The following is a 288,358-nucleotide window of genomic DNA, read 5'->3' on the forward strand; positions in this document are numbered from 1 at the left end:
AACTCCATCCACTCAGTATTTTGAGAAGCATGAGAACAGTGAACAGGGTAGCACCACTGAATTTATCCTCCTGTCACATGCTCTAACATCAGCACCCCCTGACCACCATTCTTCAGCCCTGACTTAACAGTATCCCTGTAGCATGCCCAGGCACAAACTGTGCCTAAAATTTAGGGAGGCTCTCAACTTTTCCTTAAGCTCTTGTGTGTAGCTTTCACATTCTATAATGTGAAATTATCCTTGTAGAATAAAAATTATCACTAACTGAAGAGCTGGGAGTAGGTAGGCTGTACCCTTGGTAAAACAAAGCAAATTTGCACCCTTCCAACCTCAGATTTCTCCTTAAAAACCTGACACATACCAAGAAATATAAGGATTCACAAGGGATATTGTTTACTTGTTTGTGCCAATTTAGAAGCAAAAGGGAATTGCAATGGATTCAGTACAATTTGTATTAAAAAGACTGATGAAGCCTCACAGGCCTTTCAGACTGATAGATAATCCCTGTGAAAAGGGTTATGAAATGAAATGATAGTTTCAGGGCTAGTTGTCTTTGCTTACTTAATCCAAAAGCCTTGTTAATGCCTATTAAAATGAAATCCAGTGAACAACAGGCTCTTGTGTTTATGGGCTGTCAAGTTAATTTCCACATAGGTGTGCTATCTTCCTTGTCATTGCTGGCCAAGGGTTAATTCAGCCCAGGAAAAAGTGCGACAAAGTACATCACTTTAATCCCTTTCTTCTGTAAAGATGAAGCAGTAGAAAAGGAAAAGTAACAACCGGGAAAATGTTAAGATCCGGAATTTTTTATGTAAACTTGTCAGCCACTCCTGACGTCTGCAGTAATAAACACTCCACAGTAAACAGTAAGGACTTTCCTTAAACCTCTGTAAGGTAACAACTTTGGGGGGGGGGGGGGGGGGGGGGGAAATGTTCAAAGGCTTTTTCTGAATGCATTTGCATTTCCAGGCTTTGTTGTATTATCTACATAAGATGAGGCAGTTGCTCTTTCATCACTTAACCCTTTGCAGGACACTCCTCAGCACTGAAGCAGAATCCCATGCTGAGCTGAGCAGCAGATGTCAGAAGCTGTGATATCTTGACTGGTAAAATCCCTGTTTTTTGGGAGCTTTTTGCCAAAATCACTCCAGACTTTCTGAGCCTGCATTTCTTCCTCCTTTTATTTCTTTCACCCCTGTAGTCTTTTTCTTCAACATTCCTATATTTTGTGCTGAACTAAGGCTCTCCATAAACCAGTATTTCCAAAACTCCTGGCATTGCTTTAGCCCCTCCATAATCCTAGCACTGAGCATTGCGGCCATATTCCCCCACAGTGAAGAATCTCCTCATAGCCTCAGCCCCCGAGCAGTTCCTGTTTTCTGAATCCATGTGCTACTGAATAAAAGGCAAAGGACCTTTACACCAACATTTGCTTTTTCTATTATTAACTAAGACAGGCTGCTAATGCTTGGGCAGCTTTTGCATCAAATAAACCAAATGAATGAATGAAATGCTCAGAGGCCCAGATGTTTTCAGAATAAGATGGGGTGTTTGGTTCACACAATTGTTCTGCCTTTTTTTGTGTGTGTTTTCCTGCATGGTTCTTTCCTGTGGAGTGTAGGATATATTAACTTGCAGCCGCAGAGTACTTGAAACGCATCTACTGGATCAGCCTAGTACATCAGTGAAAGATGGCTAACAGTCTTCCTTTTCCTGTGCAGCTGCTGTTTGCAGAAAGGGATAATTTTTAAGTTGATTTATTTACCTTAGAGGGCTTTTTTTTTGCTTCTTCTCTTAATCAGTGAACATCAGCATGCTGATTGTTGCTAGTAGCTTTGAAACAATGAATAAACCTCATTGATACAATTAGGATTTTAATAGAAAAACATCCTTGACTTGCAGGTGGAGAGCTGAAGACTTTTGTCTTCAGGAATGTTGATATCACAGAGTTCCCAGCAAAAAAAAAAAAGCAACAACAGAAAAACTGAAAGAACAAAGATCCATCTATTGAGTTAGTAAAAAAAAAAAAAAAAAAACAAAAAAAACCAACCAGCAAGTCCTCTTTTAATATAAGGGACAAAATCTTTATCTGCATTTCATGGTTTTTTGTTTTTTTTTAAATCCCTACCTGATGTAAATCATTACTCATGCTCTCTTTAGAGTGCCCACCAAGCTGGAACTGAGTAGCCTCCACCAACAATGTCCTTTGGTTGCAGAAGGTGGGCTCAGGAATCCCTCAAGTTGTTCAGCGAGGGCACAGAAAACATCAGGATAGGTACTGCTGCTGCTGTGGCGAACCAGCTGCTGCAAAGACACCGTTGTCATTTCAAAACAGATAGAACTTCTTTTGCCTTCACAGGTTACAAAAACTTGGCCTTGTTACTGTATGTAAGTGTTGCCTTCATCCACAGCACAAAGTGCTGGGCACTTAGGGAGCAGCCTCACATCCGGACTGTATTATCCCTATTATTCCGTCTGCTGATGCTTTCTACAATGCTCTTTCCCATTCATTGTGGGTTTTTCTGTCTTAGTGGTGAAGGCTGCCTCTCTGTGGCAAGAGCTTGTATGGAAGGAAAGGAGGTTTCTGCAAATCCCCCTGCCTGCAGGTTGTGAAACGTGCAAGGCCATCAGTACACTCGGGAGAATGCTCACGAACTTACAACAAAACATTGGAAAGCACCTAAAAAACTCCTCCTTGCGCTTTGAGGAGCTGAGGGCTTGCACATCGCCCAGTTATTAACCGAGGAGCACGGTCCTGCCTTGTGTTCGCCACAAAGACACAGGATGCAGCGGCTTCACAAGTGTGAAGAGGGATTGAGGCACACATGGCATTGAAAGCACACAGGAGAGAGTGAGTCACAGTTCAAGGTCGAAGAAACTTTAGGAGAGAGCGGAGGAATGGCCATGATGTGTCTACAGAATGGAGAGGGTCGCAGGAGCCAAGCCTGCTCCAGAAATGGAGCAGCAGAGATCCCCCTACAGGATAAATGCTGCTCTGTAGACTAACGTACAGAGGGAAAATGCAAATCCCAGACGTAGGCACTTGACCTCCCATTTTGTGCAGGGAAAAAGTGAAGTGCCTTAGAAGAGCAGCGCAAACCCGACAGGACGTAGATCGAGGAGCAAAGTTTTGGAGATACTTTAACTTGGATTAAAGTCCCACCAAGCTTCACTTTGAGCACTGCAAATTTTTTTTTGGCCTTTACCCTTGGCCTGTCTGGGGGCTTATAATAAACTGATAACAAGCATTTTGGCAGCCTGAGATCACAAAAAGCATTGATTCTCTGGGGAGGGATGGAGCCTCCTTTCTCCACCCACTGCAGCACATTTCACCAGTAGAAGTTTTCAGAGCAACTAGATGAGCAAAGGATCAACATTTTGCTGTTGCAATAGAAACCCTCCTCTCCAACCAAAGCCTTTTTTGGCTTACATGCATCTGCCTTACAGGGATGAGCTTGGCTGTGAGCAGATTTGAATGAACTTTCTGCTGAAGTGTCCTGTGTGGGAAAGTGCCCAGGCATCAAGATGGAAGGGCTTCTCAGGAAAAGCATCCTTCCTGGAGTCTTGCTTTGTCAGTGCCGCACCATTTCTTGCCTGCTGGCCTCAGGGACTTGGGGACATCAGGCTGCCATGACACATGGCTCCCAGGCAGGTGGTCCTTGCTGTTTCTAGCGTTCTAACTTTAATTATCAAATCACAGAGGCTGATAATTATCAGGAGAGTGGGAGAGAAGGCCCAGTCAAAGTGTATCACTGCTTCTGCTTTTTAATGCTTCTAGTTGATCGTTATTGGCAGGATCCAGCAGACAGAAGTGTTAGCTTCTCCCAGGAGCCAATTTTTATAATTTAAAAGGAAAAAATAAATGGGAAAAAGCAGTTAATTCTCTGCTAATAATGAAAGGCCACTGCTCCATGGTTTATGAAAGGCAGGACTGTTGTAGCACAGCAGGCGTGAGGATTTGGCAGGAGACACCAGGACCCTTTATCTGTTTTCCTCTCTCAGAAGAAGGAAAGCTGCTGTTTTTCCTTTTCCTGTTTCTTTCCTTAGAAAAATCGGTTGCTTCCCCCAAGATTTACATCCTGACCTATGTAAATCTTTGAACAGATTTCTTTAGCATTTCACTCAGAGAGGCTCCTTGCAGAGAATCGAGGCTTCAGAAACACAGGCTAGCATTATTTATTCATCTGACATTTGTAACCTATGAGGCAGCTTAGGTGAGGGAAGCTGAGAATTGCTATGGTTTGTCTGTGCTACAGTCATGCTGTGTTACTCACAATATGGGGTGATTTTCCTTAATTAAATCTCTTGCTATTGCTTAAAACAACAGCCTAAACACACTAATGCTGTCTGATGCCACTTGTTTCTTAAAACAAAATCTGTCCAGAACTGAGTATTGCTTTAGGAACATTCCTAATGTACGTCATATGCAAACAGAAGTGATCGATACAAATATCTGCATCCTGTTCAGGCCAGTTGCGGTTCTATTGTAATTCCATGATCATGGACAGTTTAGTAATGTTTAAATTTTTCACTGCTAGGATGTAAAAAAGTCAAGAGAGGAAACAGAGGACTAATGTGTCCAGATTCAGAATATGCACGCACACACACATACGTGTATGTAACTTGTGGTCCTCAGTTAATTTAGCTCACCTATAAACGGTTTGGGTTGGAGTGGTTTTTGGTGGGTTTTTTTTGTTTTCTTTTTGTAGTTTTTTTTCTTTAAAGCAGGGCACAAGTGACAGATTTCTAATTAAAAAACACAGTTCTTTCACAAAGAAGTTTTGTTGTCAGCTTGTGACCACAGAGCATCTCTACTTCAGGTCTTGTGGAGGTCCCTCCACCAACAGAGACAGAAAGAAAAAGAAGGGGATTCTTGAGAAAGGGCAGCAAGGATTCTGTGGCCTGTGAAAGGAATGGTGAGGTTCAACTAGTGAACAACTATGAAAAGTAGAGCCCTATAAGAGAAAAAAGCTAACTGCTCTTTATTATTAATGAGGATTCTGCACATTAGTACTGCTGCTCCTGGGAATCATGCAGGTGTTTCGGGAAGCACCTAACGCTGGGCAACCCCCCTGAGGCTGGGTATGGTCAGTGGGCAGAGTCTTCGCCATCCCACCACCAGACTCATGTCCCTTCACTGAGGCTGCAAGTGCTGCTGCCCATGTGCTCTCTACCTTCCCTTCCCTTTCCCTATCCCTGCTCACCTCCTCTGAATAGCTCTGAATTGAAGGCCTGCCATGAGTGCTGCTGAAGGAACATGCTTTCCCAGGGGGTATTTAATACTTCTGATGGTCATGCAAGTCCTTTAGTTTCCTCTGTTTAAGCTCTCTGGGAGTTTTGTTGTTATTCACAAGCTCTCTGATTCCTATTTCTGTCAATGAGTAGCAAAAAAATTGGCTCTTTCTGAAAAGCTTCTGGCACTGTACTGGTTGTTACTAATAGCATCTTCACTATTCTTTTAACAGTTGTACCTGGTCACTTCGGGGAGGGACTAGATATTGGACCGCATTCATCTTGCCTGACATTAGACATCAACCACAGTGGCAGCTGCCTGTATATGAACTTGGTGCTTAGGTGCCCATCCAGCCAGGGAAGATTTCCTCAATTGAGGTCTTGTAGTTCACCTGGCCAAATCTAGTTGACTACTTTAGGCAAAAGTAATTGCTCTCTGTATTTCATTAACTCGGCTGAATCTAAAGGGTGCTTAGCTACCAAGCTGGAATGTAGATGTGCCTCAGAGCACCTAAAGTCAGGTAGGAGTCATCTCTCTCCTACTACTCTGCTGTGTATAACACAGCAAACAGTTTTAAATCAGAGCTTACACTCTTCTGTATTTACTCAAGTTTAAATGCTTGAGAATTGCTTGTTTGCTTAAAAATGCTGAAGTGAAGTGCAAAACTCACCAAGTAACTTAAGCCTGCAGCATAAGAGAAGCAGTGGCACTGCCTCATGCTAGTCCCTCTGTTTCGGCAATTGTGTGGTGCGGTTCAGTTCCACTGGATTCTACTGTGCTATTCTAGATCTTCGGAATATGATACAGTATGTGGGAAAGCTGTGAGAGACTCCTAGGTCTTGTGTTTACCTCCTTGCTGCAGAGTGGCAGGTAGAAGGTTCCAAAAGAATGGCAGAGAAACTTGCTGCCAATAATTCTTTATTAATTCAGAAAAACTCAGGCTGTGGTTAGACATCTTATTCAGAAACAATTGCTTCATTCCAGTGTACTGGGGGAAGGGAGCACTCAGTGCATGGGGCAATATTGCAGTAATTCTCTTGAATTAGCTGTTGACATTGTTTGAAAGACAAATGATGTTGTTTCCCTTGTGTTGGGCTTATTACTGAAAATGAGCAGTGATCTGCTACCATATCCTCTCTCCAGCTATCTACCCTGTACCCCACAGAGAACAAGGGCACAAGACTATAGCTTGCTTAGTCCATTGTTTCTTTTTAATGGGAAACAAGACTTGTTCAAACGCTGATAGACATCTCATGTGACCTAATCAGACTTCCTTGCTACACATTGCCATGACCCAGCCTTCAGGTACAGAGGAAAGAGAACAGTGTCCTAACTCAGGGTGAGCTGCTGCCCTATCTACACCAGCTCATGTCTCTGCACAGAGGTGTGTGATGTTGACACTGAAAACTGTGCCTCGGTGTGAAAAGGGGGAAGGAGCTGACTCACTGCAGCTGGTGGGTCTATAAGGAACTCAGATGGACCAAACAGATTTTGCTTGTAAGCCAGATGTCATTCCTGGGAAACTCTGGAACCGTGATGAGATCAGGCTCTTAACGCCTGGTAGTAACAGCAGATGGGTTAGACACACCCTGCCACTTTGTGAAGGTAGGAAGGATGGAAGGTAGAGAGGGATTTGGGACTGGCCAGCAATGGGTAAGAAAAGGGGTAAGCAAGGCAAGAAAATGTAGAAATGTCAGAAGGCTGACATTAATTGTTGATAAATTGCATTTCCCCTCAGGTATGCCACAGAAGCAAGGATGGGAAAGAATAAGGGGGGAAAACACACTGGGTTTGGTTGTATTCTTGTAATAATCCATACACTTGTCTGGGAATTGCAAGTAGCTCTTCATTAGGGTTTCATGAATAATAGCTTGTGGTTTAACCTTGTTTTCTGGTCTTAAACTTTGCTTTCTGATCTTACTTCAGCAACAGGTTAATGTCAGGTGAAGGAAAAAGGATGGCAGGATATAACAGTACCTTTTCTACCTCAATCCAGCCTGAAATGTGAGGAATCCACAAAAAAAAAAAACAACCAACAACCCACCAACAAAACAGAAAAAACCCTCAAAGGCAGAAACTTCTTACGTCCCAATAACTCAGTGAAACTGCGGCCTCTAAAGAAAGGCCTGGAGTTAACGGAGACTTTCATCTACTGGTGGATCCTGTCAGGCAATAACTGGCACAGCCTTATATTACGAAGGTCATTGGCACCTCTGTGGTACCTCTTCTCCCAAGGAGTGACAAGCACACTGAGGGAGGGAGGCCTCCAGTGGGCAGATGTTCAAAGCACTGCTGTATGTCCTGCTGATGTATTCTGTCAGTGAGGTAGTTGTCTGTCTGAAAGCACATCCATTCCCATGGTACTTTTTGTCCTAAATGCTATTGTGAGCCAAAGGCTTTTACAAACACTTTATTTTAAGATGAGGCAAATGGGTGATTTTTTCCTAAGATAGCAGTTTCCAGTTAATAAAATTGCTGATTGCTGGGTAGCTGATACAAAACTAAAAGCTAAGACAAATCTAAGATATTTTATTTAACCAAATTACAACTTTCTGTAAAATAGCAGAGGAGGAAACAGACATCTTACTTAAATCATTGTAGAGGGTGCAGCATCTTTCATTTACCAGCAACATTAACAGTAGTGCATATTCCTATGAGTAGGAGCTCCCCTTTCCAGTGTCACCATCTGTGTCATATACCTATTTTCCTCCTGGGACACCCAGTTTCTGCCCAGTAGCTGGACAGTGAAGCCCCCAAATGCAGCAGCCAATGCTGTGCTGTGCCTGGGTCTGCAATGTGCACACATTTATTTATTGTCTGCCCAGTATCAACTTATTTCCCATCTGGTGGGCCAAGTTGTACTAAGATCAGCTCACTTCATCTGATGACTCATCTCTCCATGGAGATAGGGCTCTCTCCTCCATCCAGTCACTGATTTTCATGGAATACACAGGAATTTCATATCCTGGAGATTGCTAACCTTCCATCAAACCTGGCCAGCAGGTTCAGAAGCTGTTAGTGGGAGAGAGACAGTGTAATCACACATACTTTGTTTCTTAGGAAACCAGCCTAAAAATAAATCATCATAGTGGAAAACTGAGGTTACCCACCTTCTGCTAGGTTACTTTCAAAGTCCTGCTGGACTTGTTGCATTTCCAGAAGCCTAAAAAGAGGCATGGATGATAAATGACATTCATTATCTAACAAGGATATTTGTATGTGTAAGTAACTACATCCCTCCTGTATTTATGTTTGCCCCTGTTCTTGGCTGGCTGCTTGTTTGTCATTTATTTATTCACCATTTCCAGAGTGGATCACTGAAATCTGCTTGAAATGGAGTTGAGTATAAAAGGCATCCCTTTGAGGCCCTGTCCTGTTTAGGGTAGAGCTGCCTATCTTTTGTAGGTCATATTGAATAATATATATCATCACACATACAAATGAAATGCATCACCAGTAGGTGAATATCATGCAGACAAACCTAGTTTTGAAATAAGAGAGCTTTCTAGCTCCAAACTTTTCATTCTTTTTTAATTGCTGATTAATCAACCCAAAACAGACATCTAAATAAACCCTTTCTGTTACCTGAAACAAGTCACAAAATAAAACTGTACTTGCATTTAGCTAACCTGCTCTCCAGTTAGTCTGTCAAATGACAGTTTTATTCCATGTCTAGAATAATTAAGCATTATCTTGTATAGAGTGAACTAAAATATTCAGTGAGAAATGTGCATTTATTATGTTAGATGTATTACTCCCCTGACTCAGATGGCCACCAGTGTTCATGAGCTACCTGGAACTGCCCCTAATATTTCCCATTTGACCCTGTAGTCCTTTTTTTCCAGAGCACCCTGCACTCAGACTTCTCTTTAGGGGCTGTATTCTCCAGGTCCGGCAGTCCTTCACACTGTTTCTACCCGACCTTAGGTGGCCACCCAAGCTCAGAACCAGCTATATCATTTGTGAGGCACTATCAGCCCTTGTGCCACCCTGATGCTGCATTAGCAAAGCCTTGGCAGGAAGCATGGCAAAGGGGTCCTGCAGGCCCCACTGGGCAGGAGGGACTGTAAGATTTACCCTTGTTTTGTATAGAGAAAAAGCGGTGGAGGAGGCACATCCACCAGCAGGCAAATGTTACAATGAAGATAACACTGGTCAAAAGCCTGGTTCTTCCAAGGCAGGACAGAAAGACGCCACCCAAATGTGCAGACTGAAGCCAGACCGGCGAGAAAACTACCCTAGTGAAACTGTGTAACCATAGGGGAAAGGCTGGCAAGAGAGAAAATAAATTCCTGGCTTTGGAATACGGATGGTCTGGAGGTCCATAGGGATAGGATAGACCAAGATCTATTAGGGCTAGCCTATATCTTGGTGTAGGTGTTGCAGACGATTCAATAAAAAGCATCTTTGCTTCTCTCCATCCCTATATTTCTCAGGGTTTTGTTTCTTAAGCTTTTCTATCCTAAGGAAGAAGCAAATACAGTAGGTTGGATCTACCATCATTTGAGTACAGGTATAGGGTAATCCTTTTATGCCCTATGACTTCTAAAGACTGAAAAGGAAGGGAAAAGAAGTTAATGCAGAAAACAAAAAGGAGCCTGCGAAACAGGGATAAAAATTTTAAAGGATGGAATGGGGAAACGTTTGGGGGATTGTGTAAATGGAAATGTCTCCGGAAACCCTGTCCGTCCGACACTAGATGGCTCTGCAACACAGAGGAAAGCTTGCTTTGCCGGACATCATTTTCGTTGGGGGAAGTAGCAAAGGGACACCGTGGTGATGAGAATGCTTTTAGTCTGTCCTTATCAAAGGGCAGCAACACTGCAGCTGCAGATCTCTTCTAGATTAAGGAGTTTAATTATGCTAATATATTTTGATTACATATGCTTCATGCTTCATAACAGCTGCTAAGATACTTTATTAAAGGGTATTTGATGTAGTTCATAAAAATATATATTACATTGCTATATATGCAATATAAACTTGGATTAGTTAAAATACATGACAAAATAAGTTTTAACTAATGACTTAATATGACCGTCATAATTTGATCATCGTCAATTTTACGTTCCCCTCCTCCCCCAAAAAATGTGATCCACTTACCCTGCTTAATTTTCACAGAGTTGAGGTGCCACTCCAGCTTCACCAGGGACTTCTATGCAAAAGCATGCAGAATAAACAGGAGTTAGATACATGCACACACTTGTAGGGCTATGATCTTATTGGCATCATGGAGATGTAGTGGGATGGTTCCTATTATTGGTGTGCTGGAAGGGAAGGATACAGACTCTTCAGGAAGGACAGGCAGTGGAGATGCAGAGTCAATCTCAACCTCTATGCCAATGACCAGATGAACTGCCTGGAGTGCATGGGTTGGACGTGGAGCTGACTGAGAGTGGGTCAGGATGAAAGAGAGGAGAGGGACAGGGGACATTACAGTGGGGTCTGTTGCAGGCCAACTAACCAGGAAGACAGAACAGATGAGGCTCTTTGTAGACAGGTAGGAGCAGCCTCATGTTCAAAGCCCTGATCCTCATGAGATACTTCAACCATTCCAATATCTATTGGAGGACAACCAGCAGGGGTGATTGATGACAACCATCATGGCTTCACCAAGGGCAAATCATGCTTGACAAATCTGGTCTATGATGGAGTTCCAGTGTGGGTGGGTAGGAGTGACTGGCATCATCTGCCTGGACTTGTACAAAATATTTGATATTGTCCCACATGACATCCTTGTCTCTAAACTGGAGAGGCATGGATTTGATGGACAGACCACTTGGTGGATAAAGAATTGGCTGGATGGCCACACTCAAAGACTTGTGGTCAACAGGTCGATGTTGAAGCATTATTCCTCAGGGGTTGGAATTGGGACTGATGCTGTTCAGTATCTTTGTCAGCCACATGGACAGTGGGATTGGTGTGCCCTCAGCAAGTCTGCCAATGTCACCATGCTGAGTGGTGCTGTTGACATGATGAAGGTAAGGGATGCCATACAGGGGGACCTTGACATGCTTGAGAGCTGGGCCAATGCCAGCCTCATGAAGTTCAACAATATGAAATGCAAGGTCCTACACCTGGGTCAGAGTAATCCCTACAGGTTGGGTGAAGACTGAGTTGAGAGTAACCCTGTGCAGAACTTGAGGGTGCTGATTGATAAGAAGCTCAAGATGAGCCAGCAGTGTGTATTTGAAGCCCAGAAAGCCAACTGTATGCTTGGCTGCATCCAAACGAGTGTGACCAGCAGGTCAATGAAGGTGATTCTCCCCCTCTTCTCTGCTCTCGTGAGACCCCACCTGCAGTACTGCATCCAGCTTTGGGGTCCTCAACATAAGAAGGTCATGGACCAGGTTGAGTGAGTCCAGAAGTGGCCACAGAGATGATCAGAGGGGCCGGAGCACCTCTGCTATGAAGACAGGCTGAAAGAGTTGGGTTGCTCAGCCTTGGGAAGAGAAGGCTTTAGGGAGACCTTAGAGCAGCTTCCAATGCCTAACAGGGGCCTACAAGCAAAGCTGGAGAGGGACTTTTTACAAGAGTGTGTAGTGATAGCACAATGGAATTAAACTGAGAGAGGGTAGATTTAGATTAGATATTAGGAAGTTCCTTACTATGAGACTGGTGAGGCATTGGCATAGTTTGCCCAAAAAAAGTTGTGGCTGCCCCATCCCGGGAAGTGTTCAAGGCCAGGTTGGACGGGGCTTGGAGCTTCCACTTGATGTAGTGGAATGTGTCTCTGTCCATGGCAGAGGAGCTGGAGCTAGATGATTCTAAGGTCCCTTCCAACCCAAATCACTCTGTGATTCTATGAATTACACTGCAACTTACAAATCAGAGTTTTCTCATTGCACTCCTTAGACAACTGGTTGAGAGAGAAACATTTCTTCAGACTGTGAAGTTTAAAATCTCTATGATTACCATATCCAGGTAGAGTTTCTCCCAGTTTTGTGCTTATTACCTGTTGCATTCTTCAATAATCTCTTGATGGCATAATTAAAAAGAGTTTTGATGTCATGTATCAGAGTGAAGAAATGTGTAATAAAAGTCTAGGAAAAATCTGAGTGAAGAAGGGGTTTCTGAGAGAGAAAAAGGCACGGAAAGCTTCACAAAGCTAGGCAGAAGATCAGTGTGTGCAATGTATAAGACTGTTACGACTCCTGTGGAGTGTCCTTCCTGTATATGAGTATGTGCATTTGAGTATACATGCTCAAAGCCATGTATATGAGTGTTCAGCATCATATATCTGCATTTAAGCATAGCAGAGTTTGAACTCCATTTAGACCCTTCTCTTCGTGTCAGACGATTTCCCCTTTAGTTACTGTTTGCTTACATTTGCCACCTTCTATTCACCTTCCATCTCCTCTTTTTGCATTACCAATAGGGAAATCCCTGCTGAGAGCACCAGACCCAAACGTGCTTATAGGGCATGCTCTGCTGGGAGATGAGATGTGAACTAATAACCTCCACTTTGTTGTTATTCAAAGACTATGTTATATATATATGGCAAATTATATGAGTTATATAATATATGTATTATATATTTACATAATATAGACTATAATATAAATATATAAGTATATAATATAAATATTTTATAAACATTATATATATATCAAATATCCATTGTTTTTTCTCTTAAAATCCCAACTACAATCTTATGAACAGTACTAAGTATTTCTTTCTGGGCCAGGCAAGGTTTTCATATTGTAAGAAATAACATTTAGTTTTATAAAACTTGAAATGTTTCAGTTCACTTCTTCAGCTCTTCTGTCACACTGCACTTTTGTGATCACATGAACAAGCCACAGTCTTGATGCTATGGAATAAAAATGTAAAGCAGCTGATGAAGAATTATTGGTCTCATTAATTAGTGTTGACTTTATTCTTTTGTCTATTTCTAATGCTAGTGCACAGAAGCAGGATAAGACCCCACAGCACTGCTCAAAATGGAAGTGAGACACAATCCATACATCTAAAAGCTGTACACCTGCATGTTTCCCTATCAGCATCATCAGATTGAAGCTAGTGCCTTTTTCTCACATGCTGAACACAACCTAACAGATAAAACAAAGAAAAGACCTTGCTTTACTACCTTGGGTTCAGATGATTCACTACCTAAGGACACCATAGGAATTACTGTGCACAAAAATTAATCCTGATCTATAGCAGCCACATATTAACAGATCACATATTAACACAGAGATTTAATATGAAGACATCAGCAATGGATACGCAGCAATGGACCATTTTTTTCTGTGTAAAGCAGAGGTAATGGAGGCAATGTACAGGTCTGTGATCCCATTTTAAGAGGACCATTGCAGTTCAGGGGAAAGTGCAGAAGAGGGCTGCACTGAAAGAAGGAAAACAGAAAAAAGAAAGGTGATTTTATCATGGTGAATTGGCCTTTACAGGGAGGAAAATCTAGGGCCCAGAGGTATGGCAAGAACTAGCAGCAGGAAGCCAAAGCTATGAATGTCTGATCACAGTTTTTGAACAAGTGAGAGCAGACTGCTGGTAAGAGGTGAGCTCTGGGAACTGCCGAGGCAGTAGCACCCTCGGGAGAAGAAATGGCCACACAGGAAAAGTGAAGGTGATTGTGGTGCATGACAGATCCCTGCTTTCCTGGGTTGTGTCAAGGGATGCCATGGGTGAGAGGGAACATTGCAGCAGCACCCAAAGGCATGCACAATATGTTGCACCTGCCTGGATTCTTGTGTTGACCATACTCCGTGCAAATACTACTCAGTGGAACTTGAGGTTCTCATACATGTACCAAATCGTTAAGTACTGATCCTCTCTAGCTCATCAGTAGAGCCAGACTCTACTGACAAAGGAGTCATTAAGGTCCTTGAGGCATCATAGCTATTGAATACAGCAGAGTAGCCAGGGGTGCCAGCTGGATACAAGTTACGGTGATGTTGCCATATCTTTCTAATAACCCAAGATAGTTTGTGTGATGGGTTGGTTGGCCATGTCGACCAGGTTGCACAGCACCCAGCACTTCTTACTCTGTGTGACAGAGGAACATGCAGTCAGGTGGGGAAGGGAGACCATCCATTATCTTGGATTAACAACCAAACCTGAATACTCCTTACTCTTGCTGCCATGCCTGTGCCTGAAACATGGCCAAAATACCTGTGTTTAAAATTTTCCTTTAAAATTAAAGAGAATTTTAAAACAGTCAGTCACAGCTGTCATTTACTGGTTTTTCTTCCCTAGGGCTTATTTCAAATAACAGACTCCTCAGCAACTCTGCATTTGAGATCTGATCCAGCTGCAGCCCCAGCTGAAGGCCAAATGGTTATGACAAACCTTATTCTGTACTGTGATTTGAAGGAAAAGAAACACAGCAAGCTTGGTCTGAGGTAAGCTGTTCAAATAAAGCTGCATGAACTTTCACACTTTATATTGTTTGTTATGATGTTTTAAAAATGAATCACAGATGATTTACCTTGTTGGGTTTTTTTTATCCCCTGGTTGAGTCACCCATTATCCAGATCTGGGCAGCTCAAAAAGGAGTCACAACGAAGAAGCATCCCAAAGGAAGTCAATATTTTATTTGATTTTGAGATAACCTTCTGCATATACCTAAAAAGATAATGAAATAAACATAATCTCTACTACTGCCATGGTGTAACATGCTGGGAAGTAACTGATCCTATCCAAACTGCTTGTGTTTCCCATCATCTAATTTGAATCAAAGAGGATGAGTTAGGATTGAATTTTGCCGATAGTTTGCAGCTTTTCTTTAAATATTAGAATCATAGAATCATAGAATAGTTAGGGTTGGAAAAGACTATAAGATCATCTAGTTCTAATCCCCCTGCCATGGGCAAGGATACCTCCCACTAAACCATATCACCCAAGGCTCTGTCCAACCTGGCCTTGAACACCACCAGGGACAGAGCATTCACAACCTCCCTGGGCAACCCATTCCAGTGCCTCACCACCCTTACAATAAAGAATTTCTTCCTTATATCCAATCTAAACTTCCCCTGTTTAATTTTTAACCCATTACTCCTTGTCCTGTCACTACAGTCCCTAATGAGTAGTCCCTCCCCAGCATCCCTGTAGGCCCCCTTCAGATACTGGAAGGCTGCTATGAGGTCTCCATGCAGCCTTCTCCTCTTCAGGCTGAACAGCCCCAACTTTCTCAGCCTGTCTTCATATGGGAGGTCTTCCAGTCCCCTGATCATCCTCGTGGCCCTGTATCTTCAGCCCTCGTGAGCAAGTGGGACCCCATCAAGCAAATCAAACTGCAAACATTATGTAAACTGTCAATGTGATGGGAAATGACAAGACATGCTCTGACAAATGCCAAGTATCACAGCAGGACATGAAGAAATCCCTTACTTTCCTTTTGGAAAAAAATAGTCACATATTATCTGACAAAACATGCCAACACATTACTGCAGCAGCATCCTTTGGGGATGGGTCTGATGTGCAGAAAGAAAATTCTCTGGCAAGAGTTAACATGACTCTCATTCAGCAGTCTGATGAGCCCTTCCTAGAAAGGAGAATGCAGATCTGGCTATAGTGTGCTGTTTGAGAGTAATAGATGTCAACCTATTTGAAACAAAAGTTCCCATACAAACACATCCCTAGGCTTTTCACTGTGTGCATTTGTTTTTTGTTTTCAAGAAGTTGTGTAATAATACATCCAGAGCCCCAGAATACATGTTATAGTTTTAACAGAGCACTGTCCTTGGAAAGTTTTCAAAGTGTTTCTGTATATTTGCACTATCTGTAGCTAGCATACTAAAAGCCAGAGTGATTCATTTCCTGCCCAGTGGCCATTTGTTGTTTCATATTTTTTTTTGGCTGCACCTTTATGAATATAATGGAAAAATCACTACATTCAGATAATGAAAGTGAAGGAATTAAAAATTAATGCATACAGCAGAGAATGTCAGCCACAGAAACGTGCTTGCAAATGCCAGTGCAGAATTGTTTTCTGTAGTAAATAGCTGTGGACAGTGCCTACACCTTTGGAGTTAGGGTTCAGTTATCTGGACTCAGCTAAAGACATAGGTTACTTCTACAGTGCAAGTTCCTGAGCAGTGAAAAGAGAAAAAGTTCATATTGTTACTTAATAGTTGATATTTCAGTGTATTTTGTTTTGGAGTGAATCCGTGCTAATCGTTAGTGCTTTGTATATTTAGTCATTAGTGGTTTCTTGTTTGAAAGTGCAGTCTCTCCAGAGGCAGTCAGGTGCTACATGTGTAGGTGAGGTCTGGGGAATAGAGCATTGCTTATGACATCTGGGTCTTACCAAATCCAGAGTCTGTCAAGCCCAAGCCCATGATAGCAAAGTACAACTTATTGTATGTTGGGTAACTTCTCTAAATTTGGTCTTATGGAAGAAAACCATAGAAAAGCCATCAAACCCTTCTAGGCAGTCAGGTCAAAGCAGCTGCTAGCAAAACAGGAGCCCACAGAATGCTTTAATCAAAACATTCACCTATCTATAGGTCACCTCATATGTTTGTTTGTCCTAGGAGCTCACCTAGCAATGCCAAGGGCCAGGCATTGCTTCTTTGCGCTGGTATTGTGAAAAAAGCAACAGAAAGGCAAGAGGTGCTAATAATAAAGATGCAGGAGCACTAGACTCTTCATTATCACTGGCCTCAAAAGCAGTTAAGTCAACTGAAGGAATCCTTTTTTTGAGGAAGGACTTGTGGGTAAAAGATCTAATCTCTCATTTGAATTCAGTAAAATTCAGGGAAAAGGGGCTTTGCTTTTCTTGAGAGAAACCAAGATTATATCTGATACCTGACTGCATTCCCCGTTTTTCTCTTCATGGGGAGACCTGAGCTCTAGCTTGTGCTAGCTAGTGTCAAGATCTGTGACTGATTTCTTGTAGAAAGACAACAGGACTTTGTGGTCTTCTTGAAAAAAGAATGAACAAATAGTAGAGGTTCTCACATACCTTAAAATTGGTTCATGATGTATGAATTTAAAGAAGGACCTGTTTAGCAGAAGTCTTTCAAACAGAATCTGAAGGCTTCACTTAAATAGCACATAAAAGGTATTTTGCCTAAGATGCTTTATTTTTAAAGCATGGGTAAAATCAACAAACTCTTGGAGAAATGGGAAGCCCATTTGCAATACTTCCAGTTTGGAAAAGCAAGGACAGCAGCCTGACTGACAGACTAGAAACACTGAAGCACCAGAAAACAAGATGTATATCCACAAGAATAAAGTATCAGATCCATTTTATGATTATTATGACTGTTTTGCAATCTGTTTCTAACCATGGAAAGGAGATAGATTGGATCATCCCCCTTTAGATACTGCAAAGATCACAGAATCACAGAATGGATGAGGCTGGAAAGGACCTCTGGAGATCACTCAGTACAACTCCTCTGATCAGGGTAGGTTGCTCACAGCCTTGCCCAGCTAGGTTTTGAGTATCTCCAGCAATGGTGACTCCACAGCCTCCTTGGGCAACCTGTGACGGTGCTTGATCACTCTCAAAGTAAAGTGTTTCCTGATGTTCAGTTTCTTGTGTTTCAGTCTGTGTCCATTGCCTCTGAACCTGCCACTGAATACCACCGAGAAAAGCCCAACTCCCTCTCCTTTACTCCTTCTCATCAAGTATATATATACACATAGCAAAGAGACTTCTCCATCCTGAAGGAAGAGTCTCAGCTGTTTCAGCCTTTCATCATATGAGAGATTCTCCAGTTCCTTAATCATCCTCATGGCACTTTGCAAGATGTCTAGTATGTTCATGACCTTCTACTGGGGATTGTAAAACTGGATCTAGCACTCCAGATCTGTCTCACCAGTCATGAGTAGAGGGGAAAGTTTCCCCCTTCTCTTCCACTCTTCCCAGTTCAGTCCAGGAGGCTGTTGAACTTCTTGGCTGCAAGGGCATATGCCTAGCCTGTGTTCAACTCAGTGTCCACCAGGACCGTCAAGGTCATCTCTGCAGAACTGCTTTCCAACCCTTTGGTTGGAAAGTCTGCACTGATGTCTGGGGTTATTCTTCCCTAGGTATAGGACTCTGCATTTCCCCTTGCTGAACATCAGGAAATTCCTGCCAGCACATTTCTATGTCCTGTCCAGGTCCCTCTGCGGGGCAGCACAATGATCTGGTGTATCAGCACGCTCATGATTTTGTACTGCCTGTAAACTAGCTATGTATGCACTCTGTTCCATTATGAAGGTCACCCCTAAAGATGTTTAATTTGCTACTCTCTGTTCATTGTGATCTGTTGGAAGATTAACAGAGGTAGGAACAATTGTCAATGCCCTTGCATGAATGGTGCATCTCCCACAGTCTTGCAGAACAGTCCCCTGGAAGACAGATGGAATCACCTGGACGGTGTACAGATCATCAACATGCGGCTTGGAGGCAGCCAGTAATATAAGCAACTGAGGGAAACAGCTGAGAGTGAAGACAAAGGCACTGGGGGCTTAGGGTTGGGAGGGAAATGGATGACTTTACCTGAGCTGCTGGAGGACCACCAAAGTCATGTATTCATAGCAGATAAGAAAGCTACCAAGGATTTCCAGGATAAACTGGCAATGAATCAACTTTCAGCTGGTCTTCAGCTTATGGACCAAGGTCAGTGGATGGATGCCAGATGACTGCAAATGGCTCTGGAATTTGCCATATTGCTTACATTTTTTCTTGTAGTAGTGCACCAGAAAAGGAAGCAGGTGCTAGCAAGGAAGATGGGTGCAGATCCTGATGAGCCTAGGAACTCCAGCTCTGTGTCTTGCTGAAAATCAGCAGTTCTGATATGACTCATGAAAAAGCATGAAGAACCAGGAAACAATTAAATTCTGTTTGTAATGGGCAGCCATTTAGTTTGAAATAAAGAAAGGTTCAAAAGGCAGAAGATGATGAAGCATCAGAAATATAAATCACTCTCTGAAGCAAACACTGAGCAGAAAGGAAAGAATCTGAGGGTACGAAAATCAGATTTTATGGTTAAGTCTGGATGTGTAAAGCACAATTGTAGGCTTTTCACTACTGAGTACACAATGCATAACAACAGCAAACACTGTAGTCATAAGACAAGACATGTAAGATCTTCTGGAGAGTAAGGCATTCTGACAAAAACCGAAGCTGAAAATCAGACATCACATTACTCAGTGAAGAGGTGAACCCAAAAATCCATTTTAACAGCATTAAGGCTTCTGATTTTGCAACATAGTCCAGGAGTAGTCATAATACACTGCCAAATGCAAACATGATGATTAGTTTTAAAAAGTGGTTTGGCCAATTTTCAGCAAAACTGTCTAACCCATTTTCAGAAACTGCTACAGCACCTGCTCACTGGGAAAGGTACTTTACAAAGCAAAACCAGGGAATGATTGAGCTATATCCTGACATGGGCATCTTGGTTGCTCTTCATGCAAGCATGAGTATCTATACTTCTCTTTGCTCCCCTGTTACCCCCAGGGTGTGCTGCAGCTTCCATGGAGATTGCATAAAGCCTGGAGAAGTCTCTCTAAACATACTCTGCTTTCTGCCTGTTGCAGCAGTCTGGACAAGAATTAGAAAAGGGTGTTCTTGCTCTATGACAAGCATCATGACCAGAGCAAACTAGGGCTGTGTTTACTCTGCTTTTTGCTGTGTGAAAAGAAAAACAATTGTTTATCACTGATCTCAGTTGGAGCCATTTGATGGTTTGTTTCTGAGCTCACTTTGCTTACAATTCAATAAGAACTAAAAATAATAACATAGATAATCTAATTGCAGATCAGTAGATATCCTGACCATTCTCAGTCTCAGAACATGTATCCCACGTACACAAGATGCACACACAGTGCATGAGCTTTCTAGCAGCAGTAGCTTTTCACCTAGAACAAGGGTGACATTTGTGAACCGTAAAGCCTATCAATGTTATCGTGCTCAGTTAATATAGAGCAGAGGCTTTCTTAAAATAAATAACAAATGTTGATCTCTCTCCCTGATTGCATAACATAGCCAAGGAAAAACATAAATGTTTAAGCCCTTGAATTTCATATGCACTGGAGAAATCTTGGAGAAAAGAAAACAGGAAGGCATTTCTAATATTAAAAATAGATTGCTTCCTGGAAGTAAGAACCCTGATGGTCTTGTTGACTTGTTATTTTTCACGTTAAATGCCATATCATACAGAATCAGAGCCAGTCAGCTCCTGGTTTTACTTGAAATTTGAAATACAAACCTTATATGTTAAATTTTATGCTTTGTTTTGATTCTATTTATTTTGTGTGATGCATTTCTATGTAAAAGATACTGTTATAGGCTGTGACTGATTTCAGAACCTCCAGAAAGAAGTATCTTAGCCTTAAAAGTCACAAGTAGGAGCAAGATAAATATTCTGCTGGATAATTAAATGTCTGCGAAAGTAAGTGTCAGTCTCAAAAGCTAGGCATTTCCAGGGGAATTCCCTACAAAGAATGTTGCTGGAAATGTAGAGATTTCCAAAAAGAAAAAAAAAAAACAACAGAAAACCTACAGATTATACTCCAGTTTAAAACACACATCAGGGCTATGTATCCAAACACATATGGCCATTTATCAATATGATTTTACAGCATGGCACCCCAGCTAGCAGAAGCTGTTAAGACCACAACAACTTTGTGTTCCACTGTCATTATTGATTCCCAGTCAGTAAAAGACAGTTTTCCATGTGCAGTTTCATGTCAAAGCCATGAAACTCGAAGGCACGGAACAGGTTCTTTGGTGGGTAATTGTGAGCTGCTGGCAGTTTTCTTGATGGAAAAGTTCGCCTTTGGAGATGGGGAGGGCAGTTCTTTCTCTGCAGCTGTGAAGCTCACTTGCAGATTCCAACAGGCAAAGCTCACCTCTCAGCACTGGCTGAAGTGGAAAATGTCTTGGTTTTCCATTATTATTGCATAGGCACAGCAAAGAAGCACAGTGCAAACTTGCTATAAAACAGGGCAATCAGGACTATATGAGGACTAACTAGATTAATGTCCAGTGAATAGCAGTCATCCAAATGCAGAGACCAGGCAGAGAAAAGTCATGCTCGCAATTGCATTTTGTACTCTTTCTTCTGATGTTCATCTTCTCAAGTTCCCAAATTTACAAGTGAAAAAGAACAGCTAGAGGCAAAACCTGCAGGTGGCATTTGAATCTCATCAATTTCTTCTGTTACTAAGAAGAGGTGGAGATACTTAATACACTTTGAAAATGTATGTCCCATCAGACAAAATCTTGTGTACTGATTATGTCTTAAATTTTTTTTTCCTAAATGAAACCCAACAACCACCCCACAGTATAAATGTTATTAATGCTGTTGTAGTTTTCTACTTGGGAGGGATTAAAATGAAGGATATTTTTTCCCTGAAAGAGATACAGGATTTCTTTAAACATAAGGTTTTCTTTCAGATTTCATTGTGAAACATCATACTAGTGTTATTTAAACATTTTTCCTCTTTCAGTTTTCCCTCAATTCTTTCTTTCAAGTTTTTCAAGGTAAGGAAAGTGAATTTTCTGAGTTTTCCTCTGGCCAATGTGCAGTTGTGGGTTCTGCTCCCAGTAAGATGCCCATGTAGAAGACCTGTGGGGAAGCAGGAAAACATTTCTCATGCAACTTTTTCTGCAGTGGGAATATTTTTCACCACTGGGGGCAAGGTGGTTTTTGGTGCTTGTGAAACCTGATGGTCTGCAAACATTGCTAAAGATGCCATGAATTTTGGTGTGGGGGAGTCTTTTTACTCAGTCACTGAGATAGGTAACAGTAGTGTGGGGTTCAGCTGCCAGAACAGTTGTGCACTTAACCTGTCATTTCCAATCTCTACACTTCCTTTTCCCACTTGTGAAAAGTGGGAGAGGACATAGCCTGCACAAGTATACCTCATATACACTTCCTATCATTTTTGCTGTTCCCTCAGTTGTTTCTGTGTGTCATTGCAGGTAAAAATTTATACCACAGTGGAAAAAAAATGACTACAAAGATAAATATTCTGAATAACATTACATATTCTGCTAAAACATTTCTGAGTTTCAAAGGCAGCATGTAGCACATTGTACCTTGCTGTCCTGTTGATCCCTGAAATACAGACTAATTCCCCATGAAATTAACTGTTTATACACATCTAAGTTGTGTTCTCATGCTTTGTCTTGGATAAACATTGGCCAAAGTGGTTTATATCCTAAGGTTGTTTTCCTTCTGAAAGATGATCCCTAAAGCAACTTTAGTCAAAAGACGTGCAAAGATGAATGATGATTTTCTTCTTCCAAAGGTCTTTTAGCAGATCAGTTTAAGATGCCATTCTTCAGTTGTGCTCAGTTGCTCTATGAACCAACCACTTGTTTTTTGTCATTAATTGCAAGGTTTTGTTAGTCAAACTTTATTTCTTTTTCCTGTAAAAATATCACACCTCAAGATTAAGACATTGCCAGTCATTTTCTTAACAAGGTAAACACAGTTTTATTTTAAAAGCATGCAGCTTAATTCCAGGATAGATGAAGTGGGTGCTAATGACACCCAAATGGTCATGCAAAATCAGTTTGTCCACGTGGAAATCTATGCACACTTTATCCTTTAAGTGCTTGAACATTGCTCAGTGTTAAAACCTCATCCCTCCAAGCACATCTCATTTCATACCCCTCGGTTCCTGGGACTTGTCCCTGCTGCTTAGGACATAAAACCCTGATCAGCCAAAGTGAGCTCCATTCTGGTCACACTTCTCAATTCACTTCCAGTGCTGTGGAAGAAAAGACAGTAAATGCAAAAGAATATGAGGTTTCCCGTTACCCAAATTGGCTGCTGGAAAAGGACTGAGAGGGTTGTTTCTTACACTTCTTTAATCTCTTCCCAAGCCTCTCGAAGGTTTGTCCTAACTAAAAAGTTCAGCTTGGCCAACACAAGGAGACAGCCTTCACCCCACTGTGAGTTTTGTCTTCTTTTCACTGCACTCCTCCAGTCTTTCTGGGTAATAGGGACAACTGGGCAGAAACATATCTGCTACACTGCCTCCTCATCTTTACCTGTCCTTACTTCATCTAGGAGGTGAAGGACATAATTTTCTTAATCTAGTTGTCTCCATCCCTAGGCCTGGTGACTAACCTAAGGCTGGTGACTTCTCAGCCTTACTTACCAGGGACAGGGAAGTAAATGTTCAAGCATGATTTCAAACTCCATTATGTCCCTGCAAATGTGATTTGGGTTATTGCAAAATCCATCTCTTTTGTTGCTTTATAAAATTTTGAAAACTAAATCAAAGTAAATCAAAATAACCATGAAGAGTAGAAACACAACAGGAACTTGTCTTAGAAAAATGGAAGCAAACCCAGATGATCAGGTAAAGGCAAGTTCTCAAGAGCAGAAAGAAAAGAAATGATCCACTTTACCAAATGAGGAATGCAGTATTGGGAACCACTTTCAGCTTGGCTGGAGTGCCAATGCCACGTACAAAACTTAGAGCTGACCAAACTTCCCTGCTTACAAAGGGCAAAGCTCATAATTTCCTTTAAGGATGGATTCTTGGTACTTCAACAGCTCATTCAAAAGATCTAGTTTCTTTGGAGAAATTCACCAAAAGGGGATATGGCATGACTTCTGAATCATGAAGCAGAAAAATACTTCCTGCCTCAGTGAGGTGTTACATCCTTTTTATCACTCAGATGACACTGAGATCAGAATTGAAAGCAACTGGTGATAACAACTTTCTCACTGGAGATTTTCTCTCTGGAACAAAAACATGGGTGGCTTCTGTGTGAGGCAGCATACAAGTAAGATGTATTTGATGTGATACATTTTGTCACTTCTGTGAGTTAGTATATGATTTATGGATGACAATAAGTCTACCTGCCCCCTTTCAGATAAATATGATCTTTGTTTTCCTCAGAAAATAACCAAAAGTCTGTAAATTTTTTCAGAAAATACTCCAAATGGTGTGAATTTGGAAACATCAGCCAGACCTTATCACAGTAATTTGATAATGTAGAATTTCATTCCTTTCCACAGTAGTTCAATGTTACAATAGGATATATGTATATGTTTGGAAGATGAGTTTTTAAAAACTATACAGATAATGTAACAACTGAAATAACATGCCCTAGTTTAGTTCGGAATTTTGCAAATGCAATTTTGAGATTTTTGAGAAGTTTCATCTCAAAACACACATGATCATGTGAAATAGTTTCATTTTTACACAACAGTTCTATGGAAAGCTTCCTACAAAAATATTTTCTGAGTACAACCTAAACTTTTAGTCATAGAACAATTTAGGCTTTGCGTGAGGGCTGGGGGTCACCTAGTCCATCCTTTCGCCCAAACCAGGGCTAACATCAAAGTCAGAGCGGATTATGCAAGGCCTTGTCTCTATCAAATCTGTAAAATCTGCAAAGTTGCTTCTCTAGGCAACCTGATCCAGTGCTCATGATGAAGAGTTTTTCTTTATATCTGTCTGAAATGTTTCTTGGTCTTATGTGTGACTATTTCCTCTTGTCCTTTCACCTGCAAGAACCTAGCTCTAACTTCTGTCTATGCCATAACAGTAGCTAAAACCAGCAATTAGGTCCCCCTAATCCTTTACTTCCACGGGGCAAACCAACTCAGCTCCCTTAGCATCTCCTCACTGCTGGCTTGTGTTCAAATTCTCATTCAGCAAATTCCCTTTCTTCCATAAAACTGGTCCCAGCCCATGCTGCTGTGTGGGGTTACTGCACCAGAATGTTTCTTTGCAGGTCTTTATTGAACTTCATGAGGTTCCTGTTAACTCATGTTAGCTCGTTCCTCCACCATCTCAGGATCTTGCTTGAGACTGCCTGGAGTGGTTTGGAACGGTGTGACAGTCCCCATCATTTCTGTCCAACACATCATGCTACTTACATACCAATTTCCCTATGACATACCTGAATGTACTTGTGAATGCATATGCCCTGTGACTATTTTCAGGCATTCAGAAACTAGGATGTCTTCCCAAAGTCAAAGCATAGAAAGATGTTTATCATGAGACCAGAAGCCAGGACTGCTCCAGGTGATAGTGCTGACAGATGCTTCCCTCTCCGTTATTCCCCCTTGAAATTGCAGCTTTTTAGTTTTAGGACTGATATAAGTGCATAATCCTGTCTTTTTTCTTTTCCTTCTTTTTTTTTTTTGTAATGAGGGCAATGCTATAATGTCTCTTTCAGCACTATTAGCTTGGTATTACGTTGGTGAAGTGATAACACTTCCATTAATCTCAAGGAGCAGAAGCTGACTTTCCTATTATCTCTCATTTGCCATTTATTACAATGCAAAGAAACCTGCTTAACTGATATACTACCTAATGGATGAGCAAGGAGGTTATAGAAAGGTAAGCAGTAGTAATAACAGTTGTAATGGTAGCAATCAGAAGCCAATAAAACACATCTGATGCTGAACTCAATTAACATTGACATGCACTCTCATTTTAGCAGTAATATCAAGTGACTGCTACAACATAGTTAAAGCCCAGAGCTCTGTTTTCAAGGGATGCTGATGACAGTTCTGTTTTCAAAACAAACAGTTAGAGGCCACAAATCAGGATACCAAGTTGAGATGTGGTCTCCTGAGGTTCTCACAATCCTGAGCTTGAGGTCTCAGATAAACACAGTGCTGCTACAGAGAGAGTCACGTTGCTTTTCTCATTCCAGATGATAAACAGGTGTAACCTGCAATGTTAAAATCCTGCCAGGAGTGGAGCAAACATCCTCAGCTGGGATGACAGAGACCCTCTTCTAGTTTATAAAGACAGATAATATGAGACACTCACTGAGTCTCAGGCTTAACCTTTGAGGTTAGAAAGTTCAAACCAATTTGTTGAGAAAAGCTAAAGGCTTATATTAACAAGTCTCAGAAAGTGCCTGGGTAAGGAGAGGGGCCTGGACTAACAGTGATATGGAAACTCCTACAGTCAGGAACGATATTCACAATGGGTAACTCAGGCTGCATTGACATCAGCTTTTTTGTTCCTTTCTGAAAGGGAAGCAAAACTTCCACTCCCACCATGGGTGAACACTTTGGTCATGCTGGGGCACTGTTGCAGAGTGTGAAAACAGGGGTCCCTTCAGATGACAATGGACAGAAAGGTGAGCTCTAGAAACATGACTAATGTCCCAGCCACTAATGGGCAGTGAAGCTATTAGACCTGACTAGAAACGGTTGAAAATCTCCTCTCACCACATACAGTGTAGTCACTGAGTCCTTGGCACCATTCATCCACTGTCACAATGAAAATCCTTTTGTATGTGTTTTTCCTATTCCTATTTAGCTGTTTCTCAATACTGTTACTTCTACTGCAGGTTGCTAGTACTAAAAATCAATACATAGAGAACATAACTGTTTGCCAAATTAAAGGTGGTGCCACAAAGAGATCAGATGAGCAGCACCTGAAGGTGCTGAGAGAACTGGCTGTTGTCACTGCAAGGTCCCTCTCTATCATCTTCAAAAAGTCTCTCTAATGACTGAAAAAAGTAAGTGTCGCATGCTTCAGTTACCTATCTTCAAAATAGGCCAAAAGGCCAGTCCAAGGAACTGCAGACTGGTTAGTCTCACTCTGATTCCTGGGAAAATCCAAGCAAGTCCTCTTGCTGTTGAAAGATATTTCTGGGCATATAAGGGTGTGAAGGTGATTTGGAACAGTTAATATGGATTTATCAATGGTAAGTCATGCCTAGCCAACTTGATTGTCTTCTGTGATAAAATAACTGGCTTTGTGGGTGAGGGCAGAGCAGTGGATGTCAATTACCTTGACTTTCGCAAGGATTTTGAGGCTGTTACTAAGAATGTTCTCGTATCCTAAGTTAGGACATCACAGTCTGGACAGCTGGATAACTAGATGACTAAAAGGCTGGTTGGATAATCAGGATTAGGGGGTTAATGAGTCATCCTAAACCTAGAAGCTGGTAAGAAATGGGCTACTATAGGAGTCTATCTTGGAACCTCTTGTGTTTAGCATCTTTACCAGTGACTGGAAGGTGGTGATGAAGTACACTTTGATTGGATCTCAGAGCTGGTCCTACTTTAGGGGCCTTCTGCAGTACCTTCCATCCTGATTTGCCCCATGATCCTTTGAGAAGGCATTAACTGCAGCCCAGGCTGTTCCTTCAGAGGATATTAACATCTTAAATGCAGTATGCATCGGCATTCTTTGCACTTCGACACAGTACCCACTGCTGGCAGTTCTTATTTTTCCATGCCATGGGTTTGTTAATCACGGAAGACCACAATGAGTAAACTGGATCTATCACTTAGAGGTCGCATTATAAAGCTGTGATTTAGTTCTCTCTCTGTTCTAATTCAGGTAATGGATTTCAGTGCTTAGCTCCCACTTTGTGTATTCCAGCTGTCAATATGTTTTCAAATCAATACAATTTTCTACTCAAAGAGTTAAAGAGAGGAGGAATATTCTAACACTAATGAGTCAAATACTATAGTTGAGAAAGGGTTGCATGTCCTGAAATAGACTGGAGAGGATCAGTGCTGGAACTAAGTTTCCGTGTGAACCTCTGACTTTTATAAATACCAGAGACTCTTTCCTTTCAGATTCCAAGTTTACCTTCCTCATCTGGCTTGTTGCTTCCTTTAGCTGCTCTGGGAGGGGACTGCTGTTTTGTAGGGAGAAGCCTGGGTTATTGTTATCTAATTTGTCTTGTTTTTTTCCACAGATACTGTCCCATGGGCTTCAGAAACTGTGAGACCAGTGAAAAGTGATTTTTCTGTGCACAGGTTGTGAGATCTTGCAGAGACAGCAGCAAGTAAAATCTCTGCAGGATTAAAATCAAAGGCGAAACACTCATGGATTTCAATGAGGACAGAGTTTCACCCAGCCCCTTTAGCAGGGTGATATTCCTCACAGGGAGGAGGTTTGTATGAGGGCAAAAATCCAGTGAATTTCAGAGAAAACTGTATTCTCCAAATCACAGTATTCAGTGGTTGTGGCATATTATGTACAGCATTTAACTTCTTGCATGACATTGCCCTGATGGTTCTTGCAGACCCCAGGCAGGAAATCACTCTAATGTAATCACACTGTCCTCCTGTTCTCCCTTCCAGACCTCCAAAGCAACTTTAATCCACTGACCATTTTAATCCATTAGTTTTCCATTTATTATTATATATATATATATATAATATACATATTTTGTTGAGAGAAGGCTTCAAACTGAGTTGGTAACTTGTTAGACACTAAGAAATCTGACCATGGGAGCAGGAGCCGCAGCCAGTCCAGTTTTGCTGGTTCCAGGCTCAGAGGTCAGACCTGTCTGCTTTTCCCTTTTATTCCAATCTCAAGTGCTATTATCATATTCTTCTAACAAATTTTATTTTAAAACTGTGTGATGTGGGAGGGCTGAGTTTAGAGAAATTGAGCTGCAACTTGAGTTTTCCCTGCTGCTTTCCTAGCAGAACAGTAAACACCTTTTCCCAGGGCCTGATTAGCTCCTGCTTTTGCAATGCCAATCAGTCTTACTTGCACCTCCATATATCCCCAGCAATAACTAAGGAAAGGTAGACCAAGTTTATACAACCTTGATCTAAAGATAGTGCGGAGGATGACAGAAATGTTAAGGTGTTAGTGTGTATGTGAAACAAGGGAATAAGAACCATGTGTGATCCGTGTGGATCCAGAACTCTCACGTACCTGCTGTGCATGGGCTGACAGACCTGTAGCAATACTGACAGTTATTGGGTGCTCAACTGCACCAGATGCCAAGCTTCAAACCTGATAGTGCTTTTCTGCTCAGGCTCATGTTCAGACGGTTATTTGCTTGCAGACAAGCTAGGGATGTGAGAGTCCCAGCAGCTTCAAGACTGAGCTCATTATGTCTAACTACATTTTGTTACGGGAGATTTTCCCAAGGCTGTTATATCTGAGTATCTTCTAAAGGTTAATATGGCAAGGCAACATCCAAAGACACCAAAGTAAACAGTGTTTACATCTCATGGACTTTCAACAGTTGTTTAGCACTTCCATGCTTTAGTCTCCAGGAAATTTTTCCTTGTAAAATTACTACCTACACATGCTTCCTAATGATGTCAATGAGTTTTCCCTCTCTGTGCATTGCTGAACATGTTTTGATGTGGTATTTAGCAAACTTTGAGCTAGAAGCATAGAGTAGTAAGAAAAATGGGATTTAGATTTTGCTTTATTAATTACCACTTTACATTCACCTTATGTTTTTCTCTGTCTTAAAAAAGAGTGAACAGGTTGACTTTTTTACCAAGATTGTGTGGAAATACAGGATATATATATTTAGCACTAGTCAATCTGTTGAGAATGAGTAGGAAACCCATCAGTTCCTGACGCTGTAGTAGATTTCCTGTGCACAGTTTGTCAGCAGCCTGCTGGAGCTGAGGATATTCTGTGTACTTGAAATGTCAGGAATGCATTGTTTATTTGCAGCGAAAAGGCTGAAAATCAGGGTTTAGAGTCTCTCACCCAGAGGTTGCGTGACTCTTCAACAAGCCGCTGACATGAGGTATAAGCTCTGCAGCTGGTACATGGTGGTGCTGAAGCATCACTGAAATCAGATCTCAGACTGCAGTCACACACGCATTCTCTCTTTGGAGACATGCTCTATTTCCAAGGGCTCAGGGTGCCTTGGAGCAATTTTAGCAGAATTCCCTTTATTAACCTACACAGTGCTCAGTGCAGAGCATTTTAAGTGCGTGTTGAAAAGTACACACGTATGATCATTTATGTGCAGGCTGAACTCTGTAACTCTTGTAGAGAATGAATGCATTGAGCCAGTATTTTAGTTAATTGTAACAGCTTACAAGTTAACTTCAGACTTCACGGTATGCCAAAGCACCCTTACAGAAACCTTAGTATTCAACAGTGGAAGGCTAAGGAAGTGTAAAAGAGCAGGATAAGTGCACAGAAAACTTTTCCCAAATACCCTATCTCAGTTTCCCATGATTTGCAGCTCAGACATTTCTCAAACTTGTGATGGAATCTTTATACTTAGTACATCTGAATGCTTTCTTCTTCCACCGATTTGTTTCACATTTTTCTGAACTAATGTAAATACCAGCAACCTGTGGAAAAGAATTTCACTTCACTAATTTGCATAAGAAATCTGTCAGAGACACTTCTGTGACAGACAGTTCTCTACCTTATATCACCTTAGATAAGTGAATTTTTGAATGGGTGACAAGCATGTTTATGGCATGGTGATTTGAACATACATATATTTATATGAATATATTAATTTGCTTAAAAGCCATGTAGTGGTCAGGAATTTTAATGAAGATTAGAAGTCAGAATGGGGGGAAGATGCTGAAACATACAGCAATGATCTTTCTGTAGTCTACCTCTAAAAGTGTCACTTGAATGTAAAAATTCAGGAATAAGGACAGATTTTGCAATCCTCTCTTCAATATCTAAGACATCTATCTCACCATGCAAAGTCTAATTCCAGCAGAATTATAAAGATTCCTCCTTAAATTGACTTCAAAGCTATTTCCATAACAGACTCAACAAACTGTATAGCCATTAAGGGATTCTACATTATACAATATTGATTTCTGTAATATCCATATAATTACACTGAGATGCAAATTGCTAATAAAACTTAATAATCCTTCTGAAAAATTAGTGACATTAGCCTGAGAGCAGGCTTAAAATGCCCAAAGCCATTGTTTTGATAGCGTTACTGAACCATACATTAATAATTGCACTGCTTTAGCTGCACACTCCCTGCTGTTTTAGTACTTAACTAAACTGTAATGCTAAATAGTTGTTGCCAGTTTAAGAAGTTTATCAGACAATATAAAGATGTCTTTGTGATTGCAATATAAAACTACACACAAGTGCACCCAAAAAGTTCCACTTGCAAAGTTATCTCCTAAGGGCTCTGTTTATGGGTATTATCCAGAGTTTAAAGAGAATTTTATACCCCTGAGTCTTAACTCAGTAAGTAACTGATAAGATAGGCCCTGCTTTCACTCTGTTCTGCTGGTCTGTAGCAGTAAATGGTGCCCCTGTTTGCGTTGCATTTGAGCCATACAGCCTCTGCTTTCTGCATCTTATCCCTCCCCACAGCCAGCCAGGAGCCAGCACAAACAGCCTGGGAACGGGGCGACACTGCACACATGGGAGACGAGTCCAGCCCAGCCCTTGGAGACATTTCACAGGCCAAAAATAGCAACACTGAGAAGATGCCAGCAAAGTGGGATCTTGACATTGATGTTTGCTTATGCTGTGGTACATCCGTCACGCAAACTGGTTGAGATAGCACTGTCCTCTGATGACTGTCCCACACCCTCCTTCCTTCCCCCTGAAGCTAGGTAACTCGCAGGGACCTGCTTGGAAATCGTGCCAAGCAAATGTCACCTTCTCACCAATGTGCCCCTTGTACAAGTTTGTGAAGATACAAACAGATTTTACTATGGGCTAGGAATATTCTGTCTTGAAAGCAAAGGACTGAGGGGACAGCTGTCCACAAAATCCTTAATAATGTGAAGAAAACTAGTAGGGAAACTTGGCAGTAGAAGGGAAAACAGCTTGGGCCATCAAGTGAAAATCTGCATGCAAGAAGTCCTTTCTGCTGGATGTTGCAGGTGCTAAGGATTTCACATGGGTTCAAAAAGCAAGTGGAAAGTCTGTCAAAGGATATTAAACGTTAGGGTCCATTAATGCTTCAAATGCCTTGGCCAGCTGATGAGCTCCTAAACCAAAGCCTGAACATTGTGAACAGAGTAATAAACAATGTGCTCTGCAAGTCTTCAAGTGAAACTCTAGTAACCCTTAGGGATCCTACTTTTATATGAAATATGGACTGCAAAGCAGCCTCCAGATGACTAGTAATAAGCAATGCTGGTCTTCCAGTCCTATGGTGTCAACCTGATGCTCTCTTAACAAGCAAATCGCCTTCGCTCTTCCTCAGTTCCTGGTGCTGAAGTACAACTTTCCAGTATAAGGACCTATGCATATTTGAAAAGGGCATATACAATTATTAAAACTTCCTTTCAGCCTTTTGCTCCTCTCCCCTGCTCCATGCCAGTGCAGCACTACCAAGTCCAGGCAGAGTGTCACTCCAAAGGCCGCTGCTGCCCACTGGTCCCCATCAGCTGTGTGGCTGAGCAGGGTCCACAGAGCCAGGGTCTACTATACTGGGAACAAGTGGTGGAAAGCAAACTACAACCTCAAACCTCAACTGAGTCTGGGAAGAGATTGTAGTAATGACATACTGATACCAAAGAAATGAAACATGACATATTCTTTGCCATCATGGTGCAGGACACAGCTGCAATCATGCACCCAGTGTACGAGAAACTCCAGTAACCAAACATGGCTTGCAGCCCTATGGCTGCACATGTGGATGTGCTGCAGTTGAAGGTGTTACTTTGGCACATACTAAGGATATCTGGCTTTCTACTAGTGAGCTTGGTGCCAGCAGCATGGGGTTTGCTGTGCACCACACTATCAATGTGCAACACTACAACAAGCAGAAGACCAGGCTGCTAAATCATCACTGCTTAGCCTGGCAAGATGAAAATTGCCTTATGTACAACATGCTGCAATCATGCTTCTGACTGTAGTGTGAAAACAGACCAAGAGAAAAAACCTGAAATGTACGTACATTTCCACGCACTTTTGTGAAACCATTGCTAATCGTGCCACTTAGCATGACAACACTGAAAGAGAAAGCAACACAGTGCCCAGGGAAACAGATCTGTGTGGTGCTGAGCAGCTCCAGCTCCCCCTGGAAAGCAGAATTAAACCTCAGTTCTTTTATTCCACCCTCATGAAAGTCTTTTTCTGACCAAGAGTTAGGAAACCACACAGCATTGCCATTTATCCTGGCACCAGAGGCTGTGTCTGACACTACAGCTGAGGGTCTGGAAATTGAATTAATTTGTCCCTCCCAAAAAAAGCTTACAAAGCAGGCATCATTCCCCATAACATGTCATCCTAACGAGATGCAAGGCAGAGATACTTCACATCTGAATCAACTGGTGGCAGTCAGTGAATACCTAGGTTACCAGAACACCCTTCATCATGAACATGATACGTTTAACAGCTAATTAAATCTGTGTAGGGATTAGGCTTTACATTGTACAGTTTTATGGCAAGCAAATCTGAGCTTCCTAAGATTACATTGACCAGCTCCTTATCTCTGATGCTGAGATGTTTATCAGCACCATATGTTACAAGCTTCTGCTGTGTTTCCCAATGACCTTCTGGGACTTAATCAGCCCAAATGTCAGGGGTTGAGGAGCTGAGGACATATATTATGACACAGAATGCAACACAGCCAGGCAGAATCAAAATCCAGGGCTGAAGTCCAAAGAAAAGTTCTTTGTTGGTTAACTTCTGTCCCTGATAAATTTGTCAATTAGGAAGAACAAACGTTAACTTTGTTTTCCTTGCCCTTGCTGTTGCTTTGTGAGGTCCCATACTGCGAGGTAACACAGGGTGTGTACTAGAGTGTCAGTGATGAGGGGAAATCTCAGATGATTCATGGTTTGGGAACGTTTCATATAAAAATAGCCAATTTCAGCTTTATAACTGGAGGCTATCCATGCTACCCAGCTATGCTTCCCAGCCTTAGAACCATCCAGAAGATATGCAATTATCAGGAAACTTTTGTTCCCAATTCAACAGCTCTGTGATTGTAGGCTTTTTTAGTCACAAACTGCTTTTAGAATTAACAAGCACTTCATCCCAGAAGTCCCCAGGTATGGTGCTTGGGGACAATCACATCAGAATAAGACATGGAGGATCACCATAACACATTTTATGCTTGTGTGAAATACACTTACTTACGATTGGAGATGCATTAATAAGAAAAGCTTAGGCAAGGACTGGATTTGCAAGACATTTCCAGACAAAGAATGAAATACATTTTACAGTATCTTTTGCAAGGAGAAGAACCTAGCTACTATGCTTGACTGCCCCTGCATTCTTCAGATGGGCTGTGTTTACATTGATAAGAGTTGACATGAGCCACCTTCAAGCCCCAAAACTGCCCATTTCAGGCATGGCTCTGCTTGATTCTCCACATCCAAACCCACCAGCAATTACAGTTCTTTCTGGCAGTTCATCTGAGCAAGAAGAGTCAACCCCATCGCTGCTTCTCCCTATTCATACACAGCTGCTCAGAGTGGTACGTTTGGATCCCGAATCTCACAAGTGCCCCTTCTGTTTGCAGCTTACTGGGCTCAGAGTCAAGCTGGATTTCATGGATAAGGATGCTGATCCAAATGCTGCCACTTTGCTTCATGGCTGCAGAATGGAGATAAAGCTGGGAGTGGTTTGTGAAGCATTTGCAAATCTGTGCTCTGTATCTCTGTCATTTCATTGAAAATACCCTTTTTGGAACTTAAAATGTCTATTAAGACAGATGTGGCCTGACTGGGGATTAGTTGAACGTGCTGTATTCAGAATACAGCAGAAAGTCCAGGTGTTTTAAAGGATGAAATGGCTGTGGTCTAAGAAAAGAAGTGTGTTACTGGATGCCAAATATATGAACACATTTATAAAAGCTTTGCTTTCTCCTGAATCTGAATATATGAGGTGGCTTCTTTTGGTTTTTTTTTTAAGACCCTAATTTCCTTTCCTAAAGCAGGTGTGTCCTAGTTCCCACATTTTTCAGGCATATGTAAAATTATTTGGACCCACTAGAGAGACTCACTGGCTGGCAAGAATTGTGAGAACTCATTAGCTAAAATGGTTATATTGCAACTTCATCAGTCTACATTGTGGTAGACAACCATTTTAGAGGTTCTACAAACAAAAAGGGAAGCATCTGACTACATGCACGTGGCACATATGGTGTGTCACACCAATCTGGAGAGGAAACAAAACTACAAAATGAAATATCTAAATTGAACATCCCAAATATTTGGGAGTTCCAGAACTAGGGCAGATGGTGTCAAAGATAGATCTCCATCTCCACCTCTCTGTCAGAACTCTCCAACATGTGGTTCAGCAGGTTACCTACCAATATTCTGCCACTGTCCGTATTTTATGTCCATCATACAGTAATACACATAAGAACATTTTCATTAAAGATGTTGGAGAATATTGGGGAGGAGGGAAGGTAAAGTTTGTAGCACTGGCTGTTGAGCATACAATTATTGGCTAGACTATTGCCTGGGATGCAAGATAAATATCTCACATATATATATATATATATATATATATATATATATATATATATATATACATGAAAATACAAGTCCTTCCTAGAAGCCCTTATGGTAGATTTACGAAGCCTCTTCCTTATTTTTCTACCTGACATCTCAGTTCCTGCTTTCCTGTATGTAAAATGCTTCAGATTCAGGAGAGGAATTGAGAGACATTTGAAGCTTGACATTCCACAGCCTTGTAGTTGGGACATGCACATAGTGTGTACTCCAGCAGTGGCCAGTCTTCCACTGAAAATGAAGGCCTGCACAGTGCAGAAGAGAAAGTCAAAAGGTGGAAAACAGCGTGGAAAGGTGGGAGCTTTAAGTACAGATTTAAAATAAAGGTAGACATTGCTACACAAGAGCAGGGACAATATCTCAGTTATGAGAAGTGAGAGGGAAGAAATGCAAGTGGGAAAAGATGAATAAGCCTTTAAGGGAAACTTACTCCCAAGGCAAAAGTCACAATACAATTAGACCAACCATTCCCAAACTGAACATAATAAACTCCTTCAGAGGAGATTCAGTCTGTACAAGCAACCTGTTCCTGTGACCATTTCTCTAAAGGCACTTATTGCCAACTGCTAAAATCAGTAAAGCTTCTTTACTACAGGTAACCACAGAAATCTTCATAGACCCGTACACTGGTATAAATAACTGGATTCATTAAATGGCACTTGAACTAAGTAGCACTTGACAAACTTCACTGTCAATAGAAAGGATATAGGAAAATACATGTAAGAAAAGCAAACAGATCTACTCATAGCCCCCACCTCTATAAATTTCCAGTCCCTTTTAATAAAGTGAAGTTTTAGCTATTAAAAGTTTTGTGACCCTTGTAATGCTACAGAACACTGATATAAAATGTGACTAGTACAATAACATTATATAATATATATTTATATTTTAATATATTACATTTATTTCTACATAAAGAGGCTATAAATACTGTATATGCCTTATATTCATGGTTCCCAGCATTTGACATTATAGTAAGTACAAACTGAAAAAAATAATTATAAAAATACAAAAAAGAACTCAGTAGAAATAGCTTTACATTTTAAGATCTTGTAGCCTGCATTGTGTCTATCAGCAGAGCTCTGGGACTACAAGATCACAGGTAAGAAGTTGTCCAACAATTAGGCACAATCTCACCACTCAAGGAAGATTGGAGCTGCCATGAAACCAGTCACGGATACCCAAGACGACATAAACCGAGATCTCTGCTATTGCAAATAGACTTTGAGTTTGCAAATTGAAAGAGTCAGACCAACATCTGAGGGAGGGGGGATGAGAAGGTAGGGTGCCTTTAGGGTGCCCCATGAGGACCACAGTGCTCCCTGTGATCCTAAGGTAGATTACATTGACTTTTCTACCTGTGGTAGAGGCTGCCCTGGTGGTGATTCAGAGAAGGGGTATTTTCTGCAGCCATTTCAGGCTAGTTCAGAAGCAGGCAGGCATGTGGCATGGGTCAAGGGTGCTGGGGACAACGTGGGCTAGAGCCATCCTCAGACATGAGGCATGGCCCCAGTACCCCTGTCCCATCACTTAGCTCGGTGCTCTGCCTTTTCCCTACTAACCAGCCTCACCGAACAAGTCTTGCAAGCAAATACAGCTCATGCGGTCTGGTATAGCAACCTTTTTCCTCTGCCAAGGACAGGGACCATCGCCCCCACCTATATTTAGCCCAGCCTATGTTTAGACTCAGGCCATCAGCAACTGCCAGAGCCTTGAGCTGGAGGTTCCTTTTTTTGTTGTGGAGGTACAAGCAAGGGATAACTCTGAGAAACAAGAAGCCAGTGCCGTGCTGTTTCCTTCCTGGAGTCCAGCCACAAGTGGAGAAACAACAACAACAAAAATAAGATCAGGGCTGTGCCGTTATCTCGTACAACTAGAAACAGTTAAGTTGAGCACTGTGTCACCAGGGTCCCTAAGGCCACCACGCTGCCTCTGCCACTGAGTCGGCACAGCCTGCACACTGCAGCCGGGGCTTTACACCCTCAGCCACAATCATCTCTTGAGGAAAGTGCCTCCCAGCCCAGCACAGTGCAGTTTTGCTGCCAGATGCTCCTGCATCCTCTTCAGGAAAAATAAACGTCTTTTCTTAGTCTCATGGACGCCGTCTCTCTGTACATCAAACCTGAATACCACTGAGCCCTGGCAAGGAAGGCACATCGTGGGGGGACCTGGAGCTTTGCCCTAGAGCGGCGGGGAGGCAAGTGGCACAGTGCCTTCATAGGCGAGCCCATGAGCATGGCAGAGCTGGGGAGAAGGCTCTCGGGCACACAAGAGTTCAGTCTCCTCGCTGGAGTACACGGTGGTGTCCATGTCATCCGAGTGGTACCCTGACTGGTACCCACTCGTCTGGTTGGAGGCTTCGGACATGACAGACTCGTTACTCTTGCTGGGCACCAGTGTGCTGTGAAAAACAAGCAGAAACAGGACTGAGAGAGCTGTGGAGACTGTCTTCTGGAGGGCACTTAGCAAAGTTGGCTTCAAGCCTTTTTAAACATGCATGTGATTATAAAAGAGACTTTTTTATACGCCCTAACTTCACTAACACATGAAAAAGATACTTAATTTTATGACTATACAAAGAGTTAGATTGTGAGCACAGATGAAATGGGCACAAAACTCTGAGAAACTTCACACATTTCAGCTGTGGTGCAATTGTAACTGCAGTATACTTTTGTTTGCACTGAAGTTGTCCTGGCAAACATAATTCCTGAGAAGCTCTCAGAGAGCATACGTGAGGTTTGAGCTCCATGAATGCTACTGTGCTTCCTGTGAACTGCACAATGAACCCCCTGAACAATGCTCTGAAAATACACCCAGGTACATCCTGAAAACTCAAGAGTCAGCTTTAGAAAAAAAGAAATAAAAAGAAAAGAAAAGGAGCTCTTTGTCACTGCAGACAAACACTCACAAATACGCTCAATTGTGTGCAACAGCTCAGTTCCTTTGATTGGCTGTTGATGCTTTTGTAGCTGATAAATACAAGCCCCTTCTGCATTGCTAGCCATTATTTCCTTTCCTCTCCTGGTACCAGATGCAGATGACCAGGGACACAGTGCACAATATTTCTTTGTGTTTTTAAAAATACAATAAGACAATATTTTGTCTTCTAAAAAATTTAGAAACCAATAATTTTTCTGAAATACTGCAGCAAAAATTCATGTTCAAATCTACACGCAGCCCAAGCCTTACCTAAAGGGTATTTTCACTTGTTTATCACTCTCTTCCAAAGTCTTCAGCTCTTCAGATGCGAGAACCATCCCACTATCTGTCTGGTTTTCCTGCAAAGGTGTTAGGAATGCATTAAATGCAAAGAGGAAAATAAAATAATAAAATAAAATAAAAATAAATAAAATAAACAGGCAGACAGAAGACATACAAATATCAGACAAACTCACCTCCTGAACAACTTTTACAGTGGTTACCAATGGGACATCTTCAAATGTTTTCACACTCACAGGGCGGCTTTTTCTTTTGCTACCTTGTCGGTACTGACTGAAAAGTAAACAAAACAAAAAATATTTTGTGTCCACTTTCCACAACTTGGCTGCAAACAGCACAATGATATCAGAATCCTTTTATCTCTCTACAGAGAAGTTAATCCTTTTGTCAAAACATATTATGCAAACCTCAAAATATCCATCTATTGAGAAGGACGAACAGGCCAGAAAGTGGCATGTTTCTGACCTTCTGCTCCTGACAATCTTGATCTCTGAGCAAATTCTAAGAAATGGCTTAGAGAAAACAGCCTCTTTTCTCAGTTACACTGGAGGGCTTAACTTCCTGCAAGCTTCACTTAGAAGCATAATAAACAGAGGAGCCTGGAGCTCAGACATGTGTCTCTTCCTTTGGACTGCACTTCTGAGACCCCTGGCTGGACCTAGGACAACAACAGCAGACTCAGCAGACTGCCGCTCTTAAACCGTGGGGATCAGGACAGGGAGTGCTATGTGTCTCTTCAAGGCTCCTCTCCAAAAGAAGCCCTCTGGTCAGGATAACATCCATAAAAAATATTGGGCAAAAAAACTCATTACTTTCATGGAGGTAATAATACAGCAAACAAAACAGCTACCCTCAGCTTTCTGTCTAAACAGATATGGAGTAAAATGGATACTGTCCAGTTAAACAGGATGAATTTTTGTTCCTAACAGCTAATGAAGAAAAAGCCATGGATTTAGAAAGAAACCTGCATTCACCTGAAGCACAAAGTGGAAGGCAATTAAGAGCATCATTCATCCCATTTCCCATCTTTGAGTTGAGCTATATCTCCAACAAACACATATTTAATCTAGTGGGGGTTTTACAAGTTCCCTTTGTAGGCTGCCCAGGTGCTCAATCACACTTTAGAATGGTTTTCAAATATTAAACCCAAGTATTTGCTGCAAATAAAATTTGTCCTATTGCTAGGGACACAGAATGAACAATTAGCATCCTCTCTCAAGCAACTTTTCATTTACTGGAAACTGTTAATATGTTCCCTCTCCATTTTCTCTTCCTAGGCTTAACAAAACCAGTTCTTTGAAGATCTCTATACTGACCATGTCTTCTGCTCCTGTTACTCTGCAATGTTATCTAATCCACTCCCAACACAACCCTGACAGGACCAAAAACATCTAATGGAGAATTTAGTCCACTTATCCTCCTGTACAAGATCACTTTGAATGGTGCTAATTTCATTCACAACTTGCCTTCTTAGTCTGAAAGCTCCATGAGTGCTTGTATTTAACTGTCCACACAGGCACAGAACTGCGTGGCCAGGACTACAGTTACCAGGGTGAGAAATGGAAACCCCAGCCTCTTGATCTGAACAACCTCCCAGTTATGGAAGTCTTGCATCTTTCTGCTCAACCCAGACAAGAGCCAGCCTTCATGGACTACAACGAGCAAGATCCTCCTGGTTAAGCCAAGCTATTCTGCAAACAGGACCAGAAATAGTGTGCAGGCAGAGAGAGACCACATGTGGAGTTTGACTCCTGCCCAGTGGCAGTGAGGGATCAGATGACACACTGACAGTATTTCCTGACACATGCTTGCATTTTATAATAGACTGTCCCATTAAAAAAGGGCCAAAAATACTCCAGAGAAAATAAACCCCTATCTTTCCTGCTATCCACCAAGCCAATTAATCTCCCTAAAAAAGAACTGTAGATTGGTTTGACTTGATTTGTTCTTGACAAATCCATGCTGGCCATTTTTAGTTACTTAATTTTCTTGTAGGCATTTACCATTATTTATCTGATTGTTTAGTCTGGCATCATTCCTAGGATTCACGTTAATCTGATTTAAGGTTACACCTTTTCTGTTCTTTCTAAAATCAAGCATTTACATACATACCTTTACACTTCCTTACATCTTCTTTACCGCACCTAACTGTTCTTAATGACAACCTTGCAAGGTTCAGAAATTACAGATCTATTTCCTAAGCCAAATACAGCAGCTATTAGGATGTCCTGATGATTTTAATTTACCACAGAAATGTAAATATTCTTTTATATTCTCTTTTTTCCCTGTGCTTGCTTTTCTTCTTCCTGCTTTGATTTAGAGATTGTATTTTTCAGCATTTCCTCATAGTTAGTAATTTTGTGATGATTGAAAGACATTACTGAAGAGATCAATCTTTTCCACTAAATGTATAGCAAGATCCATGCCAACAAAATTGTTTCCAGCTACCGGAAGAATAAAGCTCCTAAGCATGTCTTAAGCTCCCCACAAGTGTTTTCACACCCCTGTCACAATGTAAGACAAGAGAAAGAGTCTCAAAGTCTCTTTAAAAGTTGACAGAGAGATTTTACTTCTGCTCATAACATAAAATGGGGACCAGCAAAAATGACATAGGAAGTATTAGAAGCAGAAAAATATGTATGACTTTTCAGTGTTAAATCGTGCTTTTTTGTCTTTTAAATATTTATATTTTGGATTGCCCCACTACTAAAACATGGGGGTTGAGAGTTCAACTCTAGGACCGCAAGTTCAATTGAAGTGTGAAATGTACTGTGTCTACCTAGTCTTTCCCAGGACAACATAAAAAAGCCATCCTGTGGTACACAAAATCATTGGGAACTTTGTTTGTCTTTGGTAGATATAAGACAAACAGTGAAGTTTCACTGAGGTTCCACTCTGTGGAAACCACATGAACCCTGCCAACAGAGTCCTTCTCTGCTCTTACAGTTGTATCCATCTCCTATCCTCCTCCTGCTCCTGAGACTGCAGCAAGCAACCCAGAGCTTCCAGCATCTAAGTGGCTGAATTTGATCTTAGGCAGCACTGGATGAGAAAATACCTTTCTCCCTTACATCCCATGCCTGACATCCTCACAAGGTCCAATGTGAGCCCTTCTTAAGTACATTAGTACAAACTCCTCACTGGGGAAGTCACCTCTGCCACAACACCAAACAGCATCTACCACTGTTGCTCCATCATGGATGCCCCAACAGCCCACCAGAAACAAGCAGTGGATAAAAACAGTGACAACATTTAGATTGCATTCCCCTTGGCCATCAATTCATGACCTATTTACCAGCATTTCACTCTAGGAGGGGAAATGCCAGAGAGGTCATTAATGATAAATCTATTACCATTAATATTTTCAGCAGCTGCAATACAAGAGTGTGAACACAATTGTATTGGGTCAGTAAGACTTTTTATTCATTCTGATTCTTAAAAACTAAGTTAAGTACACTTATGATTTATTTTTCTTTTTCTAAATGATAATACCAAATCTTGAAAGGATAGTAAAAAAAAAAAAAAAATCATTGGCATCTGGGGAGATAAGAAACTAGTTTTTGCCTACAAAAGCTCTACAGATTCCTTCTTATCCCTGCGGAGGAGGTTAAATATGGACTAAGCAGCTGAAGTCTCTTCCTTTCATTTTCCCTGCCCCCAGCTTGAACAAAACCTGCCCAGAGGCCCCAGTAGGATGTCCACCATATAAAATACCTAATTCCTGCTGTGTTGTCATAATGGAATTTAGGATCACAGACTTCCTCTTCCTCCCTACAGGAAGCAGGTGAAGTGGGGAGAGAGAGACCCGAATCCTCTTCCATATTCAGTGATACTGACAGAGGAAGGACAACGTAGTCTTTACCATCCTGTAGAATGCAGTGAAAAAAGACAAAAATTGAATTTGCTACAGAGATACACTAACATAAACAGTTACACACACATGTACATGGAGAATGCATCAGTCCAACAGTACTACCTTGGTTGTTTTATTAAACTATGAACATTATATCACCTTTGCAGAGCAGCAACATTAAAAGAAGGAAACTTAATAAAAATCACTATCAAGTAATTTTAGATTAAAAAATGGTGGGTTTATATGACATATTGTAACATAAAGAATAAACTGAACTCTTTTTTATTGATGCCTTTGAAACAAAAATGTAGGGTTTAGGAATGTTCGGATCTCAATGACACAAAGAATATGAACCTGAGGAAAAAGATTACCTTGAAATGAATGAGGCTACAGAAATTTCTGGTATTAAAAAAAGACTAAATTAAGTATAGAAGTAAATTAAAAAAAACAAGCAAAAAAGGAAATTTTCTATCAATACTTTGACATCAAACTTGATGTGAATAACAAGGATAACTACTTTTAAAATTCCTTCCACTTGTTTACATTTTTGCTCTAAAATAATAGAAAAAATGGATTATGTATCCTTCAGTACTGCAAGCCTATTTATAGTCCCATAAGAAATTCTTTAGTAGATTTTCTAATCTAATTTTCTCTATTTTTTTGTGCATCTATCCTTTTTGGATTACAATATGACACATACGTATTTAGCTATTAGTTATCAGACAGTAAATCATGTTTGTCTTTTATAGTTGCAGTACACAACAGCTTATGACAAGAGGGTCTAAATCATTAGCAATCCAACCATATTAGGTTATAGGTAATAACACAAAATATGTTTTGAGCATACAAGGAAACACTTTTTTTCCTGTGATGGTGACTGGGCAGTGGCAGAGGTTGTCCAGAGAGGTTGTGAACTTTCCATACTTGGAGATATTCAGAAGCCAATATGGACATGGTCCTGGGCAAACGGGTATCAGTGGTCCTGCTTGAGCAGTGGGGTTGGACCAGATAACATCCAGAGGCTCCTTCCAACCTCAGCCAGCCTGTGGTGATGTGATACATGTGATACAAGCTGCTCTTCAGAAAAGTGAAGAAACACTCCCCTTTTTGAGTTTTGGTATGCACGGCACAATAGTTTGGAAGGACAGGTAATTCCCATCATTACTAATAATTACTAATAGGTCAGAAAGGGAGAACTTGTCTAATAGGAGAGCATATGGCCAGACTCAGCCTCCCTCACCCATTGTGCTTGCATCTGTTGCGCTGGCCTTGTCCACTTCCATAGTACATTAAGAGGGAGCCACAAGATGGAGAACCTGGGAGGGAGGCCCATATAATTCAGCTGGACACAGTGGGCTCCCTTACCACAATGCCTGCACACAGGACAAGTCTTGCTACACTTATCTGCATGGAACTCCTGACAGACAGCAAAACACCTGCATACTCGTTTTCCATAAGAGCCATTATAAGCATTGCAGCCCACATGCTCACGTATGCCAACATACCCATCTTTGGGACAGTAAGATCAACAGAAACCACCTGCCAAAATGCCTCTGTAGTATGCAGAGAAATCAGCAGCAGAGCAGGGAATTGATCCCATGATGCCGCTGCTGTCTGGCTGGGGAACAACTCTGCAGCATACCTACAACTGCCATCCAACTAAATAACAGCAGTGGAGGTGTCATGGGAAGTCCTTGCTGGCAGGGCAACATGGCTTTGGGTTACCAAAACAGACCTCTGCAACCTTTCCCCATCTATGCCAGTCATCCACTGAAGGGGTGGAAGAAGCCCAGGCTCCCCCACATCCCCAGTGGACAGTAACCAACTAGGGGATTTCATGGTGGCTGTCAGGATAGGAGGGGTTCACCTGGTGGGTTTAGCAACCAGAGAATACACTCCATGTACCTGACGGACGTTGGCTTGCAGCAAATTCCCCAGGTGCTCCACCAGCTCTGAAAAAGTTGGCCTCTGCTTGGGATCTCCATGCCAGCAATCCAGCATTGTTTGGTACCTGGAAGAACAAAGCCCATTAAAACATCAGCATGAAGAAAACAGCACCTACTGCTTGCTCCAGTGCCTGCTACCATTGTGGGGTAAATGCAGGCAGCTGGAAGAACAGTTTCTCACATTTCGGGTGTTGTATAGTCTGGTGCTCTCATTCTTGTTCCTTCTTTCAGTCTTCTGCAAAATTCCTCATCAATTTTCACTCCTGGGTATGGCGATGCACCTAAAACAAGAGCAAGGGCAATTTTAATGCATTAGACTCTTAAATTCTGGGATTGATTTTCAATCAGATGATTCGTTAATCCGATTAATCAGAGTTAATCAGGTAATTCAGTATATTTGGGGGTGCAAACAATTTAGATTTATAGTAGATGAGTAGATGAAGCACACCATCACCTATGGAAATTGTATGAAGAAGCATTTCAAGACCATCTTCCTACATTTGCACTTTGAAGGAAATCTGAGTATTTTATTTTGATGGAGAAAATAAACAGGCAATTTTCAAGAAGTAAAAAGAAACAATGCTAGAGAGGATCCAAGAACACTTTGACTGTTTGCTGTTTTGACTGCTTGACTCTGTTGTTTAAAATTTAAGATGGCTCAGTAAAATTAAAGTGACTTACCCAATGAAAATATTTCCCATAGCAGAACTCCGAAGGACCATACATCACTCTGAATGGTATATACTCTATCAAAAATGGTTTCTGGTGCCATCCATTTTAGGGGTAGTCTGGCCTGAAAGCATTTCCGTAAACAAAAAGGTATCACAGTTTAGCAAAACAGTTTCCACAAACCCATTGAAGAGGGGTGGGGGAAGGAGTCTGGGCTTGATATTAATTGTCTCTGAAACAGAGAATCTGAAACTTACATCTCCTTTCCTGACGTAATCTGGGTCTTTGTAGATATCTCGAGCCAAGCCAAAATCACAGATTTTGACGACGTTATTGTCTGACAAAAGGATATTACGAGCAGCCAGGTCCCTGTGGATGCACTGCAAAGAGAAGTAAACAACTTCGTATGCTGCCTCTTGTCACAGCGCTGTCCACAGGGCTGATCTCTTTCACATATGTGCTCCCCGACCCTCAAAGGACAGACAAATTCTTAAAACCTTTTAAGAAAAAGAAACCTCGGCATCAATAGTTACTGATTTTAAGTGTTTTTGTGATGGTCACAACTGATTTGGCTCAGGGAGACTTGTATTCCCAAGTCCAAACATACATCTGTTTATCCACTATGCAGAGGGCCTTTGAAGTTACCTAATTAATTATCCTAAGAAGCTGACACGAAACAGGTTCAGATCTGATTACCTTTAGATTTACTTAGGTTCACTCAAATCTGTGCACTCTATGCTCTCTCTCTGAAAAACATATCATACTAAAATATCTATTTGATTCCAATACAAACTAATCTTGACTACAGAGAGAAAAGTCTGTCTTTACATATGCAGAACAACAGCTTAGCCGACAACCCAAAGTCTTCAAAACTCAAGCCTCAGCAGCTTGAAGTAAAAAAGCCAAGCTCTGAAAGTGGCTGCAGATATGCTTCTAGTATGGACTAGAACTGCAGATCATTTGAAGACATATTTTTACATATACACGCCAACCATGATGTATGAAATGTAGAGAAATGCATGATTTTAGAAAGGACTCTCAAGTCTGGTTTTGAACTCCTAGCCTGCACTCTAGAGCAGTGCTGTATTCCCTGCTTTTATTCCCTTTTCCCGTTTCTAAGTACTTTTTATGTCTATGCAACTGCAGCAATTCTTTGCTCTTGCTGGAATTTACAGCCTTTGAAACATGTGCTATACATATTTAGGATCAAACCACAGAAAAGCACTTCTAGAAAGTGAAAATACAGGTGAGGTGTTACCAACTGCCAGGGTGTCTTTGGCAAGAGACTCTCCAAGGAGTCATCAATGAAGTTTCATAGATGAGTATTGTCTCTCCTCACGCTGCCTTTCCAATCCTGCTGCACAAGTTACAGGCAACCTCCCCAGAGAAAATTCCTTTACTCCTGTTTAGCTATGGTTACCAGAGATTTGTCCCTAATTCCTTTAATCGTCCTCATAAGTCAGCTCCCCTCCTCCAACTACTTAATCATTCTTCTATGAATCAGTGACCCATAATCCTTGTACAGATCACTAACATTTGTGTTAATAAATGCATGGGCTGTTTCACTTTGTAGTATTAATGATTTGGTTATGTCTTAAGGCAAAAAGAAAATACTCCAGATGACTGCTAGTCCAAAGATGAACATGCTGTTTCCTTCTATAGACCTACAGCACTATTTCCTACAGTTAAATAAATAACATGCCACTCTTCCTGAGAAGTTCCTTACTTTGCGTGAAGCCAAGAACTCCATTCCTCTCGCCACCTGGAAGCTATAACAGATGAGGTCCTCCATGGTCAAAGGGTTCTTGCAAAGGTCTTCAGGACCAGCTGCAAAGAATCAGAAGACAGTCAAACATGCCCTTTGTCACTGATTTCACCCATAACTGCTTCTTAGGTAAAAGTCCATCTTAACCTTATGCCACATTGAAATGGAAGGGCAAACATAATCCTTTTTTTGACTGGATCATTATCAGTAACAACCATTTTTACACCAAACTAGTCGTGTGTAAAATAAACTTTGAGATGATGGGTTATACCCTGGGCCTCCTTGCTTATTTCCACAATTCTCACCAGTGGAAAGATTTGCAAAACAATCCCAGAAGAAAAACAACCAAAAGTCAGCTCGCAGGTTCCTAGGACAGGAAAGGCTTGCTGTAGTTTCAGTAGATGAATTTAGAAACCCATGAGAGGGAGGCCTCGCCTGGTCCTTAGAGGGGAAGAACATGCCATGGGGAGAAAGACTTGAATTTGGCAAAAAGCCCTGCTAATTTAAGGTAGAAGAAGCCTAACCTTATCCTCCAGTAACTTGGAGGAATAATACACTCAAGTATCCAACAAAGATACCTAGGCATTTAGTTCCTGCTGAAACAAACAACTCAATGACTTTACTCAGCTCTTGATTTTAAGAAGAAACTTCCCAAGAATCACCACACCGGTGGCTAAACCCCTCATCTCGAGGCCTCTTTATGTGTACATACTTCTTACAACATTCCAGCTCAGAGGGTCAGTTTTTATACCAGAAATGTCTGAGGACCAAAACTGTGCACAAATGCATAAAGTGCATGCCTGACATTACCCATTAGGATCAAACTGAAATCACAAGATCATCCTCCCTGTTAGCGTACTGGTGTTTTTCTTTGCATTAAATGATTTTTAGTAGAAGTTGAGCTACAGGAAGTTGAGCTATGGCTTCCCTCCAGACCAGTCAGATCCCACCACTTGCTGAATTTAACGGTCTCTGAAATACATTGGCAGCACTGAGCGCTTTGTGCTGTCCTTGCCAAAGCTGAACATGGCAAATGCATCAATGAAACTGCTGCAGATGGTACGTATATCCAGGGGAGGCTTTGAATGAGTAGTAATTCAGGTTTCCTGTTCCTGACAGACCACCTGCACAGCAGGAAGGCAAATCAGCCTCTCTGCTAATAAGCAGTGAAGCCGATGGCATTTCATGATATTTAACTTCTGGGCAAACACTGAGGAGATGTAGCTAGCATCCTCTAACTGCACCCCCTCTGCACAGCCTTCAGAGTCTGTGCTCTGCATTCTCCCTGAAGAAAACAGAGTGTAAAATAGACAGTAGCAGTGCACTTAAAAATGCGCCCTTTTAAGACAGGACAGTACCTGGGATTATGCTGAGGGGTTTGGGATGCTGAGTTAGATAATCCATAACTCAGGAACTTTGGTCACCCAAGAAATACCATGCACACAGCTTTGAGGAAGCATTGGAAATGACATTCCTCATCAGCCCCCAATAAAGACAGCTGTTCCAGCATGAAGAGAAGACATATCCTACCATCCTCCTCTTCCACGTCACTCAGGGACCGCTCCTCCACAAAGCCAGAGCTTGCTGAGCTCTGGCTGCTCGTGATGCTGTCCAGCCGTCGCTTCAGGTCTGCAGAGGGGTCACCAACATAGTTCTCCTTCCCCTGCCGGAACCTGGCACTTTTGTTCTAGATGTGTGAGGGGAGGGTGGGAGAAATCAGAAGCAGAAAGCATACCACAGGTTTTCCCAGGAGAGGCAGTGATGCTCCCTGCAATCTGTGCCTCTGGCACCACTGAGGGCAGGGAGGGCAGCACAGCACTGGCATGATCAGCCACACTGCTCCAAGCCAGCTCTGGTTGTGGAACCCTAACTCATGGCCACATGGGCTCACCAGTTCAAGCACCCTCTGCCACTTCACAGCAAGGCTTTAGCCTGCTCCCACGGTCTCCCAGCTTCCACCCAGCAACCTCTCCACACGCTTGGGAGGTCTCAGCCCCCTGGTGTCCACCACTTGGGAAGCACACATGGAAGCTGCCAAACCTCTCACATACTCAAGCCTCTCTGTACTGCTATGGCTCTACCTCCCACCATTGCAAAGGCCCCTCTGCTAAACCTCTATTGTGGCCAAAGCCCTAGCAGCCCTAAAACTCTGATTTCCACCTTCCCCTAAGACACCGAATGCCTCTAGGGAGGATGCCAGCTCCATAGGTTTCCTCAACCACATTTCCATTTTCTCCTGCTTCAGTTTGGTGACCTTTCTCCCCTGGCAGGGCTGTCTTTTTCCACTGCCAATTCCCATCTCCATCACTTGTACAAGGGTCAGCGCCCTCATGAAACCCTGGCTCTCTTCCTTCAAGGCCTCTCAGATATTTGTTTATCCTTCATACCTCACAAGAAGATGCAGCAAGTTGCCTTTGCCAATATAAAATAGTAAACAATGACTCCAAAGATCAAGAAAAATAACCCCCTGGAGAACCAACAAGCAGTTTGAAGAAGCTCTCATCTAGGTACAGCAGCTGCAAGAAGACTCAGGTCTATCAGAGCAGCAGAGCACAGCCCAGGGACTTCCCTCTTGACTGTGGGTGAAAAAGGATATGGTCCCAAGCATGATGCTCAGTGCTGGGTACATGCAGCTATGCTCTTCACCCAGCAATACAACCCTTGGAGGGGATGGATCCTCCCAACCCCTCTCCAGAAATCAGACCCCCTCTCAGAGGCATCCAGAAATGAGCTTGAGTATGTCAGCCTCCAACTTCCTACTCCTTTCAAATTGAGGTGAAAAGAGGGGGTGCTGTGATGGAGCTCCCCTTTCCTAAGGACTTGGGAGGTACATAGCTCAGCATAAATTCATGAGATATGTCAATTATATACATGATTAACAGCAAAATATATAGCCTGGTTTGGCAATGAGCCAAGGGCATAGCGGAAAGGATAATCATGTGATAGAAGATACCTATGGATATCTGATGGATATAGGCACTAAACAGGGTGCACAGTTATTTAAGGTGGTCCAGAGCTTAACTAAAAAAGGAAAAAATTCAGGCTGATAATCAGAAAAAACTTCCTGACAGATATGGCCAAGTGTAGAACAATCTGCCAAGGGAAACAGTGGAAGCCCAGTTCCTTTGCATTTTAAGCTAACAATAACAAAATAGCTACATTGCAGGGGCCAGGGGAAAGACTAGATGACCTCTGATGTCTTTGTCATCTCTCATTCCCATGGGAAGTACTAGATATTCAGCGTCCCCAAGGATTGCCACTTCAGTCTGCACTAGAAACAGAAAGGTTGCATGTGGAAAAAAAACATCAAAACAAACATTCCAATGCAATGTCAAGTAACCTTGACTCCTTACCTTGTACGGGACAAATTCACTCCTCTTGCTCCGTAGGTAAGCTGACAGATTTCCAAACTTGCAGTATTCCACAATGACCATGAGTGGGCCTGTACAACACAAAGCAATTCCTTATTTAGACTATTTATATCCCACCTTATCTCAGAGCATAATCTGGGGCTAGAAATACATCCATTTAAAAAAGCATTCTCCTATCCAGAGGTTTTTAAAAATACTAGTAATAAAAAAATCTAATCAAAGCAGGGAAATGATTCCTTTTCTGCTGTATTAGGAAGGAAGGAAGAACACATGCTTTTGAAAAATCACTGGCCCAATGTCATATGTGAAAATGTATAGTGGTGTGCTTCTAGTTAAAGTGCCAAGAACTGCCTATGCTAATTGACATTGTAAGGATGCGACATAAATATCTGAATGAACTTCAGTGCAATTAACCACTCCTTTCCAATACAGTTACACACATGATTATCCATGCATTTTTGTGCACGCAGTTTAAGTCCTAAAAATTTAAACCAGAAATCTTGTTTCCAGACAATGCCATAATATACAGTGCAAATGTGATATTTCATGCACAAATGGCTTCATATATATGCATATGTCAAAAGGATAGATTTCAATTCTAGGCTCTAGATATTGGCCATCTCTATTTTATTATGGAATAAATAAGGTAAGAAATACTTATGGATTATGTTTCCCTCAACTACTACACTTCTGCCACGGAGTTTACAAATCAAATTCTGACCCTACAGCAAGCCAACAAGTCAGCTTCCCTGAAAAATTATTACTGAGATACTTTACACTTAATTTATTCCAAATTAGCATGCAGTGCTGGACTTGTTAAACAAAACATCTGTCCCCCATTACAGTGTAGATATAAAGGTTCATCCACCCAGAGCTGGACTCCAAATGGCAATCTCCCTTCCTACACACACACACAGGCATCCACATCCCATCCAAAACCAGAGAGGGACTTGACAACTTGCAGTCGCACTATACCCCGTGATAAGAATAAGACCAACTTGTTAAATCTGGTACTGGACTCAGACCCAAAGTTTGTCACACATTGAGTGTCAACTATAAAAATGTATCTGATATACAGAAAAGCAAAGTGATACAACAACTAATAGATGGAGCTGGATAGAGAACTCGAGGCTTTTGAGCCCTTATCCACCTCCAGACCTGCTCACTCTTATCATAATATATTTTTTTAAAAAATAAGACTATTTCTTCCAGCCTTAATTTTGAAAATCAATTTTCTATGCAGCAGAAACAGGGTTTTCACTAGTAGCTTCCACCCACTTAGAACTTACCTCCTGGCTTTGTACAGGCTCCAAGTAAATTGACAACATTGAGATGATGGCCAATATGAATGAGGATCTTCAGCTCTGACATAAGTGCTCTGTGCTCACTATGGGTTGCACCCTCTGCAGAGGTAAAACAACAAAGATGAAGAACATCAAAGGCAGAAAGGTTTTCCCCTCCTCTGCATTTTCTCCTGTTATTTTTCCAGCTCATCTAGTGAGAAGTCTTATTGGTTGGTAGCCTGGGTCAGCTATGTTGCAGGACACTGATTAAAGCTGGGCAATTGCATGACAGGGTTGGTTTTGCTCTGCTTTTAAACATTTTCCAGTACAACAGAATGGGGTGCAAACAATCCAGATTAGCAAACATCTTTTTTTCCTACAGACCTGTTGAGCAGTTTGTACTCTGCCATTTGACCTTTCCAACCAAGAAGAGCTAGAAACGTTGTCCCAGAGCTATTGCTGGGGTCCAATGGGTCTAGGGTATATATGGCCAGGGCCAAACATTCCTGACCCTGCAGCCTCACCAAAAGCCTGGCAATGTGGCTGCTGTCCTCATCTCACACCGATAGTAGAGGAAGAGGAAAGAGCTGAAGCAGTGGGGAGGAAGGAACAGAGGAGGCAGCTCTTTGCAGGCTGCCTGAGCACTGGGAAGCTGGAGGGACAGGGCTTTCCTGCACACCCATCCCATTGCAACCAGTCTGCAACAGATATTGCCTGCACTTGTGAATGTTTACACTGCACTGTCAGAAATCCCTGGCTTTCCCACTCTTCCTTCAGTACAGCACAGGGTGGGATACAGGCCCTGGATGCTAGCAACCCCATTTTGCTGCCCCAGCTACAGTCTCTTCAAGAACAGTATGCTTGGAACCACAGCTTACAACTATTTTGTGGTGAATGCAAAGCACTATAATATGATTTAAAGTGAGGAGAAAGTGGCTCAAAATTACAACTCATTTTGGAGCATGCCTAAGCCATTGTCTGACACTTGCAGAAAGCTCCCTACCAGGCTGCATGAGGCAAAAATGGACACGTGAAAATTGTCTGCAGGAAGAAGTTCATATTCTGAACCTGAGTAGATATGTAAAGTAGTGGCTAAGAAACCACAGTTGATCCAGTTATCAGTGAAGGAAAGGCATGTTTTTTTCCTAATCATTGCTTCATGACACCAACTGTTAAGCTAAAGTTGTTAATTACACTAACAATTACATTACATTAACATTAATTACATTAATTACACCTTTGGTACAAATATTTTGGGGTTTTTTTCTCTTTCTACTTGTTATAGTATTATAGCTGTATTTATCCCTATATTCTGTATTCAAGGTGAAGTTTTAGTCATCATTTTTACCTTTAAGCATTTTGACTGCCACTGTTTTGCAGGTAGCAGTTTTGTCGATCCCAAATGCATCTGCTTCTATCACCTGGCCAAAAGCTCCACGCCCAAGAGGTTTACCTTGAAGTGAGAAGGTGAACATACTCCAGTTTATTTCCCTGGCACAGTGGGCAAAAGATGCAGAATAAAGAGCAACTCAAAACTGAGTTTATGTATCAGGAATTAACAGAGTGCTGGTAATAAGGAGAGGATTTACTATATCCTTCAAGGTGACAGAGACCATTCAGGGGTCCTGCATCAGGGCAGCCCCATGGCAAGCCAGGACCTGAAACACCCCCCAGTACAGGTATCACAAAATGCCTCATGCAATGAAGACACACCTAGCTTTAGCCGGTCCCTGGGAAATTCCCACTTGCTGGCATCATATGGCAGCCGTTCACAGTGCTCATCTATTGGGACCTCATCAGGATCCATGATGATTGACAAGTAGCCAGTCTTCATGTCCCCTCCGTTGGCCTGGAAAATGGTATTAGTTGTAGTTGCACAGATTTTTTTGCTGGTGATGTGCAGGCAAAGTGCCCTTTTCTCACTTTGTAGTGTTTCATTAGTTCCCAGAAATGCCAGGCTACCATTTTACCCCTTTCACCATGTCATCATGAGTGTGATCATCGTTAATTACTTGCACTTCTTTCTTTTTTTTTAATAAACAAAACCAGCTGAAACATTTTTTCTCTTGTGAGGGCTTCGCAATTAAAAACAAATTTCTACGCCCCAGGTTCCAGGCAAGAATGTTACAGCACGGAGAGAAAAAATGTGTCTGTTGATTTAAGAACAATGGAAAGAAGCAACACAAAAGAACTCAAGTCAGCTCTCATTTGTCATGCAAGACCAGTGCCGATAGGACAGTACAAGAATTTTTTCATTACCCGCTTAACGGTTCGGAGGATGATTACAAGAAGCAACCAGAAGAACATGGCAATCACTGCAGTGCCAACAAGGATAATGAGCTCCAGATTTGTTTTCTCTTCAGCGCCTGGGAAGAAATAAATGAATATCTGAGTGATAGTTGGAAGCATATTTGTTTTGTTCATTCATTAAAGTGGAGAATGGAGGTCCTTGTTCTGAAGGTTCATTTTAAAAGTGCAACATGGAGCAAGGAAACGAAAGCAAAACAAAACGAAAAGCTTGGGGTTTTGTTTTGGGATATTACACTTTGTTTCATGTTCTTTATGCAGCACCCAATTTTTTATCATCAGCTTTGTTCCAACAACAATATATGGACCTTTGGAAAAATATAATAAAGTAAAATCTCCCATTTTACAAAGAAATCATTGTTTTAGAATACTCAAAATTCTTTCTCCAGAAACCAACAAACCCCGTCATATAATAAATAAAGTACTGTGAGGATGACCCAAAGAACAGTCTCTTTCTTGTCTCTCTATACACTTCAACTTTGGCATGAAAAAACCACAGTTCTACAAGAACTGTGAAATATGATCTTATTTACAACAAAATAAGATCTTATTTACAACATCCTTTTTCCAGTAAAACAGTCTCCAGCAGATACCACTCAAACATCTATTAATGTAGAAGTTTCAGCTCCTGTTCACCACATAGAATCATAGAATCATAGAATAGTTAGGATTGGAAAGGACCTCAAGATTATCTAGTTCCAACCCCCCTGCCATGGGCAGGGACACCTCACACTAAACCATGCCACCCAAGCCTTCATCCAACCTGGTCTTGAACACTGCCAGGGATGGAGCATTCACTACCTCCCTGGGCAACCCATTCCAGTACCTCACCACCCTCACAGTAAAGAATTTCTTCCTTATAGCCAGTCTAAACCTCTGCTGTTTAAGTTTCAACCCGTTACCCCTTGTCCTATCACTACAGTCCCTAATGAATAGTCCCTCACCAGCATCCCTGTAGGCCCCTCTTCAGATACTGGAAGGCTGCTATGAGGTCTCCACGCAGCCTTCTCTTCTCCAGGCTGAACAGCCACAACTTTCTCAGCCTCTCTTCATACGGGAGGTGCTCCAGCCCCCTGATCATCCTCGTGGCCCTCCTCTGGACATGTTCTAACAGTTCAATGTCCTTTTTATGTTGAGGACACCAGAACTGCACACAATACTCCAAGTGAGGCCTCATGAGAGCAGAGTAGAGGGGCAGGATCACCTCCTTTGACCTGCTGGTCATGTTCCTTTTGATGCAGCCCAGGATACGGTTGGCTTTCTGGGCTGTGAGTGCACACTGCTGGCTCATGTTCATTTTCTCATTGACTAACACCCCCAAGTCCTTCTCCGCAGGACTACCATGAATTCCCTTTTTGCCCAACCTGTAGCTGTGCCTGGGATTGCTCCGACCCAGGTGTAGGACCTTGCACTTGGCATGGTTAAACTTCATGAGGTTGGCATCAGCCCACCTCACAAGTGTGTCAAGGTCCCTCTGAATGGCATTCCTTCCCTCTAGCATATCAACAGAACCACACAGCTTGGTGTCATCGGCAAACTTGCTGAGGGCACACTCAATCCCACTGTCCATGTCAGCAACAAAGATGTTAAACAAGACCGGTCCCAACACCGATCCCTGAGGGACACCACTCATTACTGGTCTCCAGCTGGACATTGAACCATTGACCACAACTCTTTGAGTGCGACCATCCAGCCAGTTCTTTATCCACCGAGTGGTCCACCTATCAAATTGATGACACTCCAATTTAGAGACAATATCATGCTCTTGTATTTCATCCTTTGCATCATGCAGATTTTCCTCCACAGTAGCACACTTTATTGCATGACCCAAATGAGCTGCACTATAAATTTCTTGGAGTGAATCAGTATGTCTTACACAGATTTCCAGCTTTTACAGACATGCTCCAGGCATGTTTACCACATCAGCTGAAATCTGCATTGATGTCAGCTGCAAATAATTTCCACCCCACGTAAACATATTGCCCAACATCTAAATATCCTAATGGGATCTATGAAAATAACAGGATACTGTTTTAATTACCTTAACGGAAAAGATAGGACAACCGCCCTGACTTATAACACAGACATTTTTGTAGGATTCAGTGACTAGATTTTGCGAATGTACTAACACCAAGGACGAGGGGTTCTCATTGCAGCTCTTGATGGAAAGTCCATCATGGCTCCACCTACTCAGACTGCAAGCTAACCTTTTGTTAGGATTTACTGTTTATCATTGTGAATTGCCTTTCAGTGTGCCACAATAGGACTGGAACAAGTGAGAGGTAAGTCTCGCAACTGCTACCTTCAGAGCTTAGTGGACTAAGGTTGGAGTCCCCTAACCCAAAACTGCTACCTGTTCCTATCACTGAAATGGGATGGCAACCATAACAGACAGCACAAAGTCTTCACTCTATTTTTCTCAGATGATGTGACAGCAATGACATAGTTTTAAAAGTTACAATTGTTAAAAAATATATGATGACAATTATGTTACCAAGACAAAGAAACGCCCCAGGATATCTGCAGGTTTAGGTAGGCTGTATAGATTTGCATGTAACAGACTTGGCAGAGTTTTCTTTGCAATCACAGGTAAGATAGATTTAGTTTTTCTTGAAGAGCACTGAACAACAATGTGGAGAAGAAAGCGCCAGTCTCAACAGCTGGGATTATGATGGCTATGAGGGCACTCAATTAGAGCTAGATAGAAATGGTGAGGACTTTTCACAAATCTCATGGTATGTTTTAAGATCTCCAATCAGGGTAGCCAGTAGATTTTCCTTTTAGTAACTAGAAAGATTTCACACACAACCTAGAAAGAAGCTAACACTAACCTTCCACTGAAAAAAAAGCCACTGCTTTTCTGCATCCGAGGACATTGCAGGCAAGGCAGGTGTACAGCCCCCCGTCTTCTTTCCTCACTCGACGTATGGTTAGTGTTTTGTTTCCATCTTTCAAAACAATACCTGGAAAAAAATATGATTCTCAGTTCTGCTATTTTTACGCTACTTTGTGTTAAAAATTAAACTCTTTATGTTGAAAATCTGCTCTGAGCTCCGTGAAAGGAAGCCCTTCAGTGATAGAAAACTCACAGCAAAGGAGCAACACCCACCTGAATCTTCAACAAGGGTTTCATTATTTTTAAACCACATGATGTTTGGAGGAGGAATGCCATTTGCTGTGCATGACACTTCTATGGTTTCACCTATGTTTGTTGTTTGATTTTCCAGCTTTCCTATGAGTGTGGGTGCCATGGGTTCTGTTGGTTAGAAAACACAGCAAAATTACTGACAAAAACATTGTCAAAAAGCAATTACATTACAGAAAACATTTTTTTGTTGTAATAGCACTTGATGGCTCAACAACAAAGTCTCAAATTCTTTTATAACACCAACAGCCATAGCATCCATGTTAAAATCATAGTTAAACTTCTACATGACACAAAGAAATTATAATAGCCAAGAAAATTTTAACAGTATTGATGTAACCTGCTTTAGGTGGTTTAATGTGTGACTGGCCAGGCTGCTGAGGGAAGATGGAATAGGTGAGAAACTGCTTCCCTCACTTATCTCTTTTCAGAGTCATTATGAAAAGTCTGATGCTGCAGGTCCATCAAACATCTGTTCAGAACGGCCCATGAACATGCACAGGCATTTTCCTCAATCTGCCCAATCAGCCTAGACATCCAGGTCCAAAACAAAGTCATCACTATTTGTGTGCAAAGCTGACTGATTAGCAGCTTGCATTGCTTGCATCTGAATGCTAGCATCACTTCATGACAGCTTAAATTACAGGCAACTTTAGACAATTACTTTAAACACGAGTCAATGACACAAAGCAGTAGCATCAATGCTATGAATACACACATGCATATACAGCCAGAGGGAAAAATGTGCTTTGAAAAGTAAAACTGAGAAGTTATTGAGCTAATTAAGTACTGTTACTTGTGCGAAAACCAGACTCATCCCTTTGCACAGCACAGTGGCCCTGTCAGTGTTTCTTCACTGGTACTAATGAAACAGTAAGACCTTGCTGCTCAGACAAGCCCCAGACCTATGCGCTAACAACAAATGGTCTGAATCTATTTAACAGAGTGCACCATTAACCCAACACATGCAAGGTCTAGAGGTACCAAACCCTGACACTGCTGCAGTTATTTTTATGTACAACCACCCATTTTGGTTCACAGCAAGAGATCTGTACCTTGAACAGTGAGGTGCTTCACCAGGCAGTGCTGTGTTTTAGCCTTTTTGTCCTGAGCAATGCAAACATAGTCCCCTCCATCCTGCAGGGAGATGTTACGGAGGATGAGCTCTAAGGTGACATTTTCACCATTGGTATTTGAAACTGTAGCATTCAGCCTCTGGAGAGCATTTAGGTTCTTGCAGACAGGCATAGGCAGCCCTCCAAAGGGAGTCTGTGAAGCGTGAGCACTGAGTTTGTACCACGACAGCTTCTCAAAGGTGAATTTGTCTGCCGTGCATTGCAAGGACATATTATCTTTCTCTGTGAGCTGATTCCGAGGATGGAGATTAATTTCAAGACCCCCTGCAAGTTAAAAAAAAATAAAACAAATTCCCGTTAGGTTGCACATTTTGTGTCATTATCCTCATCTTATCCAATTGTAAATAAGGAAGCAAAACACTGAAAATCAGTCAATCATCTAAACAGCACAATCCCATTAAAAGGAAAAGGAAAGCCGGTGTAATGAATACAGTTCCTCTCTGTGCAGAAATTTACAGCAACTTAAGATGATTCTTAGCATTACTATAGCTAATTTTTAGATGTGGATTAAAATAATATTTCATCATATGAATATGAATTTGAAGAAGACAGAAGCTCTTTGACACTGGTTTTTAAAATGTTAGTCTTAGCTTTCACAGTACATCCTTGTTCTTTCTGCGACACACAATTTTGCTGTAGCTCTTTTAAGTGACTGCAAAAGTAGCCATTCTCAGGACAACAGTGCTCATTTTGCATTATTTTCATGGGACCACCACTCCACAAATGCCAGCAGAACTAATTATTTGGCTGAAGTTAGGTGGTGAATTTAAAGGCAGCCTTAGGAAACCTTAAGTGAACCTAAATCCCTAACTATTAAAGGATTTAATAAAGGACAGGGATCAGACAACAGCACTGAAGAGCCTGTCATTAGCAAAACAGACAAAATAATAATTTACCATGGCTGTCCTCAACACAGTATACTTACTGGTCACATGAAAGGAGATAACTCTTTCGCTTGACCCAGCTCTGTTTGTGGCCATGCATCTATACAAAGCAGATACATTTGCTGCTTGAATCACAAGGGTGCTCACAGTCTGCAAAAGAGCAATCAAGCAGTTTCATATCACATCAGTCCCAAAGTACATACTTGAGCCTGACCACCCCAACAGCCTAGCAAAGTGCTCTGCAGGTATTTGCACAACCAAATACCCCTCCAAAGCACAAATCCATGGCACGGCAGGAGCACAGTCCCCTCCTGACGTTTACATTTTGTCCTTAAGCATGTAAAAATCAGGCAAAAAAAAAATTCAAGAAAAAGCAGCCTTCCAGAAGGCAGATTTTGTTTTATGTGTTAATAAATGCTACTCCCATGTTTTTCTGCTCTTCAGCCTCTACAGCTTCTCCTTATTACAGTTAAATAGGAAGTTCAACCCATGTAACTTCAAACTGCTAAAAGGTAAGCATTGAAATCCATGTAGGCTGTGTTCCTCAAAGGAGACTCTGGGTCAGTGTCTAAAGTACTTGAAAGTGTGCATCTCTGTCCATTGGCTCTAGCAGGAGTTTGCACAAACAGCTAAGAGTAGATCCATAAGTTTAACGACAGGTGAAAAGAGTCCCATCTCTAGTGATACATTTCCAGATATCTGGACTGCTTAACAGGGCCAATCATCCCCAGCCAACAGAAAAGAAAATCTGCTCACCTTTGTTTTCCCAGCAATAGTAACAACTCGGTGCTTAATTTCAACCTGATTCCCACCCTTTCTCTCAGAGATCACTTTCCACTTCCTGCATGCATATGGATTGGATCCTGAGCGAACTTTCCTGAGGTAGTAAGTAGAGATATATTCATTAGATAAGATGAATATTCACCCTTCAAGAGAGTGGGTTTGTGGGTTTTTTTAATATGCAAATATTTGTCGATAAATCAGATGCATCACCAGCCACAGCCTGTATCTGGGAGGGAATTCTGGAAACATTTCTATTAAATTGCACCCTATAACCTTCTGAGACCTTTGTGCCCTGTAAAATAAGGAACCCCCAAGCCTAAAGGTGAATTTCCTAATTAATCTGCCTGTGTCAGCTCAATCAGGATGCTTGGAGGGAAGCAGCTATTCTGGGAACAAACCTCCATTCATAAATGGATGATTCAAGTTAATTTAGTTCAAAGGAAGACAGACATAGAAATCACTGAACTCTCTACAAGAATTTCTTGAGGACAGTAGCCATTGTGTAAGAAGTAACCAGGCACCAAAGGAAGAAACTAGTGGAAATCACTTTAAAAACAACAACAGGAAAGAAGAATGCTTTTTGTTAGTTGCTGGTTGTTTTCTTTTTTAAAGGAAATCTGGGCTTATGGCAGGCCCAGATAAGGGAAGCTGCGTGAATCTCAGTCAGGCACTCTCTCTATCATTCCCCAACATCAATCAGTGCACTTCCTCTGAGATACACTTTCACACAGATAAAGAGCATGGTCACACTCAGCACTTGAGCATAAAAAAAAGCTACCACAAGGAACCGTAATTAACATAAACAGTAAATTTCCCCTGTTTGGGATGGAGTTTTGGTCCTGCAGCCTGCAGGGAGATCTGAGGGGAAGGCATGCAGATAGATGCAGTTGAAACCCCAGCAAGCCTTTCAAGAAGGCATGACAGCAGCATGCATGCACTGCCAGTTCCTTGCTGCAGATGGCCCTTACCTCTCCCAACAACAATGGCTTTGGAAGAGCCTTCCTGCAATGATCAGCCTATTGACCACAACAATGTTTTCTTCATTAGCCGTTGGGTCTGTCTTTAGTAATAAGCCTGGACAAGGGATGCACCCAAACACCCCAACCCAACCATCCCACCAGAGCTATGTAAACTGCAGAAGACGGCAAGGACTTGGCACTCACTGAGGGCTGAAAGTGCACTCCTCCTCCAGCTGCCAATGCCAGAGGATGGTGGCAGGCGGCGGGACAGCATAGACAGTGCAGGTGAGTGCCTGCGTCGAGCCATACTTGTAGGAGTCCACAGGGGCCAGTAACGCATTCTCACCAATCTGGGGAGGGACTGGAGGAGAGAGCAGCAGGTTACACCTCCCCAGCAGCTCTGCATGCATATCTTAGACCCACAGCACTAATTTATGCCCTGCCTCACGCACAAGTGCAATACAGAGCATCTTTCTGAACATTCAGGGAAGAGGTGAACCTGCCGGGCACCATAAGGATCAGGCCATATTTCCATTACCCACTGGTTTAAAATGCAGCTCTTAGACTCCCACCACCCCTTAAATGTTATTATTCCCATTGCATGTAGCCCCACTGCACTTCCCAAGACCTGTTGCCTTCAAAGCACAGGGGCTAGGTTTTCTCCTGGGGAGCAGACAGAAGGAGGAAGAGGAGGTAGAAAAGAAAGAGGAGCATCAGTACTGCACAGGGCAGGTCAGAAGAGGAGGGACAGCCTGCATGAGGCAGGAAGGATGGGTGAGGCGGGACAGGGCCAGGATGAGCGGGGTGGGGAGGACTCCAGCTGCATGGCCAGCAAGGAGGGCAGGAAAAGAGCAGGATGCAGAAGCAAAGAAATAATATACAGACCCCACCGCCCCCAAACACACACACACACACAAAGTATCACCACAACACCATCACCAGGAGCCTGCAGCCTCTCAACCAGGAGAGCCAGGAGAGATGGGCCACCTCTGCCCTCCCGGGGCTGATGTTCAAGTGCTCTTCTCCCAGCCAACCCCCCCACTTAAATCTTCATAGCAGTGGGATCAAGTTAATCCTAAGAATGGTAATACAGCACATCCACACGTGAAAGTAGGTACTCCTGTGGTACACTGCTTACCATTCACAAGCAGGGTAAATGTATGTCTCTTCTGCAACTTGTTAGTAGGGTTTGTAAGGACAACAGTATAATTCCCAGCATCCTTCTCAGTTGAATCGGTGATCAGTAAAGTATAGCCAAGTTTAACTGTATGATTTGCATTGATAGCTTTTCCATTTTTATACCTGAAGAAAAAATAGAGCACTTTGAATACTTCAGATTTACCTTCACTAACAACAGCTCAGTTTTTCAAACATGTGATGTTCCCACTCTTACCATTTTGCCTCTGGTGGAGGATATCCTTTAAACTTCACAGGAATTTTGACTGTATCACCTAGCTTTGTCTCGACCACATTCTCCATTCTCTCCAGGTGAATAAAAGGACTTTCTGCAAAAAAAAAAAAAGAATTAACTAAATGGTCTTCCCATGTGGACAAAAGTGTAAGTGTTCTCCATTTGAGATAGCACTTAACGACAGATGACAAATAGGGGCCAGTGACAGGATGCCACTGGTGAAGCACAACTGGCTCCAAATGGGGCTCTAGAGAGACAGACCTGCCATGAAAACCCAGCCCTTTCTCTTGCAGAGAGGAACAGCCCAATTCCCACACTGAAGAGCTCTGGAAAGCAGAGACAAGACTCAGCTCTCTGGACAGTGTGCCATGTCAGACCTCGTGTCAGACCCATATATATATATGTATACACATATATATGTATATACACAAATACATATATAAATTTTTATATATATTTATATGTGTATATATATACACATATATATATGAAGCTGTATCGATTTACTCATTACAAGAAATAATAGTATTCAAAACCACAATGTGATACTTTCACAGTATTTCACTCAGATATGTTCAGCCTCTTCTCGAGTATCTGAACCACTGCAGTCACAGAAGACATTGAAATTATTTACATTAGTTGTTATAAATGATAAACCTGCATTCAGACTAACAGAGTGAATAGGCTTCTGGCTAATATTTAGAATAGTATGGACTTAATATCGGTACACTTACTGCAGCACATGATCTTGTTTCAGCTCCTGAAGAGAAATACAAAGAACCCAGGAGAAAATTGATACTATCTTGAATCACTGCACCACATAATTAGTTTGAATGTTAAAAAAAACAGTCTCTTTCAAAATATAAACCCCTTTGTCTGACTCAGTGATTTAAAACAGGCCATTCTCATGCTGGCAATTTTTTCTAGAAGTAATCCAGTGGAGCCACTGGGGCTGTGGCCAAGATGGGCTTGAGAAAAGGCTGTAGAATGTGGCCTCATACTTATCTATGCACTTAGCCAAAGCTGTTTCCTTTTCATCACTTCCGTACAACCAAAACTTCACTTGATTCATCTATTCATAGTGTAAAAGCTGAAAGTTTTATTTTCCTAGCTTCACTGATGCTGACCCAGGCTCTTGTCTTGCAGAGCCACCAGGATCTAGCCTAAGTTCACCTGGAGTGAGAACAAAGCTACCTTATACAGAGCTATCTACACAAATTCAGTTTTACAGGACCTCAAGGAGGTTAACACAGAAGAGGACCAGAGGTTTACCTCAGTTTATTTTACTGCCGATTTTTCTATGGGATTCTACAGCTTTCAGTAACATACAGAGTCCTTTAAAATCTTATCATTAGCTAAGCATGCAGTATATGTATACTTATATATGTAGGTATAATCTTATAGCAGATGCAAGAGAAATACTCTAGATGCAGCTTGATTCATTTCTGTTACTTGATTCATCACCAAGGCACTTTCTGCATCCCAGTAATGAGTCCCAAATTTGCAGCAGCCAACAAAACTGAAGCAGAAGATGCCATACCATGGATAATGAAGTAGCTGCTGTTTTTCATGTTCATACGACCGCTGGATGCTGCACAAGTATATCGACCTTTGTCACTTAAGGACACACTGTCGATGGTAAGAGTGCTCACAAACTTCTTTACTTCTCCTGCAGTGGTTTTTAAATCCCTTATGGTGGCATGTTTTTCCTGTAACAGATAAAAGACACGGGTGTTTGGGAGTTTTATTGTTATGCCTCCTGTCATCCTTTGCACACCTGTATATACTGACAATTTCTTTGTGTATTATCATCTGCTTTGTCAACATTATAAAGGGGGGAGTGACATTATATGTAAATCATTTATTTCATTGTGATGTTGGCACTTTTAATTTATAACGGATTTACCTTGATGGAAGGGTAGTCCCATTTAAAATCAATTCCTACATTCAGCTCCGTCCTTACAGTGCAATTGAGAACCAGTTTTTCCCCCACTGCCAGCTCTACTTGGGAGTGTGGGTTCATTGTCAGGTCATAAATTCGATATCCTAGAGGAAGAGAAAGGCACACAGAAACCTGGGGGTAAGAAGTGGTTTCTTTACAGCGCTCAGCACCAAATTTCCCATGAAAATTCACCAAAACTCCCACTGAAACCCCAGCTACAAGGAATCCCCTTGGTGTCCCAGTGCAGCATGATGATGGGAGTACAAAGGAGCCCGGAGGGAAGTAATACGCCTGCCCTGAGCATTTCCCATCCAAGACCTGCATCAGACAGTGGCACAGCAGGATGTATGCACTTGATCAGAGTGCCCCCCAGATATAGGATACGGTGACCCACATGGTTCCTCTGCCTTAGACACCTTCTTCTTACCATGTGAGACTTGAAACTGAAGGAGGTATATCCCCTTCCTCAGCAGTAAGCAGGAATTTATTAAGGATAACAATCTGATATTAGCAAAATTATAGAAATTTTAATTTGTGCAATAAAATTTAAAATATTCCAATACAGAATATTCTGAATGAAAAAATTCTGAATATGCTCCAAATCAGAGTCAGGACTGATGAGTTTGGTGAAGAAGCAATTGCCTGCTGCACAAAGTAAAGGGTGGAGAGTCTCTATGCCTTCCTACCAAGCAAGGCAAGACTGCCTTGGTGCCATTTGGCCACTTAAAGTGGTCACTGTGTCCTCAGCCAAAAGGGAAATAGCTGCAGTTTCAGCTCAAGCTTAAGCCTCCACAGAGTCATCATATTGTTTCTGAGTTTTGACGAATAACTAATGACAAAATATACCAGAGAAAGCATAAATCCCCATCAGAGTCAGGATATAGATCTGAGGGAGAAGAGACAGCCTAGCTCACAGTGTAACCCTCAGATCCCCCATTGCCTTGGTACCCCCTCAGAGCAATTCCTTTCCATCTGCTGCTGATGGATGCCTGCCCCAGTTCCCTCCAACTAGGGCTTGCATCCTGGATAAGTGAATAAAGTACATAACTGATTTTAGGAAAAAGGCTTGCATTGTCAGGAAAAAAAATCCTTGGCATCTATGTAAAACACTAAAATAGAAGCACTTATCCCAGTGATCAACCAGAAAGAATACAATACATTGCATTTAAAAGAAAAGTAATATATCTCACAACATCCATTTTGCATTAGCTGCATTGTCAGTATTGAATAACCTAGAGTCCAACCAAATGTAATTGGTTCAGTATGTTGTACTGAGTAAAAGAACATTGGCTATAAAGGAAAAAAAAAAACCTTTGGCTTACCTACAACTGCGACTATATATATCACAGACTGGTAGCTTTCATCATCTATTTTGGCTTCACAGAAGACCATGCCCGCATAGTTGATTAAATGGCTGGGTATAGTGAAGCCCTTTTTATTATTCCACGAAATTGATTTACCATCAGGAACAAATATCTTTTCTGGATATTTCTGTTTGAAACATTGATAAAATACAGTCAGATTTAAAAAAAAAATAAAAATCAAACAACCCTGAATATTCAAGTCCAACATTTTCCATAACCGCAGCATCCCAGTCTTAACATCCTCGTCCAGGCAATCTCCCTTTCACAGGCAATCATTCCGCACTTTGAGAGAGCAGGATCACAGATGAGTACAGTTACAACACTCACCTTGTAATCACAGACTGTAAAATTCCCAAGGATGGAAAGAAGTTTTTTAGAAATGTAGTTATACTTCAAGCAAAGTATTTATGTCACAGTGATTTCAACTAACTCTTAGAATAATAGTGGTCTTTTTCCTTACCGCATGTAGAGATACATTGAGATTTGATACGGTTCCAAGGCACGGCACTACCACAGTTTTATTCTTAGTGATGTATACAATGCCAAGCTGATCACTAACTGAAGTCACAAATGGAGATCTGTAATCTAGAAGAATATTCAGTCAGTAAATGGATATTGTCACATTATTATGGAGGAAACTTTTCCAATTTTGTTCTTTCCCTGTCTATTTCTTCTCAAAGCAGCTTTATTCTTTTCTATGTGGTAAAACATTTAAATGATAAGACTAAGTAGGAATCACATATTTTGACAGACATCCCCCGGTTTTACAATACCATTACTCTGGAAACAGTTATCCACAGCAGTGTGCACCTTGGAGAATAGCTTCCTGTCATCGCAGTCTTTGTGCCAGTAAAAATCTGATTTACCCTAGCGTGACTTTCCTTGCATAAGTACTACAGGAAATATCAGTCAGAAGTAGTAGCACGCCACATTGTCTCCCCCAATGGCAGCATCCTCTTTAAAGTCAGACCAAAAAAATAGTAATTCCATGATCTTACAAAACAAGCTAAGCCAAGTACATAATAACATCTAATTTTTCAAGATGGTAACTATAAGTTAACCATAAAAGGAAACAGGTTGTATAAGAAAATGAGTATGGAACCATCAGTGCAAAAAAGGCAGATGCCTCAATGTACACTTTGACTGAAGCTGAATGTGTACCTGGAGGCTTTGCAGTATCTGGCATTCAGCTGCATTGCTACCAGCCTGACAGTGAAAACTTAGGTCTTACAGCTTAAATAGGCTTTGCTGTCACAGTCAGCAAATGTATGGAAGTTTATGTTTTGGAGTTGTTTTTTTTTTTAATGGTATCAGATAGCACAAATTGTAAAAGGGATCAAAACCTGTAATTTTTAATAAACATGTAATCTCTGTAATCCTTCTCCTGAGGTCAGTAATAGCTCTGTATTCATGAGGACAGGCTCACAGTGCAAAGGAGGCATGTATGCTAAGCTCCAGGTAAAGGAGAATAGCAGACCAAGTACTTCATATGGCAGGTTGCTTCAAAATTACAGGTACAAGGGCTTTTCTATATTGGCAACTACTATATTGGCATGAAATCAATCAACATGAAAAGAAGAAAAGTAACAATTTCACAGAATAAAAAAATCAAGGATTAATAGATTTTAAAGTCAAAACTGTTTTGAGATACTTTTTATCCCGAGGCTAAGGGAAGAGCCACTTAAGAGCTGTGTAAGCACTTACCTTGAACGTAGACATAAAGGGTTGTAGCTGCCTGGTTGTCCTTGTAAAGGCACCTGTAGTCACCTGTGTCATTGCCAATGACTTTGAGAAGAGTAAGTGTCTTGCAGTAGGGGCCATCACTGCAGTTTGTCACAGAGATACGCTTCTCAACACTGCTCTGGTTGCTTGGCCAGGACCACTCCAGTGGTCTCTGTCCACTGGGGAAGCAAAAACATTGGAGAGGTGTGAGCATGTGATGAGCACCAGTACTGATGTCAGGGTGGTGAACCCCAGACTCGCTGGTATCTATGGCCATGGAGAGGAACAGGTTTCATCCTATCAGGTGGAGCATCAAGCCATGTAAGATAAATTCATGTTTATCAACTTATTGTTAATACCTATATGGAAGCTATTTGAGATTTACATTCTGCTGAACCTGAGTGACACAGCACCCAAAAGGGAGCTTCAAGAGCATGATTTCAGGAGCATGGCTCACCAACTGGCTCCATGAGGACCCGGCTGATGCTGCCTTCTCTGGACCACCCTGCGCCTCCCAGATCTCCCTTGTTGCAACCACCTAAGATAATTTCCAAAGTCTGTCAGGGGGAAGCAAGGTGAGGGTGTGGGGAGGGAGGGGAAGCACAAAGGATGTGGGGAGGAAGAACAGGAGCAATGATGGGAGAGAGACCAAATCACCTGTGATTCTATGCAAAAACTCACTACATAAATTACCCCCATCAAAATCATGCTGGACCAATTTGCCCTTACCTGCAAGTAATATTTAGAGTGTTATTTGCAGTTATTGTGAGGACATCTTTTTGGATACTAAGGGTTGGCTGATCCAGAGAAATAACTAAACCTGTAAATAATAATAACAAACATGTATAAAGCCCTGCAAATCAACCCAATAAACAAAGTACATGCTACTTAATCAGAAAAGCATTATGTACAGGAATATGCAGTATGTTTTAAGTAGACACTTTCACATCATCTACTTAGCAGAGAAGGGTAAATAATGACTTTTCACACATCCCATAAAGTTCAAAAACTCTGTCATAACAGGAAGCAAAGGCAGATGGTCAGGAGCTAGCTCCAGAGCACTACAATTCAGCCAGCCAGGGTGGAGTTCCTGTTTTCTTGCGTTGCCAACTTCAAGGTCTAACAAGAGGATGTGGGACATTGAAATGAAGCAAACCTTCATCTGATGATCTCACTCCCTGGGGAAAGGCATTACTAACTTTTCTTATAATAAATTGAATATAGTTGAGTTCTTTGAGACTACCGATCAATGAACTATATGAAGAAACTATTTTAAGTTTTTCAGAAATTTGAGATCCCATGAATTTATTTTGTCCCATGATTTTCTGAGGTTATCCCTTTCCTCCTAAGGAATCAGGTAAAAGTCTATTACTACCAACTTTGTTCACACCAGGGTTTGCATCGCGCCTACCCTGAGTCCTCTGTGCTTGTGAGGGCTGCAATCTGAGTGCCAGCGTTGGCTTTGAGGTCACAGCCCAGCTTGTGCAACATTTGGGAGTACTACAGGGAGAGATTTTCATCCCGCCCTGGCTGCTCCCATCACCACCAGGAATCCCGCCTCACCTGGGCAAGCCAGCAGCCCCAACAGGGACAGCTCTGCGGGCTATGACGGGCAACAGAAAAGCGCGGCCAGACCGGGGCCTTCCCTACTTCCCTAGTATTTCCCCACACTTTAATCATTGGCATCCCGAGCAGGTTCTTCACTGATGACGGGTTTCCCACGTTTGGCTCCAGGGACATTTTGCTCTCGGAAACGAGTCTGATGCTGGAGCCAAGAGTGCAGGACACTATGCCATGGCAGGCAGCCCTCTCCGATGGGCCAGCACGAGCCAGAGAAGCGGAGAGAAAGTGAGAGGACAGGACAGCAATCCCGTAGTATTGAGCATCCCGTCCCACCCCAGGGCTCGCACTGCCTCACCGTGCCACCATCCCTGACAACCCGCGCCGTTCCCAACACCTGATCACCCCCGCGCCGCCTCTCCTCGGTGCCCCGTGGGGCTGCCGGACCCCGGCGGCTTCCCGCAGGCCGGACCCAAGGCAGCTGGGGCACTCTGAGGGCTTACCGGGAGCGAGGCACAGCAGGACCGCCAGCAGCCGCGCCGCACCGAGCTCCATCCCGCGGGCTCCGCGGGGCCCGAAGCGAACCCTCTGCCCGACGGCGCTGTCCGGCCGGCAGCCGAGCCGAGCCGCGCTCCGCCGCACCGCACAGCGGGGATGCGGGACCCCGGCGAGCAGCACCGCCCCTCTTGTGCCAGGGGGCGGGGCTTGCCGCAGAGGCTCTGCCCACCCCTCCGTGGCCCCGCCCCTCGTCCCCTTCCTGTGGCCCCGCGGCAGAGCCTGGCGAGGATGGGATGCTCTGGTTCGGGCAGGTACTGGGAGCAATCCTCCTCTTGGCAAAGGCAGGAGGGACTCGGGGACATCAGCACTGAAACTCCATGTCACCTGGGACTTCACTGTGCGCGTTTGGGATTTCTTCAAGTCCCCTCAACCCCAAAGACCCCAAAGACCAACCCTATGGAGCACACGTATGAGACACAGCCGTCTTCTTCCTCAGTGACTTCATCCAGCTGGGTTGGAAGTGTCTGCTGATATCAGTGCTAAGTTCACAACTTGGAGGTCCCCGAAACATGTAGCATGTACCCAACAGACTAATGGGCCACATCTCACTAAAGGGGATCCAGTCACCCCCATCCTGCTCCCTGCAGAATGTTCCATTCCCATCTCACACCAAAGGCCTGCTTTTTCCCAAAAATGACCCCCTCAGTTGCAACCAAACCTTTTAATCAAAATTATTAAGCAGTGGCTGTTGAAAGAGAAGTCATGAGAAAGTCCTTTGGGAAAAATTAACACATGGTTATTAGTGCTTTAACCATACACATGACTATAAAGGCCTTGGGGGAAATAAATACATCCTCATAGACAGATACATAGGTAAATAGGTAGAAAATCAGGTAGACAGAAATACACAACTATGCACATGACTATGCACGCATATACATATATGTATGTCTACATGCTGTGTTTTTCTCTTTCCCTGCAAATCTTCATGTGAGCTTGTCCACAAACAGTCAACCAAGTTAATGAAGCAGTGATTTTATTTTGCATGCTATGCAGTTCCAGCTGGTTTACTGTACTGGGGGATGAGTTTGAATTTCAATTTCCTTTGAAATTACACCCCTGTTGCTCACAGAAAGATACAAGGAGTGGGAGAAGCCAAATTCCTATACTGATTTTTCCCAGAGATCCAATAAAATCCATGAAAAGTCAAAGAGGACTCATGGTTCAAGAGGCAGCAAGTCAGCACTGTGCAAATGAAATGTGTTCTTGCTGCTTTTATGGGCTCTTAAACCAGAAAATTAGTAGCTATTATTAATATTCTCACCTCCACCATACTGCAGGCCAGGTCACTGGTCTTTCTAAGTGATTTGTGGAACTTTGGCAGTGATTATTAAACAACCAACCCTTGCTGAGACTAGGCTGCATGTAGGCTTGTATGTTAGTGATAAATGCCTAGAGAACCAAGGGCATCTACTGTCAAAGAAACAGTTCTGATAACTTTGTTAGTGGCAATGCTTGTTTTGTTTGGTTGACTACAAAGAGAAAAAAACTGACAGGGAATGGATATCAAGTATTATCAAGTGAAAATTTCAGCTAAGAATCATTGGAATCGTAGGTGTCTGGGAAAAGTGAGAGCTAGAAAAGATGCGAGGTGACTTTACCAACACAGGATGTATGGTACCGTATGTGTATTGCTACAAAAAGTCTTTTATTTTGAGCTTTGATGGGGCTTTCTCAAGTGAAAGATGCCATGAGGAACTTCTACAAGAAAAAGCCTCAGTACAAAGTCACCTGAAGTCCAAGTGAAAGATTCATCTAAATACACTGCTACCATAATAGCTATGGGACAACAGATGTCTGGTTATGAAACCAAAACTTCAGTAATTCCAGTGTTGTCAGCTTTCTTACCCAGCCTTTTAGGCTGTAATTTCACACATCCATTGTATCATCCTTTAGATTGTAGAGTATCTATCATAGCCTAGCTCGCACCAGAGACTATCAATGCTGAACCACAAGGCGCTGGTGAAAGAACCCAAACATATTAATGTTGTTGAGCGAGGAAGGAATGGTGTTTCCTACCTCTTCAGAGACAACTTCAACCTGTAATTTCCTGGGATCCTGAAAACAACATGCAATGGCTTCTAAACCTAGCCCACCCTCTGTCCCAGCACACTCACCTGTCTTAAATAACAGCAATCCTGCAAGACCTTTCAAATCTGGATTAGTTCAGAAGAGTGGCCCTGCCTTGGCCCGACAATACCAGTAAAGAAATGGGGGGCTGGAAGGAGCTCTGAGAATGAGCAGACCTCAGCCGAGTGTGGGACCAGACCTGGAGGTTTGCAGGAAAGCTGGTAGCTGACAGACAGAATGCAATGAGACCATGTGCATCACTCCCAAGTTTTGTCAGATCAATTCCCTGCTCCCACAGTTCCCATCCTGAAATCAGTGTTTTTCCAGCCCCTGGGGTTATTTTCCTCCTTCCCTGCAGCCTCTTTCTGCCACAGCCCCAGTGCAGGGGAAACTGTCCACGGATGGGCCCTGGGAACCGGCAGTGCAACGGGACCGGCATGAAGCCTTGCCTTGCCCAAACAGGGCCAACGAGCTTTTGTTTATGCATCTGCTCCTCCGGTCGCTAAAAGCTCATTAAGAACAAAACACAAAGAAGCAGCAGAGGAACCGGGCAGCCCCCTCCCCTCTCCTCCCTGACCTGTCACGACTCTCCCTTGCTCTGTCAGCGCCTCCCGGGCAGCCCAGCAGAGGAGCTTGTCCAGAGCAACTGCAACAGCAGGAGCAGCGGGGCCACCTTTTGTTTGCTTAATTATTCAAATAACCTGGGGAGATAAGGGCTGGAAACACCGATTATGTGCTTCCTTCCTCATGTAGCTCAATGGGTTTGCAAGTGGGCAATGTCCCATGTAGAATACCTCTGGGATGAGGCAGCCAGCAGCTGGACCTACTTGTGGTCACACCTCTGTGCCACAGCTGGGGCTACAAGCTCCTCAGCATCTAATGAATGATGGAAGCTACCTTCAGGTCTGATTGCATTGCAAACTGCACCACTGCAAACCTGCATCCTTGCAACAATGCTGGAGCCAGGCAGCACAGCCTTAATGTGCCTTCCATCACACGTGCTTTGCTAACACACTGATAGACCTTACTAAGGCAGTTGTGGAAGTAAGCACTTTCAAGATGCTGCTACAGGAAGAAAATGAGAAAACATTCATTTAATATTAGATGTCATCACTTTTCATATAAACCACACACAAAATCAAATATATATTTAGCATGATGCATACTCCATGTGTAGACCCAAGAAAATGTGTTTATTCACAAGGGTCAATGAAAGGGATCTATCCTTTCAGCTAGAAATGAAATAACAACTGTCCCAGGTGACAAGAAGCTTGGAAGCAGGAATGACAAAGCATAAAAACACTCACTTTCAGACAATGTTTCCTAATGGTAGAGATCTGAATGACACTGTTTTCAGAGTATTCAAAAAATGCTGAAACCTTTGCTGGAATCTGTGAACATGTCACTTGTGTTTGGCCTTGTCCAGCTATAAACAGGAGGTGTGAGTGTGGCATGTGTGGACATCCCCAAAGCAACTTTATTCTAGCTTGGCTGGATGCTCATTGTAACACAACTGGAGGAGCAGGTTCACTGCTGTCAAGGTCCAGACTAGTCTAACTAGCCTTGGATATATCTCTCCACTCCTAGGTGCCTAATTATGGTTGGAGGTTTGTGGAATTTTAGAGACACATCTTTGAAAAATTCAATTTCTTTCATTGTTTATTTGCTTGACTCCATCACATCCCAGCTCTCTGTATAACTGCTCGTCACAGGACAACAGGGTCCTGTGTGCCCTCCATAGGAGCTACTCAGTTTTCCCCACCAACCTGGTTTTCCCCACCAAACCCTGTGTGGGACAGGAGCTTTGTGAGGAAAATGCCTTTACTTGTTTATGTGGCTGAAGCCTCTGGAAATTTCTCTCCTGCCTGAAGCAGGAAGCAGCAAGCAGCTCTGAGGAGTCACTTTCTGAGCAGGAAGAAGAGGGTAATTCAGTATCTGAACATGTGGTCAGTCAGGCTAATGGATGGGCAACTGGTGACACAGACAAGCTGCAGATCCTTACACGGAAGTGACATGAAATCTTTTTTCTTTTCTTTTCTTTTTTTTTTTTTACTTATTTTTTCCTTCTTTTGTCTTTTTCTTTTTTTTTTTTCTTCACAAAACTGCTGGTGAATGAAAAATCTTTTTTAATAGTTCACTGGTGCAGCATGCTCTCACTGCATCCCTTCCTGTGAAAGGATCTCTCAAGAATACCCTCACCTCCACGCTGCAGGAATTGAAAGCAGCCTCCTCAGTAATTTTGGCCACATTTATGCTGATTCCCTTAATATTCACTGAAGGAGGAGAATAAGGGAGCAGCATCACACTATAAAGAGGGTCATGGAGGAGAAACCTGCATTCTCACCCTCACTGCTGCAAATACTGAAGGATTTTGTTTGGTGTGGAACAGCGTCACCAGGAAACCTAAAATGCCCGTCTGCTATAGTGTGGTGCATAAGGGTTTCTACTGACCTGAAGCCAGGACTCCCATAAGTTAAATTGCATGGTGGTGGAAGTCTAGCTGCTTGGGAAACAATAACTGCCAAAAATACAAGTTACCAGTTTGCTATGAAATAAATAAAGATTATGAATGTGTGTGACAGAGCACCAGCCTATCAAGGCAGTCCTACAACAAGTCATTGCATTAGAAGCAATGCACCCCAGCTCCCAGGGAAATAGTGTCTCCCATATCACATAAAAAGCAATCTCCATTTGAAAGTTTTGGGGTTGTTTGAGGCACCTTTGTGCCATGGAGGTGCCTCCATGTCTGCTTATATTTTATCTGTTGCAGTCTTTCACTGGTGAGGGCTCTAACTAAATGTCTCGTCTACATCCTACCACTTCTTAAATAATCTATATACATATAGAAAGACATAATATCTTAGAGATATTTGATCGCTGTCGCTTTTGCTTGAAACTGGCAGCAAGGTTAAAAAATTATGAGTCAAGTAGATAGAAAAATAAACAGACAGACATAGACTGTGATTAGGTGGGTCCTATTTCCCTAGGAAACAAATCCCTAAAATGTACAGGTCACACCAACTACCAGCATTTCATAGGACAGGATAAGACACTGAAAGTGGAATCCATTCAAAGGAGAGCAAAGCACTGTCAGAAATTGTGAAAACCCAGTGTATGAGGAAAAGCTGAAGGATTTAAGACTGTTCAATCTAGAAGGAGAGATCAGGCAGACACATGTGATAACAGCCTTCCAGTGGGGAAGGCTGGAGATGTCTGATTGGTTATCATCACAGCCAAATAAGGGTAAGAGAGGAAATAGTCTAATTTTCTGGACGGATTTATCTCACATAACATGGAATGTTTTCTGACTTTTGTGGTAGTTAAGCACAGAATAAGGTGATCTGGTGATCTGGTGAGTCTGGGATTGGCATCGGTTGAGGTGTTTAAGATCAGGTCTGTCAGGGATTAAATCTAATTCTGCTTTACAATAGAAGTAGGTATTAGATAGTCTTCTCAGTTTATTCAAGTCCCATGATTGATAGGAATACAATCTGTGTTCTTCTGTTCTTTAATAAAAGAGCCCCAAAATGAAGCACTTCTTTACTGGGACAAGTGTACCAACCTACATCGTTTCAGTATTTATTCTCGGCTGGGATAACTAATATGATCAGTCTGAGCTAATACCTCTTCGACTTCTTTTTTGAAAGGTATCTTGGAGAGGGTGGGTTTCTTGTCATGTTTTTCTGTTCAGAAACAAAACCAAACAATTATTCACCCAACCTCCAAACCATTATTCACACAACACTAGTTCCAGATAGGAACTCCTGGGAGAGACCTCAGAGCACAAGGTGATGGGGACTATTGAAGTGTTTCAGCAGTTGCCAAAGTACAAGCAGTGCTTTACAGTGATGGCACAAAATGGTGTCAAACAACTTTCCCAAATCAGTGCCAATGGCAATTTATAGTGCATGGATCAATAGCACGTGACTTCTTTCGCAACTAAAGCTTGCAAGTCCATTTATGGAATGTCTAGACTGGTCCCTTCCAGATAATTGATTTTCTCCACAAATATTTTCACAACCAGGATAACTGGATACTAACTGAATAGTGTCATGGGACATAATGTAGGATCTCCACAATGTAAAGATGTAAGAACATAAAGAAACATGGGATCCAGAAAAAAGGCACCGCAAGGGTTGCTATAGATACAGGAGGGATCTCCATCACTTTACCATTCTTCTGAAGACTTTTTGGGGTCTCACAGTCCCTCTGAAGAACTACCTTTATCTCAGCAGTGAGGAAGCCTTGTTTCAAGTATGTTGTGGTCAAAATTTACTTGCACAGCAAATATCTTAAACGTGATTAATCACTTTAAAGTTGCAATACACCAGCTGATTTTAACACCCCTATTTCCAAATCCCTTTTCTTGCAAAGTATAAAAGTTCATCACAACCAATTGTCTTATTTGCCTGTTACGCTTTACTTCTTTCCCTTCATACCCACTTTTATGAGATATTGCCCATCATTTATCCCAAAGAAAAGAACTATTTCATTAGTAGCAAGTTCAGCTTCTGTTCAGACTCCCCTTCCAGGACACAAATTAATCCATTTTGAAAAGGAACAGGGAGAATATCTCAGCTTGTTTTCTGAAAATATTCCTCTATTTACAGGGGTACAAATCACCTTTCAGCAGTCTGGGGAATGAGACTACCTCAGTCCTCACAGCCAGCATCTTCACCCCAAAACTATAAATCCTAACCCCAAACTCTGCTTTCTACACGTTTTGCCTTTATGGACGAGTTGATTGATTGATTGATTGATTGATCGATTGATTACACTTTTTTTTAATCACCTGATTATTTTCCCACACCTCTCATCCAAGCAGAAACATCACAGCAAATATTGTACCACCCTCACACTGTTTTCTGCTGTGGCTGCAGCTAAATACATCCTCTGAACATGTATTAGCTGATGGGCAGCAGTGTGGCTCCCAGAAGAAAAGCATCAACAGGAAAGGAAAGGAAGTGATCAGGCACTGGCTGTATTCCCCACTGAGTTTGTCTCACCAGAAGCCGTCACCAACCAAAGATTAAAAAATACTTTCCACTTGGTTTTCTGGAGGGGAGCATCTGAACAAGCCATGCACAAAATTCATGGAATCATCAGTAAGTCCAAAAGGAAATATTAGGACATGTAGTCCGACTACTGAAAACTGCAGGCAACACAGGGAGCCCACCGGCACACCATTCTTCATTATTCTACTAGAGAGAAGAGGAATATTTACCAGCAACTGGAGCCTGACTGAAGTTAAAGCCAGATGGTGAAGAACGCAGAGCCTACACATTATCCAGGAGGATCTTAGGATCATATATAATAGCAACTTTAGCACTTATTCTAAAGGACAAATAACTGTACACTCATATATATGGGGGCTATAATATATACACATACATGTAAGATGCATGGGAAGTTGCAAATCCAACCTTACATGCGGGTGGACCAGCACATGGATAGCTCGAGATCGCTCAGGAGATGACAGTCCTGGTCAGACACTTCCTGTTTGCCTAAGCACCCTTTTCTTCCAGCCAGATTTGCATATCCCACATGCCTTTGGTCATCGTGCTTGTAGTGAGCGTGGTTAAAGCCCTTCCTAAATCTTTGCTCGTGAAACCAAACCATCAATCAATCAATCAATAAATGTATGCACTTTTGGGGACATCAGGAATATTTCTGGAGTTCTACTAGCACAGCATTTATTAACTACCCCAGTAAACATAGCTGATAAGCGTGTAGAAATTATTCAGTTTCACTAAATTGGTGATTCAGTGCTTGTAAAAAATGCATTCCCATTTTTTCTGTTGTGGGAATAAACAAGGTGACCCTTCCCTGTAACACTCATAGCAAGGAATGAGGATACTCCTTTCCTCTGCTCAGACTCAGGGAGCTGATTAAGGCTAACAAGGACAAGGAAGCTCTAAGGAAAGCCCAGTCCCTTGGGACGAGCTGGAAGGTTTCCTCGAGGCCCATCCTGCAGCTGAGGGTGCAGCCCTGGAGTGAGCCCAGCTCTGTTCCTTGCTATCGTTGGGATCACATTTTCCAGGCGAGTCCTGGATACAAAACACCACAGACTGGGAAAAGTGATACACAGGAGGCCATGTGGTGGAACATTGCCAGGCTGTCCTCTGGGGTGCCACTTTCTCTGCAGAGGCTATGATTCAGTGGCTGCACTTCCCACTGAGACCAGCACAGTAGTGCTAGGCAGTGAAGAAGAGTTGAGGCAGAACAATGAGTATAAGAATGACACAGGTGCAAAAGTAGACAGGGATGCCAAATCTCTGGGCTTAAATTAGTGGGAAGGACTTTCTCCTGTAGCCACAACTATCACCATTAGAATGAGTAGTGCAAGCAACAATTTAGGGTGAACACCTTATAGGATTGTCATGGACCTCAGATTATCTAGTTTTGAACTTCTGTTCATAAAATGCCACAGGATGAGAGTCATCAAGAATTCTCCAAGAGCCTGAAACCAGACCCTTTCTTGCAGGAAATACTATGCCAGCACTGAAGTGTTGGCACCACACACCTCCTTACTCTTTGACATCTGCCGACTGTCGTGTTCCAAGGAAAAGGTAACTGAACATTTCAAGGAAGGAAGACATTGAGCTCAGAGTCACTGATACCTGCCAACGTGACTTATTTTATATTAGACTTAGAAATACAGGAGTATTTGTGTCATAAAGACTGAGAACCTAAGCATAGAACTGCCATTTCTAAACTCTTAAAAAGAGTTGGGTTTTTTTAAATCCAGAAAAAGTAGCAACTGGAGTCAGTGAAGAACGAATCTCTCTAATATCCATAGATGTATCTACAGTCATTATGTTGGATAATCCTGTTTCCCCATTCCTTTCCCTCTGACTCATCCATAATGCCATTTACTTTATTCACACAGTTCAACTGCAGATGTGCACCCTCTTGTCATCATTTCAGTTTCTAGATATTTTTTTTTCCATGTGAACCTGTGAAAATATTTTGATTGAACTGGTGCAAAAATATTTCAGGCAAACCCAAGGTATGGATGTCAAAATATGCTAGGTGAATAACGTACCTACTATATATAATAATATTATCCAGTTATTAAAGGAAGCAAGTGGGAAAATATAGGTCTATGGTTTCTAGCTTGTAGGGGAAAATAAATTACAGGTCCTGATTAAACGCTGTTAAAGGACTTAGAATTATGCTTCCCTTCCTTAATCAATTTGACCTACTAAGCATTGCCCCAGCCCAGCAGAGAGAAGTAGGCAGTCTTACTGCACTCATATGGTGCACTCAGAAAAAGTCACTTTCTGTAGCCTCCAGCCTTCCTCTTGGATATGCATGTCATCAGGAAAACTGAGGCCAGGCTCACTACTTTCTCTTCCGCCCCTTTAACTCCACATGTTTCCTGACCCTTGGCTTCTCTGCTGAGAGGGCTTGCCACCTGCACAGCAGCTCTGCTAGCACAACCACATCCTGTACCTTCACCGTGTCCAGGGTTCGTTATTTTCTTCAGCCTGTAGCATGGCTGTGATGGGAATGTGCTTGGGTTCTGATGATTCTTGCCATTGGAAAACAAAGCACTGTTTCCACCATGCTGTGCAGCAGGGGTAGGAACCAAAAAGCACGTAGCATCCCGCTTGCTGCTTCTTTGGGTAGGATGATGAATGCCTCATGGGGATGGGGACCTTGGCCTTTGCAAAACTGGTATGCAGCAGCAACAGGACATGTGAAAAAGCAGAGGTCTATTTCTTCAAATACTTCTGTCCTTTTATTCCAAGGGAGATGCTGCCATGATGCCAGAAAAAAAGTCATGAGCACTTTCTCCAACATTCCCAATCCACCCAATTTTTTTCTCTGGTAATTTTTCCAGGATAAGCATCTCTTCTGACAAAACAGAAGAGAATAGTTACAGCTGGATGGTGAGCAGGAGACATCATCAAGGAGGTAGTTTAACAGAGCAATAATCCAGCCTGAAAAGGCAGAGCCAGGAGGAGAAATGTATCTGTCCCTTACCTGTATTGGTCCAGTTCATGTGATGGCTGCTATCCTGGTGCTCCAGCAAATGAAATTACTGCCCATTTGTTGTTGTTCAAGATGCATCATTAAAGGGAAGTGACTGAGCAGTGGAGATAGGTCTTCCCAGATGGGTCCCCAGTGCTGCATTCCACAAGAAGCCAAGGCAGGTCAAGGAGTAGCACAACACCCTCTGGATGCATGGTGACTTGGAAAAGTCATGGGAGCCCAGAATATATTAGTGAGGGCTTCACCACAAAACGCTCCTTTGTCTAGAAATAGTTAACTTCAATCCCTCCAACCACATCACCAAGGCACTAGGTCTAGGCCTGCATCTATTTTCATGCTGAGATCAAATTCTGTGTACTTTGGGCTATGGTGTGGACAAAATTAGTTTCATGAATGAAGCAATTGAACTCAAAACTAATCCAAATTGAGCATCAAGAGTATTTTCAAACCAAAGATCATTCTGTGCATCTTTTGGGCCAGATGGAATGGGGAACTTGTAACCAAATCTCACCGCTCTGAGCAATCCTACTGCTCACAGCTGGATCTCTCTCCTAGGCAGGACTGGAAGTGGTCTAATATGTCCTGACTTGCTGTTTCTCCCATGCCCAGTTCAAACTGGGAAACAAACAAAATAGCTCAACCTACTGGGAGAGATTTCCACTCTTAAAGCAGCATTAGGCTGCTGTCCTAAGGAAATAAACTGTGCCATTACATTGTTTGTCTGTCTGTAAGTCCCACTCTCCTTACTAGCTCTTGAATTCATTGGCCAATTTCTGCAAAGCCGAAAGGGCATTAGAAGCACAGTTAATTATGTTTGTGGAAAGACCCAGTTCACTATCCCTCTAGGGGACAGGTAATCTCTTTGACAGGAACGAGATAGACAAAGTGCATGCACATATGAGCCTGACCACTTCTTCATGGCTCCTGACTACCTACAGCACAGGTACACCTCCAGCCCAGTGGGCATGAAAATAGATGCAGGAGCTGGGATGATGCTGAAGAGACTTCTAGAGGACACAGGTCCACAAAGAACTAAGACTTGCTAGTTCTGCTGCTCAAACTCGTGATGTGTTAGTGCATTACCGTGTTCAGATGTACATCAGGTGCCAAATGCCAAAGCTCTTTGCATTTATTTGTCACATCATAGCCAAATGAAAGATCAGTGTCTTCCAAAAAGAAACCACAGTGCTTCCAAAGGAAGTATGCTTCTGTCAGTCCAGTTCTGACCTCCTTTGCACTGATGCAGACTGGAAAACTCTGCTTGAACATCCTTCACTGGTTAATGCTAGTGTGTATAAAATACCATTCCAAACTAACTCCCCCTGAGAGCACCAGAAAACAGAAAAAGTCCCCAGCATTTCTGATAGACTTATTCTGCTGCATAATTCTTTTGACAGCAACCCAAATTAGCTTCTCTGAAGTCAATATCAAAATTGGCTCAGTATGAGGAAAGAAGAAATGCCAAGTAATTCTTCATCTGAAATACGATCTTCTGGTTGCAGTGTCTAGAGTCCTCACACCAATACTTCCACCAGCTAGTAAAAAGAATTTTACCCTTGAGCTGATGTCAGATCTATTTTCTTAAAAACAACAGTGCTACATTTGGGAAAGGACCTATGCAAAGAGGGACACTGCCTTTCATCTGTCATAAAGGGCTCATGCAGCCTGTAGAAATCTGTTGGTTTTAGAAAAACTTTAAAAGTTGTGTTCTCAGGGCAGGAACGCATATTTGGAATTCAGCTACAAACTGGATTGAATATATGCTAAGGTTATTTCTGCCTGTGGAGACAATCTAGTTTTCTTCAGTATGAACAGGTTAGATTTCATTCCTAATTGTTGACTTTCATCAAGTATCTACCTAGAGTCATTACTTCTGTCAATTGGAGTACAGAAGATTTATTTCTCCACCATAAGTGTGGTGGGCTTTTTATGCAGTAGGAACAGAAAAACCGTTTTCTTCCGAGTGAACAACAGCACCCAGTGATAGACAGGTAGGGTCTTGAGACAGGAAAATGCTTGTCTCAAATTTTGCAGATGGTGTTTGGGGACAATATTAACCTGGAAGAGATTTACTTTGGGAGATGACACAGCACAAGGACAAACAAGGCAGATCTGCACTTTTTCCATCTCACTGAAGGTTTTGTATATGGTCCTCTTCCAGAGGCAGATGAAACCACCCCTGTGTCAGGGGTCACTGTGATCATCTTTAGTGGTAGCCATATAGCACTTTGGATATACAGCCTTTAAGCCTCAGAGGAATTGTAATGGACTACATGAGGAAGAGCTTTCATCTCAGTGTCAGACACCAGGAAAGGCTGTGCAAAACTAACTCTTATAAAGGCTGGAAATTTCTGCTTTCGATGCATTAACTTTAGTGGTAGAAAAATGCTGCATATGTGAGACAGAATGTTATAGTGGCAAAAAAAGACAGTATCTGACCAACCTTCTGAACACATTACTGAGAAAAGTAGCTAATGAGCTCTCACCTTATTGATAAAAGCTTTATAGGCACAAAAGTTTTCCCTTCTATGAAAGTCTTCTCAAAATGCCATTTGTCAATCAAGAGGTCATGTTCTCTAAATATTTGGGGCCTTCATAGGTTCAGTTACACCCTGAAAGTCATGATCCAGTTTTGAATTACCAGAAAACCCAAGGCACCCACTTCTTGGATATGTGAGTTGACTACTGTGTTGCATATAAAATGGGCTACTGTTGGAAACCTTTCCTGAAACAAAAACTCTACAGTCATTTAATAGCGCAGTGAAGCCAGCGTAGGAATGAAGACCACTTTGCCTAGTTTTGGAATCACAGTGGAGGAGAGGGGTATGGAACTGCTGAAGCCAGTGTGACTATGGTGGCAGCACAACAAGTGAGTCCGATTTCCAAGTCCAACCTCCAAACCAGCTCAGATACTAGACTGAGGTGGTTGATCAGCGCAAGTTCTTTTAAATCTTTGGATGGAAAGCCCACGTAAATCCTGTTTGAGGTAAGTCCTTTTTGTGCTTCTGGTCCTTTGATGCACAAAGGATTTAAAGAGCAGCTGTGTATTTATTTTACAACGCATTCAGCATGTATACTTTTGAATGATAAGATGGTTTATCTGTAGTTTGCTTAATCTTTTCCTGTCATTCATGGAGATTAAGCACCATTTTCATTGTAAACATTCCCTCTGCTCCCTTCATGATTCCCTAAGGATACACCAGTTCAGATATCCCTTCAAATAATGAACAGGCAAGGACTAATAAATATTTCACACATAAAAGGAGTCTTGCAGCAAAAGGCTCTAATAGCTTCTTTCATTATGGGGATATTCCTATTTGATTTTTACTTCTTGAATCCTTTCTTAAAATTCAGAGCCAAACATGGATTTCCAGTGAAAGTGGCAAGCACACCCAGACCTAGATAAAATAAAATGACACAAAATAAACTGCCAGGAAGCAGAGCTCTTATTCTGTACACAGTTCCACCCCATCCCACTTCTTATAGTGCATTTTAAAGAAGGGGCTGCTCTATATCCTAGCCCTGTGAAGACTGCAATACATTTTTCTATTATCATCTAAAGCACACTGCACTTTCAAGGCTAAAGATTAAGTAATGGGAAAGTGAAAACATAATTTATGGTGAAATTTCTGAACTTATCAACTCTGTGTAAAAGTAAAGAGAGAAATATCCAGTCAGGGTCATATAGTTTTCCCTCAGCTGGATTTTCATGAAGAGTTGCCAGTCTATTGTCTTTCTAGTCATCAGAGAGCAATTAATTAGAAAGGCATAATGTAAGTTGAAGCATCTAAAGGCTCTAAAGTGGAACTCACTACAGAAAATAAACACGAGAGGAAGCTGCATGTTTCTAAACATCTTTTTAATAAGTTTCTTTTAGTACCTTTATTTGGGGGAAACAAATCCACAGATATCAAAAATTTGATGTATAGTCTCTTGTTTTAATAGAAAGGTGAATGGTTAAGAAAACAGGGAAGTGCTGTTTTCATTTTGAAAGAAGGTCTGATTCGTGGGCTGGAGAAACTCATGGTGCTTTCTGCCATTTGTTTCTTGGAAGCTTCTGCTTTTGCTGTAGGGCATTTTGCCAGCTTCTGTGACAGCCTTTGGATCCTTGTGGTTTACAATCCAGCAAAATAATGTATCTCAGGATGAGTGCCTGTTTTGTGAAGATTATTAACTTCAATGGTTCAGTAAGGGCAAGGCCCTTTGGGAAAGAAGACTAAACAGATGGGGACCTGGACACCTAAATCCATCACATCTCACCAGGTATGTATCCTGCTCCTGAGCTCTTTCACAACATGGATGTAGCCAGAGACCAACCAGTCATGTCATTGTCACACCCAGACAAACACCTCCAAAGGAAGAAAAGCATCAGTGAACACAGAAGTTTGTTTGGAGCTTTCGCTTCCACTTACATGTTGCTGATACCAGGTTGTGCTCACCATTTACTGACCAAAAATACTCACCAATCAGTCACTGCCAACATGGGCACAAGACTTCTGCATTCACTCAGAAGTATGCTGTTGATGCCATGGCTTGTTCCCTCATCTTCCTTGTATGTAATAAGTGCCACTGTGCTCCCTGCCATGGAAAGGAACTTGCACATGAGTACAAAATTATGTCTTTTGGAAGCTAAACAGGTTTTTTACCACATAGCTGTAGTAGAAGCCAAATCTGCTAGATGGTCAGCTTTCAAAGTCTTGTGGTTGAATCATTTGCCATGACATGCTTGTACTGACATTAATGGAGCAACACTGGTTTAGGACTTGTGTTTTGCTAGTAGTATTCATCTCGACTGGAGACAGAAGTTTTCAGCTACATTACCAACAAACAGCAGCCCTGATGTTGTGGCATCACAAAAGGGATGAGCTAAGACTCTTTCTGAGAAATATGGTTCCAGATTCCCTCAGACTCAGCCATGCATCACTGTGCCTTTCCCAGGGCCAGTGTTGGTGCAACAGCCCTAGAGAAAACACAGCTCCTGCCCACCCTTGACACTGGTACCCCCAGACATGGTTTTAGGGCTAATCTGACCACCAGTGGTCCAGCTTATGGGTCAGATATGGCCTTTGAATCAGAGAATCACAGAATCCTGAATATTTCACCTGTGCCAGCATCATCCAGGCTGCACTGAAAGGGATGAATAACATGCTACAAACCCAGACGTAAGTTCTCATTGCCTCCCTTTACAACCACAACCACACAGTTACAGTGAACTGATCCATTGAGCTCATCTGGCAGAAAACAAACCCACTGTAAGAAACAACTTTCCATCAGGTCAGCTTAATGGACCAATGCAACCTACAATCATCATGCAGTGTGCAATTATTTTTGTTTGATAAAAACTGGGAAGTGGAGATCACCCCCTTGTTGGCAGCGAGCACCTGGGTCAGATTCAGTAAATCATGTAATTGCACTGTAATGCTGCTGTCTCATCTGAGTCTAGTGGTCCACGTTCCCTGCAAAGCTTCCTGTTTTCCAATAACCATATCCAGAAGTGACATGGGCAGCATGTCACTTGCTTTTGCAGACTCCATCACATTCACAATTCCCTCTTTTACTCTCCTTTCTCTTCCTGAGGGCACAGAGTTCGGAGAACTTCTCTGCAAACAGCTTTCACCAACCCTGACTTTGTACAAGTTCTGCTTTTCTTTCTGCCAGAGTTGATCAAAATCAGTTCATACTCCACTAAAAGCAAAGTCCTGATCTGATACAGTGACATTTCAGGATCATGTCAAGATCTGACTGCTTGTGAGCACCTTGTCACAGTGACCTGGTTTAGAGTGCCAGCAGACTCTGAAAGAGCAAGCCTTTTCAGCAAGCTCCCAGCAAGGTGTGCAGGGATGGCAGGAGCAGATGGGCAGAGAGACAGCTCTGGGGCTCCTGGCCTGTCTGCTGGAATGAAATAACATCAGCAAGTTTGTAAGAGCTGACTGAGGTCTTTTTCAAAGCACAACAGCTGCAGGCCTGACTCTGAGGCTGTCATCCTGTGCTGTGCGGTGCACTTTGACCACGCTCTCACAAACACCATATCCCACTGACAGGCTCAGTCACTTTGCTGAAGAAAGTACTGGATGAAAAGAGACACCAGCACTGCAGAACACCCAGGCACTCTGCACGTAACAGCAACAAGATCTACAGTAAAAGTAATAGCAATGAGAATATCCATGGTAACTAATAAAGGCAGCAGCACCACAGTACGGGAAGAAGAGGTTGGAGATGTCATAAAAATTAAAAGGGTTCTTTGACCTTTGTTTTGTTTTTCAAAAAACCTTTTTTTTTCTCAATAAGCAATTTTTTTTCCTAAAGAAGGGAATTGAGTTTGGACATCTAACAAGGTATGTGCTCTGATCTCATGCAGGTCCAGTTATCAGTGGTTTGTTTCAGCTCAGACTCACAAGGTCCTGCCCCTGTTATTCCTGAAAACATTTGAGCATGCATGTTTAATTTTAAACATATATGTGTCTTCCATGCCTCCCATGAAAGGGGAGAGTGTTTTGAGGCTGACATGCACTATGTTGATGTGCACTGTGAGACTGCAGCTTGGACACTCAGCTGCAGCCCCTCATGAGACTAAGCCTTACATGATTAAAAGCTGCAACACAATATGTTGTCCTTCTAATGTGGTCTCACTGGACTCAGGGGGTTGACACTAGGTTGTGTACCATTTGGGGCAAAAGTGATTTTGCACTGGGAACAGGATTATGTCTCATGGAGTGATTAATTTTGCTGCATGCTGCAGCTTCCATTACAGTGCTTTACTTCAAGTGCTGCTTTTGCCTCAGGGAATATTTTCCCACTCTCTAGTTGTTTATAATAATGAAAAGGCTGGTCTTGATTTGAAAGAGCAATGTGCGTAGATAAGATAAAATTGCTGCTGAGGAACTAAGAGTGGTTCTTTCTTTGCATTACCGCTTGCTGAAGGCCTGCACTCTTGTATCCAGCCTCTATCTCAGGAGCAAGCAGCAGAGCTGTAGATGCTGTTCAGTCAGTTTCCCAGACATCAGGAAATGAACGTTTTGACAACTTAGCCAAAATAACAAAATCGCTAAAGTTAACAGGATAGCAGCTGTGAGGATTTATTTCTCACATGGGGCTTACCCACAACTGTTGTTGCATGCCGAGGTGGAATGACAGGACCCCAAGCTCCCCCTTAATTTTATGTATTTATTAATAGAAATAGGTTTTGCTGAAGAGGATAGGCTGACACCCATGAAGTCTGGAGTCTGAAACCCTCTGATTTCTAACAGAGAAAAGACAAGGGCAGCTTTTCTCTACTGCAACGCCAGCATTTTCCGTCATCATACAGGTGACCACGTTTGGAAAGAGAAGATTAAGTTCTACTTCAGTGTAGAGTCAGTCCCAAAACTAAAGGTCCCAGCAAGATGGTTTTTGTTTGTTGTTGGATTAGGTTTCTTTTGGAAAGGGGACAAACAGGAAGCAGAGATCTCTCCCTGCCCTGCTGGGTTGTTTCACTCCATTGCACTGGGCAGGAGCAGGGCAGCCCCAGTTCCCCACCTCCCTGTGGCAACATGATGAATGATGAGTCCCCAGGGCTATGGCACAATGCAGGAGATCAGAAGGATCCTGCATCCATGTGAATCATGAAGATGAGATAGGAGTGCAAAGCTTTTTGTGGAAGGGTTAGGAAAGTTCCCGCACATCAGGGCTATCTACACCAGCACAGGACATCTGTCCTCCCAGACTTAAATAGAATAGGCCAACACGGTCTATTGCTACACCAGCCATCATAGCAGGATTTGTTGCTGTCTATCCTGCTGTAATGGAAAGCAAATCTGTGAGTGTATGGCATCACCATGCATGACCATCATTCCCACACAGAATGGCTGTACAGTGATTCACTGGAGCAAAGAGTTCTGCCCAGAAGTAGAAAGTTAAATTGCTGGAAAAGTGTGCAAGTGTTTAGCCTCCAGTTCTGTAATTAGGTGCCACAGGGGGGTGTTAGGGAGGACTCAGCATCCTGGGGCTGTGAGACTGATGAAGTAGAATGCAAAATGTTCCAGACTACCTCCTGAAGAGTAGGTCTGCATGCACTGCCTCAGAAGATGGCTTCTAGCAGGATGCCAGGGGCATCCTCATTCCAAGGCTGGTCACACCTCACATGGATATTTCTGTACTGGACTCCAGAGTACAGAATGCTCCTATATGCTTTTAGAATGCCTATCATCAAATGCCTTCCTGAGGTAATCATCTTCAGAATGATTTCAGAAAAGAAGAGGTAAGCCAGTGGGCAGCTCAGAAAACCTGGCAAGTGGAAGGCAGAATATGTAGCTGTTTAAGGGATGGCCTTTCCTTAGCAAATTCTCCCAACAATTCCCAAACATTAATGAGAAATATGTTACAAGGTAACAGTGTTGACAAGCATTAACCTTGGCCCTAGCTGTGCTATAATGCAGAGGAAAAGAAAAGGCTGGTGTTTGCAATGGAGGACTCTGCCCAGTCTACACAGGCTTGTTTCTGCTGCAGGACTTTAGTAAAGCAAGAAGCATTTCTGAAAGGGATGTCTTGCTCATTCTAGAAAGCTGCAGAAGCTCTCATTGAGGCTCTGTAAGTATTTATAATTTCAAATTGATAACCGTGGCTCTTTGAGTGCCTTGGACCCTAGGCTCTTCACAATGTCACTGCCTTTAAGACAAACCACAGCCCCTTTTATAACAAGTTGTTGCTTTGGTATTTTTCTCTACCAGCTCCAGAAGCATAAAATCATATTACATGCTATGAAATATGATCCTGCACCAAGAGAAGAAAAAACTCTGGACAAGACTATTACAAATAGAGGGCTTTTATCACCATGGTGTGCCCTTGGGCTCAGTACAAGAATGAAGTTGTATCTCAGACATCTCGGAACTACTCTGCTTGGACCCAGCCAGAAGGATGCTTGCCTTGTGCTCACGGCAGGTGGAACTGGAGTGCAGTGTTTTAGGAGTGATGGAGGAGGAGAAGAGGCCTCAGGGGTGAGGGAGCACAGCCCTCCCAGAGCCACTGTTTTGGTGCTGAGCAGGAAAGTGGGGCCAGGGGTGGCTGGACAGGGATAAAGGTGATCCTGACCTGTCCATGAGCACAGGGCCAGGTCAGGATCAAGACTCGGGCTGTGGCATCATTTGCAGAACAAAGAAGGGACACACATTTTTTCATGATCATATAATCTTCAACCAACTTTACTGCTTTTTCTCTTACATGTATTCAAATTAACTTTGGCTTGATGTCTGGGGAACTAATCTTGTCCTTAAAGTTAAGAACAGGTATAAATGTTTTCTTGGAGCAGAGACAGAGTGCTAAGCCCTTGGCCAGATCAACCAGACACTACAAAGAATATGCAGAATGTAAATACAGATTTTATATACATAAGAATTTCTACAAGAAACCTGATTCTAGGACTCACATTCATCCAGCTGAAGTAGCAGAAATTCCTCATGCAACCCCAGCAAATAATCCCAAATTTCCTGTATTAATTGCAAACTATTTGCAAATGGTTTGCAGCCAAAAGTTACTTTCAGAAATTGCTCAGCTAAAAATTTATGGCAAATAAATCTGTTTACCAGTCATTTCTCTGGGAAATAATGGGCTGAGTTCAACAAGTCTTTCAAATGAATTCATATAGCTTTGTTTCTGAACAAAATCTGCTTGCTGTCATAGTGGGAACGTCAGAGCAGTCCCTGGAGCAGGCGCATGTACAGACAAGATCAGGTATAACTAGAAGCATGGGCTGGGCCAGAAGGAGATCCTCAGAATCTTAGGAAAGATTTAATCATTGTTAAAACCATCAAGAAGAATCATCAAGAGAAAAGTCATGATGAGAAGGCAAGACTCAGTGGGATCAAATAATTTTGAGTTGTCTTATTTTAACTACCCTACCCTTTGTGACACCAAAAGAGTATTTTATTCCATTGATCTTGACTCAAATAACTACATTTATTCGTATTAGGCTCTAACACATATTCTATGAAAATCCTCTCTCATGCAGTGCATGAACACAGGCTTGCCCAAACTCACTTCATATTGCTCCTGAGAATGATGACCCGCACCACAGCTAACAGGCCCTCCTTTCTTTCTCGCGCTAGCTGCATGCCTGCTGAGCAGCTCCCATGGCCTTGAGACTTACTTTCCTCACAAAAGACAGGATGTTACTGTCTCCATCCAGCAATAACAGCCCATATCTGCTTCTGCCTGGAGAGAAAATGATCTTCAAGAATCGGCATGGGCCCATTAAGCACTTAGCTAGATGATATTCTCCAGGCATAGTCCTTGTAAACTTGCATTCATTTTACTAAGTGAAAGCAACTGATGCTTTCACTCTCACAATGCTGGTCACCTCTGGTAAGGCGACTGCCACTAGGTCCCTGGAGTCTGGGATGAAGGATGGCTAACAGTACAACATGAGGAAATGAATTGATGAGTCAAATAAGGGTCTGAGTGAACCAGAAAAACAGTGTCTCAAGCAGTCCACAAGACCAGTGCAGAAGGTGAGAGCTGGTTTGCCCAGCTACAGTTTGAAATGCTTGGACATGGGAGGCTTGGACCATGTGAGGCTGTATTTTATTACCAAATAACCCTGCTGCACTTTACCAGCAGTTGCTGTCTGTTGTTGGCTTTGTGGTCACTTTCTGCTTCTTGGAATACTGCAGGAACTTTTAGTAAATAGGGTCTAATTCCACCATCTTTCTCAGCAGCTATCCTTAACCTCAGTGCGTGTCCACTGGAGGTAGCCTTGCTTACTCTCTGGCTATTGAGTGCTTGTTTTGTCATCACTTTACTGATACTTACAGGAAAGAGCTATTGTTCCTAGGCTTCCTTGTGGATAACAGAAGTTCCTGGATTTCTACTTCTTGTAAATTAAACAAAACACCCCTGAAGAAAGCATTTGGTTCTGGTTTGTAACCTATATGACTTCAATCTGTATGGATTGGTTTGATTTTTTAATTCATATGAGCAAACAGTAATTTTAAAGCAGCAAGATGAACCTAAGTGAACCTCTTTGGGAAAGATAATGGTGCACAACACAAGAATTAAACCACCAAAACAAAAGCAACCAGCAAATTCATGTGACTGCCCAGAGTTTAGTTTTAGTTTCTTCAGTTTTAGTATCTTCAGTTTTAGAAGATGTTTGGCCCTGCATCAGTGTTTAGAAGAAGAGAGCAAGGTGCTTCTCAAGGGGTATCTTCAATGTAGCCAACATATCAGGTTGGCTCGGGGAAAAGAACATGAGCAGAAATGAATCATTTTAATTAATCAAGTCAATATGCAGAACAGTTGCCTGTTCCAACATAATATGGGGCACAAATCATTCAGTCCTTTGCCAGTACCCTTCTGGTACATTTGACTGGTTTCTAATGTTATTCAGTGAGGAAAGGAAAGAGGCTAGGTATTCTGGAAATGAGTTAGGAAGAAGAGAAATGAAGCATAGATTGAAATGTGGGGAGGCATCAGTCTAAAACTCAAAAATATCACTAGGTCAGATGGGAATCTGGAAAGTCTGGGTAAGAGTAATTTTTAATAAAGCAGAATCTCATATGATATTTTGGAAAGAATTTTTCTGCAGGCTGTCCCCTAAATATACAGTAGCCTTCTTTATCTGGCTGACATTGGAGACATGGAATTCAACTAGTTAAATGTGTTCAGATAACAAGAGTTTTGCATGTAAGTGCTGTTTTCTAATAGACATGCACTTTGCTGAGATAATGAGTGATTTGGATAAAAGACGGGCATACTGTATGGACTTTGATGATAAAATCTTCATTGGGAAATTCTGCCAACTGAAACTAAATGACTCTTCTAATAATTGCACATCTCCAGGAACATTTCAATAGATAAGTGCAACAGTAACAGCTGAAAGCTGTACAACTCTTTGGCTGCTAAAACCGTGATCTACATGACACCTACGATTACAGACTCATGTCTTTTATGCCAAGCAAAAAGGGGCAATAATGTTGTAAAATATTTTGGCATTGCTTTGAGTGTTTTCATAGGTAAGCTTAGAAGTTAAGTGACGTTTTTACTATCGTCCAGCTTCGTTATGTTAAGGCTTTTAGAGACTCTGGTCATGGTTCTGAATGTATTTTCCTCTCATCTGTACAGCCTGATGCACACAGATTAACAGCACAGTGCAGGCACAGTAAGGCTGGAACATCCAGCATGATTTATCTGTAGGTGTGCAATAGCCCTTTTTCCTGCCAGCTGCCAGCCTTCTCTCCCAGGCATCCGGAAGAGTGGCCGGTTACTGCAAAAATACAGGAAAAGACATATCCTATATGCTTGTCATATGGTGCATGCGATGTGACTATGCAGTACAGGAAATCCTATGCAGTTACAAGCAGCCCAGCAACCCTGGGATAAGCCTTGGGAGTGTGGGTGTAGGGAAAGGGATGGCTGAGCCTGTGTTGCCAACCCATGAGCTCACGCTTTCAGGTGGCATTGTCCCTGCCTCTTCAGGGTCCAGTCATACCAGCGTACAAGCATCCTTCTCCCAGAGCCAGCAGCTTACTCTGCCATTCTCACTGACGTGAAAGAAGCTACTCATATACTTAAAATTAGCCCTGGAGCTGGGCCAGACTTCTCAGCACATTATGGGACAGAGCTGTTGACAGATGATATTAACTCTCTCACTTGTGAGACGTTTGTACACACTCTTAGCTGAGCTGCAAGACCAAGGTCTTGGCCTCACGTTCTTGCTGAAGAGCCCATGGTGCTTTTCTCAGGAACTAAGATGTCAGGCTCATCAGTCAGATCAGTACTAATGCCGATGCCAGTAAAATCCTCCTGCCCTATCCTTCCTGGGTACCTATAAAATGACTGCAGCGAGCCAGTGTGCCTTGCCCTCAGGGCCAAGCAGCTGGACTTTAAAACATGTTGGCATTAATTTGCCTTTCATACCGAAAAGTGGCCACATGATTGATATTGCTGGCTGCCGCTTGAGTTTGCATGTTACATTTGTAGCATACAAAGACAAGTTGGAGAGTACAGCAGAGGCATTCACAAAACCCAAGATGCTTATCTGATGGGATAGCGCCATCAACCAAGCAGTTGAACAGAAAAGTTAAACAGGGACAAGATTTCATTGGGTTGGTTGGCAGATTTTTTTACTACTATTAATCTGTGCAGAATAATCTCTGGAGATGAGAGGAAAGACACATTCTGGATTTTGCCATATGAGTCCAAGTCTGTTGTCTCCCATGGTGTCGCACTGCATTCGTAGTTACACTCAGGTTAAGAAAGGAGACCAAATGAAGGAAGACAAAATGCTCGTCTCTAACAGGATAACAGTCTTTTGCCTTGCTACCCTTTCACATTCATTGGTGATACAATAAGGTATCAGGCAGAAGTGCACAGGAGGCAGCCCCTGCCAGCAGCAAAAAATAAGGCTGTCTGAATTAGCAGTATGAAGCCTGTTTCATTTCCTGGGCATTTTCTTATCTATATCGCACTTGGGTTTTTTGATCTATGGGTGAGTGGGTCAGGAAGTGGCCTCAAGACACCTCTTTTGCCTCATGTGTGGAAATTTTCTAATTATAGGGCTGCATCAAGAGGCTCCCACTCCTGCCATGACACTTGGTGTTGTTTATGTTCTTTAAACAAGAGAAGGAAAGAACCCACCTCCCCAAACCAGCGAAATAATGAGGAACAAAATGCACTCTTTTATCTTTTTGTCAAGTGAGACAAGCCTATTATCTGCCCCAGCCTGCGGCTGGGATCACCGTCTCCCCCAGAGCAGAGTTTTACAGGCTGATTAGTGTATAGCTTCCTGCAGTAAACTACCAGCAAGGACCAGAACACAGGAGGGAAAAGAGAAATTCAGGGACAAGGTTTAAGCTCTGGCTTTAGTTTTATTGCCTATACTGTATGTCAATATGTATTTAACTGATAACCCCTGCATAGTATATGAACATGCACACAAACGTGCATGCAAACACAAAATAACCTACACAGACCTCAAGAGTCACTGCTGACTTTGCACACAGAATGATGCTAAATCAAGAGGGTTTGAACCACCTGGCTTTGAGAAAAGGCGTCTCTGAAGCAAGTTGGTAGAAATTCCAGAGAAGTTTGTCAGGCAGTGTCAGAGCTGTGTAGAGGCATGGGCTTCAGGTTTGAAAAGACCTGGAGCCAATGCAGTTGGAAAGAGATTCTGGTGCACTAAAGCAATTAGCTTTTAATATTTTGCATTCTTGGAAAGTCATTATGCCACCTTGAATTTGTAAAGCATTTCCTTTAATAGTCTTGTTATTATTCCATTAGAAGTGCCTGTTAAAAATGGCTAACTGCAAAGATACAACCAGATAAATAGATTAAGGGCAACAGGAAGAACCAACTGCTCATTAAGTGTCTAATTTTTAGGGCAGAATAGTGATATGAGTAAATTTCTTGAACCTCCAAATTACTGATGCTCTATTACACTTGCTAGTGGAGGCATGGGAAGGTGACATATGACTTTAATTCCCTTAAAATTAAAACATCACCTGTGGGTTTTGGTGGTAAAATAGGTGCCTAGCTGCTGAGTAAGATAATACCTCTGCATAAATGTCAGATTGAAGGGGGTGAGAGGGCTCAATAAAGACACAAGAGGCTAGAATTATAATCTGGGGGGTTTCTAACCCTGTCATTATAGCAAATGTTTGGCTGCATTGTGTCAAGCAAGACAGAGCTTAAAATCATCAGAAGCTTTTGGTTTTAACCACAACAAATCTTTGAAAGAATCAGAGAATAACAGAATAGTTCGGGTTGGAAAGGACCTGAAGTCTTGAAAATAACATTCAGCATCAGAGTGCAGACTGTACGGAGTCTGTAAGTGCTGTAACAGGACTGTCACAAATAAAGTTGAGGAAGAAAGTGGTATTACTACTTAAAACACTTCCTGAAGATATCTCAGCAATGGAAAGAAATAGCTTGAATGCTAACTGGAAGCAGCAAATGCTGATGCAAAGCTCACTCAACTCAACTCTGTTTTTGTGGATGCAGCTTCTATGAAGGCACAGCAAAAGTTTTTCTTCCTTGAAACCAGACAGATAATCAGCTTTTAGATTCCAGATGTGATCTTGTTAGGGGCATTGATCTTGATTTGGAGATACACTTCAAATGAGCCTTTGTTATAGATGTTAAAGAGCTCAGAACCCTGTGGTCTTTTATTTATTTATTATTAACATCATTATACACTTTATTTGCTCAGATGTAAATGTTTAATTCAGGCAAATGGGATAACCTTGGAAGACCATGGAGATGATACTGTACGCACTAACTCTGTGGATTGTGCACTGGATTGCTTCAGGTGTTTCTGTATCATCTTCACTGAGACTGTCAAAAAAGGGAATTGCATTGGTCTCCTAGCTGAAGGTGGGTTGACATTGCTTCTAGGATACAAGCAAATCCTGGGCCCCCAAGACTACAGAGGACACAGCTTGGGAGCAGACCTTGGATCAGCTCCTCAAGCTCTCAGTTCCCAGGGAGGTGCTGAGAGATGCTGCTTCACAGAATGGAGATAAATGAAGAATAAGCAGTAAGATAGCGGGAAAGATAAAATTACATAAGGCTTCTCCCTCACCCTCTCAAAGAGCTTTCCATCCACTGACATTGAGCTAGTCAGGCATGCAAACCTTTCACACACTGGGAAAGGAATGATGGACCATATGATCAGTGGTTGTGAGGAAGACCTGCTTTTTTCTAGATGAACTATTTCAGCTGTTTTCACTGGAAGAGTTGTTGCAGATATTGTAGCTCTGGCAGGTAGCTGGACTGGACATTCCCTTCATATTCATTGTCATTTGGCCCCAGTCTTACATTATCATAGGTATTTTTCATTAAGACAAATCCAGGGGTATTTTAAGCATATAATTTTCACCAGTAGATCTTCTGACACAGAAAGTTTTCTAACTGTCCTGACTATTGCACGAGCAGTCAGTACACTGCTGTCATTGAGATAACCTGCTCAGAGTTGGCTTTCACTCATCCTAAACCAGAAACACCCTGTTCTAGGAGAATAGTTTGCCCAGCTTCTTTTTATCCTTTTCATTTCCCCTGAAGCAGGGCAAGATAGCTTGGGACAGGCTGGGGATCCAGCAGCAGCAAGGCCATGGGACTGCAGTCCAGGGTTCTCACCTCCATGCACATCTCACTGACTCATCCTCCCTGGATGCAAAACTGGAGCAGTGGTGCACACCCAGATCTGTGAAAAAGATCTTTCAGATCTACACACCTGACTGGCAGCAGCAGAATGGGGAATTGTTTGTTGCTTACTTCAGTGAGAGGAGATTCTTCATGAAAATAACTGCTGAGCAAGTACAGATGCTGACCAGAGAAATTAAGCTCCCTACAGCAACACCCAAAATGAGAGCTGGACAATACACTTGGCAGAGGAAAGATTGGTGGCAGTACAGAAGTTTCTCCAAAGAATAATTAAAAGGTGTCAGTTCAGAAGTGTATAAAAGTCTAACTTTTTCAGGGCAGAAGAGAAAGGAGGAGCTGCATGTAGGGAAGGGAACATGTGTGGGTATCACAAGGTGAAGACAAAATCCAGTCCAACAAAAAACTCATGAATCACAATGAATAAAAAAAAGCAAACGCTACCCTTTCATCCTCTCTCACATATAAATCAGAAGAGGAAAGAAAGAAGAAATAGACACGTCAGTCTTAAGACAAGATAATTTGATCTACAAACTCAATACAATATGAACTTAAGCTGCATCTGTTGTGTCTTGGGGTTTTTTTCCATTGAATTGAAGAAATTATTGGTGATTGACTGGCAACAACAATGGGGACTTTCAGAAAATGAGAAAAAGCTGTATCACTTGTCAACACAGCACTTGCTAAGGGAGAGGAGTAGCAAAAAGTGTCTGAAAGCTGGATTAAAGCTGGTCTAAAGCCATCAGAATGTGAACCTATGAAACCATTCTTAGCAACCCCCTATTTAATCAGTTCCTGTCCAATAATAAAGTTCATTACCTCTTCATTCTGCACATGGCCAGTAAAGAATTTAGGAATCTACAGTTCTTTGGAATGCATCCCTGAATTACCTGCCTTCTTCACAGAAAATATACATGTATGCTAAATGTGTAATTTTTTCCAGTCTTATAATAAAGTGGATTCCTTTCCAGCCTAGTAGTAGAAGAGACTGACTTGTATCAAGTTATACTTGAAAAAGTGCCTTCACTTGCAAAGTATCTTGGAATTCAAAAAGACAGCTAAAAATGAGACTTTTCTTACCTAGCTCCTCCTAAAATGAGGTGGGATGGCAGCAGGGCAAGAAACATGTATTTCAGTTCACACGTTCATAGCACAAGGCCTCTATGTGTGTTAACTCTGTGTCAGATTTAAGCATTTAAGCCATAGCATGGCAGAGTAAGGGAAGACAGAAGTAGCAGGAGGCTTTCCTCAGTTTAATTAGTTTGTCATGGGTCTGGCAAAAGGATGAATACAAGTCAGTGTCTTTTTAGCACTTAAAAAAGGTCAGTGCTCGCTGTGAAACCCTGTAGTGGATGCTAAGCATTGGTTTCCAGGATTGCGAATACAAGCTCTTCACTTGTGCCCATATAGATTTCTTTTTAACCAGGTAATTATGCAGAGAGTTGTGTCCTAAACATTGTGTTCACCCAGCAGAGACACAAACTTTCATCTTGGAAAGTACAGTGGAAACAGGCTTTTCTCGCATGGCTTTGTTCTGTCTTCAGCATCTGGTCCCAAAACACAAGTGTCATGCACAACATGGAATGAACTTTACTCAAGGTTTTTTTTTCTTGTGTAGCTTCCTCATGTTCCCTAACCATTTTCCACATGCACAGTATTTCCCATTGAACAGGGAATTTGTCTTTAAAAATACCTAATGACATGTCTTGCTCAGGGGAAATGCTCATGTGCAAGCCAGCTGCACTCTGCAGCTCATGAATGGAAGGCTTGATGTCGTTCTTCTTAGGGGAACAATTTACTGACATAACCGTCTGGTTCAATACATGCTGTAGAGCTCAGAAGAACCCCATATTTTACGTTTCATGGCCCACATGTTTCATGGCCACTAGATATCAGAGCATAGTAGCGCGGGAGTATCCCCTGGGGACCACGGAGCCCACCACAGCAGCTGAGGCTGAGTTAGACTCTTCAGCTCAGCACAGGGATGAGAAACAAAGAGCTTTAGATAGTAAAAAGTAAGGAGATGTCTTATCTGCAACCCATCTTTCTCCTGCACAACATGCTGGCTGCTGCCTCATTCAGAAATGCCTGGGTTTTTTCTACCCAGGTGTTTACATTGGCAGCCATCAAGGTTGCTATTTAGTGGTGTTGGCTGCTTAACAATACAGTTTAATCTCTATGTCTTACTCAATTTGGGTTAGAAACTGGCAATGTTTTCTCAAGAAAATGCTTCAGTCTCCATTGGGATTTCTGCTCTTTTGCATTTTAGGTACACTGCACTTATGCTTGGATCTGATGATGGGAAGTGTACAGGATCCTTCTCTTTTTAAAACAAGATGAATTTAAGTCCAGCAGGAAGAGCTTAATTATGGAAGGGTCTATATTTAGAATATTATCCTTTTGTGTACAGCTGAGTGTATTTCCATATTCCCTGTCTGTCATGCCATGGGTAACTACAAAACATACCCCACCTTGAAAGTTATTCCAAAGGCAGAAGGAAGGCAAGAAAATAATAATTAGCTCCAGTGATCCCAAAACATAGGAAGAAGTCTTTTCCTTCCTCTGAATGCAAATACGCCTTGTTTGACAGCACAGTTGTTGATCTGCTTTCAATATTTTGTTGTGAGTGTTGAAACTAGCTAATAGAATCACAAAACCAGTTAGAAAGGACCTTTGGAGACTGATAATCTAGTCCCCTGCTCAAAGCAGAGTCAGCTTCTAAGTTATATCTAGCATAAAAATTAGATCAGGTTGCTCAGGGACTTGTCTAGTCCAGTTTTTAGTATCTTTGAAGACAGAGATGACCTGAGTTCTGGCCAACTTGTTCAAGTGCCTGGTTAGCCATGTAGAAACATTTGAAAAATGGCTTAAACTAAGTATAACAGAGAAGGACCGATTGAAATCTAAATAAACCATTTAGTTTATATAAATATTATTTTTTATTTAAAACAAGAGGTTTTTACCTCCTCAAGAATGTATCAATGCCAAAGGCTTTAAATGGGAAGTTAAACGTTGTTGGCAGCAGAGACCTGTAACTTTTATAATTAAAACAAAAGGTTAATTCAGAACATATTCATGTTTCTGTTCTTCTTGAGTGCTTTATATTTTGATCAGTCAAATACTTGTAGAGAATGAAATTTACAGTCTCCAGTAGTAATATTCTAAACACCAAAAGCACAGGAGCAAATCTTCCTCTCCCCTTTAACAGAGAGCTTTGGGATGTGATATTTCAGAAAAATGAAACAGTTCCATTTCTGCTGAACTGAAATCTGTTCAATTTTTACTTCTGATTTTTATTCTGCTCTTTGTAGTTATAGTTTTCCGGGTGGATTTTCCTTGTATTCATTGTACATACATCTCAGTGCTATGATGAATAATAAAAACTATACTTGCTTGTTCCACAAACAGACAGAAGAATAAGTGTAATCTTTAGACATACTTATTTCAGACTTCCATGAGCCCTTCCAAATCAGTCAAGCATAGAATGGGATGGTCAAACAGCACCAAAGATGCTGAACCTGTGAAATTTGGAGATAAAACCATAATCACACACTTATCTTTAGACAGGTCATAAGTAATCTCATGTAGAAACTAAAGCAATCTCATAATGGAGATGATGTAAAAGAAGAGGTCACATCCACTTCAAGGTGACCTCATTGAGAAGTTAAATGTCATCTTGCACATGATCTTGTAATTTAGCCAGTGCTCTATCACCATTTTTGAGCTATCTTTACTTGCATGACCCTAGCACTCTGGTTTTCATATACCATGCCACAGTTATGACCTTCAGGCTGCTTATAATCTAGACAAGAATTAACTCTCTTCTTTCAAGAAGATGGGGAACATGGTACAGTTGAAAAGCATTAGCGTCATGTAATAACGAAATAAACTGCCATTACTAGCTGCATCTGTAACCAGAGCAGATCCCTGGCCTACCAATTAAAAAATACAAAAATAATGCTTTAAGAAGGAGAAGTGCCATGAAAAACGTTCAAATTATCCTGTTCCTGAAGAAAGAAAAATAATTACATTGCAGCCAAGGCTGAACCAGTAGCACCATTCACACAAGGTCCATTATGATTTGTTTCTGAAGATCAAGCTTTCAGAAGAAAACACTGATCAGCACATATATGTACATAGCGTATGGGACATTGGCAACCACAGGCAATCAATCCCATGTTGTCCATGTCTCTCAGAAGTGAGCACCCAGCTCCATGCTTTGCACTTTGTGTGTGCTGCTGGATGGAGAAGTAGTTAATGTTAGCATTACTATAATTATGTCAGAAAGCACACATGCTAATTAAATACAGACCTAATGGGTGTAGTTAATAAGACACTGAACAATGTATGACAATTTGCACAGCTAACAACCAGTTCAGGCTGAGTAAGCAATTGAACTACTAATGTGATATTACATGAAAGGTCCAAGTAGGGATTAAATCCTCCTTCAGCTAGGTGCTGTACAAACAAATAACAGAAAGAGAATCCTTTTCCCAAGTTCACCACCTTGAGCAGTGCATTGGCAATAACAGTATCATTTACAGCTGAGACTTGGCCACGTTTTCTGGGTTAAGAAGCGGGGAAACAGTATTTGGTATTAGCTGGATTTTGAGAGAGATCTGGAAGCTGGCACTTGAGAGATAAGTACTGGTAAGCAAAATGTAACGGAACAGCTTATAATTTAGAATCCAACCATCACTTAAAAAGGGCCAAAAAACACATTAGATTATGGTATGACTATGGATAGTCCAGGGAGAAAAGTTACTGTGAGAAAGAGCATGGAGTGGCACACAGCAAGGCATTTAACTAATTCAAAAAAGATTGGAGACAGGGGGGTTATTCCAGAACAAAGACAGTACAGATAATGTTATTTCTCTTCCGTTAAACTCAGATATTCTTGCAGGAGACACCTGCCTGTGCAGCGGGCAAGGAAGGAGGAAGCCCAGGAGCACTCAGCCCTGAAAGAGGCTTACTGCTTGCTCATTCCTTGCTGAGCCCTAGCTCACTCCTCACCCACTGACTCCTCAGTCACCACAGGCCTGCCCTATGGCATGTCCCTCTGTCTGAACTACAGCTGCTTGGTGCGTCTCCCAGAGAAAGGTCACTGCAAGTATGACCAGTACAATTCCACCTGTGCTGTAAGGGATGCCATGTTTGGAGTGAAAAGCCCCAGGGGTAGAAAAAATGAAAGAATGAAACTTTGAGTAAATGGCAATGCATTTGCTCAGTTTTCTATCAGCCTCCTACTTCTGCCCAGATCATGTGCTCCATCTACTTTTCTTTTTCTCATTTTAAAGAGGCAACTGGACTGATCCTAAGGTCAATTAGGACTGGGCCCATGTGACTTATGTTGCTTGGATCTTCAGTACTCTTGTCAGACTGCTAGGGCTGTGCTGGCCACTGAACACCCAGCTCCATGTTCCATATTCAGAACTGTATTCACTGCCAGATGGAGACAGAGATGGTTAGCACTATTGCAATCAAGTCATAAAGCACATTCCAGTTCAGAAGAGCTGGTGTACTTGCATTTAAGCTTAATCAGAAGAAGGACATGAGGGATCTCTTTCTTAATCCCAGTAAAAATATACGTAATGCTCCATGAAGTCAAGGCATTTGTGGTGCATCTTTATCATAAAGGGTAGATTTTCTCACTGTTCCAGCTGTCCCATTTAATTTTAAAGAAAATATTTTACAGAATACAAGCACACAAATACAGTCCGAGAGTTACCCTGTAGCATCACAAAACCCTTCAGTTAACACTAAGCCACAGAGGTCCATCCAAGAGAGAACTACCTTGTAGTTTGGACGTTCAGGTCATGCCTTCAGGGAGATGATGCAAGGATGGTTACACTACAGAAGTACCACGTGAAAAACACAGTCTCAAGGAGTCTGCAGAGTGATTGTTACATTTATCAGCTTAATGACGAACAAAGGCCATTAGATGTGCACTAAAAATTCTTCCCTGCTCTTTGTGGGTCCTCACAGCGTGCCATAGACACACGCCAAAGACACCGTGTCGTGAAAGCCTGCCATTCTGCGAAGGTGGAATCAATTAGCATGTAAGATGTGTGCTTAGGGAGAAAAAGCCTTGCTGCGAACACCCGACACAAGGTATCAGCTGGGCTGTTTGCTCACATGGAGCCTGTTAGTTACACAAACACAGGGAAAGAAGATAGTATTACAGGTGAAATCCTGCAGTTCTCCTAATGAAAGTGAATTTGTTTCCCTTCCTGTTTTTCCTACTTACCCCAGCTATTTGACCGTTGTTAGACTGTGGCATGTACACTGGTTGAATGCCAGTTTTCTCCCATTCAGCATTTTCTCTCACCAATTTTAACTCCAAGAAAATGCAAAAGCAGGCAACCTGGTCTAACTGAAGATATCCCTGCTCACTGCAGGGGGGTTGGACTAGAAGACCCTTAAAAGTCCCTTCCAACCCAAACTATTCTATGTTTCTAAATATTCTTACTTTTCTTGGGACCAACACCCAAAGAATCTGTCTTCTGTGCTGGGAAAAAGAAACCCTGAGAAATGGGGTCAAAAATAGCAATTTGGGAAAGAAAAGCATGCTTTTTTGATTTGCATTTTCCAGTGATCTTTGACCTTCCCGTTTGCATTTATCTTCATGAGTTTAAGAAAAAAAGCAGTGTTGCCAACATTGAAAAAGTAAAGCCTAAGAATATTAACCTCTAGGGAGGGAAGACTTGCTTTATTCAGAAATAATATTAGCTCCACAGTGAATGTTCATCTTAATGCTAAGACAAGGAATGAAATTCTCTACCAGAAGACCCTGTTAATTCCCACTGTCTTATTTGGTGACACCCCTAAGCACTACGCAGTGCATGTGAGTAGCAAGACATGAAACCAGTGTTACATTCCTTTTCTTATTTCTTGTTTGTCCACGGGCAAGGAAAGATAACTTTGGCCTTAAGGGGGAACAGCAGTTTTCCACTTCTTCAGATAGCTGTCTTGATTGCTAAAACCCAGGAGCTGACAGTCAATATACCGCGCACAATCTCTGCCCTGGCTTCCTGCTGTCAAGTGGCATGGGTGATGAGTGAATATGGTGTACGGCAAGAGCTGAAGCAGAGGTTAGTCCAGTGAGGAAAGACTCTTCAGAGATCTTGGAATAAATCCTAGATCAAATTTTCAGATCATGGCTACTTTTCCGTGGTTTATAATTTGGAAAAAAGTGCAGATTTTACCAGGAACAGCACATACCTTGAATTCAATTCTTTAAGGGAGGAACAATAGTTTTCCAAACAAAACCCAATGTTTTAAGATTAAAAAGCAGAATATTCTTATTTTTTTAGCCTTAAAAACAACTGAACTGTTTCCAGCCATGCCACTTTTCTAAAAGTACTGTGAAGCAAACAACCAGCATGAGTGATGTCAATTCAAAGGGCTGAAATCTGCAACAAGAAATAGCAAGTAACTTTAATAAGAGCTAGTAGTGCCAAGCAATAAAACTGCATTGCTCTAACTTGTAAGAGTCTGAGACAAGTATGGTGGAGAATCCTGAACTGCTTCTCTCACCACAGAAATAGAAATGCTAGTAGTTTTCTTCCATTTTTTTCTATAAAACTACACAATTTGAAAACTCCACTGGATCTTTTTCTCTGTGTTATCAGCATAAGTGACATTGATCTTAATATTACTACATTTAAGCTTCAGTTTTCAGACAGCAAGGGAGAAGAGCTGAGTCTCTGGAACAGAAACCAAGAATTGAAAGTTTCAGTGTAAAAGATGAATACGTTAAACTGGTAGTCAGCTCTGTTACACAAAGATATGTGGAGACTTAGATGAAATCAGACTGAAGATGAGGGGTATAAGGTCCACTCTCCTCTAAGCAGGGTAAATACACAAAATATTTAGGTTCTTGAAGGAACAGGATGGGTTAAAAAGAGAAACCATCTCTTTAAATATGAGTTACCTGCAAGGGCTGGGATTGAGCTGCGCGATTGCAGGCTCTGACTGAGACCTGAAAATGGAGCAGGAAAATGCTGAGATTTTTTTGTCCTGTGTTGTTCTGTTTGGGGCAGTGGGGATGAGCTCCTTATGTCTAAATGGGTGTCTAAAAGAAGTGATAGAAAGGAAGGACCAACCAAAACCACAACAACACAGACCAACAGTTAGGTCAAAGGTATTGCTGATTGTATGTATTGTTTTTCCCTGAAATGAGGAACATTCTTTGCCAATCGGAAAACTCTTGTTGCTTGCAGGGTGCAGACTCCAAAGAAGAAATTACCTGTGAGGAACCAAAATGGAAGCCTCTGCAGTAAATAAAATTTCAACTAATTACTCTATTAGAACATGTTTGCTTTCACTGGCAGATCACAGGTTTTGAAAAGTTTGGAACAAAAAATTCCCCTTCTCCCAGAGCTTTGAAGCTGTATTGTCCACTTGATGAAAAAGTGACCCATGTTCTTCACGTGACAATGGGGGGAGGGGGAGAAGGGAAATGAAAAAGAAATAATATCAACTCAGCACCATCATTTCAGAACATTTTGGCATATTTTATTGTTTCCTCTTCACCGTCCCCTCCTTCTTATCTCACATATGGGCCCATCTACAATAATGTTTTAAATGAAAAGCTTTTTAGTGAGCCAATGGCACCTTTCTCCAGGGAGTTCCCACTGAAATTCCTGATAACACCAAACAATGGAGCTTTTTTCAAAGAGGTACAAAGTGTAATGAAAATGACATAAATTATAATTTAGAAATTTCATCCCTTCAAATACATTTTTTCTTCATTATTCATAGTGTTTTTTTCTAGAAAAACAAGTCATGACAGACCTTTCCACAGAGTAATTTAATTAAGCCAAAATATTAGCAGTAGAAGTGGGCTACTTCAGTTACTACCATTCTGTATTTCTATTTTAAACTGGCTTTTATGAAACAAGCAGATGGTGAGCTGACTGGCTCAGGAGCCAAAGCTTCCTATGCCTTTACAGCAACCAATTAAAACTGTGGCAGAGAGGACACAGATTAAATTAGTGCAGTCTCGGCTTTGCTGTCCATAAATTGCATTTAGCATCTCTGGATATCCCGGGTATCTGACAGGGATACCCTGTGGTATCCCACTGCTCTTGTCCAGGAAAGGGTAAGTCTTTTGAAGACTGTCTGTCATAGCTGTCCACCCATAGGCAGCTATGCATCCTGAGCTGCATCAAAAGGAGCGTGACCAGCAGGTCGAAGGAGGTGATCCTACCCCTCTACTCTGCTCTCGTGAGACCTCACTTGGAGTATTGTGTGCAGTTCTGGTGTCCTCAACATAAAAAGGACATGGAGCTGTTGAACAAGTCCAGAGAAGGGCCACGAGGATGATCAGGGGACTGGAGCACCTCCCATATGAAGACAGGTTGAGAAAGTTGGGGCTGTTCAGCCTGGAGAAGAGAAGGCTGCGTGGAGACCTCATAGCAGCCTTCCAGTATCTGAAGGGGGCTACAAGGATGCTGGGGAGGGGCTATTCATTAGGGACTGTAGTGATAGGACAAGGGGTAACGGGTTGAAACTTAAACAGCAGAGGTTTAGACTGGATATGAGGAAGAAATTCTTTACTGTTAGGGTGGTGAGGTACTGGAATGGGTTGCCCAGGGAAGTCGTGAATGCTCTATCCCTGGCAGTGTTCAAGACCAGGTTGGACAGAGCTTTGGGTGACATGGTTTAGTGTGAGGTGTCCCTGCTCATGGCAGGGGGGTTGGAACTAGATTATCTTAAGGTCCTTTCCAACCCTAACTGTTCTATGATTCTATGATTCTATGCTCTGGGTACTGCCCCCTCCCAGGGCATTTCAATGGCACTTTATAACTGAGTTAATTGAGGAAACTCAGTCAAGCTCTTAGTGTCCACTTTAAGAGCATTACATTACGCAGTCAAAGCCATAGAGAAGAAATATGTTTCAATCTGAAGCCTAACTTTTAAGACCTGAAAAATAGCAGATTTTATCATTCTGAATACAGAAAATTAAACTGATGTGGAAACTGCTGACAAAGTATGATGATAATATTCCTTCTCTATCTAAGTGTGGATTTATGGGTACTTGGAAATATATGTCAACAGCGAATTGACCTCCAAATATAAAACCTGAGCCCTGTTCATGCAGGTAAATTAACATGTGGAACAAACTTTCTTCATCTAGGTAGGTAGGTAGGAGTTGGAGGGGTGTAGTTGCTCTAAGCTGTTTCTAGGCTTCCTTGAAAGCCATGCTGTGTGTCAGGGATGCAACTGGAAGCCCAGGGGAGGCAAAGGGAAGACACACCAAGATCAAAGGACTCTATGTGGTACATCTTCACATGGTGGAACAGACGGAGTCATTGCCATGCTTTAGTTTATGCATTGCCTAATTTAGGTGCCTAAGTTACTGACATGGTAGTAAAATCAAGTCCTCAAAATGTGTATAGTTACTTCACTTAAATTGTGCTTACGAAGAAGGAAGGGGTGACTTAGTCTTCTGAAAGTAAGCTCGTAAATTTACTGGAAAGGCCAAGGCAGGAGGAGTCTTTGACAACCCCAGAAACAAATTCCATACAGTGAACTGGACCTCTCAGCTGTATGGGGGGAACACCCCTGCCCAAAGGGCGATCTGCTCAGGCCAGGTTTGGTGTCCACCCCTCTCCTGGGGTGCCCCTGAAAGGGGAAGCATGAGCCAGGGGATACCCCTGCCTGGAGGAAGAGGACCCAGACATGAAGGGCTGCTATGGGCCGTGTTCACCCTGGGTGCTAAGTAAGCGGATGTATAGATGTATTCAATTTGATGCAGGCAGGGGGACTCCTTCAGACTTGGCAGACATGGACCCCATTTTTGGTGGGTTCTCTAGCAATTTGATAATTGCAGAAAGGGGGACAGGCCTAGAAGTGGGGGTGTGGGTTGCTAATGCTATGCTTATAATTGCTGGCTTCAGTAGAGAGATTAGCCAGTCCAAGAAAGTAGGATCAGGGTGGGATTTAGGCAGACCAAATCCTATCCCAGGTTTTATGCTATTTTGATTTCTTTAGTCTCATGCCAGGCCAATACACAGATCTGCAGGGATCCCTCTTCTTCCAGCTTCACACACATTCACAAATGCCAAAATTAACAAATCGAGTTTTCATTTAATTCCAGATGAGCACATCTGAATTGCTCCATCTTACGATAATATTTTGCATCTTATTCAGAATAAATGCTTGCATACTTAAACTTGCATACTTAATGCAAAACATTTCAAAACCAGTTTCTAGATCACATCTCTGTTCCTGAGTCCAAGACTATGCACGAGCTGTCCCTCTCTTGCCCCAGTCAGTATAACTTGGTGCAAAGGGAAGTTAAGGAAGTGGGCTCCAAAGGTGTCAGGAAATGGAAGAAAGCTACTGCAGGTCACAATCATGGGTGAGCCATGGGCATCACAGCGTTGCCAAGACCGAGACCCTTCCGGACACTTCCAGCCATGGACACTGGAGGAAATGAGGTGGTGAGAGCTGGGGTGCAGGGAAGCTGAGCAGTGCATTCCTTGGCATTGGGGCTGGCAGTCCCATTCAGTCATAGGGTCCTCTGTCATTTACAGGCTGCAGTCCTGGGGGCTTGGCAGCAGCTGCACAGGAAGACTGAAGCCGAGAAGGTTATTGCACACATGTACCCTGTGCTCAAGGATAATTTCCTACCGCTGCACCCTCCTTTATTGTTTTTAATGCTTCTTCACTGTGCAGACCTTCTATTTTTCAAAGGTAGGTGCAGCACGGCGGGGTATCCCTAGGGGTAACACAGGATGGCTCTTGGTGAAGCTCAGACCTGATCTGCACCAGCACCAAGTCATTTCAGATGGGTCTGAGAGGAAGACTTGTCAGTAATTCAAGAGGCTTGAGTTCCTGTTGTGGAGTCCACTAAGTCTGTAAAGCCACCCTTAAACACTTTGTTTAAGCACTCCCTGCATACTCCAGCCTTCCCCCTCCAACCATTGTAAAGGAATAGCAAAGCTGAAACTGTGGAGTTTCTTAAGAATAGTTCCCTTTTATACGGGACTATGAGAAATACTAGGCAAACGACCAAGTGATGAAGACCTAAATCCCTCAGAGCTTATACATATGCATTAAAAAGAGTGGTTTGACTGTCAAAATAAATAAATATAAAGCTGATTTTACGCTACAGGATTATGCTTGGGAGGGTTGTGTCTTACACAACCGGACTTCAAAAGAAAACTCCCTGTGAAACACTACTGGGTTTCTGCAGTCATGTGGAGGACTCGGTTGGGCAGGACAAAGCTTTTTTCTGTTGGAGGGAAAAGCTCCATTTGGAAGGTTTGGAAGCAATTTCTGCTCTCAGTTTGCAAAGTGCAAATCAGGACAGTTTGTGACAACACAGAGCTATTGAGATGCGCAGAACTATTTACATAAGTAAGGTAAGCAGGATTTGACCCAGCCCCGTGAGCCCTGCAGATAGCATTGTCCTGTCAATTTTCACTCCCTACAGCAATGAAGCCAGATAAATGGCTTCCTGCCATATGGCATTACCTTTTGACAGGAGATCATGTGGACATTGCCACTGGCCCCTAGATGAAGGGAAGATCCCACTTTCCTTCACAATGTAAATCCCAAAATGTTTTCCAAATCTGCCATGTACTAAGAGTTCTCAGCTGAAATATATGATTAATATATGTCCTAGGTCAGAGTGCCAAGAAAAAGAAGACTAGTGTGCTAGCTGTGACGTTCAGTATCTTCAGCCCTTGCCACCTGGCTTAATGGAGCTCTGCATGCGATATGTGAGATCATTCAGGGTCATTATTGCCTCTTTGCTGGGCAAGGTTCTGCATGTATTATTTTGAGCCGTTTGTGATGACTTCAGTGAGAGCAGATATAGCACCTTTCATCGTAGGGCTCAGACTGTTGAATGAACAAAGTTTAATAGCAGTGTTTAGCCTGTTAGTAAGAGAAGATCTTCCTTGGTATTTCCCAGGCTGTTCTTTATCCATAGATGCTTCCTCTCGTTCCTCTGATCCTGCCCATCAACTATAAATGAACCAGCAGTAATGTGTTCCATGTTACACCAAAAAAAAGTCAGAGAAAATAGGTGGTGTTATTCAAACTTGACTCAAGAAAAGAACAAATCTCTAAGGAAAGCACTCCTCCCCTTTTATTTATGAAATAAAACTCTAGAGTCTCACCCCTGAGGGAGGGATCGCTTTATATTCTCACTAAATGTAAAATTTACCCTGCCAAGAAGCAGCTGATAAACTCGAATCTCTCCTCACAGCATGAGCTTCTTAATGCCTCTGCCTCATTTGTTCATCAGCACTTTATGAGAAAATAAACAAAAACACTGTCTGTTTGCCCATTGTCATCAAGGGCATCTGAACGCTTCCTGCAGGGAGAGGTGGTTGTACCACCCTTGGAGCAGAGGCGATCGCATCTTTCTTCTGCCTCTGCATTTACAATGGCCAGCCTACAAAGCCGGAATCCCAGGGAGCTTAATCAAAAGCCAGAAGACACCCCAGGGTATGTGTTATTGTCTAATAAGAGTAAGCACTGTACACTGTTAACACCAGCATCAGGCTAGCGTCAGCGTTTCTGCATACTTGGGCATCCCTTGGAGGAATCCTGCTGCTCTTACAGGGCAGAAATCATTACAGATGTAAAAAGCAGACTATCGCAATCATACAATGATTTTTAAGATGGTAGAAATTATAAATACACTCTCAGTGTTCCCCTCTGGTAACAGTTTTCTCTCACACATGAGTTTGGAAAGAATTATGCTTTTTTCAGTTCAGTCTATCAGCTGCTACAGAGCCACACTGCCTCAAGACAGCCCCATCACAGAAGAGAAGAAAGATCACAGTGGTGTTTAGGTTAAACCCCACAGGATTCATTGCAAGCACACGAGCCAACATTTTAGCATATTCTTAAAGTGCAGTTCTGCGAGAGGCTCAGTGCAGCTTGTAACACCCATCCCTCAACACAGCAGTTTGTGTGCAATTTCTATATGACTAGCACAGAGAATTTTCCTCCGAATTCCTTCTTTCTTGCTTTATTGCAGTCTCTGGAATTTATTTTTTTTTTTTTTTGGCCATTGTTCCCTTTCAAATCCATGCTTTTTTCCTCTGCAGTTGGTCCACTATAGCAGTATTTTTCTTCCTTATTTTTAGCTTTTTAACTGAGCAGATGTGGATTATTTGACCCCACTTCTGAGCCCATGTGTGCACATGTCTGTGAAGCAAAGGGCAGCAGACATGCAGCTGAGAGGCACATCATTCATGCGTGCTTTGCTCATCCGGCATCTCTCTGATGCGATGGAGGGAACTGGTTTATATGAGAGATGGCTAACAGCACTCATCTGCCTCCATCCTTCATGCAAGGGGCAACATGGAAAGGGTGCTGGGAAGCAGCTTCACAGTCCTCAGGGGTGCTCCTGTGTCCAGTGACAGAGACTAATCAAGGACCTTCTCCCACCCCTCCTGACTGTACCCTAAAAGTGAGAGAGAGAATGTACACATGTGGCTGTAAGTGCTACAATCAGAGGAAATACTCTGCTAAGTCCTATTCATACCATTATTAGGCAAAAGGAGACCTAAAGATTTCTGCATCTTCCCTTGCATCAATGAACTGGTTAACATGGTGAAGAGGGGACAAATAAGAAGTGCTCTGGACAGACCTATAGCAATGATATCGTCATTCACAACAGCTGACTACTGAGATGTGTGTTCAGTAAATACTTTGTCCCATTATGGTGACACTGCACTGATATTTCTCCTCCACAGCCACAGCATGGGAAGATGCAAAGATGTATCTCCAGCCATGCATTGGCCTACACCATCACACCTATATACTGTATACACACACAGCCAGCAGACTAAGGTGTTACAGCTTGTCAGAACTGATAGGATATCTGATGCTGAGAGTGCTCTTCCTGGCAGAAATACCTCCTGTAGAGAAGACCTTCTTCTTTGAAGTCAGTTCTAAAATGATTTTTTAAAGGATTTTGCGGTCTGTTTCAGTGGAGAACTGGGACTCCTCAGAGGTTTCAAACCTCCCTCTTTTAAAGTGTTGACAGTCTGGTACCAAGTGGTTTTACATGAGATTTTTGTGTTTTAACATTACACAGAAATCCTTGAACTTTAAAATTCCTCCTGCAATCAGGTACGAGCAGCCAAATTTGCATAAATATACCCACAGACACCCATACACCTAAAGAATCAGTTATTAAACAAAACCAGAGCTCTAAGAAAACTAACAAAAGCCAGGCACAGCTCAGCAATTCTCGCTGGCTGGGTTTCTTGTACTGCCAGAGACCATTTTAAAGGGCAAATTCTCATCAGATATTAGGGAGGGAGGGAAGGGAAGGAAATTCATGACAGATTGTGCTGTGAATTCCTAAGCCTGGAGTTTTGTTTGTGATTTATCATTGCTAAGCCTTATCAACCACTGATTGAGTCTTTCCTCTCTCAGCCCCCAAGGGTGGCAGTCTCTGGTCTCCTGCGGTTCTCTCCCAGACAACCAGCTTCTCTAAATGCTAATCAGATGATATGGACCCTTCTGTGATCTTGTGAAGGGCTCTATCAGCAGTTTGGTAGAAACACCATCATGTAAAAATGATACTCCCTTGTCATCTCCAAGAGGCGTTTGCCAGGAAGCAGGGTAGAAACACAACATCAAATGGCTTGTACACTGTCAGCTCCTACAGATCTCCCCTTGATGTGTCGAAGTGTGGACAAATACTTACCTGACATGGTTTGTTATAGAACTGGGCCTTCTGCAAGAAAAGAGATGTTTTACAACTCATGAACTATGTTTCATTGTTTGCTACATTGAATTAAACTCAGCCAAAACTTATGGTGTTTCGAGGTAGCATAAACTTGGGGCCAAGGTCCTAGCAGCATTAGTATTCTCGTGGAAGATGTCATAAGCACCTACAGGCAACACGGCAATAATTTCCGAACACATAAGCGAGGAAGGAAGCAGTGCTCCTACCAACACAACTATTCCTCAGTGCAAACTGCAAAGCTAAGAGCACAGGAGGAATTCTGCTTCTACTCTTGAGGGCAAAGCTCTTTGCGATGGGGATCTGGCTGGTACAAGAAGTATAAACATGATCCTTCCATCACCAGCCATGGTCCAAGTGCTCCTTGAAACAGAGGGTGGCAACATCTGCCTCAGGAGCTCTGTGTTTGCCCAGTACCTCCACCCTGTCGCACCCACTCAGGGCTGCCTCTGTGGCCTGTTATGAATAGACTTGTCCAAGCATCACCTGGGATGCAGGCTCTGAGGGCTTCTTGTGCAGAGCTTGTGGAGAAGTTTTCAGGTGCTCCCTCAGGCTCAAACTGTTGTGGCTCGCAGTCATGGGCAAGTGTTCTGACCATACCACTGTAACCCCCATTGAACTGATATCCAAAATATGTAAGCCCAAATGCTGGACACTGCCTGACCTCCTCTATTCCACAGGGTGCAGAAGAGTGGGTGTTTTGTTTCTCCCAGTTCCAGAGGAGGGTTTGGATTACCTCTGGGGACAACTGGGTTCCTGGGACTGCCCAAGGAGGGAGGAAGGCACCTTTTCAGGACTGGATCTCCATCCAGAAACTTGCAGAGTTACCTGCATACAATTCACTCAGGGTGCTACAAGGGAAATGTCTCTTCAGCTGTGCAATGCTAATCCACTGTCCAAATGCAAAAGTCATGCAAAATGTAATTAATTCTATTTTGCTATTGCCATTGAGATTAAAGCCATCCAAAGACAGATTGTCTTCTAAAAAGGCAAATAAAACTTGTCTTAGGAACACAGAGGCAGCCCCTAACTGTAGGCCATGAGGAATCCATTCCCCAGCCCAGGTATTGCTCAATCTGGCAATTTTGCTACCTGGCTCTCAGCATACACTGTGCACCTACAGACCTCACGCAGACTCGCAGTTCATTTCTCCTCTTTCAGCTGTCTGCCCTAAAGCATCTCACAGGAGATTGACAGTAGCTATAGTGTCCAGGTGAGTTAAAAACACCATCAGCTTCAGAGGCAGCACAGTGGCACCAAGCTACCCTCAGTCACCACGCATTATCGGAGTGGGGTGGTTTTACACTCAGTACAGGGCTGCTTTGATTCATTAGCAGCAAAGCAGTTTCAGATATTAATTACTGCTGGCACTGCAGGGCCAAGTTCAGTTCCCCAAGCTTTATCCAGAAGTGTAGGAGACTATGGAGATACAACCTGATATGTTTATCTTTGCGAAGCACGCTCTCTGCCTCAGTCGTGTGCCAGATGTAGCCACAGCTGCAGGAAGTTGTTTATCTGCCCTCGTGACCCTGCAGAAGTGTCAGGCGATGGTAAAATCATGTTTTTATTGAGCATCTCTTCAACTGGAAACTCCTCAGCATCAGTTAAAATGTATTGAAAATTCTATAAGGGAGCTGAGCACTGACACTGCAGAGCTCTGGAATTCAGTTATGTCCTGCACGGTGCGCTCACTGTCAGAATTTATTTTAAGAAGCCAGCTTGAAAATGTTCACCTTGATGAAAAAATCTGACTGCTCGAACACCTGTGGTAGCTACTGCTAGTTACTGGTGCCCTTTCTAAATCTCATATTTATTGCTCTTTACATCTCCATATTTTATAGAAACTTAATCTATCATGTCAGATGTACTGCAACATTATTCTGGAGCATAAGGAAGATCACAATGAGCCTTTGGCTAGGTGTGCCTGGACTCCTGGGGCATGTGGACACTCTGTGCCTCTGGGATTTTACTAAGAGGTAGACACTGAATTTTCCAAGATCCCTCTGAAAATGTTGGGAAAAGGTTAGTGTGTGTCAGATAATTTAGCTGAAATAAATGTACAGCTGCAAATGACAGAGCAACAGTGTTTCCCAGCAGAGCTAGATACTCATATACATTGACTGATCAACACTATGGTGTAAGTGATAGTCCTGAGCATGGGAGAAAAAGGATTAAGCCAAATACAAGTGGTATGTATCCATCAACCTTATCACTCAGGAGAAAAAATAACAGTGTCATTAGCTGAGTTTCCAAAATAGCCCAGTTTCCTGCTTGAAAGTCAATCCTTCAGAAACAGGTTAAGCCTTCATTTTGTTATGACATGCTGGTAAAGTCACAAGGGTGCCTTTGGTCTTTTTCTATCAACATTAATGTGCTTAATGAAAATAATTGTTCCAATGGAAAATACTTGCTTGGTTCATAATACATTACAAGTATCAGTGTTTCTTTTTAGTCAAACAGCAGTTGTACCACAAAAAGATCTTGTTTACCAAAAAAGTGAGTAAAAGAATTTTCCTTCTGCTTTTAATCACATCATTTGAGGCAAATTAACAGACAAGGTTTAGTAATTGTTTATCTTTTCCATTTTTAGACTAAGCAATGCAATTAATAGTAATCTAGTCACTCGAATATTAAATCTTCTGCATAAAATTAAAATCAATGCACATTTATTACTCCTGCTGATGCTGTATTCAATTAGCTGCTTCTGTCTTAGCTGGTAACTTCCAGACATTTGCACTGGCTATGTTTAGACACATTTACTATGTGCTCGTGACAAAACCACAGAGCCGTAGGTGCTTTAAAGCTTGGAGTAGATCCCCATAAAGATGAAGCTGCTCTTGAAGGTTTGCACTGACTGGAGGTCAAATTTGGGAATTACATAATTCTTCACAGCAATCTCATTTGTTAGGGACCAGAGATAATCTGTTTACATTTGGATACAGACCTGATATTCTCTGAAGTTAGTTTAGTGTTCTTGAAAGGGTTGGGAGCAAATATCTTCTTCAGCCATAGGGAAATGACAGTTGGAGTAGAAGCAGCACAAATCCCCCACCTGTTCCTACTGGGGTGTCTCATTCCTTTTTCTGAGAGGCATCCTGATGAGGGTGAATGGGTAAGTCTGTCTCTATAGCAGTTTTGACCTTGGGACACATACCTAGCCTTTGGGAAAGATGCCAGCTGATAACAGTTGTGGCAATACCATGGTGTGGCTACTTGTGATTATAATACTCAAGAATTCCCTTCACAGGGAACAACAAGAAAACATCAGTGAAAAACTACCCCATTACTGGTGATCTGGGGACAAACCAAACCACAGCGGAGTTCCTCACCGAAGATCTTCTAGTTCCACAGTGGAATGTAAATCCTTATTTATTTATCTGGGCAATTTGATGGCTGAATTACATAGACTTAAAGCACACATTTTTTTCCAAAGAATGTTAGTTTGAGTCTATGACTCACATGAATCTTTACTTCCTTAAATCCCCTGTTGCAAAGGCAAAAGAGCTCCACTCTAGGCAAAGGCACCCTGAATAGAAACCTAATAGCAGGCCTAAGACACAATCCAGTTATTTGTGAACATGACTTTAAAAAGTTATCCTCATACATTTTTAGTGGCATACAATGGCAAAATGCAAAATCTTTGAGGTTTCAATGCAACTGTCAATTAGCTGGACCAAATGAACACACTGTCTTATACAAACCAAAGTGTATTCAGGTATTATTGGTTGATAATCATTTAAACATGAACTCCTATTGCAATAGGATGGATGGCTTGCGCAATTCTTAGTCATATAAAATAAACTGAGTAGGAAGGTTAGATTTCTTCTTTATCTGGCATGGATGAAATTCCTGACAGAAAGTGGGATTCACTCTGGTGCATGCAATCAAAGAGTGACTTTGCTAGATTGAAAGTGACTCAAAGAACAGCCATAAGGGAATTAAGTCTTTCACAGACAGACACAAGTGGTGGTTCTCATCTAAATTAACAAATAAGAACAGGGTGCACGCACTTGTGTTGAGTCTACAAGCTGGATTTTTAAATCTATAGGACACCAAGGTATAAATCCATAGAGTGAGAAGCTAAAGCCACACAAATTCAGGATAGAAATGAAGTGCAAGCTCTTTGCCTGTGAGGGTAACTTATCACTGGAACAACTTACTAAAAGCTGTGGGAATTCTCCACCACTGAAAATCTGTAAGTCAAGAGTAAATGTCCTTTTTTTCCCTTAAAAGATGTTCATGGTTAAACTTTCATGGAAATATCACATCTTTGCTGAGGAAGAAAGAGACCTGTTTGCTCACAGCCACTTCAGAGTCCATGGAACTGTCAAAACTCAAATCACAAAGACTCATTTTTATTAGAATTATTTAAAATACCATTTAAAGAAAAAGTAGACATAAATTGAAATTATCTATTTATTCTTTTCTCGATTATTTATCAGAGAAGTGTACACATTTTCACAAAACATTCCACCTCAAATGAATCCAAAAAAAGTGCTCCTAAATGCACCATTGGGAAATTTCTGGGCAGCTTTGGTTCAAAAAATACAGTTTGAGCACTCTGTGCTTGCTGTTCCTTCTTCTGTACAAACCTCCAGTAGAGAGAAATGCAAATTGTGATGCTATGAGAAACTCAGGGCTGGGCTCTATGGGCAATTTCAATGCAGGCATTAAACAACAGAGGTGCAATTTCATATGTGGCCTTACTAATGTTCAATAACTGCTTTAAACACAAACATTTTTAAAAATTATGTTCTGATCCTTTTTTTTTTTTTGATATTTTGTTTCATTAAGAAACAGTTTAAAAGTTGAACAAACCCTTTTATGTCTCCTCCTAAGATTTATCTTTTCATGTCTCTACGGTCTATATTTCTTTTGTTCACACCATAAATCTAGGTTCCAAGCCAGATATTTATAATAAGTCTATAAAGAAAACAGAAGGAGGTGTGGTAAGTTTATCAGCTTGAACCACACATTTAAATTTCTGGTGTACATAAAAATTCCAGACTTAAGTCTCTTGACTCTCCCTTACAAAACATTTCCTGCATGGCTTAAAAAAAAAAAAAAAAGGAGAGAGAGGGATAAAGAGAGAGAAAACAAGAGAGAAAGAGGAAGAATTTTGTAAAGGAAAGACACAAACCAAAGTTCAATACTTCTTAAAGAGCTGTAATGGCAGAACTCATTGGATCCTCAGCAGTGACATGTTCAGACTAGCCCCACTGTCCTTCCAGGAAGGCCAGGCTGGCTGCAGGACCCACCACTTGAATGGAGGCAAGTAAAAAACAGTTGTATTTCTTGCTGAGATTTATGCCTGTTCTTTATTTCCAATGAGAAATGAAGAAATAATCCCCTTTTATGTCTCTGGGACAATACAGGGGGTTTGGTATAGACCAGACTGGAGCTGCTGCAAGGTGAGGTGTAAGGAGCCAGCCTCCTCTGTGCAAGGGCTTGATGATACTGATGGGCAGCAGTAGGATAGCTCTGTGGCAGTCCCACAAGCAGGAATCCAAAACCCTAGGGTGGAAAAACGTAGTGCTACACAGAAACCCCTTTGTTTTTCCCTGTCTGGCATCTCAAAAATCCTGTATCATAACAGCTTAGTACTAGTCACTAATCACTACTTGAGGAAGTAAGAGAGAACTGCATAGAGTTATTTTCATTTCCTCCTAAGTAGCCTCTTCCAGTTCATCAGATCACTTTCCAAGTCTCTTTAGTTGTAAGTGGAAACAAATGCTGCGTGTAGATAAAAGGAAGGAACCATGCAGAGAAAAACATCCACTGTCATTGCATTTTTAGGTGTGAAGAACTCTGAAGCTGCCTCTCCAGCACAGACATGACTCCAGCATGGATTGTTGGGAATTAAACTATGCTTTTCCTGGAGTCCTCAAACAACTTGGAAGCTGTTGATTCCATCAGGAGGTGAATTAGGCAGGACAGCAGGCTAAAACTGTCTGGATTGTGCTGAAATATAAAACTAGACACTGGATGCATGTTTCCTCAGCCAGGATGGATTTTCAAAAAAGCTCATTGAGCAGGTTGGCATTTGAATTTAACTAAAGGGGTGGCCTTGGTAGGAAACGTCAAATCCAAAGGTTTCCACCGGACCCCCTGATCACTGAGAACTGGTAGGCATAGGAAATACTGTTAAAACTGATTTTTGCAGAAGGGGGGAGGAAGCAAGTGCCATTGTTCAAGGTCAGGCAAGGGCACAGAGGGACTCAGCATGAGTGTTGTACAGATGGTCCCATCAAAATGCAGGTGTGACGAGCAGCAGGCTGGCCATTCAGTGGGCCTTCACAGTTCTCACATACATACACTGCTCATGACAGCCAGACCTCTGATTATCATGCTAGTAAGTATGAGGAAGATCCTGAGCTTAACTCTATCCTTGTTCAGCAAAGCCACTTAAGCTTGGGTTTAATCATTTGCTGAATAGTGAGAGCCTCCTGAAATAAGACCTAAGTCAGCCACAAGATAATTGAATTTGAAGGATCAGGGAGAATCACTCTTGCCCAGTTAAAGCTGCGATGTGCCACAATCTGTCCTCTTGGCCAACAGCATTCATGTACCTTGGCAGGCCAGCCCACCAGGCACAGGCCCATCATGCAGGATGCCCAGTGCTTCTGTCCTTACATCCCTGTCAATAAGAGCAGGAGACAGGGCCACTTGCATCCTTCTGAAATGGTGTAAATGACTGGTAGTGCAGAAGTCTTCATCACTTATTGCCCTGTGTCCTGTCTGCCCTGAGCGCCCTCTCTGATAAACCAGCCTAGAAGGTTTAGTGATCCTACCTTGGCTGTATTTCTTCTCACAACTATGGGCTGCACGGTTGGAAAGAAAAACATAAATTGTTACAGACTGGTCCAAATTGCTGCAATTTTCATCTCCCTTTTTTTTTCTCCTTCCTTTAACTACTTCAAGACTGAGAGTGATTTCAGCAGGAATGGTATTCTGTATGTAAAGCACACCAGGGCTATGGCTATAGCAGAGCCAGCACATTGCTCTGTACTCCCAGCACAAAGGGCAGAGGCACATGCAAACAATACATCCCTATTGCTCTGACAGTCATCTTGTTGCTCTCATTCCAAGGGTTTTGAAGCCTGTCAGGGCAAGTTTTCATTAAAACAGCTCAGAAATCAGCAGTCTGGAGAGCACAGCCTGCATCTCCTCCTAGGTAACAGTGCCAGCCCTGTGTGACCTCAGCTTTGTTTTGAGTACGGACAATAAGAATATTTATTAACTGCTGTCTCGATTGCTGAGCAGCACACAATGAATCTGGCAAGTAAGTCGTGACATTAGCCAAAGCTGCTTACAGTATCTGAACACAAGGGCTGAGATTATTTATCGTCAGAGACCCCACACGCCTCAATCATATCTACCCGCTCATAAACCGTTTATTTTTCTAGCCTCTAGTTCAGAGAGCCACAGAGCAGCCTGTGTCAGTGCAAATCTGTAGGTAAGGCACTACAAGTAATTAACTTGTGGATGACCTTTGATTTGCTTTGCCAATTCCAGACTTTTTCTTTTTCTCATTATTTTGCCCAGAAAATAAATAATTGCCATTTGAAAAGATTCGCCTGTTAATTCTGTGCCTCAGATCAGGAGCTAATCCTGTGCCATCCTGCACATGACAGATCTGGTAGGCAAGGAAAACTCAGCTCTCCTACTAGGTATTTATCACTGATTAGCTGCATCTGAATGTGCTTGCAGCATGCAGTGCACTTCAGGCACTCTTTCTCCCAGCTGTAGTCAATATTTATCACAATTCTACTGGGTTTTGTAGTGTTAAGCCTCTAATAAATATTTATGGCTAAAACTACTAATGTAACACCTTCCTGCTAAATATTTGCTAGAGATTTTCTGTCACAAAGTACACTGGGGGGAAAAAAATTCCTTTAAAAAACTAATACTACAAAAAGAAAAAATCAATTAGAAAAGCAAGCTGAGGTAAAAATTCATCAAACAGCTGACAAAAAGGACTATGGAAAATTAAGCATATGCCAGCAAGGGAAGAAGTACACAGCAAAGTAAGGGTTTGCCAGAATAAAAGAAGATGTGTGAGGTAAAGTGGAGCTAACTCCCTTCGCACTCCTGGTTTCATTCAGAACTAGACTGGGATTTGTAACCAAAAGATACTGATAAAATTTATTTCTTTTGCATAAAATCACATTCTCTTGCAACTGCATTTGGAAATACTGCAAAGCCAGCACTAGTTTGTCTAATTTCCAACCTCAGACTGAAAGCTTGAGCTCAGATATATTTAGGATCAAGTCCTGCTAAGACAACTTAGCAGTTTGAAGTACAAACCATATACTTCTAGCACAGACCTTACATGTTATCTGTGCTACCACCTTTTTGCCCTTTATAGCAATGTGTGAATACTTATATTAATAAGGAAACAAAGATGTTAAATTATCTTTCTGATATTGCACTGAGTTAATCAGGAAGAGTTAATTTACCAGAATGATATTTATACAATAAGGATAAATGGAGAAAAAAGAATGAATATTCATAAACAGCTTTCATTTCCCCTGTGACATGTTTAAGTTTAGCAACACAAATGATTTTCTACAGCTGTTTCTACAGCTGTTAATTGTACTTAGTAGTTGAAAACTTGAATTTCTTTCTAGTCACAGGTCATGGACAGTAAGGGTTCATTGAGCTGCTATATCTTTCCCAAGGCAGGATCACTGGGAAGTATGAGCAGATACATGAATTAAGCCTATGTCTTCATATTTTGGTACAACTCAGCAAAACACTGACAACATATGGAAAAAAATACACATCAGCATTCTGGGAGAGGGCAGTAGCCTGGTATTTTCAAACCTAGCATTTGCCTTGTTGAAGTAGTCAGTATCTCTGGAACATAGACACTTTACTTAGCCTCCCATACCAAGGAGGGGTATCCACTTTAGTTGATGCCCATTCAAGAAGGTGATTTTGTTACTCATAGCCCATGATAAATGTCCTGCTGCAGGATTCCATGTATAGACTGTGTATCTGAAACAAACTCAGTTGCATTCAGAATTCCCTGTGTTCACAACACTGCAATACAAAATTGGGATTCTCTTCTTTCCAAATGGGGCTATATGGATATTTGAGATGTGACCAGATTTGTGGTCACATCTTGAATCTTCCTGTCTCTAGGAACACCAACACTTGAGGATTTTTTATTTTTCTTCTCTCCATGGCAGGTGAAATCTCATAATTGGAACACAAGTTCTACATAATAAAGAGCTAATTCACAGCTAAGATTATTCTACAACACATTTTAAGAAATAAGGTAGTTTTCAGTCCTTGCTGTTGTGAATTACTCCTTTAGCTAATGAGTGACAGAAGAGCAATTGCCTGAACCATGCTCTCCATGACTTCTGTGGACCATCTGTAGGCTCTTTACAACAGCCACTGTAGAGCTTCTCCAGGCTGTGTAAGGCAAGTAAGCTATTGGCCATACAAATACATGTTACAGGTTGGCTGATCTGGAGTTCAGCCACACACAGGTCATGCTTTCAGGCTGGCCCTCTGAATGAAAAGGAACCTCAAAATGGAAAGGAGACACAGAATGGTCCACAGACATGGTGCAAAGTATTTCTCTTCAGATAGTTTTGAAGCACCTTTCATCATCCTGGAACAACTTGCCCCAGAGAACAGCAGCTATGCCCCAAACTCCCCTGTGTTTCCCAGCTGATTCTCATGAAACAGGTACCAGCAAGAAAATACTTTTCGTTCACAGAGAGCATATGAAAAGGCCACTAATGCTGTCTATTTCCATGGAGTGCATAAAGTGGCATACAAACAGCCTTTGTTTCCTTGAGGAAATTTTCACCCTTCCCATTTGTGAGCTATAGATGTTGATATTGCCTTTCTCAATGCCTGCCAAGTTTACTTAGAACTTTCCCTCTTCAGCTGATAGCTCTGTTAAAACTAAATGCCCTCCATGGCTGTTATCAGCACTGGTCTTTCTCCTATGGCAGGCAATCAGTGCCCCTGAACTCTCAACTCTTGTATTTGAGTCTGAAAGTTTCAATAGGAACCTCAGGGAGAAATCTTTCCTTTTCAACTCATGCTTGAATACAGACTGTCTATTCCAGGAACACCCTGATCATTTTGCAAGCAAATATGCTCTAAAATATTTCTAAAATAATGTAAAGCAATATACAGAAGATGGAGACAGATGAGTACGTCCTTTGAGGATTTTGGTATAGAGTCAGATAATTATTTGCTACCATTAAGGGTCTGAATTCTGCTCCTGCCAAAACCTGGGGTTGTATCATGGACCAGTGCCCTCTGACAAAAGGCCTTGATGATTCATCCCTGAGAATTTTAAGTCATCTTCTCTGCTCTCATTTTAACCATAACTTACCTATAATCTTCAGTAAAGGTGTATTCATTTTTTATTAAGCTATTCTGCAAATCAAAATAATTCAGGTGGTAATTATGAGCTTTAGGTAGTTTTCTCCATCACAAACTTCTTTAGATAATGATAGGGTTTTTTTAGATCCAAATGTAGGTCCATATAACAAACAAAAACTTTCTCAGATTTAGCCTTCATAGCAAGTGACCAGCCCACGATCAATACCATATAATGGAAGCTGCAATAAAGCTGCTTTTATTCTCAGGGTGAAACTCCAAACTGTCTCAGATTCCAAGTCAGTTATGTCAGCAAAATACCTGCTAGCTGCGATCAGTGAAAATGCAGTAAACAACATAGCTGAATTGTGAATAAATCAAGTATTTTAGCATCATGGCTCTAGTAGAGGTAGAAGTCACACCTTGAAGTCTAGGAATTCATGTATATGAATTATATTTTAAGAGCTATGCAAACATAACTCTTTACCCCAGGAGCACTGCACCAAACCCACACAGGAGCTCTCATCTTATCAGAGAGTAATTCCTGCTTTCTGTCAGCTACTGGAAACACTCACATTTTCTAATTTAAAAGCCAAGGGTATGTAGTGATTCTTGAATGGTGGGAAGTGCATTTCAGTGCAAGTTTCTCAAATCTCTAAGTGCTCTTTTTCTGTACTCTGTGATTTATGTTTTCTTGGCCCCAGTATCTCAGTATTATCTTCCAATGATTAAAACCAATAGAGCACAGGCTAGTATTTTAAACTTCAAAATGTAGCAATCTGTCGGCTTTCTTGGTTTGTTTTCCCACAAATCACAGAAGTGAGTGACTTTACTCCATTATGCTAATTAGCTGAATCAGGTAATGTTTTAATAATTAAAGTTTCTAGACCTGATGGTACCAACCAACTTATTAACATAGATTATCATGCCCCATAACCAAGTATGTCTTGGGATCCTCACCCATATTGGCTTTAAGCATTTTCATAAAGGTCTGAAGGACCATGGCCACTATTTGTACTTTCAAGGTTGCTCTTGTGCTAAATTCATATCGAATCCTGTCTCACAGAGATTACCAAGAAACCCACCTGTAGACATTTTGGGCTCCGTTAGCAAACTGAGATCTTCATTGGCAAAAAAAGCATGAAAAAAGCAATCAGCAAAATTTATCTGACTAACTGAATAATTCACTATTCTCCCCTATAAAGTAAAAAAAAAAAAAAAAAAAACCAAAAACAAAATCACTACATAAAATCAGTGGTTAAATTTATTAAGTCCAGAGTTGCGGTGAAATCTGCTATGGGTTGGCCATTAAATGATGCTGGTTTTTGTCCCTTACACAGACAAATTCTTTTGAAAAATATGATGGTCTGAGTTGGAAATCTGCAAAGCAGACCTTTGCTCTCCCACCCCCACAGGTATTTCACAAAATGCTATCACATATTATGGTCTGGTGTGGACATAGAGGCCCCCACAAGTCCAGCATTCTCATACACAGATCTGACCTCTTGTCTGCTGTCTCCAGCATTCTCTACGTGGTTCAGCCAAGCCTTGACCCTCCTTCCCACCTTTTGTACAACATCTTTTCAGGCTGTCTCTCCATTCTCCTTGGTGAACAAGTTTTGGTGTAAATGATGTCTCACAGCAGCCTAGAAACTGGCTGGGTAGGTCTCCTTTAACAGGCAGCAATACAAAGCAGTTATATTTTACAGATAACTCCTTTGCATGGGCCAGACCTTTGTGAAAAAGTGAAGGTTTTTTTTTTCTCAGTGAAAATCTCTTCGCGTGACTTTCACCAAACCATCTCCAGATTCAGGATTGTAAATAATTTATACCCTTTTTTATTCTGGATCCCTTAAGATTCTCTTTCAATCGTGATTATCTTCACCAGGAAGGACAATTGAGCTCATAAACGTTTGCAGTTGCCAAATTACAAAGCCTACAAATGCTATGCGTATATCATCTACTACAAACAGCTAACACCAGAAAGGACTGAAGAGAGAGCCCCGCAGAGTTTACTGGTGGGAGAATGCTCAAAAAGGATGCTCGGGCAGCCGGAGCCCAGCGCAAGGCGGGCGGGCTCCGGGGGAACCGAAGGGTGCTGGTGCCACCTAGAGGGAACTATTCGCCTAGAAAGCGGGAAAACCATTATGGAAAACGGGGATATGCCGTGCCACAGATGTACAGCTCTGGGGAAAAAGACCCCAGAGGGGTTTTACGGCTGTGCAAAAAAATACGCACTATTATGAGAAGTGGAGCTTTCAACTTGCATCTTCTCCTTAGCATAACCTGCAAATATAAATATAGAAGCTATATTTAACACAACCAACTGCTGAATCCTCTCCCCTTCAAATCATTTCCCAGCCTCACAGCCGTATTCTTTCCCTTCTTCCTCCCATTATCTGAACTTTGAGGAAAGATGACAAACTGACCACATCTAGAGGTCGGATCCTGCTTCCTTGCACTGCTGCAGCCAGCTGGTAGGGGCACGGTGCCTTGGGTGTCCAGGAAGCACCAACTGTGCAGCCAGGACTTAGTCAAGCAACTTCACACCCTCTGCTGATAAACAGCTTTTCTGAATGATCCACCTGAGGTCTAACATCTGCCCGTGTAACTTAAAACTGATCTGCATTATAACCAGAGAAGAACCAGCATCCACAACCAAAGGAAGGATTGGTGCATAAATAGTCACCATCTTTCCCTCAGCATTAAATCTGCCACCTACAACTTATGGCTCACTGTGCTAACTACAGAGGTGATGATAACTTACAGGGACACTATAGAGCTTGGGGGAGTGCTGCTGATGGGTCTGCAGCTCTCTTGTAGGTTGGAGCAATTTGGGGGCAAGTGTTCACTAAAACATTGTGGCCCACAGTGCTTTCCTCATCCTTACGCTGCCGTACAACCGACGCTGCCATGGGTTGGTGTACAGGCATGGTATTCATGCTGTGGCTCTTACCTGCCCCAAAAGAAACCCTATGTGGCAGCAGTGCTGAAGCCAAGGAATAAGATATTAAAAGGTGCCTGTTCTGTCTATTACAGCTGTAGTTTTCCTCAGACACTAATCCCTCTCCATTCCCACCTGTATATTCTGGTAGAGTTCAAACCAAGTCTTGGCTACAGCCTTCTAAATCCCTCTTTGCTTGGCTTCACAGGGTGCCACACAGAATTAGTGGCTTGATCCTCCCATGTGCTACAGACCCACACCTGTTCTCTATTCCTAAAATAAAGGTTAATTTTCTTTAAATATAGGTTAATTGATGGAAGACTATTTGATATTAAACGTTTGCTTGTTCAGTGACCTCCATGAGAACTGTACTTCTGAGGCTTTGGGTTAGTTAAATTTAGGAGATCGCCAAAGTGCCAAAAAAATGGGTACTGTCACCCTGAAGGGGAACACGGCATGATGCACTGCCTTTCTCTGGGTGCAGTTGACTGTCCTGCTGCCATTCATCAGCTCCATTCCCTAGCAGCATGCCTGTAGGCCCTCTGGTCTCCACTGTCTCATTAGTACTGTAACAGCCACATTCCTTATCCTCTACTTTATAAGCATCCCCAAAGCTCAAACTGCACAGAAAAATGTAACTTGGGTACAATAGAAGCCAAGCACCTGCTCAGTATGCTGCAGGGCCATGCCGTAAACATGCATGGCCACCACAATTGCTGAGAAAAGCTATTTTAAGCTTTAAAAGTCAGCTGTTCAGACAAAGGAAGGATCCTCCTGATAAGCCAGACTGTTGCTCCCCATTGTCTTGTCTTGTCTTGTCTTGTGAAAGCCACTAAAAGACCAGCCTGCAGAGACAAGGCTGCAGTGCATCTCCTTCATTTTTCAGAGGGGATCTGAGGCTGAAAAGAAGGAGGTACATCTGTAATTCAGAGAGACACACTGCAAGAGTGCACAGCCTCTGGCTGTAGTGAATGTGCAGCACAAGGGGACGTGGTGCCTCCAGTCCAGACCTGCTGAAGCACATTGCTGCTGGGACACGTGGGCTGTCGCAGGGGGCTCTCATGCCACCAGTAGAGGTGGGTGCTCCCTGCTTACACACAGGCTGCTCTGTCCAGAGCAGTCACTACAGCAACACTTTCAAATGTGTCTGTGTGGGACGCAGAAATGAGCACCTGCCTGTGTGCTCCCCTGGACAAGGGCAGGGCCATGGCAGAGCGCTGGGTGTGAGGCTGGCAAGCAGTGATGGCAACACACTTCCACCCAGGCATGCGTTCCTTCACCAGCTGTGGGATCACCTGCACATCTCCTGCTCCTCCCTCCCATTCCTCAACAATGTCCACCCACTTGTTTTCATCTCCTGCTAATTACCCAAACCAATTACCCATTAAATACCTGAATCAGATTTAGGATTCAGCTATACTGAACTGACAAGAGAATTCAACTGAGCTTCAAACCTTGACATAAATGATAGTGACTTGAAAATATTTATCATAACTCATTACACAGATAAAACTGGAAAGCTACCAACACATGCTTTAGCAGAAAATGCAAACTCCAATGATTTTTTTCCCAAAGCAATGTTAGTGATATCATGGTGCTCTGGATGAGCACGTGCTGCTCTGCAGGATCCACTGACAGCATGGATTAACTGTCATACATGCCAAAATAACATTACTTTTCCTACATATATTACGACAAGTTTGAAACGCCTTCAGTATCTTGGATGCAGCGAGTCAGATAAGCGACTCACTAATACCTGGTCAGACAAACAACACCTGAACGCCTGCCCTGTAATACTGGGGTTTCTCTTAGGGAGGCGAAGAGTTGACTTGCACGGGGTCAAGAGGGAACCGACTCCCTCTAGTGCCAAGCCAGTTCGGCTTCTTGGTTTCAAAAGAGAAGCAAAGAAAGACTTTCTTTTAATGACAAAACCTGTAATATTTTTAGAGTAAAATTCTGAATATGGGACCCAAATATATGTGACATGAATGAGGTGGCTGACAGGTGGCATGCAACTGAGAGAAGTCTTGAAGCGGGAACTCGGTGAGATTACAGGCAGCCGCAGGGGGACAGGCCTAACTCGTACGTTTTTCTCTCCGCAGCGCTGTTAAACCTGCGACAGCTTTTTACCCGGCTCTGAACCCAACCGGGAAGCTGTGATGGAGACAGCGCAAACGCACACGGTAATGTCATTCACACAGCGCCGCCGCGCGGCCCCGGGCGGCAGCTGCAGGGACGGAGCACGGCGACACCCGCTCCTCCCCTGCAGGTCCCTTCGATCCGCAGGCCCCCATCGCCCCCGGCTGGCGGGACGCGGTTCCCCCATTAGCAAGAGGAAGCAGAAGTGCCGCCGCCGCCGCCAGGCTCCGGCCTCCCTCCGCAGCGGTGGGCGGAGCGCAGTGGGGCCATGGCCGGGTCTGGGGCCATGCCGGCGGTGCTGGGCGCCGCGTGGAGCCTGCTGGCCGCCGCCTTCCTGGCGGCGCTGGTGCTGCTGAGGCGGGCCCCAGCTTGGCTGACCGGGGGCAGCGGCGGCGGCCTGTGCGGCCTCTTCCAGGATCTCATTCGCTACGGGAAGACGAAGGGCGGCTACGGGCAGCACCCGGCCTGGCTGCGCCTCCTTCAGGTGCCGAAGAGGTGAGGTGAGGAGCGGCTGCCATTTACACCTTGGCTGCTGCGTGCCCCGTTCACCAGCAGCATGGGAGTAACTCGTGTGCATTTCATGTAATTCCGCTGAAAAGATAGACTATAAATAGCATCGTGTGCTCTTACAGAGTTGCCTCTGGGCTCATTTATTTTGCAGAAGTGTTACTCTGGATTTATATAGAGGCTGCGATTATACAGTCCCTAAATTCCAAACTGGAACAAAAGCCTAACCCCTTGAATCCCAGTCTCATGCATTATATGCAAAACAAACCTTCCTGCAAGACTGGGACCTGGGAATATGGATTCCTGAGTGTAACTGTGGAAGTATACTGCAGGTTTCCTGTCTTAAACCTGTTCTCAGTCATCATCTTCTCCCTTCAAGATTTCTTTTTAAAACATGCCTTAGAATACTAATAATAGTATGTTAACATAATAATCTCGACCCTGAGTGATAAGGCAAAGATCTGTTGTGTTATCCAGACACATCTTTTAATAGATGCATAATATGTCATAGGATGAAAGAGAGAAAAGATGGGGGTTGGAAAAAAACCAAACAGTTTACAGCTTTTTATATGTTACTGGGATTTAATAATCTTTGATCAGCAGAAATTCATGACTAGAGCTAGCATTTGACTTGAGTGTAGGCACGACAGGATCTTGCAAGGCCAGCAGGACAGGACCTATGAGGCTACTTAACCAAAAGATCTGATGGATGCTAATGTAACAATCTTGTTATCACTGACACATTTCATGTAGGTAGCTTTCCGATCAAATGTGGGGACGGGTGGAAATTTGTGACACAGCATGTTATTCATGGAAAGTTTGTAATGCAGTATATTGGTTAGTAGGCGTCAGTTACAGAAACTTAAAGAGATGTGTTTAAGTTCTGAATACCCTTAGTAAAAAATAAGGTTTAATCTTAATTGCAGCATACTGTGAAGTGCTGCATTCTTAAGGCAGATTCTCAATTGAGCTGACCTTTCTTGAACAGAAGTTTCCCATCAAGGGAAGGTGATGTCTGAAGAATGTACTTTTTCAGGGAATTGGTCTTGAGCTCTCAACATCTGCAAAGGAGTTCTTCTACTTGAGTAGTGAACCCGCAACCCTGCTAGCTGAGATAATCCCAAAGATAACCATTGAGGCATTTTCTGTTTCCATTTGTTTGCATCTTGTTTCCAAACAAGCAGTGTTTTCACTGGCCTGGGCTTGTTTCAGCCTTGCCATTCCATCTTGTCAGATGTTGTGTTGGTTTGGAAAACAGTGAACATTCCTCTCCTTAAGGGATGATACATATACTTACTGGGGTGCTGGATTGCTCTGTACGTCAGATACACTGCCAGTGTAGTTGGGATTGCGAAATCTCATAGGGCCTGTCTCTGCTAAGCTGGCAGGGCTCTTTGTGTGCTGGTAGCAAAAAGCAGCGCATGTGGAGAAATTTCTCTGATGAGTGATGAGATAGAAGTCTACTGAGTAACAGGACAGCAGGAAAGGGCTTGAAACTTGGAGGCAGCAACGAGTTTTTATCAATATACAAGTTCTGTTTGTCTTCCAAGCAGAAAATGAGGGAGAGGAGCTAAATGTTACTTCTTCTGTTGCAAATCAGCAGAGCAAATGTTGCTGTCCCTGCTTGGTAGGAGGAGGAACCAAGGAGGAGAAGTGATTGTCTCGAAGGAGCTACCAACTTCTAATAAGCAAGGCACTCTTGAGCATGCAGGGATGCTCTCTACCTCATTGGTTCTGACTGGGTCTCAATATTGCTGTTGAGAGATATCTGAGCTGCTCTGGGAGGTGGTCACTTTATTTGGTTTCAAGAGTGGTTTACCCTTACACTTCTACAAAAGAACAGTTTGCGTATTCCAGAAAAATACACTATTCTCTTACTCTACATTCATATCCTAGTTTTGTACCAATAGTTGTCAAGACAAGGCCATCAACATCTCATGGCACATATCCTGATTTTTATTCATACTGAGAAAGACTTTTAGTTTTAAAAGCAAAAGGATTACCTAGTTTGAGCAGGATGTCATTTACTGTTTAACTTCATCCAGTTACCACCTGTCTTGACAGTAAGCTCTTCCATTTCAGTAATGCATAATGTGCTTTCATAAGCGCTTTTTGGGGTTGGGGCATTCTTTTCCTTAAAAACAACATGGTCTTGCCTTGTAATCACCCACTGGTATGAGTGATTTCTCCATTTTTTTCTACATGATTGTTGCAGAACTTTATTAATTTGCACAACGATAAGGGGTTTTTTTTGTGTACATCTGAGCAATTACTTCTGGGTGCCTTTTACTGTCTATATTTGTCACTTAAGGAGTTTAACACATCATGTAATGATTCCACTGGAAAGGAGCAAAGTAGGAGTGTTGCTAGGCACAACAGCCTGGAAATGCCCAAAAAATTAATTTGGATGTGCTTTCAGTGGTGTAAATTATGAAGAAAAAGTTGCGCATATCATGATTAGTTGTAACTATTGAGCAACATCTTTGCAATGTGTGGTTTATACTTTCTCCTCTTTAGTACAGCTCTGGTTAGTAAGGTAAGCTAAGTTGGAAGTTATTCCAGCCAGAATTTTGCTGGGAGAAGGTGTTAGGGTTATTCCTGGTTGGTACCACTGGTATCCCAGGTTCTCTGTTTACTAATGTGTGGACCATCAGGCAAGCATGTCCTGCAGCTACATTTCCAACTGAGGAACAATGAGAACATTAATGAAGACCCTTTTTGTTCCTGCAGGTGGTTTACTCACTTTTATGTGGTTTCTGTGCTCTGGAACGGCTTTCTGCTGATTTGGCTTTTCCAAGCTGAGTTCCTTGGAGGGTCACTCCCATCATGGATTCAGCACATGCACCATGCACTTGGCAGAGATTCTCAGAGTGAAGACACGGGCAAGTATTCTAGCTATTACGATGCAGCTATATAAATATGAGAAAGCTGCACTACCATCCTGTGTATTCTTCAAGTGCTACTTCATCAGCTGTTTCTAAGCTAGGCTCCAAGTGACTTTCCTGGAATACCAAGTCCCTTTGTCATTATTCAAGGTAGAAATTATTCTAGTTTATGGACATGATGGGTTTCAGGAGTCATTTTAGCAGAAAGGGCATTAGCACCTTCTCAAAGTAATCTTGTGGTCAGGAGTGCTTCACATGTACAGGTTTTTTCTCTCCAGTGCTCTGTTAATTTAAAGAGGGAAAAATTTTCCTGTGGGGAGGGAAAAAAATAGCCCTTTTGAACCACTCTCAGGTTTAAATTGTTCCTACCTGTCTCAAAGATGCTACTTCTTATCTGCAAGCAGATATCCAGCACTTCTCTGTGTTCATGGTTCTCCTGCTGCTTTGGCTGCATAGCTGTCGAAGACTTGCAGAATGCCTCTGGACCAGTGTGTTTTCTAATGGTGTCATTCATATTGTGCAGTACTGCTTTGGACTTGCTTACTACATTGCCATTGGCTCAACTGTGCTATGTCAAGTGCCTACTAATGTCAGGAAAGGTAAGTGCCTGCTTAATTATTACCAAAGAAGTAGTTTTGCTCCCATTTGTTTTCATCATGGCAAATGATTTTGTAGAGGGCTGCTTGTGTGAAGAAGTGTGTTAACTGATGACACGTAAAAATAGTTACTGGCATAGTTCAAAGTAACTACATTGCAATGTATCACATAAACCAACCAGCATTATACACAAACAGAGACACTGACACACACTTGCATGTTAACCATCACAGTTGTTTCCTGAAAGATATCTCAGGTGAGTACTTTCAGTATCATTACATTTCAGGATCAAATCAGTTTTGCATTGAAATATATCTTTTTTTATGAAGGACAGTAATAGGTACTACTTCTCAAATGTCACTACATAACTTCAGGTCTCAAAGTGGGGTTTGATTTTTGCTGTAAGCTTTCCTGTAAGGTGAGTCTGCAAGGCTGTCTTAGCTACATCCTTTGTTTTCCACTGAGAACTCGCCACTGCTCTGCTTTACATCAGTCAGGCTTTTATTTCTCTCAGTACTGTAATGTCTCTATTAATACAGCAGAAATCTGAATTAGTTGTTTCTGACAAAACGTTCCATTGACTGTTACAATTGAGCTGCTGTTCCCCAGCATGGATGAACCATGAGCTGGCTGTAGCACTTTTATGACTAATTTTTGTTAGATAGTCACTACAAAGTATGTAACTTCAGTAGAACTTTTAATCACTTCAGCCACATCAGCTCTAGTTTAATCCAGTCATCTTATTTGAAGAACCTTCAGATCTTTGTGTAGATAAACCGTTTTTCTTTCTGGACCTGTCTTATACTTTTCACATCTTGTGGATTCTTAGAGATGGTGCATTGGCTTCTACATTGGGAATCATCCTTAAGACAGTTAACATATTTTTAGGCATAAATGGTTACTCTCTCTGTGTGCACACATTGTGTGTAGGTGTATCTATGCATACATCTCACAGTGAACAAAACAAACAGCTGTGTACTTGCATGTTGACCTGAGCCATGGCAACATCTTTAATTAGGGTCATAAGAATTACAGTGTTGAATATTCAGGTCTTAGACTATCAGTTATGTGCCTCACATGTACAAATATTTTCCTCAGTGAAATGTTCCCCCTCTGCCCCAGTTGTACATCATGCTGTCCCTTAAGCCACTGGATTAAAACCAAGATATTTTTGGTATAGAGTGGCTAAAGGAAATGAACTACCAGCCAAGGATTTAAATGAATGCAGGATTTAAAAGCATCTTTCAAGGGATTAGAGGCCCCCTACTAGAATTTTGTATGGTGATAACATTTAAAAAATATCTGCAATGTTTTGAGATGATGCTTGGGAAGGTATTTCCTGGCCAGATATTATTGAAACGTCTTTTTCAGGAAAAGAATTTCCTGTGCAGATCTGCTGGTATCACATCATAGGAGTTACAATGTATATTTGGGCCTCTCTTCACCAACACAGATGCCTTGTGATTCTAGCTAATCTTAGAAAAAGTAAATCGGGTAAGATGTTTCATTTCTGCCAATCATTTACTTAGGTAATTTTCCCTGTTTGTTTCAGTAGGCTTCTATAGCTTCTAGTATCTTACAGCATGAGTATTTTTCAGTTCCTGTAGTGTGGTGTTCTCTAGAAAACTTTCAGTAGATCGAACGAGGCTATTTGGAAAAGAGATCAGATGGCTGAATGAGGGTTGGGTGTGTCAGTATATATAGTTCTGCAGAACTTCAAATGAAGGTCTAACTTCTAGTACCCCAAGGGCAGACACATGCTAATACTTAGGACTTGTGCTGTTCCTTGAGGACCTCACTTTTGTCTCCATGGGAGCTAAAAATAGGTTTCCTTACTCTGTGCAAACAGCCAGAGGTGGCATCTTATTTCATTAGGAAGCACAAAGCTGCCAGATCAGATGGAGGTGATGATGGTGATAACTTTAATGAGCATGTTGTTCTGTAATTGTGAATAGAAGAGAGGTTTTTTTAATGCATGTTTTTCTCCATTAATTTCTGTTTGCTTGCAGGAAAGGTTGTAAGTCTGAACCACAGTGTACCTTTTGGAGACTGGTTTGAGAGAGTTTCTTGCCCTCACTATTTTGCAGAGGTCCTTATATATGTATCTATGTCCATCACGCTTGGACTTCACAATGTGACATGGTGGTGTGTAGTGATGTATGTTCTTTTTAACCAGGCACTGGCTGCAGTTTTGTGTCATGAGTTCTATCAGAAGAACTTTAGCTCCTACCCAAAGCATCGAAAAGCATTTATACCATTTGTTTTCTGAATATTTCTTCTAAAGTATCTTTAGTACAAACTGGGAAATGTTTCCTCTAAGGGAATAAGAGATGTACGGCTTGCTAAAGCCAAGGTAAAATTGCACATTTTCTCTAGTTCTAGCTTAAAATTTCATCCACATTACCAATTTAGGTGGGGAAATGTAAGTTCTCTGCTTATCAAAAGAGCTAAAATAAAATTACCAAGGACCTTATTTTAAACTCAAGAAATGCTAATTGTCTCTTTTCAGTTTTTATAATGATATCTTATGCATAAAACACTTGCTGTTGTGCAGCAAGCCCAAATACATATATGTGAAAACTGTTGTGAAAGAAGGGTGCAGGGAATAATGTGAACCACTGTATTTCATGTCTTGTCTAGTGTTTAAGCATATTTTTTTCTAATCTCTTTTCTTCTGAATCACTTCAGAGGGAGGCAAATTGTGTCTCTTTCTGTGCTTCCCTGTTGATAATTAAAACCAGCCACTGCTTTATAACTGCAAGCACAGAAACTGGTAGAGAAAGTTGCAGCAGAGGAATGACTCATGCCAAGCAGTGCAGATAAACAGACCCATTCTCTGTGTTCTCTCTTCTGCACTGAAGTGTTTTTGTTCATTGGTGAAAACCTGTGTATTCCTAAACTGGAAAAATCATGGAAGGTGCTCTTTAGAGAGACAGTAGAAGAGAATTTGCAGAGAAGTAAGGTTCTGGTTATGGTTGTTATCCTTTTAGTGGGTTATTGGAATCCCTGGTGTGTTAGAAGGGGCAGTTATGCAGGATGACCATACCCATGACTTCACTGGTTTTTAAACAGCCTGTGAGAGCAGATGTAATGAACTGCTGAGGCAATGAACACACAGAAACCAGTACCTGACAAGTGATGCAAAGAAGTTCTTTACTGGGGACATGATGTTGCTCAGTGCAGGGTTTCTTTGCACTTAATCACTCGATATTTTGGTGCTTTTCATGATACTGAATCTGTTTGCCTGATGTAGCATATGGATGCTGGTGTTTCAGCAGGTTTTCTACTTACGTGTGTGTATTATTTTGTATATGAGAAGAATTTTTATATACTAAAGTATATCAAATGAATTATCTAATTAAACCAGTTTATTACACATCTTGTTCCGTGTAATTTTTCAAAATTGAGTGATGTATTTGCAAAACATGAGCAGTTACTTTTCACAGAATGCTGGGCCTCTCGTCTCTTGTGCGCTTCTCTCCATCAACTCCATAGCTTCCATTCACCATGCAGCATAAACAGCCCTGTCTGGGGAGCTCTTCTTTCCGCATTGGGGTTTATTTTTAGCGATTTGCCCGCCTCCAATCATCTCCTGTTCTACTGGCATTCTTCATCCCGTTTACTGGACAGTCAGTTGCGTCCTGGGGAGCATGGTCCTCGCCTTGCCCCAGGGAGAGAGAGAATCAGGCTCACAGACACCCAAAGCATTGCTTTGTACTGGGGCTTTTAGACATCGGGATGAGCCCAGGCCATTTCTGTGCAGGTATTTTACCTTCTTAGCCATCCGTTCTGCTTCCCGTCTCTCAGCGCGCTTTCCTGCCCGCAGGCAACTCCGAACGGAGGGAAGGACGCGCCTGGACTCGCCGGGAAGGCAGCACAGCCGCGCTGCCCGGCTCCTCCTGACGCCGAGCGCCAGCACAGGGGGTAGAAGGCAACGTGGTGGTATCACCTCCGCGGCCCCGGGCCCACAGGGGGCCGTGACAGGCCAAGGTTCCCCCGGGCCCACAGGGGGCCGTGACAGGCCAAGGTCCCCCGGGCCCAGAGGGTACCGTGACAGACCAGGGTCCCCCGCCCGCTCGGGCGGGCCGGAGGGCGGGGCGTCCGTCAGCGGCGGCCGCAGCCAATCGGCGCGCAGGGTCCCACCCCTCCGGGCCGGGCCGTTGCAGGAAGCGGTTGGGGGACGGTTGCGGGGCCGCGCGGCCGGGACGCTGCGGGCAGGGTGATGACGCGGCGCCTTTAAAGGGGCCTCGTGCGGTGCGTGTGCCCCTTCGCCCCCCCGCACCGCCACGCTCGGCCGCCATGGCCTCGCCGCCGACCCCGCTCCCACGGGCAGCTGCGCTGCTGTTGGCGGCGGCGCTGCTGCTGCTGGCCCCGGCGGGGCTGCGCGCCGCTCCGGAGGAAGAGCCCGGCAGGAAGAAGGAGCCGCCGCCAGCACCGGCGGCGCAGGGAGCCGAGCCGAGAGCTGAGGTGAGGCGGGGCCGGGCCGGGCCGGGCCGGGCCGCGTTGGCCGCCTGAGGGACGACCCCTCCTTCAGCCGGGCCCCGGGCCGCGAGGTCAACCCCGCGGCAGTGCAGCAGGAGGGGCGGGCCCAGCCCGGCCGGCGGGGCGCTTCCCCTATAGAAGGCCATGGGACTCCTGCTTTCCCGCCCTTTAGCACAAAAAGAGGGAATTAGGTCTGACACGAAGAATGGGGTAGTGTTTTCACCAGATAAGTGTTTTGTGCCCTGCTTGCTTGCATGCTGGGGAGGAGGGGGAGGGGAACCCCCCTTGACAGGTTTTCCTCACAGAAGCAGGTGAGGAAGCAGGCTTTGATGTGACTCAAAACCTGACAGTTTTGCCTGAATATTTAAAGTTATTTTTTTGACGTTAAAACTTTTTAAATGGTGTTTTTGGTTAGGGCATTCAGGTGACAGGTGAACACACAGGGGGGTGGAGAATTCGGTAACATATGGCTTCATGTGGCATGTAGAGCATGTCAAGTTTTAAATATCAAACCCCCAAATTTACAGCGTTGCTAAAGGTAAAGTAACTCTGGGAAGCTGCTGTGTATTACATAGAGCATGGAAACTTAAATACCCAACCCAAAAACTTACAGCACTCCTAAGATGTGGAATGCTGGGAAGTCACCATGTTAAAACACGTTGTAATTTGTCTCTGCTGGTAGATATGCTGAACGAAGCTGTCTTAGCCATCTCTGGTCAAGCATGGGAACACCAGATTCGTTGTTCTGGGTCTTGCTTTTGATGGTAGATATCTTAGCTCTGTAAAAGTAAACACTTTGGTAAGTGACATGGGGAGTGTGCCAGTCCGGTTTGACCATTGGAAGTCTTAAAGCTAGTTTTCTATGTACATAGACCGTGTAAATAAAACAAACCACTGATGAAAATCTGCACAAAATTTTAATGTGGCTGAGATGCAAGAAAGTGATTCTAACCAGTTTTGAAAGTACTTTATATTTCCTAAACGTTGTCACCTGGGTTTAGTTTGAAGAGTTTAATTCTCAATACTGAAAACTGCTTGTTTGGTTAAGGTGAGAAAGTAAAGAGCCAGGCATTCTGAAGACAGCAATAGTAGAACCCATGTTTTGTTGTAATAGTGGTTCTCCTGGTAATAGTGTGCTTGCAAAGTGCCTAAGTAGAAATTTGAGATAGGTTGCAGCCAGTAACTAGTTAATGATCATTAGTGTGGCATGAGAGGTGTGTACTTAAAATATCACACTACACAGTGATATGACAGGAGAGATACGAGGCTCTGAACTTTGCAAACTATTGCAGCCTATTAATTAACTAGTGGGTTTTTTGTTGTTTCGCCCTCCCCTACAGAAGGGGTCCTCGCTGGTTGCTCCCATTCACATTGTCAATGAAGAGTCACCTGACAAGACTAATTTGGGCTTTATTCATGCATTTGTGGCTGCTATATCGGTCATCATCGTGTCAGAACTGGGGGATAAGACCTTCTTCATCGCAGCCATCATGGCAATGCGGTACAACCGTTTGACTGTACTGGCTGGTGCTATGCTTGCCTTGGGACTGATGACATGTTTATCAGGTTAGCACTCTTTTCTCTTTGTTTCATCTCTTAAACTGTGTTGGGTACATGTTTATCAATAAAACTTAATTGAAGTTAAAGTGAAGGTGGTAGGTATATGCACTTTCCTGGTTTTAGGAGAGTGTGAAGACTTTTCTGGAGACCATGGCTCAGATTGAATATTTAGGCTCTTACCTCTAATGAGGTGTTTGTGCTCCCTAGACCTCAGTATGAGAGTAAGAAAGAGGAATAGGATTGGGAGCTTAAGCACTTCCTTGATTCTGGGGCCGCTGGTTTCTGTTAATATTTAGCTCCTGTTAAATTGGTGTGCCTGAAGGAAATGTAGGAGTGACTTCTGGTTTTCCCCCTCAGGCAAAAGATTCTTAATATGATGACAAATTTCCCTTGTCTGACTTGTATCCCTGTACATGTAGTTGCTTGGATTTGTGCTTGGAGCTGCTTAGGTGGAAGATGATATTCTGCCACAATCCTTCCGGGTGGGTGGTACTGACAGATGCAAGAACTAGGGGGGGAAGTGAGGTGTCAGGTGGCACTTGAGAAACCTATAGTTCAGGTACATCAGATGCAGCATAAATTGTATTGTGTATGTGCTGTCTGAATACTTAAAATACTATTTGTGGAGATGGCCAGTTAACTGGCTTCAGGCTTCTTGGCAAGTCATTCTGTGAATGTGTTTGGGTGTGTAGCTATTGTTATATATACTGATGCAATTATTATTGCAGTCTTGGAGCAGCTTCCATGTGCACTGTGTGTAATGATAGCATTGTATGAGTTTCTTCTATTACTTAATATAAGTCTTTGAATCTTCTACTGCTGCACTCCTTGCTTTATTTAATGTTATGTAGTACCACAAGCGATGTGCTATTCTGTAAATCATGTGATCTCTTTTCCTTCTGCCCAGTGTGGCTCTCCCTTTTTCTATACTTTCTTCAAATCTTTCTTGATGCTTTTTCATAAAACTTTATTTTCTGCTTTTCCCTCTGGTTTATAGGTGCCCAACTATTTCTTCCTTCTCAGAAAGGAGCCTTTCCCCCCTTCCCCTCCTGACTCCTTGTTTCATACAAGCTGTGTCTGGAAATTCCTGGGGGTTTTGCCCACTTTGATTTCATGAAAATATACTCACTTAAACTTACTCCAAGTTATCACTACTTGGGGTGTTTTTTTTAAAGCTGTGCTTGTCAAAATAAGCTGCCTTACTGTTCTGATTTCATTGTGTCTGTGCTTATATATGCAAATAATGCTAAAAATCTTTTTGTATAGTTTCTTGCATTGCTTTACTTTAGTATTTTCAGTCTTCAAAAAGAAGTTTAGTTTAACTCCTCCTGGTTTATTTAGCTGTGCAACTAATACTGTTATCAATATATGTATGTGTTGTGTAATAGTACTACAGCAATAGTAATAGTACAACTTGACCAGTTTTGGTCTCATAGTCTTACTTTTGGTAGTGGGTGTGTGAATTAATGTCCAGATTATGTAGTAACTTAAGCACATTTTCTAACTGTTTATGCAAGAGAACACACATGGTAATATAGAATCATAGAATAGTCAGGGTTGGAAAGGACTTTAAGATCATATGCTTCCTTTTAGCTAATTGCATGTGGAATAAAACAACAGAGACAGTTGTGAGTGCATGGTCTAAGCAGCCTTGAAGGTTAGGTGTGTAGCTTTAATTTCTTCTTGCTTATGCAGACCTTTTTTGCCAAAAAAAAAAATGGTAGCTAGTCTTACTTTGTGAAGAAGTACTTTGTTCTGTTCCTATTTGAGAGCTAGTTTTGGCTTAGTTTGGTTGCCTTTAATACCCATAACAGTAGGTACACCATGGAGGTAGCTTTTGGGTCTTTGAGTGGGATCAGTGATTTAACTTAAAAGAAGATCAAAGTTGGTCACGTTGTGTGCTTGTGGGGAGTGTGGGAGATGGGAATAGTAATGTGCAGGTATTTGCACTTGGCAAAAGAAGACAGATGTAGATTCATGCAGCTGGATGATATGTGAGTATGACTAGTAGGCTTAACTTGTAGAAAACCTTACCCTAAGTTTGTCAGGTAAATAAAAAGATTGGGAAGAGATGCTATCTAACATGTAGCCATATAAAGAAAATGGTATACTGGTATACACTGCTATACACCATGACTAATTTAATATGTTTACAGGTGATAGTTTCCCGGCATACTTGGAGGAAGGTGGGACTTGCATAGTCCTTGATGGGAATGATAATGTTGCTGGGACTGACTCTTTAGAATAGCAGCACATCAACTTTGCCTGGTGTACCTTTTTGCATGTTGATGGACTTCAATCTCTGGCATGACCAGTAATGGTTGGGGTTTCTAAAGTGTTGTTGTCTTAGAGCGGGGGAAGAAACTTATATAAACCCAACAAAAGATGCAATATTTATTTATCAGTGGATATCTGAATTACAGACTTTGCTAGCAAGCATTTTTTAGATGTGGGAAAAACAGTTATGATCCTCATGCTTATTTTTTTAAATGACATGTTTGTTTTCTTTTCAGTTTTGTTTGGCTACGCTACCACGGTTATTCCTCGTGTGTACACATACTATGTTTCAACGGCACTGTTTGCAATTTTTGGCATTCGGATGCTTCGGGAAGGCTTGAAAATGAGTCCAGATGAGGGTCAGGAAGAGCTGGAGGAAGTTCAAGCAGAAATTAAGAAGAAAGATGAGGAAGTAAGTCATAAGCTTTCTGTGAATTCTGGCTGATGAAACAGTTACAGCCATGAAGCTACAGAATGGCACTGTCACATTTGCGGTGTTCAGCTGTGTCTGCATTTGATAATTTGACACAGAAAATGTGTAGTAAAGGGGACAGAAGTGGGCCTGGAGGCTGTTTCAGCAGGTGATTCCAGTTCCATGGCAAGCCTGGCTTCTCAGGAGAAAAGAGACTTTTTGCATAGTGTGGGGTAGGGTGGGTATTTTTATTTATTCCTTCATGTGTTAGCAGAGAGGACATGAACAGTTTACTCTTACTTCTACTTTCTTTTTATGGGCAGGCAGATGAATGCTGAGATTTGTAGTGTTGCAGCAAAGTGTGTTATAATAACTTTCTAAATGCACTTGACCCACTTCTAAGCAGTAGTGTGGAGTATTAATCTTTTTTTTTTTTTGAGTTTTGGGGTTTTTGTTTTCATTAATTTTACCAAATCCTAGTGTGAGAGCCACTGCTTAGGAAGAGGGGGATACCAACAGGAGGAAATCTGTGGTTATAAACCATGTGTCATTCCTACTGAAACTGCTGGGTAAGTTTAAGCAGTGCAAAATGGACAATAACTGGAGATTAGAGGTGATAACAAGTGTATATATATGTGCACATGTGTATGTGTGTACATGTAGCTAGTTTTTTTAATGGTGTCTAATATTGATAATGCAGCAGTCAGTGGCTAGTAACATTCCAGATACTAAATGAGCAGCTTTACTGTTTAAGTATTTCATTCGTGGTGTTCAGATGATATTTCTAATATTATGATTGATTGATTGATTTTTTTCCTTTGTCTTCCACAGCTTCAGAGAACTAAACTGTTAAATGGGCCAGGAGATGTGGAATCAGGGCCAGGCACCACTATACCTCAGAAGAAGTGGCTCCATTTTATTTCTCCAATCTTTGTCCAAGCTTTCACTTTAACATTTTTAGCAGAATGGGGTGATCGTTCTCAATTAACAACCATAGTGTTGGCTGCCAGAGAGGTGAGTGTTGCAGAATGCTGCTATTCTTTTTGCTCTCTTTGGGTTGCCCTCAGAGAAGTGGGAGAGACAAAATCCTCCTGAGGTACGAGGTATTGGATTTTCACACCTATGCCTTGCTGTGCCTTACTTAATTTTAGAGCTGTGCCAGGACCTGAAAATAAATGCACTGAAGCTCTGCGTAGTATTAAAACTGTTATGTGACTGGGACTGCACAGGAATTTCTGGAAATAGTTGGTTTTCTGTCAGACAGTTGAATACAATTGTTTTTTGTTGGTGTTGAGAGATGTTACAGAACAGATGTTTCTTTGATCTGTGTGGTTGTACAGTTTTAACACAGTAGCTTTAAAAAGAAACCTTTATCCCACCAAGCTTGAACCTCATCTTAAAAATCTAAGTGAATATGATACCGTGTAGAGAAATGAAATAAACCCTAAACTGCTGTGCAGTAGGTAATACTGTAAATGAAATTGTACTCAGCATGATGATTGGAATGTATATTTAAAGGAAAATTAAGGTTTATAGTCAGACTTTTAATAAACATAAGTAGCTTACCTGTGCTTTTTCATGCAGTGGGATAATTTGCATATCTGCCCTAGGACTCATGCTTCGTTCAGTGTACTTCCAGACCTTCCATAGGGATAAATCAGGACCGTGTAATGAAGGAGGCTATAATTTGAAGGAACCTCTTGTCTCTATTGCAGTTTAGGGGAGGTGTTCAGTTCTGACAAGGCAGGGAACAGCAGGATGAGAGGGTGATCTCATTGTTCAGTCAGTTATGTGCCATCTTGGAAAATGAGGAATTGTTATTGCCTCTGGCCAGATTTTATATACTGCTGAAGTCCATCTTTTCACAGGTGATTCTTGACTTCCCGTTTGCATTTCCTGAGTGTTCCATTAGGGAGCATCTGTCAGACTCTGTGGTCTCCTTTGTGAAGTGTCAAGCATTGCAGCTAAAGAGTGGGATGCTGTGCCTTTAGCATGTGAAGTGTTTGTATAAGTGCTACAAAAACAAATACTACAAAAAATGGCTTGAAGATATATCTTGATCTTGGCTTTCAAAATCAGCGAATGATTATGGGCTGGATCTTTTTTCATTTTGTCTGTGGGACTGTTTTATATTCCCTTGTTTCATAATATATTCAGCTAAATCCTTATGTGAGTACTTCACAGACACATAGCAAGAGCATTACAGAAATGGTTATGAGGAAAGAAATTATATTTGAGCAGTGTGGTAAGTCAGCTGTGACCATATATTCCTCAGAGAAAAGAAAAAGCCCAGACCTCTGTGACTGCTCATGGAGTAGTGTCTCTGTCCTGTCAGAACAAACAAAATGTGGCTCCGTTGGAGAAAAAAAGGGTGATAATTTGGTTGTTTCAGTGCATATACCAAGGGCATGAGTTAACTCTGTCTTCATTAATCAAGTCCTGAAGAGCTCGATTTTATACCTTACTAGTTTACTGTGTATAAGACTTGTTCTTTTGTTTAAGAAAGCAGAAAAGGAAGCTCAGTAGTGTCCTACTAGACTGACTTTGCTTCAGCTGCTGGGCCTCAGCACACTTCTACTTCTGGAGATTATGCTGAGGGAAGCCATCATAGCTTGCTACCTATCAGGGCATATGGGATATGGGGTGAGATCCACCCTCAGCTGAGGGGGCTGTACAGTTAGCTGAAAAGGAAGCGGGGAGGGGAGGGAAAGGGGGTAGGGGTGGTTAGGAAATAGGGATTTCCAGGAATTTTGGGCCCTGATCCTAGAGGCAAGTGTGTTGTGCTGGCATACCCCTGCTTCCAACCTGTCTGTTAGAGATTTCATGCATTCCTCATGTGATGGCAGCAGCTCTTTTTTTTTTCCTCTTGGAGCTAAAAGTCTCACTAATAAATGTATAGGGGACCCTGTGGTACTTTCCGTCATCCATCTTTGTATAGCAGAAAGTCATACTCCTACCTTGCTTTCGCTGCCAGTTGTTAAAAGACTCTGTGTCTAATGCTGAAGTCTTCCCTTTTATAAGGCATTCAATATGTATGTGTAATTTGTAAGTGGATCTGAGAAAACTCTACATGTAGTAGAGTTCTTCATGTGGCTGCTTGCTATGCAGTGATGTGAAAGCTGTTGTTGACAGTAAATTTGAAAACAGTTTATTACCCTTTGTACTTAAATTCTTTCCTGCTTCCCTCTCTGGATGAGTGGGACAGGGAGCCAGAGAATAAAACACAAGCTTTTGAAGCCGGACATGGGACTTGGAATGCTTTAGCTGCCAAAAGCTTGAAAGCTTTCATTTGCAGCTCATGAATTTATTTTCCTTTATAGCGAGGTTGGTGTTCTTACAGCTGATGCATGTTGTGTTCCTGAACAGCTGCCACCTCCCTCCAGAGGTTGTATAATTGTTTCAGTACAGCAGAGTGATTTCTGGATCTGTATTTAACAACTTGAAGATGCTTTTTTTGGTTGAAACATGCCATATGCTCCTGTACTAGTCAGGTTTAGGTTTAAGTTTGTCTCACTAGCTGATGTACACTGTTACTGGTCTTTGAGGCAGCAATGGATAGCAGAGCAAACACCAGAGAGTCCTACCTACTTGACATTGTGCAGCCAGGGAACCCAGGTGTTGCTCCTTCATGGCAGGAGGTTGTCATAGGACTAGTGGGTTTTCAACTGTGCTAATGTCCTCCTGTGTTTTTTCCTCAGGACCCCTATGGTGTGGCAGTGGGAGGCACAGTGGGGCATTGCCTATGCACTGGCTTAGCAGTTATTGGAGGGAGAATGATAGCACAGAAAATATCGGTTAGGACTGGTAAGTGAAAACTCACTCCTGTCAAAACAGTGCACTAATGTTGGTCATGTCTTTGGTGTGAATGACTGTAAGTGCTTGGGAGCAGTGTCTCTCAAATCTTTTGGAAAACCCCAAAACTTGTTTGGTTTTGTTTTTGGTTTGTTTTTTTTTTTTTTTGGAGCCTGTGTGTTCCATCCCACCTCCCTGTGCCCTGCTCCGTACTGAGCTCCCCTTGCTGGGAGTGCCCAGCACTGTCCCCAAGGCTCCTGTCCCTCCTCCTGCCAGGTAGAGGCTGAGCCTGCACAGGATAGGTGCATCTAAGGGGTCCAGCATTAATTGAGCATAACAGTTCACTGACTCTGATTTAGGTATTGTAGCTCCCAGCTTAAAGATGGGCACTGGTGAAACACGTTTTGCTTCACTATTAGCTGGCTTGCAGGAGACCAGAGGAAGGAAATACAGTATTTTGGATCGTTGGTATTTATTGTTCAACAGTGAAATTGTTACAATTGAGTGCAGACCTTCAGGTGAGCAAGACAGCTCCATAGTTACAAGTTATGCCAGCCATATAAAAAGCTTTAAAATCTATTCTGTGTGGCACAATGTTTGGGGTTTTTTATCATACCTGCTGTCTGTAACAGGAATGACGAGTAAGGTTATATTGGGTGGTTTTCCCTTAGGTTAGGTTGCAGTTTGCTTCAGCTATCCATCCTGTCATGTGGTGAGATTTCATTCTTCCAGGAAGGATTCTGTGAAGCTGCTTCCTGCAAATGCTCATTCTGAATATTTGTTCTGCAGTTGCAGAGGTTGTTAAAAGCCAACTTCACTGCAGAAACTGAAACATGCATCGTGTTGCCAAGGAAATCAGTGACAAAATGCTAATTTCAGAATTATTTAATATTCTCCTAATAAGCTCAGTGTGGGTCTTTGGCCACAAGACCAGGCTTGTTAGGTTAAACAAAAATGCTGTTGAGCCTGTTAGTTTGTTTAGAGGAGTAGGAGAACATACACACTGGGGCTTTTCTGGAATACCATCCTACCCTCTAGCTGATTGTATCCATTGCAAACAGTATTTTTTATACTGTCTCTTTCAATATAGTTACCTGAACTATACAAACCACCCTCATTAGTACGTTACCCTTACCTGCTGGCTTCCTTCAGCATGAGAATATTGTATCTTTTTTCCCCCTATACAGCCAAATATTCAGCAGGACATGTCAACCTCAATTTTATACTAGCTAAAATAATATGAATAAACTAAAGTTTCCTTCCAATGACCAGAATATATTCTTTTAGGTGCAGTTAGGCAATGGGGTGGCATGTGGGCATCCTGACACTGAGCTGGAAAACAGCGTCCATAATTTACAACATGAATTTTAAACTAAGGTTATTTGGGAATCTGGCATTAAAAATAAATCTGTAATGTGTCATGGAAGATGTTTAACTCTCAGTTTCTAATCTCTTTTTGGTTTGCATTTCTTTTCAGTGACAATCATAGGAGGCATTGTCTTCTTAGCGTTTGCATTTTCTGCACTATTTATAAGCCCAGACTCTGGTTTTTAAACTTTTTCATCACTGCAGAGGAACAAGGATTGGAAGCACCAAGCAGTGATCCTTGTGCTTTTTTGTATATAATGTACAGAATTTTAGCTGAACACGCACTGGAGATGAGACACTGAACTTTTTATAGCGAATGATTCATGGGACTGACACGTTCATGGACAGCTTCTGCAGAGGAGATCTGCTTGTTGTCTGGTTTGTTTATTCTGTGGTGCCTGCTCCCCCGGTGGGATGTGTGTGGCTTTCTTGTTTGCTGGGCCTGGCTCAGCTGAGATCTGAGGATCTACTCGGTATTGAGGTTTCCTCTGTTGCACCCAGCCACCTTCCCTGTTTCTTCAAGAACTGATTCATAAGGCTTCACAAAGCAGGCTGTGGCTTGTTCCATGTTGCTTAACAGAAGGCGTTAAGGAGCAGACTGCTGCTGGCTCCCACCTCCAAGGACTCTTGTTTCCCAGGTGCACCAAGGCTGGATCATCTAAGCCACAAGAAACCTGGGAGCAGTTCTGATACCATTGAGTGGCTGAGCCACCATCAGAGAATTTTATAAACCTACTTTAGAGGGAAAACTTCTTAATCAGGGATTTTTATCAGGAAATAGAAGTGTGGTGATTAACAACCTACCATGGTCAATATGCAATCTGTCTGGCGTTAGTATTATTTGACTTTTGTATTTTATTTTTAAATATTAAAGTATATGAGAAGTAATAAAATGGTCCAGCTTAACAATGTTCCATTCCCAGGACTGAACAGTAATGGAATTCTTAGGTTTAGATGTGTTCCTGGTTTTCTTTTTAGGAATAGAAATGTAATCTGGAAGAGTATTAATAAAATATAGTGTCTCTGAGCTATTTTCAGTATTGTTTTTGATGGTTCCTGTAATTCCTGCTACAAAGTTTTACCTTCAGGTGAGGAAAGTGTACTGTGTTTATTTTGGATACTGATAAATGCCACTGTTATAAAGATCTTGAAAATGTTAAGCACTGAAGATGTGTGGGTTGTAGAAACACAGGCTGAGAGAGCTGGGCTTGTTCAGCCTGGAGAAGAGAAGGCTCCAGGGAGACCTTAGCTCCCCGTGTCTGAAGGGGGCCTACAGGAAATCTGGAGAGGGACAAGGGTGTGAAGTGACAGGACAAGGGGGAATGGCTTTAAACTGACAGAGGGGAGATTTAGATTAGATATTGGAAGAAATTATTTACTGTGAGGGTGGTGAGGCCCTGGCACAGGTCGCCCAGAGAAGCTGTGGCTGCCCCATCCCTGGTAGCTTTCAAGGCCAGGTTGGATGGGGCTTTGAGCAATCTGGTCTAGTGTGAGGTGTCCCTGCCCACGGCAGGGGGTTGGAACTGGATGAGCTTTAAGATCTCTTCCAACCCAAACCCCTGTGTGATTCTATGGTTCCATGCTTTTCTCTGCTTTTCAGTGATATGGATTCTGAGCTAATGGCCTAAATAACTCCCCAGCGTTCACTCAGTAGCACTCTTGTAAAATAGAAGATATGGTTTCTAATACTACGAATCTGCCTTTCATTGAAGCTGAAGTAACGTGGAGCATTACAGATGTGACCTTTGCAGCTCACAAACTGAGTAGTCCCTAATCCTTTTTCTAGGTTTCTCTGCCAGAAGAATCCCTTAATGCCTCATTTCTCACATTCTGAAGACTGCAGCAGCGCAACGCCTGTCATGCACACTGGTACACAAACAGTCTGCAACTTCAGGCTCCAGGTCTGGATGTTCATGTCTTGGCCTGAAGGCAGGGTGCTGCTGGCAGGGCACATGCTCGTTACTGGATGAGCACTGTGCTGCTTTGGTGCTGTGGGTTTTGGGGTTGGGTTTTGGGTTTGTGCTTTTTATTGGTTGGATTTCTTCTCTTTCTTCTTTTGAGCCAAGCATTGTAGCCAGAAACTGCAGCCTCATCTTTCCCACAGCCTGGAAACACATACTCTGCATCTGGTATGTGTGCTTCTTACAGCTGCTTTGATAGGAGGACAACAGGATCAACAGCAAAATGAAGCTATTTAATGTAGCTGTAGAGGTGAGTGTGAAGTTGCAGAGCAAATCTCTGTGGCTTCCAAGTTTATATTTTAGTTACATGTGATGTGACGTGCTGCTTTTACCTGTCATAGGAGTGTATTTGACTGCTCTAGTGCTAGCTGAGCCAGAAGTGCTTAGTCTGAACAGTGGTCTCTTGTGCTTTTTAAAAGCGCAAACATCAACTTCTCCTTGGAAATGCATTATAAAACTAGATGGCTCATGAAATCTTAGTGAAAGCTTTGAAAGGTGCTGTAGCAGTTGCTGCTAGTTATGGTGATTTAGTGTTGGCAAGTAGCTGCTGGAATGTTTCATGATGTGAGGAAGCTCATTGAGCTTTCACTGGACTTGCTGAATGTGACCAAGGACTCCACTGGTGTATCTTTAGCAGCCTTGTGTCTGCTGCACTGTCTCCAGCACAATACGGGTCCATCCACAGTATCTCAAGGCATGTGCACCCTTGTGTCTGGTTCAGTTCAGGGGTCTGGATTTGAGCAGCTTTCCTCATACCTTATTCTTGTACTTCCTGTGAAGGAAGGAAGGGAGGGAGGGAGGGAGGGGTGGCGGGGTGGCGGCGGCTCTGTTCTGTCTCAGTACCTGGGTACTTGAGATACAGGTAATATCTTCAGGAATGCCTGTGTACACATACATACGTGTGTGTATAGATAGATAAACAAAAACTCTTACCCTTAAGGCTGAGTTTGCATCAAAACCTTCCAGATTTTGTGAAAGCCTTTCCTCTGTCCATACTTTTCTCGAGGTAGCGGGTCTCAGTTGGAGCTGTAGGTTACATGTGCTGATGATGAGGTGATACAAGCCTGCTTACTAGAACTGGAAGTCTGGAACACTGAGCTGCATCAGTGGTCCCTGGGCTGAGGTGTCCTGTGCAGATGTCAAAGGCAGAATATGAGCAGCTCTGGCTGATGCTGCATTGACCTGTGAGAGCTGACAGCTTGTGTGCTGGCACTTGAGATGATGATACACGTAAGCAGTAATCTGCTCCCTGCCCGCCCTTTCCCCACGCTGTGCCCAAAGTGGAAGATGCCAATCTATTAGTACTTGCTACTTCTTGCTACTTCTCCTTATATCCAGAGGTAAAGTGGGAACCATGGAGCATGTCTGAGGTAAGCAATTCAGTGGGCTTGTGTGCTTGCACCTTTATCTCACTTATTCCCTCAAGATCCTCAGTAAGCTGAAATGTGCCTTAACAGTGGAGCGGGGCATATGGGAATGGGTTATTTTGTCTTTCCAGCAGCAGCTGTAGCACTGGCTTCCTCTTTTCTAGGATGCCGTCCTTTGTCATTTGCAAATTTGCAGGAGCATTAAGCCAGTGCATTAAAGCACCCAGGCTGAGCAGAACCTGTGTGTTCAGAGGAGGGGGGGTGTTCATAGAAATGCTCCAGGCATGAAGTGTCACCTGGGGGAAGCATTCAGTGCTTCTGGCTGCCTCAGCTTGCTCATGTGAATGAAACACAGCTGCACCTGTAGCTTAGTCTGTGGCAGCAGCATCTGTGTGGCTCTTGAGGGGGCTGTAGGAGCAATGTGCAGGGCTGGGAATTGCCAGATCTCAAGGTTCCAGCCCACAAAGCAGGCTTGATGCTGTACTGATGGGGCTTTATAATTGTTTCTGTCACAAGGCACTGCGCACAGCCCCTTCCTAGATAGTGGTACCTCTGGGAAAGGCTGGCTTTTCAGGAAGAAACCATATAAATGAGAGTGCTCTTTCCCTTCTGAACAGAGGCCGTTTTGGGGGTTGCCTTGCATTTTAGAGTATGAAACAAACAAGGTAACCAGCTGAAGTTTTACTTGCACAGCGCTGTGCCATTTCTTGTTCCTCTGTAGCTGGAGAATGTGAGATACAGCAAGCCAGTGTTTGTGTGTGGAGGGGAAGGCTCTGCAAGCCATTGCCTCTGCAGCATGGGATCGGGCAGCTGCTCCCCCCCCCCCCCCCCCCAGCTTCCCGTCCATCCGGCTGCTCTCCCTGTGGGGATGAAATTCAGCTGATTCCAGTTGTGGCCACAGGAGCCTCAAAAGCAGCGTGTAAAGCAGGAATGTACAGCTCTGACGGCAGCTGCACGCAGCAGGGGCTGAACAGTGCTGCTGCCTGCAACTACTCATTTCCAGGCGACAGAAACAAGATGGAGGTGAGTCAGTTCTACTGGGGTGAAAAAACCTCACATCAACCGAGATGTTTAAAATGAGAGAAGCTTGTGTTTTACTTTGTAAGGTGCCTCTGTTCAGTCCCGAGGTGAAGCCTGTCTCATTGCACTGCATGTGTGCAGGAAGTGAAGACTGAGGCAAACTGCTCATCTCTTGTGCTGCCAGGACAGTTTTTCAGAGGACATGTTGGTGAATGCAAGAACAGGTCCTGCTCCCCCTGGGGCAATGAAACAAGGAATGTGTGCGGGGTGGTGCTTGGCCTTGCTCTTTTGAGACACACTCCTCAGGTACCAAGCCTGGAAACGTGGAGGTTCTCGAGGGGCTGCATTCAGCCTGTGCTGAGAGGTCCCAGAGCACCACAGCTTGTCCATGTGAGTGGTTTTACACCACCTGCTCAGAAAGGGGTTGGTGGCTGAGCAGAAGCATCTCTGATTTTGAATGAGGCTCAGGCAATTTCAGCCTCATAACCCAAGTCATCCTTAATGTCCAGAGCCATGGAAAAGGTGATGTAATGGCACTTGTGAACTGACATGGCATTATTCCATAGATGACCTGTGAGCCCCTGCAGTCAGCACCCTCAGCAAGGTACAGCTACGGGCTTTTGCTAAGGTAGGTACAGGTTACATTTAAGCTGTACTGTTTTCTACCTCTATGTGGCTTGTACTATAACTGCGCATTTCTTCTGGATTACTTACATGCATCCCCCAAGTGAAAATGCAGTTGCCAAAGGGTCTGACAGTAATGGAGACCATGCTACAAGGAGTGCTAGGAACAGTGTGGAAATCCTTGCTGTTACAGGTCACCCTTGACCAGATGAAATCTTCTGGAATTTGTATCACTAATGGCCAAGACTCAGAAGTGCAGCTCACTTCTGGATTGCTAATCTTTACAAGTACTTAATCCTTGCACTTTCATATAAGCATGGGTTTTGATTTGAAGTTTGTGCAACAGCAAAATGCCATTGAACAGCATTGTTCCAGGTGTGGCAGCAGTTCCAATTACAGCTCTTCTTCTTGATAACTTTATGGAAAGCTGTAGTGGTGTTTCCAAAGTTCAGTTTTAAGAAAGCTGATAATCTTGCTGGCCACATGGTATCAGCCTTATCACTGGTGGGTGTTGACAGGCTTTTAACTACAACATTGCTGTAGCTCATTGTTTTTTGACTGCGGGGACCCAGGTCGCTTGTACAAGTAATGTACAGCTTGCACAAATTAATTCCTAAGGCAAAAGATCAGCCTCTTCACATGGGCATCCTGTTTGATACCACAGAAAGAACTGCAGACCTTAAAAATGTGTGGTTTTATCATCTCTTCCAGGCATTCAGCTTCAGGTACAGGATTTCCCTCCCACCTTTCCTTGAATATTTAATTAATGTCAAATTATTAATGTGTACACTTGTATCAGTGCAAAAGGACTGTGGAGACAGGGTTAGCCGACACAGAGAGGTTACACATTATCAGGCAGCTCTTTCAAGGGAGAACTGGTGCTCTGAAGTTGTGTTCTCAGCTAAATGTCTCTGCTTCCTTTTCAAGTGGCACAGCTGGTGTTTCAGATCATAGCTACACCTTTAAATTACTGTTCTTTGGCAATTCCCCAACAGAAGAAATGCCCAGGGAGGGAAGCTGAAAGAACTAAAGGAGGATGCTGTGCTCATGCCAGGCAGTGAGGGATGGGCCATGCTGGATAAAACCCTCATGCACATGCCAAGGTCCTGCAGAGCTCTCCATCCTTTGGCGAGAATAGGCACCCTACATGTTAAGATACAAAAGCAGTTTGAAGCTGTGCATGTTCACACAAGTGCTGTGTTGAGTAAGTTGTGAGGCAGAAATGTAAATACACAAGTCAAAGGTCTCTGCCTTTTGAGTGAGTGGGGCATCAGTTTATGAAGAGATACAGAGAGAAGAGAGCTAAAAAGAAATACAGTGAGTGTTTTACTGACATCTCACAAGTCATTGGCCTGGATAGGGAAGAGACGGTAAAATCCACATCAAGCACCTTCTCACAAGCTGGTTCTGTGGGTGGGGGAACGTGGATAAAACTGACACAGAGCAATTCTAAAACACCGCTTCTGGAACATCAGAAGGTACAAAACTCAAGATTTTAATTGAGTTACATTTATTCAGTTAAAAAATTGACAGTTAGTAATGGTCACATGAACACCAGGGAACTGTATCTACATTTCCTGACATCAACTGGGGGTTTTCTGTTTGTTTTCTTTCATGTATACAAATCTAATGCCAGTTAAAAACATACAGAATGGAACTGAAACCCAAGCCACTGTGAACCCAACACTGTTCAAAACTCAAAATTCAACCGGATGTACCTGAAAGTAACTTTTACCTTGCTTGTTTAAAAACCACAACTCACAAACTGCTTTCAAAGCAGTAACAGCTTTAAGACCATTCCCAGAAGTGTTTCATAAATAATCACCCCTTGATTGTCTATTAATGCAGCATCTCTCAGTCTTAGCTGGGGTCTCTATACAGGTCATACAGTATTTTGTTCAGACACAGTGTTTTGTGTTTCCCCCCTCCCACCCCCCCCGGTTTAATTAGGTACAATTCCTTTGAGTTATAGCATATCATGCTGGCAAAACTCATGCAGATGACATAGCATGAAGCAGAGCAGAGCTTAAAATCACCTGTTAAAAAACAAAACCAAAAACAAAACAAGGAATGTAGTGTTAAAAAATCATGATAATGAAAAAGCCACTGTCCAGTCTCACGGACAACCAAGACAATTCCAAGTGTTCTCTCACAGTTGTCTCATCTACTGACTTGTTTAAATATATCTTTCCTTCATCCAAATTCATTTAGTTCTCTTCAACTGTTTCCACCAGGGATAAGTAAAAAAATAAAAGGTTAACTATTAAAACTAGTCTCTTTTCCCTTTTAATGAAAATAACCATTTTCCAGCTCCCTGACTGTGCATCTACTTTTAATCATTATTTCAAATAGAGACTCTGACACATTTGACATCTCCCGATGCCATGACATTAAACACACTCATGACAACACCTGGGTTAAATCTCTGAAAATAGAAATGGTTCTTGAATCGACTTCAACATCTGAAAAAGGCCACATCTTTACTCCCTCAGACCATTTCCACACAAATTAGAATCCTAAGGGACACTTACAGCTATTGAGCAGGCAGACAAGCCTCCAGATGATTCTCTCTCATAGGCAACTGTGCAATTTACAAACCCCCCTCCCAGGGAAGCTGTCACCAGCAATCCCTTCCCCTGGCTGCTGTGTAAAACACAAAGGCAACTGGTTTTAGAAGCCTTTTTAACCTTGCACTTTGAGCCTCAAAGGATCACCATGTTAAAGAAACATTTTCCAGAAATGCCTCTTTTGACAGTTTTATGCAGGTTATTCTTCGATTCCCCCCCCCATTTAAACAGTTTCACTGACTAAATAAACTGCTTTCCAATAGTCTCTTCAGTAAAGTGCTTGTTATTACTCACAAAAAAAAATAAAATCAAAAACAAAGTGCTATTTGAGTCTTAAGATAATTTCTTTTTCTGTGAAAAACTGCCTGATATAGCTTTCTTTTATTCATAAAGCTGAAATGAAACCTATCTATCTCTTGTAAGGATACTGGGTTACTCATTTTGGTGTTTGGCAGTAGGCGAGATGCCCACAGAATGTGGTGGTGACACACTGGAACTGTAGTGCAGAAGGTAAACAACCTTCTAGATGAAATGGAAGGCATATGGAGAGCTCCTACGAGAATCCTTTCCTATTTATATACAAATATAATATATATTAAATATAATATAAAAATAGCTATATTCTTTTTCTCTGAAGTTATCATAGAAGCTTTTCTTCAAATCCTCACCCAGTGCAGGCAAACAATGTGTCTCCTAAGCTCCATGCAACTATGCTGCCTTTTCACTCCATTACATTATCACCAGCCTATTTCTTCAGAAATTCAATCCACTCCTTAACAGACTCCTTCCCTTCTGTCAGAGTCAACCCCTAAAGGTTATGCTCCAGAACCTGCAGCATCACAGCATCCGTTATCATGCTATTGATTAGGATGTTGCAAATAAGTCTATGACAATGGTAAATGAGTCAGGCAGAAGCAAAAGGCTGATCAAGAAAGAGGTGATAGCCTGGTCCTCTTCCCATTAAAAATCAAGGACAGTTCGGCAATTGATTCAGCAACAGGAGAAGCTGCAGAGACTTCAGATACACACTTTGTAGTCACTACCTGTGAAACAAAGTAGCTGCATACTTGCAAAGAATCCAGACCAAGTCCTACATACTTGCTTTATTAGAAGTTTGCCTGATCTGTGGCAGGAACTTTTCAAACGTGTTCCAGTTTCTATGAATTTCTCCATCTTCTAAGCCTTTCTGTAGTAGCTGGTAGTTCTGTAACTGAATGTCCTCTCTCTGAGGTTACAAAAAGCTTCTTCATCAAAGCATACATTTCTATAGTTCTGTTTCAGCAGCCATGCTGTTGTCATCATCTAATTCCTCCCTCACCTGGTTTAGCCTTTTTACCAACAGACCTATAGCAGCACACCAGAGTATTTGGGAAGGGGAAAAGGGGAAGAGAAATTTAAATGAAGCTTTATATAAAAAGCTGCACCATTACCCACCTGGCTGGGATCTCTGTTTTCTGTAATTTGCAGTATAATAGTTTAATAAACCCACTTAACCCCCATTCAATAGTTTAACAGCACTATTAAAGCTCTTCCAGTTTTCTTTTCTAGTGCTATAATTGGTTATGTTTTTATCTAACCTATTTTCCACTACGCTAAAGTACTGATAGCACAGACCTCTGTAGTCTTCATTCAGAAACAGGTGAAATGGCATAGTAGGGATACAAGAGCCAGGCAGGATTTCTGCACATTGAACTCTACACAAACAGGTTTCTGACAAGTATTCCAACCCAGAGAATGTCAGAAATTCCTTTATAGAAGGGGAGTGTTCCTTGCTATGTTTGGTATTGGCATCTGTTCCTTGCTCCAGGTTGCAAGAGGTTTCTTGGAGCAGAAAGCAATCTGATTCTCTTTGGTACCGTTTCTCTCTCCTTCCTTATTCACTTCCATGGTTTTTGGTGCCAAATGCTTGCTTTATAACTGGGGAATAACAAAGATCTAATGACAGGACACATGCAGAGGCAAAGGCTGGCCTCAAAACACAACCAACATGCTTGGCTAAACTGGTAACACCTTCCTGCAGGTTTGGTTCATCCAGCAATACAATCAAACTGTTTCATAGTACAAAACAGTCCATCACTATTTGGTTACATTCATTCAACTCCTCCTCAGTATTCAAGCTTAATCCAGCTTTCCCTCCCTAGTACTAATTTTAACTGCTTTTACTGTTTTTAATTATCAGAATCTATAAGCATTTATTCATTTTCCTCTGAAGTTCTGTTTTCCACATACTAGTGCCATAAAAACCTACTGAACATTTACTTAAAATAGCACATCATATCTGTTGGAACTTTTTATTTTCTTTATCGAGTGAAGTTGCCTTCTGAAGTCTTAGTTCAGTGATATCTCTTAAATCAATAGCCTGGTAGTGCTGAATGCAATCATGTTCTCCCCCAAAACACACTTTAAATGCTATGAAGATGAATAAAAATAGAACACCCCAAAACAACAACAACAAAATCGGCTTAATATTCCACCTCCTGCAAAAGGAGTTCTGCACTTTTAGGTCTTTTAATCTTCTAAAGAGTATTACCTTCCAGGTCTGAGATTTGAGAGACTCCTCTGTTCCTGGCTAGTGTATGAGGGGGAGTACCAGTCCAAAATGATCATGGCCTCAACTCAGACCACTGTAAAATCAACACAATACAGAAATATCTATGAAGTAGATATACAAGTTTGATTGACAATGTACTAAGACTTCAAAATTGAAAATGGTTACAGATTCAAGACATTGTAATTCAAGATGTTACACATTATCACCTGAATTAAAATCAAGGCACTATGGGTTTTGTTGTTGTTGTTAAAATGACCCTGAATCAGTTCTAATTTTTGAAGGAGAATAAAAAGATTCCAACATATTTTAACAAGTTACAATTCTCACCACAGAGAAAGTGGTTAAAAAGTGCCCAAAAGGTTATTAAATGTAAATATATTTTTGTGCAAATTACTCCTATAACTGAAACATTCTTGAAAATTACTGTCTTTTTTTTAAACCTTTTACATAAATATTTCCAACTATGAACTATATCAAAAGATAGCTCTGGGGAATAAAATTCCAAACCATCCACAAGAAAGCAGTGCAAATTCCTATTTGTTTTTCAAATAAAGCGATGAATCAATTATGAAATGATGGATGATATTCATGAATCTGAATGTCCTGAACCCTGATGCATGATCACCAGTTCAAACAGCTTCATCAATAATTTAACCTCGAGAACGACTAACCAACACACTAAACCTCACCAAACAAACCCTGACATCACAAAGCACAAACAAGAGACTTGTGCCCACATTAAGGGTGAAAATAATGATGCATCATGTTGTAAACAAAAGGGTAGAACAGAGGAAAACATCAGTCTGAGTATGGTGTGAGAATTTAGGGAAACATATTCAAACCTACAAATAACAGATTACATTTTCATGCATCATATAAAATATTTTGCTCTTTCTCCTTTTATGCAGACATATACACAATATTTTACAGCATCTGTACAACAGAGAACTGGATTTCACACAACATTTTCAAAATATTTACTGTCCTATAATCATCTGAAAAAAATTAGATGGTTTTTGGACTCTATTCCTGGCATTTTTTTGTTTTTTTTTCTTCTGCTAATTCAAACAATTGCTCCAAGTCCATTTTAATACTTTAAAAATGTACAGGATTGATAAAAAACCCAATATTTTCAGCATCCCTCACATTTCAGTCACATTTTGAGATTTCACCTGGACAAATCAACACATGGCAGCAAATCCTTTAGAACAAGAAACTGGGGCAACTATCAAAGTTGGCCATGTCCCCATCATCATCTTGTGGCTTTTCTTAACAGATTCCAGAAGTTAGAAGCTGATCTCAACACTGTGGTGTTAGAAAGCCTTTGTATTGCTACCTCTGTAGCCTCAGTGCCAGTGCTGGCGGAGCAGCCCCCTCCTGGTAGTTGGCTTCGAGAAGCAGCAGAGCCCCATGTTATTGTGGCTGCACTTTGGAAGGATCAGTCATCTTGTCAGTTCTGTGTCGAGAAAGTGGCTGCTGCTGAGACTGATGCTGCTGGTGGTGGGACTGAGTAAAAGTGCTTTGTTGTAGTGGGAAAGCAGCAGAAAGGATAAGCTGAGCTGACTGATTTCCATGAAGTAACCTGGATGTCTAGAACATGGAAAGAGAAGACAATTATTTTTCCTGCTTCACTGAGAAACTGCAGGCCTGGCTGCTTTCTAAGTTTTCATAAGGGCTCAATCAAACTAAACTTCTGATCTGGTCATTTATGCTGAGCAAACAATGCAAAGATTAGTTCATACTAATAAAGTTAACTAGAACATCTGACCAATTATCAAAGCAGCTGTAACTGGTCTTCATAATTTCCCATGATAATGGGTAGGAACACATGGCAACTTGTCTCCATTTCAAACCACAAGAGCATAACAGGGCTTAAGGAATTCATTTGAACAAATGCAGGCGGCTGACATTGCAATCACATGAAAAAAACAGTACCTTACTTGGCACAGATCACATTTATCCCCCCCAAGCCAGAATGAACATTCTGAGAACCTGCATCTTTGAAGGAGATTTATTATTACTGGAAATACTTAGTTTTAATATTAACCTTCTTAGAATCAAAGAAGAAAATAAACTAAGGATAGGTTAAAATGTACTTGGGTATCTCAATCCTGAAAGACGTTCTGCAACAGAAGCTAAACTACATTAACTGGTGGCATCTACACAGTCAGACTGTCAGAATGCCCAGTGAGCAGAAGCAGGAAAAGCACTTTTCTCCCTTCTTAAAGAGCATTTGCTTCACTTCAAATTCTAGCACTTCAGTATTTTGAATACAAACTAGTAACTTTTACTTAGAAAGAAATTCTAGAACAGGAACAAACTTTAGGAGATCTTCAACTTCCACAAATCTTCTGTTCCAACAGAATTAGGTCAAAATTGTTCAAACTTTTAAATTTAGAAACAGAGATACAGACACTACCAACCTGCTAAACAGCACTGGTGTTAAAGTATTTATCTGACTTGTCAGAGAACACATTCAAATCTGCACTCTGGTTGGATTCAATTCAAGAATCACCCACTATGTAAATGAGAGCTGAAATTCAAATCACCAGGTATCCTTCATCTATCCTGTTGAGAGTCAACTTGCAGCTGAAAACTGGTGACTGAAATTGGTACGTTCCCATTAAAGACTTTCAACAAGTCAGTATTTTCTGTCAATGATACAGTGAAAGAAAATTTTACTCAGCTCTAAACTGAACTGTAACCATTCCTTGTGCATAGGAATGTAGATTAAACCTCCAATTACTTACTGCATTTGCATATATCTCACCTATGCACACAATCCCAAATTCAGTGCAAATGGGAGAGTGCAAATAGTAAAAGTATGTGCAAAATCAGGATTTTTAATTATGTATGCTCTTAAAGAATAAAAGAAAAAAAATTGACATTCCCAGAGGAGTTTAAGAGTGCTAAGAACGTGTGCAAAGTACATTGTGACAGTTAATATGGATTTCATCTTTGGAGAAGGCAACATCAGAGGCCAAATTAAGATCCTTTAACCCACGTCCTCTTGGAGACACTTCCTCTCTGGTTTTCTAGCTACCACTACATCTTCCTCACGAACATCACCTGAAGGGTGATCTATGTGCTGACAATTAACTGGAATGAACAAATGGCAACAGATTTCCCATCAATTCTTTCTGCCTTCTGGTTCTTTTCAAGATTTCCTATCTCTAAACTCCTTTGGTTTTGCCTTCCTTCTCCTTTGATCCAATCTTTCTTCTTTCTCCACTAAACCAAGATTCTTCTTCACTCTCTGCTTATTCGCTGCTCAGCCTCCCTTGTTCATGTTTCACAACAGATGTTCATGCCTCTTGTCATGGGATATGTCTTGCTTTAGGCTACATGCTGCTTTCCAGATCAACCAATTATGAGATCATCTCTTGTACCTTCTTGCATTAATATGTGAATGCAAAGAAAATGCAAGCAGTTTTAAAGGGAAACATCTGTTTTTTCATCCCATGCTCAAGCAAGAACACCAATTCAAAGATACAAAATAAGGCAAATAAGTGCAATTGCAGGAAGACTACCTCTCCTGTAAGTAGTAAGATTCTAGAGAACGGCTACCGAGTAAACTTACCTCATGCATCACGCTTGTTCATAGGTTACTATTTTAAGCACTCTGCTTTCAGATAAAGCACCCCCAGGATAAACTAGCAATAGTGGAAATGTCAGAACTTGGAAAATTTTATGAACAATGCTGCATTACCTGTAGGAACTGCTGGGTGTGCTGGGTCAGCTGTGGCTGAGCTGGTTGCTGAACTGTAGTGACCTGCTGCTGATGGTCTTGCTGACTTTGCTGCTGCTGCTGTTGTTGTTGTTGCATTATTGACAAAGTCTGTGGCTGCTGCTGTTGGGCAGCAAAAGTGGGATAAGCTGTCACCACCTGTCCCATAAACATAGTACTTGGTACCATTACTGCTCCACATGCCACTGGGGCTGTGACAAGTTTTGTGACAAGTTGCTGACCTTGAGAAAATCTGTTAAGAGAAAAAAGGGAGTCCCTTTAGCAAAAAAATCCATATCAAGCATCACATGCCCTTAAGAAATGCAGTTTTGTCAGGTTCATACTCTGCTCTAACACCACAGGCTTTGGTAAGCCTGCAAACATGCTATTTTGGGAAAAGCTTAGTTTAACAGGTGTATCCATATATATGTAATAAGTCACATGATTTTTTTAATGCTTCATTATAGCAAGTCATCTGACTATTGCTCTTGAAGATTTACCTGATTTGTCTATCCTGTGTAAAAGTGGTTACTGCAGCAGCATTCTGGTTGTTGTTCTGTGGTAGGCTAGAAGGAACCTGGACCACATTTCCTGTCGTTGGCTGAGAAATCACCATAGTGTTATACAAAGGTGCTGAGACGGTGTTCTGTGACTGGCTGGCAAGAGAAGACTGCTGATTGTGTCCAGTAAGTACATTTGGTTGATTATGCTGAAAAGAAAACATATGATATTGTAATTTGAAAATACCCAGGTATTACAGCTGTCTTCCTCATTGTCATTACCCATACTTCACAACTGGCCCCCAGACCTCTGAAAATCTCCTAAATTAACTTCTCCATCTGTTCAGGGTTTGATATTTTTTCCACTACTTGCATATTGTTTGTTCAAGATCCTATATTCCACTCCTCTAGCGTATCTATGCCAGACCAGACTAAAAAGTGCACATCACATCAATCTATTTCTTACCTGGAACTAGCTTACTGCTGGGATGGTAACACTGTCCTCCACTAGTCTGCCTCTTCACAAATGTTGAAAGAAAGTATGGAATTTGGTAAAAGTACAGAGGGTGACCACAGAGATGGGAGGTGTAAGGAGCCTCCATACACAAATGAGCAAGTCTATCAGGTTGAAGAAAAGGCTTTCTATGGAGATAACTGTGACAGAGGACTTCCACATCACGCACGACTGAGAAGATGAAAAGTGAATTGCTGCTCAGTGTGTTTCTGAGTGTATGAACTGGGCGGCAAATTTGAGAAACAAACATAATCACGTATCACAGAAAGTAAACCTGTAGAACTCACTATCAGGTATTGTGGATTTCAAAAGTTTACATGGAATTGAAAGAAACTGAATAAACTTACAGAAGAAAAAGGCCATCACATTACAGATGTCACACACCTCCGGCATCTGACCGAAATTGTTCAAGAGTAGAAAAGCAAACTGTAGAAGCACCAATATATGCTCATCCTGTTCCTATGCTTTTCTAGTTATTTGCTGTCTGGACACCAGGTTTTAACCTCACCTTGTTATCAATGTTATATGGTCTATCAACAGGAAATCAATAGACATTCAAAAGAAGGTAAGCTAAAAGTTTGCCTGATACTGATCTTTCAAAAAAGCTACTTATGATTTATTTACATGCCTAAGTCTTAGATAAAAACAAGATCTGAAATTGCATTATCAAGAACATGAATGCATTTCAACTGAAAACCAGGAATGTGAAATTAATACAACTCAAAGGACCTTGTTACAAAAAAAAAAAAGGGAGGAGAATGTCAGGGAAACAACTGTTGTGCTTCAGGTGTTTTTCAGCATGTATTTTATCCAACAATATCAAGAATGAGAATTTTACCTGTGTTGCAGGACTCTGCAAAGGCTGTTGCTGTATCATGTGCGAAGTACTTATATGGCCAGAGTTCATCCCACTTTGAGTCTGATTAGTCTGAACAACTTGACCTTGCATGTTTATTGGTGCAAGCTGTGGAACATTTGAAGAATTTCCAGAAGCAAGCTGCACAGAACCAAAGTTGAGTCCAGAAGCTGACTGCTGCAAGAACATCTTAAAGAAAACAATATACAAGTTAGCTTTTAAACCAAATCTGTTAATTGTTTAAGGTGTTTTAGAGAAACTAAATTTCATTATTTAAAATCACTGTAAGAGAACAGTGATTAATAATTCAGTTTCATCTTTAGTTTCATTTGGGTTGGACTAGGTGATCTCCAGAGGTCCCATCCAACCCTAACAACCCCGTGATTCTGTGATCTGTGATCTGATAACAAATTAGAAGTGTTGAAACAGCACTGCAACCACCAAGATCAAGACCCATGTACCATATAGGGTCACTATTCAGAGATTCTACTATAACTGGTAAGAATCTGAATCCCGATTTCTAGAGCCCTAAACAATAAGGTCTAACATTTGTTCTTAAAGAAACTGCATTATTTAGAGACTAAATTGTAATGTAGTCTACAACTGTCTAAAGACAAAACATATTTGAAATCACATTTCTCTTTGTAGGAGAGAATCTCCACCTGAACTTTCTCGCACAGTTGTAATAATCTGAATTCAGCACAAAAATAGTTCAGTCTTTACAAAAAGTTAGGCCAAGACTACAAGAAAACAGGGTAATAAAGCAGCATGGATGTGCAGCACTTAAGATGTTTTTCCTAGTTTCTGCAGTTCTGAATAAGGTCCCTCTTCAGTGCATGGGAAGAGGGCTGTGAATCTGTCCTTTTGAGGCATCTATAGGCAGACTACTACTGACAGGCTTATGCCAGACATGATAAAACACTGAAAATGGCAGATGCCAGAAACTCCTACTCGTCAACAGAATTTAAGCAACATGCTCAATACTTCCAGAAAGTATCTTTTTTTTTTTTACTTTTCATTCACCATCCATGATGAAAATATTCAGATATTTCCTTAAGGGGTGCTTCAGCTTTTGGGGGGGGGGGGTATTTTTTGTTGTTGTTGGTTGGGGTTTTTGGGTTTTTGTTTGTTTGCTTTTAACTACAGAAACCCTGTAGGATCATTCTTTTCTTCCAAAGAGAGCTGCTGAAAGGAGAATGAAAAAATTCAAAATTAGAAGAGAAAATATACTGGTAAAAATACAGAAATCAGGTAGTCATCCCCTAGACTGAGTAATACATCCTGTACATTCCCTGTCTTTCTGTCTGAGTAACTATGTTGGTATACCATACAAAGTAGAACCACTTCACCAGGAGGGTCTGCAGGAGGACCACAGCCTGACAGCTGGGACACTTTAAGAAACAAAAGGTATGAATTTGACACTCTCGAGCTAAAAGAGGAAATAAATACTCATCTTGCACATTTTGCATTAATATTCTAATTGCTGCAAATCTTTTCAAGAAGTATCCTTTTACATTGAGGTTTAGGCATAAGCTAGGCTTGAGCATCTCAATACTGAAACGATAAACTGAGGCACTTCCAGACACACTCAGAACCAAAATGCCAATACCTGAACCAAAATGTTAGTACCCCAGAAAACAGTAGCTTAGATGCTGTGGATTTTAGGGACATTAGGTCTAGATGCAGCTGATGGGGACAGGGAGGATCAGTTTGTGGAATTAAGCACCCAATTTTAGATGCCTAATTTCTCTACAGATCAAACCTGTAAGAGTTACACTAACTCACCTGGAGTCCTTGACCATGGACAATTTGAAGCTGCTCTTGGATCTTGCGCAACTCTTCCTGCTGCCGATGAATATTTGCTTCTATCATGCGTGTTCTTTGCTCTAGCTGGTCCTTTAGATGTTGCATAGCTCCTAACTGAGCTGAAAACTGAAACACAGGCTGTAGTGAAACAAATAAATGAAAAGCTGAGCAGAAATAATTACATTTACAAGCAGTAAATACACTCCTCCACAGCAGCAAAGAAATGAAGCACTGCTTTTTAAACTGCTAGTACCATAATCAAATTACAAATTCATTAGCATGAAAATGTCACAGACCTCGTATTTCATTTATTATTCATATTTAGTTTATCGATGCATCGGAATTGGTGAACTAAAAAGTATAAATACACAGCAGAAGAAGTTAACTGGTATCCAAATCATTAAGACTACAAAAAGCCTCAGTAATTTACACAGTACTGCAGATGTTAAAGCTCTCTCAGGTTAAAAACTAGAATTGTACCAGTTTACCAAAAAATCCACCCACAGCTAAAACATGCAAATATCTTGGGAATACGCTCAGTCACAAACTATTGGAGGCTGAGCACACAGGGAAGCTATGTTTGCCACTTCTATTTTTCCCTAGACATCTGCTATGGGCCACAAGTCAGTGTAACCTTCTGATACTTATAATCTTCTGTAGCACCTTCCTCCCCTCTAGCAGATCAACTGTCTGGCCCAGCTTGGTGTTGTCTGCAAACTTACTGAGGGTGCACTTGACCCCCTCATACAGATCACTGATAACGGTATTAAACAGAGCTGGCCCCACTAATGAGCTCTGGGCAGTGCCACTTGTGATGAGCTGCCCACTGGATTTAACTTCATTCCCCACAACTCTTTGGGTCCAGGCACCCAGCCAGTTTTTTACCCAGTGAAGAGTACACCTGTCCAAGCCATGAGCAGCCAGTTTCTGCAGGACAGTAAGACTGTTTGAAAAATAATAAGCAATAAACTAACTTCATCCATACCTGGGACATGCCAGACTGGAGCTGTACAGTTGCAGGCTGAGATACTGTTGGCTGTGCTACTGGTTGTCCAAGAGACTGGGAGCTTAAAGACTAGGATTGAAAAAATTGTTCCATAACTGGAATGAACTTCCTACTTGACATGAAGTATTTCTTTACAGAAAGTGTCAATTCCAAAATAACATCACATGAACATATGAAAAAAACAAGTAAATGTTTCCTGAAAGATCTAACCTTAAATCTTAGAGAACGGACATGAAAGCCAATTATTATATATATAGGTATACAATTTTTTCTCTGCTAAAAATATACAGATGCAGCAGGGATAAACGAGGAAACACAGAAACTGCAACTACAACTGTTTTAAAAGTCTTCCTTGTACCATGGGAAAACTCTTTCAACAAGTTTGGAAGTTGACAGCTTTGATTTATTCTTAAAGTAATAATTTTTAAATATATATATTTTATAGCCATTCTATTTTTGAAATGAACGTATTAGTTTAGGTGCAACATGAGTACTAAATGCATGAAGTATGACATTTTCCCACGTTACCAAGATTTCAGAAACTATATGAAAGTATTCACTGATACTTTTAAAGTCATAAATTCCTATAGCAACGAGCACAGCATTATGTTGGCACTTATATAATTGCTTATATACATATGTATATTAAAAATGCAGAATTGTAGAAAGAAGTTACGTGCAAGTGAAAGCAAAGATTCATACACAATCTCACAAACACTAATGCCAGAGATACTTATATGCTTATTGTATTCCCTTAGAATATAGTATCAAAGATGCATATTGATACAATTCTGATATTCATGTATTACACGTGAAACTATTACAGTTTAAATTATGTGTTTTCAGAAGAAAAAAGTTAAGGTTATTTAATAATACCTTTTAAATAACATCAAATTCCATTGATTAAGTTTAAAATTTTTCTCTGAAGAGTTACCTGGCTACTCAGAGATGATCTTCTTTGTGCAGTCTTTTCATGACCAGGTAAGTTTTGCCTTGGAGGAGTGCTAGTATCCACTGTCATTTTAGTTGGTGTTGCTGACAATGTTCAGAGTTACAACAGAAAGAGACATGTTAATAGTAATCTCAATTCTGCAATGCAATATTCAAATCACAGCATGTTTTTCATTAATAGAAAGAAAATTAAGGCCTGGATTCTACTTTTACCCTGGCTATCCAACAATAACACAATCTGATGGACTTAAATAGGGTGCTCTAAAGTCTGCTATTGTACTTCCAGGAGCAGAAGTCACTACACAAATTCTAAAAATCAGAGTTCTCAGTGGATTTCTGAACCACTAAAAAGGACGTTTTCATCTGCACACTTTTCACAAAGTGATACTAACTGCTAGTTATGCATTTAATTAAAGTAAGTAAAGTAGAGAAAACCTTCACTAGGATGGCAATTGCATTTTCAACAGTTGGTGCTTACATGAATGATCTGATACTGCAGTGTGCGAAGATTTTCTTGAACTCCTGGAGGAAGCAGAAGGTGTGGGGCTGGTATCAAACCTTTCCAGCGCTTCTTTGAGACTCACTGTGTTTATGTGATTGTCAGATCCAGAGTCCTGGCTCTAAAAAGACATACATAAACAATTATTTTATCTGATTCAGCACACAATGTCCACTTCTGTTAGCAAATATCTAGAACTATGCTGTGCCTAATATCAACCCTCTTACACAGGTGACTGTGCAGTAGTAGTGGTCTGTTTGGTACCTGTTAGCTCAGTTTCCATTTGTAGCTTTTATGCTTGGAAAAGAATCCATATAATCCACAGAAGCCTAGAAACCAAAATGCATGCAGACATAGGCCACAGACTGACTGCTGAGCTGACCTCCTTCTCTAGCAACTCAATTCACTTTGAACACTGGTGTAATCAGTGAGCTGCTTATTCTTTGAAGAAAGTACGAATTAACTCCACTAGAAGGAGCTCTGTCAGATGAAACTTGCTGAACTGCCAAGGGGAAACATTTCTGAACTGCCAGGGGAAAACGACAGAGCATCTGGACAAGCTGGCTTACCTAACACTCACTGAGCTTCCAAGGACATTAATTCAAAATGTATTTCATATACTCCTAAGAAGTGAGACAGTCACAAAATAGTACAGCTCCAGCTTTCCTCCTGTGAATTCTTTTAAGCCACCATTCTGCACTGACCTTCAGTTTTCAGATTATGGGTGCTTCCAGTAAGGAAGAATATTTGTTTATGAATCCATCTCCACAGGAATCAGATCTTAACAAGGACTTAGGGGTGTTGCCATGTTGTAACTACATGCACATAAACTCCTGAAAAGAGGAGGCTAAGCGTTCAGGGCAGAACACCATTAACCAAACACTCTTCCTAGGCTACACAGTCATTTTACTTAGAGATCAAAATAATTACTTTATCTGTAACAGGACAGATAAAGTCCTGTTGCTGCTGTTGTATTTCTGTGTATTTGCTTACATATTACTTTAAGTGGGAAAGAAAGAAGAGGTAAAACAAAATTACATAAGACACTCACTTTATCTGCTGTTATCTCTGGAAGAGACTCCTCAATACCAAGCTCTCGTCGTCTTTCTGCTCTAACTTCTGCATAACTAGAAGAACAAACCAAAATATGACTACTGCATTACTGGATGCTTTAAAAGCACATACTTCAAAAAACAAAGCCCTCAGAGCTCCTTTGCACACAAAGTATCTCAGGAAGTTTTCCAGTGATTCTTCAGACTGCTACGATTTCTCTACCTCCCAAAAGACCAGCAATACAGCTCTCATGCCATTACAATTTCTCTAATATAGATTTATAAACAATAACCTACCTTACAACAGTGTGCGTACAGACAATAAACTCTGGCCTGGAATTCCACTGGTGATACGTGATATAGTAATGTGTTTGCAGCCAAATCCACTGTTGTCCCTTTGTAAGGAATCTGTAGTAACATGACTTCCCTTTCCCATATTGCATTACTATAAAAGTGAGGAATAAAGTTTACTGTTTTTCCGGCCTGTAAATACTGCACTTACAAAATAACCATTATTTCCCAGCTTCATATGGCCCCAAACCATGTCTAAATCCAGTATTATGGCAATGACTAAGAATAGGTTTAAAACCATGGCTTTCCACGGTTTCCAATGAACCTACATTGCATTTTTCACAGATATGCAGAATACAAACTTCCATTTTTGTGGGTTTTCTACATATTGCGAAAAATGTACAGCTTTAGAATGAAAAACATAGCTGAACAGTTCGTTTTATTACATGTTGAAACAATTACTACATTTAATACACATCATGGAGCCTTTTAAATGCTGTTAAAAGAATTGGAGAAGTAATATAATGCTGTGCACTCCAATTTACCACAATGAAAACTCTAAGATAAATTTATATCTGTTTTGTAGGTCTGTATCAAAAGAGAAAAGACAAAGATCAGAAGTGCAATAATGTCAAATGCATGGGAGTAAAGACACGTCACTCAAATGTATTACAGAGTTTCACTGCAATAGTTGCACAACTCGACAAACTTTAAACAAACATTTACAAAGCAAATTTTCTCGTTTTAGCAACTTAAGTCATACTCACAATGCTCGTGACATTTTGCCAGATTATCTAGATCATCCACATGGTAATAATCATATCCTGATGTTCCCAAAACTTCAAATGGAAGATAACCTATTATCGGAGGTGCCCTAATTAATGCAAAAATTAATGTCATTTCATTTTCACACAGAAAACCCCAAACAAAATGATTTCATTATATGTTTTCTTGTTTATAGCATATGCTCTGAAAAAGATTAAAAATTAAACCAAACACAAGTTATGAGTAGTTAATCTTGATTAGCGAACTCTAAATATTACAGCCACCACTGTGATTCAGCTACTGTTGCTGCTATACATAGAAGGAATTGCACCTGTGATCCAAGAATAGGAACTTCCATTCTAAGCTATGTCTAGATGTGAACTCTTCATTGGGTTCTTCAACAGTGCACATTTCCTAAAAAGTAGAAAAATAAAAATCTCTCTCAAAACTGCTCTAGTCTAATTCATCGGCTCTTTTGAAATTCAGACTTACCCAAAGTTAGTAGATAATTCCACAATATTTATGTTATTTTTAGACAGCTTCGTTGTTTTTACTTGTTTAGATGCATAGTACTGAGGTAGAATTTAATCTCAGCTGTGCCAGGCTGACACTCAGTTGATTTAAATGGAACAACCCCAGCATGAGATTGAACTCAAGCTCAGTATCTACAAACACAATAGCACAAGCAGAAATCAACAGTTCCTGCAGTCATGCTTTTAAATTGTGACAAAAAAAGAGATGAGACACTCTCAAAAGACACTCTGATTACACTATATGCTTATAATGGGTAAAAAAACAACATTAGCAAAAGGTCATGTTATTTTGAGTTCAGGAGTACGATTCTTCCTTGTAGTGAATACAACACACTCTTAATCACTTCAGCTTGAAAGGGCAGATACGTACTACAAAAACCACACTACTCATGTTTAGAACTCATGAAAAATAAGAGAGTGACTGTATTTCCACTATTACAGCAAATCCTCAAGGTATTCTGTACACCATTTTAAATGTATTCCATTTGGACATATGCACAATCAGTGCATTTCTGGCAATTTCCACTGTCCCCTTCCAGAGGTGAAGATGCTCCACCAGTTACCAGTTACCAGTGCCTCATGCTGAGACAATAACAGAACTAACTACCCCAGGCCAGTCGGTTCTTTTACAAACGCCTCTAGTACTGCCTTACAAGAAGATGACGGAATGCATACACTGCTCAGAGAATTAGACATCATTTCATTTTCAGATACCTGCACACATCTGTCACACTTGTAGGAGCTTGCAACAGTACTCCCATTGCCAGGAACACCATAGCATCTACTGATGATCAGATATCATAAGTTTCTGTAAGACTACAGCATGGAAGCCGCTGCTGCACTGACATAATATTCACAACAGATGTGGACAGACAAGCACACTGCTGCTCTGCAAACATCTACTACTAAAATAGTCCTGTGGAAAAATACAGTAACTAACTTGTTCTTACAAAGGGACCACCTTCCTTTCCATTCTTTCAGGTTGTGGACATTTGACAGGTCTTTATATAGGTATTTCTAAGGGTTTTTTCTGTGAAAGAAAAAAGTGGATGTATGTAGGTAATGTTTTCTCCTCACCTTCGCTGGTTTAAACTCTAAGGACAGTGACTAGAAAGTGAGTAATATGGAGGAGGTAATAAAAAATAATTAAAAAAAAATCACTCTGGGCACAAATTTATGACTCTTGGTGTGTGACTTCCAGTTAGCAAGACTTAACCTTCGAAACTGAAACTACCTCTAAAACCTGAAGCTCATCTGCTTTTTTAAGTTTACAGCCCTTAACAAAGCACCACTCATAGCAAAGCAAACAAAATGACAGCAAACATATATCCTTGAGATATACTTTTGGTTTGTGCCCAAATAACTAGATTAAAAGAAATAACAAGTCAAAAGTAAAAATAACTTCAATGCAGGAACTAAAAACACAGTAAACACATCTCTGTTAAAGAGGAGCTGGCAGCAGGTTAGTCTCCAATTATTCAATGCACTTATATTAATGATTTGCAGATACTCCACTATAAAATACACCTGATAGAAGCTATCTCGTCCAACAAAGCATGTTGTTGAAATTGTCAACAAGGCATCTAGAAAAGAAAGGCCTTTCATTTGTATCAAAAAGTATCCTGACAAAATCCTTTTGACTGGATTAATCCTTCCTTCTTGATAGGATTCAATCATTTACCAGCCAAAATTCAGATCATGCTTTAAAGACATGCTTTAAAGAACGTGTAGAGACAAATCCCTTCACTGGGGAGCAAAATCTGTGGCATATTTTGTTACAAAAGTGGTGGTGTCATATGCAGAAAATAAAAATGTGAACTTTCAGAAATTATTCTCATGAATACTGTGGCTTTCTGCAAAAGTGTTGTATTGCCTTGAGAAATTATATTCTAGGTAAAAAAATTCCAGAACCATATACCATCAAATAAGTGGCAGATGAGCAGCAGGTTCTACCTCAAAGCAGTCCAGTACTAAAATACACCTCTAACTACTGGCTGTAAAGTTACTGCAACAGTAAAGTTCCTGACATAACACTTATCTGCTACTAGCCTCAATACTAGCCTCAATAGTAACAGAAGGTATCAGAGTATAAACAAGTATGGCCAGACTGAAAAGTTTTCACTCTGATGTTAGTCTTCTTCACAAGGTTCCCCAGATGAGCAGCACCAGTGAAAACCCTTAAGAGGATCTTAAAATCTCTGTAATGTAAAAGCTTCCTAGAAATTCAGGCAGAGGAATGAAACTCTGGCCAGAGTATAGCCTGTGAGGTTTTCGCCTTCAGGAGACCTCGACCTGAAGGATCATAAATAGATCTCAACTTTCAAATAATTCCTCATCTTCCAAATCTCCTGCCCCACAAGTAGGAGACACAGAAGTTTTATCATAATACATTCTAAACTGCCAGACCTCAAAAGACAAAAATATTTGCAAATATTTCCGTGTTGGTCTTTCCTCCCCTTCCCCAAGTACTTCATGAAGCAAAAACCACACATTTAACATCTCTACAAACTGTAAGCATAGCAGGAAGAACATTATTTAGACACACATGGGAAGACAAGTGTCAGATGAAAGATTGCCACAGCTTCAAGAAAAATAAACAACACACTTTCTGTCATGCAGTTTGGAAAGATCCAGTCCCTATTCAGGTTGATAGAAATGAGGAAGTTTATATGATTTCTCCACAGGCTCCCTGCTATGTTTTCAACGTGTAAAATATATAGACCACGTCTTCAGAGGCTGCCACCATCAAACTCCAGCCTAAGTCACCAGTGCATTCAACTTACAGGCAGAATATTTAGATGTTCAGCATGACAGACAACAGCTTAACCATGTGCCATACAAATTTCATGGCATTTCTTTACAACCAAATTGCAAGAACAGATGTTAGATAGTAGACTATCCTTATATATGTACCTTAACATGTCTGTATAGAACATATAATTTAAATCAGAATCATAGACTCCTGTACTGTATCCTAAGTACTTTTTTGACTGATTTTGGTGAGGAACAGGATTATCCTTCGTAAACTACAAATTTTATACATATCCAATTCTAAACTTTGAAAGATCACTTCATTGTATATTAACAGGTAAGCAAAATGTTCTCTTTAAACAACCACATTACTGAATAACACTACTGAAACAAGTTTTATTAACTCAAACCCAGCTCTCAGTTACTGACAAATAATGTAAGCTTTCATTGAGCCCTACCAGATTTGCTGTGTCAAACTACAGCAAGACCAGTGAAAGTGGAATCTCAATGTTATGTTTCATTTTAAATTTCTAAGTTATATTCCTACACATTCCCAAATTTATTTCTTAGATATTACTATTTTATATGACTACTTGGAAATGGTGTTCAGTGTAACAACTTCATTTGATGCTTTGCATAACATTTAACCTGTTTGTGTGTTAAATAAGAACACAGACACTTTCAGTTTCATATAATAAAATTCCTTACAGTTTTGATTAATAATATTTGAAGTGTTGTGTGCATTCTTTCTCAAGTTTTCTTGTTCAGAGTCCATATGAATATGATACAAAAGTGATTCCAATTGTACATACCTTGATAAATTGAGGTGTAGCTAATCTAACTGTGGCTACAAAGCAAACTTTGTCTTCATACGAAGGCCGGTGTGATCGCTGAATAGTTCCTTCAAAACCATTGTGCGCTGAGTTGGGAACTGAGGGAAGACAGAGACATAGTCAACACAAATTACAGCACAAGCAGAGAGGAAAATTGCAGTGATATCACAAGACAAATGGCCCAATGTTTGTCTAATGCGGTTTGCTTATAACTTAATGTGCATTAAGAAAATGCTACATGTAATATATACACATACATACACAGGAATAGTAAGTTATACAGCAGTAATAGGAAAACAACCACCAACTAACTTTCTTGAACTAAAATTACAGTTAATATGATATTATCAGACAAAGCAGTTTTAAGAAACTAATAACAATTCTCATCTTTCTTGGTAACCACTGAAAATTACTGAAATACACCTTCTTCAAAAGTATTTTTACAATTTTGCTTTTGTATCAGGTTTTGCTAAGTTTTTCTTTCAAACTCTGACATAAGTATTTCTTTTCTGGGCTTCCATCACATTCAAATGACACAAACTGAAGACATACTGAGTAACAGAACAAAGCACAGTAATGATGTACATGACAGAATCAGGACACTGAGCTGACAACAAACAAATTCCACTTGTTGAATCAGAGAGATGGATGGAATCATAAGTGGGGCAAAAGATGGACTAGACCTCAAAAGAGAGTAACCTTACTTTTCATTTCCAGCAGGTATCAATTTAGTTTACCTTTACCAGGCTCTAATGATGGTGGCTCCAAAATGCTGTCAGGCTCTTCCAAGCCTAACTGGTTTTAGTTCAGCTCTAGATTAGAACTTTTACTTAAGTTTCTGCATGAAATTTAAGCTTTCAGCTCCTTGCTCTGTCTTCTGTCTTGCTCTTTTCTGAAGGGAACAGGTAATTTCCTTCCTCTACCTTACTCCTTCTTGGCTTTTCTTCAAAGTTTATATTGCCTTGTAAGCTAAATTTTTAAATTTCTGATTGCTTTCATTGCTCTCCTCTGAAGTCTCTCCAACTCCTTTATTTACTCCTGACAAACAGTCATCAAAAATTGGATGAGGACAAACGGGTTCCAAGAAGTGCAGTGAGACTATTTTATGTGGTTTACACATTGCTTATGGTGATTTGGTCATGTTCACTTCACATTCCACAGTAACACATTTTTCTAAATGACTGCTATCTAGCTGACTGTAACCTTTTCCCCTGCTCATATAGTTTGCTCCTCCTAAATGAAGTAACTTGCATTTGTTCTTAGTCAATTTGTCTCTTGTTGTTTGGGTTTTTTTCCCAAAAAATAACACATTTTCTAAGTTTGGGGCTGAATTCTTATCTTGTTTTTAGTGTTCTTGCATCATTTCAAGACTGCAAACAACAGATCATTATTCAAAACATTAATACTGATCAAATCCAGAAGTAGTCCATTAGAACTCCATTTTGACAGTGAACATTTGTAACCTTTCCCACCAGTTTCTGCACTTGCTCTCCAGCAATTTCAATTAACATGTGCTTCTCTTACATGTTTGTGAGAACAGAATATGTTAACTGTCTAAAGCATATTAAAGAAATCCATCATTTATTTATGCTTTGTCCTCTTATCCACACAGTGTGCTAGAGGAAAATGAATCGATTTGAAGCTATTTCTACCTGGAAAATCCACAACAGTTGCTATTCAACTCTTTGCTAGTTTCATGAAGCACACATATAATTATTTGTATTGGGGTATTTCCCCAATATTGAATTGCAACCAATCAGTCTGCAATTTCCTAACTCATCCTCTGTCCAAGATTAGCAACATATTTCCTATAATATTACATAGCTGCATTCGGCCCCAAGACTCAACATGTCACAATTTTGTGAGAAGATATTGGTATTATATTAAAAAAGCCCCACAAATGTTAAATTATAAGATACTGTTTGATAATATTCTGGGAAGTGATCTTTATATCTTCATGAAGATCTACTACTGACTATACTGCACAACCCATTTGTCTGGATGACCAAATAAACATGCCTTTTGAGTAAACAGTCAGCACAGGCTGGCCAAAAGGATTAGAGATTATAGTACAGAAGAATATTATTAGTACCTACAAAGAACTTCAGTGGAAAATAACTCAGTGCAGAAAACTGTTATTGGCCCATCCGTCTGAGTGGTAAGTTCTCTCAGTGAAAGCACAGAATTTTAATGGGGGTGAGCTTCCCAGCTCCTTGCCTAATGAGAACTGCAGGTACTCAGTACCACTGACCTTCAAGGTAGCCAGCCACCCGCTCAAGTATGGATTATGATTTTATTTTAAAGCATTTGCTTAAATGTCTCTTACATTCTTTAAAAAAAAAAAAGTTTTACAAGATTTTAGTTTTCTGTAATCGAAAGCATCAAGCATAATTACTGCGTTTTGCATGCAAACGCACAGACCTACAATACCCAACAGGAGTTTTAATTTTTTCATTAAGGCAATACAGAAGTGATACAACTCTGCTTCAAGTTTGTATTTTGAAAGACTGATCTTAGTTCATCGTTAAGTTTTGCACAATGGTCTCTAGCCTCTTTAGCTGTGAAGCTCCTAAGAATCTCACTCCAACATTGCTGAGATTACTTACCATTATTCAAACACTTGAAATTTCCTATGAATTTTACATATTCATATGTAGGTTGCTCTTTTGGATCTATTGTTCCTCGCAGCATATGGCAACAGAATTCTAGTTGATATTTTGCTGAGAAAGGAATAAACAAATTAATAAGCTACATGCTTGATGAAGCGCACAGACAACATGAAATGGGAAGCAGGAATAATTAAACTGCATACTTATTGAGAGACTGTAAGTCTTGTGATTTCAAATGGCTACAGCCCGCTTTTAACCAGTATGATATTACCTAACCTAAAGGTAAACTCCTTTAGAATGTGCGAGTGAAGGGCTTGAAAGCTAATGACAGAGAGAGTACCCTGAAAACCAGAGCTATTTTAAAGAAGCAGCTACCCTACACTGAAGTTTACTAAAGCATGCATTTCCAAACCCCATTAAACTGCCATGTTTTTATTCTAACCAACTGCTACAACGGTCCAAATAGAAGCTATATAAACAAGATGACCATTTCTAATACACAAGAAAGTCAGAGCGAAATGCACTAAAAACACTGAAAATTCTACTCTTGAGGGGTAAGGGGGACAAGAAAGTGCTTCTGTTTTTCAGGGCTCACCCATATGTTTCTGATTAAATAACACTGGAAGAACTGATCACGTCTGATACAAAGCAGATTATTTTTAACACAACTACCATACTGGTTTTGCCTACGATAGAGTTAATTTTCTTCTTAGCAGCTCATATGGTGCTGTTTTCGATTTTTGACTAAAACAGACTGATAACACAGACATGTTTAGTTACTGCTGAGCAGGGCTTACACAGACTTAAGGCTTTATCTTCTCTTCACCCCGTCGGTGAGTAGGCTGCGGGTGCACAAGAAGACGGGAGGAGACATTGCTGGGACAGCTGAACTCAAGGGATATCCCATACCACACAACACTGTGCTCAACAATAAAAACTTGGGAAAGCAGGAGGAAGGGGAAGTATTTGTGCTTATGGCATTACACATGATGAAGCCCTGCTTTCCTGGAAATGGCTGAACACCTGACTGTAATGGGAAGTAGCAAATTAATTCCTTGTTTTGCTTTACTTGTGCACGTAGCTTTTGCTTTCCTATTAAACTGTCTTTATCTCCACCCACAAGGTTTCTCATTTCACCCTTCTTATTCTCATCCTATCAGTTGTGTGGGGCTGACATGCCTACCAGGGTTAACCCACAATAACCACTTACATTTTAAGTATTCTGGTGTCAATGAATCTCCTTCCAGCAGATGAGAAGACAGTATTTTATAAATTTCTGAATGTTCCCCCTCTGGGATAAAATTAAATACACTCTGATCCACAAGATCAGACTGAAAGAAAAACATTTAATAAGCATTAAACTAATGCAAGACAATGTCACAAAACCTACTATGTTAATGCAGAACAGTTCCACAGTTCAGAAGAACATTAGTGACTCAACAAAGCCACCTGCTGGAATACACACGAATATTTTGCAAGGAAAAAAAAAATCACTTTGATCTGTCTTTATTTTTACACTGAAAACCATTTAATGAAAAACACGGTGAATACTACAGATACACATACATGTTAAAGTGCTGACTAACCTTGTATTAACCTCTCTGGGATGCAACAATTCCAAGTAAAGGAGCGTTTTGATTAGAAATTACAGGATGTTGTTCTAGAGCACTGTAGTCTGTTGGCAGCATTGAAACTGTATCTTTGAACAAAAGACAGCATCTCCCTACATCATATACGTTTTTATGTTGCAAACAATTGTAGCCAATTGCAATTGATTTTACGGAGACAGTTGTGCTGGTTTTGGTTGGGGTAGCTGATTTTCATCATGGTAGCTGGTATGGGGCTACGTTTTGGATGTATGTTGGAAACAGTGTTGGTAACACAGGGATGTTTTTGTTACTGCTGAGCAGCGCTTATACAGAGTCAAGGCCTTTCCTTTAGCAATGCTCTGCCTGACTCACATAGAGGCTGTGAGAGGTGTGAACACTACAGGGTCTCCTGCAGTTCACTGTGTTATTTCAGCTACATTGAAGGGAAACTCCTAAACCCGCCTAACAGAGTACCAACTGCATTCTATATTTCCAAAGGAAATATTTAATAAAGGTGACAGACCAGTAGGATGGAGTTGTGCTGAATAAAAAGCGGGACACATCAGAACAACGCATGCATCTGTTCTATAGTGCCTATAATGCCAAAAAGCCTACAGATTAATTAATAGCATCCACAGACAAACTGATATGTTACTGAAAATGATTTGTACTTACTGGTAAATGTTCAAGTAAGGGAGTTATACTTTCAGACACATATATTATATTTCCATCTGTCATAATTGCTAAAAAAAAACCATCAAGAGCCTGAAATTAAACATAATGGGCAGTTAAATAAAAAGAAACAAAGCATATTAAAATGTTCAGCTATATTCAAGATAGCAAAAAATTTAGACACCTTTTAAATTTTTAAGAATTCAATTTAAATTTTAAATTTAAAATTGAGGATGACTCTCAATACTAAAACTTCTTAGTCTTGTTTTTACACTACAAGCATTACAATTCCCATACTGTTCTGCTCTTAAATAATCCGTGGTTTTGGAAGTAAGTCCATATACAGCTAGCCACTGTTTCCCCCATCTCCCACTCTGCCTGTCATTTTTAATTCAATCATCATTTAAAACATCAGAGAAGTCACAAAAATGAGCTAGAGACAAAGGCAAGAAAAGATGGAAAAGGTAAGAGAAAAACAAGTAAAAGAGGTGGTGAAATCAACATTCCCAATCTCAAAATAAATTTGTAGCAAGATTTTATTGGGACTTGAAACCTGCGAGATACAGTTCAGACTGCATTATCTTCTACTTAACTCAAGCTTATTTCCACTGAACACAACACAAGCATCTTTTAGCTGAATGCTACCAAACATAAAAGCATGACAGAATTGTAATTCTAAACAGGAATTTTTAAAGCTCACATCCTTAAAAATAATTCTTATATTGTTCTGTTTATTTGTGGATTTGCTGTTACCATGTTTTCTGTAACTGAAAATGCAGTTAGAATAAAAACTTTTGAATTACATTGCATATACTGGAATTTTAAATGTTTATCTTTATGAGAACTTATAGTTACAATTAAAAAAAGTTATCTATCATCAAACTGAAAAATTTCATAATGGAATGACTCTCCGTGAGGATATGTTCTACTCCCAGAAAACTAGAAATAACATACCTCTAACATTAACTGTGTGAACTCTTCATTACTAAGGAATGTTGGTTTCCAGTCCTGTCGAATCTCACTGGCATCTGACTGTGCAGTAATTTCTACAATCAAACATATATACAGTATGAGGATTCACACTTTCAAAAGCCATTATTTTCCCACTGAGCAGCCTACACACAACAGGAAATAGCAGAAGTTCTCTGTTCTCATCTGTTTTTCATTCATTATATATAGATGTTGATCCTTGAAAAGGAAATCAATGTCTTCTCCCCCATGTCATATTTGTCTTCTCTTTCCTGCTGCCAGTTTGCACTACAGTCCTGCCAGACTTCAAGGTAATGTTGAAGTTAACAGCAATAAGTAATGGATTTTGACAATGGAAAAGCACTCTTTCCTCTGAGACTATAATAAAATGCTTTATTGAGAGTGTTGTTTTCAAAGACTGAGAAAGCCAAAATTCCTAATCAGTTTAAGTCATTAAAATGCCTAATCCTCAAGTATCCTGGCCAATCCTGGTCAGTCTAACCTTTGCACTAAAAATGGTCACTGTCCTTCTTCTTCTTCCAACTCTCTTGTGTAAAGAAATAACATTAAAAGAAGAGTAGATTTTTAACAAAGACTGTTAAGAGCTGTATGACAGACTCCACTACAGAATAACTGTCTGATTCATACATGGAGATGCATTTTGAAGAGATTCCTGTAGGATTTGAGAAACACATATATTAACTTCCCATACATAGGTGAGAGAAACAGTAGTTGCTAAGAAAAACCAGGCTCCAGGTTCTGAAAGCTGATGCTTCCTTATCAACTAATAACTGAAACAAGAAGCAAGACCACATAGCACTTCAGTTTTGAACAAGGGCAATACAGAAGAAGTACATGCTGTTAAGAACAAACTTGAACAAGTAGTCATGAATCAGGTATTTAGACAAATTGAAGGAACCAAAATATGTGTGTAAGGCTTTGGATTTCTAAACAACAAGTCTGTACAAGGGCCATAAGCAAGTTTGCTAGTTCAAATGGCTCAAAGAGAACAGAAAACCTGGAACTGAGTTAAATATGCAAAGGGCTGGAAGAGTTTAGAGTTTCAGTTCCCAGACTGAAGGAGAAAAAACTTACTGCAAGAGCTTTAGACCAAACAAAAAGATCTGTAAACAGCAATGTCATGCAAGAAACCGGCAAGAAGTGGAGAGCTGCAAGGAGCAAAGAAAAAACATCAACAAAGAAGATGCACCAGAATTTCCAATGATCAGATCTCAAAGAAGACATAAATTGATCAGGCTTTTGCTAGCTGTTTTGAAATATTATCACAAAGCAGGAAGAGTGGGCTGGAGAAGGATAACCTAAGTATAACCCCAAATCTAACTTTTCAGTCAGAACAAATACATTGAATACTGAGGAGCAAGTCAAATGACATGGAAATGACACTGAAGTAGAGGCAAAATTCAAGGAATTTAATGCATTCAGTCCACAGGACAGAGACAATCTTCCCGTTAGAACTGGAAAAGCGATTCACTGGCTCATTCTGGTCCATGTAAATTCAACTGATTTCCGTGGTAGAAAGGAATTTACACTAAATAAAAGCTGAAAGTTCATATACCTTTACTAAATCATTTTGAATTCTCTTATTGGCAGTACAGGTGTTGTTTAATATTTCCCGTAATTAGAACAAGTATGATACTGAAAAAAACAGAGCCCAACTAACATGGAAATAACTTGTTGTATTTGGTAACTTCAGAAAAATGCCTCAAGATTCTGGCAGAAAGGTTTCATTCAAAGATAAATGGCACTGAGGTCACGTTCCTGAGCTAGCTACCAGACAGAGGAGCACAACCAAACTTGCACAGCAAGCACTAGACTCCAAATCCTGGACCTAAAGCCACTCTGCATCAGCACTGAGCATCCTCAAATGAAATTGCCAAGATCTGTGGCATTCATCTGTATGAATATCAGTCTTCTAGCACCAATTATAAGCAGCTAAATTTTTCAGTATTTAATAATTATCAAAAATGCTTTGTTTATGAATTCAAAGGAAGAGGAGAGGCAGTATTAGCCAAGGAGAAGCTCTCAGTAATAATTTAAGTGTGCTTAGACTGCTGTTTTCTCCAAAGGCCAATAACCTGCTCAGATGGTTCATCTGGAGCTATCGCCAGACTACCAAGCCTGGTCAATATGGAAATGGTCCAGAAAGAACTGGAAGCAATGCAGTTAATCAAAACCTGGTGGCTGAACACGGTAGGATTTTCAACAAAATAGCTAATCAGTGTTGAACAATTAATTTATTACTAGGGTCACTCTGCTTTACTGTAACAGATTCAAGCACCTCAGAAGGCAAAATATGCTTCTGACCTTGCCAATATTCTCTCCAAAACATTTTAATGTAAACCAGCACAGAGCAATGCTAGTAAGCACCTGTAGCCAGAGCTTTAGAGACCTTAATACAATATGTGGAGTCACACAAAGCTGCACTCTGTCCCACCAGGTGAAGGACAAAAGTGCCGTGCCCTAAAAAGCATCCATCTCCAGAGCTGGTTTGTACCCCTTTATCCTAAAAAATTAAAATAATAATTTAAGAAAATATATTAAAAAGCACTCTGAATAAAATAATATGACTGGTGCTGGCTGACACTTGCTCATTCTACACTCTGTATTTTATGACAGGAATCATCAATACAAGAAAAAGTGATTCTGAAACCGAACTGATTTTCACAAAGTCCCTTTGAACCTACAGAACTTTTACAGAAAAGGAGCCTCCACATTGCTTTTGTTTTTGTTATGAGACAAACATGTCTTAGAGAATTAAAATAGCATTATCAATATTTAATTGGCAAAAAAATCTTAAACCTTTCAAATCTCGCACAAATTATTCCTCCCTCTCTTTCTATTTTAATTGTTTACCCTTCTAGTGGCACTATTCAGGACACATTTTATACTACTTGAACCATAACACTAATGGAAGACATATACTAAGGAATGGAAAAATATTCATTGCACCTTAATTGACATGCTTGATAAATACATACCTATTCATCCATTTAATAGCTTTACTTCCTTTATTTATAACCTTATAGCTGCTTCCATTGTCCCTACTGCTTTCTAGAGTATGCATGCTCAGAAATTACTCAAGCAAATGGGTAAAGTTCATTTTCTTGAATTTTTGATGCCATTTATGGCACCACAAGATGCCATATAAAGAACAAGTGTAGGAGCAGTAACAGGGATTTTTTTAATATACATAAATATCAAACCAATCCTATCTAAATATCGAAAGAAGTACTTCCAGCAAGTGCTTCCACTGAAACGGATCAGCAGTATTCCTGTGAAGAAAAACTTTGACAAGTTGTGCCTTACAAAGCAATTATATTCTAAAGGTCTCCATCTGCCCAGAACAAAAACCTTCAAAGTTATTCCAAAAAATAAATGCTTCTGTTTATGAAACATACTTCTTTGACAACTATGGGACAAGAAAAAAAAAATAGCCAAAACATAGCTGTATCTCTGCTACCCAGGTTATGAGCTTAAGAATATCACTCTTGAGAAGCTCTTTACTTTTTTTTTGTAATAATTTCCTTAAAGAACTGCAAAACTGTGACTGTTCTATGGACTGGGCATTAAAAAAAAATACAAATATTTCATTATTATTACAAATAATTACCTTTGTGCTTCCGTAAAAAGTCAATGCTCTTCTGCAGTACAGTGGATTTATCCATCTTCCGAGCATTGCCTGGAAGCATGGAACCCAGCTCTTTGATAAGTACATTAAACTGATCTCGACGTTTCTTTTCAGACTTGTTCCTAGACACTCTGAAAAACAAAACAGAAAATGTTTTATAACAACTATGAAGCTTTCTTATAATAAGCTCCATATTACTGCCAGGTTCTTGATGCAAACAGCCCCTTAAATATTTCTGCTGTGAGAACTGTCACAAAAACACCTACTCTGTATCTTAGGCACCATTTCTGAAGAGTGGCTTCCTCCTTCTCATAAAGATTTGCAGCTAAGCCTTTGGAATAAAGCACACTATTCCAAAAATACAAATCACTGAACCACAGATATAACATACAGCACATCTGAATAACAACACAGTTAAAGAAATGCTATTGAATAACATGGTTATTTATAAAATAATCACATTTTTACTGTTTAGAAATCACCCTAGTAAGTTCAAGTGTAAAAGTATATGACATTTCTTAGCTTTAAATAACTTTAAAACTTACCTTTTTGCTTTATCTTTGTCATCTTCTTCCACCAGCCCATCAAAAATGCTTCCATCATTTCTGAAAGAAACACAAAGAAATAAATGCTTTTATTGTTATTTATTTTGACTGGGTTTACCTTTCTGTAAATTTGATGCAAGTTTAATTTCCTGAAGACTCAAAAATGGAACTACACAGAATACTAAGGACAGATGCTCACCTACACTGCTAAAAAAGTCTAGCTCAAGGAATCCAGTAGAAAACATCCCAACTATTACTTTTCCTTTGATATAGGTGAGTGAGCCACCTTACTATGATCTGCAGCATCACTAATTGTTTAAATGTACTTGTTATCCTTAATCAAACATTAATAATCAGCTCAATTTGTTCCATGACTGAAAACAAGTAATACATTAAGATTCATCTCAAACAATAACAATCACTATTTCCAGTGACTACAAAACAACACATCTAACAACTATCAAAATAACCTTGTCAAAAACACCCACTCTATCTTTTGCATAAATTAATATTCTTTATATATTACTTGTAATATAAAGGTTATTAAAGAAAGCATTGAAGAGTAATTTCGCCAAAACTCTCAGTATTTATTAACATACCTGTCTGCAATGGAGCTCATTTTATGGGTGCTTATGGTAAAAAACATAACATAGCACACTTTAGTCTTGTGGTAGACATTTGTACGTTTGCCTATAAGAAAAAAATATCAAGATGTGACTCTGGAGGAACAAACATGTTCTTCATTAGAGCATACTGATGATTTCATTTGCTTTATAAGCTGCTCTTACCCTCTCTTCCAACCTCCTGTTCTGCCCTCCTACCTTCTCTAAAGTAGTCTCCATTACCACCATAATCTGGACTTCGATATCTTGTTTTACATGACAGAGAGTCCAAGAGAACATTGTTTTATTAAATACCACAACAAATAAGTCTGGATTAAACCAATATAAACCTTTTTCTGGCTCTGAATTCAGATACAACTTTTTATTATTATTTTAACTTTTACCTAAAAGAATGTCATAATGTTGAACATTGAACAGATGTAAACTACACTCCTCAGTAGTAATACATTTTATTTAGACACTGTGCAAACACAAAGCATCTGGGATATAGTATTTTACAGCTTTAATTTATCGCCTTTTTTTTTTCTTGAGCACACTGCTATAATAGACATTTGAAATCAACACTAGATTGAGATTTCCATACTGTGAGAAAGTTAGGTAGCCTGGCCATTTCTTAGAGCAGTCACTTATTCATTACAAAGTTTCAGCAGGAAGCTTTTGGTTTTCCAGCTGTACATATGATTTCGAATAAAGAACGTGAATTAACTTTTCATAGTGAAAGGAGGAGTATAAAATTAATATAAGTATTTAATTCAACAAGTACCTACTTTTAGGTACCCCAAAATTACAAAGGTTATGGAAAGGCTGGAAGTCAAGCATAAACCAACACAAACCCTTTTCTTTGGTAAAAAAGTCAGTTGTTAGAGGCTGCTCAAATGAAGCAGCAAGATCGCTGTCAGTGATTAAAGATCAACTGCACGCAGCAAGCTCTATACAAGCTGAACATGCAGATCTTTGGGAATTTTTACTATGTTATAAACCTAATAGTAAAAAGGCATTGCACTTATTTCAAAGGAGGTGGTTTCAGTCACTTTAGTGACTCACAGTTTCTGAGAAGGGAAGATCTGTTTGTTTCTGAGAGTGCCAAATCCAGTGGAACTTGCAGTGTTAACACAAGGGATGTGGCAGCAACTCCATGATCCAGACAGTCTGCAAAATGTTCCAGGAAAATCTTACCCCGTTTTTTTTAATATATGGGGAAACTGAGGACAAAAGCTTATGTTTCAACCAAACTGTCTCAGTCTACAACAGTCACACACTATGTAGGTCTGCTTCACAAAACTAGTATTTTTCCCCACAAAGTTTCATAACTTGAGTGCAGCAGAAAATTAAATGGAAGAGCTGTACTGCAGCATAATCTCTCTGCAGGTGCATTACAAGGTGTGCACGAGGTTTTGCCCAAATGCTCCATGAGACATCTTACCCATTTTAAGTAATACAACACAACTTTGCCTTGCCTTTTTTCTTCAAAATATAATGCTCTGAAGAAACACTGGAAGCAAACTATTCTTTCATTCCAATTCTTCAAATTGCACTAGCCATACTGACAAATTAAATCCCCCAAATTAGTTGGCAACGTTTTATGAAGTAGTGGAGTTGCACTATTTGAAAATTAGCCAGAATGCACAAGGAAAGTAAATTATGAAGTGTTTGTTTGAATTTTTGTCAAAACCGCACAACAACAGATAGGTTAAACACCAGTAAAAGTGAACTAACATCACTCGCATGGAGCTAAGTTTAAAATCAAGGCAACAAATAGAAACCTGTTTTTATTTAGCTTATACAGTATGCACTAATACAGGTATGCACTAATTACACTTTTAGACCTGCGTTAATTTTTAAACAAATTGGGTACCTAACACTACAGGGACCAAGAATAATATGAAATTCTGTAGGCCAAATGATATATTGTTCCCTTAATCAGCAAAAGACATATACAGCTAAATACAGAAAACTTGCACCTGTGACATAACCGACATTTTCATTATGCAGAATCAGAATCTAAAAGTCAGTATTTTTACTCTAATAAAGCACTCAAGTTTCTAGAACTCAACAAAATGATTCACTTGTTACAGTATACATGCACATACAAAATATATATTCTATGTCAGAACTGGCAACTTTGATTTGGTATCCAAGACAAGTAGCTACAAGAACTTAAACGACTACAGGAAATGTAGCTATAGTGCATTTGTTTCTTAGTTTGCAAGGTCTGATCCTTCTGCCTTTGCATCCAAATTTGCAAGGTGCTGAACATTCTTAGCTCTTATACATGCCAACAGATAAGACTGCAGAAATAATTCCAATGAAACCAGTGAAGATGAAAGCAAACACTACAGAAATCAAGGACTATGTCCATTTCTAAGATTCAAATTCAATCACGTTCTAGAGAACAAAAGACATTACTTAACACTGCTACTCAGCCCTTCAGTGTTGACAGCTGAAAGCCATAGGAACCTTATTCATTATAAGAATACAATTTTACCTTTTACACTTTAGAACTTCTTAAAGTGTGAGGTTTAGAGGTGAAACCTGGCTCCTTTGAAGCACAATGTGGAGTTAGCTGCTCTCCTCTTCTGCAGAAAAGCATTAAATTCTGAACTGTAAAAAAAAAAAACAAACCCAAAAAAGGAGTTTTAAAAATCATCGGGTTCTTAAAGAGAAGCAGTCATTCCAACAAGAGTAATATATAAACGGAGAATTTTGCTTATCAAAAATATCCCAAACATTTCACTGTCCAAACTCAACTTGCTTTAAAGCTCTTCTGACACAACTTCACCTCTGCTTTAAGCTACTGCTTTATGCCTATATCCATTATTATCTCTTGAAATTATACACCATCTGCACTTGCTACCTTCAAAGTATATCTTTACACCATTATTAAACACATTTTCTGCTGAAACTCTTACTTTGGCCTCTCCTGGCTTTCTCACATCTTCTCTCTTCAAGACTCCAGATTTGCACTCTCAGGACTCCAGAATGTGTAGAATGCTGCTGCTGGCAACTATAGCAAAGTTGCCCAGCTGCATTATTGCTACTCCCTCAGACACAGCCATTAACCCTTTCTTTCAAAACTCACTTCAAAAACACCTTCAAGAATGTATTCCAAACTTACTTCACAAATTCAGTTCTTCCATTAAAATCTCAGCATAAGTGTAAGTGATCACCAGCTTTCATTTACAGTTTCTTCCCTTGAAGCATGTCTCTTTCCACATTTTTAAGTTTCATGAAATAATTTTTTTCTCTCATCTTTATCCCATATCTATCTGCCTTGCTTACTGTTCTTAAAATAAAATATATTCACTGCACAACGTACTTGTACCCCTTCTGAAAAAAAAATATTTTAAAGCATATTAAACTTTAAAAGTGAAGCGGGGATTTAAAATATTAAGCCTATGCTACTCTTAAATTCATTAATGGATTTTATAGAAAACACAAGAATTACAAATTGATTAGAAAAGTTAATTTTCTCCTCTCCCTGCACCTAACAGAGGCTCTTAAGTGGTTAAAATAGAGACGCAAATATTAACATAAAAAGTTAAAGCACAGCAGAACAATCTGCCAACAGGAGAAAAACAATTACAGCATGATTCAATGAAGCCACTCGTTCTTGTCTGGCCAAATAACCTCCTGGCCCATTGACCTACTTTTTTAGGTGCTTACAGCCTCCTCTCCTATTCTGTTTTGTTCCATTTGACAAGTGCAAACATTGCTAGCGACAAAGAGTCCCATGGAAGACTAGGTTACAGAGACTGCAACATGAAACCTGTGTTTTTAAAGTGCTTGCAGTCGAACTCTGCCAACTCTCAGTCAGCTCCTAACAGAGTTCTACCAAGGAAAATTTAAGACCTCATCTCTGCAGAATGTAGAGGAGCATTTTTTAAAAAGAACACAAACACTTAAGACAAGCAACACAGGACTTAAGTGCAGATTTGTACTTAAGTACGTATTTTATAATGTCTAAAACAGAATAAAAAATCCCCAGAGGGTTTTAATGATAATTTCAAAAGGAATTTTCAGCTGGAGAAAAGGAATATGTTAGGATCATAAATGAACACAAGCAAGCTTAAACCAGACCCAAAGGAAAGCTATCACAGTGGAAAAGCTTTTGTAACCAAAACCACATAGATCTCTAACTCAATAGAAATGGCATGTGTGTGAAAGCCAGCAGAAAGGTTAAGATGCCTGCAAGCCAGCATTGTCAGCCACAAGTGTTCAAAGGTCATGGGCCTGCCTCCACAATCCATGAGGTTTATTTAAATACAAAGAACTGTGTGTATTTCTCTCCAAATAGTCTATATTTTGTACATATTCTGCACATGTTTTGAAACTTCTCTGCAACTAAGGTGGCTAGAAACTCACTATCTTTAAGCAATTTGAGGTTCACAATAAAACAACTTAGCTGCTGCCATGGATATACAAACTCTTAACACATAACATTGCTCAATCTGTATCAAAATCACAAAAACTAGTAACACTGAAACTTCTGCACTATGCTGACTTTTCACTCATGGAGAGGCAGGAAGTTACTGGGTGCCAAGTTATAGCTTGGCCAAAGACACAAGGTTGTGAATAAGTCATAGGGTAAAAAGCCACAATCCAACCTGAGGTAATAGTGAAAAGTTCACACAGTGTAGTAAAACATTCTGTGTTTTAGACTGAAAGAATTTAGTAACTTCTGTTTAATGTTATCATCAGTGCTGGTGTGCATGTTGGCAACATTATTTCTTAGAAACAAATTCAAAGATTGAACAGCAGAATTACACTACAGTCTTGCTCATGACAGATGTTCTGTCAAGAAGGGACTGAAAAATGGATGGACAATAGCCAGTGAGTTGCCTGTGCTTAATTTTGTATATAGTCAGTGACTGAAACCCCTATACTTTCAGCACTTCATCTTAATGTGAACATTGCTAAATACTTTTGAGGAAGAATCAATATTGCCCTTATATTGTAAAAAATATTTTTATATAAATATCTTGGTTTTCTAAGTACTACTTTCATTATTTTACAGATTACACCCTTCATACAGAATTAGTGTGAGGTGATGCATATTACCAAGACAAAAAATGTGACCCAGGAAAGATCACAAGAAAAAAAAAATACGAAACAATACAGTTTTCCAGCTCTACGGTTTCTTCATACAGAAACAGATTAACTTCTTTAATACAACCCGATCTCTGTGCCATAATCCTATTTTGCCAAGGGAGCAAACTAGTTATTATAATCACTGAGGATTAGCTTTAGAGAAGATCTTGTTTAAAGAATCAAAATCAGAGCACACCCATCTGCCCTTCCACAGCACCTGATGCCCCAGCAGAGCTCCAACACTAGTTGCATACCACAATAAGCAAGCCAAGGAGCCAAAAAATCACACTGTGAGCAAACAGCTGAGCCAGAACCTGATTCCCAACAGAAGCACAACACTAAAAGCTCTATTTATATAGATTCTGAGGATAATTATAAACCTTCTTGATACTCCTTTCCAGGTACAAAGAAACATTTGCTTCTGATAATGTGGATTATGAATGTCTGGGGGTTTACTCTACTAGGACATTACACCATAATGGGCAAGCAGAGGTCCATCAACTTATCTTATGCCCAGAATAGTGCACCACTATCACTCATGCATTCCATTTTGCTCTTTGCTTCAGAGGTTTTACCTCCAGCCCAACCATTTTTCTCTTTCATTTTTTCTTCTTTAGCAGTGAGGTAAAAGGGAGAAGGGGAAGAATTTGCTTTGATTTAGTTCCACTTTAGTAACCATGAACTTCTGTAGAGAGCAAGAGATCTTTAGACAACTGAGCCATAACCTGCTCTCTGATCAGATACAGACTGGCTTAATGTAACAAGTTAACATGTTTCAACATACTTGCTCCTTTGATTGCAATGGTATACACATCGATGGAAAGCAAATGAGGGTAACTGATCAAAGGCTAGCTGTTAAAATGCTATGTTTTTAAAAGTGACATATGTCTCATTTTCTACCTCAGAATCAAAAAAAAAGGTGTAACAAACAAAAATATGTGAAGATTGGGCTGACAGGAATTTCAAGAAATGCTATCCAAACTCTGCAGCTGAAAATGTTATTCCAGAAGTAGTCATATACTACCCCCTTTTCTCTACCACGTCAACAAATTAACTGCAATTTCAGCTTGTGCTCGTGCAGAAAAGCTGGCACATCCCAGAAATGTCTTTTTTTGGTTTTGTAGATAAACATGCTGTAATAGAAGGTGTACACCTTCACCTGGTTCACAGGAGAAGAGAGCAGGAGAGGGCTGCTTCTAGCACAGGTGTGCACTTGATCCCAGATGGCCTTTCATCAGGAAAATCTGTGAGTGGACAGAACAGCCTACTCTGGCACAGCAGCTTGCACAGGTCCATTACTTCTGCAGGGAGTAGACAAGGACAATGTGCAATGTGAAGAAGAAAGGGCAGCAGGACAGGTAACTGACGTGGGTTGCTATTATCAAAGTAACTCATCCAGTCTTAAGTCTGTTCCTGAGTGACTTTTGGGGAAGAGGGTAAGTCCAAGCAGTCCATAGGAGAGATGAACTGTCTGTTAGGAGGTCTGTTGTGGTAGTGGTCAGATATATCACAGATTTAGCGAAGTTATAATGCACAAAAAGTGCATACTATATGCTCACAGATCTACTTTTACACAGTTGAAACAAACAGCAGCAGTTGGAACAGTCTACAGATAGATCACTATGAGTGGGAGACAAGGTAGCAACCACAGAGGTATAAAGAGGTTAAGTTCTTAGAACTGATTTGTCACACAGATATCTGCTTGTCTACTCCCTGCAAAGGTAATGGACCTCTGCAAGCTGCTCTGACAAATCTGGCTAAGTCAATGTAAATAATACCTCCATAGAAATATGGATAATGAGGATTAGAGGAAAATGCAACTCTCTCCTGCATTCTTCATGCATTAGACTCTCCAGCCACCATGAGAGAACTTTGCTCTGTAACTTGGGACTTAAGGCAGCTTGTCACTTCTATCTCTAGCTCATGTTTAAACACCTCTGCCCACCACTCCTCTGTTGCGAATCATTTGGGCTGATCTCTGCCTGCCCAGCTGTTCTGCTGCCACCTTTCCACTTTTCTCTGGAGTCTGCATCTCTTCCCCCACTGCAGAGATGAGCACACAGCTCTCTCCTGAATACAGTGCAGCTCTCTAATCAGCAGCAATGAAGATATGTGCACAAAAGCTGTAAGAAGACTCAGATTCTTTGCCTAGGTGATACTGAAGACTGGCCCTTATACCCCACTGATGTGGCCTTCAACTTGCTGATTTGACTTCTTAGCTCATCCTCAAAGTTGACTGCTCACCAGGAACTTGCTGGCAATCTGGGATCTTGTCTGAGCCTGGCTTTTAATAATTGGTCCTTGGCTGTGGGGTGCTGAAGCACCTACCAAGCTTTTTTTCTCTCCATCCCTTTCTGGGCTGCCTGTGTCATTTTTGCCCTCTATGACCAAAATTAACTACATCTGGAGACAACTGACATGTTGTTCACATGCCCCCTTCAAATAATTAACAAAAATCAAAACTAAGTGATTATAATACTGATATTCATAGCTCATCAGTGAACACATTCCCTGACTCAGAAAATCATAAAGGATAATAAAAAATAGTACAAAACTAACTAAGTTTGTAAGATATATTTGAAAGACAGCATTTAATGTCCTGGCCATCAGAAACAATCATTCTTCTGTGTATTCTCACTAAAAGTATTTTCTCTATCCTTTATATTCAGTTCCTTACTGGAGATCCCCTTCCTTCTAGAGCAAAGCCGTAAATGTGGCAAAAAATAATGCTTGTAAATCCTGCGCAACTAGCCTGTACAAGAGAAAGACTGTGGCTACATGTTACAGTTCCACTTGTGCCCATTTTTACAAGGCTCCACCCTGCTTCTTGCCACTCTTCCTTGGCTCTCACTGGAGGTGGCACTCCTTCAGCTCTGGCCACACACAAATGGATTTGTAAAATGATGTGTCTAAAAGAACCCACACATCACACACTTTTAAGTACAATCTTTATTGTCTTGCTCCTATTAGAAAGCGTGGCTTCGTGACCTTTGAAAATTGGCACAGCTGAGGAACAAAAAGGAGCAGGAACCTCTTAACTGCATCTGCCACTGTTGGATTTGTACCAGGTAACCATGAGTTAGATGTAAAAGTATACATTGTATGCGCACATTTAAAATACAATTCAGTTCATAATCAAGCCTGGCTGAAAAACACACCTACAGCCTCCTTAAACTGTGCTTAACAAAAACACCCTAAAACCAACCCCAGTATTTCACAACATGGGTTTTAATCAAAAGCAGCTAACCTGTTAATGTTACAATTCAAAACTGAAAATCTTCACAACTCATAAATTTCTGCTTCCTTTAATGGGATCCTGGACAGAACCAACCCGCAGGCAGTCAGCTCAAGAACAGATCCTAAATTAACGCTCACAGTGCTGCAGAAAAAGGGGTACAGATGATGTAAAATCTGGAGAGTCTGCTATTCTCTCCCACAGGAGGCATCTAAACTTGGTATATTTTAAAATGAACAAAAAAATCCATGCTTCCTTCTTTCAGGCTCTTAAAATGATAGGAGAAGGCAGACAACTGACAGGGGTTTATGAGTCCAAAAGGCGAAAAAATACCAAACAAGCATGCTCAAAAGCTGAATATTACTGATAATCCCAGCAAATGATCTGCTGCATACATACAATTTTCTACACAATCAAGTTACCAGACGAAAACCAACCTAACAAAGTGTTCTTCACTTGACGATTTCTCAGTATTAACTGAAATTTAAGAAAAAAAACTTCAAAATAGGGTACCAAGATATCTATCCTGGAGGTAACAGCACTTTGAAATGTGTCTAATTGTCATTCAATTAACAATGTGCATATTTATAAAACAGAACATTAACAATGTAAATGCTTTCTATCAGATACATGTTAAACAATTTGCCTAAAATGGCTTGTCACATTTTCCTCAGAGCATAAACACCATCAAGAATCCTCTTAAATCTCACCAAAGAGGAAAATTTTACTGAACACTTTATTCCTACACTGAAAAATATATATAGGAAAATTCACCAAGAGATGACACAGATCAAAGAATGAAACATTGTTTTTCCTCCCCCCCATAATAAAAGGGAAGAATGTCTAGATATAGAAAGCACACTAATTCTCGAAAAATGTCCTGGAGAAAATTATTAAATTAAGCAGACATAATTATTACACATCCAAAACAAGGTAACAACAAGTAAATTTTTCTTCCATTCTATACAAAATTTCTGCTTGGTGCTGATATAAACTCATGTTTAAATTTAGAAAATGAGGCTTTACATTTATTATTACTGCAACAACACTCAGCTATCCACTACACTTAATCCTGCAGAAAACATGAACTTACATGTTAGGGGAACACCTTAAGCGCCAAACTTTTAGAATGCAAATGTGTCTTGCAAGTTGGGGAAGGTAACCAAAGAGCAGTTTTTGAAACTCACACTAATTAATCTTTCCAAAATTCTATCTTAGGCCAGAAAAATTTACCCAGTGAAGATTTATTAACTTTTATATCCAAATGAGCACTTTGTACATAAAGAGCACTGACTAATCTGGAAAAACATTCAGTGAAAAGTTCTTGTTCTGATCTCACTCTTGCCTTCTAAAATCTTCAGAAATACAAGAAGTCAACAGATGGCTGAGAGGGTCTATAAGAAGTTAAGTTATGCAAGTTATTTCTGCACCAAATGCCTTTTCAGTCTATTTAGGAGAAGTTTTAAGGACATAGCTGTAAGTCTTTAATCAATTTTGTTTCCTTTATGTCACCTTACTTTCTAAGGGACACCCAACTATTTCATATAAACAACTTATTCCTTTAAGATAGCATTATCTAGCACCTCCAGAAACATCTTACTGCATCTCAGTTATGCATGTATTACAAAAGGGTGGAGGGGGCTAAGAGAAAGCGGCAGGACATGACACACAACTCAGTGAAATGAGCTCAAGGGGGATTTTGTTTGTTTGGGGTTTGTCTGCTTTTTGTTTGTCCATTTTGTTTTGGTTTCTAACAGGAGACAGACTTACTCCTAACTCTTGGACAGGATATTCACCTAGATTGTGGGAGAAACAGTCTTAAGTGCTTCCTCTGACTCAGTCTGCAGATGAAGAATTACCACACAAGATAGCAACACCAATATATACATAGACCATGCGGGTGACTAGATGGCTACAGATACTAGGCATTCCACAGCCTCACTGTTATTTATATTCGCAGACACTTTTACCAAACTCCTGAGCCAAGCTAAAAGTTTTCATAATGCTAGCCTTTGACCTACCATTTCCACACCCTCTTTTCTGTTAGCATTAGTATGTGTGATCACGCACTCAATGCAGCCTAAAATTGGTCCAGCCTAAAACTAACTGAAATATTGCTTCATTCAGCTAAATCAGCTACATTTGTTTCACCATATGGCTGCTCAAAAGCTGTGTTGGCACAGGGGAAGGGGAAGCAGTGAATCACCAGGTTAGACATCTTTTGGCAACAATGCCATTTCATGCTGACCTACACCATGTGTTAAATTACAACCAGAGAACAAAATGAGGAAAAACAAGATTCACATTTGTGCTCAAATAAACAAGAACCATAGGTACTACTTGAGAAGTCTGCTTCATATTTAAATGAAGCATCTGTACTCTCTCCCATGCATTGCTGCAAATGAAATCTCTGGACAGAATGAGCTTTGTTTATATACACTGATTCAGATTTACAGATCAGTTTCTGGATATGAAAGCAAAACCAGAATTCATTCTTAAAGTCAATGGAAAATACAAGCAAAATATAAAGCACAGGAGTATAAATACCTGACATGTGGCTAAGTAGTTATCAACCTATCTATCAAATAAGATGTTAATGAGCATGAACACGTTTTAAGATGATTCTCAGTACAGATACTTATACAAGGGTATTCACCTAACATTTAATTAAGACAACTGAACAAAAGAATGATTTATACCCACAGCAGCTATTTGTAACTCTTAGAATTGCAGAAGTGTACCAAAAGGACACATATAAAAAAAAACTAGGACAGTTGCTAACAGCAACACCCAAGAACAAGTGATAGGTGTTTCAGAAAGCAAGTATTTAACCTGAAACTCAATTATCCATCTTATGCAGAAATGCAAGCATGTAAATAAACCACTTTACAAATATTTAGTGATAGACATTTTTTTTCCCCAAGTATATTGCACAATCCCTGATTGTGCAGCTGTGGAAGTACTTCTGATGCTCACATTTGCCAGTGCGGGTGACTCATGCACAGCTACGTTATTCTGTAAAGTTTTTGTGAAGAGTGGGCTGTTTGACTGCCTGAAGAATGGAGTAGGCACTGCACTTCACTGGAAAGTGTCTTCAGAAAGAAAGAAGTAAGACTTCACACTCACTTTTCCCTGAGATGAGCCAGTAGGAACATTTTAAGCTCCAACAGTGAAGCACAGTACAAGCCAAAAACTACAGAACAAGCAGCTCCTTCCCCTGCCTCCCCCATCCTGTACATCATCCTGGAGACCAGAAAGTGATAACAAAAGAAAAAAGAACGAAGCAGTAGAAAACCAGAACAAAACAGAATAAGGAAATGCTAGGGGATTTTCAGTGTAGTCTAAAAGGATGCAGCAAAACACACTTCTGTATGAGCATGCTTATTGTTATGTTTATAACATTAACAAGATTTAACAGAAGACAAGACTTACTTTTTTAAATTCTGGTGTCTGACAGTGGATCCTTCAGGCTTTCCTCCAGTAGAACTACCTGTTACAGAAACAGCAAGTGTATACATTAAATCTCAGTACTGCAGTCACAGAATTCCAAATCCCTGCACTGCAATACTCCTTAATTTCATTAAAAAAAAACAGAACAAAACAACACTGGAGTTACTCTTTTGTCATAACTTTCAATATAACAATCCAGACTAAACTGGGATTACCGTGATGGCAAAACCCAAGACACAGGACATATCCTTCATACTACACAGGCAAGAAGTGCCTTAACAGGAGAGGGGAATAAAAAAAAAAACCAAAATGAAGAAGTTTTGCAATTGGTACAGAGAGGAAATGTCTAAAGAATGGACAAAAACAAGGCAGAAAAAGCTCACTTTTCCTGCCCCTGGAACTCTTTGCAAAATACTTTGTAACCACTTTGGGAATAGATGTTAGGTACTCTTTCACCACCCTACTATAAGCAAGAATTAAAAGGAAATGGAACATCAGCCAACATTTAGTCAATGAATGGACTTGCTCAGACAGGAAGGATGGTGCATTATTTCAAAGAAGACAGTAGTACATGAACCGAACAGAAACAGCAATGCAGAAAAAAAAAGCGTATAAAGTCAACTCTAAAGTAATTTTACTATAATCAGTCTGCATATAGATATCCTTATTCATATAGAAATAAAAAAGGAAGAACATCTTTACTTCCGTATTCAAGTACTAGAATACTTAACACAGAATACTGAAGTTCTGACTGTTCAATAAACACTGTTCAAAGGAAAATTGTAGTTTGAAGTAGCACTGTAACATTTAAGCAACTGGTTTTCAGCATTCTGTTTCTAAAACATTATCAATTTACACAGGTATCAAATTTGTTTAAATATTTTCCTCATTCACCTGAGCAGCAGCAGCATGTGTGAGACAAGAATTTTCAAGATTAGGTTATGGAGGAGAAAAAAGTCACAAATTTGCTCCTTTTTTGTATTTTGGGGAATTCAAATTCTGTCCTGACATTTCCATATGAACTTTTAGAAGTTTCAAAGGAATCCTCTAAGTTATTTATGTGAGAACTCTTAGTCTTTTTTACCACATAAAATACCACAAAATTGTATCAAGTACTACTCACTATATGTGCATGACTTTAAACTCTTTTTCTCAGCTTTTTTCATTTTCTCTTTCATCCTTTTCTAGCTTTTCTTTCACAGAATGATCAGACTGCACTACTTCTATCCACCATAACGCATGGTTTACTTCTTGCCCCTCAAAGCCTTCTCTGCACTCTCAAGTTCTCATCATCTCCCAGATTAGTACCACCATATTTCATCTGCAAACATTTACACCCTTCTCTTCCAGGTCAATCCTGAAGATGCTAAAATTAGTACTGGTTAGGACTGCCACCGAAATTAGCAAGTAGGATCTAGTCAAAAATCAAGTTGCACTAGATGTATTTTACAGTTAATATCTTAAAGCAAATAAAACACCCCTTAGAAGCTTTTTTCCCACTTTATTAATGGAACCTGACTTAATCATCCTAGCACTTAAGTCCTGAAAAGTAACATTAAACAAGTATTTATAAAGGCATTTTTATTCCAATTTTCAAGTAACATATCAGTTATCAAAAAATAAAGCTATAATCAGGTTTTATTTTCAATGGCAATTCTGTTCTGCTCAGAACACTCTGAACATAGTTTCAATAACCTAGGATCTTGCTAGTAGTCTATTTAACACTTGTATAGAGGAATAGGATTTCAAAAGCTATCAATATTCACAGGAAAACCTGAAACTAATATGAATTATATCTTGAGGCCAAAGGCTAACAGGCTGTTGAAAAAAGCTGTATTCTATTTAAACATACATTAAGGCTTGAAGCAGTTTAGTTATGGCTAACACATTAAAAACATACAGAGTGAGAATGAAATACTTCAAGTAAACAGTGAAATATAAGACAAGACTACTTAAAAAATAATGAGAACTCTTTGTACCTTGTTGGCTTAAAATTCTCAGATTCTGACTTCCAACAAACTTCCTCTTGAATTGCTGTTATGAAGCAGCTAGGTACTAAATTCTGATCTTTGCTTAATGCATTAGGTTTTTAGAACAGCATAAAATTATTTAGATTGGAAAAGATCAAGTCCAACCATTAACTCAGCACTGCCAAGTCCCCCACTAAACCATGTCCCTGAATGCCATATCTACACGTTTCTTTAAGACATGCAGGGATGGTACTCCACCACCTCCATGGCCTACAGCTGCTCCTTTAGAAAGGATGATACAAATTGAATGGAGAGATGCTTAAGACTAGGAGAATAAAATATGCTAACTTTTAAAATATGTTTATGCTAGTTACAACCTCAGGGAATAGACTGAATAAAATAAATTTAAATAACGCCACAAATAACCTGGTTTGAAAAAAAAATAACTGGCTTCCATAAATTAAGAGTTCTCCAAAACACTGCTGATACTTGTGCCACTATAACCTTAGATATGTTTTTTAATTATTGTATTAAAAGGCTGTTGTTTTACAAGTCCCTGTAAATATAAATCTTGCTTGAATATTAAAAATTTTCTGGAAAAAATGCTGAAAGCTAAGGCCTGGATTCTGCAAACATCTCACAAACAAGACAAGCTTAGCTCTGACAATTGACTTAGACATGGGGGATATGACACTAGCAGCAAGTGTGCAAAAATTCCTGGGAATCTCTGAAGTTAAAATTACATGGAGTAGATGGGGAGAACTCTTACAAATTTTCCTTCAAGATAAAATGGTTTAACACTGGCAAATAAACTTTACTTAAATTTTCAAAACCTTAGGAACTCTAATCTACAACTTTAAATTGAGGAATTCTTTCGAGGGGTCGGGGGAAATAAATCAGTCTTGGTTCATGACAGCCCAATGTATAGAAAAATGGTAACAACTGCAAACACCTGTGGAGACTATCTCTGCCATTTTTTGTCTTGTTCCTACTTAATGACTGCAATAAAACACTGGACTTGGCGATTTCTTCAGTGCAGATGAGGAGCTCAAGCAAAACACTTGAAGTGGGAAGTGTAAACAATTTAGAATTATGTATAAAAATCATGAAATTCAGGAAATCAAGATTTAACAATATACACAGGGAAGAATAACAGATTAAATAAAAGTTTCAAAAGGCAGTTACAATTTAGTCATTTGATTCACTGTCACTTCTAGTATTTGTTTCCCTGACAGCTTATATTAACAAAAGTTGCACAGAACACCTGTGGCACTTTGAAAGCTGTAAATATTAGCAGTGAAACTTGTAACTGGATTTGTAGGATAGATACCTATCACAGATGTTCATCACCCTCGTATACTTGACCTATAACCAGAGAGAGCAATTTTGGCTCGGTTTCCATTAGCAAGTCATCTGTAACAGTAGAAATGGATCAGTAGATCAAAACAGCTGGTGCTGGCACTCCATTGCTAGCTGCTCAAGAGGGTTTATTTTGGATTTGATTTCATCTGGACTCCAGAAGCAAACATCACCATCACAAAGGCCACTCAAAATTTTCCAGGGATTTAATAATTGATTTAGACCTCTATATTACCAATAGAGGCAAAAGATCACTTTGCACTTGTAGCAGAACTTACAAACTACTTTTCTGGGAAAGGCATGTAGCTTGAGCACCTTTCCAAACCAGACTAACCAAAGCAGGTATCATCTTACAAAACAGAATAGTTTGGCTTCAATTCTGCTTTCTTTCTTCACTCTATTTTTATGTCATTTTTTTCTCCCCTTTAAATATTTTACTTAGTTTTTCCCCTTATTTCTTTCAGATTTTTTTCTTTCATTTATTTATTTATTTATTTCCTCCTGTTACCTGCGCTATTAAATACAGCAAGAGAAAACCAAAGATTCTGGCATCTCTGAACTTTCAAAACAGAGCTGTCAGGCCTTTTTTATGATTTGAAAATTGAGATGGTGTACACTGAGACAGGCATGTAAGCACTATCACTGTGATTTAACTTGTGCTAACTCAAACAGAATTTAAAAGGGCTGAAGATGAACATGTGTTTGCTTCAATCATTCAAACTGATTTCCAAACCCAGTGCTAAGCAACTACGTGAACTGAGAAAAAAAATTAGACTGACGGCACAGGATTATTATCCTAGTGTAAGACTGAAATTAGCCTGGTTCTGAACACCATCTCCAAGAACAAATACAGGAACACAGAAATATTAAAGGAACCTAATCAAGCAACTTATGTTATGCAAGAACTTCATTAAAAAAACACTAGATAAAAATATATTGAGCATATCCACAGTTTTTTACCTTAGGAGTAAAGCCAGGAATACATTGCTTAATCTTTGCTCTTTTACTTTTTTTTTCTCCTTTGTGAATAATGTAATTTGTTTATATAATAATTTTAGGTTAAATGCCAGAGTTTCGCTTAGCATTGTAAGTTATAAACACAGTTTTGTCACACACAGTAAACTCATTAGTTGCTCAGAATAACAGAAATATTCAGAGACTCACCTAGTTTCACTGACATTCAATATAAAACATCCAAGTAATTTTCCAGAAGATTTTTTGCAAATGAAAGAATGGGTTTCACTCTGCATTTGCTAAAATTAGATAATAAGAAAAGCAGATCTTTTAAAAGCAATTTCTAAAGAAAAATTGTCTTTTAAGATGAACAAAAAACAAACCACAAAACAACACTAAAAAAAACTTTCACATGTACATATATTGAAAATTTTAAGTATAATGACAATATTTTTCATTTCAGAAGCTTCCTTCTGTATGCACCAGGACTTGAAAGCAAATTTGTAAGTAATTCTAGTTTTAATAATAAAAAAAATCAGCAGCAATTTTCATCAAACATTAAATGCAGCTTATCCCACTGTTTTTTTTTAAACAATGATATAATTTTAATATTAAATACAACATTTTCAATCAATAAAGATCTAATAAGCAATAAATCATTTCATTTACTCCTACACTGAACACAGACTTCATCTTCCTGTAACGCATGAACACCAGATACTCCTGGGTCACTTCAACACACAAATCCCCAAAATACTTTAAAAGTTCACTGCAATCCCGTAATAAGCAAAAGGGAGGGATGGAAACATAAAGATCATCCTCCACATTACAAGTTCTAGTTTCAGCAAAAGAAAATAGAACTAGAAGTCTCCAACATGTCTTGTAAGTCTGTCTTTACCTGTCTCATACTTTGAATCTGTAGACAAACAGGGTGATGATTTCTCTCACCTCCTCCTCCTTTCTGCCTGGCCCAGGGCATTCCTTTGCTTCAGTCAGCAACTCCACTATGGTATTCCATTAATTTAAGTGAACTGCTCTGAGCCATATGTAAAACCTAGGATAATCTCTTAGCTTGCTCAGAAACAATCTCTTCCCCCTGCCCCCCCCATGAAATCTCAGTTAGGAACCAAGAGACCACTTTCAGATCATTAGCTGTCTATACCCTATTAAACAATTTCTGATTTAATGAGTTGCGATTTTTCCTTACTGTGATAAACAGAGCAGCCCAAAAAATTATGACCCAGATAACTAACTGCCTTGTATTACTCATTTCCTATTCCTTTTGGACAAGGACTGGTTGTGCTGCTGCTACTCATTCATTTAACTTCTATAGTGGGTGTTTAAGAACAAATCAAGTAAGAGGATAGCTTGACTTCACTGTTCTCCTGTGTACATGTATTTTTTCACAGGTAGTGACACAGGCACACTTCGAGAGAAGCACAGAGACACTACTGCAAGCACTCATACTTGCATACAAGTCAGTGTGAAAGAGTACAATTTTCAGATCTCTCTTCTATTTTCACAAATCAGTGTCAAAAGTATTTTCTGTCTATTTAGTTATTTTCTTTTCACACTTACGTGAAAAACATTAAGGAAACAGGTATAAAAAGAAGGTTTTATATAAGTAAATGAAAAAGTACTCTGTAACTTAAGAACAGTTTTAAAATGAGGATTTTCAGCATAAGCTAAGAAAAAAATAGCCCTGAGGAAGAAATATAAATAAAAGTAATATGAAAACGTAAACATGAAGGAAAGCAAACCAGGGAGGGATAAGTAGTAAATAAGCTGAACTCTGCCCTGGAAAACACAAATTCTTAATAAAACAAAGCAGGTCCTCATGATCTAAAAAAGTTACATGAAAAGCAACACCAAAGATGCACAGCAAGCGTAAGTTTTCAGGATGCTCAAAAAGAAGTCTTTCATAACTTTTAATCAGTATGCATTTTAACCGTATGCATTGTTCAAAACAATCTGGTTTACTATGATCTGTTCTGAACACAAGATCGGCAATAAAGAAGAAAAATCAAACAATATAGAAATGTAGAATCAAAAATGCACAACAGTTATGGAAATATACTACTGAAGCAGCATGTGAAAGAATCAACAGCAGACAGGGGATGCACCCAAAGAAAAGCACAAATTGCAAAAGAAAGTCTCCTTACTCAGTGTTTGTACCTGACATTACAATGGAGTTGAGGAGATTAGGTCTGTTCATTTCTCACAGCAGAGCTAGAACATGCTCAGTAGCTCTGTCTGGGTACAATTAAAAAGATTTGGAATATATTTATCTCATCTGATTTGGACAGATGAAATGGATTTAGACAAATCACTGAACTGATGCCAACCATATTCTCAGAAACCTATCAAGCCAGCTAATATAAGAGTTCAGAATGGCACAAAAAAAAACAAACAAAAAAAAACCTCTCAAAACAAAAAAAAAAACTCAAACCAAAAAAAAAACCCAACATAACTGTTTAAGTTTTCTCCTGAAACCTTGAGTGCTTGCTCTAGCATATACAGGTGCTTTATGTTTCCAGGAGTAGGATTTTCATTGCCTTTTGAGTCAAGAAAACAGTACACTGCTCCCCCTCATCTCATTCTCAGACATACAGGCTGACTTTTGGTAAAGTTTTAGCTGAAGCAGATATATAAAGCAAAGAATTACTGCTCAGTGATTTAAGTCTTGCTAAATTATAAGCAACTAAAACCAGGGTCTTAGAATATAAAATGTCAAGCATCGTTAACTCCAAGCACTGCCACCTCTAACTCCATTCACAACCAAACTTCATGCACAATCAAACATCTCCAATGCATGACAAGCCATTGGGAACATAAGAAGGCTTTCTGCCAGCAAGAAAAAATAATCCAGTTTCAGCAAGACTGGCACAATGTCTGATCTACCTAAACAGATCATCATGTTTCAGGGTTTTCTGACCCAGTGAATAAAACAACGGAACATCTGAAAAGGTTTAACAATAATACCCACTTACGAAAAACATGTAAACATACACATAAAGGCTACAGAGGGCTATGGCCATGATCCTCATGATACAACGAATCAAAACCCCTTTGTCACTTATAAGACAAACCTTAAACAAAATACTCTGTCTGCTCTGTGCTTCTCTTTGTGTGACCACAGATGTACAAAGCAATCAATAACTTTACTGCAAGATAAGACATGAACAAATCTTGCAAACATGAGCATCTGCACCTCCTGGTCCATCTTCAGCTGAATAACGCAGAGCGACCAATCTAAGAAGTACAGAAATGCAACCTTTTCACAAATAAGATGGCATGTGAACAGAGATACTGATACTTGAACCTATTAATATGCATTCTTTTGCTTTCTCTCTATATATATTCTTACATTAACTTCTATTAAAGTGGAGCTATTAAGCCCACCCTCCACTTTAACAAGAGAAAAAAAACCCAACCAAATAATCCACCCAAAAAAAAAGCTGTAAGCACTGCAGTACATATGCTCATTCACTGCAATGCATCCCTGGGAGAGATACTAATTCAGTCTCCAGAAATCACAGGGCCGTACTAGCTAACTTCACTGCCAGGGACAGTGCCACCACAGGATGTGTTGGGCTGGGGATTTTTTTAACTTCTATTTTTCAAGGCAGCTCAGATACAGTTAGTTCAATTGTTTCATTCCATGCTCCAGTATACAAATAAAGCTTATTAAAAGCTTATTTGAAGTTTATTCTTACCCCCACACAACATTAATTTCAATCTCAAATTGAAGTGGAATGTCTACCTTGCCTGAGGTTGAAAAGGAGATGCTTCTGTTTAAAGCATCACTGTTCTAGTAGCAATAAAATCTACATACTTACTTTAATTACCTAGAAATGCTTTGTGCCTTGCAGAGTGGGTGGAGAACTTTAGTAGTCCAAATGTGATGTCATCTGAGCAAGTCTTTTTTGGCACAGTCTTCTGAAAAACAACAACAAAAGCCCACAGTTCTATAAAGATAAATCCATTCAGAACAACTTCCCCTAACTTAATGAAAAACTCATTTCAGTAAGCAAAAGCTAACTATACATTAGGGATCTCCATACACACTCTATTTCGCAAGGAAATGGCTCCATCTACTACCCATCCCAAATTCTGTATTCCTACATACAGGGCTCTGTTTTAAATAGACATGCATCAATTTTATAATGTAATCTCACTGCTTACAATCCTGCTGGGTTAACTGATGGTTATCATTATTGATACTTTCTGTTTAACACTCCCATGTGGCAAAGCATATAAAAAAATTAAAAGAACTTCAAAATCCCTGTTCTTTGACTCCTTGTCCCCTAGTAGATAAAACACAGATAGAAGAAGCTGTCAAGCTGAGGAAGAAGAATGCCAATGTCTGAAGAAGGTCTACCAAACAAGACTAATGGGTTAAGAAAGGGAGACTTATCATCTATTTATGTGTACAGTAAAATGAAATATTCTGATGTCAGAAATCAATGTTTTTTATCAAGTACCAGCATATACAGAAAAAATGGCAAACTACAAGGGGCAGGAAAAGTGCCTAAGTGCCATTTTAAAAATCAATATATGCAAGCTTATGAGAGATTACTTTTCATTTTTATGCCAGCAATACAAAGACTAATCTAACTCAATATAAATCATCTATAAATTTAACTGTCTATATAAAGGTAGTACCAGTTTAATGAAAATAATTTTGAAAAGCAGTTTCACTTATTTTCATGAAAAAAGTTTGTGATCCTTTTGACTTAGATAGTGATAATGCTTCAATTACCTTTGATGTTAGAAGTTTCTATGGTACCACCTCAATTGCACTGGAACTCATAAAAAGTCCTCCAGCTTAAACAAGGCCTGGGTGTAATAGCAGGCAGCAACAAAGCAACGTGAAAGCCTGAGACTGAATCTTAAGACACAACTGCCTGTTGTTTAAAAGCAAATTAAATTGACAGATAAATTTCTTAAGAGGTTAAAAAAATTCTCAGTACTAGAATGTGTGTCCTGATTTTTCTGCCAAGCCGATCAAACCAGCACATTCTCAAATTCTTTCACTGTCTCATCAAGCTTTTTCTTCATAAAAGCCAAATCCATCAACATAATATATAAGTTTCTAAGTATCTTCTTCCTGTCTCATTTTCCAGCACCTTCCAGTTACTCTTCACCTTGAATCAGACTACTCTCCTGATTTTCTTATTCTTTCCAGATCTTGCAAAATAAAACATTTTCCCTCTTTTCCTTCAAATCCCTATACTATTTGGACTTGCTTTATGCTGTCTTTTGCTTCTATATTCTCATCTTCCATCCTTGCTGATCTACCCTATTCTGTTCTTACAAATGACAACTGGTTTAATTCACTCACTATAACTCACTTCTTACTTGAACCCTTGTTCCCCTTTCTGAGGTTATCCTCCTCATTTTCTACATCAGTAAAATTCAGATCACAAGCTCTTCAAGGCTATAACTGTATCTTATTATCTATGAAACATCATGCAAAGCCTTAGTGAGCACAGCATGTTCAACTAATGCTTCTGGGCTGGGGAAAAAAAACAACTTGAAGAAAAAAAAATGAAATACAGTATTTTAACAACAAACATTTTTGGAAAACATATTTTGAGCAAAATTGCTGAGATGACAGAGCTATCATGGAACTATCATAGTTGTTTCAAACTCTAGTTTCATCCTCAGCCACGCTACTGCTGGTAGTAGCTAGATTACATATAATGAATATTGCTGTTGTGGATGGCAAAAAAAAATTTAATAAATCATTTTACTACACGATAATTGTCAGTGAGGAAAGTGAGTATATGTGTGACTCTGCATTCCTATTCTGACAGTTCTTGGAAACTGTTATTCATGCTGCTACTTGCTTTTCTACTCACAGTGAGAGGAAAATCCTGTTTCCTTTAGAATATTTGTTGTTACTATGAAAACTACTTTTAAATAAGCACAAATCAAGGCCCTCTTGGTTATTTTGCAGTCCATTATATTTTAAAGCAGAACTGTTTTAATACTTGAAATTAATTAAAATTTGTGAATACTATAAAATTTGTGAAGATTATATATTGGCTCTTGAAGGCTTGAAAAGCCTATTTTGCATTATTGAGCTGGGAATTCTCAAGAAACAAAAGTAGCAAGATAATAAATTTTCTTCACTTTCACCATTCCTAAGTCTATGAGAAATTTCTCTAAACCCATAAGGAGGACACACTAAAATTCTCCACTGAGACTTGATAAAATCCTGCAAGTTGAACATAATGAGGTAAACTTTAGTTCACTGTTTAGCATGATTAATCAGTAATGCAAATACATGCAAGACAGGAAAGAACCAGAGAAATGTCATTTAGACAGAAATCTAGCCCCTTCTGCTTTTCAACTATTAACTCCATGTTATAGGACAGCAAAGTGGACTTACAGAAATTCCCATTTGGGAAGTGCTATCCTTTGCTCTTATACTGAGAAAAAAAAATCTTATTCTTTGGCTATTAATGGATATATTTTGTACAGTATCTGTCTGGTATAAACAGAAATCTTCAGATGGCACCCTTTCAGTTTCATATCTCCCTTAGTAAAAGCACTTATTCACTATGGTCTTTCAAGGGAAAAGTCCTATTTCTTCAGCTCAAGTTACACTTTCTTTTCCTTTTTAGTACTGAAAGCAAGGTCTAAATTCTAGACTTTTAAAAGAAATACATCAAAACCATTTTTCCTCTAATACAATGGGAAGATAAGAATTTAACCACAACTTAAAGCTATTCTTTTAATTTCAGAAGGATTTATTTTACATACCAAACCAAACTGAGTGGGCAACCCTGCAGTCAGTGAAACAGAGTATCATGTAATTCTGTTCAGAACAGTGATTCCTGGTTAAGGGTCAAAATACCTTTCACCAACTTATCATTGAGTTCTTCAGGGGCAGCACAGCACAGTTCTGATAGCTCTGCTCTCTTCTTCCCCACAAGAAGAAGCAGCTTTCCCTCCCATCATCCCTCTGACACACCACAATATCCTCAGTCCCCATCCCCTTCCAAAACAACCCAATGGTATACCTGTCTCCTCAAGACCCATTGGCTTGTGTTCTCCCATCTAGCACAGACCCAGTCATGCCGAAAAAAAATAAACAAGACAGGCCAGTGCCAATTGTATTGCACTCTCTTAAGAGTTTGCCTTTTCCCCCAACTGTAGGAAAACTATAGGCTGACATTTATCTCTCTCCTACAAAAATGGTTGTAACTGGTGAATGATTTTAAAAGCCATTGGTGAATATGTGAGGAAGGAATGAGAGAAAACAAGGAAAAAAAGCATAAATCACATTTTCTTTGGAAATCAGGCTTAAAAAAGGCAACACCCTACAGCCTTTAATGGAAAAAAAAAATTACTTGTTTACTGAGCCAAGGGAAATAAGCAGACTTTGGCAAAACATTTTCACATCTCCCTTGACCTTTACACTTATGTTTCAAATACACCATTAGGGGTCTAAGGACTGGGGAAGCTACTCCATTTAACAAGACAGGTTTCCCCTAACATATCTCTAAATTTTTGGATGACTGATGAACACCTAAAACTGTCACACTTCTCTAACAAGATTCATCTGAAAAATTATGAACCTTTTACCTTACGACACCACACACTCTCCAAATTCATAACCACCTCCTTGCCAGCAGCCACCAAACTGGGTGCATGTCAGTAAAAAGGTGGAAGCCAGACTTTGACAAGACATTAAACACTTTTTGAAACAGCCAAACACATCAAATGCTCTTGAACACCAGAAACTAATGTTTACGTCATCAACTTTACCCAAAATGTAGAAATGGTGAGTTATTTACAAGAGCAGCAGCATTCTCAGAATTAGAAATATGAAATTAGGTATTAACTCTATTTATTTTAAAGTATACTTTTTAAATCAGGGACCTTAGTATCTCATACTCTCATTCTCTAAGATCATAATTTAATATTTATGCAGATTTCCTCAAGACTTTTAATGTACCCATTGGAAAAGTCACACATTAACTTCCCTCCTTCCTACAAGAACCACTTGTTACAGGCTGGTCCACCTCCTCTATGTTCACAAATATTTACCCCAGTAGTATTTAAAAGCAAGTACTGGAACTTTCTGGATATCTACTAGTTCAGCAGATAGAGATGCTTATGGTATCCAAGACCATCCTTCCACCAGCACTGAGATTTACAAATTTCTGGAGCTGCAAGCTAAAAACTCTTGCAGATGATGTAGCAATACCATACCCTTCTTATACAGCACTTAAAATTCAGACATCATGCTGGATAATCAGCCCATTCCCAGGTTCTGCTTCTCTTCTGTGTGTCCCACAGCAACACCACTAACACCTGGTTAGTTACTAATTAAATTTTGCTCTGGTTGTAATAAGCAATGCTACCCTAAGGTGTACTCTCACTGAGAAATTATCAGTGGGGCACAAGAAGGGATTTCATACAACAGTTCCAAAGAACCAAAACCAGCAAGAGTCACATCACTCAGCAAGATTTGAAAAAGTTAGTAGAGATGCAAACCTGTTTGTGAAGGCCCAGGACACAGGTAAGTTTAGTCCCTGTCCTTGACATATATAACTAAGCTTTTCCCACTCAGTAGTAATTACTGAGGAGTAATATACTCTTTAACATGCCAGGAGGAAAAAGATGTGCTCTCATTATGTCCAGCAGCACAGAGTTACAGCACAGTAACTTGGCACAGAGAAATCTGAAAGCCACTCTCTAGTCTGCCAGAAGGGGTTCAAACCATAACCTCTAAGCAGGCTCCACATTTCACTGGGAAGATACATCAACTCAGAACTTCTCATTTCAGTGGCACTCTTCAGAACATGGAAGAAAAATTAAAAAGTAAGCTTCACTGGACAAAGCAGAACCAGCAATATGCATACTTCTCTAGGGAGAAGGGCACCCAAATGACAGAGACAAGTCCTGATTTCCAGTTTCTAACGGCATTTAAAGTTTTAAATGGAAGAAAATACAAAACAGTTCTTGGAACAGAGGCACTCTCCTCCTTTTTCTCCAATAAAATAACTGGCCTAGTATCTCTCTTTAGCCCAATTAGACCTTAATCATCTTATACACAAGGAAAAGTGGATTTTTAGGGTTTGGGGTTTTGTTAGTTTGTTGTTCAGGTTTTTTAAGGAGACATCAACAAAATCTCTTCCTCCTCACCTTTTGTTTTTTCTGAACAAAAGGGAGAGTCACCACAGGGTTTTGGTCTTAGTCCAATCCCATAGGTGTGCCTGAGGTGTGGTTTGAACATGCCTCTGGAGAAGTGAATGCCTAATTTACAGATTGCCTAATTTAATAATAGTAAACAGATTTAGATGCCAAGATGCTCAGTTGTGACAAGATTATGGAAGATCTGAATGAGAACAAAACTCCAAAGTGTTTGAAAAACTTCACTAGTGAAAACATAGAGACCTGTAAAATTTAGCCTACACATGGTTACAATTTTATTTGGGGCTAGACACCCACAGTCCATCTAAACCACAGTTCTGACCTCCCTGTATTATTTTATGGATCTGGCCATATAGCAAAATAACATAAATAAAAAAAAACAAAAACTTTTCAGAGAAACCTGCAAACATCCTTTTAATGGAACTCTAAATGGACCTCTATAGAAGAACAAAGCCACATATATTTTTAAAATCCACTTTAAATGGACCTTACTCCAAGAATTGTTTTCTTCTGGTTTATATGAGCATAATAAACTAGCACCACTTATCTGGTGGTACAAGGCTGCCATTGTGGGGAAATGATGATAGCTTCAAAACTGAAGCTTTATTATATTCTCCGAGATTATTAAACACATAGTTTTAAGGACTAAACATTCATGTAGAAGCATTTATGCCTAATTTGGCTACATTTTTATCATGAAGATGAGGAATGCCCATAGTATCTACTAAGCTTAATAAGCTCCATTCTCTAAATACAAGCCTTTATCAGTCTTGAATCTCATGGGTATATCTAATTTCTAAGGAACTATATTTAATAAAATATTAATGTTACTAATGATGATTTTATAATATACTCAGCAATACTGCTCAAAACAGCAGTGCAGAATTAGAAAACTAATTCAGTGATTTTAATGACAAAATGTAACAGCTGGAAAGTGTCCAAACTGTGCAACACGAAAGTGCTGAAAGAATGAGAAGCCTTGTTGCTTCCACATAATACTAAATATATGACAACCTCAGAGTATCAAAACTTTTTACATATATGTTTATATATTCTGAAAGCAGCTATAATTAAGAATTTATATTATACACAAAAAGTATGGTAAGGGAATATTAAGACTATAAAATTAAACACTCAGGCATGAGGTATGCAAAAATTAAAATGGCTTTTGCATTACAAAAGAATTTTGTGGCAGCAGTAAGGGCTGAGAATGTAATCCTTCAGGGCAGCACACAACTGCATCAACTATGAGTCTCTTTCCTCTTCTGTGATTTTGTATTTCACATCTTTAACTCTTGCAGCAAATGAAGAGGGGAATCTCTGACAGTTTCAAATTACTACAGACACCCCCCAATAACTGACTTAACAAAAGAGCCAAATGCAGTACTAAGCTACTTCCCCTACAGGAACCACCCACAACAGCGAATGAGATACCTTCCAATTGATATATCCGAATTTGCTTATGCCACAGATACATTGAGACATCGGAATTTCATTTTAGACTGCTACATAACTGAAGGTGTACTTCCTATACCTATTATTATCCTGCAAGACTACTAAATTCAAAATAATAATACTAATACCACTAATAACGAGGACTACTAACAACAATTCAGTATTAGTAGAAGATGAGAGACCCAGTTGAAAGGTTTGGTGACAGTCTATCCATAGTTTCACAGGTATTTTTATCCCCTCCAGAGAGAAAGTTGCCTTAAACCAGCCACTGCTCCCCCAGCAGCATAGTGACTCTCTCCTGTTCTTGTGTCACTCCTTCAGTGGCACCAGTACAGAAGTGAGCAAATCAGCTCACTTAACATAGAAAAGTTAAAAACACTTATGAAATAAATAAATAGAAGAATCTCAGGAACAACTACTACTGTCTTTGCTATGCAGCTATCAGTCAGTACCCTAATATAGTTTGAATATCTAACAAAGTCTTTTCCTCAAGAAAGCCCTACTCACTGCAGTGTGATGAAAAAAAAAACATTACTAATCAAGTTTGTAATAACATTTCACATGAAGCACATGTGAGGAGAGTGGTCAATAGCTCTACTAATGATTTTTATCTTCAATTTTTTGCACTAATTTAGAATACAAGAATACAGCAAAAAAAAAGAAGAAATATAGCAAAAATAGAAGAAAACAGCAAAATGCTCAAAACTCTTGAAAGTGACTATTTTCTTGGCAAGACAAATCCATCCGTGAAGATACATGACTTGGGTGAAATCCTGTGCTAACAAGATAATTATTCAACACTAGAAATTAATTTTAAAGTAATTACCACTCAGTTTTAATATTGTTAAGTACAGAAAGAGTAAAATTACCTACAACAGAGAATTTATGGAACCCTCAGAGATTAATATAGAAAATACTCTCTGATTTCCTCACATCTTTATTTTACCTGTGTGTGTGTGTGTGTGTTAAACTTTTCTACATAAGAACATGAAGCAGAAGAAACAGAAAACAAAATAAGGCTGAATAGCACCTTAAACTATTACATATCAACCCAGGAGTTATCTTTTTAACTCTTTAGACTGTTTGTTAAGAAGAGGTAACTCTTGCCTTACCAACAAAATTCTCATCTTAAAAACATCAGCACCCACATTCAACCAAAACCCTCCTAACCCAATGTAATGTAAGGTAACGTTTGGTAATCTGAAACTAGCACCTGTAACGTGTTTGAGAAAGTATCTGAAAGGATATATATCTGAAAATCAATAGTTTATTTTAAAAAATGAATGCAGCTACTTGTCCTGTCAAGTAGAATTCCTCTAGTTCAATAACCAAATGCTATCACACTTCAAATAACAGGCCCCAAGCCCATAGATATTCATAGACAAATGGATTTTATTCCTGTAAGATTGAATAGTGTGAAATAACCACAACTGCTCAGACTGAACTCTGCCAGGACTACCACAACTGAGGTGTATTTCTCAAGTGCTTCTTTCACTAGACTATTTGCTCAAACAATCCTCCTGCCTTCTGGCACACCTGTCACCCGGAGAAACGATCCAGGTTAAATATAACCACATTCAAAAAAAAAAAAAGGTAGTTAATTTTAACCTGGATCATTTCGGCCGAGTTCAGTGACGGGACACGGTTCCACGAACGGCTGTGCTGCTACAGCTGAGGGGGGCAGCATAGAGGTGAGAGCTAGGAGCAAGGACGACAGGCCTGTTTTAGTCAACACTGCCACCAACAGCAACGCTTATCAAACTATGTCACAGTAAAAATAATACTTACTTTAAGGATTTAGAGGACCAGGACCTCCGATCAGCCGCTCCACCTTTACATGCCACTTCATATCCCGCCTAGAACTATATCTGACTTCCCCTGTGCCTCTCAGTCGATCCATTTTTAACATGCACATGAAAACAACAGCCTTACAAAACTGTCACTACAAACGATCGATGAGCTTACAAGTACTCCTCCTTATGAAAAAAGCAATCCAAATTTATATCCAGGCCAAAAGTACCAGGAATTTGGAAGCGAAGGCAACAAAAAATCCGAATCTGTCTTAACAGAAACACTAAAATGAAGTACCATGATTTCCAGCCCCTTGCTGGTCATATTTCACATACACACGCACGGAGCATTTGACACACTCATTTTAAGAATGCAGTCGAAGCAGGACTGGGGGCTACTGAGCAGTCCTCGCCTTTAAGAACACACTGAGGGCACCGCAATAAAGTTATCAGAGGAAAAAACCAAAATCAAAACAACCTCACGAAGTACATGCTCAGCTGTGCACCCCGCAGCCCCGGTCACCTGCCGCAGGGACACGCCGCGCCCCGAGGGCCGGGAAAGCTGTCCCGCCGCAGGGGGTGCCAGGGGCCCGCCAAGGCCCAGCCGCCGGGTCGGCACCTACGAATGTACCTGCGGTGCAGCCGCCCGGCCGGCGCGCAAATGCTTCCCGATCACGACGCCGCACGGAGCCGCCGCAGAATCCCCTCAACCCCTTAGAGCGTGGGGGGCCCCTGCTGCACCCGCGGGATGAGCCGCTAAGCGGAGGGGAGCGGCGGTGGGGAGGCAGCGCCAGCGGCTTTGGCCGCCCCACGGCCGAGGGGCCGGCGGCGGCTCGACACGGCACAGCGCGGACAAGGCGCCGGCGGATGCCGGGGAGTCCCGCGGCTGCCCTGCCTGCGCGCAGCCCGGGCGGCGGGGCCGGGAGCGGCCCGGACGGGCGCTGGGCCAGGCGGGCAGCGCTCCAAACGTGCCCGGGAGTTGTGACAGGAGCAAAGTGGGTCACCGGGCCTAGCGGGTGCCCCGCGAGCGTCCCCGGCCCCCGGCGGCGGCCGCCCCCGCCGCGCCCTGCCCAAGGGCAGCCGCTGCCCTCCCCGCAAGCCGCCACCGCCGCAGCGGTTGCGAGGGACCCGCCGGCGCTGTCAAACTTTATCGGCCCCACTCCGAGGCGTCCCCCGCCATCCCTCCCACAGCAGCCGGGCCCGGCGGAGTCTCCCGCCCCGCAGCGCGCTCCTCACCCTGCCCCGCGCGGCCGTTGCCCGCCCGACCTCTCCCGGCGCCCGCCGTTCCGTGCGCGCAGCCCCAAGCCCGCCGCCGGCACAGAGCCTCCTCCAGCGGCAGCGCCAGCAGCCGGGCCCGGGAGTCCTCTCGCGCACCGCGCCTGCGCCGCCCGAGCCCACCGCCGAGCAACCGCGGCGCCTCGCGCCACCGCGCGTGCGCCGGGGCACACTGCATCCCGCGGCACCCCGGCCCTGCGCGCACGGGGACACGCCGCGCACGCGCAGGGCAGCGGGAGGTGATCCCCCGTTTTGCGCGCCTCTCCACGCGTGCGCGCCCCCCGGCCGCGGGAGGCCGGGCAGCGCGGGGTGCGCAGGCGCATTACGCGCTGTGCCTGCCTGACCTCGCCTCACCTTACCTCACCCCACTCGGCGAGGGGAGGAAATGGCCGCCGTCGGTCATGGGCAGCGCGCAGTGGTACAACCGGCGGGTCCTATCCTGGCGCGCAGGTGCCAAGGAAGCCCGACTCGGAGATGCCCGGCAGTACCGTGTCTCCGGCTCGGAGCATCAGGGCTTGCTGAGCCGGCGGTAGCCGAGCTGCGAATGTAGAGCCGGGGAGTGAAGATGGCCCGGCCGCCCTCCGCCTCCAGATACTGGCGCCGTGGGAGGCCGCCAGCGATGTGGCAGCGGGTGCTGTCGCTGCCAGGTGGCATGCTCCGGAGCTGGTTTTGCAGGCGGGCGCGCAGCCCGGAGCCGAGCCCTCGGCAGGGGTTCTTCTGAACGGAGGCGCTTGCCTACTGAAATAGTACACCTGGCGCAAGCCGCCGTTCCGGCAGTGCCCCAGCCTGTGACACGGTGCCCGGCCGTATGGTGATTCCCAGGGGGAAACCCGGATGATCTCTGGGAACAGACGTGGCAGCACAGGTTCTTTAGGGGGCGAGCCACCCCATGATGGCGGTGGTCGGTGATCTCTTTTATCGGGGTGCATGAGCCGGTAAAACGCAACAGAGTGGCAGAGAGCACACTTGACAGTCTCAGTCCTTTTGCCTGTGTGCAATGCTTTTAGTACCAGTTTATAAAACAGCCTTACCTAACGTTAAAAATAAGTGGTCCTAGCTGAGTTTCATATCTCAACACCTAATAAAATCTGGTACCTTTTAAAACACTATTAATATTGCACGGTTTATACAATTTGTATCGTACAGAACTAATGGCCATTGAGGTTGGGGAGATTCCTGGAGTACCAAACGGTAGCCTGATGGAAGGCTCATATCAAAACCTATCCAGTTTTCTGACTGAAAAGCTTTAAGCTGCTTTTAAACCCATTGTTCTCCTTTGCTAATCCTTACCGTTTGGAGGGTGGTTTTGTGTGTGACTGGAAGGTAAGAGTAATTGTGAACTTGACAATTGGAGTTCCCTGTATGAGGCTCAAGTATTTTTGTTAGGCAGCCTACGCAGTAATGAGGTAAATTTCTTAAGAAAATGTGTCATTTCAGCACCGGAGGACACGGCTGTAGTGGTAGTTTGCAGGACTATCTCTGGTAATAAAATTAATGTGTTTGTGGGTTGGTAAAAACTGCAGGATGTGGCTATCTATATGCTTGACTTTGCACAGAAAGTTGTGAGACAAACCAGCTAATAAATACAAACAGCAGCAGGTATCAGAGAGATGCCTAATGGATTGCACCCATACTGCATGACTGGAATATGCTTAAACATGCAGTGATTGTGTTAGCATAAAACTGGTCTGCATGCAACAAGACAAAACAGCATGCTTTTCTGTAAAATAAAACATTGCTGAGTAGTAAGAGTATGTAAATATTCACAGTTTTCTTTCTCAGCTAGTTACAAGGATGTTAATTTTTCATTTGATCTAAACAGCAATATACCTAAAAGTGTAATTACAGATATGTATCTACAAAAGCTTAATTAGTGTTTGTGTCTGGAATGAAGTAAGGAACTTGGCTGCAAAATCTCATGGATTTTTCTTTCTGGATCATTTTCCAGGTATATCGGTTTCCCTGTTTGATTCACCTTGTGACCAAAGTCATGCAAAGGTGGTGTAGAGCCAGGAACTTCTTCAGCAGTAATGCTGCTAGAGAGCTAGCTATGAGCTCAGTTTTCCCCCTTGAAGAACTTTAAAGAGTATTAGTAAAACCACTTGTTTTTGTTACCTACTGATTCATAATACTTTGTTCCTAGCTTTCAGTTTCTGCAAATGTGATGTAAACAGAATTATTTCATTACTCATTCGAAGGATAATGGTGAAATGTGGAAAAGATAATAGGATACAGCAGAAATTGAAAACCCAGGAGAAAATGTAAGAATATTTTCAACATAAATGCCTAGTTACCACAACTAGAATACAGCCAAAAAATCAGAAGGCTAGAACCAGCATCAAATTCAATGTGTCAAATTTGCCACAAGATCTTTACTAACCAGTAGTAATGCTTCAGACAAACAAAGTAGAGACTGTACTGTCTTTCTTCACACCTTGCCTATACGGGAGCGTAACACCTACCCACTGCAGTGCTGCAGCAGTAAGTTAGTCTGTGGCTTGCATGTCTTACATTTTGAGATGGATGAGATCGAAACAGGCAATACAGCTTTGGAGATGACACGTTTGCTTTTACTGCAGAAGTTATGGTCTAACCAAGGTCATTTTTTAAATGCTACTTCTCTTTTGAAAGAGTTTTAAAGGCTTGTGAGGGAACAGGGCAGAAAGCTTAGAAATGGTGTGGTTTTATGAAATGATTCTCCACCCAGATACAATACTTTTATGGCTCTTATCGTCCATATGAGTTTGTTCTGGTGTGCAGTAACAGTTTTGTTTCACTCACAAAGTTTACATGAGAGCCAACATAATTTTCAGACATTGCCAAATAATGAGCAGGAAATCTTTTGTGAATTACTGAATGATGGGACTGGAGTGGGCCTGAAATGCAGGTGTTTTTAGCATGCACCAACTAACTATAGCCATGTTTCCTGCAGAACTGTGATTGCCATCTTGTGCATGGTGAATATTCAGAGGCATAGAACAATTGCCTGCTTGGAAAGTTCCGTGTTGATCCTCACTGACAAATTCAAAAGAATCTGTGTGAGGAAGCTGGTCTTGAAACTGAATTTCACATCACTCCAGGGTACTAACCTCTGTGGATTTAACAAAGACAGACTTGAAAGCCTGTTACAATATGCATAACCCTTGCAAAGCAAGACTGACCAATATTCAGTCCTAGCCCCTTTTCCTACAAATGGCATAACTGATCAAGAACCAGAAACATAGCATCATAAAGCAGTTTGGGTTGAAAGGGACCTGTGCAGTTGTGTGTTGCACTAGTGCACCTCAGGGCAAGCACAGTAGCAGGAGGGAGGTTCGCCACTAAGAGGAAGCGGGTGGTAGTACTCCTTTTATTGCAGCCGACAATGATGCTTGCCTGAAGTGACTGTGGAAACGTATCTGAAGTTACTGGTGACCTATTTACATTTAAAACTACTAGTTAGCTTTCTAGTTTTGAAGTGGCAGGTAACAGCAGTTTAGCCATTATCTCTGAAATGCATTTACTAGTTATATCTTTAACTCTACAAAATAAAAGGTTCAAGGCGAGGTTGGACAGGTCTTTGAGTAACCTTGTCTCTAGTGGAAGGTGCCCCTACCCATGGCAGGGGGGTTGGAACTAAATGAGGTGCTTTCCAACTCTTAACGATTCTATGATTCATTAGCACATGAGAGATCGTGCTTTTTTATGATGAGTCACAGGAAAAATAACTAATACTATATGCAGTTTGATTACTCAAAATCTGAATCAGGAGTGTGGTCTCTTCATGTCACTCATGTAGTTTTGCTTATCTACAGCTTGTAACTGTAAACTTTTTTTAACGATATATTTTTTGTTATGAAGGAACAACTGATGCAACTGTCAGTATTCTAGCATAGTGGACTGGGAAGATTATCCTTGACCCTGGAGAAAATTCTTGAACGCCTGTCAAACAAACAACTTAGTCAGGGCATTAAGGGCCAAATCTTGACTTTGTATTGCTATACACATGGTCTGTGGATCACCTTTTCAGTGAAGGGAACCAAGAAGGTACTTAGCAGAATGGGGTTGTGCTACAGTCATTTCACTGAGAATTAAAGGAGTATCGTGTAGCAATGCTGGATAAAAGGAGGAAGAAAAGCGTGGATTACAGCCCACCAGCTAATACTCTCCCTTTCCCATTCTATTTAAGCAGAGTTTGTATGAAATGGAGAATTGAGACTCTCGGGGTAAATGACAGCCATCTATATGGATCTAATCCGTCGAAGTATGGATTTAATTTACATCAGTTTTCTTCCACAAAGTAAGTAAGCAAGCAAACAAACAAAAAAAAAAGAGTGAAACAAAAGCTCTTTTTTTCCTTTTTTTATTTTTTCAGGCTTACCAAAGGAGCAAACCCAGTATTTGAGCTAATTTAGGTCAGAGCAGATGATATATTAACATTTTCTCATATAATATGTGGTTTCATCACATCACTGCTTTTTGTATTGGTGGCTTCACAAGCAGGAATATTTTGCACTGGAAGTGTCATCATATTCACAATGCCCTTTTTTGGGTTTTCTTCTAAGTCAGTTTCTATTGCTCCAACTTCAGCTAGTTTCCATTCCAGCTCTGTAAAAACAACAATTTATTCTGATAACTGCAATAAATTCTCACTTAAGAAAAAAGGACATTTATTAAAGACCAAGATCCATCTTAACAACACAAAAAACAGCCATCCTTGCAACAGCCTAACTTTATCCCAGTAAAAAATCTAACCATGAAATTGCAACTTTATCAATTCTTATCCAATATTTTTATCGCTTATCAGAATTATATGAGTTCTTGTGATCTAATGATTACAAAGAACATAAAATATTGTATAATGTGAATAATTTTAAAATATTTTTCATACCTTCTACTTTAAGATGTATTCCTCCACATTGAGTTACTCCAATGAACCTGCTTTTTATTTCACCAGTTTTATATACAAGTAGTGTGGGTAAACAGCTGTCATGGTAATTCTGAATGCAGCTGTTCACAGCAGCCTTGAGAAACTTGACTTCTGGAAACTTTCTGGCCAGTAGGCTGAGGTGTTTGTTAATCAGTAAACACATTGGGATGCTAGAAAAGTGTAAAAAATCACAATGACACAGCTGGTGTAAATGATCTGTAAAATAAAGTTATTAAAAATAAAGCTTTTGAAGAATAAATGTACCTTTTCCTATAGTCTGCTTCTACTGTAAATTTTTAGAAGGATTGCACCACAAATTTTGTTTAACTTCTAAGATCATTGGGGTTTAAAGACCTGTCCAAATAAAAATATGTAATAGTCACAGTCTATAAATTAGGTCAGTAAAGCTACCAAACAGTTGAGCATTGTGCCTCAATTTTGTTCTCCACTACAATTCTTAAAGCTCATTTTGTCCATTCATGGTAGAGTTTAAATGAGATTTTTTTATTATTTTTTTTTAATCTGTACTATACATTTTACTTTCATGTATTAGAACTGGCTTTCAGTTTACCATTTGGTTCTTCATTCTTTAAATAAAATCTAAGTAACATCAGCGAAACCTTTATGTAGTCATATTACCACCATAGGCCTGTTGATTACTTTCACAGCTACTGTTTACAGTACAACCACTATATAAGCCTCAGTTTAAAAAATGCAAACAACACAAACAAAACAAACAAAAACTTCAAACAAGCAAAAAAGACTTTCACAATTACAAACAATGTTGGGTTTTTTTGCTCCCCTCCATCCCCTTAACCTTTTAGAAGTTAGGATTTTTGCTACAAGTGGCTGAAGTTAAGAGAGACTGGTTTACCCTATGGGTCCTCGACGAGTTCCCGCAGTACCCTCTCGTGGCCAAAGGCAGGTGAAGCAGTTTTGTTACTGGCCACTAGAGTAACTTCGGAGACCTCCTATTTATTCCTAAGGAATGATGAGTTTTCTCACAGACTCGTATTTATGAAACGGTAAAGTACAGGATTGATTCTTCAGTAAACAAAACCAACTAAAAACAAGAAAAGCTGCTATTTTCTTTCTTCAGGTCTGTAAATTTACATTACTGTAATTTGAACAATTTCACTCTCACTTGATTGACCTGTTCCTCATGGACTTAATACTCAATTCCTGACAACTTAGAGGAATCAAAGAAGATTCTCCCCAATAGATTTAAAAAGAAGGAAAAAAGAGAGCCAGTCTGAATCTAAGCAATGCATTCAATATTCCATACTAATTCTCAGTGCTTTTCAAAAACATCTAACGGAGTTGCTAACATATCCTGAGCTGATCATGGAAACCCTCTGACATTTCTGCTGGATCCTGTCGCAACTTCTCTTACCATTGGAGAATTTATTGGGGAATGATAAACAAATGAATTCCCTAGCTTTGCTCAGGTTTATAACTGAGAATTATCCTACTGGGCTTTTGATTAATTCCAGTAAAAGGGGAAATAAGGTGGAATAATCGTATAGAGCACTCCTTCTGAGAAAAGAACCTGCAAACCAACTTCCTTTAACACAGACTTCTTTTGACACACACAGTGGACACTACTTTAGAATCATAGAATGGTTCGAGTTGGAAAGGGCCTTAAGATCATTTAGGCAACGACACCTTACACTAGACCATGTCACCCAAGGCTCTATCTAACCTGGCATTGAACACTGCGAGGGATCAAGCATTTACCACTTCCCTACTTTCTCAGTGAAATTCAGAAATCTCAGTGAGGTGTAGTGCGTAGTGATAAGCATATGCAGCAAGAGATATCTTTCATATAATTGAAGGAATTAACTCTTACAAAGTCAGTTGATAAGTCAAAGAGGTCCCATCTCCAAACAATTGCTATTACATTAGTCTACTGTATTTCATTTTTCTTGTTATTTTAATTATTAGTTCAATTCTCTATATTGAAGTATTAACATCTTAAACAAGAATGGAATTACCTTGACCGATAAAGATGAATTATAACCCAAACATCTTCTGGAGCATTTGTCACTTCCTTTACATACTGCTCTCCACAAATTTCTCTTAGCTCCCCATACTTTTGCCTCCTCTGAAGACACTTCCATTCTTGCAAACGTTGCTGCCTAATTAAAAAGTAATAATAACAGCAATAAGCATCTTTGGAACATTTAAAATGCATTTTAAAGTATCTAGTGCATTTCTCTCAATTACTTTAAAAGATGCTGTGAGTAACCCTTTAGCTCAAGGTCTTTGAATGTAACTTCAGAGCTAGGAAGGCTTCTATGCTATTCCATATTCAATAAGAGAACATTAAAATACATTTTTTTAGTTCATCATATCAGATTTGGGAAATTGGAGTAATAAACACATTGCACAGGGATTTATCATTTGAGACAAAGCAATAAAAATCCAGGTGCTATTTTTTTATTATTATTATGAATATATTAGTTTGAGGAAGAGCTATTTACAATTTTAAAATAATTCACAACAATTGGAATGTAAACCCAGTAGATGGCAGTCTTCATCTATAAAAATATTTGCAAGGTAGGAAAAAAAATGCCTTACTGAGATTAGCTGAACTAAAAGCAGCTATTAATTTTACTAACTGAAAGCCACCATAGAAATGTCTTTTCCAAAAAAGGTTAAAAAACATATATGCAATGTTATTATAAACTAGCAACAATGCTAACTTAGGTAAATGTTGAGTATACAACGTTTCAAACATACAGTACCAGAATATGGCTTCAAGCTGAACTGAGGATGTAAAACAGTAGTTTCCACTGTGGCACCTTCTGTTAGTTTTCTTTTAAATATCCATCTTTCACACTAAACAATTTTGTTCTAACAAAACAACAAAGTAAAATATGGTGTAACTGCTTCTCTTTGCCACAGGTAATCAGGAAGAAGTAGGATAGCAATGTGAGTGCTGTCTTTCTGCTGGCAATGAAAGGCAGATGCGTCAATCAGCAGACATGACTGCTTCAAAGATTTTAAGTTTATTTTTCAAGAGCATGTACATGCATGACAGTGACATGTGTACTCTTAGTCTGGAGAGAAGTATCCTATTATACCTGTACTTTTCAATAGCTTCCCTATCAGCCTCGTCAAAATCATCTTCAGCTTCCTCTAATTCTTTAAGATTCATTCTTTCATATGGCTTCACTAGAAACAACAAAAAAAATTAGTCGCTTTTTGTTCCCCAAACTGTCTGCAAACATTTATTTAAAATGAAAAGTATAACCTAGGTGTGGAGCTAATGGAAAGAAACAGATGTACTAATTTCAGAAGTTAGTCAACTTTGGCCTAACTCTAGGTTAGAGAGAGGAAAATGAATTTCTTTAAATCGTAGAATCATAGAAGAGTTAGGGTTGGAAAGGACCTTAAGATCATCTAGTTCCAACCCCCTGCCATGGACGGGGACAACAATACAGCTATACAGGAAAAAACAGAAATACAGGAGTAGATTACAACCAATTGTTCATAATATGAATCTTGCTTATACTGATTGGTTATTTTATGACATTATGAAAATCATTCATACGTTACATGCCATGTTTGTCAGTAACTGTTATATCTGCGTTGTATGTTTAATTCAGAATCCTTTTAAAATCACCAAGTGAAAATCATTAAAATAATGATACAGTTGTTGTACAATATTTAAGTTACTAGCAGCATTATTGAAAATACTTCTGCTTTTCAAATTTTGTTATAGTAATGGCATGTATTTTTAATTTTACGTGCCTTCTGCTTCTTTCTGCAAGCGTAAAACCATTTCTTCAATTTCATCTTTTGGGTTTTCTTTTGGAGGAAGAATTCCAAATTGTCTCAGTATGTCATTCCATTCAGTATCTTCATTTGGGTCCTGTTTTAATATAATGAAACAAAACTAAATCAATCTTGTGCACCTTTTTAAAATCAAAACCAGCCCTTCTTCATGTTGGCACGTATTAAGGAGGTTACAAAAGGAAACCATTACTTAGAGGCTGCAATACCTTCATGGACAGTTCTCTATCATGGATTTTCATTCGGCATTTTTTATTTCTGAACAGAAAACAGCAAGAAAATAAGAAAGAAAACTAAAAATGTAAGCATAGATAAAATAGTCTGTCTCCAAAATACGAGCTAAAAATTGCCTAAAAGATGTATGGAAACTTATTTCAGAAACACAAAACTATACACCGCTTACTTAAACACAATTAAAGAAATATGTCTCTATACAGGCAGGCTTTTTGTATCAGTATTGTGTTGCTACTAAGAATAAGGTATTAGAATCATAGACTCATAGAATCAACTAGGTTGGAAAAGATCTTCAAGGTCATCAAGTCCAACCTTGTGGCAATTTCTCTTAAACAGTTAAGATGAACGAACTTCACGCTATTTATGCACAGGCCCTGGCAGCTGCCTTTGCTCCTGACCTTCTCCCTCCCTGTCCTTTTATCTCTCCGGTTGCCTCCATTGAGGTGATTGCCTCAGGCACCTCCCTCCCCTACCTACCTGCAGCCTCCCCCGTTGCCTTGATGTTCCCACCCCCGCTCCCTCAGTCTCGGCTGCTGCCAGACCCTGACACCTTGGGTCCGGGGTGACCCTCTGCGCCCACCTGCATGGCTGTCCCCGGAGCACTGCCTCAGCTTATGGAGGCCGCTGGTCTGACGGGACGGCAGCGGCCGTTGGGGCAGGGCCACCTCGCCGCCCTCACTGGCTCTAACGGTGGTGGCCTGAGGCAGCAGTGGGCCCCAACTGTTTGGCCCTGCTGAGGAAACTGATCCTGTTCACAGCAATTTCAGAAAAATTAAAGCACAAAAGAAGCAGGAATAAACAAATCCTGAAGGCTCCCTGCTTTGTCTGTTCAGCCATGGCCTGCTTGAGTGGAGGATGGTAGTTGTGTGGCGTAAGGCTTTTTGTGGCAGGCAGCACGTTAGTTAGAGTAGGGGTCATATGTAGCTAGATCTTCAGTTCATGCATAATAGCAGCAGTTTAACTAGAGGCACAGCAAACTGCAAAGTGAAAGCAAGCAGGCAAGAGAAGGAACAGGGCTTCTTAAGCTGATTTCCTCCTCTGAGTCCATCTGTTTTCCCAGCCACCTTCTGAAGTTCAGCTCCTCATCCAAGCTTGCAGAGCCAGTAATGCTGAGGTCAATTTAATCCCTGACTAGCCAGTACCATGTTAAAAAAAACAAACCCAATCAGCTTCTACACTAGTAGATTAGTTATTTAATACATAATTACAACCTCAACTTCATATGTCAACATAACTGGTGTGAAAATAAACTCAGAGAGCAGCTAGGAAGATTGTGAAATTGACTTGTGCTTTTGAGTACAGTTTCCCTAAGTCTGTATCAAAACCAGTTGAGTTTTCAAATGAATCCTAATTCTCGAGGAATGCAAATAACGCAGTTATCTTCTGAATGATAACCATACTGCATCTGTGACTTAATAGCTAAAAAAAAAATTGATGCCATTGTATTCCAATTGAACTGAAGTCATGATGGGTCTTCAAAACATGCGACTTGTTCAATTTCCTTTAGTGAAGGAAATAGAAATTATCACCAGCATCATTGTGAAAACCAAACCACACCTTCCGTTTGGCTCGCCTAGATAAGATGTGATTTTAAAGACTGCACATATCACAATATATGTATACAAAACATATGATAGTCTACACTGCAAACGTTCTCATTAAAACAACTGAGTGCCTTTATTTAAAAGGGCAAATAAATGTATGTAACAGTAGTGTTAAAGGCAATGTCTATCGCATGCACACATTGATTTTACAGTTACATTACACACAGTCGGAAACATCACAACGCTAGCAAGCAATAATTTTTATATGCTTTTAGTCCAATCAAAAACATAAAGACACATTTGAATCCTTAACAGAATCTGGTTTAAGAACATTTACATTCTAGTGACTTTGTATATTACTAACAAATAATTTCTATAAGGAAAACAATATGTCCATGTACTCAGCATTCCTGCAGCATTAGTTCTAGGTCAGGAATCTAAAATCCTGAAAAATAAGAAAAAGCATTAGCTGTTGGTATAATGATAAATACCCAAATTATGATAGAGCTATAAAATGTGTTAGGAAACAGAACATTATAATATTAGCACACTTTTTCAATATCTCTCCAAATAGTTCAATGCTTTTAAATTAAATTCCGAAGTCTGGACTTAGTTTCAGTGTGATTTTTTCTGTGTAAGATTACCCCCAGTGTGTCAGTTTACTTCTCAGTATGTATTTGATAGGTAGTCAAGTCAGTTCTTCTTGGCATATACTTATCATCATTGCTAAATTTTCAAACTGTTTTCAAATCTGGGATATTTTCCATTTATTGCTGCCTGAAACACCCGTGTTCTCTGTTCTAGGAACTGAGTACCTACAGCTTCTACTCACTTCATCCAAAGATACGTTAATTTAGCACATCTGGGAGAAGTTTGTCTGTGGAAATCTGGCTACACAATCAAAGGCTCTCTGAGACTGCTTCTCAACACAAATATTGTGGCCTATTTGTATAAAAATAAACTCATTTAAATGTAGATCATGATTAAGAATATTAAATAAATACCTCCTTAGCGAAAATCCACTGATCTCCTTCCATTGCGTGGCTGAAAGAAAAATATCCAGTAAGTGCTGTGTTAAACTGAATGGATTCAACAAGAAAGCCCCAAACAACTTAGTGTGTATAGAAACTGTTAAACTTCTCAGTTCTGTTAGCATGATCATCATTAAATATAAACCTGAGACCAGTTATTGTTTAATGTATATCCTCCTCTGGAGAAGAATTAGACAGTAAAATTCTTTGTGTATAGACTGAAGAATGAATTATGACCATCTTGCATGATTTTATAAGGGGGAGAAAGCCACAAGAAGGCACTCTAAGAGACCATTATCCCTCATTATTTTTTTCATTTTCTTAAAATGTGCTTTCAGATTGTTGTTAATTGCAACAAACACTTATAATGCAATAACAAACAAATATATGTCACTCTCAATGATTTTATTTTTAGACCGTGTTCATTAACAAAGGCAAAGAATTTCTCCCTTTTCACCATGGTTATTCTCAGAAATATTTTCCACTACTGAGGGAGTAGATACAATTTCTACTAAAGCTGCTAAAAAATGCCTTTCTGAGTTTAATGAGGATATTACCTGTAACTTTGGCCTGTCATAAGAACTGCAAAGGTCCAAGCCTGATACATAAAAAATGTAACTATACAAACTTGCCCTCTTTTTATTAGAATCATAGAATCATAGAATCATTTAGGTTGGAAAAGCCACTTCATTATATAAAGCCATTAGCCACATTCTTATTTAAATAGAAAAAAGTATTAACTGAATTCAAGAGAGTTATTATTAGGTCTTATTATTATTATTATTATTTGCCATTTTTACCTTACTCAGTATTTCTAAAATGGAGTAAAAGGGTTCTATGGCATAAAAGATGAACAGGTAGTTTCATACTCTTGAGAATTTTGTATTTAGCTTCTAACCATACTGGTCAAAACACTAGGAAAACGGGAGACACAGGCTTAGTAGCTCTTGATTGTGTAAGCATGGCATTGTTTTTATATCACATGCAAATGTACTGTATTGAGCAAACCTTTAGAGGGATTATCCAATATGCTGTATTTTCTAGAGCTTTCTCTGAGAATTATATACATAATGACCAATGACTTATTAAGGTATAGCATGGTATTGTTTATACACAAACATAAAGATATGTACAAAAAAATCCTGCTATGCCTTTATTATAATCCAAGAAAATGTCTTGAGCAGATCTTGTGTGGTCCTGTATGGTGGGATGCTGTAACTGAACAGAATACCCTCAGTCACAGCAGTTCTTACTGTAATTCATTGGTTTCTGTACATTTTGGTTTCTAATGCTTAGCACAAGATTTAAAAAGTCAAACAAACCATACCCTGTAGAAAAAGTATCCTCTGCTTTGAAACCCTCCAGGTCCATGAAGTTCTTCCTGGAATAAAAGTATTTAAATCATGTCTATCTACTCTTCTAAATTGATACATATAGAGAGGTTATTTATGTACATACTTAAAGTATTTCCTCAGTACTATTATACAGTCTTGCCCCTTAAGACATGCTTTATGTGTATTGTTCCATGTCAGTAACATGTCATGTAGAAATAGCAGAAACCATATGAATGAGGGCCAGAACCCACCTCAAGTTTTGACTTGGTTCATATTGCTTTTGAATGTACCAGCAACAATGAGCAGCCTTTGCCTTCTACTTCCCAGGTTTCACTACCCAGAAACAACCAGAGTGCCTTCAGGGGAGAGGAGTCTCTATGGACAAAATGGAGCTGGTCTTCGAGCCTCGCAGAAGGACAATGCGAAGCTTAAATATCAGAAATACTTGGGCTCTTCCCAAGAATGAGACCCCAGACTGCTCCCAGAGGTGTGTCAGGATCATGCTTTGAATTTTAACTTCAGTTCACCAAGTATACCACAACACTCAGGTTCTTTGCTGTGCGTAAAACATCTGTATGATTTTTACTTATATTGTCCATGTCATTCTAGCCTTACCTGGCTCTGAAATACCCATCTCAGATCCACTCAGTATTATAGGTTTTTTTGTATTTCAAAAGGATAAAAAATTGTCCACTGAGTCTTGTACATTGCCATTGGAGTGTCTTATGGCAGGTGTATTTCTGTATTTTTCTACTTTTTCTATTCAATGTGTGAACAAAAATAAAAACAAACAAGCAAAAAATAGGCAGCTTTTGCCAGTTAAAGAAATTGATCTAAAACATAAAAGGAATCAAAAGTACAATTGCTAACATGGCCTTGTGATTTATGCTAATGTTATTCTCTGCTTATAGATACATAGAAATTTACCTAGTTTTCTTGTTTGATTTCGTGTCAGAAGGTTAGTATTAGAAAACAACTGAAGACAAAATCTGTCTTCATTGTAACACCTGCCTTCTAATCTTCCAAAGGATATAAAAAATAGTTGTAATGTATATGTATGTATGTGTTTACAGAAACATATGTATTTCTGAAGAAGTATGGTTATTTAAAGCTCTAATTTAATGCCTCCCCTCTGGAAGTTCCGTGTCTTAGACTGACTTGCCAACAAAATGTGTCTTAATCTGCACTTTAAATTAAACAGTAAAATTGCTTATAGATTAGTTGGAAATGCTTAGAGCTATAGGCCACAAATAATATATATTTAAGGAGTAGATAGTATTTGAATTCCAAACAGAAAGGGAGAGAGGGGAGGTATGGAAGAGCCCCCTAGAAAATATAACTTCAGGGCAATATATTTGTATATGTAAGATTTGCAAATATAAAATTTAAAAGTCTTTATAAAATGACTAAGAGATCCATTTTGACACATAGACTAGTTGCAGAGCACAGAGCCTATGTTAAGGGTATATTACTTCAGCAGTTTTTGGTTTAAAATGGTAAATATCAGGAGGATTATTTTTCACTAGTTAAAGAATAGAAGACCCTCATGTTTCTAATGAAAATATACCAGAGTTATGTTAAATAGTGAAAATTAAAAAGTTAGGAGTAGAAAGGTCTACAAGGACATTTTTAGAAGAGGCAATGAACCACAAAGTGTGAGAATGCAAGTATACAGAGTTTAAGATTACATACGTCTAGTTTGTATCTCTTCAGTCTTCTCTCATTAAGCTGGGGAACGAGTTGCAGTAAAGGATGCAGGACAGAAGACTGAGAGGACATGAATACAGACACATGAGCAACAGTGAAATTCAGACCTTATGATGCGAAAAAAAAGTCTCTTTCCGCAGTATTGGCTCATGGACCAAACATGCACCAAAAAAAAGGGTTGAAGATGTTAATTGAGAAACTTATCTTTTTAACATTCTGACTTGACAACAAACAGGTACCAGCATTTATATTTACATTACGAATGTGACTCAGAATGATGGAGGGTAAAGCTGTGTCCTCACCTTTACTCATTACAAGTTCAGAACTGCTTACAGGCTTCTTGCCCAGACAATTGCAACTATTCAGAGTTTGATCAGCCTCTGTGAGTCCAGAGAATATTTCCATACAGTAGTCCTGCTAAAAATTCTACAATTATCTACAATGGAATTTAGCAGCTCCAATCTCCAATGTACTGAAAAGTTCCTCTTACTTCAAAATAACTTAAATCGTAGCACAAATAAGAATTATTTTTTTTTTGCTAGAAAACAACTTGCAGAAGGGATCCATTCTCAAGGAAAATTTGCAACCATGGCACTGGTCATTTTACCTAAAAGACAAGCTCCAATCATGAAATTCCTTGTTTTCTACAAGCCTTACAGACAGCCTGGTTAAGCACGGTGGCAGCCTAAGTGCCTCCCTGAGGAAACACAACCATGCAGGCTTGTGGGGAGAGGCCCACATTGAGAAATAAAGTAGAAAAACCTATTTTCTATTAATTATTTTAAAACTTCAACTCATGTAAATGTAACTTTAAAAATAATGATTGGTTTTATATAATACTTCTTAGAAAATACAACAGAGAATGACATGGAATAAGCAAAGTGTTAATGTACTTAATAGCTAAAATGACCTTGCCTACTTGGAGCAAATTTTTTGCTGTCTGCCTGAGGTAGGCAATGTGGCATCATAATATCTACAAAAGGTGAAGTCTGACATGAGTGGGGGAGTTAAAGGGCATCCCAGCTGGCTACTTGGGCTCTGTCTTGCAGTCTGTGGAAAGAGGCTAATAAGGCCAAGGAATGGTGGATCTCACCCAAGTTAGTATCTCTGGGAAGTGGGCTAGAAAACCAAACAGCTAAACCAGAAGTGAGAAAACAGTAATCTCTGGGGGCAGGCATGAGCAAAGGTATCCAGGATGGGGACGAAGGGTGATGCAGTAACCTCTTAAGCAGGAGCAGCAGCAGGAACAGCTCATTTCACTGTGCTCTAATTAGCATTAAAACCTCCAGAGCCTCTATCAAGAAAGCACTGGCCCCAGTGCTATCCAGCCCCCAGCACTACCAACAGTACCAGTTTCTAGGAAATACACTACATATTTCTGAAGAAACATAAAGAACAAGGCAAAAATGGACTTTAAAATACAAGACTGATAGTTAAGAAATGAAAAAACATGAAAATGTTTAACTTTCTCAAAATCCTATGGTGCACAGAAAAAACACAGAGGCACAGAAATAACAGATTATGTTAGCACTTTAAAAGCATGAATGGATCACATATTGGTTTATGAGAATATTTTTATAGCAACAATACTAGGCTATTTTTAAAATCATATTTTTCATTTAAAATACTGTTCAAAGCTTGAGTGAGACTTGAATACTATTTTGCCCAGTACATACCTATGACATGCCAAAACCCCATACAACTTAATTAGTAAAAAAAAAAAAAAAAGCTTTGTGAATTTTCTTGATATTTACGGTCATGTTCTCAGCTTCCATAGAACTGAATTGTTTCACTGAAAACATTATGTTCCAGCACCAGAAAAAAGCATTTGATCTTATTCTTAAATGTTGAAGCTACAAGATTAAGATGCAGTTGGGATTCCATGAATGTATTGGATGTTTTTCACACCTGTACAGTATTGATGATTTTCTCCCATGTTATTAAAGCACACTTTTTATCTCAAACATGAAACTCACAGTTCTGAGCTTGATATACAGTTGGAGAGACTACTGCAAAAAGGAATATTACCCTGGTTTTATGTACAATGCACATGTACTCACAGGAGGTGCTATGCCACTTACCATGATGTCTGAGTTGCCTGAGTCATGAGTCTTAGAATAATGAAATAAGAACTGTTCAAAAAAATTAGAAGTGGGGGTTTACTACAAAACAGGTCAAGGGTCTTATCATTTTCTTGACAATGTTAGTGTGACTGTAAACTATACATGGAAGTCTTACCCTTTTGGTGTTGTCTTTTTCATCTAAGCCCTGTGGAATAAGAATCAGTAGAGAGGCTTTAATTTGTTGGGAAAACAAGAAAAAAAGAAGGAAAAAAAAACCCAGAAAGAAAGCAATGGACAATTTTGACTGCATTATAAATTTTTCAGTACTGGGCTGGAAGATCAGCCTTCCTTGGCAGACATATTACATGTCTTTGCTTATCAATGTAACTACTCTTTTCAAACTCTGCAGAGAGCATTGATTACTCTATACTAGAACAGCAGATGGGATTAGCAGATGCTCATTTGTATATCCCTGGACTCTCCTAAACACATTTCTTTCTCCATTGAGAGCTCATAATTTTTATACTCTAGAGAAACAAAACCACCTAAAACCTTGTATATGACCTGGAGATTACTTTTCAGATATTGGAGTCTACCTGATATCTTTAATATCTGTTGGATTAAGACACATAGCATTTCACAATAATAATTGATAGCATTACTACCAGCACGGAATGACATTTCAGGTACTTGGGATTCAGAATTAGTTGTACGAATTAAGCTTCATAAATGCTAAGCAGACTTTCGTGTGTGTTACCTGTGGTTTCTGGAGAAATCCCATGATCAAGAAACAAAGTTCTTCCAGTGTACTGGACACCTAATGCAAAGAAAACATGAACTCAGGTGTCACACTTCCAATCCTACTGCATATAACAAACTATCAGAATAATGAAGTAACCTCTGTCTGACTTACCTGAGGCTGGGAATCTGGGGACAGGTAGGCAGAGCATGCATCATCTATCTGTAAAAGTTCACACAGTCCTTTTTTAAGAAGTCAGATTAATACAAACAAATGAGATATATATATTTTCAGAAAGAGTTCAGTGCAGCTAAAGGCATGGCAAGCTTGTCCACCATAAGGAATCCTTACAAGGTACATTCATGAAATATTTTATATTCAAGGGGCAAAGAAGGCCTCACCCACATAAAAAAAATGTGCACTTGCTTGATCTGAACAAACACATACGTGTTCTTTTTGATCTTACCTACCTCATGCCCCTGTTATTTTTAACCTTCTCAGACTAAGCCATATTTTAAATTACGTTTTTAAGCATTTGGGGTATGGACTATGTGCTTAAATCTTTTCTGTGGTATCTTTGAATTATACAAAACTGCAAAGAAAATGACAAAACTAAAACAAGCAGTCTGAAAACACAAGTCTTCCAATTGGATTCCAGCATTCCTGCAGTTGTATGATACGCGTGTCTTGAATGATAAGATGTGCCAGTACGTCTTATGTATGCCAGTCAATTTCTGTGAGTCACCAAGCAGGCAATATCTGAGGTTTGCACTGATTTCCCTTGGCAAATGAGGAGCCTTACAAGGCTGTGTTTAAAAGATGTGGTTCCCAAATCACAGTACTAGTAAGAGAGATTCGATATATTTCAAGGCATCTTAACTCAGAGAGCACTGTGTGAGAAGTCATTGCTGATGCACTTAGAATGTAATGTGACACACCTAGACAAAAAACCTAAATCAAATAAATGCACAAACCAACCAAAATGCCCAACTCCCATTTCATCTGGATCAAAACAAATGTTCCTTTAGCTCTACATCCTGTCTCCAAAAATGGCCAAATGTCAACACGCAGGGAAGAGCCTAAGAAAAGACCAGTGGCTGAGTAAACCCCATGCTATGCAGCCATTAGCAATCTGCAATGCAAGCACTTTGAGTTGAAACTAGGTCTTTTTAATATAGCTCAGTGAATTTCTGTGCTGTGAATGTGACCAATCTCTCTCTGAACCACTGTGAGCTTTCAGCATCTACAATGCCCTGTGGCCAGGATTTCCTAAACACTGCATGAAATAACCACTTGTTTGTCTTGATCAGTCTTTTCAAAGTGACTTTCATTCAGTGTTAGCATGATCTCACCTTGGCAGTGTAGTGAATAAGCAATTCCTATCCATCCTCTCTCTTCTATTCATAACCTTGTATAGACAAACAATCACATCCTCCTTCTGTTGTCTCTTTTCCAGGATGAAAGGATCTCATAATATTGAATCACTTTTAGTGGAGTTATTACTTGAGAAAGGAGAAGAACTGGACTAAAGGGTATTTGAATTCATGGAAGTAATATTACCAATGCTGGGGAAAAAAAGTCTCCAGTACTCCAACTAAAATTGCACAGTTTAATAATAATGAAAAAAAAAAAAAAAAGCAGTTTAACTTTTAATTTTGTAACCTTAAAACTGTATCAATAACAACCTCAATTGCTATGTACTATTGTTTTCCATTAAATATTTGATACTGTTAGTCCAGATGCCAAAAAGCTTTGCCAATCATCTTGTTCACAACACTGCATAAAAAAATGTGGAGGTTTTAAAATACAAAGTAGGCACTACACTAGGTCTTATGACTTTGTTATAGGTAAAAGGCCATAAACAGCACTCTTTAGCAATCAAAACATTAAATGAAAAAACCAAGAAACAAGTAGTGCATATCTGAGTAGTTCAAGACAAGAGATGATTCATTTCTCTAGAGGCAATCTGCAAGAAAACATTAGCAGAGATAGTGGGAAAGCTAATAGCTCACAGAATTCCCCTTTCAAGTAGTTTTTGCTGGTAACACATCCTCCCTGTTCTCTTTTCATCCTGTATTTGTCTCTGGGTATATTAGTTCAGCTTCGCTACTTTTGGAGTAAGAAAATGCAGAGGGAGAAATCAGCAGTAAAAGAGATAAATGAGCTGAATGTATTTTTGTAGTAATTTTGGAAGCCTACATTAAAAAATGCTGCTTCTTCTTGGTTTGGGATTTTCATTTGTTTGGGGTTTATTGGATTATCTATTAGGTTTGTAGTTGAAGTTGGCTCTTAAGAGAACTACCATAATTCTGTAGGAGGGCAAGCCAGAGACTGCTTCATGCTCGACACAATGCAAGGCAAAACCTGCATGGACAAAACAAGGGCTGAGGAAAAGCCACCATTTCTGTTAATTCCTTAAATATATATATATATATAAATGTAATAATTTTTATGGACCTTTTTGCTTCTTTGTAATTTTCTCTCCCAAAATGTTTCTTTCAGAAACATGGCCTGGGAAGCACCTGAGTTGTTTGGGGTTGGTTAAATAACAAAGAAACAAAACCGTATGAGAGACAAGTGAAGGAACACAATACTTAGTTACAAAGTTCCCATATTTATAAACTCAGAGTCATTCCTGAAAAAAAAAAATAGGTTCAGTTAGAGGCAGGGTTTCTCTGGGATGATCCACTAGTAAAGTAACAAACAGGGAATAACTGACTTTCACTCCTAGAAACTCTGGTGAACTGGTATGTTTCCATAATCAGGTTAATTTAGGGTATATAGCTATGCATCTAATTCTCTTTCCTTAGAGCCTCTCCAGTCCTTCATTATTCTTGCTACAATAGTTAATTTTATATTGCTTGTATTACGTAATTTGACACAGAATTTAGAATCTAATGCGTACATTTTCATTCACTGAAATCAGCAGGAACTTTGCCTTGTTTCCAGTCACCATCAGGAAAAATCCTGTGTTACAATTAGTAAATCTTGGCAATAAATGCACAAATGTATAAGACAGCATTTTTAATCTGGAATGTATGTAACTCATTTACAAAAAACCCTTTTAGCTATCAGGATCTTACTTCCTAAGAGACCAGTTTTTCCCAGAAGATAAATATCACCAAGGCTCATTCAAGTGCCAGTCAAGAAATGCATTCATTTTTGAGTCAATACCTTCAGCATGAACTAAGGGGAGCTTCAGGACAGTAAAGGAAGTGTCTCCTGTAACGGCCACAATAGGAAGAAATTTACTCTCTGCATCTGTAACCCTGGTGAGTCACTTGCTTTTCAATGCTGCCAGGAGCTACAAAATCAAATGTCAACAGAATACTTGAAAGTTACAGCAATGCCAGGACACGTGAACTGAAGGCTAAACCCTCTCTACATGTTATACCCTCCATGCTCCATCAGTTCCAAAAGGGCAGGGAAGAGCCCATGTTAACACACTTCACATTCTAGGGTCAGAACAAATGTTCATTTCAAAGATGAGAGTGGAAGTCATGACAGCAATTGTAGCAAAATGCTAAGGGGACTAAACGACACTGTATATTATCCTTTAGCTAGTAAACTGAGAGGCTAAGACAGAATAAAATAGTGTCCCAGCCCTGTGTGCAGAACAGAAGCAGCAAGAGGTAAGACTGAATGAGCTGACACAATTCCTGTGTACTGTGTACAGATGATAAAACCACTGAATGGGACACTTGTGCTGCTTCCAGGGATGGTGACTGCCTGATCATCGACAGTTGAATGACAGCTGTTACCAAACGTAGCTCTCCATTAGGCCAAGACAGTCTTTTGCCAGAATAACATCTCAACACCCAGCCTCAACATCCTCCTGGAACAATTGTTCAGAAAATCTGGGAAATAAGTTGTTCCACCTCTTCACTGATGTCAGGATAGGAGATGTAGAGGAGACGCAGGGCTGGGAAGGAGCAGCATCTGAACTCCGTGCAAGAGTAATACTGGAGGGTGGAGATAGCAAGGATGTGCACAGAAAAAAGTAGGAGTACCCCCGTAGCAGATGATGCTTACCTCTTTCCACAGCTGCAAATCCTCATCTGCATTAAGTGCTTGGGATGGCATTGGTGCACCTAGAAACACAAATCATGCTTAGCAGTGCTGTACAGCAAAGGTCGTTTGCCTAAGTATCCCATGTCACTGATTTAAATAAAAACTCTGAACGCAATATGATACCTCGCACACTTACTAAATGTGAAGTCTGAGAACTGTGTGGTGGGGTTTGTCCAGTAGTTTCTGCCTGCTCTGCATTAGATACACAGCAGGAGGTTTCTTCACAGGTTCACAGCAGATACAGATGCTCACATCTTTTAGCAGTAAACAGTGTGGAAGTTACTCAGGTTTCACTGAGGGCCAGGCTAACATCAGCCCATTCTCAGTGATAACCAACAAGCAAGAACATTTGCATGGCAGCTCTTGAATGCTAAGGTCTGCTCAGGAAAACACAATCCAGCATCTACAACTTTGGGCATTCTGAGAACTCAACTCACCTCAACACACCCACTGGAAGCTGAGAAGCTGGATTCTACCTCTTGCTTTCTTGTATGTTATAATTAAAGGATTAAACATGAGCTATGTAATGTACACTTGCATGTGAATAATGCTTGTGACAAACATGATAGTTTTGGGAAGGTGATAGACAGCTCCTATGTAATCAACTTTGTTTTCTCTGTTTGGCGTATGTGGTGTGGAAAGGATCAGTCCCTTAGAAGATTAAATATGTGATTGATTGATTAATGCTGCAGTGATGCCATGCTTGGCTTGGGGGCAGCTCCTTTCTCCAGCTCTGCCACCCAAGCTGCAGACCTGGAAGTCACTGTCTTTGGGTCACTTCCAGTTCAGTACCCAGAATATTCACCTTTCCACATTGTTATTCTGTCTGGCAGTCTATTTCTAACAGCAATATCTGATTTCATAAAACACAGAAATGAGCATCACTGCATTGTAATTATGCTAAACATCCTACAAGCATATCAGTGAGGGGATGTGTTGTAACTCACCTATGAGGGAGACTGGTGCTGGAGAGCGATGGTGCTTTATCTGTACAGTCCTAGCACTGCAGGAAACCTTGCAAAGTAATCTAACTCCCTGCCCAAAGTTGCTGCCCATGAGCCATGCCTAACCAATTTATACACTGACTTCAAATTAACAGCGATTTTATAACCTCCCAGTCTATAATGAACTGTGGTCACATATTTTTTTTTCAAAGAATTGAACCAAATGAAACAAAAAGAGGAGAAGGTAGACTGAGCTAGTACGGCTGCATGAGCAGGGTATGAATGCCTATCATCCCCATTTGTTTTACATGGACCACTAATAACAATAATTACAACACTGTTTAGTTCTAGGCATGAAGGTGTGGATTTCAAAGCCACATTTGGGTACTGACACAGACTTCAGGCGATTAATTAGTCTGGAGGTTTGATTTCCCCAGAGAAAAATTAAAGGGACTCTTAATCTTATGCTGTGTAGAAGTGGGATATGTTTGAAATCCTTGAGATGTTCACATAACAAGAAAATGGCCTTCCAGTGAAAAAATCACTTTATTTGATGTTTATTTTAGTTTAAAGAAAAAAAAAACAACAAATCCAAGGTGTTCTTTGTTGCCTATTCTTAAATTAGTGTATTCAAATTGGAGTATTGTCTGGGACTGGTATCCTGGTTGCAAAGAGCAGAACTGGGCAACACTTCAAATTAACACACCTTCCCCCTTAAACCTTTACCTGACTGCCTCTGAGCACTGCTGCTGCTATTGCCTGGTTCCCAAGGCTTTCCAGGGGGAGCAGGAAAATCCAATAACCTGTGAAACTTAGGGCAGCTGGCAAGAAAGCCTGAATATTACCACTTGCTTTTTTTTGTTGTTGTTGTTTTCTTCTTTTTATTTGGAGCATAAACTTTTATACAGAGGAGAAGCAATTATTTCACTAGCTCCGAAGTTTGCTTAGCCCTTCTCCACTTCCTCACAAAACTCTTACTTCATGTACAGTCCTGTCTGTTTTGTGCTCACTCCAATGTCCCTCCATCACCCCATCCAGAACAGTGCTGCTGTCCCTACAGGATATCCTTCATTTACACACATACACAACAGCACACACAAGGAAACAGTTAACACTTAGTTATTTTGTAATATACACAAAATAACCATAGGAAGAGAAGAAAAATAAAAAAAATAAATAGAAAGAACTAGTGCTACTGAGGAAAGCAATCCCATTCAAAACAAACCTGAAGGAGGAAATCCTAAAAAACTGACAAGTCCATGACACATTTGTTCTCTTATCCTTCAATTCTGCCAACTTCTAAAAACTCAATTTCTTCCAAAGCAGCAGAATGCCAGATGCACAGTTTCAGTGGCTTTTCAACCTGGGATTTACTTCTTGTATCTTCTCTCCACTGCTTACCCTACACACGCTCCTGGCAATCATTCCTATAATATCAATGATGAAATATTGTGTGCCATTGCCTTTCCTTGCTCTCCTTTTCCTTCCCTTCCCTCACATCTTCAGAATTTGTTCCTAACAGAATGTTTTGAGCAACCTGGTCTAGTGTGAGGTGTCCCTCCCATGGCAGGGGTTTGGAACTGGATGAGCTTTAAGATCACTTCCAACACAACCCCCCCTGTGATTCTATTTTTATTTAGATTTCTTTGATTCTTGATATTAAACAGAAGAAGAAAAAATAAAAAACAAACCAAACAACAAGAAACGAACAAACAAAACCAAATAAGGAAATCTGAGCAAAAACTCCTGATGAAAGCAACTCACACACATACAATAGAAACAAAACAGAAATACTCTTTGCATGGCAATTTATTTTGTAATGCTGCTTCACAGGGTGTAAGTAGTTAATCTATCTGGAGTGGGAATACAGAACAGAAAAGAGAGCATGTTTTGCTAAAAAGCCCATTAGTGGTGCTCATTTTACAAGCACTCCCTGCTACAAGATAGCAGCTTTCAGACTTAAGACAACATTTCAATTTAAAACAAGATAATCAAGTGCTAAAGCACCTCAGCCTAAAGCACCTCAGCAGCTCTGTCCTTTCCCATTTAACCCCACCACCAGGAATTCCTCATGCAATAATTATTGCTTCAAGCTGGACTAGGTGGCTTCCAAAGGATGCTAAATATTCCTACAATTGTGATGCATCTCGTTTCTCTTAGCTTTTAAATCAGAGTAAACCATATTTGAAATGAAAGCGCTGTTAACAAAAGCCACTTCCTCAAGTTGCTGGGGTAAAGTTTTGCCGGGACAGGGTAATCCTACCGGGATACATGAAGAACCACCCTCCGAAACCGTGCCCAGCCGCTGCCTACCTCCCAGCCCCGCAGCCGACCCCAGCATGGGAGGCGGCGGCTCGCTGGCAAGACCGGCAGGCTGCTGGGTCACCCCCCAAAACCATTAACAGAGCTGGCAGTGCAGGAAGCGGTTGCGAGGGGGATGCTCCTCACCTTTGCAAGCAGACATCGAGGCGGCGAGGAGGAGGAGGAGCAGCTGTGCGCCGTCCCCTGTCTTCCTCAGGCCGCGCCGAGAGAGGGCTGCGAGCGGCTGCTGCTGATGGTGGTGGTGGAGATGTCCCATGGCTTGCGTGGTTCGTGTCCCCGTCACTGCCTCCCTGCGAGCCGCTTCTCTGGGCATGGTCTCTCTCCCGGCCAGTTTTTAAACCTCCTGACACGTAGACGAGCATCAGCCTTACAAGCGGCGCGTCAGCAGCGCTGCCCGCCCTGCCCGCTGCCCTGCTCTACCCTCCCGCCCGCCTGCCTGCCGCCCAGCCGCTCCTGCCTGTCCGTCCTGCCCGCTGCCCTGCCTGCCTTCTCCCCCGCGGCCAGAGCCGCCACCTCCTCCGTTCGGCCGCTGGAGACTCAGCCCTGCTCCTGCCACCTTCCCGGGGAGCAGATCCACTTGTAAACCTTGCTGGGGCGGTGGGTGCCGCCTCTTGGGATCAAGGTGAGAGGCTTGGCAGGCTCCAAGCTCGTCCTCAAACCCCTCTCTAAGAAAAATCCATGCTTGAAAATACACGTGTGGAACACCCTGAGCCATGAAAGCAGCAATGATGGCTGGCACAAGAGGTGCTGCTTCTCTCTTGCTGTGGTCGGTGGTTCAGTGATGAAATGCCGGTGGCAGAGGGGAGCGTTCAGGCGCTGTCCCAGCCCAGTATGGAGGGGAGAAGAGGCATGATTTAAAATGGGGATATGTCACACAGATTTCCCCCAACTAGTGAACCTGGCAGTAAAAACTCAAGGTGCTTGCATGCGGGAGAAGACATCAGTGGCTGGGCTGTAGGATGTGTCCTGTCTGCCAAATTATGTTTTCTGAAAGAATCCCTGCTGCACAGATGTCACTGATTCCTGACTTTCCGTGTGCCTTAAACACACACAAAATGCCACACTATAAAAATGAACTCAGAAATATGGTGATATTTGGTGATTAAAATCCCAGTACCGTGTTTAGCAAAGCATTGTACTTGAGATACAGCTGTGCACCTTGTTCCTGGGTGTTATTTATGCCTGTAGATAGCTAAAGCAACTAAATTGTAAGACGTTCAAGAGCATACAGACCCCAAAACTGTAAGGACTCTTAGGCAGCTTGGTCCAGCCACTCGAGAAACACAGCAAGCCCTGATTTACCAGACCTGCTACCTAAGTCTGCCAGTGCCTCTGCTGCCTGAGCCAACAGATCCCAGTCCCAGTGGGATGATGGGCTGGTGCTGCCCTGGTACTCACACCCAGCCCAGCGTCAGGACCTGGCTCTCTCCAAAGGCACTTGTCTGACTGCTTCTGCTCCCTCACCATTTGCTCCAGGAAGATCCTGCCCAGCTGAGGTGCTGCTCCAACGCTGAGACGCATTTCAGGGCAGCATCTCCCAATTTACAGTCTATGATTTGTTTTCTCTTCTTTATCCATTCACTCCTATTTTTGTTGCTTGGTTGGTTTTTTCCTGACTTTGAAAGGAAATGTTACAGTGGCACAATATTACACTGTTATTTTCCAAAACAATGTGCAGTTCTTTTTGGCCATTTCAGTGGGTTTTGACTGGGGGGTGAATGTGGGTTGTTCAGTAAAGTTGCCTGACAAGAGCAGGGGCTGTTGCTAACAAAGAATAACTTGTATTTATAGCTATAGCATTGCTGTCTGTTCTTTGCCTTTACCCTTATCAATTGTATATTCCGCAAGTTGTGCTTTGCCACTCTCAACACTTTGACAGGCCATCAATTTTGAAAGCTTTGCTAAGCAACATACTAAGATTGAACGGTACTGAGTGTTTTAAGAATAGTCAAAAAAAGATGCATCTTGAATTAAACTTTATTTTCAGCTAAAAGAATTCTGATTAGCCCAGGAATTGCATTTTTGTTTTTCACATATTAAAAGAGATTTTGAAGTTGATGAGAAACTTTCCAGGTAGGAAAATTCTGGTCTTCCATTTACCAGGGCAAAAAACCTGCCATTTAGTCCTTCTCTCTATGTTTGGACTTGTATTGTTCCATAATATTTCATGTAAAACCTGAATTTTGTTTTCAGCAGATTCCTGTTAATGTGCAAAAGCAGTAGCCCCTAAAATTACAAACTTATTTGCAGTGTGAGTTACACTGTCGGAATCCTGGCCGGCTACAGTCTTCCAGTACTTCCAACCTAGAATGAGCTGCATGTCATTTCAGACTATGCCTTTTTAATAGTGTAGTTTTGCATTTTTGATATATGGGCAAGGTAAACTGATTTTGTCATAACTGTAATCCTCCCAGTCATATACTAGAAGAAACTATGTAACTTTTAACAGCAGTGTGTATTTGCACTAATCCCAAACTCAAGTTTATACAAAAACAATTTTTCTATTGAAATCTGTGCAATTTTTGACAGAGCAAGTTTCCCAATCTTGAATCTCAGTTTATAGGAGGTTTACATAACTTGTGATGGTCACCTTTACATAAAGAACTAGCTGAAATGCAAATGAGCATTCTTGTAAACTGGAGAAAAAAATACATCTTTCTCTATTGTATCTGTTTTTGTTTGGTTTAATTACTTGATGAAATTAATGTTACACTATCACAGGAACAAAACACATCCTCATTAAACGAATAGCTTGGAGAATGTTTTGGATGCTGTAATTAGCTTCTTTTAAATATTTATGTTCCTCCTAATGTTGCTTGAATAAACGTTAATTATGGTTAGTGGAAAGGAAATCAAACAGCTGATTATGTGGAAACATCATCTTCTCCATCTTCAGCGCAGGCAAGGTCAGGAGGTACGTCACTGGATCCACCCACTGGCTGCATATACGCACATACAACCTATGAAGAGCTCAAAGCATACTGTTTTTTTCTACTGCTTTAATTTATTAAGAATTATGAGAAATCATTCCACCTGCATCTGAACTTAAGCACTAAGAGAGTTTTATATGTACTGCACTTTCTTCACCAGTACATTCCAGACTTACAGGAGAATGCTTGCAATGGGTCAGTGAGCGCAAGAATGCTGAAGTCTCTCAAAACTTCAACTGGATCCATGAATGTCTTCCCTCCTTCTGTGCTATGAACAAGTTGTGTACATGGATTTTGTTCTTACTTGTTTATGTTCTAGGGAATTAAATTGTGTGGAGGGAAGTCTCAATAATTAATGCCTGCTCAGATACTGCACTTCTTCAAGGTATTCTCTCCATCTATCATTGACTAATAATGTACAGGAGGTTGTATCAGAACAGAAAAAAGACCCATGAGTAAAAGTCACTGGAGACTCAATTCAAGATCAGCATCTCTGAATGGGCTTTTGTTACAGTGGTGACTTAACACAGAAAGATATTCACTCAGTAGAAACCTTCAGGGATATCTCCCTACAGATAGCAAGCAAACAGAAAACAAAACCAAACATTCCATAAAGCCATGACAGACCCTGTATTATCTCAGAATATTCTTTTTTTATATTAACCAAGATAATGCCTCAGCTCTTCCTTTATGAATAAATAAAATATAAATGACCTTAGGAGACTCTAATGAACTAGTGAGGGGAACTTGCCTGAACTACTGGAAGTGAGCACAGAAACACTAGGCCCTGGGCGAAGACTCCACTGGGGAATGGTGCTGGAACTGACTGCAGCAAATGTTCAGGGCTGTCTTCAGAAGTCCCAAAATGTTTTGTATGAACAGCTCTTATGTAAAAGAGAGATGGCTGAGCCCTTTAATGACCAAAGAAATTTGCTCAACAGACACCAGTGACCAAATTCAGCAAAAACCTTGTAATCATTCCAAAATGGTGGGCTGAACTTGGCTTACTCTGTATAGTGAGACTGAAGTCTCCTGGTCACAGACACACAGCATAGGCACAAACTGTAATTCCTCATTCTTTTAGTTTGCAACAAACCTTTAGAGGTAGAATAGGAAATCTCTGAGTTTCATATCTCCACTGTTTGTAGTCTCAGCAGAAAGATCCATGTTCTTACACGAAAAGTAGTACATGTGAAGAAAAATGCTGCAATAGGTGGTATACTAGCTACCATCACATAGAAATCAGAATCACATGGACACCAGCTCACTTCTCAGTGAAGTTAAAAAAGAGTGAAATAGAATGTTATGAATCATCAGGAGAGAAATATCATTACTACACTTAGAATTATAAAGATGTGGGGAAAAAAATAAACCCTCAAGATAAAACACTACTCAGCCTTTGCACAAGCCCCTAGTGCTTCCACACTGGATTACTGCAGTTATGATCCCATTGCTCCTTATGGATGAAAATTCAGAGAACTGTAGTGAGTTCAGCGCAAGGTAAGTGTGACAGGACAGGGACTCTTCAGCATGAAAAGTTGAAACTGGGGGAGGGATAAAATACAGGTCTATAAATATAATTGTAGGTATGAACGAAGTTGAAGAATGACTTTTAACTAACTCTTCTAATAAGACCTGGAAGCCATGACTCTGTATCTCATTTGTTGTGTCCTGAGATGTTTCTGAATCAGTCCCATGGAAATGAAAAGCTCAGAGTTCCATTAGACATCCTTTGCTTAGTCCATGGTATTTAATCTCCGCCTTTGGAGTAAGCAGATTTCATAAGAAATATACCCCATAGAAATGTATAATTTTTATGGACTTGCATTTGATTTAGAAGTGTAACTGGTCTCAGGTAACAAGTCTTTCTTACCGCATACATGGACTTGGTATTTAAGGCATTTGACTTCAAAACTCTTTTAATTTATGGCAAGATTCTTGGGTCGAGTATCATTCTTTCATTATATATATGTCTGTTGAGTACAGCATTGTAGCAAACCCATCCTTAGTTGTTGCTTTCTTTGCTATACTACACTATTCTAGTATTTTTTTTAGGTTATATATTGCACATCTCACAGATTGGGAAGATGTAACAAACTTTAAACTGATTCATTCTTCTTTCCTTCTGGAGAGCAAGCCCCCAGCCAACTTGAGACACTTTATGCTTTTTGACACTGAGAAGCTGTAGCCATATTTCTGGCTCTACTCAATAGCATTGAACCACTGTGACTGTCTGGACGGGCAGAGCTGCTAGATTATCTCCTTACAGAAGTTCTTACATTTTGGAAGACAAAAGTGACACTTTCCATGTATAATTAGGTGATACTTCAGCATCCACATGAATCTACATGCATATAAATACGTAACTGCTTATTGTGTGTGAGTAGTGAGAATGACTCCACGGAGCAAACAAAAGCTACATGAACCGCATGTTAAAAATCCTCTTGTTAAAAATCTACCTGCCTGTAGTATGTGGTGGATCACACAGGTTCCTCCTGGAAAAACAGGTCACTTTCCTTATGAAAAATGCTACTTAGCAGGAAGAAACATGTAAAAATGCTGAATAATACAGGCTATTACTACTACTATGAGTGACAGTTCTTCCCATAACAGCAAATAAAACCAAACTGTCTGCAGTTTCCTTTTCCATCACATTAAATAAAATGCATGTTGTGCATGCCTTTCTGTAAGAGAACATCCACATGCTTGCAGGAGTCACACTATAGAAAAGGAACAGTGCCAGTAACATACTGTCCAGTCTGCATTTATGACTTCTGGTTGCTCTGCAGATGTGTTATAGTGACACAATTTGCATCAGGGACCGTACAATCAGGCAAGTAAGAGTGATGTCACACATCAGGTTCCAGCTTTTTCAGTCAGCTCTACCAGTTTGCCAGGCTGAGTCCAATTTAGTGAGATGCTGTCTGCCCCCAGTTTTATTTCTCTGATGTGTAACCAGCTCACCGAGATCATACCTGTTTGTGCTCCAGCAACGGATGTTGCACATTCCCCGTGCTTAAGTCACCCTCCTTTCTATTTAAGTAAATGGAAGAAGCTACCACTGGTTAGTTCATACAAACTGAACCCAGGATGGGCAGAAGCAGTAGGAGAGGCTCTTGGCAAATCAATCAAGGCTGCAGGCAGCAGTCTTCCAGCTGATAGAGTACTGGATTTGAGGTTATATAGAGTACCATGCTATCAAGTCCAGCTATCTGGCAAAGCGAAGGAATGGAACAGAATAATCAGATAAACATATTTTAATAGGTTAAAAAGTAACAAAATGATAGCCAGGAGAAAAGTGTGCTTCTCTGGTTTGTTGGGTTGCTTTGGTTTTGTTTTTTTCAGTTTTTAGGATTTTTTTTAAATACACTTAGAAATTTAGGACAAAAATGTTTTGTCTGTCAGGAAGAGCATGACAGTGTCATATCCTTCAGAGAAAAATCAATCCAGTCTACATGAACAACATTTTCCTTCCTAAATTCTTTGACTTGTGAATTCATATTGCTGTCTTCTCAGACTAAAGAACTCCTCAAATACACACATAATCTATGTAAAAAAACCCACACCAATTATACTGGTGACATGATATCTGTTAGAAGTTATTACTTCTGTTGGTGAATATCAGAAATGAAGACTGCAAAAAGCAAGGGTGTCAGAAGGATGCCAATCAAGCTGTGAAGTTGAGAGCTCTGAGAAAAAAAAAGCTAATTCAAGCAGTGCGTGCCTAAAAATACGGATTTATTTATTTCACATGGGCTGCAGACTGACAGGAACTCATCAAAAGAAAAATCATCAGCCTAAAGCACAGCAGCTAAAAGGGAAGCAGGCTACAATATTATATAACAGGGTATAATCAATACTAGGTTGAACTGGGTCTCTTCTTGAGAAGTCACAATGAAATTCACAGCAAGGAGTATTTAACAAATGCTACTAGGTAGCAGGTTAAAAGGGCTGTGTAAGGTAAAATGAGCTACAGCACAATTCTCTCTCCAGAAGACAGCTTACCACTACTTCACATTGGCATAAAGGGGAAGATGTAAAGGTTAGTTTCAGACTTGCCCTGGGCTGAGCATGGTTTTGCAGGAGAACGTGGTGTAATCTTTCCCAGGTGAAAAGTAAATGCAAAGCACTGCTAAAGAAAAATGGAAACCCTATACAATTTTTCTGCGATAAGAAATCAGGACAGAAAACAACCAACTTTTTGAATCGGCCCAAATCTACTTTCAAATTACAGTGCAACGGGTTTACATTCTGGAGATACCAACATTAAAAGGACCTTCCTTTGAGATGGAAGTTCTCAGTGTTGCTGTTCTGAGTAACAAATAGCCATAGAAAGGACTAAAAAATTTTAGTCAGAAAGTTCAAACTAACACATGCAATATGAAATTTATTTATACTGCTAAGGAAACAAAAATCTCTTTACAACAATATTTGACATTTAAGGTTAAAACAAAGCAAAGTTTGTCTGAGTTTGAATCACTATGTAAATTAATGGGACGCTTGAAAACAGAGGTTCAACTAATAGCAACACTTGGTGACATATAATCATGTTTCTTTTGTCCTTTCTGGACAATCTTGTAATAACACAGAGGACATGGGCAGCCATCAGCCCCATCGGGAGTGCCCACGAGTCGATGCTTCTGAGCTTTGCTTTTGCTGGGCTTGTTTTCACTGGTGGCAGATTTTTACTGACGGATCAGCTGAACCTCATTACTTCTAGGAGTCATGCTTCAGGAAGTGAACACCTTGAAATGTCGTGACCTTTCCATGACAAGAAGAAATGTCACCAGAGAAAAAGCAATAGGAGTGAAAGAAAGAGACCTAGGATCACAATTAATGAAAGTATGTTTATTTCACTGTAATAGAGTAATATTCTTTTTAATAGAAATGCAATTTCCACTTATATAGTTGGATCAGTCAGTGCCTGGTGAAATATCATCTATTGCTCTGTTACTCTGGTTTGACACAGGTGAAGCAGCAGATAATGGAGTTGCACTAAATTTAGACTGATAGATGAGGTTCAGTCAGTTGTTAACATATTCTGTTCTGGAAACTTTTGTTTTAAACCTACCACTTCAGTGGATGTCAGGATTGGAGAGCTAACATTTCACTAGACAGACATGACCTGACAGCTCCCGACATCAATCCCCTGTGATGAATGCTACAAATCTAGTGACTTTTGAAAATGTTTAAATGAGAAAAGATTTTCTGGTGCTCTGTTGGCATGAACCACACAGTTATGCTGAGGTGGGGCATAGTGGAGTTATTTGTATTTACACTAGCTGAAGTTTTGCTACAGGCAAAATTAACGCCTCGTGGCTTAGGGCTGAGCTCTGTATACAATAATTTAGAGGTTTTGTCTATGTTCATATACGATATTCTATGCTGCATATAGAGGTTTTCTCCATTTTCCTCCCAGGTAGCCACAGGTATTCTTGAGCTGATGCAGGAAGGCAAAAGAGCCCCAGCAATGACTTCGCTTAGTAACCACCGCCAGCTCTGGTGTCTCCCGCTTGCATTTGCAGCAGGTGATTCCAAGCTGACCAAGGTGCCAGGGAGATAGCCAAGGGCAAGGACAGCTGCAGAGTGAACTTCTCTCTGTTATGAAACCAGCGTTTATTGCAGACTGATGTAACACGGTAACAACCCAAATTTGTGAAGATTAAATTTAAAGTATTATTCTTCACCAACAAAAACATCAGTGAAATCCCATAGAATCTGCATGGGAACATTCCCTAGTCTAATTGCCTGGGCAACTATCGGCCATCATTAAATTCTTATTCATTTGTAAATCTAATCTTTTAATTGAAAGATTACAAATGCAATTAAGACTTAAATAATAGTAATACCTTGTCTGAAGCAGCTCAAAAGATTTTTACAGGGCTGTCTACCCACAGGTTGGTGTCCAGGTCCAAAGGAGGATTCACAGCAGAAAGTCAGCTGGTTGCCTGTCTCTTGTGTGCTCCTCCAGTGCACTGCTGCAGTACAGGGCCATATACCTCAAACATTCCCAAACTTCCAGCCTCTCACTCCTAACATGGTGGCACCTTTTCTCCACCCTACAAAGCAGCAGCAGGCCCTTGTTGGAAGTTGCAGGTTTGTATCTTCTCTCTTTCCAATGGAGATGTAATTTGTCAAACTCCACCTTTAGCAGTAGAAAGTTGGGATCAGCCTACAAAGAGCAGCCAAGCATGGGGAAAGGCTTCGGGTAATGATGATGGTGTGTATTTGGGAGAAGACTAAGAGCAGCCCCCTATAAATGAATCATGGTTATACATTTGGCAGGTTGATAAGTTCTATTAAAACATATTACTTAAGTAGCATTGCTGTTTTAAGCCAAACACACTCAAAGAAAGAGTAAGAACACATTGCCATGCCCTGCTTCCTTTTCTGGACTATGTTTTTTCTGAAAATTTGTGTGTGTTTTCCAGTCCAATAGACATACACGTTGGCACAGGATAGTTCCTTTACAGCAACAGATACTTTAAAGGGCTAATTACTCCTAGTCTCCCCCAAGAAGGAAGGTAAACAGGGTACATATTACGTGCTTTTCTCATATATGGAACACAAAGCTAGAAATTACTCATCAAAGGCCAACAGCCATGTCAGGTTTGAATTCCTTGTCTCTTGTTTCAAATATGAAAGCATGTACCCTTCCCCTAGCTGACAAAAAGAGAAGACACAAACCATGACATACACTCTGCAGTATTTAGCTATAGCTAAATGGCCATTTCTTTTTGCTGCTTCCAAGAGGGTTTGAAGGGCAGGCAGCATTTACTAGAAGCTACGGTTTTCATCAAGTGATTAATATGCCCTGGCTGCCTCTGCAGGATGTCTTATCACAGTCATTTGCAATTTTTCCCTTTCGAAGGGCATGATTTCATAACTGTCAGTCTTAATCTTATGGTCTGTTTTGGGACTGAAGTGCTACTTATTCTGTATTTCTTAAGTATAATTCAGAAGTGGCAGGTGGGATATTATCTTCCACAAGAACTGACACACTCCAGACATTTTGAATTGATTCCTATCACATTGCACCTTTCCCAGTCAAAGTTCTGAAAATCATAAATGCTTTCGTACTTCAGACAGATTTACAGCCTTTCCCAGCTGAAGGACACTTAGAAAGTCTCAATGCTCAAATGGGTTTAGGTCCATAAACTGTGCCTGACCCAAACTCTTACTCTTTTTTCCTTCTGTTAAAATATATGTATTGATAACTGTCGTAAAGCAGCATCAATATGTATGTTATACCTGTGCGATGAGTACTTAAAACTAGCACTAATTTTTTAAACATTCAGTCTTTGAGAATAAACGTTCCTTACTTAGATATTTTTATTATTATTACTCCTACAGGGATGCTGGTGAGGGACTATTCATTAGGGACTGTAGTGATAGGACAAGGGGTAATGGGTTGAAACTTAAACAGCAGAGGTTTGGATTAGATATGAGGAAGAAATTCTTTACTGTGAGGGTGGTGAGGTATTGGAATGGGTTGCCCAGGGAGGTAGTGAATGCTCCATCCCTGGCAGTGTTCAAGGCCAGGTTGGATGAAGCCTTGGGTGATATGGTTTAGTGTGAGGTGTCCCTGCCCATGGCAAGAGGGTTGGAACTAGATGATCTTAAGGTTCTTTCCAACCCTAACTATTCTATGATTCTCTGATTCCGATGTTTTCCCCTAATTAAGTAGCATCCCCTTCTGCAATCCTAATCCTATAGGCATTTTCTTTGGGTTTCCTTGATATATCCCCAACTACAGTCTTTTGTAGCTGCAGACCATTTCCTCAACATTATAGGCAGTAGCTTTTAGAGATTTGTGCAGCCTCTTTATCTGTTTCAGTTTACAGGTGCTGATTCATCCTGAATTATAATACACCCTATTATGGCATTGTGTGAAGATTTTCACTGTCTGAAGACAAACTTTGCTTAGAAAAAGAACAGTCTTAGAAATAAGTGTACTCAGGAATCAGAAAAATTAGGTTATGTTTTCTAACAAGTCTGTTATTTTCTCATCATCTCTAATTACTCATGAGCATTTCTTGCTCTTGCAGTAGCAACATAAAAACACATTGTCCTTCTTTTGCTACTGCAGACGTGTGGGCTGACCAGGTTACCTGTGCATCATCTCCATCCCACAAAAAAAAGGAGGAAAAAAAAAAGAAATAGTTTAAAAAATAATGCCCTTGAACTCAACTGATCCTAGAAGTCAAGCATGAGTTGCTTCTCTGGGCATATCAGTCTTTGCAATGCCTTTTATAAGGGCTCCAACCTTTGCCACTGTGGCACTCCTTACAGGACATTGGTTAATGATCCTGTGTGAGAACACTGTCTCCACATTCCTGTGTGGTCAAGGAGACAGAGAGATGTTCCAGACCCAAGGAACTGGAATAGAATCATGGAATCATAGAATGGTTTGGGTTGGAAAGGACCTTAAGGTCATCCATTTCCAATCCCTCTGCCATGGGCAGGGACATCTCACAATAGACCCTGTCACCTAAGGCTCTGTCCACCCTGTGCTTGAACTCTGCCAGGGATGGAGCACTTACCACTGTGTTCAAGCCGTTTAAAAAGCAAGGTCCACAGGCTTGTAATATATACTGGGACACTACATTTAACTTTTCAGCTTCAGTTCTTTTTCCAGATATGTGATTAATACCTGTGGGGAGAAACAGTTGGAAAGTAGGGTTATGTCAATATGTGCTGATACAGTGTTAAAGAAGTGTGACTTCTTTATTTCAGTATAAAGAATCACCCCACACAACTATTACAAACAAAAAGTTGTTTTCTTTTCATATTTTCAATATAGTCCTAAGGAAACAGTTCAGTAAGATTGAAGAAAAAGTAATGATGAGGAGGATTTTTATTGCTAATATGTTAAAAACAGGATTTTATTCTTTTTTTCCCCAAAAAGCAAACAAATTAAGCAATGTGAATAACTTTTTGGAAAGGAAGAAAATGAGGGGAAAAAATCTTGGTTTTTGCAAAAGTTTATGAACTTGAATTAATTTTACAGGTTTGCCCACTGCTCCCTCTAAAATCAGGTGGATGCTGGAAAACCTCAGCAGTTTGCCCATCTTTACTGTTGAAATAGCTGATAAATGTTTAAGACATTAAGAAAACTGGTTTTAGGTAACAGTGTTTACAAAATCTACATGTGAGAGTCTCTGACTTCAAAGTGGCTTCAGTATTACTGAAAAGAAAAAATATTATTGAAAAGAAAAAGATTATAATACAAAAACCCTTGAGCCATTGGTCTAAATTTATGCATGGGGTAAGTGTGGATACCCCAATATTTGTTTCTACACCTTTATACCAGATCCAAACGTAGTCTATTGTCAAAACAAAAGCTTTTATTTGTTAAAACTGCCCTGTAATCTTGCACTTTCATACCAGATCATTTCTAAGGATGACAGCTGATGTGATGCCAGCAACAGGATCCAATGATCTGGACTGCAAAATTTCAGCTAAAACAAACTGGAACTAAACATTTGCAATCTGGTGTTTACACTGGCATTAGAAATTAGACACAGTGAGAAATGTGGCATTCTGCAACTAGAAGACAAAATTTATTGTTAAATGTACTTTTCAGTTCAAAATTATGTAAAATCAGCAACTGCTGGTGGCATAGGAAAACAGGTAGATGAAGTTGAAGCTGAGCCACTCTCTTTGTCTCTGCTAAGAAATGAAATGTTTTTTACTGGTCACCAGTACTAAACCAACATGCCTCAGCTCTGATTACACAGCAGGGTAGGTTACTGCACTGTTTTTCTGGTACCTTGGTACTGAAGTTACTTCATGCTAATCAGCATGTAAATAGGAGACACTGAAGAGCATCAGCTTACACTGCTTATTGTGCTGACAAGACACCTTAAAGATGAAAACTCCATGTTGCTAGGAGAGCTTGCCTTGTTCTCCAGCAAATCCTGCTTTCCCTCTCTTTTGTAACCAAATGTCACAAAATGTTATGCTGTGAGCAAGAACTATCCATTACAAGAACTATCCATTTCCAAGGAAAGGAAAGGTACATGTGGTTTACCTTGATTCGTTAGGAGAAGATTCACAAAGCAGGTATGGCAGCACGAACATTGAAGTCACTGTCAAGATGGGTGTTTGTAGGATTTAGTAGTACCCAAATGGACCCAAAGAGAAGAAACAGCCATTTCCAGCCTCCTTTGAATTTCTTTATTTCATAATATCAACAACACATTTAAATTTTAGCGATAATCCATTTACATCTTTAACAATTTAAGCTGATGGAGCTGGAACTGTGGGACACTATCATTATGATTCCCTAGACTGATGTTCTCCCCTTTTATGACACCTAACTAAACTGCTATATTTAACAATATAATGACCAGGAGTATAAAATGGGTGAATTTAATTCTTCTTCACAGAATCACAGAATCCCAAGGGTTGGAAGGGACCTCAAAAGATCATCTAGTCCAACCCCCCTGCAAGAGCAGGGTAACCTAGAGTACATCACACAGGAACTTGCCCAGGCAGCCTTGAATATCTCCAATGTAGGAAACTCCACAACTCCCCTGGGCAACCTGTTCCAGTGCTCTGTCACTCTCACAGTAAAGAAGTTCTTCCTGATGTTAATGTGGAACCTCTTATGCTCCAGTTTACACCCATTGCCCCTTGTCCTATCACTGGATATCACTGAAAAAAGCCTAGCTCCATCATCCTGACACCCACTCTTTACATATTTGTAAACACTTCACATATTTGTAAACACTTCATTTTGGCTAAGATGGCTTTTTCGTTATCCTGTGTCTGTGGCAGTAGCTGTTGTGTATCATTGACAAGAACAGCAGCTAAGAAGTTTGCCTGAATGTCAGTCCAACAGCCAGTTTTCATACAGCTCTAAAGGCCAAGGCTCTTTCAGGCAGTTTTCTCAAATGGAGAACAACAGATGTCAGGTTGGTTTAAGAACTGTCATTTCCTAGATTTTCTTTGTGATGATTTTTTTTTCTTCTGGCTAGTTAAGTACAATTTAGCTTCAACAATAATTAGACTGTTATAAACCATCTTTCTGCAATCCGCTGTGCCACAAGCATCTCACACCCAGGTTTCTAAGATTAGCCAGCACTGAAATTCTGCCTCCCCTAAATTGGCTGGTGCAAGTGACTGAGTTTACTAATAAATTACTTCCATCAGTCTAACTGTGAAGCACTAACACTACGAGTGACGCCTAGTAGCTTTTTTAGAAAAAATAGTCTTTTAAACCAACTGTGGTGTAGCTCACCATCTAACGTGTGTCATTTGACCTCATACTCCTCTTTCCAAGTAAGAGAACAAATTAAATGCACTCACCCCCAACCCATGCACAGTGTTACATAGCTGTGTACAGCAACAAGCTGTTTGATCTAAGGACTCTGACATACCTGCAGGTGTGAATGCTCCTCAAGTAATTCTGAGAAGTTTCTCTTTCACGCCTTTTCCCCTTTGCCCTGGAGATGGCAAGCAGTTAAAAAGGAATAGAAATTCAGCATTACTTAATTTACAAGAGGAACATAGGGAATTTTCCATCCCACAAATATAATCCCACACTGGAAGTTGTAAATAAATTATGTCATGTTTAGACATTTTTAAATGATTATATGAATCTTCTAAATTATAGATGATAAAATGAAATCCAGATTTACACAGAAAGTGTAATAGTCTCATACCCCTACAAAATGTCTGATATACTATGTGAGAAGGTGTTCTGGAGGCAAGCTTTTGTTTACAAACATCCAGAGATGCTTTACAAGGCTTCATCAGTTCTACACTTAATGTTTCTGCAGTGGCAGCCTGCAATAGATATTAGTTTCCATTAGAACGTCTTTGGTGCAAGATCACTGTCAGACTGAAAAATTAATCTTAAACCTACAACAGTAAATCCTAAACCTGCCCCTATAACTTACCAAACAGCCTGAATTAAGATGTTTGTAGGAGGGAGAAGGGGTGCTAGCACCCAGGTGGTAGAGAGCAGAGGTCTTTCCTGGGACAGAGCAATGGGAAATGCTGTGCAGCTAATGTGCTGTTAGGGGCAAGAGTCCTGTTAACTGGGAGATTGTCTTTCATGGTACAATGCTAAAGATGCCTGTGGGGCTGATGTCTCTTAGAGAGCTTTGGCTCAGGGCTGAATGATCCTGAGTCAGGATCCCTGGACAAGTAACTGGATTTGGAGAACTTAGCAAAGCCTGCAGTACTGTTAGGATAGAAATCCTAGATATAAGGACCTGACCAGGGCTGCAGTTTGGAGGATAATCCTGTACTGTCCTAGGATTATCCTCCAGAGAGTGCCCACACATGTGGCCATATAGTTAACATGCCACATCTCTCTCTGGAAGAGTGCTTTGTGTGTAAAATGAAGTGCCTTGAATGACAGAATACAAATAGTCAGTTTCTGCTTAGTTACACTTGAACCTCAAGTCTAACTACAGCATGGAGAATCCAGAGCAAATTGCCTGTCTTTAGTTCAGCCTGTGCTTGGTTTGGTGATTTATGTTTTTTCTTGCTACAGCTAAAAGCAGAACATGGCCCTCAGCCTGTCAAATAACAAACATCATAAAGATGACAATGGACAAAACAGAGTTTGGTTCATACCAGAGTATGGAAGTTGTCCTGAACTATTTGCCCTTACAGCTTTTCCTTCCTGGTGTTGTTGCACTCCTGTGCTCACACTGTGTCACTTCCAATAAAGTTACCTCCAGTAAACAAGTAAAACATAAAAGATCTACACTATGACACCAGCAGAAAAGTGCTCAGGTTCCAAAAGCTGTCTCCCACAGTCTGTTTCACTACTACCCAGCTGCCTGCCCCTTGTTTGGTGGTCCCGTAGGAGACCTGCTTTACTGCTGCCTTTCCATTTGCCCCAGCCTGGGAGAGCTGTTTCTATGCTTTCCCTTACAGTGGGAGCATTTTGCTGAGTGGGAGCACCACTGGCAGATGCCAGAAGAGCAACCCACCAAGCTCTTCATGGCAGGAGCACAGAACCAGGGCCAGCTGCCCCAGCAGCACAAAGTCTTCACATGGGGTTGTCTATCATTCCTCACCCTCATCACACCCCAGCTTCAATATCTCTGCTGGTGTGAGGTTTTCCTAATTACATGAATACTAATTGCAGCATTGCATGCAAAATAATTGAAGTTCCTGTAATGCTTCCCCACTTCTCCAGCTTTGCCCTGGAGTTCAGAAAACCTCATGATGGCAGCTCAATGTAGCACAGGTCCTGTGCCTGCCTGCTCAGTGTCCTTCTGGCCCCTGGTAAACTTGGTTTTGCATAATGAACACATTCAAGCACAGCCATGGAGCTTCACTTCAACAGGGATTTTTAATGCTTTTCAAAACTTAACTGCTATGCAATCACTATCCTAGGTCAAATCCTAGAGTTCCTATTAGCATTAGCCTAGTCAAAAGGTGCAGGAGAGTTTCCCTAGGTAGACCTTGGGATTTTGATATCTGAACTGCGTAAGCCTGTCTGTATCCCACTGAACACCAGAGTCCTGGTCCTGTCTACAGGATCCTGAGTCTGTGCCAGTCTCCCTGGACAGGCTTCACTTAGGCCACAGCTCTCAGAAATGAAGGATTGGAGCAGGTTTAGCTTTCCATCTGGATTCACAACATGGCTAAGTGCACATCTAATCTGGGGAGCTGGGAAGGACTAAAGGCATGAACTTAAAGTATAATTCCCCTCATACTACCATGGCAGTACAATAACTGCAGCATGGTAACAAATACCATATGTAATGGGTAAGCCCCTTCCATGGTATCGTGCGCTGCATCTTGTTTAGAATCACCTTCTGCTAATATTCCCTTACTGAAGACAGTCAACTGAAAGATCTGTATTAAAAGCAGAAACACGACAATCCAGGGATATGTTACAGGTAACTGGGGATGATGTCCCTGAAAACCATACTTGTTATAGGAGCCACATGTGCTGAAGTGGGAAAGATGTAACAATGGAAAGGTATCCTGCTGTTGTATGACACGGTGCAGCAAGCACAACCCCAGCTCTTGTATGTCCCTAGGTATGGCTGCGCTAGTCCCCAGCTGAACAGGACAAGTCATTGGTGCACATTGTGGTAGAACTTTGAACATAGGGGAGGACTGCAGGAGGTTGACTGCAGGAGCATGCAGTGCAACAGAAGCAGGCTGTGAAACAGCTTCAACAGCAATGCTAACAAAACTCACATGAATGTAAGACACAAATACACCACAAAACCATCAGGCAGGCTGGGCATGTTAGTACAGTTTTCTCTACAATTGTCTTCTCTATAGACACCTGTGGACATTGCACATGCATAGCAAGTGTAGTAGCTACAGGACTAATCAATCAGTCTCTCCTCAGTGTTATTCCAGGCATGATCCTGAGGGACATTTTAATAGTAAGAACAATTTTCTAAATTATACAAGTCTCAAGAGGCACTTTCTATTCCTAGAGGCGTATTGTAAGAGAATCAGACTCCTTAAGTCTGTTTCTTCAAGTGCCTCTTTAAAGGCTTCATTGGAAAAAAGGATCTGTCTTTATTTAGTTCTTTCTCTTTCAGTGGTACTATTATATCTGGGGGCATTGTAGTGGATCTTGAATGTAGCTTTTCTCCTGCCCTAGCTCTGATTGTGGATTTGCCTAAAAAAATGAAACTGCAGCCCAGTATTCTGAGTGGGAATCATGAAGGAATGGAATCTGCATTTCCAGCCTCTGTAGTCTTCATTTCATGTCATAAGAGATGACAATAAAGTAGTCATTAATGGCAACACATTGCTAAGAGGTTCACTCACCTTCCTCAGGTGTAATAGCCTTTAGTGACTCATTCACAGTGAAGAAAATGGAATTTTTCTTTTCCAGGGTCTTTTCTGCCTCTCACAAGAAAGCCTTGGTTTCACATGGCTCCTACCTCCAGGGCAGCAGTTTATCTCACTCTTTAGAAAACTGGAAGTTGAGTGCACCTTCCTAGCCCAGGAAGGATCTTTATGTACATGCCTTTGAGACTCAAGCCTTAGTACTTGAGGCCATTTTTGACTGAATGTTAGAAAGGGTGCAATTTTGCAGATGACCTGAAACATTCTGCCAGGACATGCTTCCAAACTGTGTTGGTTTAAAATTAACAACTGAAAAATACCTCTATTGTCTTTAGCTCTGAAAGGAGACTATTCAGGTTTGAGCATGCCACACAGTAAGTTAAATATGATGAGCTATTAACTGCATCTTGGTTCAGCATAAATAGTATTTTATACACATGCACCCAAAGGAGTTCATGGGGTCTAAAAAATTAAGATTATGTTCAAAAAAAGCACACGGTATTTGGGCAGTGTATAGAGAACATGAATACAAGCTTTATAAAATACCAGCTTTTGCAAACCATAGAAGAAAGAACCCCACACAGCTTCTTTGCTGATGATTCATGAGGATATATATATTCACCTTACTATAAACATAATCTACATGTTGCGTTGAATATATATGTATAGACAACTGCCAAGCATGGGAACTTTCATAGTCTAAGTTGCTGTAATAAGAGCAAGCTGCAGATGGTTTGCTCAAAGAAGACAGTAAAACGAGCAAACATACACAGTCCATGAAAATAGGATAAATAGACCATAAAATAAGAGTATGCATCGATTTCTAGTGTAACTAGATTATACAAAACATTCTAGTTACAGTACTACTTACTTCATTTGTATAACAACAGATTTTAATACAAAACTCTGATTTCCTGTTTTGGAAAAAGAGGGAATACCTTTGTTTCATTGCAATTCCATCTTCCTCATGTCCTTCAGATCTAAGAAAACCAGAATATTTGTTTGTGTTTTGAAACATAATTAAAATAACATTCTGGAAATCTCTTCCTGAGACTAAATTGTGCTGTACAATTTACAAATAGAGCATGTTCTTTTCTCTCTCCGCAAATTTAAACTGTTTCATTACATACTTCCCAGACACAATGTGCTCAGAAACATGCACCTTAGGAGAAATGGAGGTGTTAAGTAAGGACAGAAGTTTCCTCCAGAATAAAAACTGGGTTCATGAACAGGAAGACAAACAACTCCATTTAGTACCTGGAGTTTTTGCATCTTCAATAACTTATTCTGAGAGACACAAAAAGTACTTTGCAGCAAATTAAACAGGTAAGTTTTGTAAGAAACTTTTGGAAGACAAATACAATTTTGAGAGCTGTGCTTGCTATATAATTCCTTAGCAGATCAGTATTTCTATAGACCATAGCTTGGGGCAGAGTTTGAACAGATACAGTGTAGGATTCAGCCCTCCTCCATGGCTGATCTAAGATAGGCACTCACATTCGCCATGATGGACCAGAAAACTCTCCCAGCCTGAGCTGGAAGATGAGCCACCCTTACTTAAAGCCAAGCTCTCAAACACAGCTTTAACCTACAGACTGCAGCTAAACTACACACCCGTGCAGTGAAGAAGCCTTTTGCTTGAAAGATGCATTTGCTTGAGCGTACACAAGTCCCACATGAACATAACACATTTCAGCAAATGAAAGGGAAAGCAGGGCCAGCCAAATCCTGTTGATTGCATTTTGTTTCTAGAATTGCCTAGAAGCTCTGGGCCCTGTCAGGTTTTGGAGCACCGTGCTAGAAGGCCAATACTGTAGCCATCAGAAGGTGGTTGTTCAGTACCTTGTTCTGTCATTCTTCAAGCCAATTATACCAGCCAGCTCTTGGGATACATGACAATTACATGACATGTGGTAACTGCTGGTGTTTTGCTTTGGTTTTGCTTCTTTTCTTTAAGATCACTTCTTATCTCTTATTGAATTGTGTTGGTTGTCTCTACAGTGATCAATCCTGTGGAGCAGCCTGAGGAACCAGGACCTGCCTCACAGACTGCCCATAGGTAGGTCCTTGGCTTACAGGAGAGAAGTGAACATTTCCTCCACTTACAGGATTGTCACAGCTGCGGGGAACAAGTATTCCTGTCTTTGTCCTAAAGGTTTTGGAAAACTTTGTAAGTTTACAAAATCCTTTTTTCTTCACTCCTGCTAATCCCTATAGCCTAATCCATGGTGTTAATACCAAAGAGAGCTGGTACCTGGAACATCTGAGATGTTAAACCAGCACTGCAAGATACTTTCAAGTGTTGTAGTTAGGAAGGTATTACAGCTCCCTGCAGAGGTAGGCTCAGCTAATGCTAGATGGAGTGGAGACAAAGAAGGTGTTGAAGTAGGATGGTTCCTAATTTCCCTTCCCACGTTAACTGCATTAGCAGTTATTTATCCACAGTGCAAAGGAGGAAAAGGGAGCCTCAAAAGTACATAAAGATATGTATACTGGTACAACAGAAATTCAGAAGTCACAATTCACACCTGGTTTGTGTTTGGTGGGCTCTGCAAGCCTCCAGGCAGACTCACTTGGGCACTTAGGGACTAAAAGCAAGAGGCCAGGCCAGCCTTCTAGTAACTTTTACTCCACCCTGCAACCTCTTTCGGTTGCAAAGGTGGGAGGATTGAAATAGGTTTGTTCCTGGAATTGCTGGTTCCAGAAATCAGTTTTGGTTTTGGTAATTTAGCACAAGTTGTCATAATGATTCATTGAACTGAGACATGTAACAGTGCAAGCTTGATGTCAGTGATTTATATGGTCAATAAGAACCAGACTCAAAAAAAGTGTTAATCAAGCAGAATTGGTAAATATATAGAAAATGTGTAAAGAAGATAAATGGTGGTTGAAATGTTTACAATCTGAAAGGAAGCAGGTTGGGGTTTGGGGCTGGAATACTTATTTTGGTTGGAAAGGGCTGATCTGGTGCGAGTGAAACACTTCCACTGGAGGTGAAAAACTGAAGCAAAACAAAACAAAACAGACTTGGGGAGAACAGAGGAGCCAAGATATACTGGTTGTCATGGCATTCACATAATATAAGCCTGGCAACAATCTGGTTCTTAGACTCCTGTACATGCAATGAGAATAATTTAATGAGTATTAATTTTGTTTTCAATTTTTGTCTGTAGTTAAAGTGATTGTTCTCCACCATTTCATACTTCCTAAAAGAAGGAATATATCAATAGCTTCTACTTTAGTCTTTGTACATTGAGGTTATTTGTGTGCATGCTTGTGTGTGCGTCTGAATGCTCTGAAGAGCCGGCAGGTTTTCACAGTAAACAGTGAGACCTCAGTCTCTTTTCCTCACTTTCCCACAGAAGTATTAGTCTCTGAAGCAGGATAAAGTGGCCAGAGCTGTACCAAACAGCCAGATTTCCATTTGAAGCCACTGGGGACTGTGCATAGGCAGCATCTCTAAAAATTCTGTCCATCAAGCCTGGATTTGTTTTTGTCAAAGCAGTGGTGATGACGTGAAAACAAAACATTCCCCACATTAATGAAAAGCTGAGAACTTAAAAGCAATTTTTCTATTCCATTAATGCACAAAGAAGTTTCCAGACTAATTTGCCTAAATGCATGTTGACAGGCTTCACAGGGAAAAGCATTTTATTATTTTACTCCTCAATAAAACAAAATTGCCATGAATTCTGGCTTGGTAACACTCTAGAGGCTTACAAAATGCTGCACAGCGGAATACAGAAAGTGGGGTAGAAACCACTGCTTTCAGATACAAGTGGCTGAGTGCAGAAATAGCCTGGGATCCACTTTGTAGTTCAAGCTGCAGCAGCAGCAGACCTTGAATGCTCCTATAGTTCAGGCCCTAATTCTGCAAGGTTACTCATGAGCTGCCTCTGCCTTCACATGTATGCAAGGTGCTGGAAGGCTGTCACTGAAAGTGTATGGTCACTGAAAGAGTATGATCACTGTCAGATCAAAGTCTGATGGGGTATTAGTCTTTGTAAGCCATTTTCTTGACCTCTTGATTTAGAGCACAAGGAGACCTGCTACATCTCTGTAACTTCCAGGTTTATCAGACACATCCAAAAGTGTCAAACTACTTTAATCTGCCAGACACTTCTATGCCCCAATCTTACGGCACAAACAACAAAGTGGCTTCAGATCCCATTCACTATTGCCTTTTGTTTATATCATGAGGGTATCCTCCCTGTTGCACCATTCATCTTCTTCCTCCAAGGCTTTCTTATGAGGTAATGGCAAAATTTTCTGTTTTTTTTTTTATGTGCAACAGCTATATCAATATGTTGTTACTATTATCTTGATAACGAACAGCCTATATTATTCTGTTAGTATAAGGCTGTTCTCTAAAACATCCACTTCCCTATACGTTCACATACACAAAATTTTATGGTGAGATCTCCACCAGCCAAAAAGCCTTACAGCCAGTATTGATGAAGACATTTGGAGCAGAAGCCTAAAGATGTCAACAAGATGGAAGACATATGGTATAGAAATGATCTCTCCACTATTCATCTGCAATTTGATCATCAGGCTCAAAATAATACCCAACCCTTTTAAAACAATGGTTCAAGCAGCAGTAAGTAATACCTGTGGGACTGAGGAGATGTGGGTTGCATGATTCATTTATTTTGGGGAAGAAGAGTAAGCAAATGAAGGGAATAACAGTGGAATGTGCTTCTGGATTATTGTAGAAAGGTAATAAAAGGGATGTCTGTTTGTTTTAATAGTTGCATTATATGGTTACACTACAAACCTGGGTACGAGATCTTGCCAGTCACGCGTATGTTCGTGTTCATAAAAATGTTTACATTCTATTGAAAATAATCACAGAGAGAGACTATGAGAGTAAAATCTCCACCTACATTGCTGACTGAGCATCCCAAAAGAACTGTGCAGTTAGACAGGTATAAAGTAGTCAAAAAGCATAAGACTGGTCACATACGACAGATAAGGGGTATCTGTTTCTCATATGAAAACATGTTGAAATTGTCCCTGGCAACAGAACAAGTCCTCTAACAAGAACATTTTTAATAGGTAAGCAGGGAGATGAAACTTTAAGTATTTCCATAGTTTTATAATTGCCTTTATTAGTGGACTTGTTACTGTTCTCTGGCTTCAGCCATGTGCAGTGATGAGGAAGATCTGCCTCATCAGAAGTTTTGCTTTCACCTTTTGGTTTTGCAACGGAGCTTTCACATCCAAGCAGGGCTGCCTGCTATTAGATGTGCCTGCAGCACCTCATTATTGCTCTGTGCCAGGTCACTGAGGGCTCCTCTGGACAGCAGAGAATGACACGATGCTGCCATTGACTGTTAAAACAACTGGGGAAGATGTTAAAGGAACAAAGTACTTAAAATATTAATTAGTTTTTAGAAGCACATGTATCTTCTTAATTAGCTTTGTTGCTGGATCCAATTAACAAGTTTTTAATGAAGTTAGTAAGTGATATGTTAATTAATTTAGGAAATGATTCATTTTCTCTGACTTTTTTAATTCCCTTCTAATAAAATAAATTCTGGCATGAGGTTTTCAATTAGGCATGGTGTCCTTATTTCACATGGTGTAATTCTGCAGCTTGAGCATCAGGATGGGATGAGTACATTTGAGCACAAAATTAGTGTGATTAAATCACAACAATTTTATGACTTCTGAAGTCATAAAAATGGTGTTTGCTCGGTTTTGCTTACAGATTTATCAGTAACTTCGGCACACTTACAATTCTTCACTACCAACCTAAAATACGCTCAAGTACCACTTGATTAGTGTTATTTCTTAGGCCCTCTCACTATCTGGCCATGTTCACAACACCAGTACTACATGAATCAGCAATACCTTACTGGACCAGTTTCCTCTTCAAATCAGTCAACCCTGTAAGAGGGTAGAGCTTAGTAAAAGATATTCATTATAATTCTGCATTTTATCCCTATTTATGCAGCAGCATTCAAGAACGTCAAGCTGGCACTCTGCTGGTAACTTTAAAAACACAGAACTGTCCATCTGTGTTTGAGTCTCCAGGCTAAAAGGTTGCATGATACAGTCTGCTCTGTGAGATGTAGGAATTCACCTGGTGTCTGCAGGTGTCCATAGTTTTGCTTTAAGGATATAGATTTTTTTTTCTCTACAATTTAAATGAAGAAGAAAATAAAAGCACAGTATTAGTTATAGTGCTAGGATGCAAATAGTAACAATATGGTCTGAACTTGCTCTGATAACCCAGAACATTTATGTTTGTAGAAGATGCTTTCCCTTTCACATGCTCTGAGCTCTTTCATCAGCCTTTATTCAAAATATGAAATCTTAGCCATAAGTCTCTGCTCTAGAAATCTACAGTGCTTCCCAGATGGCTCTTGAGGTAAAATCAATCATCTTTCAAGCCTTGAAAGACTCTTCATTGTTAACAAATCTTTGATGATTGATTACTGAGATGTTAAATCTACTCCAGGTTTCAGCAAGTGCTTCAAGTGTTAGCAAGATGTAGCCACCTACTGACACTTCTTAAGTACCTGTGGTTTTAATTCTGGACTGATGAGCAAAACCCAGCATCCTGACTGCACAGAGCTATGCAGAGGATGCTTTATGTGCTAACCCTAACATGGAAATGGGAGAGATCTTTTCAGCCTAGTCTATGTTATATGGCTGGAAGGTTCACTCAGATTTTGGTCCCCTGCAGTAACAGCAATGCAACAGTTAACTGTGCAGGGGAGGGGGGAGAGGCAGAGGGAAGGGGAATATCCCATCACCATGGAATCATGCACTCTGGACCATAAATATTCCTCATGCCCACAGGAGTTTTAGCTCTATTATAGAACAAGTCATGTGATGCACAGCTCAGTTATAGGTGGAATGTTTAAGGGACCTTTCTCTAGTCACTTGGAGCAATGTGGATGAGGAGCAGCTTCACTGCACTTGAAATGTAAAACCTGCAGTATAAATCCAGGAAAATGCTAGCAATATAATGGTGCCCTATCAAGGCAGATAAATACAGTAATAATGCTGCAAAGCAATGATTTTCTGAGCTATTATAACTGGTTACATTTGTACCTTGTTATTAACAAATTCTGCCTAATGTTTCAAGAAAAAGTATTCTTTTTTAATATTTGGTTATGCTTCATTTTAGTAGCAAGAATCTGTAATATCTCCACAGGGAGCAGTGAACAAGAAAGCCTTTTTTTTTGTTTCTGAAAAGGGCACTGCAAAACTCCTGTTCAAAAACAAACCAGTTTTATGTTTGTTAATAAACCTCCTCCTCTGCTCCAGAGCACTTGGATTAAATTATAGTTTTGCTAAAGTAGAAGTGAATTACTGGTTTTCATTAGGGATCTTTGGGTCTTTCTATAATACCCACAGCAAGTGACAGTGACAACTGAGTTTGAAACGCAGAGGCAGCACCATGGAACTCACCTCACCTTTGATTTTTGCTCAGAGGTGTGAGAGGTGTTTGCACAGACCTCCCGAGCCTCCTGCTTTGCCCAGGCTCAGCCCACCTGTGCTCGGTTTTAACCTGCCTAGCTGCAGCTGTAATTAGCTGATGACCAAGTTAGTATAACCCACTTTGGTTTAGCTGTTGCTTAGCTTTGCATAAGTGTGCAGTGCAACATGTACACATTTCTGTAACAGACAGTGACAACAAGAGGTTTATTCTGTGCAAACTGTCTGTGACTGTAGCACAAAAACGTTGTCTGGAAGAACCCAGGTACAGGACACCAAGCGCCCAGCTCATAAAACACACCATACAGAGCTCATTCAGGTGCACATCAGCCCTGTGAACAGATGAAGAAAGAGCGGAGTGTATAGCACGTACAGAAATGATGCCAAGCAGATCCTAAGGTGAGAAGGAAGAACTCCCAGTGACATACTCCATGCAGGACTGGGAATTCTGCTGCTCCCTGCAGCTGCCCCTGCTTCTGAAATCAGCCCCCTTGGGACAAAAGGGGCAGTGGGAAGGGGAGGCAGAGAAAGGGGGTGACGACAGCAGGAAGTTGGTGTGTGCGTAACACAATACATTCCAGTGCCTGAAATTGCATTAAACCAGATAGGTTTAATGCAATTAAAGTTTTATAATGGTGTCACAATAAAATTCTGTATGTTGATAATTATATCTCTAACAGTTTTCCATGTGATCTACTCTTTTCCAACCAAGCAGCAATTTCTGGAAATTATGCTGTCATATGGCACATTTAAGGAGATCTGCAGAGGAAGGCCCATGTACTCATAACATGCCTGTTCCAATATTTTTAATAACCAGAAGCCATAAAAAATTTAATTTTTGGGGGCTTCTGTCCTGCAAAATCCAGACAATTTTTGTTCTAAATTAAATTGGACCCAGGGAAAGGAAGAAAATCTCCCTTAAAGATTATACAAATATGGAATAACATCAGAAATGACCTGTTAAATGCTTTATGAAGTCTGATTTCATGATACATCTGCTGCTTAACTAAAGACTGAATTGCGTTATAAAGCGATGACAACTCAATCTGATAATTTTCCTGGTGTTGTTCCTCACAAAGGGCTTCATCCTTGTGGCAGCATGTAAGAGCCTTTGAAACAAAAGGGAATCCACAAAGGTTGATGCCATGTCAATCTCTATCCCATACAAAAGGTAAAAAGGGAGACTCTGGAGATTAAAAGTGGCAAGTGCAAAGAGAAGTGTATTTATGACTTTTTTTAAGGTGTCAGCATCAGAAGCTGGGTAATACAGGTTGAGAAAAGCTCCCACCCCTTCCAGTCACATCTGTTTTCTCCCAGAAGAGAAATAAAACCAAGGGGAGAGTGGGAAAGGACCACAGGAAAGCTTTTTGCTTTGGCATGAAGGGTAGAGAAGGATTTTCAAGTATCATGCGGAGAGCACCATTTGCAGGCCATGGAAATGGAATGCAGAGCCAGCCCTGGAGGAGGCCATTATGCCTGCAAGACTCCTGGACTGAAGTAATTTCATGTTTTGACTTTCATGGCCAGTTTGGTAGTAAGTGGAACAGGTGAATTTGAAGAGCCTGCTGTGAAAGAATAGCTCGAGGCACACCTTTGCTGCGAAATTCATTTTCTTTCTCACACACATACTCAGACACACACTTACAGTTACTTCTGTAATACAGAAATGAAATAGTACCAGCTTTATTCAGTTAGGTGTGTAATTGTATCTATTTGGAGGTTTGTACATCCTTGATAAGTCACTGTGAGGTTACCCTGAAAGAACTTCCTAACTTCCAACAAGACAACAGAATGCACAAAACTGTGTTTGATCATGCAGCAGGGAGTCTGTGATGTGTATTGGTGCCATCAAAACTACAAAGGTTTTCTTCTCATTGTATTGAACCCATTGACTAAGTCATAGGAACAAATTCTGTAGGACAAAATATAGGGGATGGCTTCCAGAGTCAAGATTGGGAAATAATATCGTGTAATTCCAATCATCAACTCAACATGTTTCATGTGAATCAAAGCAAAGTCAGATGCTTGGCCACACCTGCAGCTGCTGGAAGGCTGTTCTGGTGCCTGCCTTCTCACTATCCCAGAGGAAATCTGTCCAGATGAGTGCAACCATTTCCTCTGCCCATGCTTCAAGCCAGCTGTGTACAGACTGCAGCCCAGCAGTCACGTAACTACATTAGCACCAACTGTGCCTGCAAGGGAGGAGATGAGGAGATGTGCACTCAAGCTCAGGGCTATGCTATCACCAACAGCTACCATCCTTCAGAGGAAGAATAAGTTAGAGAAATGTGAAGGGTGTGTGGGTCTGAAAGTGCAAGTTCCTACATTGGTTCTTTGAGACAAGCTTTTCTAGACTTAGATGAAACTATGTGTGCCACGAGTCTTTTTTTTATAGATATAGTTGTTATGAACACTGTGCTTCACAGTGCATCGAGGTATTGAGGTTCTTTCTATATGAAATGTATTTGGTGGTTATACATTTAACAGGGAATGGTGCTTGCCCTTCATCAGCTTTAATGCATAGCTAGGTTGCTGCCTATGCATAGCCAAGGATTTTAAGCATTTCTACACTTACAGTTATTCCATCAGTTTAAATAATAAATCTTGTCTAAATTGCTAAAAATGAATCAACATGCCAGAATAGAGGAATCATATCAGATAGTGGTTTCTTAGAAAAATACTTCTTAAAGTTGTTAAACATGCAATTACATGAAGCCTTACACTTTAATATATATAAAAAATGCAGTGGAATGAATATAAAAATCTCAGCATAAACACAGTAGAATAAATTTAATGATAAACATATATTGTGTTGAGAACACAATTGTCTGCTTTTTGTACTCATTGGTTATATCTATTAAAACAACACTATTTTTTGAATGCAGAGTTTCTTTAATTTAGAAATGCATTACAGAGTAAGTATGTTAAATTTTCACATAATCACATGAAATGCTTTTATTCTTTTTCAAGATTAACAAAAGCTTCAATAGCGAAACACCTGCACAGAGAAAAGAGGAGAAATTAACTCCTGCTTCAGTTAACACTTAGCTTTAAGAAGAAAAGAAGTCTATCTCTGCTACAAGTATTTCCCAAGGAGGTTGTTTCAATGGTCAATAGCACTCAGTTTGCAGAAACAAATCTTATTTTTAATTGAATTTGTCCAGTTTCGGTGTCTGGTCACTGGGGCATTTCACATGGGCAGCTGCCTGTCATCAGTTTGTCCGGGGCAGGTAAGCTGCAATGTGGATGCTGAGGGACCAAACCTGGCTCTGCAGGAAGCCAGCCTGAGCCACACCACTGGCTCAGGGCACTGTTTCAGGGGCTCATCTCATTTCTCAATGTGTTTGGGGAATCCTGCTCTCCTGTTATTTTTGTATAGGTTTTCCTATTTGTTAAACATTCCTGCAGGTCTTCTTTCAATCTTCCCATTTTTCTCTTTAATTCAAGTCTAACTTGATATTCCTCTTTGATACAAATACAGGTCAATATCAGCTCTTGTGGCTACTTGCCAGATTGCAGTTGGATTTCATGGTCACTTGTCTTCTAATAAAGCTGCAGCACTTCCAGATTTCCTATTTCCTGGAGTGCTACGCAATGACCTGCAGAAATGCCACACCTGCTCTCCATATCTGTTTGTGTATCTATAGCAAAACCACAACAAATTGTATCCAAAAAATTAAACTAAACTGAGCCTTTGATTTCAACTTAATTAAAGCTATAAGATCTACTTATTAAACTAAACTGAGTAATGGCTAGATCATGTGAGAAATTTATACAAACTTTAAGAGGCATATTTTCTTGAAACTGTTTCCTACTGAAGCATGAGTGCATAACTACAGTTATTAGATGTGAGATGTAATCATGAATATAGATTTTTGTGTGTTTACGTAAAATGTAAATATCTCCAAAATACACTGTTCTTCAGTTTCCATTTTTGTTTACATCTACTTTCAGCAGACTTGTGGCAACATTAAAAACAGAGAAGGTTGAATCATTTGCTTGTAAAATACCATACCTTTCTAAGAAAGAAGTTGTCATTTCAGCAATTATTTTGGTTCCTGCTCCAATTACTCGAGAACTTTCTTATCACTGATCATGTTTCTTGGCTGCCTGGACCCACTCTCTATCAGGCAGCACCACCTGGTGGACATTTTTCCTCCTATAATATTGGATTACTTTTTTTTTTTCTGAAGCAATTTTACTACTAGGTGAAGTCGGAGCGGAATTTGTTGAGGTCTATGTGAAATCAAGGCTTTTCAGAGGCTCTAATCTGCGCCAATACTAGTTCCCAATGTGTCTCTTGGAGAGTTACTTGACTTCTTCACCTCAATGTACATGTTCAAGATTCATTGAGTAAAAACTGATTTTCGTACAGTTTCACAGTGTTATTTCAAAATAATTAGTTGACTTAAAATAATGGGATTTGCCCTGCTTTCTACAAAGAGGTGCAAGCATGCAGAGTGGACTTTAAATGGCTATCACTATCACAGAGTGATATTTCCTTTGCAGCACACAAGACATTGTATCTCAAAGTTAGCCACAAAGTTAAACAGAAAATTGGCAGAGAACTAACTTTCCAGCAGGAAATGCAAGGCACATATATATTCTGTAACGTGTAAGCTACTAGCCCTGAGGCTTTTTCCACATCTACTTGTTAAGAAACAGAAACCAGCTTTCATCTGCTATAGATAATCCTTTCTGCAAACTTTGTACCAGATGTCACCAGCTTCCCAATTAAAAACTGTATCTTTGTGGAAAGAAACCACTCTGCTGGTGGGAACCCTATACATTTTTAGACCCAGTAAAGCCTGATCATTACTAAATACTCTTTTGCTACTCACAAAGAGTACATTCAGTGTGCACCAAATCCCTTTTCAAACACTTCAGTCTTGCAATGATACTAAGGAGACTAAACCTAATGTAGTCTAGAAAGGAATAGAATGGGAGACTTGACAACACTTAGAAACAGTAAAACAGCAAAAGAGATAATCTATTTACATGAACGAGAAGGAACCAAAAGTGTCAGGATTCTTCTGTTTGGTGTACTATGCACATCGATAGAGAGCACTTTGTCCCCATACAAGCAATTCTAGGGACTTGATTACTTACCAAAGTTCTACTTTAGATCAAACAAGCCAGAAATTATCTCACTTCCCTCTGCTGCTGCTCATTCCTGCACCTACATCAGACCTTCTGCTGGCAAAAGCAATTATGAGGACAAACTGGTCTGGGGAACTTAACTGCTTCCTGCTGCTGCTGGATCCTTTTCAACTTGGATTAAATCCCCAGTTCAGTTTCCTGCACAGCCAACACAAACTTGTGCTGACATCAGGGAGGTTGCAGAAACAGGACAAGCAATTCCCTACACATAGATCATATACTGGCAACACGCAAGTTAACGTAAGAGATTTGGACAGGATGACATGGATCAGTAATTGTAGCAATTGAATATATCCCTCTCTGTCTGGTCTCTCCTCTCTCTTCATTGCTTATGCCAGAAAAACCCAAACCTATTCCAAGTATGAAAGTTTAAAGCTCCTACTTCAAAATTTCACTTCTAATATGAGATGTGCATTTTTATTACATAATATACATGAATCAAAAATATTATTTTATCAAATCTGTTGCCTTTAAAACAAAATACATACACAAGTTCAGTCAGAAATTGCTGCTAAGAATGGCTGATGCATTCCATCCTTCTTAAGGAAAAGGGAAATATTTAGGAAAAAAGTTAAAATAGAAAAATTCAAAAAATAAGTTTCAATACATCACATTTCTAGAAATAATGCTGGGAAGAAAACCTTTTCCCTCAGCCAAGGTTGCTGAGTTGTTCTAAAAAGTAAGGCCGCATCACATTTGGGCTTTAACTGCAAGTATACATCAGTAATGTGTTTAGATCTAAAAGCAAAACTAAACAGCACATGTGGTAATGGAACATTAAGCATTATGGATGTACATGATTTATGCTCCTCAGCAGCCAGGCTTCTGTCTGAGGTTGCCGAAAGTAGCCCCAGAACATATTTTTGGACTTCAAGAAGGCTGAAAGAAGGTCTGTCATATAAAAAAGAAAAGGCAGATTCAGAAAAATTAAAATTGCCAGGAATTGGTTCTTGAACAGTTGTTAATGGTCTCAACACCTTCAGAGATTGCACGACTCTTTTCAACTTTTAGCATATGGTGTAGGATGTAAAAGCATTCTAAGAACTTGCTCGTGCAGTTCCCCAGGTGAAAGAAGGTGCCTGGGGTCCAAACAGGAGCAGCGACCACCTGTAAGAGCTGAAGGCTGGTGAGAGAAGACAGACCATGGAAGTTGCTCAGGAGATACCTTCCCCACAGTTTCATTAATTTGGTGTCTTGTTGCTGATCTGGCTTTACAGCTCTTGCCATCAGGCTCACAGTTCAAGGCCCTCACAACAGGGAAAGCCGTGTTTGGGATCAGAACCTTTAGCCACCTGTGGCAGGCACCACACAGACAGGGGAAGAATAGAAAGGTTGACCGAATGGAATAAGAATTTATAAGCATATAATGAAATACATTGTCAGTTAGAAAGAATAATTATTAAACCTAGGGCAGCCATGTACCTTTTTGAGATGCATTACTTTTTCTATAAAGATTTGGAGTCCACGTACTCCCTGTAATTTACAACTCTCATGTTCCCTAGTTCCCAATTTTTGTGGGTATTTCTGGCTAATGGCAGCACCCTTTGCCATGCACCCAAGGACATGAGGAGTTGGAGGTCTTAAGTACTGCTCTGCTTAGAATATTTTGATGTGGTTGAGATGTAACAGTAAAAAAAGACCACATAGGCCCAGTTAGAAGAACTTAGGGCATTACTGTATCCAGATAACAGGAAAAAGAATTCTTTCCATAAAATTATTATAAAAATAAAACATACTGTTACTAATTGAGAGTGCCTCATAAAACCAGCAAAAGAAAGCAGAGACTTAAATGATGGCAGAAGTCAGAAACCAGAAACTTACAGGCTTAATATTAATACAACCAGTTTTGAAGACCTCTGAATATAGATCAGTGCAGAACAGACTGTGTTCTTACACACAGTTTGTGCTCTAAGGAAAATGAAAATTGGTATTTCTATCTGATAAAAAATATTAAAAGTGTTCTCCCTTGACAACCTTCATTCAGTTAAAACTGGCTTCTCCTTCTGGTAACTTTGGAGGCATAAGAACTTTTTGAAAACTATTAAAGTTCCTCTTCTAATAGTTTGTAACAGTTTAATCAAACTGCAATTAAACAAAATTTTAACTCTGTTTGATGTGACTGACATTTTGAAATTGGACCTAATATACTCATTTTCATTTATTTGTAACCAGCCAGCAGTGGAGTTTAGGTTACTAATGAACATGCCCCTGGGTGACATGCATTAAGCCTCAGGTCATGGCTATTGTGTGCTCTCATTTATGCCCAAAAGACAACTACCAGGATAACTGATTAAAAAAACCCCACCAGATTGATACAAGTAACAGGGTTAATCACCAAGCATAACATAAAATTAAGAAACTTACCAAAAAATCTCTATTGTTTTCCCTGTTAAACCTCTCTCTCAAGTTCTGCTATTATATTTATCATGTAACTGATGCATATATCACTATCTGCGTTTTATTTTCATTTTCCAAATGAGTCAGGTTTCTCATGAAATCAATAGTGGTTTTAAGGTCACATCTTATGCAGCATCTCTATGGAAGTGACACAGTTAAATTAGAGATGGAATTGGTTTATTATACCAATTGGTACAATGAATTGGTTCATTATCAGCACTGTCTAGTTGTCTGTTCCTCATGATCTGATGTAAAACACGAAAGTCAACCAGAGGACTCCACTTAATATCAGTAGCACTTAGACATGATTATCAATGAAGCTAAATAAAATCAAAAGAAAATGAACAAAGGCAGATAGATTGCTTTAATGCCTGGAAGTATTATACCCAGGTCTGGTTGTCTGATTTTAATCAGTTATTTGAAGAAAACGTTACCTTAGAAAGATGCATATTGTGCAATATTTTTCATATAGCAAATCTGCAAGAATATGATTGAAACCCTGCAGGAAAAATATTAAAGCTATAGCTCTGGTAAGCAATGCAGAAACAAGATATAATTAAATCCTATGATAGAAAAGCTGTTGTCAGGTTTCTGGGATGTGTTAATTACTTTTACTGTTGGTTGTTCAAAGATGATGATACAGTAAAACCATAAGGCGAGTTCTTTGACAGTATTCAGACACCCGAGGATGCAAACAGGTACTTAGAATTTTCAAAATGCATATTGGAACCCCAAAGGCTTTCACAAACTTTACCCCTAGGTTTGAATGTCAAAATTTCTCTGTATGTTTTTACCTTTAGAACAAAACTATACTGAGCTTGGACTGATCTCACACAATAAAATGTGTATGTAACTCCATTTGCCTTCACCCCTAAGTGAGAGAGACAGCTTACACACAAGATATGGGTTTTCTTTGCCAGGATGTTGTGATCAAAATACGTGGCTCAGATTGAACCTTGCTGTGTGGTCATTTACTCTCAAATCAAAATAAGACCAATTCCAAACAAGAGGGTGTATCCATCCTGACCAGGAGACCACTCTACATTGGGGGCTTGATGATCCACATGATAATTAATATGAGTAGGCAGTAAATGCATTGTATGCCTTCAGGCTGGGCTGTGCTGAACCATGTCTCTTGGCTGCAGGACAACCTCAGCTGCCTGATTGCAGCAGTGAAGCCTATGGGCTGCCCCCACTCAATACTGGCAATTACTTCAGCTGCACAGCCCTGCCTTTATCTAAAAGTACAGGAAGAAGTTCTTACCTGAATATCCTTTATGGCTAGAGCTGTTTTCTTGTAGGAAAAGTACACAGTAACTCAAATGTCTAGAAAGAAGGAACCTCTTTCCATGGAGGGGATCTGCACATGCCATGGGAAAGTCCATCTGCCATCTGTCTGGTGCTACACAGCTGCAGGGTACCCAGCATCTGAAGAGGTTTTACTCACTATCTGCATTCTATTTTTTCATTATGTCTCATTAAAGAGCAATTTTATTAGTCATTAATTGTCAGGCACTTCTTACTGAGACCCATCTCCTTCTCACCTCCCCACTGCTGCTGCTGACAAAGAACAGGGGATTTACAGATGACTTTGTATGATTTAAGTAAAATTATAAATTAAGACATAACTTTAGTTTCAACTTGCGCCAGAAATTCTTTAGCTCAAAATTTGCGTCTAAATCTTATATCCAAGTCATTGCACCTTTCACTGCCTATTCTTTTCTAATCCTGATGAAATGAACACCCAGCTACTTGCCTGAAAAGGTACTGTTTAGAAAAATGCTGAAACATACTGAAGGTGCAATGCACTATGAAGTACAAAACATTGTCATTGGAAACTCTTGGGGCACACATATCAGTCTGGAAACTGCTGCTCAGCAATATCATGAAACTACACAGAGCATTGTGCTGCCTTCTGAAGCAACTTCATAGGTTTTGAAAGACCCCTTAAGCCCTTCACACTTGGTTTGCTTCTCCAGTTATGAACATCATCAAAGACAACCTGTCCTAGAGGTGAAAGCACTGCACTGAGTAATTAAAGAACAGCAACTGAGAAACAAAGCCTTAATTTAAAGAGCAAGTGGAAGCTCCACATTCACCTCTGTCGGGGACATCCAGCGTGCCCAGCAGCAGGGCATGCCTTTAGTGAGACAGAACCTTTACTTTAAAAATGTGCCATCAGGTCTATTAGGGAGAGCATCAATAATTAAAGTTAATGCCTGGAAACTGGCATCAGCTACGGGCATGATGACTCAACCTCTTGGAGATCCATTCATTACGTTCAACTACAAAAGCTAGAAGTTATAAAAAATGCATGAATAAATTCTTTAAGTATTAACACGCTAGTTCTTTAAATGTTTGTCCTGACCCAGGTGGCACTGCTCTGACTTTCTCTGCAACTTCTTTTCACTTAAATGACCTTAGATTATTGTAGCTGTCTCTCAGGACTAAACAAATTACTCTCTTAAAAATGTATTATTGAAGGTTCCTACTTTGTAAGAAATAAAATGCTCTCTGGCATCCTCTCTTCAAACTCATTACAAAATGCTAGATTTCACAGCAAAATTTGTAATTTGAAATTTGCTTTTTGAGCCGGATATGCCATTTGATATATTCACTTCTGGACTGGGAAATACTAAGTAAAAGCAGCCTCAGGACTACAGAAGAGCCCCCTGCTTTGTGTCTCCAAACTTCAGCAAGGTAAAGCAGGTAGACACAGTTCAACAACGTATCACTTGGTCAGAGGTGGTAGCACTCAAGTGTCCTCCACATTAAATCAACAGCAGTAACAAATAAAAACAACTTTATGGAGATTTGAGCATTTCTCATGTGGTAGACTGAAAACTCTTTTCATTCTGTGATTTTTGGGTTTAAGTTTCTAAATTGTATTCATTACCTTTTCTGCTTAAATTTGTTTTTAGAGTGATTTAATTCAAGATGACTTATTGATGGATTATTTTTGGTGGGATTTTTTTTTTCCTCCCAGGTAGGGTTTGGCTAGGGTTTATGAATTCACAGATTCACAGATTATCAGGAGTAATTCTTCACTTCCTTCTGCACTTGAACTTTTGTTTCCAGAGCAAGATGAGTCAGTAGCACTTTGCAGATAAAAGAAGCATCAGATGCAGGTGCTCCATTCCTGGAAGTGTCCAAGGCTCATCTGGATGGGGCTTTGAGCCACTTGGTCTAGTGGAAGGTGTCCCTGCCCATGGGGGTGGGGTTGGAGCTCAACAAGATTTAAGGTCTCTTTTAACCCAAACCGTTCTATGACTCTATGTTCCAAAAAAAAAAGAGGTTGAACTTTGCTGATTCTGGGTCTGCAGCCAAATATCCAGAAATCACAAGCTACCTGACATTCTTGCTCAAAAAGGTAATCTTAAAAAAACAAAACAAACCAGATTATTTAGCATCTGGGTAAAAAGCAACTGAAGCAGTTACAGCTGTGTAATATTACTTAATCCAAGCTGGAAAGCAAAATCTGGACATTATAGGAAATGAATGTCTTGATGCAGAAGGCATACAGTGAATTTTTCACTTTTTAGAACGATCACCATGCTTAAATACTGCTACCAAGTTTCAAATAGATCCAGTTCTTCAGGTCACATACTGCTGCTGGTATAAGTTTTACAGAACACACATATCTTCTTTGTCTTAACTGCAGACTTGGCTGTTATTGGCCATTATCCTATGAATTAAATGCTACAGCAGTCCTTTGTTATCCCTAAGTACATCCATGACTCAATCACTGCTGGTATATGGTAGTAAATATATTTTTTTTCCAAGTATGCATACATTGGGTTGGATTTTGGGATCCCACTTACACCCGTCTCTGCAAAATTGTGGGGTTGAATCCTGTGATAGATTAAGTAAAGCTCACCAGCTCTGTAAAACATTGAACCCTCAGTTCCCACTGAAATAATGATGGTTGAAAAACACAGAGCAGCTCCCTCCCTCCCTCACAGAGTCAGGCCCAGAAAGCAGCAGAGGGGGAATTCCTTCTCTGCAAAAAGGCAGCTGAGAATATAACCAAAAGCCTTCCTATAATGACTTAACAATTCACTTGTTCTGGTAATAGCAGTAAGAATCACATGAGAGTTAATTTTGACAAAGGCAAATGGAATAATGTGCTGTCTAACTCAAAACCCCTTGACGAATGCACATTACCACAGCACTTCCAGCAAGTGGGGAACTGCATAAAATGTGGTTACAGCCAGAAAAGTGGCTATGTAAGAATGACACCTTCATAACACTGATCTTATGTACTGGTGTAAGCTGCTACATTGCATTTGTTTGTCTTATGAGTAAAAATGTGAAGGCACTGTGTTTTGCCTACTTTTAGTACCATGGAATGAATCCAGTTATAGAGAACATAAAAGATTCCTTGTTGAGTCAACTTGTTCATGTTTTGAAATAAACTCCAAACACATATTTTTTACCATCAGGTGTGTATGTCTGTCAGATGCATAGCTAGGTGTGGGTTATTATCATAGTTATACCTGACATGATTTAACTGGGGGCAGACATATTAACAACAAAATCATTTCATATGCCGATTTCTATAGGAACTTTCAAGACTGACAATAACAAATAAAATATTTTCATCAGAAATTTAGCTAAATGCTGATGTTTCTTATCAAAACCAAAACTGAGCAGCTAAAATTCCCTATGTAGTCTGTTACCTAGTTACTAAGCTAGTGGGTAGGTAAGTAACATTCACTGTATGTAACATGACAGTGTGGCCCAAGAAAATTATGTTACAACTGAGATTAAAAACATGAGAGTTACAAATTTCATGTTTGTAACATGCCTTAAAAACCATTACATTTTAATTCAGTTTCATTAAATTACAGTTTTATTCTCACGAATCTCTTAAGACATCTATGATTATTTTTCATCAAATTCCTGAAGAATTCACACCAGCAATCTACACAGCTGATCAATAAACTGCTGCAACATTTACCTCAGTAGCTGTCAATTCAACCTAATTATATTCTATACTAATTTAAAAGCAATAAGAATGATAAGCCAATTAAAGCTACAAAAGACTGGCATTTAGACAGACACTGACCTTCATATGACTAACTATAGGAGAACACAGAGCCCAAGCTAGGCACATAATTTCTTTAGAGAACATCTGGAGTCCAAATAAGATTAAGAAATGTCTTATTTTGACCCCAGAAGGATTTCGTATCAGGTTTGAAATCCCTTTAGAAGATTGTCCTACACAATGGGTGACTGCTTTGGCCAGGAATAAAAGAGCTGCCTTTGGTGGTGGGGGTTCTGAAAGGGTTTATGGATCAGTACTTTGGTACCTAGAATCACGAAAGGCACAGCACTTCTGCGTATCAGCCCAGAGGGCAGAAAATTATCACACTGTCACAATGTGGTCAGTGCCACAACTCCAATACCGCATTGGATGCCCATCCTGACAGTTTTGTTTATCCCTTATGAAAAATATGCAGTGAAAGTGGTTCTAAAATCCTTCCTAGGATCAAGTTCTTGCGCTTCTCTATCTTTATAAGGAACTTCTGAGATCTAATGAAAATCGTGCTGTGCATTTTATTTTGTCCATTGTAGGCTTTTAATTTTTTCTTAAGTTCACCTTAAGGTGACAAATCCGTACAGAGTTTAAATTTCAATCTCTTCCTTTGTAAAAAAAAAGTAAGAACCACAAACCCTGCTGACTTCATGGTATTAATAATGCATAAAAATGTAGATGGAGACATCTACCATATGAGTGGGAGACATCCTCCCTGTTTTGGAGGGCATTTCTACTGTCAAAATGTGTATAGTGAAATTCCTAAGGAGGAAGAAAAGCAGAAGAAACATCCTTTTAAAACGGCTGGGCCACTCCTGTCCAGCTATGGACATATTAAACATCTGCAAATGATGTACAAGTACTTTCATCTCCTGGATTAGCTTCTCCATTACTACTCAGTTTTCCAGGGTATATAAGACATTTATTTCCATGGCTGATCGTGCAGAGTTTTTGGCATTCAGGTCATAGAATCAGAAATGCTTTCTGCATTTGAAACAGATAATAAGGGAGTGATTAATAAAAATATAATCCTTTGTCTCAGGACACAGCGTGCTCTTGCACGATCATTCCTAACACATGATGAAATGGAACTATTCTCACCCTCTGCTCTTTAAGCAGCTTTGTCTCAATTAGCCCTTTCACATCAGATTAATCCAAAACCTTCGAATCTTAGAGGAAAACACTGAAAAAACCCCAAACAAACAAGCCCCCCCACACACACACACAAAACCAAAAACAACCAAACCCACCAATTCCTGGTTTAATAAGTATGATATTCTCCAAAATGCAAGTTCATTTCCTTTTAAGAAAAGAGGGGGGAGGAAAAAGACAATCTGCTTGCTTCATGCCTCAAGGTCTTCACAAAACTCTCATGATCTCTTTTGGGTTTTCCTCAGGCTCTTCCATTCCTTGAATGTAGCTTACTTTTTAGTTTCTGCATCTGCTTGTTTCATTCCTTCCCATACATATTCACACACATGCAAACTAACAGCACTGAAAGATGTAAATTCTATGCTGAGTAAGATGAAGAGTGAAAACAGAAGAAACACTGATACATTGAGAGGCTATATGACCCATTACTTACTAGGTATAATATAAAGACTCCCACGTTAAAAAAAATAAATTCTTTATGTGGGATACTAACCCTTTGTACTTACACATGCCTCAATGAAATTCTCTTGGTAATGTTAGTATTAACACTCTGGAAAATCACACACAGAGTCCACATCAACACCATTTCATTCATTGTCTCCACTAGTCATTGATTATTCTTTTTAGTGAAGAGAAGTCAGTGGGTGAATTGTGCTCCCTCTCTCCATTCATCTCTACAATATTTACATATGGAACAGCACCACTTCTGGATAATTTTGTTAACAGGGTATTCTCCAGCACAGGATATTATTTTATCACACTTACTTACTACATCCACAGTTTTGGGAAGAGCATGAAACAAGATTTTGATATTTTGGCTAAATTGGGGGTTTTTTAAACCTACAAACCCATGACCACCATGACCAACTAAACTTGGCTAAAACATACGGAATGTTTCCTTTGACATTTTCAAATTGAGTTGCATTAGTGTAGTGTAGCTTGGCCATTATCTGAACCTCAATTTATATCTGCAAATATTAAATATTGACTTTTATTTGCTTAGTATTGACAAAAGAGTCTGATTAAAACTACTTAACCTTTTATACCCATCTAGAACCATTATTTGCTTCCATTAAATAATTCTGTGAAGTCTTTCTCATCTTTCCTGTGTACGTCAGTGAACACGCCAATAACCAAAAGCACTTCTGGGCTATCACTGAAGACCACAAAGTATCCTACAGATACACTGCAGTGTTCTAATAGGGTCAGTAAGTTCCCCCAGTTCTCCATTCTCAACAGAGGCGAATCAAGTTTCTCACTTCAAAGTTCCCTACAGAGATCATAATCAATTAACTCCAGTACCTGGCATATCACGATATAAAACCTACTGCTTTCATTAGAACAGAAATACGCTGGGTAAATAGCATTAGAAAACTACTCAGAGAGGCTACCAGCCTTAGGGACTCATCTTTTTCATGAAGATTAGGTCATTTAAATTGTCTTTACGAAATAGTTTAGAAATATAAAAAGAATCCTCAAATGAGCAAAGAAAATTTTTCCTTACTTGTAATCTTAAAAAAAAATCTTTGGCTTTATCTCCAAAGTGACTTCTATGTCAAACTAGTGCAGTTGGCATATAAATTATACCTTGATCTTGTGTGCTATAACATCAGTTATTTATATACTACCTCATCCTGTCACAAAGAAAACTCAAAACTTCTTTTCCATGTACAAAGTCTGCCCCAGCTTGCCTTTCTTCCTGTACAGATGTTCTTCCTGCAGGTCTAGATCAGAAGTTGCTATCCCAGAGGCAGTAATGTCATCTCCATGAGTTTTCCCATTTATCACAATAATATAAGATACATACAACAAAATCCCTAGACACCACTCATCATCATTCATCATCAATATACACTCATGTGTACGAAAAGCGTAGATTTCACTATTTTGACATGATAAATATTATTCAAGTCTTCATGCAAAAAGATAACTAATTGTCAAAGCACTGGTCTTCCTTCTGTATCTTTGAATGTCAGAGAGATACTCATCAACATTTTATTTTGCAAGATCAAGAGTTTGAGATATGATTAACATTTTTTGATAAGACTTTGGTTTTGGTTTTATTTGAAAACACTACTTGTTTGAAGCATGGTATGACATTCTTGCATTTAACTTTTGACAAACTAGAGTTGGGCAAAGTTGGAGGTGTATTTTACTAGATGAATACTGAAATGTTCTGTTCTTCAGAAGTATTTGTGTCTTAGACGGGGGGGGAAATTATTAATAAAAGGCTCATGGAAGCTGAGAGAATACACAAGAGACACCTGAAGGTGCACTGTGGTGAAGGTGAAGTTGAGCCCTGCTGGAAACCACTCACTGGCAAAAAAAGGTCGCGAACAATGCTTTTGTTTGTTCAGTCACAGCAGCACTTGATTTCCACCGCAAAGACAATGCTAGTTTTGTTTGTCTACTTCTGTCATGACACATCTTTGTGCATACTAACCCCTATATATCTTATGCCTTTTTGTCTTCCGTTAAATTATTTGCCTTAGAACACCTTTGACTCGGGACCCCATGGAAGTGGAACAAGTTGTATCAGCTGCTGCCATGCCTACTTCATTGCCATCTGTCCTACAATTTGCTATCCCTTATCAATGTGCATGAAGGACTGTCCCATCTCACCACGTTCTGACAAAAAGGTTCTGACAAAAAGAGGGTTGCAACCTTCATATTATCTAAGCAGAGGAACAAGAGGTGATGCCAGCCATACCTGCCTCTTGGAAGAAGAAAGCTTTTCCAAGTTCTGAGGCAGAAACTGGCAGGGGTGCTACTATGGGAATTAAGGTATTTGTTAGTACAGGTTATTGGTGACAGACACTGACAGTAAACAAGTCAGAAGAGTGGGTTTGGGTTCAAAAGCCTAAATAATCCCTTAAGCAACTTAACATGAACACTCCAAGACCTGAACTGGAAATGACCTCATCAGTGTGAACCAGAAGACTTTGCCTCATTAACAGATTTGACAAATTAAGAAATGTTTGGTAGAACAGAACAGTGATTATACTGTCAATCCCCTGAACTAACAAGAAAATAGCTTGCAAAATTTGTAACCTGAAAACACTACAGAAGTTATATCTAGTTTACTGGCCACCTTCCTGATAAATCAGACAGCCAACGCTGCAGCCTGGTAAAGGTGGCAAGATTTGTCAATATTTGCCAAATGCTATAGACCAAGCCTCATGCTTACAGAAAAGGTTTATCCCATCACTACAACTAAAAAGTCTCTTAATTTTGTATCCACTAAAGTAATGAAATCTAAATTTCTTTGCTCATTTTTGTATGTATAAGGATTACTCTTTTCACATAAGGATATTTAAAAAAAGTGCAGAAAAACTTTTCCATGTTCTTGTCCTGCTTAACTGTGAGAAAAAAATCTCAATAACCTTATTTTGTCTTTGAGCTAGTTTGAAAGTCTAAAAAACCACCATCTATTCAGAAATAAATCTTCTATCTTGCATATTCATTGCCTTGGTATCAAAGAGCTGCTTTAATGCATCCTCAATTATCTCATTTCACCTTTGTTCTTGCTCTTTCCCCTCTGCAGAATGTTTTCCCCAATAAGGTAATAGCAAAGAATCAACCAAAATTGCTGCTTGAATATGAAAAATAGTCACTATTCTCTCAATGTACCAGCATATTTTAGTACTGTAGTATTTATTCCTAATAATATATACTGAAGGGCCAAGTTTCCCCAGAGTATACACATTGCCAGTGCTCAATACTGTTATCTGCTCTCCTTTCACACCACTGCAAAGACTGCTAAGTGCAGGTCCCTCAAGACCAGGAAACTGATATCATCTAGATTAGCACTCTTGCACTCAACACAGGGATGACAGCTTCAAACAAAATAGTCTAAAATATCATAACCATCAATAATGTTGCACATTTCAAGCAAATGCTCTTTCTCCTTCTAAATGATATTTGCATAAATGCAATGGTTAATATATACAGGGCAGCAGTATTACAGGATTAATTATTTATCAGCAGAAATCTATTTTACTTACCTGCCTGCAGCCTTGCTGGCTTCTTTGCTCAGAGCAGCTATTCAGTAAATGCTTAAGCTGTTCAAAATCTTTGTTCTGAAATTAGGGGAATATACAAATATTGGTCTGTATTTACGTGGATTGTATCCCACCTTTCCCCATGGACATTTAACGTATTTTAATTATTAAAGTTTCTACAGTAGCCATGGGGAAACATCTGAGATATGATTTTATATTTCTTCAGAAAAAAGTACTGAAGTGCATCTTACTTTACAAAACAGTTTCTTTATAGAATACAAAAATGTAAGGGTTGTGAAATACTTAACAGAATATAGTTTTATTTGAATGCTTTCTACTACACGAATAAAAACTCAGCCAACATCTATAACCTTCTATTTTTCAGCTTTCCACAGTAGCTAATTTGCTACCTGCTTGTTCCACTATGGAGTCCATGTCTGAAAGTTGTTGAGCTTTCTAGTCTGATTTATTTTCTTACTGCTGCTTCAAGAATATAGTAAAAGGTAGAAAGCATGTGCTGTGATCTGTCCAGGTAAATCTTTGCATCTGGTCAAGTCTTCTATAAATGAAGAAGGCTTTATATACACATAGTGTCAACACACATAGTCAAACTACATCAAAGTTAAGGACTGAATGGCTAAAATGAAGAATATGTCTCTTTGAGCAGACAACCTTCTGATACTATTTTGCATCAGACATTTCATACCACAGAAACTGGTAGGAATTGCACTATTCAGCTGGATAAAAAACAACACATGCAAAACAACCTATTAGGGAAGAAACCATGTACTTTGCAGAAATTAGTCATGGTTGTACATGCATTAAGCTGTTCAAAAAAGCTGACAACCATATTGATGCATTGTCCAGCTGATGGATCATGAGTAGACCTGGAAGAGATTTCTACAAACTCTCACCAAAGCTTCTGAAGGGAAATAGAAACAGACTGACATAGCAAAGGCTGATACAGGGTTAAAAGGAAATTCCTTCCATGACAAAAAGAAAAAAAAAAAAGGTGTCTAAAAAGTTATTGCTTGAATGAAAGAAAAATACTTCAAAACAGCTTTGACATTTATGTATGTGTTTTGTTTTAACAGAGAACAGTTAATCCAACCAGATTATTCATTTGCTTCAAGGGTAAACAGTTGGAGAGGAGCAGAGCAAAGCAAACAATGAAAAAATAGTGTACACCAAGGAAACAATGGCAAACATGTTGCTATGTGTACATTATTTAAGACATGAACTTATAATTTAAAGCATCATAATCATCTGCAACATTCTAGCCTAGAAAACATGGCATCCACTATTATAAAAAATGCTCACATGCAAGTGTATGCAATCACTATTGCCATACACCAAAATTTTCCATCTCTTGGTTAATGTTATTGACAGACATTGCAAATCTACACAAGAGAGAGCACCCCAGACCAGTAACTGCTTCAGCTGGAGCGCATACTCCATCAGAGCACCCACTCCAGAAGAAACTGAAATTGAAGTGATACGGATTCTCTGGTGTCCAATAAAACGTTAATTATGACAAAAACTTTTCTTGTGGTTAGGGCATTCACAGCAGCTCTCACCACCTTGGTCTGATGTCTAAGCAGAGAATAGCTTTCACAAACAGCGCAATTGTGCTACAAAGTTAACCAGGCAGAAGTTTTTTGGAAACTAAGTTTAATTAGTTTCAGAATAAATTAATTCATTAGTTCAACAGAGGGGATTAATTCTGTTTGGCAGACACAATAAAGCTTCACTGCCCTGTTGCAATATGTTTAAATCATTATGCACGTGGTGAGGGGATGGGGGGGAATATATTTGGAATTTTTAGTCAGTAATGTTTCTCGGCTATTGAAAAAATTTACCAAAAAAAGAGAAAAAAATACAGTCTTCAGCTTGGATTGCCTGAACAATCAGTCTGTGCTGAACAGAACACAACCTTCCCATAAAAATGTCAATTTTCTGGGTATTTTATAGTCTATGACCAATGTAAGTGACACTTTTTTTCCATTACAACTGCTTCTGTTCACTAAAGACTGCAAATACCATGAAGTACTGGAATGAAAGATGCTCTTTGCTCTTTTTATTCAGTTATGCTTTGGTGAAAACATTTTAAAGGTGACAAATCTGAACAGTTTTGAGTCCCAAGAGACAAAGTAGCAGAAAATTTTTGTTTATATGCCTAATGCATTGTAGATATAAGTTTTGCCAGGCCACAAGTTCACTGCTGACTGATTTCATTCAGTACTATCGGCAGTGTCCACTCACAGGTAGAGATCAGCCATGCCACACCAGGTGCAAAGTCCTGGTCTATAATTCCATGGGACAAAGATCTTTGTCTTCATGCAGTTCTTCACTAATGGGAAGGAAAACAATTAATTAGTATATGTCTGTCTACAGGAGAGAAAGGGAGGCTATGAAATGTAATTATAGGAAAATGCTAACCATACATGCAAGTTACATTAGCTGGCTGAAAAGCATTGCTCTGACAGTCAAGATCAAGAGATCTACTACCAAGAGAAGGCAATAGTGAACAGATGATGCAAATGTAATCTGCATTATGAACTGAAGCCTGGCAGAGGCAAAACGAGGTTGACCCACACTTTTTCCATCTTTGTGCAATATTCTCTAGTTCTAACTTAAAATTTAGACAAGAAAAAAGGATGAAGCACTTGTAGTTTTATTTTACTGAACTTACACTAATATGTAATATGGTTTGGGGTCTTTTTTCAGTTATAGGTTAAAAATGTAAGAATTTAATAAAGACCAAGAAAAAAACATAATGAATCCAAGTTTTCCTCAGAAAATGTTAAGGATTTTAAAAGCCAAAAAAGCGTAAGTTTGCCCTGGACATCTGCTCTGTTTTTCAAATGCCCTGCATCAAATCAAGTTAATTTTATCAACCCAGAGAGCCCTAAGGACATCAGCTGAGGAATGCAAACAGGGGGGTATTAGGGTTTTTTAAGTGCTGTGGTTTGTATGTAAAATACAAGACTTGATGACCACTATAGGAGTTGTGGCTCTAATTAAGAGTGGAGTAGACAAATGAGCTAGATTGGGTTGATCCTGCCTTGAGAAAGATGAATGACCTACTAGTTTTGTGAGCAGTTTCAGCTTTGAGTAGTTTCTTCAGTGTCCAGGACTCTAACTAAACTAGACAATGCAGAATAGCCTTCTTTGCAGAATGCCTTCATTGCAACAAATCCTGCTCTATGAAGAGGAAGACAGAAACTAGTTTAAGATCAGATCATATAATCTGCAAAAGCTAGGTCACTACTTTTCAGTTAATTATTCTTATACTGAACATAAAAGTATTTTATAATTGACTAAAACTACTCTTTGACAATGCCAGCAACCTTTGAAAGCATGTGTCCACCAGTCCCTTACTGTCTTCCCATGATGAATTAAATCCACTCTCAAAATTTTTATGTTTTATTTCTTCTCTAAATGTATTTGACATTAACCTTTTTGAGTAACTGACAGGACAAGAACTTACAAAGATCTATATAAAATAAAACATATTTTAAGCCCTGCAACTGTCAACTATGTGCTCATCCCCTAAATACAAAATCCATACAAATTATGCAGTCGTATAGATTCCCGACTCTTTATGAATTTTTAAAAAATTGATTAGATATCCAGCAGAAGTTTATAGTGGTTTAAGAGCGCTTTGCATCACGTTGATGTATTGATTTTAAATATAAATCCACATTAATCTGAAGTAATTGACTATCTACATTAATAATAATGTTCAATTTTCATGAGGGAAGAGAATAGTTCTTGTGCCAAGACAAATGAAATTTATTACTAGAGACTATAGAAGTAGAGATGAAAATCATTATTAAAAAGCATGAAGAGGCTCTTGACAGAGAATCTGTTAAAGTTGCCCGGGGTAACTCTTGAAAAAAAAACTACGTTTGTTCAAAAAATTTATGAGCAAATGGGAACATAAAGGGGCAGTTTTATTGGAATCACAACCTAATCTACTTCAAATGTGATTATCAAGAGACTTCTTGACTTCTTGGCCAACATCACTCTCCACTGTGCTTTTTTTTCCCCTGTATTTTTATAAAAAATGACACCAAGAGCTATTGTTTTAAACACAGCTGTCAGAATCCCGAGCTAAGCTTTCAAAAGCTTTTCCAGCTGTCAGGAGGGTAACCTAGAAAGTCACTTGGTCTTTTTTAACTTCCAGTTTTACTACTTTTTTTTTTTTTTTACTTTACTACTGTCTTTAGGGTTTTGCCTCCACAAAGAAAACTGTGTAATATTGAATGGGTTATATTTGAATAGCAAAGTGCTGAATCCATCATTCCAGTATTTTATGCTGCTAATTATATGTGGCTCCAGTTCATCAATGCATTATTATGAGCTTTGTTGAAGAGGAACCTAAGCTCTTATTATATAAGTTAACTTACTTTACTTAATGCCCTAATTTTCAGCTCATACATGTGTAAAACCCAACACATGTACATTCTGCACAGGAGAATTAGATACTTCTCACTTGTGTGTTATGTTTCAAAATATGCTTCCAAATTTCATCCATAAACCAGAATCTGGTTACTGTTCTACAAAGAACAAGTACATATTTTCTGTGGAAAGGAAAGCTTTGGATGGGAAGTTGGCACGGTGTGGCATCATTTATGCCAGTGATGGTCATGTTTATATTTTGAAAATGATAAACCAGTATATACTCAATATAAACTAGACAAATTTGAGCTTCAGTTAAATAAAATCTCAAATAAACTCTTTTGTCTTCTTTCATCCAAGAAAACAGAAAAGTACTACTCTTTTTAAACTGAGCAATTACATCATACCATTAGAGAAAACACTTATATTTAGGTTTCAGTGTTCTTTACCAAAACTGATGGGATTTTGAGTCATCTTCTGTTTGAGCACCCATGTATTCTAAGGTTGGTACAAGACTTCTGATGGCATCCCAGAATGAATTTATGAGAAAAGTAGTGTTACAAATACATTTTGATCAACCAACGTCTTCCTCAGCATGTATTTCTATGCTTCTATTTTAAAACTGAGTGACTCAAGCTGTACCTCACCGAATAGCACTTCTGCATGAAACACTGTTATCTCTGCTGCTTCTGACAGTTTTCAGTAAAACTTAACTAGATTTATGATTCATTGCACAGGGATCTAATTTTATTGTCATAGCTATCAAAACATGAATAACTAGCCGTATCTAGGAGTCAGATCATCTATGTCAGTGGGAAAAGAAGACTGAGAAAAGTAAATCATTAGTAACAAGTGGGGGAAAAACAGGTGATGAATTCATTTTCTTTGTAAACCTCTCTATACAGCCAGCTCATTATAGAATGGTTTTCATTATATGATTTCTAGTTTATATTTTAAAATCTTATCAGCAATGTTAAAAACATGGTCTGAGGCCTAAGCTGTGAAGAATACTTACAGGCAATAAACTAAGTGTTATCAGAGAAACCCTGTCTGAAACCTCAAACAGAAATAGCTATTGAGAGTAACATCTAATTTAAATTAAATGATCAGTTGTGATTTTCAGCCTACAGAGATCCTTTGCAGCTCTGTGAGATTATTCTGAATGATGTGTTTTCCTACCATTTATGCAGTAACAGTCAAGCATGGAGCAATGGGAAAGATGCTTCCAGAGAACATTGTTTCATAACAGTGTGCTTCTTGCCAAGAATTTTAGAGACAGATCAAATGTACATCTTCTGGAGGGCTTCAACATGCAGAACACAGTGAAGTCCCACCCAAACATGGCGACTGTTCTATTGTGACAGTAATAACTACTCTGAAGCCCATCAGAATCAAAGTAAATTTTGTTACTGACTTAATGGGGTTTGGATCAAGCCCCAAGTAATCAGGTACATGTATATACTACTACACATTAGCAGATCCAAAGGAGTATAGGGACCTATCATAAATATTGCTTCTAAAGCTGGCAAATTGATTTTTACCAGAAGAGTGTGACTGAGGAACAATAAGGATTAGAGAGATTTATCCTTTTAGGGCCTTCCACTACATCTGTTAAAGTTACTGTCCTGGGCACAGTAAGGAAAACTGTATTTGGACATGCGAAAAGTTTGCAGAGAAAAGACAAGGTATAAAAAAGAAGTAACTAACATTTAGAAGAAAGGTCTAAGACACTCACCTGGTGACTACTTCATGTTGTAGACCTTTGATCTTCTTTTCTAGACCACTGTGAGCCTGAATTAGGGGTTCTGCAACTTTCACAATCATCTGTAACTCATCTATGTGGACATTTACAGGTAAATCCTAGTTAAGTTTAGATTTAAATTTGTTTGTGGCCCTGGGAACCAGGAGTTTTGTTTGTTCTGGTTTATGTCTATACAACCCACATCCATAGGCACAAGTAGCTGAGGTAGGGACAGTTGGCCGGGGTGCTGGATGCCAGAATAGGAAGTTGATCCCAGTCTACAGTGTGTCCTTGCTGTCTGGACAACAGCCCAACTGTTGGCTTTCAGTTATGAACTGTTAGGATTTGGGTTTACAGTATCACAGCTAAGGTGGATCTACAATTGCACTGCTCAAAACATCCACTCAGGTTCTAGGAAACTTTCTTTTGCTGTTCAGCAATAATAATGCCAGCAAAAAGAATCATATAATCTTAGAATCATTTTGGTTGGAAAAGACATATAAGATCATCCAATCCAACTGTTAAGTTAGCAGTTTTAAATCCACCTCTAAGCCATATTCCTGAATGCCACATTTACAGGTCTTTCAAATATCTCCAAGGATGGTGACTCCACCACTTCCCTGGGCAGCCTGTTCCAATTCTTGATAACACTTTATTCCAGCCTTATTTCCAGCCCACCAAGTCAGAAAAACAGTAGAGAAATAGAGAAGAAGAAAATTATTTTTTGAATGACATCCAAAGTGGAATGCTCATTTTCCCCCACTGAAACCTAGTAAGGGAGAAAAGACTATGAACAATAGGGTAGACATGGAAAAAAAATGTTTATGGGCATTATCCAAAATACTACAGGTATCCTGATTGTCCTGATAAAAGCTGCAACAAAACTGTCCTGATGCTTTCTAACAGAGGATGGGTGAAAAGAACCAAAACAATCAAGAGCAGTAGTCAATGATGATTTTCTGTTTCTTATTAAAATATTCAATGTTAAAATCACCATTGTACCTTTCCACATGTATACTTAGAGTGGTTGTTTAATGTAGCAAATGAGAATGCATTCAAGGATATTGCACAAGTAATTTAATCTATATAATACTTTTTGAAATACAATTTGATTTGAGAGGTGGTATGAAGAAAAGAGTTCCATCACAGAATAGGATCCTCTGAGCAAGTCTGCATACACAACAGCTCAGAAATGAACCCAGAGGTATCTTTTGCCAAAGTCTGTACAGCAGGGTTTTGGTTTTGAGGGGTTTGATCAGACTATGAAAAATAGAAATCTAACCCAGGAAAGACCAGAGCTACACACTGCTCTTGTCTCAGCTCCATCACTGCCAAGACGTCACTGATGCTTCACTCACCATGTATGCAGTTTCTCCAGTACCAGCCAAATCTTTCACAAGGGAAAAATTGAGCTAAAGGTCTTTTTCTGATACAACGTGAGGTATGAACTGGCTGAGTCAGGATCAGCTCCTTCATGAGGACTCTGGTGCTGAAACCTCCAACCATGACACTAGTAACAGTGGTGGTGACAAATTGAAGTCTGGGGCACGGGCCTTGACAGTTCCGCCAAAGGTTGCCAGTAAAAGATGGACTGTGACCTGCAAGCCACTTTGTGCATCAGTCCCATATTGAAGGAGTGGGCAGGTCACTGATGTTGTGGGCAGGCGTGTGAGCCTCAGCTCTCCAGTGAAAGGTATTCGTACCAAGGCTCTTAGCATGCAGTTGTCTCAATTTGGATGTATCATGCTTATTTCCTAAAACAAGCCTTTAAAGGTAAGAGAAGAAATTTGTCCTTAGTGAAATATATCCAAAACCTGGAATTTAGAGTAACTTTACTTTCCCAAAGCAGGATTACAACTGTGTTTCCAGACACTGGAGACCAGAACAAAGCAGCATAAGCCAAACCCTTCTGGTTTCTTTCTTTCCCACACATCTAGCTAGTATCCTCAGTATCATAGAGGACTATCCTCCCTAATTCTACGTCAACATCATTCTACTGGATTCCATTTTGCTTCGCAATAGCAAAAGCACCATGTAGACCTATGGCACTAAATTACTCTAATAATATCGTAAAGCAAAACCCCAAAACAATTTGGTGGTTTAGATCCTGAGATTTTTACCTCTTCTAAATCTTCACTTCAGAGTTCAATTTCATTCTAAAGTTAAATTCCTTTCTAAGTTACATTAAGACTGTAAGAATGAAAAACTCAATGGCATGTTTAGACATGATAAGCTGGAGCATAAGAATTAGAAGAGAACATCCAACTGCTATAAGCAGTCAGAAAATAGTCCAAAGGGAAAAGTCACACACATTTGCAGACTGGCAGGAGCAACCAAAGTTTCTGCAAATATCCGAATGTCTGATGTTAAAGTCCCCTTGCACATATCAACTTGCTGAGGATGGTGGTTTCCTCTGGTCCTCTGGCCACGTTGTCTCTCTGCGGGCTCCTGTGGTGTGGAGGTGAGTTTATTTGCTGTTTATAAGGAGTGGCATAAAGTAATTTTCCCCTTAACACTATTAATAGCCGTAAAGCTATTAGTGTAGTTAACAGCAGTAACCATCATACGGCTGTCTAATGCCTTTTATAAACTCTATTCACTCATTTACTTACTGATGAAACGATTTGCACTAATTGTCAACTGTTTTCTCGGCAAACTGCCTTCAGTGCCATTGCCTCGTGTTTTTCCTTGCTCGTTCTCCCCCTCAGCAGGGACCTGGCCCAGCCCCAACGGCAGAACCTCCTGCCGCGATCATCGGAACCCCTCCCTCATTCCCCCCGCGGTCCCGATACCGACGGGGCAGCAGAGGCAGCTCCGTCCCCCTGCGCGGGTTGCGCCTCGCCGGGGCAGCCCCTCCCGCACGGGGAGGCGGGCGGACACGCGTGGGGCGGGGAGATGCACCGCCCTGCCTTTCCCCCGCCGGGGACCCGAGCCTTAACGGCGGCTATCCCCGGCTGCGGAGAGGGCCGGCAGGGAGGGAGAGCGTGGACCCGCCGGGACCGCAGCTGGCGATGCCTCCCTTGCGGCCGGGGGCCCAGCGCGGCCCGGGGGCAGCCCCCGCCGCGGTGCCCAGGGGGCGCCCGGTGCCGGCCGGCGGCTGCGGGGCGCGGGGGGCCGGTACCCGCCGCTGAGCCGCTACATCGGGAGGGGAAGAGGAAAGGGGAGCGATGTCCTCGCTGGTGAAGGAGGACCTGGCGAAGAGACTGTTCGGGCCCCGGCGGCGGCGGCTGCAGGAGTTCATCGAGGTGGAGGGCTCGGGCGCCGGGCGCTGCTACCTGTGCGCAGCAGGTACCGGGGCGGCGGGGCAAGGGTGCACCGCGAGAACCAGCGGGTTTGCAACGGGAGAGGGCAGCGGTAGGGGTGCGGGTTGTGAGAGGATGCCCAGTCTGCTGCTACACGAGCAAGCCATTCCTGTAGTTCTGATTAGGCTTTCTATAAGAAATTGTAACAATACATTAACATTGTGGGAAACATTTGTGACTTCTAGAGCTTCTGCACCATTCCTTGTCTTGGTCTAATGTCCCACATATTGTCCCTGTTACTCCGGGAACAATAAATTAGACTCGTGGTTTAAATAAATACACATCT

The 288,358-nt window shown here is 40.5% G+C and overlaps 7 protein-coding genes across 9 annotated transcripts in view; 3 read left to right on the forward strand and 4 right to left on the reverse strand.

The window, feature by feature from the left end:
- Nucleotides 1-36,188: 36,188 nt before the first annotated feature.
- KDR (kinase insert domain receptor) lies at nt 36,189-69,271 on the reverse strand. The gene is made up of 30 exons (XM_031048959.1): nt 69,145-69,271; nt 67,811-67,901; nt 67,064-67,260; nt 65,820-65,944; nt 65,318-65,486; nt 63,960-64,099; nt 63,594-63,762; nt 62,036-62,147; nt 61,781-61,944; nt 60,847-61,003; nt 59,657-59,777; nt 58,942-59,050; nt 57,936-58,280; nt 56,845-56,991; nt 56,567-56,698; nt 53,688-53,794; nt 53,142-53,277; nt 52,777-52,881; nt 51,435-51,548; nt 50,128-50,216; nt 48,305-48,461; nt 46,736-46,836; nt 45,267-45,389; nt 45,022-45,133; nt 44,522-44,621; nt 44,300-44,405; nt 42,256-42,407; nt 38,718-38,814; nt 38,512-38,600; nt 36,189-37,723 (listed from the first exon to the last, which is right to left on the reverse strand). The coding sequence occupies exons 1-30, from the start codon at nt 69,194-69,196 to the stop codon at nt 37,504-37,506; spliced, it is 4,038 nt and encodes a 1,345-aa protein (XP_030904819.1). The 5' UTR covers nt 69,197-69,271; the 3' UTR covers nt 36,189-37,503.
- Nucleotides 69,272-126,676: 57,405 nt separating this feature from the next.
- SRD5A3 (steroid 5 alpha-reductase 3) lies at nt 126,677-133,903 on the forward strand. 2 transcript variants are annotated; one of them, XM_031048920.2, is made up of 5 exons: nt 126,677-127,050; nt 129,793-129,944; nt 130,352-130,546; nt 131,916-132,038; nt 132,554-133,903. In XM_031048920.2, the coding sequence occupies exons 1-5, from the start codon at nt 126,824-126,826 to the stop codon at nt 132,811-132,813; spliced, it is 957 nt and encodes a 318-aa protein (XP_030904780.2). In that variant the 5' UTR covers nt 126,677-126,823; the 3' UTR covers nt 132,814-133,903. The 2 variants fall into 2 exon arrangements, with proteins under 2 accessions (XP_030904780.2, XP_033920556.1); XM_034064665.1 differs by lacking the exon at nt 131,916-132,038.
- An 805-nt stretch (nt 133,904-134,708) lies between these two features.
- On the forward strand, nt 134,709-145,466 carry TMEM165 (transmembrane protein 165). The gene is made up of 6 exons (XM_034064666.1): nt 134,709-135,011; nt 136,367-136,592; nt 139,100-139,275; nt 140,107-140,289; nt 142,974-143,079; nt 144,545-145,466. Exons 1-6 carry the CDS (start codon nt 134,844-134,846, stop codon nt 144,619-144,621), a joined length of 936 nt encoding a protein of 311 aa, XP_033920557.1. The 5' UTR covers nt 134,709-134,843; the 3' UTR covers nt 144,622-145,466.
- Nucleotides 145,467-154,957: 9,491 nt separating this feature from the next.
- CLOCK (clock circadian regulator) lies at nt 154,958-209,843 on the reverse strand. The gene is made up of 25 exons (XM_005149077.3): nt 209,736-209,843; nt 201,161-201,260; nt 197,532-197,620; nt 193,021-193,078; nt 183,751-183,866; nt 181,242-181,332; nt 180,643-180,702; nt 180,080-180,228; nt 176,434-176,525; nt 175,483-175,572; nt 174,429-174,549; nt 173,216-173,329; nt 170,589-170,707; nt 166,824-166,906; nt 166,495-166,601; nt 165,734-165,881; nt 165,436-165,511; nt 164,364-164,505; nt 163,869-163,969; nt 162,914-163,003; nt 161,908-162,066; nt 160,105-160,311; nt 158,753-158,961; nt 158,235-158,505; nt 154,958-156,115 (listed from the first exon to the last, which is right to left on the reverse strand). Exons 6-25 carry the CDS (start codon nt 181,286-181,288, stop codon nt 155,939-155,941), a joined length of 2,562 nt encoding a protein of 853 aa, XP_005149134.1. The 5' UTR covers nt 181,289-181,332; nt 183,751-183,866; nt 193,021-193,078; nt 197,532-197,620; nt 201,161-201,260; nt 209,736-209,843; the 3' UTR covers nt 154,958-155,938.
- Nucleotides 209,844-215,435: 5,592 nt separating this feature from the next.
- PDCL2 (phosducin like 2) lies at nt 215,436-219,961 on the reverse strand. Its single transcript, XM_034064806.1, has 6 exons — nt 219,929-219,961; nt 219,678-219,798; nt 219,008-219,098; nt 217,916-218,059; nt 215,883-216,091; nt 215,436-215,599 (listed from the first exon to the last, which is right to left on the reverse strand). The coding sequence occupies exons 1-6, from the start codon at nt 219,959-219,961 to the stop codon at nt 215,436-215,438; spliced, it is 762 nt and encodes a 253-aa protein (XP_033920697.1).
- A 1,655-nt stretch (nt 219,962-221,616) lies between these two features.
- Nucleotides 221,617-236,069, reverse strand: NMU (neuromedin U). Of its 2 annotated transcripts, XM_005149161.3 has the most exons (10): nt 235,835-236,069; nt 232,404-232,462; nt 228,546-228,593; nt 228,390-228,449; nt 227,808-227,837; nt 227,651-227,701; nt 225,555-225,629; nt 223,856-223,909; nt 222,502-222,541; nt 221,617-221,942 (listed from the first exon to the last, which is right to left on the reverse strand). In XM_005149161.3, the coding sequence occupies exons 1-9, from the start codon at nt 236,019-236,021 to the stop codon at nt 222,506-222,508; spliced, it is 600 nt and encodes a 199-aa protein (XP_005149218.1). In that variant the 5' UTR covers nt 236,022-236,069; the 3' UTR covers nt 221,617-221,942; nt 222,502-222,505. The 2 variants fall into 2 exon arrangements, with proteins under 2 accessions (XP_005149218.1, XP_030904838.1); XM_031048978.2 differs by lacking the exon at nt 227,651-227,701.
- Nucleotides 236,070-287,937: 51,868 nt separating this feature from the next.
- EXOC1L (exocyst complex component 1 like) overlaps nt 287,938-288,358 on the forward strand; it is a 5,870-nt gene continuing 5,449 nt past the window's right edge. The window contains exon 1 of the mRNA XM_031049005.2: nt 287,938-288,058. Within this exon, the coding sequence (XP_030904865.2) occupies nt 287,938-288,058 (121 nt within the window). The remainder of the gene's footprint in view (nt 288,059-288,358) is intronic.

This window comes from Melopsittacus undulatus, chromosome 7 (genome assembly GCF_012275295.1).
Source record: "Melopsittacus undulatus isolate bMelUnd1 chromosome 7, bMelUnd1.mat.Z, whole genome shotgun sequence".
Classification (NCBI taxonomy): Eukaryota; Metazoa; Chordata; class Aves; order Psittaciformes; family Psittaculidae; genus Melopsittacus; species Melopsittacus undulatus.

Bases quoted from the DNA above. Each gene is read 5' to 3' on its own strand.
- NMU (XM_005149161.3), bottom strand. From the start codon at position 236,021: ATGCCCAGAGAAGCGGCTCGCAGGGAGGCAGTGACGGGGACACGAACC. The intron at 227,838-228,389 runs GTAACACACACG...CTTATTCCACAG, and splicing joins GATTTCTCCAGAAACCACAG to GGCTTAGATGAAAAAGACAA. The intron at 227,702-227,807 runs GTAAGACTTCCA...TTTTTTGAACAG, and splicing joins AAAAAGACAACACCAAAAGG to TTCTTATTTCATTATTCTAA.
- SRD5A3 (XM_031048920.2), top strand. From the start codon at position 126,824: ATGGCCGGGTCTGGGGCCATGCCGGCGGTGCTGGGCGCCGCGTGGAGC. The intron at 130,547-131,915 runs GTAAGTGCCTGC...CGTCTTTTTCAG, and splicing joins GCCTACTAATGTCAGGAAAG to GAAAAGAATTTCCTGTGCAG. The intron at 132,039-132,553 runs GTAAGATGTTTC...GTTTGCTTGCAG, and splicing joins TCTTAGAAAAAGTAAATCGG to GAAAGGTTGTAAGTCTGAAC.
- KDR (XM_031048959.1), bottom strand. From the start codon at position 69,196: ATGGAGCTCGGTGCGGCGCGGCTGCTGGCGGTCCTGCTGTGCCTCGCT. The intron at 59,778-60,846 runs GTGAGTGCCAAG...TTACTACCTCAG, and splicing joins GAGTGCACTTTCAGCCCTCA to GAAAGTTCGCTCAGGATCCA. The intron at 44,622-45,021 runs GTAAGTCACTTT...CTCTTGTTTTAG, and splicing joins ATGGGAAATATTTTCATTGG to GTGCATCGCCATACCCAGGA.
- CLOCK (XM_005149077.3), bottom strand. From the start codon at position 181,288: ATGTTTTTTACCATAAGCACCCATAAAATGAGCTCCATTGCAGACAG. The intron at 163,970-164,363 runs GTAAGCACCAAC...GAACATTGTCAG, and splicing joins TGCAGTATCAGATCATTCAT to CAACACCAACTAAAATGACA. The intron at 158,506-158,752 runs GTAAATCTTCAA...TTCTCTTAACAG, and splicing joins ACACAGGATAGACAAATCAG to ATTTTCTCAAGGTCAGCAAC.
- PDCL2 (XM_034064806.1), bottom strand. From the start codon at position 219,961: ATGAAAATCCATGATAGAGAACTGTCCATGAAG. The intron at 219,099-219,677 runs GCACGTAAAATT...TGTTGTTTCTAG, and splicing joins CTTGCAGAAAGAAGCAGAAG to TGAAGCCATATGAAAGAATG. The intron at 215,600-215,882 runs GTATGAAAAATA...TTGTTTTTACAG, and splicing joins AATACATCTTAAAGTAGAAG to AGCTGGAATGGAAACTAGCT.
- TMEM165 (XM_034064666.1), top strand. From the start codon at position 134,844: ATGGCCTCGCCGCCGACCCCGCTCCCACGGGCAGCTGCGCTGCTGTTG. The intron at 136,593-139,099 runs GTTAGCACTCTT...TTTTCTTTTCAG, and splicing joins ACTGATGACATGTTTATCAG to TTTTGTTTGGCTACGCTACC. The intron at 140,290-142,973 runs GTGAGTGTTGCA...TTTTTTCCTCAG, and splicing joins TAGTGTTGGCTGCCAGAGAG to GACCCCTATGGTGTGGCAGT.